This window comes from Hippopotamus amphibius, chromosome 2 (genome assembly GCF_030028045.1).
Source record: "Hippopotamus amphibius kiboko isolate mHipAmp2 chromosome 2, mHipAmp2.hap2, whole genome shotgun sequence".
NCBI classification, from domain to species: domain Eukaryota; kingdom Metazoa; phylum Chordata; class Mammalia; order Artiodactyla; family Hippopotamidae; genus Hippopotamus; species Hippopotamus amphibius.
Genome location: NC_080187.1, coordinates 144,564,911 through 144,852,338, shown reverse-complemented (window position 1 = coordinate 144,852,338; position 287,428 = coordinate 144,564,911). Strand labels below are relative to the sequence as shown.

At 43.3% G+C, this 287,428-nt stretch overlaps 5 protein-coding genes, 1 long non-coding RNA gene and 1 other non-coding gene across 16 annotated transcripts; 4 read left to right on the top strand and 3 right to left on the bottom strand.

Annotated features, from left to right (window-relative positions):
* Positions 1-5,159: 5,159 nt before the first annotated feature.
* On the bottom strand, positions 5,160-23,959 carry WHAMM (WASP homolog associated with actin, golgi membranes and microtubules). 2 transcript variants are annotated; one of them, XM_057719973.1, is made up of 10 exons: positions 23,348-23,959; positions 20,925-21,098; positions 18,722-18,872; positions 16,602-16,771; positions 15,459-15,624; positions 12,490-12,677; positions 11,314-11,400; positions 10,983-11,078; positions 8,044-8,542; positions 5,160-5,938 (listed from the first exon to the last, which is right to left on the bottom strand). In XM_057719973.1, the coding sequence occupies exons 1-10, from the start codon at positions 23,957-23,959 to the stop codon at positions 5,634-5,636; spliced, it is 2,448 nt and encodes an 815-aa protein (XP_057575956.1). In that variant the 3' UTR covers positions 5,160-5,633. The 2 variants fall into 2 exon arrangements, 1 of the variants encoding a protein (XP_057575956.1); XR_009051128.1 differs by lacking the exons at positions 5,160-5,938; positions 8,044-8,542; positions 10,983-11,078; positions 11,314-11,400 and adding an exon at positions 13,852-14,010 and having other exon boundaries at positions 12,553-12,677.
* A 200-nt stretch (positions 23,960-24,159) lies between these two features.
* Positions 24,160-70,321, top strand: FSD2 (fibronectin type III and SPRY domain containing 2). Of its 3 annotated transcripts, none has more exons than XM_057719975.1 (14): positions 24,160-24,803; positions 26,561-26,763; positions 48,004-48,715; positions 48,853-48,948; positions 50,645-50,875; positions 52,240-52,262; positions 53,479-53,600; positions 56,125-56,280; positions 58,620-58,754; positions 59,513-59,663; positions 62,459-62,592; positions 64,662-64,794; positions 67,215-67,391; positions 69,132-70,321. In XM_057719975.1, the coding sequence occupies exons 3-14, from the start codon at positions 48,074-48,076 to the stop codon at positions 69,382-69,384; spliced, it is 2,253 nt and encodes a 750-aa protein (XP_057575958.1). In that variant the 5' UTR covers positions 24,160-24,803; positions 26,561-26,763; positions 48,004-48,073; the 3' UTR covers positions 69,385-70,321. The 3 variants fall into 3 exon arrangements, with proteins under 3 accessions (XP_057575958.1, XP_057575957.1, XP_057575960.1); XM_057719974.1 differs by lacking the exon at positions 69,132-70,321 and adding an exon at positions 67,508-69,107; XM_057719977.1 differs by lacking the exons at positions 67,215-67,391; positions 69,132-70,321 and adding an exon at positions 67,037-67,203.
* A 1,027-nt stretch (positions 70,322-71,348) lies between these two features.
* On the bottom strand, positions 71,349-76,889 carry LOC130844014 (uncharacterized). 2 transcript variants are annotated; one of them, XR_009051130.1, is made up of 4 exons: positions 76,814-76,889; positions 75,835-75,958; positions 73,860-74,014; positions 71,349-71,923 (listed from the first exon to the last, which is right to left on the bottom strand). It is a non-coding gene; the product is annotated as an uncharacterized LOC130844014 (long non-coding RNA). The 2 variants fall into 2 exon arrangements; XR_009051129.1 differs by having other exon boundaries at positions 71,349-71,749.
* On the bottom strand, positions 72,561-72,687 carry LOC130847243 (small Cajal body-specific RNA 15). Its single transcript, XR_009052027.1, has one exon. It is a non-coding gene; the product is annotated as a small Cajal body-specific RNA 15 (non-coding RNA).
* A 30,937-nt stretch (positions 76,890-107,826) lies between the features above and the next one.
* Positions 107,827-141,726, top strand: AP3B2 (adaptor related protein complex 3 subunit beta 2). Of its 5 annotated transcripts, XM_057722340.1 has the most exons (27): positions 107,827-107,939; positions 117,109-117,184; positions 117,328-117,402; positions 117,670-117,765; positions 122,958-123,118; positions 123,415-123,481; positions 123,582-123,764; positions 123,866-124,149; positions 124,398-124,452; positions 124,801-124,872; positions 126,158-126,220; positions 126,557-126,689; positions 126,971-127,080; positions 127,705-127,881; positions 133,339-133,525; positions 134,995-135,113; positions 135,206-135,262; positions 135,563-135,671; positions 136,051-136,174; positions 136,552-136,735; positions 136,865-136,925; positions 137,256-137,362; positions 137,579-137,807; positions 138,231-138,315; positions 138,539-138,636; positions 141,264-141,402; positions 141,505-141,726. In XM_057722340.1, exons 1-27 carry the CDS (start codon positions 107,827-107,829, stop codon positions 141,653-141,655), a joined length of 3,315 nt encoding a protein of 1,104 aa, XP_057578323.1. In that variant the 3' UTR covers positions 141,656-141,726. The 5 variants fall into 5 exon arrangements, with proteins under 5 accessions (XP_057578323.1, XP_057578326.1, XP_057578324.1 ...); XM_057722343.1 differs by lacking the exon at positions 135,206-135,262; XM_057722341.1 differs by lacking the exon at positions 135,206-135,262 and having other exon boundaries at positions 123,403-123,481.
* Positions 141,727-152,477: 10,751 nt separating this feature from the next.
* On the top strand, positions 152,478-257,305 carry CPEB1 (cytoplasmic polyadenylation element binding protein 1). Of its 2 annotated transcripts, none has more exons than XM_057722312.1 (11): positions 152,478-152,574; positions 229,941-230,129; positions 242,785-243,011; positions 244,725-244,977; positions 247,443-247,556; positions 247,861-247,950; positions 248,828-248,964; positions 251,878-252,076; positions 253,646-253,740; positions 254,294-254,374; positions 255,821-257,305. In XM_057722312.1, exons 2-11 carry the CDS (start codon positions 229,976-229,978, stop codon positions 255,929-255,931), a joined length of 1,461 nt encoding a protein of 486 aa, XP_057578295.1. In that variant the 5' UTR covers positions 152,478-152,574; positions 229,941-229,975; the 3' UTR covers positions 255,932-257,305. The 2 variants fall into 2 exon arrangements, with proteins under 2 accessions (XP_057578295.1, XP_057578296.1); XM_057722313.1 differs by lacking the exon at positions 152,478-152,574 and adding an exon at positions 175,350-175,489.
* A 1,700-nt stretch (positions 257,306-259,005) lies between these two features.
* On the top strand, positions 259,006-262,195 carry RPS17 (ribosomal protein S17). Its single transcript, XM_057725086.1, has 5 exons — positions 259,006-259,120; positions 259,403-259,554; positions 260,123-260,228; positions 260,657-260,722; positions 262,069-262,195. The coding sequence occupies exons 1-5, from the start codon at positions 259,118-259,120 to the stop codon at positions 262,147-262,149; spliced, it is 408 nt and encodes a 135-aa protein (XP_057581069.1). The 5' UTR covers positions 259,006-259,117; the 3' UTR covers positions 262,150-262,195.
* Positions 262,196-287,428: the final 25,233 nt, after the last annotated feature.

Genomic DNA, 287,428 nt, shown 5'->3' with positions numbered 1-287,428 from the left:
CCACCACCTCTGTGTCACAAGAATTCCTCACGTTCCTGTGCTGCAGAAATCTCCATGAGGCTGTCCTAGGCCCTGAGCCTAGGCCCTCTACGTAGCCATCCCCTGTTTGACTGCAAAGGTTTGGGGTGGAGGGTGATGTAACTTGAAGGGACTGCTAGAGAGGCTGATGCGTGTTTGTGTGAGAGAGCACACTACTGAGTGGCAGTGGTTCTGTGGCCACTCCTGCCCTCTTGCTTGGCAGGCCCTCACAGCTCACTTGTAGGTAAGCTCTGGCCCAAGCACTGCACGAACCACCTCCTAGAGAGGCGTCTGTACACCAGTCGGGTCTTAGGTTTCACTTCTTCGGGGCATTTGGGAAAGTCGAGCTCGCTCTTTTGCAGCAATCCTCCCGTGAATTAAGTTTCCCTTTCCAGTTCTTGTCTTGCCCCATGAGTCCTTCTCATGGCAGTTTCCTTTTCACTTCCCCTCTCCCTCCCGCTCTATAGCGTTGGGGTCTCCAAGGACCTGCCCTGGGCCACCTTCCTGTGACACTCTCCCCTGGCAGTTTGTAATACTTTTATTTTATTTTATCTTATTTTATTTTATTTATTTACTTATTTATTTTTGGTTGCGTCAGGTCTTAGCTGCAGCACACAGGATCTTCGTTGAGGCACGCGGGCTCTTCGTTGCAGCGCACAGGCTTCTCTCTAGTTGTGGCCTGTGGGTTTTCTCTTCTCTAGTTGTGGCGCACAGGCTTCAGGGCATATGCATGGGTTCCAGAGCTTATGGGCTCTATAGTTTGCGGTACGCAGGATCTCTAGTTGAGGTGCGTGCACTCCGTAGTTGTGGCACGTGGGCCTAGTTGCCCTGTGGCATGTGGGATCTTAGTTCCCTGACCAGGGATGGAACCCACGTCCCCTGCAATGGAAGGTGGATTCTTTACCACTGGACCACCAGGGAAGTCCTCATGGCAATTTCAAGGCTTTGCCACCCTATCTTGTCCTAGCCTCCTGGAGTCTGCTCCCCTTCGTCCAGTGCTGCCCCCTGCCCACCTCTTGATCCCTGACCATGGCACCCTCCCCCCCCCAGGTGTTGGCACCATCTATGTCCTTGTCCTTGCTTCCTGCACAGTGAGTCACCATCTTCTGCTTCTTCCTCTGGTCGTCCCAGTCTCTTCACTGCATCACTGCTACTCTCACCAGACAGTCCCTATCCTGTTCCTGATCCCCTCACTCCAGGATCTCCTCCATTGTCTGGTTCCTCTTAGGTGAAGCTGCCAGAGGCCTCTTCCTGAAGTCAAGTCCTACCCTATCTCTCCATCCCTACCCCAGGAGGTCACACTAGCCACCTTCCCTGGTCCTGCCCAGGCCTTGCTGGTGCATCCTCTCTGTGCTCTAGTTCCTGCTCTTCCCACTGCCCGGAATCCTTTCCCGTTTCCAACCCTACTTCTCTTCTTAGACCCAGCTCAAAGCTCTAGGCCCTCCGGATTAAAATCAGCCACTCCAGGGGACTTCTCTCATGCTTTTTAGAGAGCTCTTCTCACATGTACAGCTCTTAAATCACTAATTCATGGGTTCATGTAACAGATATTTCTTGAGCACCTTTATGCCCCAGGCCCTGGGAACACAAAGGTGAAAAGACACAGATATTTTCCGCAAATCTGTGGAGACTGAGGTGACACATTGCAGGTGTGAATGGAACTTAACTGATGGGGGATTTGTGAGTCTCCCCCTCAAGCAGGGCTGTCACAGGTGTTCAAGGACAGGAGTCAGGGTACATTCTGCTTCTGCAGAGCCGGGGTGACCCTGGGCCACTCTGAAGACTTTGTGAGACATCAGGCTCCGAGGCTCTGCATCTTGGAAGGAACCTGCAGGGACTCTACGTGTGCCTGCCTTTCACAGCTCCCTCATTTCCTGTCTGACTTGTGTATATTCATGTTTTTCTAAGGATGGTCTGCAGACCAGCTGCTTCAGAGCTATCTTGGGTTTCCCAGAAAAACCTGGATTAGCATTTTTGTCGGTCAGGCCTGGCAGTGTGCGTGCTCGAAGCCCTTGTGCTAGACAGGATGATGGCTCCCCAAAGATGTCCATGTTCTAATCCCTGGAACCTGTGAATGTGTTGTTACCTTACATGCCAGAGGGACCTTGCAGATGGACCTTCAGATGGAGAGATTACCCTGGACTATCTGGGTGGGCCCAGTCTAATCACGTGAGTTCTTGAAAGCAGAGAACCTTTCCTGGCTGGGGTCAGAAAGAGATGGTGATGGATGAAGAGTCAGAGAGATGCAGTGCTGCTGGCTTTGAAGATCAATGAAGGGGCCACCAGTCAAGGAATGCAGGCAGCCTATAGAAACTGGAAAAGCTTCCCGCTTCTCCCCTAGAGCTTCAAAAAGGAACGTAGCCTTGCTGACACATTGATAATACCCAGTGAGACCCATGTCGGACTTTGGACCTATGGAATGGTAAGATAATAAATCTATGTTGTTTTAAGCCCCTGTGTTTGTCATGGTTCTGGCAACAATAGAAAACCAATACACTCCTCCCAGGATTTTACATATCTAAGAGTTGAGAAACTCTACTGTACAGTAAATTTCCTACATACGAACGAGTTCCGTTCCAAGAGCACATTTGTAAGTCCAGTTTGTTCGTTAAGTCCAACAAAGTTAGCCTAGGTACCCAACTAACATAATCAGCTCTATAGTACTGTACTGTAAGGTTTATCATACTTCTCACACAAATAATACATAAAAAGCAAACACACAAGAAAATGGTACTGTGTAGTGAAGTACACAAAAGCACAACCACTTGTAGAGGATGCTCACACTGGCAATGTATGTCAGACATGTGAGCTAACTTATGTGATTGACATGCAAATGCACATTTGCATCTTTGAAAGTTTGTAACTTGAAGGTTCGTATGTAGGGGACTTACTACATAAATTCACTCAGCTGCATGGTTTCACATGATGGGTGGCCATTAATCAAAACCTCTTGATTCTGGCTACTGCTACTATCTGACTTGATTCCCCAATTCAAATGCAGGAGAGGGAACGAATGAACAAACGAATAAGTAAGTCTGATGGGCCCAGCTCATGGTTTTTCACTCTGGAATCCATAGGATGCTTCCAGGTGTGGACTGGCTGTCCTAGAGTCAGCTTTGGCCAGAGGGCTCATCTCAGGCTGTAAAACATGGCCACAGTGGGCTGCCTGTGTAGCCAGGGCTGTGGATTGGGGGAGGCATCGTGACTGGTGTCTGGGACAAGGTGCAGTGGTCCTAGACAGACCAGGGAAGACTTTGGAGAGGAGGACGCTGTGGAGTTGAGACTTGAGTGTGGATTTGCCAGGACAGGGTGGCAGAGGGCTGAGACATGCTAGGCACCTGGGCTTAAGAGAGCAGGGTCATTTGAGGGCAGGTAGCAGGCTGCTTGGTGTCGCTGGAGTAAAACCTGTGGTGGGGGGAGGGGCGGGGGGCAGCAGCCAGATTTCTTTCCCTTCTTTTTTTTTTTTGGCTGTGTTGGGTCTTCGTTGCTGCATGTGGGCTTTCTTTCTCTAGTTGCAGCAAGCAGGGGCTACTCTTCATTGTGGTGTGCGGGCTTTTCATTGTGGTGGGTTCTCCTGTTGTGGAGCACAGGCTCTAGGTGTGCGGGCTTCGGTAGTTGCAGCACATGGGCTCAGTAGTTGTGGCTCACAGACTACAGCACAGGCTCAGTAGCTGTGGGACACGGGCTTAGTTGCTTCGCGGCATGTGGGATCTTCCCAGACCAGGGATTGGACCCATGTCCCCTGCACTGACAGGTGGATTCTTAAGTACTGAGCCACCAGGGAAGTCCCAGCAGGTTTCTGAGGGTTTGGTACACTGCACAGGGTACACTTTACCCATGTGGGCTAGAGCGTGGAGAAAGACCTTGCGGGGAGAGGTAGAGATTGACTGACAGCACTTTAGAGGGTGGACTGGAGCGGTCCCTCCCCTTGGCTCTGGATCCCCTGAGGCCAGAGTCTGGACTTAATTCAAGGCTTGGCTGGAAGAAGTGGGGAAAGGGAGAAGTGAAGGAGAGAAGATTCCAGAGAAGGAGACGTTTTGATGCACTGAAGACAGTTGGGTGAGGAGTTTTAATTGGAGAACTCTCTGGAAAAGGATCTTTTTTTTTTTTTTTTGAGGTCTTCTCAACTTTGGCAGTCCTTAGAAAGCAAATTCTGAGAATTATCCAAGTCTGAATAAGCTCACTCGTGTCTCAAAATACTGAAATTACAATAATTAAAATAAAAATAACAAATTGCAAAATAAGCATAAGGAAGTCCAACAAAGCTCTGATTTTGCCATCTTTAAAAATACCAAATTCTTCCTAGAGAAAATTTTTGTGCTGAGCTTGGCCTGCCTGTGGTGGAGGAGGAGGAGGCCTGGGACGCAGCCACTTGGCCTGCCGCTGGGATTTGCACCTGAGGCCCAGCGTGTAGCCAGCAGGGAGCGTCCCCCTGTGCCGCACCCACCCCCGCCCCCGCCACACACACCCCGGGAACCTGCAAAAAGGGAAGGGGCCGTGGGGACACAGGCCAGTGCCGGGGCCGGGCACCAGGGCCTGGGCCCTGGGAGCAGAGTGAGGCAGCTTCGTGTACAGGAGCTGGACCTGGGTCTGCAGCCCTTCAGGTCAGGGACCGTAGGACACCTTACAGACCCATGGGCGACCTGGCGGTGGCCATGCTGAGAGATCTCCGGCCACGCTCGGAGGTCCAGGCTGCAGCTGCTGAAGAAGGACCTAGCCCCCTGCCAGCTACGCCAGCTGAGGCCCCTTGGAGTTAGCGAAGAAGAAACTCTAAGTAGGAAGGGTTTTGGTCTATAGCAACTTTTCTTTCTTTGGAAACAAAGGAGGGCTTATTCATCTTGTTCTGCGGAGACCCAGACTGCCGTGGCGGGAGCGCGGGTGTTGAGGTGAGCAGGCGTGCTTCAGACACTTGAGTAGACCACCTCGCGTGGGTCCCTTCCCCTCTCCTAGTGTTAAAACAAAGTAAGGGGAGAAACGACGCCAGCGTGAGTGCCTGAGGGGAACAACTCTTCCCCCACCCTTAGTATCTGCTTAAATCAACGTTAACGTTTTTAATAAGATTTCAGTGAAACCCAGCCAAGGGAGGGACGGCTGTGTTAAGAAATTCTGTTTCTTTTTCTCATGAGTGACACTGATGCATTATAAATAGTTCTTTATTATGAGTTTATACAGTGCTTGATACATGAAATACATTTCATTTAAAATATTTAAAATAATTCCTGCTTATAAGCAGTTTATTCAGATTATTGTTAAAAGAGTATTCACATTTTAACCTTTCAATCCCAGGAAAACCACCACACACACTCGGGAGGAACGGTCCGTAGTGCTGTTTACCATAGCAGTGTAAACGTTTTCAGAATAAGGGAATGATTCTAGATTACCCGTGGTGAACAATAACTACCATTTTCTTATGCCAGCAGTGCTCACCGTGGGCTCTGAGATGTGTGAAAGGCACATCTCTCCATCCTCCCCTGACTTTAAGAGCTGCAGCGTTAAATAAAGCTGCAACGTCACACACCAAGCCCTGCTGATCTTTTGGGGTGTTATGTGGCCAGTCTACCAGCACCCCAATTCACATGCTTTTCCAGAACAAGCCTGGGGCCTTGGAGGAGAGGCTAACGGTCCCACTCGCCGGGGCTCTGCTCGCCACTCTCGTCCTGGTCCTCCTCCTCCGAGTCAGCAGACACCCTCTTGATTCTCTGGAGCGCCGCCTTGATGCTCCTCTCCAGGTCACTGGTGGGTTTACTGCTGGGGCTCGGACCAAGGTCAGGGTGAACTTTCCTCAGTTTGACCCCTTGCCTTATGGCAGCCAGAATGTGCTCATTGACGGAGGCGCGGGGAGGGGGCAAAGCGGGCGTCTGCAGCTTCTGGAGAGGAGTTCTGTCATGCCTCAAGGAGGCCAGCACTTCATCCATCGATCCTGAAATTGAGTAAACAGAGCAAAGAGTCGTGAAATCAGACTCTTTCTCCCCGAGATGCCAGGACATTTATGTACTCATTAATGGTGTTAAGTCACCCATCAGTTAATGCCATAATGTAAACAATCATTGTTCCGTTAATCACACGCTTTGATTATCTGCTAGAAAAGTCAACCATCAGCTCCCTGTTTGAAGTCAGGATAGTCTCATTGCTAATGTGTTACCTTGACCACTTATTTTCCACTACTACTTCAAGTCTACAGCAACTCCCAGGCACAGTCAAAAGTCAACACATCTTCTGTTAGTGTGGCTGTTTCTCAAGACACAGGTGTTATCATCTTTTATGTGTGACCCTGAAGAAAGTTATGAATACCTGGGGTGTTAGGTAATCTGACCCAACGTGCATAAATAGCTCTGACATTGTATCTCCTCCATTTCCCTTCCCACTTAAAATTTTTCTTTAATATACCCCGCTGTATTTCTCCAACTTCAGTTTTGGATACTCGTCAGTGATGACTCGTTCTGTGACAGTGAAGTGAGTAGGTTTCCACACATGAAAAGGCTTAAAGTAAAACTTTAATCAGTAGCTCAGTGAACCAGAGGGGGTGGCACTGGCACATCTCTCTGTATGTAGTGTGTCTAATTCCACCTACATTACCCGGAGGTAACTTACGTGCTCTACTTTTGAGGGTGTGAAATGCTGTCAAAACACAAATTAGATCAGAGTTTCAAGGCCTTGGCGAGGAGAAGCAATTTTTTACTCTGGCACCTTGAGACCCCTGCGGGGGTGAAGTCTTTTACCACCTGCTGGAGAAGGGGCATGAGTGTAGCCGCTCATTCAGGGATCTTCCATGTGAGACTTCAAGGTGGATAGTCATTTCTAGTTCAGAACTGAAAGGCCATGCCACGGCTAACAAGACACTTTGGATTTAACCTGTAACTTGTTATTAACAATTCCCTTCTAGGAGTAATAAGACAGAGTTTCACCATCGAGGGCATTTTATGGTATTAATTCACACTTTCTTATTCTTTCCAGTGAAATGAGGCAGTGTGTGTGAGCTGATCAGGGCTTCCCATGCTGTGTGCGTTACACCAGGAACAAGGCACCCCCACAAAGACCTGCCACATCCCATCTCTCACCTAGGCCCAGGCACGTGAGCACTCACTTTCATTTACACTATATTGCTGCAGACCCCATGGAAATGGACCTCTGGTCTCCACCTAATAGTGTGGACATTTTCATTTGTATCTGGTTCTAGATGCAGTGAAACCTTGAACTCAGAATAACCAGAATATGCATTAACCAGAACCACAGTTTGGAACTGTTCTATTTATAATTCACATCACCTATCACAGTCCCCTTGCATGTTCTAGGTAGAGGTACTCAGGCATAATTTTTAAAACAAGTGTACACAGCATTTTGATAGAATTTAAACACACACACAACTACACCCCAGGGCAGCAGGCTCTGAGTCTGGGCAGATTTCAGCCCATCTCCTCCATAGTCAATGTCTAAACCATAATTAGAATAATGAGTAAAACTGTAGCCCTCATTAGACAGAAATATTTGAGTGTATTCAGTATGCTGTACTTGCAAAGGCAAAAAGCGGTCCACTATTTTTTTGACCACTTCATTTTTTAAAGATTTCCCACAGTAAGGTTTCTCAGTCTACCAGTCTGCAAGAACAGCCTTCCATAGTCTAATATTCCTCCAAGGTAATTCCCAACCAATATTCTGCTTAAGATGCAACAATTTAATTCTGTAAAGGACTCAGAGATGCAGCAGTGAGCTTAATTCAAAGCAACATTGAAACATATTCCAATGGCATAAATCAAACACACACTTAAGTCTTAAGAAACTGAGATAGGTTAACTCTTTAACAGGCTCAGAAATCTCAAGTCACATGACCATTAAATGTATAGAGCTGTTTCTTTGAGAAGAGTTAGCATTTATCACTCAGATTTAGGCTATGCTAACTTTGCAATAAAAGAGTGGTAAGGCAACAATACTGGAATATTTTAAGATTGTGGAGAGTTCTGAAAAAGATTTTGATTTGAAGATGATGGCTCCTAAAGCTAGAACGCTTCAAACAGTTCAGCGATTTACCTGGACAGCTAAAACTGTCTGAGGAACCACTCGGGCTCTCAGCAGGCGATTCACACACTAGAGGAAGTGGCTGATCATCTTTCAACGAAGTCCTGAAGCATAAATTCTGATGTTTTGCAGACTGAGAAGAAAATGGCCTAGCAGGGAGGGGCGGCGGCGGTGGTGGTGGTGGTGGAGGAGGAGGAGGAGGAGGAAGTGGTGGTGGTGGTGGAGGAAGAGGTGGCAGCAGTGACAACTCCTCACTTGATTTGCAGTGTGTCTGGTCACCAACTGGGACAAAAGTCTGGACAGGGATGTTTCCAGCACAGCCTTCACGCTCAGGAGTTTTCACATTACTAACTTCAGATAAGGGAGCACTTCTGGTTTTCCTGGAGGATGGATGGATCACCACCGTCACCTGAGAAGTTGAGGGGGATGTCTGCTGGGGAAGTCCATGTGGCAGGTCTGCAGCCACAGGTTGTGAGTGAGAGTTCTTTAGGACAGACCGACCTGGACATCTCTGAAAATGAAAAACCGTTGTGAGAAACTTGCCACAAATGCAAACTGTCAAAATTTTGAAGCTTTCTATAAATGAACACTGAAGCATTTCTGTGAGTGGATTATTCTAATCCACCAAGTGGCCCCTTCTCACTCTGTACAGCCACCCTTGCTACTAAATGTGTATATTAAGGAATGAGCATTTATATCCTTTCATATACTTTGTGATAAAGATATGAAATAATATGTGATAAAGATATGAAAACATTCATCGTATTTCTAGTATGAAAAATCAGAAACTAAATATCAACAATAGAAAGTTAGTTGAAAAAATTATGGTGAATTTGAAGTATTAGGCAGCCATGAAAAATTATAAATAGTTTAAAGTCTGAAACATCCTTAAAAAAAATGCAGATGATGTAGTGTTAAATGTATAATCAGGTAAACAGATCTATGAAAAATACCAGCAGGGTAGACCTCAAAATGACAGTTAAAATGGGAATTAAGGATGCTTCTCTAATTTTTAGGCTTAGGTTAAATTTTATAGTTTAAAAATGTGAATTAAAGAAGTTCTGATTATGGATACTAGGGGGGAAAAGGGTGGGGTGGGAGGAATTGGGAGGTTGGGACTGGCACATATAAACTGTTGATACTATGTATAAAATAGACAACTGATGGGAGATACTGTATGTTTAATGCACTGTGGTGACCTGAGTGGGAGGGAAATCCAAAAGAGAGGAGATCTATGTATACATATGGCTGATTCATTTTGCTGTGCAATAGAAGCTAACACAACACTTTCAAGCAACTATACTCCAATAAAAATTAATAAAAAAAAAATAAAGTTCTGGTCTCACAGGTATAGTATGCTAAAGCAAAACCTAACCTTACAAAGAACTAATCTTGAGGGGTATACACCTCTATGGACCAAAAAAACTGCAACTTTTACCAATCTGAGGGTAACACATTCTAGTGTGCTGAGAGCTTAGGCAGCCTGATTCTGTCACCTTCATACCATCTTCATACTGTCTAAATTTGAAAGTTCATTGCTGCTCTGACTAGTTCAAGGCTACTGAGCTGGGCTCGCATCCCTCGCATCCCTTCCTCCACACGGACTCCACTGCACTCATCAATACCCTCTGGTGACAGCGAACCAGCAAGTTACTGTCCACCTTGCTCATCTGTATTCGTGTAGCTCCACCCCCCCCACCCCCCCCACTCATGCCCTTGCCCTCACCCAGGACGATCACTCTCTGCAGGTGGCGTCTGGGCATGCGTATTCTTTAGAAGCTCCAGAGGTGGTTCTGATGTGCTGCCCAGGTTGGAGAATCTCCGCCTTGGCTCTGCCTCTGTATATCCCTGAGCTAAGCTGTGTAACCACCCTGAGCATCGGTTATTCATCTTTAAAGTGGTGGTGATATTGCATAAGGTTGCTTTAAGAATTAAATGAGAATGAATGTAAGTGCCTCGCATGGTGCCTGGTATATGGCAGTAGTCAGAGTAGAAAGCATATCAGAAAACAAGGTGAAGTTGTAGGACATGTTTTATTCACGCTGGTGGCCCCTGTTTTTCTTGTTGGTATCACACAGCACACCTTCAATACCTCATCCCAGAATTATGTCTGGGAGTGGGTGGTCTTTTGGGTCATTATGAAGGTGTGTGGTGAGAACAGGTTTACGTTTTATAGTCAACAAGTTTAATGTTACTTTAAACAAGTATATATTTTTTAAACCTAATTCACTTTTTAAAAAATTGTGTTTATTTATTGGCTGTGTTGGGTCTTTGTTGCTGCATGTGGGCTTTCTCTAGTTGTGAGGAGTGGGGGCTACTCTTTCTTGTGGTGTTCGGGCTTCTCATTGCTGTGGCTTCTCTTGTTGCAGAGCACGGGCTCTATGTGTACGGGCTTCAGTAGTTGTGGCTCGAGGGCTTTAGAGCGCAGACTCAGTAGTTGTGGCGCACAGGCTTACTCTGCGGCATGTGGGATCTGCCCGGACCAGGGATCTAACCCGTGTCCCCTGCCTTGGCAGGCGGATTCTTAACCACTGTGCCACCAGGGAAGCCCCTAAACCTATTAACTTTTAACAGGGCCCTTAATTATACTTATGTCACAATGTTTCCTTGACCGAATTTTAAAGACGTCTTTATTACAAATGAGGAAAAAGCCAGCTAAAGCTGAGGGCAGTTTAACTATTTTCAGTTTTCCCTGCCAGCTGACACCATGGTAGGCAGAGTCACACCACGTGGTCAGGAGGGGAGAGCAGGAACCCTAGTGTGTGGCAAAGTCAAAAACATCTTGATATTTCTAATATTTTTGTTTTTTATTTATAGACTACAAATAATGGCATTTGGGAAACATTTTATGTCCCCAATTACCTGTTCCTAATACTTTATACTTTTCTCCTAGGATGGGTGATCTTCATTTATTTTTCCAGAAAATGTAGGTGATCATTTCTAGAACTCACCTCTTTAAATGCTCTCAATCGTTGCAGTGTTTTTTGGCGTTCTTGGTTTATCCATTCTTTTCTCTTTTGCTCCTCCTCTTTTTTCTTGTCTCTTTTCTGTATTTAAACAAACACATATTTGTAAACTTCTCAGAAGTCTTGAGAAAGAGAAGGACTGTCACCTGACGTTATCAGCTCCCCCGACTGCCACGTCTGCCACCAAGGCTGCAGGGCTGGACTGCACACTCCCCTCAGGATCGAGGCTGATAGGGCTGTGGGGCTCCACTTTGCACAACTTAAGCCCATGTGTCACATTATGCAAATATAATAACATTCTTCTTCAACTACTCACCCTCTGAATGCTATGATGCTGATGAAAATATTTTATGCTTTCTTCAGCCTGTTGCAGTCTGAGTCGATGATTTTCTTTGCATTGATCCTGGGGGAATAATATAATTTCATACATCTGTTTTTACCTGGTTATAAATGGAATGCCACATGGTTTTTAATATTACCATGGGCTATAGCATAAAAGGTTAAAAGAAAAAAGCACTGCATCTGGGCTGCAGTATAAGGCATTTATTAATAGGAGTTATGGGACTTCCCTTGAGGTCCAGTGGTTAAGACTCCGTGCTTCCAAAGCAGGGGCGGAGGGTTCCATCTCTGGTTGGGGAACTAAGATCCCACATGCCTCACAGCACAGCCAAAAAAAGAAAAAAAAAGTCATGGTCTGGCTCAGTGTGTCTGCTTCCTCCTCAGTCACGTGATACAGGCCTATTGGCTGCTTACAAGAATCCCTTGCTCCCGGCCAGGAGGGCCAAGGCTGGGATTTGGTGCTTTGAGAGATGGAAAGGCAGATCCTCCAACCAAGTGGAAATGAGAGGACATACAGGCAGTGCCACATTTCTAAGTGGGATGTGTCCTAAGGATCTGTTTCAATGCAATTATTTTAAACACATTTCCCCATAATGTTCTAAATAATATCTCCAAATATACGTACATAACACACCCAACCTACGATACTTGAAAAATTATATTAAAAACTACATCTCAATTATGTTTAGCCATTCTTAGTGTGTTACCTTTTTATGTAATCATGGACTTTTTAAAAATTAAGAAAAAAAATCACTCACTGAATATAAGGATTGAAATGAGCTGAATATTATCTGACTGATATTTTATAATCAACAATTTACAATAAAATTAATTTCAGCATTTATTATAGCTGATTATCAGTTTCTACTTATTGTGGTTTTAAAAATACCTGTGTATGTAACAGGCATTCAATAAATAGTTGTTGAAAGACTTAACTAAAATCTAAAGATGAGAGCAAATGCTTAAATCCAAAAGGAAAAAGAATCTTTTTAAGAAAAACATTTTAAATGTATTTTAATTGTAGCCACTGATATCTACATAAACACAAAATTCATCGCTAATAAAAGCCTTATTTTCAATATCTCTTTATCTTTCAAAAAAGAAGAAATCCCCAGAAGGAGTAAGAAAAGAAGGCTTTCCTGGGCACTCCTACCTTCTTGTTTCTGAGATGGGCTCTTCTGGCACAGATCCTGCCCCGTTTAGATTCCAGCTGCTGGCACTGCCGGCTGAGTTCCTTCACCTCCAGATTCTTGTCGTCCTGCAGCCCCATTACACGATCCATGACTTTAAGTTCCTCTGGACTTTCACATGGATCATAATAGATAACTTCATCCTGTCTATCTAGAAACATATTAATGATTTTTTTAAAACATGTTTTATTATTAAAAATAATGCATACTTTTTTAATGTAAGGAAAGTTGAAGATCCTTGTAATTTTGATTAACATTTATGTAGATATATGTCTGTATACACACACACACAACTTATATAGCTATACATATCAATAAACAGAATTCTTAGAGAAACTTTTCCATATGATGGAAATGTAATTTTAATGGCAACATAGTATTCCTGAATTTAAGCACTCTCTGTTGTTAGAATGTTCCAGTGTCCCATTATTATCAATTTCACTGTGATGAACATCTCTGAATATAAATCTTTGTGTATAATTTTTATTACTTCCTTAGCAGATGAATATTTAAGGCTCTTGATGACTATTGTCAAATCACCCTCCTTCCAGAAAGGCAACTTACATTCTACCAGTGGTATATCATTAAGGTGCCTTAACAATATTCAATCTTTTTTTTTTTTAATAAATTTATTTATTTATTTATTGACTGTGTTGGGTCTTCGTTGCTGCACATGGGCTTTCTCTAGTTGTGGCAAGCGGGGGCTACTCTTCATTGCAGTGCACTGGCTTCTCATTGCAGTGGCTTCTCTTGTTGTGGAACACGGGCTATAGGCATGTGGGCTTCAGTAGTTGTGGCACATGGGCTCAGCAGTTGTGGCTCACAGGCTCTAGAGCACAGGCTCAATAGTTGTGGCACATGGGCTTAGTTGCTCTGCGGCATGTGGTACCTTCCTGGAGCATGGATCGAACCCGTGTCCCCTGCATTGGCAGGCGGATTCTTAACCACTGTGCCACTTAGGAAGCCCAACAATATTCAATCTTAATTACATATTGGTTTTTTTAAAATACATGGTAACTGTAACAAATTCAAGCCCTACAGAAGTACATAAAATAAAAAGTGAAATTTTCCTCTTCATTTACCAACTCGTTGGCATCTTATTCCCAGAGGAAAGCATGAACAGTTTGGCATACATCCTTCCAGATTAACTTTTTTCTAATAGAATTTTTTCCTAAGTATGTAAAATGCTTATAACCTGAAGCTACTGTAAAGTTTTTTGAATACCTAGGCTTAAATTAAATGTTCGGGATCTACATGAAGAAAATAACTAAACTTGGAGGAACTTTAGGGAAAAAAAAAAAAGACAAGTAAATGGATAGACATACCATGTTCTTGGATGGGAAGATTCAAAATTGAAAAGATGACAATTCTCCCCAAATTAATCTCTAACGTTAAGTGCAATCCCAATAAAAATTCCGAGTTTTGGGTTTTTTTTTGTTTTTTTTTTTTGGTTTTGAACTTGCCAAAATGATTCTAAAGTTCATCTGGAAGAATAAAGGAGTGAGAAAAGTCAGAAAATTTTTGGGAAAGTAGAGTAATGAGGGAAGTACTTGCTTCACTTAAAATGTACCCCCAAGGTACAATAACAGGAACAGCATGGTACCGGCACCAGAAGCCATTCACAAATCAATGAAAGAAAATAACAATTCATAAACAGATCAAAACAAATATGATAATACTGGATATGAGACAGGTAACAAGTCAGAGCAACAGGGGGAAATGTTTTTAAAGCCAGTGATTGGGACTGTTAACAATTTGGGGGAAAAAGTTAGATTCCTACCCCACATCAAAATAAATTTCACATGGATTAAAGAGCCAAATGTTTAAAAACAAAACCATAAAAATACTAAAAGAAAAACATAAGTAAATACTGATGTAATTTTGGGATAAGGAGGTATGACACCAAAGCAGAAAGACTGATACAGATGACTTCATAAAAATTAAATATTCCTACAAGCCAAGAAAAAGCAAATGACAAAGAAATTACTTGCAACATATGACAGATGATGGAATAACATCTCTAATATAGAAAGGTAACGTTCCAAAGAAAAAGGGGCAAGGACCGTGAACAGGCCGTGAATAAAAGAAATACAGATGGCCAGTAAACATACAAAATTGCATTCACATCACTTGTAATTAAATAAATGAAAATTAGAAGATGCCATTTTTTCCTATCAAGTAGGCGAGAATTCAAATGAGTAAGTATGGGGAAACACAGTAATCAGCTGATGGGAGCATGATTTTGTACAACCTATCTAGAGGGCCATTACGTAGAATGAAATTTAGAAATTTAGAAAGTAATAGAGGTGTGGAAAAATGCATATCAAATGATTGCTGTAGTGTTGTTTTAACAGATGTGTCAAAATGTAAAATATACATTGTCCTTGACCTGATTCCATCTTTAGAAATTTGTTCCAAGGAAATAATCTGTCCTATACACAAAGACATGTGTAAAGGAAGGTTCTTTACCACACTGCTGTTCACAACATTGAAAAACTGGAAATCCCAGTATAGCTATACAATGGAATACTATGCAGCCATGAAAATTCTGGATGGTTTTATTACTTGCTGAAATGTAAAGATGATTATTATGTAGTAAATAAAAAAGAGGTTACTGAACAGGATACATAGTTTTGATTTAAGAAATTGATAGATATTTATAAACATCAGCATACAAAAAAAGACTACAAAGCTATAGAGCCTAAGTATCTCTGAATGATGGAACTGGGGTAATAATAGTTTCCCTGTGTTTTGCTGTGTGTTTACCAATGAATATATTATTTGAATAATAAAAATACTGAAGGGAAACTTTATCAGAAAATTTCAGTAAATGTTTTAGACAATATACAAGAAATAATTGATAATATGGTCTGTATTTCCTTGAATGTGTAATTTAAACATATTAATATATATGTTTAAATATAAACTCTACCTTTTATAAGTCTTTTAACAGAGTCCAACTGTGTAACAAGCAGTATTTCTTCATATTTTAATATCTCGAATTGAACCTCATATAATTCTAATTGAACTTCATAATAGTGTATTTCCAATTCGTCTACAACATTTTTTTTTTTTTCTTGTTCTGGAAGATGTTCCATCTTGTTTTCATGAAAAAAAATAAGAGCAAGTTAAAATAATTAGTACATTAAAGGCAAATTTTACAAGCATTTGAGTTATTTTCTATTCCTTGCTCAGTATCAAATAGAAAAAAAGCAAATAGAGAAGAACACTTTTCCATTTCATTTAATGGGATAAAAATGCCTTCTTCAGCGTTTGTCACAAATGCTTTATCTCATCCCTGAAACATATGAAAACATTTAGGTTTTGAGAAAAATAAATGGCAATGAGGTATTTACAGATGTTTTCTGCTTTAAAGTCATAATGTTACAGGAAAAAAATTAAGTGACGCTGCTCCTAGGATGAAGTACCTCTTTGATTATTCTATGATTATGCTGAATATACCGCTTGATTGATTGTAAAGTATATTACCAGGGCTTCCCAGGTGGCTCAGTGGTTAAGAATCTGCCTGCCAATGCAGGGTACACAGGTTCGAGCCCTGCTCCAGGAAGATCCCTCATGCCATGGAGCAACTAAGCCTGTGCGCCACAACTATTGAGCCTGTGCTTTAGAGCCCACGTGCCGCAACTACTGAAGCCCACGCGCTAAGAGCCCATGCTCCGCAACTAGAGAAACCACTGCAATGAGGAGCCCACGCACCAGAATGAAGAGTAGCCCCTGCTCACCACAACTAAAGAAAGCCCATGTGCAGCAACAAAGACTCAACACAGCCAATAAATACATGACTAAATAAATAAATAATTAAAAAAATAATAATAAAGTATATTACCTACTTCAGTACTGAGCTCAATGTTATCATCAAGTGAATCCTACAATATAACTTTTCAGAAACATTTTGACCAAAGGGAAATTTCATGGCCAACCTAACACAGTCTCTAAATTCTCACCTGGTGTTGGAATAAGTGGAGAAACGAAGATCTTTCACAATGCCTGGAAAGAAAGACTCCACCTAAAATAAAAGTATTTTTAAAACAAGTTTCACTTATCTTTGTCTCACCTTTCCCTGAATTTCAGCTCTTTTGTGATTTAAACACAACTCTTTGGCTCTCATGAGTTGCAGAGTCTCCCGAGCTAACATCAGCTTGAGTTTTTCTAACCTGGGAGTTGCTGTGGCCCAGGCAGCCTGGCCAAATCTCTTCTCATCCTGTGCAATTTGTTTCTGCATTCCTGTCAGATTGTAATTAATAAAATAAGACATAAGTACAACTCATTAAAAAGAGAAAAACTTATCCTGAAATAATTCTTTGTTTATTGCCTCCCATGTTACCTGAAAAACACCCCTTTTAAAAGAAAAATTGCATTTTATATTGACTTTTTATTGTCACAAAAATAATACATGGTCATTGGTATAAAATTTTAGATAACTTCATTTAAAAAAAGAAAATAATAAATCATGAATCTCACTTACTTAAAGCAATTGCTTCTTACATTTTGGTGCATATACTTCTAGACTGTTGTATATCTAGCTAGACAGACAGGAAGATATAACAGACAAACAAACCCCCATCACAGGATCATCATTCTACTTTATATCTTGTTTATTTCACTTAATATATCATGGAACTCTTGCTATTCATAAAAATAGTTATAGAGAATCATGCTTAATAGCTACATGGTATTCCATTTTATGAATGTGCTATAATTTAACGAACAGACAATAAGTTGTTGCTATTTGGGGCTATTATCGACAATGATTTAAGATAAGACAAAAGTCCTTCACCCACAGCCCACAAAACCGCACGGTCTCATCTCTGCCTGTCCTGCTGGTATTCTCTCACACCACGTTCTCCGTTCAGGCATACCTCAGCGATATTGCAGGTTCAGTTCCAGACCACCACAATAAAGCAAATATCACAATAAAGTACCGCAATAAAGCAAATATCACAATAAAGTGAGTCACACGAATTTCTGGGTTTCCCATTGCATATAAAAGTTATGTTTACACTGTACTGTGGTCTATTAAGTATGCAGTAGCATTATGTCTAAAAAAACAATATACATACCTTAATTTAAGAATGCTTTATTACTGGGACTTCCCTGGTGGCACAGTGGTTAAGTATCTGCCTGCCAATGCAGGGGACACGGGTTTGATCCCTGGTCCGGGAAGATACCACATGCCGCGGAGCAACTAAGCCTGTGTGCCACAACTACTGAGCCTGGGCTCTAGAGCCCATGAGCCACAACTACTGAGCCCACACGCCACAACTACTGAAGCCCACGTGCCTAGAGTCCATGCTCCACAACCAAAGAGGCCACCACAACAAGTCTGCGCACCACAACAAAGGGTAGCCCCCACTCTCCACAACTAGAGAAAGCCTGTGAGCAGCAACAGAGACTCAATGCAGCCAAAATAAATTTATTTTAGAAAAAAGAATACTTTATTACTAAAAAATTGCTAACCATCATCTGAGCCTTCAGTGAGTTGTAATCTTTTTGGAATAAAAACATCAAAGATCACTAGTCATAGATCACCATAAAAAATATAGTGAAAAAGTTTGAAATATTAGGAGAATTAGCAACATGTGACAGCACCACGAAGTGAGCAACTGCTGTTGGAAAAATAGCACTTGCTATTTTACAATGGATTTGCTCAACGTAGGACTGTCACAAAACCTGCACAAAACATACTATCTGTGAAGTGCAGCACGATGACACGAGGTGTGCCTGCACTGTGCACCAGCCCATGGGTTCCTCCTACTTGTCAAGCTCCCTCAAACCAGAGGGCCTTCGTAAATGCTACTCCTGCCTGGAACACTCTTCCCTCACTTTTTTGCTCTCTCCACTTTCATTTACCCTTCCGGTATCAGGGCAGGTGCCACTTCTCAGAGGCCTTTACCGGCCACTCTGATTGGGCCTAATTTCTCTCTCCTAGGCTCTCAGAGCCCCCCATTTCTCCTCACATGGCTTGCTGCCACTGCCCTTTTCCATGTGTTTGAACGAATATGTAATTAATATGTTTCTCTCCCCTCACTTGACTGTACAGGGTCTGTTTATGCTTATCCTTATGTTGAATCCCCAGTACCTAGAAAAGACAATCTTGTGCTTCAGAGGCACACCACTGTTTTCTGAATAAAATGAAAATTACATGTATCTTAGTATAGCATTTAAAATTATTACCTGCTAATGCTTCTACTGTTTTTTCAAAATAATTCACTGTAATATCTTGAATAGAGACTATAGCTTCTTCAGCCTGTCTGGCCCATTCTTGGGCTTCCTTCTGCAGGGCAACTATCCTTTTAGGACCCAGATCATCCTCATCCAAGGACTTCTATAGAAAGAAGGGAAGGTTGTATTAGTAAGAGAGAATAGTAATGCAGAGCCATTAGGAAATTGAAAGGAAATTGGTCATGTGGATTATTTCAACTACTTTTATTACTCCTACGTAGTCAAATTTCATTCATCAATTCCTTACTGAGTATGAAAAAGGTACTAAGTGGGGCATCCTCTGGATGACAAAGGGATACTCTGGAGCATAAAGGAAAAAAAGCCCCACTTTTACTTTATATTACTCGAATAACTTTTTCTAGAAGGGAATGCTATCAAGTTACATTTCTCTATTAATAATAATAAATGATTGTTTGAATGAGATCTGTGTTATTAAGCACTCAGCATAGAGCCTGGTACACGGCACTCCAGTGTTAGCTGTTACTGTGGTTTCTTTTAGGGAAGCTTTTCAATACTGTGATTCTTTTCTGAAGGGCAAAAGTCATACAACAACCTAAAACATGCGTGATTATGACACGTACTATGTCATCTAGTATCCAATTCTCCTACCAAGCATGATTTAGTGATATAAGAAATATACCCAAGTTAGCCATCAGGGAAATGTAAATCAAAACCAGAATGAGATACCACTTCACATCTACTAGGATGGCTATACTCAAAAAGACAGAGTGACAAGTGTTGACGATGATGTGGTCAAACTGGAAGCCTCATTTACTGCTGGCAGGAATGTAAAATGGTGCATTTATGGTAAACAGCCTGGCAGTTCTTCAAAAGGTTCAACAGAGTTACCGTAGGATCCAGCAATTCCACACCTATATATCCAAGAAAAAACCCATATGTCCATATAGAAACTTGTACACAAATGTTCATAGCAACAGTGTTCATAGTAGCCAAGAAGTGGAAAAATCCCAATATCTATCAATCGATAAATGGATATGTAACTATGCACTATTTCCATATAATGACTATTATGTGGCAATGGGAAAAACTGAAGTTCTAATACACATTACAACATGGATGGAACTTGAAAACACAATGCTACACGAATGGAGAAAGACACAAATGATTCCATACAATATGAAATATCCAGAACAGGGACATCTAGAGGCAGAAAGCAGATGGGTGGTTGCCTGCGGTTGGGGGGAAATGGGGAATGTGGAGCGACTGTTCATGGGTATGGGTTTCTTTTCGGGGAGATGAAAATGTTCTGGAATTAAACAGTGGTGGTGGCTGCGCAACTCTGAATATACTGAAAACCAATGAATTGTACCCTTAAAATAGGTGAATTGTATGGTCTGTGAATTATATCTCAATAAAGCTGTTATTTAAAGAAAGAAAAAATATATACAGGAAGTACAGACAATCCAAATAATAGTTTTTCAAAATAACAAACAGAACAACCTTCTCCACAGGTTAGGCTGGCATGAGTTTTATCTACACATGATACCATTTTTACAGTAGCCCAGCAGGGGTCATGAGTGCATGTGTGGAAGGATAGCCCAGTGCAGGGGGCAGAGATCAAGAGATCTCTGTGTTGTCTTGATTCCAGCTGGTTGAAACCCAAAGAAAGCTATTTAACCCCTCCCTCCCACGCCTCCCCCCACCCCCCCAGATTCATTTGTAACACTGTAATGATACTGCTTATTCTAACTAGTGTTCCATGGCTCAATGAAAGAAGAGCAATGAGGGCATTTACTAAAGTTTAATTTACTGAATTACAATCCAGGGCCTTGCTATTTAAATTTTCACCCTATTTCTCAGAAATCTGTATGTGTCCCTAGAGGCTGAAAATAAGCTAAAGTAAATAAGCATCACATTAAAAACAAGTCATGAAAAAAGAAAACAAAACAAGTCATGAGCAAAGAAAGTATGTAACCCTTGAAAATCTACAGAAATCTTAATGTATTACGATGACCAACATAAAATGTCTTCATCTTAAATCAATTAAAAAAATAATAAATTCAATATATCTACAATATATCTAAATATATGGTAAACCCAAAGTGGAAACACAGATTGAATCTTAAATGCGACTAAAGAAATAGTATGTGATAAATAGTAACTCTGATAAAGTAAAAATATAAAGAAAACGTACCAAAATAGCAAGCTTACATGAAGTTGCAAGTTCTCGCATATCCCTGAATGGCTGCAGTAAATACTGGAAGAACATGGTTGCCGCAGTAACTAATTCCTGGTATGCTTCATCTTCCTCTCGATACACTTGCATTAATGCTACCATGGTGTTGGCTTTTTCATGCCCTTGAAGCACCTAGAAGGCAAAATGCAAATAAAGCTCAAGAATGGACAGTGTTTATAAGATCATACCAAACCATAAAGCCAAAGAAACCTGAATGTTCTAAACCTGAATACGTCAATTCAAAATACTGATTAAACATGAAAACGCTATAGTCCTCCAACCAAAATGTCCAGTAAGAATGGTTAGATAAGTCATGGTACATCCATAGTAGAATATTATTACTATAACCAATCATGCAGAGCTGTGCTTGTGAAGACTGTTTAGTAACCTGGGGACTTTTCTAATAATAAATGGGTGGTGGAGGAGGACGAAGAGTTAGAAAATTTTCTCTCTCAAGTATGTACTAAGTACTCAGAGTAAAGGACCTGAAAGAGGCATCAAATAGGATGCAGACTGAGGATATTTTTTCATCACTTTCCTGACCATAAAGGTTTTGTGAGTATGTACTCCTTTTTTAAAAGCTCGTAAGACACAGAGATGCCTCCAAATACTTCTCCAGCATGCTGGCTCCCTTAATTCCCCAGGTTAATATTACCACCAAAGCCCCAGCAGAGTAGACTCATGTACAGGGTCACAAATGTGGCTCTAGCCTCTGCAGAGAGCTTCTTCTGAGGCAGGGTAGAAAACAGACTGGGTGTTTATAATCTAGATAAACTCGCTTGGTAAGAAATTATCTTACCCCCCAGGAGAAAAGCAATAAAATCAAGTAATAGTATAGACTTTTTTCCCCAATCAATATCCTAAATTCTTCTATTTCCTTCCCTCCACTTAAAGATAAAGTGATCTTTGTTCAGCTGCCATTTTATCCAGGTGATAATAGTAGGATTAAAAAAAAAAAAAAGTAAAAGTTTCCCTGAAGAAAATTAAAACACATGAAAAAGTAAACTTAAGGCAACTGATACTTTTCAGCCTCAGTGTTAGACTATTCAGAATTCAAACCATTCAGCTTCACTTTATATATACTAGCAATATTAGCAACTGCTCTAATTCTAAAATCGATTGCTTTCCTGTTCTAAATATGAGCTGAGTATTAAGATGATTACATACACTCCCATGGAGGCACTATATTTTGTATTTAAGCCCTCCCCCTGCCCACAGGTTCCAAGTAAATAGGTGAACTACACAAGTGTCAGCAGCCAGCTTAACATATGAACTACACTAGTGCCACAATACCTCTGAATGAACTTCAACTTGTGTAAAGTATTACTTTTATAATAGTAACACATATGTTAGTTTTAGGAAAAATCACTTCCCTCGGTCAGAAACAGGTGTCTAAAACGTAAAAGTCTTGTCTGATTCAAAATGATAAAATTGATTGGCCTGAAACTGCCCTTGTGGTTTCCTCCCATTATAAAGTGAAATTAACCCATGAGAAGTGGGTGTATAAAAAGCTCATTCTATATTTAGCTTGAGGATATAATTAAGATTTTGAAATGTGGCTGAATTGTCCTCTTACACCTCCCCTTCCTCAAATGAACGCAGAGAAAAATCATTAAGATTAAGAACGGCCTGTAATGAGAGAGGGCAAACAAGAGGCACTTCGGGGTGTAGGACCGAGCACTAAATCTCGACTAAGGATAGTCAAGTCGCTGCGGATAGATGAGCCATGTTTTCCCGTAAACCTTGTTGTGAATTTGTGAATCCCCTTCAGTTCTGCAAGCTTACCACTCAAACAATGAATTGTTCGGTCTAATTACCTCTCTCAAGCTTAAAATTGCACTCCTGTTGCTGCGGTTCCCAACTGATGCACACACTTCACATCCTGTCGGCTTTCCCCTCGACCGAGTCTGTAGTACCTGAAAACCTGTGTCCTAGAAGCCCCTGCATCCTCTAAAACATCTTGCCTCCGTTATCGGTCTTCCCTCACACACAGCCCCTGTCACTGTGTACGTTCAGTCCCTGCTGTCCTGTCCTACACGGGTGGGCTATTTCTAGTTTTGCTTTCAGTATTCTCTGGCATTTCCTGTCAAAACAGCCTGCTCCGCCAGCACCTTCGGGGGAAAGGCTGACGGGCGCACCCTGGCTCCTGACTGCGAATACACTCAGTCCTCTCGCTAGGCCTCACGCGGCGTCCGCGGATTGCCCTCGCCGCTCCAGGACAGGCGCAGGGCCCCTGCGAGGCTGGCGCGGCCGCCGCGCCTCACGCCGTTTTAACTCGCTCCCTCGCCGCGCGGGGCCGCGGACGGACCCCCGCCCCGGGGGAGGGCCCGGGCGTGTGCCCGGCGGGGAAGAGCCCGGGCGTGTGCCCGGCGGGCGCGTACCTGGCGCAGCCGCACGCACGCCTGGTCCCGCCGCGCGCGCAGGGCCCGCTCCCGGAACTCGCGCGGGCTCTCGTAGTCGGCCGCGCCGCCCTCGGCCGGGAAGAGCGCGTCGCGCACCGCGGCGCCGCCGCAGCCGTCCGCCGCCTGGCCCAGATAGCGCTCCAGCTGCTCGCACAGCTCCTGCAGCGCCGCCTCGCCGGGGCCCGCGCGCGCCGGGCACACCAGCGCCCACAGCCCGAGCCCCAGGCCCCAGGCCCCGCCGCCGCTCGCGTCCAGCTCGGGCGGCAGCCGCGGGAAGCAGCGCTCCAGCGGCGGCCACAGCGCCGCCAGCTGCCGGTGCGCGCCGCGGAGCCCGGCGGCCGAGAGGAGGCCGGCCCAGCTGGGCGGGGGCGCGGCGGCCGCGGGCTCGGGCTCGGGCCCGGGCTGGCTCCCCTCGCTCCGCCGCCGCCGCCGCCGCCGCTGCGCCGTGCGGTCGTGACAAGTCACAGCGAACTTGCCCTCCACGTCGTTCCAGGCCACGAGGAAGCGCAGCTGGTGCCGCTCGGGCTCGGCGAAGAGGTCCTCGCGGACCGGCACCCAGCCCTCCAGGCTGTCGGGCTGCTCGTCCTCCATGGCCGCCGGCAGTCAGCGCCCGGAGGGCTCGGCTCGCCGGCGCCCGGTCTCCTCGCGCCCTCCGCCACTGGCCGGTCGGGACCGCGTCATTTTTCGCTGAAAAGGAATCGGCGTCAGCACCCCCCACGGCCTTCACTCTCGGCACTTTTGATTGGCTGCCTGCGGCCTGGGAGGCTTCCGGGGTTGGTTGGGTGATAGAAGGGCGGGTTCTCGACCACCAGCGAAAACGTCAGAAGGTCGCTGCTCTGAATCAATCAATGTCGCAACCCCTTCTGGAGTCCGGAGTTACCACTCTTGCCTCACCTTTTCCACCTGTGTATACACGGACGTTGAAAAAAAGTATTTGTTAAATGAACGAGTTATTGTCTTAGCCGCCTGCACTAAACTGTGAACCGCTTGAGAACGGCCACCCAGCTGACTTGGTCTTCTATTACCAGGACCCTAGTGAATACCTGGTTGCTGTGCTCGAGAATTGTGAGATCAAACATGAAATTAAACTAAATAGTTATTTGTTGAGGGCCTCTAAGCGCCAAGCACTGGGTAGAAGCCACAGGCTTGTTGGTATCAATTCAATAAGCTTTTATGGAATGTATGCTGAGTGCCTGGGGAGGCTGGGCGCCGAGAAGGCATACAAAAAAGATACCTCCGTTTTCAAAGTATCCCAGCTCCCAACCAACATGTTTCAATACGATCTGTGTTCTAACTCGTCATTTTAGAGACAAGGAAACCGAGACCCGGAAAAGAAACGTTTCTTAAGATACACAGACACTCAGGCAGTTCAGACACTTCAGACCACCTGGCTATTGAAGACCCGCTTAAGGAGATCCGGATATGTAATTTGCAGGTAGGGATGGGGAGTGGGTTGGAGCTGAACCTGTTCATACAACAGGAAATAAGACAGCACTGGTCTCTACCCAGGAAATGTACAGTGTAGACTGAGAAATACAGTACGTGTCAGCTCCCATCCTGTGAGAGCACTGCCAGAGGGGTAGTGGGGTTGGAGGACCGAGGGGGAGGCGTGAGAAGCCCAGAGAGCGGGGAAGGAGCCCTTCATTAAAACAAGGTTTGTGAGGGCTTGATTCCTGAACTGGTGAAAGAGCTTTTGAAGTTTTTGAGCTGGGAAAGCCAGGAATTAGATTTTTACTTGCTATTATACCCAAGGTAAAACAACAACAACAGCCCCCACTCTCCTCCAAAAAAAACCAGGACCAGGCTGAAGCTTTGGTTAGGGTCATCTCCCCCCCATGAAGATTATCCCAAGGCAATTTGTAGCCTCTGTGAAGTGTAGCTTGAAGGTCTAAAGTTGCCTGTATCTGAAGGTCCCTCCCTTTAATGTGGAGGAGAGGTGGGGCTATGGGTTCTTGGATTCCCAACAGTTACTCTGGCTGACACCCAGTCCTCTTGGAGAGATAACCTTTTAGCTGAAGTGATTTATTTTTCCTCAGACTATTTTTTAATATATCATTTTAGCTAATATGATTTACTTATAGTTCTTCAATAATCTGTTTTAATATCTTTTGTGTATTTTTACAGTATATTTTACTGTATTTGTTTTATATTATTTTATCATTTCTGTTAGTCTTTCTGAATTATTTGCTTTTTCAAAATGAAACTAGCAGGCTTTCTTATTATAAAAGAAATTTTTATTTCTTGTGAAAGGAGAATAAATGTATATATTCTTAGAAAAAATATGGAAAAGTATGCATCAAACCTAATAATTGTTGTTACCAAGATGCATGATTGGTTTGCATTCACATTATGGTTCTTTTGTAGCATTTGCTTTTTTCTAAGCCAAATATTATATATTATTTTACAATAAAAAATAGACTTTAAAAAAGTAGTAAAAGGTATATGTAATTATAAAATGGACATATCAAAGATATAAAGATATAAGTAAAATAACTCAAAAGAGATAAACCCTGCTTTCATTTTGTGTGTGTGTGTGTGTGTGTGTATATGTGTGTGTATATACATATTAAAAATTATACTGTAATAATATTTTGCATACTCTTTCTATTTACAAGTATATTGTGGGCATTTCCCACGTTAGAAAAGTAGGCATCTACATCATTATTTTTAATACTTGCCAATGTTGAATTGACAGTATGGTGATTTATTTAAAGAATTCTATATTGATAGGTTTAGATTAATTTCAATTTTCTGCCAATATAGATAATGCTGTGGTGAACATACATCTTTGCATAATTTATTCTTTCAGGTTGTTTGCTTTTGATATTTTATTTGGCTTTCAATATTTTTGTTGTATAGATACCTAGCAGTAACAGTATTTTAAAAATGAAATTTTGATTAAGGTTTCAAAAAGTAATAGATGTAAAATTCTGAAATCAAATCACCACATGCAGACTTTTAAAGGCAATGGTCCAAAACCCAATTCATGCCCTCCACCAATGGAAGAAAATAAAAACGGATCAGAGTGAAGAAAAGAGGGTGTTTGGGAGGGAGACTGGTAGAGCCATTTTTCTGGGAGAGAGCTGTTGTTGGACTGTGGTGGGGGAGGGTTGGAAGTCCCACCCTCTACCTGCAAGCCCAGTGAGGTGTCTTCAAAGGGACTCTTCAGAGAGCTTGCTGTATTTCCTGCAGGTGGGCCAATGGTGGCCTGAGGAGAGAGGATTGGCTGCTTTGGTGGCAGAGCCGGGGGAGTGCCTGCTTTGCAATCGTCTGCATCCCAGAGTTTGCCTGGACCAAGGGTGGAGCCTGTGTCCCAAGATCCAGATGTGGGCCAGCAGGACGACAGAGCCAGCAAGGAGTCACCTAGATCCTGCCTGAGAGAACCAGCTGCATGGGTGAGGAGACCTCATTTGAGAAATCTTGGAGATGGCCCACCAGGGCCTGGAGGAGGAGAGAAGGGAACTCCGTGGAATAGAGGGGTTCTCAGCCTGGTCGTGGGAACTCCAGGGGAAGGACTTCATAATGGGAAACCCCAGAGATGTATAAACGCTCAGAGAGATAGAGAGAGAGTGCTCTAAGCATCGGCCGGCCCCAGAGAGCCAGAAGCACCCACTCTCTGCAGCATCAACTCAGATAGAAGTCATCTTATCACGTTAGCGCCTCCAGCCCCTGGCAAACCAACCAGCAACTCAGGGAGGAGGTGTGGGGGGAAGAGGCCAATCTCATCCCTCCTTTCCCAGGGCAGACTTCTAGCTACAGGGGCCTCAGCTGGGGAGGGGGAAGATTTTGATGTTGGCTAAACTAAATTAATTAATGTAGTGGACTGTACATTCAGTTACTGAATGGAGAGTATGCTTTCAAGTGACCCTAGGACTGTGTGTTACCCAAGGGGGAGCAGAAAGTCATGGGCGTGCTGGATCTGTATCCAGAGAGGGGAATAAATGAGTCAATGTTCAAGGAATAGTGGGGGGAAAAAATTAAGTTGCATTTGATTACCTTCAGAGTTGTGCTTGTTCAGAAGACTCTGGGAAAAGCCCCTCAGGCCAGGTGGAAGGTGCACAGCCTGGGGACCCTCAGAAGTCCTCCTTCTCTGCATGGCCTGCAGGCGCCCTGCTATCCTTGCTGTGACAGCCCCCAGCCCTCTACACATGATCTGAGGCCCTCGGTGGAGCCACCGGACTCCAATCCCCACAGTAAACGAAGTGACTCAGGGGACAGCATGTAACCTCTCCTGGTGACACTTGAGCAGTCAGCAGCGGGCAGATCTATATTTGGACTCTCACTCATGGCAGGCCTGTTGCTATTTGCAGCCGGAGCCAGCTCGTGTTTCCCTTGCCTTTGCTGCGCCACTTGTAGAACCCTGGGCTAAAACAGGCAGGGGCAGCCGGCGGGGCACGCAGAGGTCACCGGGAGGGAAAGCGTGCTGAACGCGGATGCAGTTCCCTAGCAGTCATCCAGAGCCTCAGATTAAAAGAAGATCTTTTACGTTAGCAGGCAAGTTTTTGGATAGTCATCCTTCGAATGCGAATTGTATATTAGAAACTCAGTAACTTAGTGCTGCAATGTCAATGCAATATCTTTCCTTTAGGTGGGAAGAGCTATCTTAACCTACAGATGTGCACATAGCAGTAAACACTGTGAATGTTTCCTGTGCCTTCTTGTAGCAAGGATTCAAGAACGTGGCATTGGCATGGGGCGTGAAAGCTTCAGATGCACATAGGAAGAGGCTGGTGATTCTTGCAGTGTGTTTTTAGGGTATTTTTAGTGCAGAGGTCCATTTGTTGGAACAGTTTGGAACCCTAAGTGTTGATACCATTCGGCTATGGTATCGGGCTGATAAATATCTTCTATTTTAATCCGCATGTGCATGCTGACAAATCATAATTTTATTCTTTGACTCAAATACTGAAAAACAGAATCATCATCATTTTTTCACTGTTATGCATACCCCCTCCTCCCATAGAAAGTTTTCAGGTGTGGGCTGTGCTGATTTGGACCATCTTGCAAAACTGTACAGCTAACACTTTAAGCAAGTTTCTTTAGCTGTGGCTTGGAATTTTCCAGGGGCTACAGGGGTGAGCTTCAAAATTGTATGCAAAATTATGCTTGTGCCCTGGTGGGCTCCCTTTTGGGGAGAGAATTCACAGCTTTCAGTAGCTTCTCAGGGGTATCCATGACCCATAAAAGGTTAAAAGACATTTTTTTGGGGGGGACTTTTCTGATTAAAGCACAGGAGCACACCTCCCATATAAGACTTAGGCAAAAGTCTTTTTTTTTTAACTGTAGATCAATTGCATAGAGTAGAAGCTACCCAGCTGATATATTTTTATAGACTGTGATTTACTACTGTATTTCTCTAAGCCTCAGTTTAACATCTATAAAATGACAATTTATTTTTAATATTCCCCACTTCTGAATATTTTGTTAAGAAATGGAAAGAGTATGGATGTTGAGGGGGAAAGTGAGTGTCAACTGTGGGGTGTGTTGCAATATTCCTCCTTTGCTGCCAAGTTCCCAGGCCAGTGTGTGGTGGTTTATTCACAGAGCAAATGCTAGCGTGGAAGAACTTGTTCTTGTTAGCATCTGTGCTCAGTGTTTTCCAGTCTTCCTGCTTGTTTAACACTTTGATTTAGTATTTCACATTCCAGCAACAGGTTGAATTTTTCAGGATGATTTATTGGTAATACAGAATCCTGGTTTTCTCCCTTTTGGTAGCATATGGAAATGTGTTATTTTTAGCTAGGCTGCTCCTCTGTCTGTAGGTGGTATGGTTTCGTGGAAAAATGGGTTGGGTTGAGTCCAGCACTCAGAATGGGGCTGGAGGGACTTCCCTGGCAGTCCAGTGGTTAAGACTCTGAGCCCCCAGTGCAGTGGGCACAGGTTCGATCCCTAGTCAGGGAACTAAGATCCCACATGCCGTGTGGCACAGCCAAAAGATTAAAAAAAGAAGAAGAAGAATGGGGCTGGATACTGAGCAGCCCTAGATCAAGCCTTGTTAAATGACACTGGCCACATAAAGCCATTTTTCCTCACAGGGACTCAGTTTTGCCGTCCTAAAGTCAGGAAATTGAGTTAGATGCTTTCCAAGGGACCCTCCATTCTTAGAATTCACATCTCTGCCGAGGCCCCTTGGAAGCTCTTGCTGTAAGGAGTGGTGATCTCATAGCCAGTGACCGTGTCTGGATGTGAGGCTGCCCTGCTTTGGCGCTTTCTCCCATCTTCAGCTGTTTTCAAGAGACACAATGATCCCATAGTGGCCACAGGTGATTCCACACTACTCTGGTCACTGTGAGTTTTCCCTTTCTGACCCTGGCCCTCCCCCTCCATGAGTGACAAGGTGGGAGACCTCTAACCTAGCCCGGGTGGGAGAAGCTGAGTTCCTACTAATAACAATAACAGTAACAGTAACAGTAACAGCAATAACAGCAGCTAACACTTATTGAGCCGTTCACTGTGCTAGGCATTGTACACCCGTTACGTTATTTCCTCTAAATGCCAACTTTATGAGGTAGAAACTATCAGTAAACCCATCTCGGGACTTCCCTGGTGGTCCAGTGGTTAAGACTCTGTGCTTCCAATGCAGAGGGTGCGGATTCCATCCCTGGTCGAGGAGCTAAGATCCCACATGATGTGCAGCGCAGGCAAAAGAACAAAAACAAAAATAAAAAACCGAAAACAACCATCTCATGGGCTCATGAAAGTAAGGTCTAGAGAGAGAATTTTCCCAAGACTACACTGCTAGGAAGTAGCAGAGATAGAATGCAAACACAGGACTTTCTGAATCCAGAGCAAAGTGGCCTTAGGGAGAGGTAAGGGGAGGGGGTGGAGAGATGTTACTTGGAGACTGAGAAGACAGAATCAGAATCAGAACTAACTGGGCATTAGTTAGATTGCAGGATGTCAGGGATGAGCCCCTGGTCTCTGATTTGGGTGCTGAAGGGAGGGGGTGTCATGCTATTGTTAGTGGATATTAGGAACGCAGTGGCCGCCATGAGGCTGTGACAGGGATGGGCCATGGGGACGGGTAGGGAGCTCTCAGCAGGAAGAACAGCCTGAGCCAGAGCCTTGTGTGGGGCTCACATGAAAGGACACTGAGAGTGGTCAGAAGGAACAGCAGTGTCCACCAGAGAAGGCCAGGCTGTTTGGGGAGGTGGAGCTAGGACATGAGGGGTGGGGGATAACTTCCCTGATGCCCACGGGAGTTGGGACTCACCAGCAGTGGAGCCCTCAGAGTGCAGGACATGCAGACTTACCACTTCCTTATGGGCACAGCAACGTGGTGCTGTGCTTACGCTGGGCAGGGACACTTGTGAGGAGAGCGATGGGGTGCATGGCCAGCGGACTATAGAGACGGTTTCAAGGAGGATTCCTGCCTACAAGGTGACACTCAGGTGTGATGCTGGAGCCACAGTGGGAAACTGTGATTTTGGCCCACATGACCAGAGCCTGTGCTTTAAGAGGGGGAGGTATCCTGGGGTCCCAGGACAGAGGGAATTGGTGTCTCTGAGAGGCTGTGCACCAGCCCAGGGCCTCCTTTCCACCAGGAATCGTGTCTCATTCATTGGACCCCCGGCACCCAGCACAGTCCTGTTCTCTTGAATCCACACCCCTCCAGTCCCATGAACAGTCAGGGATGGTGCCAAGAATGATGCCCAGCATCACAGCCCGTGCACATGGTGGGGTCACCTGTGATCTCTGTGTGGGTGCAGACTTCCCAGGTCACCCTGTGTCACCCCACAGGGTGCTGGGGCAGGACTTCTGAGACTCTGGCCTGACCAGGTGGGGCCTGGAGCAGAGAGAACAGCCAGGAGCCAGGAGTGAAGACAGGGGAACTGCTCCTAAGCTTGGGAGACCTGCTGCTGATGCACGCCTGTAAGAGGCCCCTGGAAGCGTGATCCTGTCATCCTCTCAGCTTCTATTTCCAGATCTAATTGCCCTCCACCTCATTCCCCTCACCCTGCCTCCATGATGCCACGCCAGAGCTCAAAGCAAATGTTAGTGGTGAAACACTACTTCTACTCAATGGAGTTGTTCTTCTCCCCCAGCTTTACTGAGATATAATTGACGTACAACTTTGTGTAAGATTAAGGTGTGCATGTGATGATGTGATACGTATTTTTATAGAGAAATGATTACCACAGTGTTTACTTTCTGTTTCTGTGAGTTCAGCTTCTTCAGGTTTCACACATAAGTGGGATCATACAGTATTTGTCTTTCTCTGTTTGATTCATCTCACTTAGCAGAATGCTTTCAAAGTTCATGTATGTTGTTGGAAATGGCAGGATTTCCTTCTTTTTATGGCTGAATAATATTCCATTGTGTGTGTGTGTGTGTGTCTTTCTTTACATGTTCATCCATTGATGGACATGTCTTGACTATTGTGAATAAAGCTGCAATGAACATAGGAGTGCAGATATCTCTTCAAAATAATGATTTCATTTTCTTCAGATGTATACCCAAAAGTGGGATTGCTGGATCATATGATAGTTCTATTTTTAATTTTTTGAGAAACCTCCATACTGTTTTCCATAGTGGCTGCACCAGTGTACATGCAGACCAACACTGAACAAGAGTTTCCCCTTTTCCACATCCTTATGCACACTTACCTCTTCTCTTTTTTAAAATAGCCATGCTAACAGGTCTGAGATGGTAGCTCATTGTGGGTTTGATTTGCATTTCCCAAATGATTAGTGATGTTGAGCATCTTTCCATGTACCTGTTGGCCATCTCAGTCTCTTCTTTAGAAAAAAAAGTCTGTTCAGGTCCTCTTCCCATTTTTAAATCAGATTATTGAGGGGAGGGGTTGCTATTGGGTTATATGAGTTCCTTATATATTTTGGAGATTAACCCCTTATCATATAGTTTGCAAATATTTTCTCCCATTCCATAGGTTGCCTTTTCATTTTATTGATTGTTTCTTTTGCTGTGCAAAAGCTTTTTAGTTTGGTGTAGACCCACTTGTTTGTTTTTGCTTTTGCTGCTTGTGCTTTTGGTGCTATATGGCACTTTTCCCCTATGTTTTCTTCTAGGACTTTTATGGTTTCAGTTCTTACATTTAAGTCTTTAATCCATTTTGAATTAATTTTGATGAGTGGCATAAGATAGGGGTCCAATTTCATTCTTTTGCATATGATTATCCAGTTTCCCCAGCACCATTTATTGAAGAGACCATCCTTTCCCACAATAGAGTAATTTTGATTAATTATACAATCAGACACACAGGAGAGTGGAGGCAGTATCTAGAGCCCCTTTGGACAGTAGGCTCTGATTGACCAATAAAGGATGTGGGGACCTAGGATGGATCAGAATCCGGGAGAAGGCAAAGTGGTGCTTCCATAGTTTTATGGCCCTTTTGGCCTTGGGAACCATTTGAGGGAGACCTTGGCTAAAGCAGGGATGATGTACATGCTACTCAGGAAGAATTAGGAATCCTTTGGGTCTGCTGTGTGTGTGTGTGTGTGTGTGTGTGTAGAGGGGCTTCTTGGTCCAGCTCAGTACTAGTTTTGTTTTTGTTGGGATACAGACTCATTGTGGGGAGATGTGTCCTACTACACTTGAAGCATCCCTAAAACAGGCTATGTTGATGAGGACATTCCAGGACCGCCCAGCCAGGGTCTAGTGGTGAGCAGGTTTCTTACCAGTAACCCAAAAGAACATCCAGTCTGTAGCCATCTTCGTAGGTCCTGAAAGCTGGGGGTGGGGAACAAAGCACTAGTCCCAGAGCCTCTTGCTTTGTGACACAGCCTCTGGGAGCAACCCAATGGATGAATGAAGATTCATCCATTCCCTCCTCCCAGGAAGTGGCCAGGTGTCCATGCACCTAGTGGTGGTCCAGGACACAGTGGAGCTAGTACCTTGTGCATCAGTCCTGCATAGTCATCGTACTCGGCCTCAGCAGACATGGCTGAAGTGATGTTTACCATTTTCGTTCTTTCTTTTCTTTCCTTCTTTTCTTCCTTCTTTCCTTCCTTCCTTCTTTCTTCCTTTTTCTTTCTTTCCTTCTTTCTTTCTTTCTTTTTTTATTTTATTTTAATTTTTTTATCTTTATTGGTTATAATTGCTTTACAGTAGTGTGTCACTTTCTGCTATACAACAAAATGAAAGAGCCACATGTATACATATATCCCCATATCCCCTCCCTCTTGAGCCTCCCTCCCAGCCTCCCTATACCATCCCTTTAGGTTTTCACAAAGCATCAAGCTGATCTCCCTGTGCTCTGTAGTAGCTTCCCACTAGCCATCTATTTTACATTTGGTAGCGTGTATATATCGATGCCACTCTCTCACTACGACCCAGCTTCCCCTCCCGCTGGTGTCCTCAGGTCCATTCTCTACATCTGCATCTCTGTTCCTACCCTGCCACTAGGTTCACCAGTACCATTTTTCTAGATTCCATATATATGTGTTAGCATACGGTATTTGTTTTTCTCGTTCTGGCTTACTTCACTCTGTATGATAGATTCTGGGTCCATCCACCTCACTACGAATAGCTCAATTTCATTCCTTTTTATGGCTGAGTAATATTCCATTGTATATATGTGCCACATCTTCTTTATCCATTCATCTGTTGATGGACATTTAGGTTGCTTCCATGTCCTGGCTATTGTAAATAGTGCTGCAGTGAACATTGTGGTACATGTATCTTTTTGAATTACGGTTTTCTCTGGGTACATGTGCAATAGTGGGATTGCTGGGTCATTTGGTAGTTCTATTTTTAGTTTTTTAAGGAAATTCCATACTGTTTTCCATAGTGGTTGTATCAATTTACATTCCCACCAACAGTGCAGGAGGGTTCCCCTTTCTCCACACCCTCTCCAGCATTTATTATTTCTAGATTTTTTGATGATGGCCATTCTGACTGGTGTGAGGTGATACCTCATTGTGGTTTTGATTTGCATTTCTCTAATGATTAGTGACGTTGAGCATCTTTTCATGTGTCTGTTGGCCATCTGTATGTCTTCCTTGGAGAAATGTCTATTTAGGTCTTCCACCCATTTTTGGATTGGGTTGTTTGTTTTTTTGATATTGAGCTTCATGAGCTGCTTATGTATTTTGGAGAGTAATCCTCTGTCATGCTTCATTTACAAATATTTTCTCCCATTCTGAGGGTTGTCTTTTTGTCTTGTTTATGGTTTCCTTTGCTGTGCAAAAGCTTTTAAGTTTCATTAGGTCCCATTTGTTTATTTTTGTTTTTATTTCCATTATTCTGGGAGGTGGGTCAAGAAGGATCTTGCTATGATTTATGTTACAGAGTATTCTGCCTATATTTTCCTCTAAGAGTTTTATAGTGTCCGGTCTTACATTTAGGTCTTTAATCCATTTTGAGTTTATTTTTGTGTATGGTGTTAGGTAGTGTCCTAGTTTCATTCTTTTACATGTAGCTGTCCAGTTTTCCCAGCAACACTTATTGAAGAGGCTGTCTTTTCTCCATTGTATGTTCTTGCCTCCTTTGTCATATATTAGGTGACCATATGTGTGTGGGTTTATCTCTGGGCTTTCTATCCTATACCACTGATCTATATTTCTGTTTTTGTGCCAGTACCATACTGTCTTGATTACTGTAGCTTTGTAATATAGTCTGAAATCAGGGAGCCTGATTCCTCTGGCTGTGTTTGTCTTTCTCAAGATTGCTTTGGCTATTTGGGGTCTTTTGTGTTTCCACACAAATTGTAAAACTTTTTGTTCTAATTCTGTGAAGAATGCCATTGGTAATTTGATATGGATTGCACTGAATCTGTAGATTGCTTTGAGTAGTAGAGTCATTTTCACAATGTTGATTCTTCCAATCCAAGAACATGGTATATTTCTCCATCTGTTCATGTCATCTTTGATTTCTTTCATCAGTGTTATATAGTTTTCTGAATACAAGTCTTTTGTATCCTTAGGTAGGTTTATGCCTAGGTATTTTATTCTTTTTGTTGTGATGGTAAAGGGGATTGTTTCTTTAATTTCTCTTTCTGATTTTTCGTTGTTGGTATATAGGAATGCAAGAGGTTTCTGTGCATTAATTTTGTATCCTGCAGCTTTACCAGATTCATTGATTAGTTCTAGTAGTTTTCTGGTGACATCTTAAAATTTTCTATGTATAGTATTATATCATCTGCAAACAGTGACAGTTTTACTTCTTCTTTTCCAATATGGATTCCTTTTATTTCTTTTTCTTCTCTGATTGCCATGGCTAGGACTTCCAAAACTGTTGAATAACAGTGGTGAGAGTGGACATCCTTGTCTTATTCCTGACCTTAGCAGAAATGCTTCCAGTTTTTCACCATTGAGAATAATGTTTCCTGTGGGTTTATCATATATGGCCTTTATTATGTTGAGGTAGATTCCCTCTGTGCCCACTTTCCGGAAAGTTTTTATCATAAATGGGTGTTGAATTTTGTCAAAAGCTTTTTCTGCCTCTACTGAGAAGATCATGTGGTTTTTATTCCTTAAATTGTTAATATGATGTATCACATTGATTCACTTGTATATATGGAAGAATCCTTGCATTCCAGGGATAAACCCCACTTGATCATGGTGTATGATCCTTTTAATGTGTTGTTGGATTCTGTTTGTTAGTATTTTGTTGAGGATTTTTGCATCTATGTTCATCAGTGATATTGGTCTGTAATTTTCTTTTTTTGTGATATTTTTGTCTAGTTTTGGTATCAGGGTGATGGTGGCCTCGTAAAAAAATTTGGGCGTGTTCCTCCTTCTGCAGTTTTTTGGAAGAGTTTGAGAAGAGTAGGTGTTAGCTCTTCTCTAAATGTTTGATGGAATTCACCTGTGAAGCCATCTGGTCCTGGACTTTTGTTTGTTGAAAGATTTTTTATTAGAGTTTCAATTTCATTACTTATGATAGGTCTGTTTATACTTTCTAATTCTTCCTGATTCAGTCTTGGGAAATTGTACCTTTCCAAGAATTTGGCCATTTCTTTGAGGTTTTCCATTTTATTGGCATATAGTTGTTTATAGTAGTCTCTTATAATCCTTTGTATTTCTATGGTGTCAGTTGTGATTTCTCCTTTTTCATTTCTAATTTTATTGATTTGTGTCCTCTCCCTTTTTTTCTTGATGAGTCTGGCTAAAGGTTTATCAATTTTGTTTATCTTCCCAAAGAACCAACTTTTAGTTTTATTGACCTTTGCTACTGTTTTCTTATTTTCTATTTCATTTATTTCTGCTCTGATCTTTATGATTTCTTTCCTTCTACTGATTTTGGGTTTTCTTTGTTCTTCTTTCTCTAGTTGTTTCAGGTGTATGGCTAGATTGCTTACTTGAAATTTTTCTTGTTTCTTGAGGTGAGATTGAATTGCTATAAACTTCCCTCTTAGAACTGCTTTTGCTGCATCCCATAGGTTTGGGGTCATCGTGTTTTCATTGTCATTTATTTCTATGTATTTTTTAATTTCTTCTTTGATTTCTTAAGTGATCACTTGGTTATTAGTAGTGCATTGTTTAGCCTCCACGTATTTGTGTTTTTTACGGTTTTTTTCCTGTAGTTGATTTCTAATTTCATAGGCTCATGATCAGAAAAGATGCTTGATACGATTTCAATTTTCTTGAAGTTTCCAAAACTTGATTTGTGACCCAAGATGTGATCTATCCTGGAGAATGTTCCATGTGCACTTGAGAAGTGTATTCTGCCACTTTTGGGTGGAATGTTCTATAAATATCAATTAAATCTATCTGGTCTATTGTGTCATTTAAAGCTTGTGTTTCCTTGTTTATTTTCTGTTTGGATGATCTATCCACTGGTGTAAGTGGGGTATTAAAGTCCCCTACTATTACTGTGTTACTGTCGATTTCTGCTTTTATGGCTGTTAGCATTTGCCTTATGTATTGAGGTGCTCCTATGTTGGGTGCATAAATATTTACAATTGTTATATCTTCTTCTTGGATTGATCCTTTGATCACTATGTAGTGTCCTTCCTTATCTCTTGTAAGAGTCTTTATTTTGAAGTCTGTTTTACCTGATATGAGTATTGCTACTCCAGCTTTCTTTTGATTTCCATTTGCATGTAATATCTTTTTCCATCCTTTCACTTTCAGTCTGTATGTGTCCCTAGGTCTGAAATGGGTCTCTTGTAGACAATATATGTGTGGATCTTGTTTTTGTATCCATTCAGCCAATCTGTGTCTTTTGGTTGGAGCATTTAATCCATTTACATTCAAGGTAATTATCGATATGTATGTTCCTATTACCATTTTCTTAATTGTGTTGGGTTTGGTTTTGTGGGTCTTTTCCTTCTCTTGTGTTTCCCTCCTAGAGAATTTCCTTTAGCATTTGTTGTAAAGCTGATTTGGTGGTGCTGAATTCTCTTAGCTTTTGCTTGTCTGTAAAGCTTTTGATTTCTCTGTCAAATCTGAATGAGTTCCTTGCTGGGTAGAGTAATCTTGGTTGTAGGTTTTTCTCTTTCATCACTTTAAGTATGTCTTGCCACTCCCTTCTGGCCTGTAGAGTTTTTGCAGAAAAATCAGTTGATAACCTTATGGGGTTTCCTTTGTATGTTATTTTTTGCTTTTCCCTTGCTGCTTTTAATATTTTTTTTAATTTAATTTTTGTTAATTTGACTAATATGTGTCTTGGTGTGTTTCTTCTAGGGTTAATCCTGTATGGGACTCTCTGTGCTTCCTGGACTTGGGAGACTATTTCTTTTCCCATGTTAGAGAAGTTTTCCACTATAATCTCTTCGAATATTTTCTCAGACCCTTTCTTTTTCTCTTCTTCTTCTGGGACCCCTGTAATTCAAATGTTAGTGTGTTTAGTGTTGTTCCAGAGATCTCTAAGACTGTCCTCAATTCTTTTCATTCTTTTTTCTTTATTCTCTTCCTTGGCAGTTATTTCCACCATTCTATCCTCCATCTCACTTATTTGTTCTTCTGCCTCAGTTATTCTGTTACTGATACTTTCCAGTGTATTTTTCATTTCAGTTATTGTGTTGTTTATCTCTGATTGTTTGTTCTTTAGTTCTTCTAGATCTTTGTTAAACATTTCTTGTATTTTCTCAATTCTGTTTCCAAGATTCTGGGTCATCTTTACTATCATTACTCTGAATTCTTTTTCAGCTAGGTTGCCTATTTCCTCTTCATTTATTTGGCCTTGTGTGTTTTTACCTTGTTCCTTCATCTGTGACATATTTTTTTGTCGTCTCATTTTCCCTCTCCTTTGGATGGATGGGATTATGTTCCTGTCTCACTGGGTGTTTGGCCTGAGGCTTCAAGCACTGGAGTTTGTAGGCTGTTGAGTAGAGCTGGGTCTTGGTGCTGAGGTGAGAACCTCTGGGAGACCTCACTCTGATGAATATTCCCTGGGGTCTGGGGTTCCCTGTTAGTCCAGTGTTTTGGACTCAGAGCTCCCACCTCAGGAGCTCAGGCCTGACCCTGGGCTTATGAATCAAGATCCCACAAACATGTGGAGCAGGAAAAGGACAAAAAAAAAAGTAGCAAAACAGCAGAACAATAGCAAGATAAAAAATACAATAAGAATAGGAAACTAACAGATGTGTTAGAAAAAATTTTTAAAAATAGATGGAGCAACAACTGGAAGGTAAAACAACTGCAATAGCCAAAGTGAGGAGGTGGAAAAAAGAAAACAAGGAAGAAAGGGGAAAAAAAAAAAAAGCCAGAGAAGGCCTTGGCTGTGGGGGCAGGGCTTAGGCAGGGGCAGGGTTTAGGCAGTGGGTGGGGCCTATGGTTAGAAAAGGCCCTGGGGATGGTGGGGAATGGGGCTTAGGCCCAGTGAGGCAGAGGGGCCCAGAAATGCCTCTGGTCCTGGGGGCAAAGGACCAGGTCCAGGTACCTAGCAGGCTCCCTGGGCCCGAGTTGATGGGAGAAATGCTAGGCACCGCCTCCAATCCTCTGATCCCAGAGGGTCCCTCCGCCTGGGCCTCTCTTCTTCTCCCCCCACCACTTCCCTCCTCCACCCCTAGGACCAACAGGCCTGGAGGGGCCCTTGGAAGGTGGAGGGCCTGCCCGGGAGGAATACCCGGCAGCACCGCCCCTGTTCTTCCAGTCTTGAGAAGTCCCTTCCCACCCCGACTGTTTGCCCCTCTTCTTCTGCCCCCTTCCCCTTCCCCTTTCCTCTCACACGCCTAGGACCCACACACCAGAGGAGGCCCTGGAGAGTGAAGGACCAGGCCCAGGAGCCCAGCCAGCTTCCTGGGCCGAGTGGGGAGGGGAAACGCCTTCTCGCCTCCCTGGTCCTGTGATCTCAAAGCACACACCCGCCCCCCACTAGTCCACCTCTCCACCTCTTTGCCCCTCCTCCCTCCCTGCTACACCCCTAGGACCCAGGTGGCCTAGAGGGGGCCTCGGAGGATGGAGGACCCAGCTGGAGAGCCCAGCAGGCTCCCAGGCCCGGGAGCCCAGCAGGCCTCCTGGCCAGCTGGGCAGGAAAAACCCAGATGCGGTCCACCGATCCCCCTAGACCTGGAGGGTCTCTCCAGGCGGAAACCTCCCCCCTCACCCAGCCACCCCCCAGGGGTGCTGCTCTTGTCTGGCTTCCACTTCTCCACCCCCCTGGCTTCCTCCACGTCTTACCCAGTCGCTCAGGGGTTCCTCTGGTCTCTTTGGGCCTCAGGTCCACCACCAGCCTCTGGCAGCTGATATAGTTGTGGAGAGACTCGAACTCCATGTCTTCCCACGTGGCTCTTTCTTTTTTAAATATTTATTTATTTATTTTTCTGGGTTGGATCTGAGTTGTGGCACCCAGGTTCTTTGGGATCTTCGTTGAGGCGTGTGAGATCTTTCATTGCGGTGCTCAGGCTTCTCTCTAGTTGTGGTGCACAGGCTTAGTTGCCCCACAGCATGTGGGATCTTCGTTACCCGGCCAGGGATCGAACCCATGTCCCCTGCATTGGAAGGTGGATTCTTAACCACTGGACCACCAGGGAAGTCCCACCATTTTCTTTCATATGAAGAGTTTGGGGGCATTAGTGAATGGGACTGAAGCTTTTCTCAACCCCAAGTGTGATGTGGCCAGTCTTGGAATTTCAGGAGTTAAGTTTCCTTATGGGGACCCTGATCCCAGAAACCAGTTGCATGTGTGGTATGGGTTTAGGATAGCAGTGTCTTTGTACCCTAATAGCTGCTGAAAGTCTGCCCTCTCTGTGTGGTGCTAATGGAGGAAATGGAAGAACAGCATCCTGTGGGAACTTAAGAGTGAAGGAGGGGAGAGATAAGATCCACAGGAGCTTAGCAGGGCCAGATCTGTGTAGTCATATCCCCACTGTCCCCGCCATGGTCAGAGAAGGTCATTCAGTTCAGAAGCCCATTCACTCAGAAGGGGCTTCCAATGAGGGTCATGGCCATGATTAAATTGGGGAAGTGATATTTGGTGCAGAGCCGCTGAAGAGATGTGGCCAGGGACTCCTCCAAGTTAACCTGGGCTGTGCAGGTCTCCACCACTAGGATCCAGAACCTCCTATTCTTGGGCTAAACCTTCCTAAAATGGAGCCAGGCCTGGGACTGGTCAGACCTCTGCTCTCCTCATCACCACCCTTGGCCTTTCCTTGTGGCTCACAAGACAGAACTCAAAGTGCATGGGGGCAGGCAGCAGCAGGAGCCTGGCTGGCTGCCCCGGGAGTGAGGACGGAGGTCTGGGCCAACAGGGCAAAGTGTCGTCTCTGAGTAGCCTTGGATGCATGGCCGAGTTCTTTTCCCCAAGAACATGGGTAGAAAAGCTGAGTGACAATAAAAGATCTTAAAGGGAAAAAAGAAAAGAAAAGAAAAGCTGAGTGATCCTTTGTCTCTGCAGACAGAGGCTGAGAAACAAGGATGAAACTGAAGGCCTATAGCAGGAATGTCCAGGGAGGGGACTGGGACCCCTAGAATCAGTTCAGGACCTCACAGACACTAAAGGCCAGAGTGCGGACAGGCTGAAGAAAGTGGGTTCTTTGGACATCTACCAAGACAACGGAGCCTCCAGGCATCTTCTAGTGTGTCTGTAGAGATGGTCGCAGGTGTGTGGCTTGAGAGGGTGGATGTCACACCATACATCAAAGTAGAAAGAAGAGAACGTGAGAGGAAACATCTGGGGGTGTCAAGTTTGAGGTGACTGGGGCTGTTCAGGAAGGCAGCTGTGGGAGTTCCTTTGTCAAGACTCCGCACTTCTAATGCAAGGGTTGCAGGTTCGATCTCTAGTCGGGGAACTTAAGATCCCACATGCCATGCAGCATGGCCAAAAAAAAAAAAAAAGTTAGGAAGGCAGCTGGTCCTCTAGAGCTCTGCCTCCACTTGGGGAGAGGTGAGGACCAGAGACAAGGGTTTGGAGCCATCTTCAGAGAGGGGGACGTGGAAGCTGTGAGCGTGGCCGAGATCACCTGGAGCAGGTGGAGAGTGAGAAGAGGAATTAGATGGAAGCCTGGGGGATGCCAGCGTGTGAGGAGCAGCCAAGGGAGGGAATCAGCAAAGACTCCAGCAGGCAGTGGCCTGGGAGGAGATTGCAGTGGAGCCAGGGGAGAAGGGAGGGCGAATAGGATCGAATGACACAGGGCAGTCAAGAGAGCTTGGGCAGCGTCCATGGATTTCACAATTAGGCCGTCGGAGAGTATTATATTTAAAAGGCAGTCAGGACTTCCCTGGTGGTCCAGGGGTTAAGATTGCGCTTCCAATGCAGAGGGTGCGAGTTCAATCCCTGGTCAGGGAACTAAGATACATGCCACACTGCACAGCCAAAATAAAGAAATGAAATAAAATAAAATCCAGAACTTAAAAAAAAATAAAAGGCAATCAAGAGTGGAAATAGTGGAAAGAAAAATGAATGGCATTTTTATTATTATATACCTTTAGAATGGTCACTGAAAGGATAGTCTGTCAGCAATGTCACAAAGTCCCTCATTGCAGAAAGATAAGCAAAATTGACAGAGTCAGCCACTGAACCTGACTTCTGTGCACAACTGCAGAACAAGTAGCTAGACAAACCGCTGGCTGCTAGCTCTGACCCCGGAAATGGAAATTAAGGGAAGCTGTTTGGATCATAAAGGTTATGGCTGGGGGGAAAAGTGCTCAACTGTAGCTTTAAAAATGTTTTTGCTTTTGTTCTTTTCCTCAAAACCTCATTATATATGTGTTATTTTGGAAGAGTTTAGTAATATGAATGTTTAACCAACTATCTATACATGGTAGCCCAGCCAAGTTGACACAAAATTAATCATCACAGTAGACAATGGGTTTAAATAGACATTTCTCCAAAGAAGATATACAAATGCTAGCATGTGCATGAAAAGATGCCCTACGTGATTAGGCATCTGGGAAATGCAGATCAAAACCACAATGGGATACCAATATATGTCTCCTAGGATGGCTGTAATCCAAAAGATAGACAAAAAGAGTGTTGATGAGGATGTGGAGAAAATTAAACCCTCATACACTGGTGATAAGAATGCAAAAAATGGTGGCTTCCCTGGTGGCGCAGTGGTTAAGAATCCACCTGCCAATGCAGGGGACGTGGGTTCAATCCCTGGTCCAGGAAGATCCCACATGCCGCGGAGCAACTAAGCCCATGTGCCACAACTACTGAAGCCCATGTGCCAGAGCCCATGCTCTGCAGCCAGAGAAGCCACTGCAATGAGAAGCCCACGCACCACAACGAAGAGTAGCCCCGGCTCTCTGCAACTAGAGAAAGCCCGCGCTGCAACGAAGACCCAACACAGCCAAAGATGATGGTAGATAGGCAGATAGATAGATAGATAGATAGAGAGATAGGTAGGTAGGTAGGTAGGTAGGTAGGTAGATAGATAGATAGATAGATAGATAGATAGATAGATAGATAGATAGATAAAAAGAATGCAAAAAATGTACAGCCACTTTGGACAAGAGTTTGGCAGTTCCTCAAAAAGTTAATCATAGAGTTATCATAGTATCCAGCAATTCCACTCCTCAGAGTATACTCAAGAGAAATAAAGACATATGTCTCCACAAAAGCTAGTATATGGATGTTAATAACAGCTTTATTCATAATAGCTCAAAAGTGGAAACAACCCATGTATCCATCAATTGATGAATGGATAAATAAAATATGGTATATTCCTACAATGGAATACTATTCAGGTATTAAAAGAATATGTTCTACAACATGGATGAAACTTGAAAACATTAAACTCAATGAAAAAAGCCAGATACCAAAAATCACATATTACAGGATTCCATTTATATGAAATGTCCAGAATAGGCAAATGCTTGGAGACAAAAAGTAGATCAGTAGTTATCAGGGGCTGAAGGAGTGGGTAATGGGGAGTGACTGCTGGGTATGGGGTTTCTTTGGGGTGATTAAAGTGTTCTGGGATTAGTGGTGATGGATGCACAACTCTGTGAATATACTAAAAATACTAAATTACAAACTTTAAAAGGGTGAACTCTATGGTATGTTAATTACATCTTAATAAAGCTATTATTTTTTAAAATATAAATGACTACAAAAATATCCTTTGTGGCATATTATAAATATTCACATATTCAAATAAAACTATTTATAACCCTTTAAAATTTACTCAGTGGAGTTCTTAAATACTATAGCAATTTGATATCCTCCCTCAAATATCTTTAAAAATGCAAGAACTCTTCTGAAACATTAGAAATTTTACATTGTTCTTTTTCCTCCTGAGCTTGTATTTTCCATTTCACTTCTCAGAAGAATTTTGTCCTAATGTATTATTTCTCTATGCTTAGAAAGTCTTTTATTGGTCATCTAGGATATTTCTCTCCAAAAAAAATACACATCTATGACCTGAGATTCACATTCTTTTCTTATTTTCCTGGAATTATAAGTCTCTAAATATTATCCTCTTTTTTTTCCTGGATTAATTTGTCAATACAATTTTTAGTCATGTAAGCAAAATGACATAATACATTACCCATTTGATAAATAATTATTAAACAAACAGAAAGAAAGTAAAATGAAAATGCGGTTTGTTTGTTTTTTCTGGCTGAGCCGCACAACATGTCGGATATTCCTTGACCAGGGATGCAGCCAGCACTCCCTGCTTTGGAAGTGTGGAGTCCCAACCACTGGACCACCAGGGACATCCCGGAAATGCATTTCTTGGTGAAGTGGATGGAGGGGCGCTTTTTCTTTTCTTTTTTTTTTTTTTGTGAGTTAATTTGTGCATCTCTGGATGAAAATGTCATATTCTAGAATGCAACAGGAATTAGTGTCAACTGTTTCTATTTTTCATTTTACAGTTGTAAGCACTGAGCAGCCTTGCTTACCTACAGAAGTAGAAGGAAATGGAAAAGGAAGTTGCTTTATTATAGCAATGCCACTCAGTTCTTTGAACTCTTTCTGAAATGTATGCCCAAAATTGCATAGTAATATATCATGAAAAATCATTTTTAATCATGTATCAGCTGACACTTGATTAGATCTTCCTTCAATTTTGTTGAAAGCAAAGAATTGAAAACCACTCAGCTTACCCATTCAATAATGTCATTCACTCTCTCAACACGGATACCAATACTTCAAATTGTCCTTTCATTTAGCCCACTGGAGGTTTTTTAATTCCAAAGCAATGAAATCTCACAGTGCAATATAATATTCAGGATGAGTGAGAGGTATAGTTTTACTTTTCTAATAAAAAGAAGAAGGGCTATTGTGAAAAGATAACCTGCAGGAAGCCTCGACTGCTGGCTTATTTCCAGGCAGAGCAGCTCTGGGAAAGATTAAAGATTATGTTAGATATTTGGAAACTGATGCTCTTAACACTATGGCCGTATCCATTGGAAAGTCTTTATGTACATATGCCATAGTCTGAAGATCGATAGTTTAACTGCTACCCTTTGGAGAAGCCCAAATCTGGGGCTGGGCGGTGGAGGGGAGCGGGTAGGGAGAGAATGGTAGCAAGGGGGAAAAAGGTTATTTTAGGCTAGGACAGTGTATTATTTGTCTACTGCTTCATAACAATTTATTCCAAAATTTAGTAGCTTAAAACAATGAACACTTGTCTTGCCTGGTTTCTGAGGGTCAAGAATCTGAGAGCAGCTCATCTGGATGATTCTGGCCAAAGGCCTCTCATGAGGCCTAGTGACCACTTTCTGTTGGTCTTCCTCATGCCTGCACAATGCTTGCAACTCTCTTTGCTTACCTACCTGCCAACCTGGCTCACCTGTGCCTTCATGCTATAATTTTTAAAAAACTGATAATAACAAGTGTTGGCAGGGACATGGAGCAATCAGAGGCTTCATACAACACTGGTAGGAATGTAAAATGGTACAGCCACTTTGGAAAACAGTTTGGCAGTTCCTCAGAAAGTTAACCAAATGGTTACCATTTGACCCAGCAATCCCACTCCTAGGTATATACCCACGAGAGATGAAAATATATGTGCACACAAAAACCTGTACACAAATATGTTAGCAGCATTATTTATAATATCCAAAAAGTGAAATCAACCCAAATGAAATGGGAAACAGTGCAAATCAACTGATGAATAGGTAAACAAAATATGATGTATCCACGCGATAGAATACTATTCAGCCCTAAGAAGAAATGAAGTACTGACATGTGCTACAACCTGGAAGAACCCTGAAAGTATTACACTAAGAAAGAAGCCAGTCACAAAAGACCACATATCATACAATTCCGTTTATGTGAAATGTCCAAATAGGAAAATCAATAGAGACAGCAAATAGATTAGTGGTTGCTTAGGGCTAGTGGCAATGAGGGGGTGTGGGTGTTGTTAGCTGATGGGTGCAGTCTCTTTTTGAGGTGATAAAAACGGTCTAAAATTGACTGTGGTGATCATTGCTCATTTGTGTGACTACACTAGAGAACCATTGATGTATACACTTTAAACAGGTAAATTGTATGTTATGTGAATTATGTATCAAATTATTACCCAAAAATAATATAACATAATGGTAGTTCTGTGCCAAGAAGCAAGCAGGGACTTTGTAGTCCAACAGACAGTGTTTATCAAGGTCCTCCAAAAAGCAGGCACCAAATGAGATTAGGTATGCAATAATTTTATTAGGGGAAATTCCTGTATGAGATAAAAAGGGGAGGAAGACAGGAAAGGCTGAGAGAGCTGTCAGACCATGATACACATCTGACCCCGAGTGAAGGAGGGAAGGAAGGAGAGTTTGGAGGAATCAGCCTAGCCTGCGATGCCCTCTAAGAAAGGTTCGGCAAGGCTGTCGAGGAGGCCTCCAGCCAAGATTTGCCACCAGAGTAGTTTTGTGTCGATCAGAAATGGATCTGCCTTACTGTCCTTGCTATACTTTGTCGTTGGACGGGAGACACCTACAGGAAACATGTCCTCAATGCAAATGTGACAGTGGCTTTCAGAGTGTAGCTGAAGCCCCTGGTCAGTTATGGCCCCTATATTTGGATATCTGCAAGGCACAGTCTCACGGCCGCCATACACACTAAGGTTCAAATCCCAGTTCAACAACTTACTAGCCTTTCACCTTGCACGAGATACCATCTCAGAGTTACTGTTTCCTCATCTGTAAAATGGGGATAACAATAGTGCCTACCACATAGAAGAATGTATGTAAACTGCCTCCCTGGTGGTCCAGTGGTTAAGACACCGTGCTTCCAATGCAGCGGGTGTGGATTCAAACCCTCGTCTGGGAACTAAGATCCTGCATGCTGGGTGGCCAAAAAAAAAAAAGCTAAAAATAAAATAAACTGCCTAGCACAGAAAAAGCACACAGTAAGTGCTCAATATGTAGTAACTACTACCAATATTGTATTTACTGCTTCCATTATTATCTCTTTCTAGATTTGATGTACCTCCATTAAAGTAGTGGACCTCATAGTCTCTATATAATGAGTATTCCATTTATTTTACTTTGTATCATATAGTCTTTTTCCAAGCTATCATTTGCTCTCCCTAATCTTTTAAGGCTACATTATATTCTACAGGGTGTACATATCCTACTTTACTTAACCATTTACCTAATCATTAGGGCTTTGCAATTTTTTTTGTTGGCTATTATAAAAAAAATTGTGGCAGACATTTTATATAGAAATAATTTTTTCCCACTGTATTTGAGATTTTTTTCCTTAGGGTCCTGGAAGAGGACTTTTAGGTTAAAGAGGGTGAACATTTTTAAGGCTCTTGATCCATGTTGCCACATTCGCTCTTCAGAAAGGTGGGGCCATGCACATTCTGACCAACAACATGTAAGAGTATTCACTTCACTGGACCCTTACCCAGCCTTGGGTATCAAAAGGCAGTATGGCATCTGCTTATTTGCTTTCTGTTACTCATAAGGATGAACTATTTTCCAAATGCTTTTGTACAGGTATTATTATATGCAAGAGAAATTACTTTGTGAATTCTCACTACTCAGTAATCTACTGAGATTTTTCTTTTCAATTAATTTGTATAATTTGTTTAATAATAATTGCCTGAGACACTTCCCATTATTTTGCCTTTTGAGATTTTTAGGTTTTTTAAAAACCTAAGTCATTTGTTAGTCAAATCAATTTACAGGTTTTTTTTTTCCCCATAATTTCTCCTGTCTGTTTTAAGCTTAGGAAGCCCATCCTCCTGTAGAAAGCAAACCTTTCTTTACAGATTGTTTAAAGTGAAACTACAACTGAGCTGCTCAGATGATTTTTTTTTTTAATTGTGAATGAGTTGAGCCCAGTCTAATGACCATCTACTGCAACGACCTTCTCAAAAATGGGGTTTTGTGTTCTAGGACCCAGGATATCCACTAAGAACTGTCCAGGAAGAATCTTTCTTGTGCAGAGGTGCTGCCCAGAGCTACAATGGAAGGGGACACAGTGGAGGCACCGGGGCTGGGCAGGTCCGCTGCCTCCAAGGATTTCCACTTTTATCACATGGGTCTGTGTGACTCTGAAGACAGGCTGCAGATCTTCCCAGAAGACACTCAGATGAGAAGAGAAGTAGTCCAAGCTGAAATGACCAGTGAGCCAAGAGGGGCCATGAAAGGGAAGGCTCAGGGCGACCTTGGAGAGGAAGTGGATGAACTTGTGCGTCTGTATGGACTCGAAGATGATCATGAATTAGGGGATGAGCATATTGACGAAAGCATGCCCAGAATAGAGGTTTCAGAATATCCTCCTTATATGATGACGGGGGGAGAACCATTGAGGGAGCAGAGAGACTGGAGACTTAGTGGTGAGGCCACTAGAGCTGAGGACCTGGACTTCGGGGGGTGGGGCTCGGCAGGCCAGTGCCAGGACTTGCGGGAAGCTTATAGGTACACCCATGGCCGTGCCAGTGAAGAGTATGAGTGCTATGTCATCCCGGAGGAGGAGGACGAGGAAGAAGCTGCCGACGTCTTCTGTGTCACTTGCAAAACTCCAGTAAGAGCACTGGAGAAGGTTCTTGATGAACACAAGGAACATGAGGTGACCCCACTCAGTAAAGCACTGGAAAGTGCCAAGGTAACTAAATCTCCTTACTCTCGATATTGCCTCTGTATCTCAAGTATGCAGGTAGGAAATAAATCTAAAATGCCTTCTACGAAAGAGAAAGAGAAAAACATAGCATTAATGTCTTCTTGGGATCCTGTGTTTGCCAGGATGAAATTCACAAAAACATGTACAAATTGGAAAAGCAGATTATTGAGATGGAAAATTTTGCGAGTCACTTGGAGGAGGTTTTCATCACTGTGGAGGTAAGGGCATGCTTCATGACCCCATCAGATACATGTTGCTTCTGTCAGTGGTTGGGTGAGCAGCTGTGTCTGGTATGAGTTAGGGAATCTCTTTTCTTGGAATGTGTGGTGTCAGCACTGCTCCTCTTCCCTCACCCCTCTTTCTGCCCTCCTGTAGCACAGTGGGCGTGTACTTGTGGAACTGATTACCTGGCAGCATTCCCTACTGAACTATTAGCTCTCATGGGCTGGGTCTTCGGTGTCTTTATAGCTCCAGTCCTACTACAAGGTAGGACTCTTTCATGGGCCATCCTGATAAGGCATCGCAAGACACCCATCCTGTCATTGATAAGTTTTCTTTTCCTCGGCTGTTACGTATTTGTCACAAGATCAATAAGTTCCTGTGCCTGTCACCAAACATGTCACAGTCACCTGGGTGTGCCTAGTAGATGTGTAGTCTACTGCTGTGATGCCAGCAAACGCAACCTAGCCATCCAGATGAGGTAGCCCAGGACTAAGAACCAGAGGACTTCCTGTGTCCCCTCTCTTCATGTGGATGCTCTACTTCTATTAACGCAGCCTCAGATTGTATCAACAGGAGCACCTCATATGAATTAACTAAGCCCTGGGCTCCTTTCCTGTGAAGCAAGACTTTCCTCCCAACCCCCAGTCTTAAAAAGGGAGGGACACTTTTGCCCTTGTTCCCTATGGAAGGTAGAGAGAAGGGACAAGCCCTTCCATATCTAAGCATAGGATGGTATATGGTGGGAGGGTAAGTATACCACAGCCAGGACAGAGCGCCCTCCACTCTGTACTGCCAGCTCACTCTCAGATCAGAGCATCTTAACCCTCAGTGAGGACTCTGAGCTCTTCCTTTTACACTCAGCACTGGTGGGGGTCACCTACTGCTTTTCCCTCTCTTGCCCCATTCTGAGCAAGTCTTACACACAGTAGGTGCTCAGTAAATACTCCTTGAATGATTGATGAGTCTCTTCTTTGGAAATGTCTCCGTTATCTAAAAAGGATGTGATACCAATCAGAACCCACAGAGCTCTCCTGGGCTTCCAGTCTAATTAAAGGGGGACCAGGATTTGATATGCTTTAGTTAATGTTTCTCATCCATTGTGTCCCAGGATTGAGTACTGGCACAACCCTCTCTCTGCCTTCCTGCCTTTTCTCATCTATTTGGCAGCACCACCTGGCTTATTCCCCTTCACCTGCATCTGTTTCTTAGTTGATATGAGAATCTGTGATCCTGATGTTTGCATATAATTCAAGCATCAGGGCATGGAGGTGAGTTTCATGAGATGTTGAGAGCACAGGAGGGAAAGATAGACGATACTCTCCCAGGGCAGACATCTCCATGTTAAGGTCCAAAGTTCCAGTGGCAGGCTGACTCATCACTGATAATCTTCCTGCTCAGTTGTCATGGTGATGGGAAGTGGCTAAAACAGAGGTGGGTGGGGTATACGGAAGAGAATCACAAAATGCTGCTAGCAGAAAAAGCAGTACTTCTTGTTAAGATTATCCCTGGGGTTCTAGCTGGAGATTCCCGGTCCTAGCTCCCCCTTTGTCCACCTCAGCATCCTGGCAAGAGATGATAAAACAAGAGGGAAGGATAAAACATCTCTGGGTAGATATATTTTCATGCTGCAGATAACTCTGTAGTGAACATAAATGCACTGAAATGATGGCTGAGATCAACTATATCTTGCAGGAGAATTTTGGAAGACAAGAACAAAACTTTGAGTCACATTACAATGAGATCTTGGAAACGCTCGCTCAAAAATACGAAGAAAAAATACAAGCTCTAGGGGAGAAAAAGAAACAGAAGCTGGAAGCCTTGTATGGACAGCTGGTCAGCTGTGGAGAAAATCTTGATACCTGCAAAGAACTGATGGAAACAATAGAGGAGATGTGTCATGAAGAGAAGGTTGATTTCATAAAGGTCAGTAATGAAGTGAAATAAAATAATGAACTGAAATGACAGTTATGATCAGAGTAGGTTAGATTGTCCCCTCTCTGCCTGGAGGTGTTGGAACCGACTTTAACAGTTAACATCCACTTAATTCCACTGGATGTATCACCATGATGATACATCCTCCATCTCTTTGCATAACTTTGCCATGAGTGGCCAAGCAGGCTCATACACAACTGACCCTTCCCTCCACCATTGCTCAGCTAACACCAGAGTCTTTGTTCCTTTGTCCTGGTTACCCAGAAATCTGTGTTCTCAGCGTGGAGTGGGGCAAAAACAGTACTCTGAGGGACTTCCCCAGTGGTCCAGTGGTTAATACTCTGTCTTCCAATGTAGGGGGCACAGGTTCCATCTCTGGTCGGGGAATTAAGATCCCACATGCTGCCTGGTGCAGTCAAAAATTAAAAAAAACAAAAACGAAAACTAAACAGTACCTTGAGACTTTTCTGGCCATCTCAGATGGCCTCTTGGAGGCCTGGGGAGAAAGATGTTCAAGCTAAAAAGGCACTTCCTGTTTCTCAGTTACAAGTGCAGCCATTATACATCTTACTTCATAAGCTTAGACATGCAAAAAAAATCTGTCTCTTGATATCCTTGAAATCCACTTCAATCTAACCGCAAATCCCCATGCAGCCAGACTGTGGGAATGTCATTCTCAGTCAGAGCTGGGGTCTCCTTTCTTTGCAAGGTCCCAGAGGAATATGGGGCAGTAGTGGGGTCCAGGACGTGAGGGAGGGACCCTCAACCTCCAGAGCTTCCTAGTTGCCAAATATGATTTTTACATTGGCCACACCCATAATGGTCCCTCCAAGCCCAACAGCGCCTCCTTCCTTCCATGCTTGGGATGGCAAGGGAGCCGCCACTGAAGCTGGACAACAAGTTGGCAGGCATCATCAGAGCCCTCAACACTCAGACCTTTTGAACCAGTGGTTCCACAGTATCACTGTAGCTCAGAGACATAATCCAGAATGTGGAGAAAGTGATGTGTGTGAAGATGTCTCCGCTGTGATTTATGATGGTGACAAATTGGAAACAACCGAAATGTCCAACAATAGAGTAAATGATGGAGTTTCCATTCAATGAACTGTTACACAGTCTTTCAAATCGATGGTCCAGAAGACCATTTGTAACCCAGAGAGTGCTCACATAATGTTCATGGGAAGAAACTGCACAGGCACTATAAGAGTTGTTTTTGTTAGGGTGTGGGACAGGGCTGATTTTTCTCTTTTACTAATTTCCAAGTTTTAAAATACATTTATATTATTATATAGTTTGAAAATGAAATTTATTTCCAAAACCAATGTAATATTTTTTCTCTTTCTCCTCCTTTTTAGGATGCTGTGGCTATGGCTGACAGGTAATACTTTTGTTCTGACATGTATTTTCTTTTTCTGTTCCTTTTACCTCTAGATATCCAGCTAGATATCAGTGCCACTTGGTTATATGCTCCCGGTTTCAGCTTTTGTGTCTGCCCCTAAGAGTAAATGGCACTGGCTTTAGAATGACCGTGTGGGATCACAAGGACCTTATGGTACCAAATCTCAGAATCTCAGACCTGGAAGGGAGCATATGGTGAGGCCCAGACTGCAAGCCCAGGGTCAGATCTCCTCCATGAGCTCCTCCTTTCACCAGGAAGGAGCACAGAAGGTCCCCAGTGTCCCCCAGCTGGGCCAGGACCCAGACTGTGTGCTGCGGAAAGCATGCACTTTATAGAGTCAGACAGGACTTTAAATCCTGCTACCCCCATGCTTGGGAAAGTCCAATGAGTCTAGGACTCACCTTCCTTATCTACAAACAGGGATAGCTTTGTGGGAATAAAATCAGACAAGGTCCACATTTTGGCAATTCTCACAATATTCCAAACTTTTAAATTATCATTACATTTGTTATGGTGATCTGTGACCCATGATCTTTGATGTTACTATTGTAATTGTTTTGGGGTGCCACAGACCACACCCATGTAAGACAGCAAACTTAATAAATGTTGTGTGTGTTCTGACTGCTAAAAAAGTTAAAAATCAAAAAATCAGACGATGTCTGGAAAGCAACACGAACACTGAAGCTTAATAATGTAAGGGTTAAGAGCATGAGTTTTGGCAAAAGACAGGCACTTTCAGGTTCTGCCTTCGCTACTTACAAACCGTGTGATGGCCAGGAGCAGGTGCAGAAGACCCAGAGCCCCAGTCCATGGTCACTGACTTGAGGGCACTTGACCGTGTGGAGAAGGAGCCCCAGAGAGGCTCTTTGTCTTTGGGGCCTGGGGTAGCATGGGGTGGGAGCTCCCAGATCAACATCGAGGATCTTCCAGAAGGTGTGGATCTGGGGCTCATTGGCACACATCCCCCTGCCCCTCACACTCTGACATGACCCTACCCCTTCTCTCCTCAAAGGCATAAACCAACCCCGCCCTTCCCCACTGGTGACCTCGTAGGTCAGTCACTGAAGAAGATGCCAGAAGTCAGCCTGCAGCATGTTAAAATAAGTTCAGCCAAGAGGCCCTCGTTGCGTATCACTAGTGACCCCCTAGGAGAATGGCCCTCCATTCTTGTTAGTGTGTGTTTTTATACCAACAGACTCGGAAAATTCCTGAGGACAAAAACGGACGTGGAAATCTCGGCACAGCCTGACTTTGAAGACCAGACCTTGGACTTCTCTGATGTGGAGGAGCTGATGGGCTCCATTAACACCATCCCAGGTGTGTATCTCACCTGTGTGCATACTTTACAGCGGTTTCCCTGAGCTTTGAGTTAGAAACTTTGATGGCTAAAAACATCATAAAGATTTAGAAACACGCATTTTCCCCACTAGCTGGGTGAGCTTCATGTTTTTGTCTTTATGGCTTGTAAGGGTAAAAACAGAGGGTGACCTTCCTGGGGTAAATACCCACCCTTACTCTCCAGCGTGCCAGCATCTGGCCCCAGAAAGCCTAATTTACTGCAAGCAAGTGTCCCACGTTTTATTTCCTCGAATGTTGTATTTATGTTCTTCTCAGGTGGCTCTAGTATAGGGTTAAGAGATGGGCTTTGAAATCCTATGGAGCTGGCGAGAATCCCAGCCCTGCTACTTCCTAGCTGTGTGACCCTAGACAACTTCCCTCACTTCTCCAGGCCTTGGTTTCCTTGTCTGTAAAATGGACATAATAATGACTCATGGGGACATGGTGAGACATAAATAAGGTAATATTTGTACAGCACGTCACATGGTGCCAGGTAGCTGTTAAAAATCTTATTGTGATAACTTATTTTTAAGAATGATAGTAGCTGGGACGAAGTGAGAGAGTAGCATAGACATATATACACTACCAAATGTAAAATAGATAGCTCATGGGAAGTTGCTGTATAACACAGGGAGATCAACTGGATGATGGGTGATGCCTTAGAGGGCTGGGATAGGGAGGGTGGGAGGAAGTCACGGGAGGGAGGGGATATATGTATAAATAGAGCTGATTCACTTTGGGGTACCTCAAAAACTGGCACAAGAGTGTAAAGCAATTATATTCCAATAAAGAGCTTAAAAAAAAAATGGTACTAGGATTTAGCTTTTTTTGATGCTCATTTTTCCTGTCTCACCAACACCCAGCATCATTATCAACAATGTTTTGTATATCATTTTTGGTTTTTCCTTTATACAGATTTTTAAAATAAAAATGGGATCATTTTGTTTGTTTTAAAATTATTTATTTATCTATTTGGCTGCATTGGGTCTTAGTTGCGACACACAGAATCTTTCATTGCAGCGCTTGGGTTTCTCTCTAGTTGTGGTGTGTGGGTTTTCTCTTCTCTAGTTGTGGCACGTGGGCTCCAGGGAGTGTGGGCTTTGTTTGTGGCATGCGTGCTCTCTAGTTGAGGCACACGAGCTCAGTAGTTGCAGCATGCAGGCTTAGTTTGCCTCATGGCATGTGGGATCTTAATTCCCCGACCAGGGATCGAATCCACATCCCGTGCATTGGGAGGCAGATTCTTTACCACTGGACCACCAGGGGAGTCCCTCATTTTGTTTTGTAATCTGCTTTTTTTTTTAAGCGAAACAATTGTGATGAATACTTCCTCGCACTGATATATTCTTCTACAACACCATTTTAATGGCTGTATACCTTAATCTGTTTATTTAATTCTCAACTGTTGGATGCCAAGATGTTTCTAGGTTTTTCATCATTATAAACCATACTGCAATGAATGTCCTTAATTGTAAATCTTGGAGGCCATTCTTAGACTAACTGGGTCAAGGGGAAATTTCACTGAGCTATGAAGTCCTTTGGATGGTCTAGGGATGGTGTTGCCCAAATAATCAAGCTCAGTTGTTTGGAAGGAAGGGCACTATTGCCCAAGTCAATGCTTGAGAAACATGGAGATTTTTCCTCACTCTCCTGTGTCCAGGTCCCATGCAGACCATCACCCCCCTGCTTCCATCAGGAGACATCCCTCTTCTTACTGCATCCCCTGGGGGGGGCGGGTGTGGGCACTGTTCTTTGCAGGATATAGAAGGGCATCTTCTGTGCATCCTGAACTCCACCATGTGGGGATACAGGTTCTTTCTCTTCTTCTCATCTTTGTCATATTAGGGTCTTTCAACCCTAACCAGCAGGGAAAAGCTGAGTACATTCCTTTAAGTCTTACCTGGATTTGAAAATTTTCAGAATTTGAAAATAAGAATGTTCTTGAAAGCCTGGGATGGAAGGAGGTGCTGCCATGGGAGAATTATGGAAGGAAAACAAGGAATGTGAGCCTGTGTAGGGAAGCAGGAGGCAGTATTAACCTACAGAGAAGATAAGAATTAACTCAGTAGATGGACTCTAAAGAAGTTGGTTCTGAAAAGCACAATTTGGCCAAACCCAGTCTTCTTTCATCATAATGCAGGAGATGGTTGTTGGATGGGCATTGAAGGTTTCTTTTACTCCTCAGTTCACTCTAGGGCTGTGGGCTGGTGCTGTGGACCGCATGGAAGGGTTAGAGGACCCATCCCTAGGGCAGGACCTGCAAACCATACCCCAGCTTGCGTGGACTGGTCAAAGCAGGAAAGGGCATACCAGTTGTCACTTGAGGCTTATGGTTGGGAGGCTTGGCCTTTCCATCCCTGTCCACTCAGGGCTGCCTTTTCCATATCCAAAGCCCACGCATGCATCGAGGGATCAGTTGTCCTGTAAAAGGTGTCATTCCCATCCCATACCTCTACTTAAGGCTCCTCATTGGTTTTTGCTTTTCTCCCTTTTCCTTTTCTAGCTCCTTCTGCTCCAGTGATAAACCCACAGGCCCCCAACTCAGCCACGGGTTCCTCAGTCCGAGTGTGCTGGAGCTTATTCTCTGATGACACCGTGGAGAGCTATCAGCTGTCCTACCGGCCAGTGCAGGACAGCTCGCCTGGGAAGGACCGAGCAGGTGAGGCTCTGCCAGGAACAGAACCACGCTCCAGAATGGCTAAGGCCCCTCAGAGTCCAGGGCCCTGCCTTCCTGGTGGTTGGGAAGGTGGAGATGGGATGAATCTGCACAGCTGGCTCCTTGGGGCTGTCTTGATCTGAGAACTACACAGAGGATGGGATGCAGGCAGGTGAGCATGGCAGAAAGGACTAGGAAGGCAAGTTGGGGCCTGACTGGGGAGGACCACGAGGCCAGACGATGGTATGTGGAGTGTATCTACAGCCGTCGGGTCACAGTTGTCCTTGGAATGAGTCTCTGGCTGCACTGTGTGCAGTAGGGGTGGGGACGCTTCTCCTTGAAGAGGCCCAGCTGGACTGGCTGGGTTCTAGCAGGTCCTGGCATGTGAGGGCGGGCAACCCTCTGTTGGGAGAACCTGGAGGGTTAGTCTGCAGACCTCCATGGGGGGTGAGGGGGGCTCTCCTGCCTGGAAGGACTGCTCTTGATCTGATCCACATTCCCAGAAGGAGCCAGCTGCTGGGAATGGCCCCCAGCCTCCACTGTGGGCAACTCTTGGCCCATCCTCTTCCCAGGGAAATGGAGCAGGGGTTAGGGCTGAGGTAGCTGCCTCCCTCCCATAATAGAAGGGGGGGTCAAGAGAGCAGAGGAGCCCCAGTTGAGCATCTGAAGGAATCAGGGATCAGGGGCAGCCTGGCAGGAGTCAGAGTGAGATTGCTGGAAAGGGATTCAGAGATCTCCATTTTATGGATGAGGAATCTGGGACCTAGAGAGAAATGAGTTGTCTGTAGGGACACCATGAGTTATGGCAGAACCAGGATGAGAATCAAGTCTGCAGGCTCCCTGCCCAGAGCTCTTCTCCTTATACCAGGTTGTGCAGGTGGAGGGTTCCGAGTGCCAAAGGTGAGGATGATTTATCTGCCCAGGGATTAGGAGGAAGGGGAATTCTCAAGAAAAGTAAGAGTAAAGTTTAAGCCATGCTGCAGGAGAGCAAGGGTGGTCAGAGTAAGGACTAAAGAGAGTATGGGAGTGGGGAAGGGGAGATTTGAAAAGGGAGACTGAGACCAAAAAGTCAGATCTGGTCCATCTCAGTTATTGTCACGAACCAACCCTGTTGGCACCCTCTGCAGAAGAGGTCATTGTGTTGGGACTTTGTCCTTGTGATCGATAATGATCTTTTCAGTGGACCCCTTTGTTATAAAGGAACTGAGGTCAGAGGGTGAATTAATGACTTATCACTGCCTTTCAAGAGTCTGGGGATGTTTGGAGGTGTATCAGTTAGCTTTTGCTGTGTAACAACACCTCCAAACATACACATATACACAACATATTGGCTTAAAACGATGAATATTTATATTCATTCATTTGTTGGGAGGGGCAGGATAGGCATAGGGAATTAAGAGATACAAACTACTATGTATAAAATAAATAAGCTAGGGACTTCCCTGGTGGTCCAGTGGCTAAGACTCCACACTCCCAATGCAGAGGGCCTGGGTTTGATCCTTGATCAGGGAACTAGATCCCAAATGCCACAACTAAGAGTTTGCATGCCATAACTAAAGATCCCACATGCCACAACTAAAGATCCCACATGCTGCACCGCATGCAACAACAAAGATTCCGTGTGTAGCAACTAAGACCCAGTGCAGCCAAATAAATAAATGAATAATTAAAAAAAAATTAAGTAACCTATGAGGCTATATTGTATAGCACAGGGAATATGTCCAATATTTTATAATAATTTTAACTGGAGTATGATCTATAAAAATATTGAATCACTGTGTTGTACACTTGAAACTAACATAGTATTGTTGATCAATTATACTTCAATTTTTAGAATGACACATTATTTTTTATAATTCTATGAATTGGCTGGATAGTTCTTAGGGTCTGGGCCAGCTTGGGTAGGGCTGGATGGGCTAGGATGGCCTTGCTTATATGTCTGGGGCCTCAGCTGCAATGGCTGATGCCTCTGTCCACGTGATCTCATCCTCCAGGAGGCTGGCTGAATGTTGTTCCCATGGAAGTGGAAGCATTCCTGGCAAGAAGAGGACAAGGCCCCAGTGCACCAGCACTTTCCAAATCTCTGCTTGCACCATGTTTGCTATTGTCTCATTGGCCAAAGCAAGTCATGTGGTTAAGCCCAGCTTCAAGGGATAGTGGGAAAGACCAGACCTCTCAATGAAAGGATCAGCAGTCACGTTGCACAGGGGCATGCATACACAGATGGGAGGAATTGGTGGCCAGTTCTGTATCTATTCCAGGAAAAGTAGATTATAGCGCAATGAACTTAGAGCCAGTTGGCCTATTTTAGGGTTGAATTCTTGTCTTTCTTTTTTCCCCAGAGTTTACAATGACCATCAAAGAAACATATTGCTCAGTGACAAACCTTGTGCCAAATACCCAGTATGAATTTTGGGTCACAGCTCAGAACAGGGCTGGCTTCAGCCCCGCCAGTGAGCGTGCAGTGTACATGACAGGTAATGGGGCCACTTGTTTCTGTAGCAGGACCTTCATTGAAGGGGACACAGGAGTCACAGCTTTCTTGATATGGCAGGGCTCCTGATTTCACTTGGAAGCACAGGAATAGCTTTGCATTTTTTTCTTTCATTTAATACACCAAATGTATATGCCTGATATGGCAGGGACATTTTCTCACAGTTGGTCTCAAAATATCAAAAAGTACTTGCTCTCGGACACAGTACCGTTTGAAGCTTGCAACCATCCTCTACTCCAGGAACACCTGCAAGAGATTCCCTGGTATCTTAGTCCGTTTGGGCTGCTGTAACAGAATACTACTGATTGGGCGGCTTATAAACAACGGAAATTTATTTCTCATGGTTCTGGAGGCTGGGAAGTCCAAGATCAAGGTGCCAGCAGGTTCATTGTCTGGTGAGGACACTTCCTGGTTCAGAGTGGACTGTCTTTTTTGCTGTGTCCTCACGTGGCGGAAAGGGGCATGGGAGCTCACTGGGTTTTCCTGTATAATGAACTCCTTTGACCCCCATGACCTAATCATTTCTCAGAGACTCCATATACCATCACACTGGGGAATAGGTTTCAACATATGAATTTGGATGGGGACACAAATGTTCAGTCTGTAGCACATGGTTCGCTTTTTATCGCACTGAATCTCTTGTAGGAGGAGAGTGCTTGCGATGTCTGCCCCTGCTCTAGACCACAGCAGGGCTCGATGTGAACAGAAGAGTTGTTGATCTCTCCCTTTCCTTGCATTTAGCGCCTTGTCCCCCCATTATAAAAAGCAAAGAGATAAGGAGCTGTGAAGAAGCTGCGCTGATCTGCTGGGAGTCTGGGAACCTGAATCCTGTGGACTCGTACACGGTGGAGCTGACCCAGGCAGAAACTCCGGGAGCCTCAGGCGTAACTGAGTGAGTCACAGGGGGCGTTGGCTGGGCATGAGAGGCCTTGACACGGTGACACAGCTTAGGAAATGTGTGGAGTCTGGAGAGGAGGTCAGAATTTGTGACACACAGAAACCTTAATTTTAGGTTGCTTAGTTTCATGAGAAATAGCTGGAATGCTATGCTTGAAGGTGAATGATGGATGAGTGAAAGACAAGTGAATAAATGGTAAACCTCAGCTTTGCTTTCTTAGTCCAAGCAAGGTTTACCATCATTCATTCCAGAAGTATTGAGCACATAGGTGGTGCCCGGGCATTGGTGAGCTAGACAGACAAATTCCCTGCCCTTACAGAGCTGACAGTCGAGTGGGAGGAAATAGACAAAAACGAAGAAAACAAATGCTTAAATACACAGTGAGGGACTTCCCTAGTGGTGCAGTGGTTAAGAATCCCCCTACCAATGCAGGGGACACAGGTTCGATCCCTGGTCAGGGAAGATCCCACATGCTGCGGAGCAACTAAGCCCATGTGCCATAACTACTGAGCCTGTGCTCTAGAGCCTATGAGCCACAACTACTGAGCCCACGTGCCACAACTACTGAAGCCCTTGCACCTAGAGCCCGTGCTCCGCAACAAGAGAAGCCTGCGCACCGCAACGAAGAGTAGCCTCCACTTGCCGAAACTAGAGAAAGTCTGTGCACAGCAACGAAGACCCAATGCAGCCAAAAATAAATAAATAATAAATTTAAAAAATATATACCAGTGATATGAAGGGAAAAGAAACTTAATGAAATAGGGAATGTGGTGGAGGTAGGGGCTTACTTTGGATAGAATAGATGTTTGAACTGAGACCTGATGAATGGGAAAGGCTGGGGCCTGAGAAGCTTCCTGTACTGGAGGAACCAAGAGACCTGCCTGGGTGGAATTTAAGGAGGAGAGAGAACTGCAAGAGGCAGAAATGAAAGAGATTAGAGTTCAATGTACAAAGAACATCGTGTCCATGGTAAAAGGCTATCTGGAGGCTCACATTCCTCTCTGGTTGGCCAAGAACCAGAGGGGTTCACAGCTAAAAGAAGGCTGGACTCAGTGACCACAAGGGCCTGCAGATCCTACGAGACTACAGCTGTGTACAGTGGAGGAAACACAGATGCACCTCTGGGTTACAACCAGGCAGTCCAGAAGCTTGTGGAAGGGGAATGAACTAGGCAGCCCAGTACCAGCCACCAAGTCCGGGGGCTGCCCTGCTGTGCACCTAGCTGGCTCTGGAGAAATGGAGAGGCAGGGGCGGGGGTGGGGGTGGGGAGGGGGTTGGTGTCAACTGTGAGGAAGACAGATTCTTCTATGCTAAATTCAGGGCTTGGGACCCAGCCATCTATCCCACCCACCCATTTGTTCCAGGTAGAATCTATGTGTCCACAGCCACATCAGGGCTCTGACCTTGGCGATCTACTTCTGGGGATATTCAGGAGCAGGGCAGGGAGTTCAGTGGTCTGGCCACCCAAATGGTTCAGAGTTCCTTTGCAACTTGTGCTGATACTTTAAGGGCACCTGCTACCTGGGACCACCCCTTATGATCGGGGTCATCAGAAGGCTGGTCAGTGACATAGGTGATCTGGTGTGGTGCTTCCTCTCCTAGGATAAACCTATTCATGGCATCCCGTTGCTCTGGAGAAAAGACAAAATTCCTTCACAGGCTCTGGCCCCTTCCTGCCTCTCCAGCTTATCCACACCAGCTCTCTCTCCCTCTCTGGCCCCAGCCACATTGGTCCATTTTAGTTCCTCCTACTTTCCATGCTTCTTCCTGCCACAGGGAATTTGCACAGGCTTCTCCTTCTATGTAGGAGATTCCTCTATTCTCTTTTCACCCAGTTACCTCCTAGTCCTTCTTCAGAGTCCAGATCAAAAGTCACCCCTCCCCTACTATACCTTCTACAGTTGGATAGATACCTGTCAAGTTGTCATGGTTACCATCTTATGTGTCTTCCAGTGATGACTTGAGAAATGCCTCTCTTCTAGACTGTAAGGGACTACGAGGGCAGGGACTGCATTCAGTTTCCCCCAGGGCCTCCCTGTGCAGTCTCTGGAACCTAAGGTGCTTAGTTAATATGTATCGAATGAATACGTAAAGGTGTCGCTCCGGTCAGAGCTGCAGCCTAAGAGTGACCTGGACATCCTGGCCTTGCCAGGTGTGGGTGCTGTGTCTGTAAATGGGCATCACCCTGAAGGTTCTCTTTCCCACTGGACTGAAACGGGGTTGGCAACTGTAGCAGCACAGACAGTGGCAGCCATGGGCTTACGATCCTGTACTGTATCATTTACATAAATTGGATTATTCCCAGTAGGCAGCTGCCCTCAAAGAAGTTACCAGCAGTGGGCTTCTGAGGGCCTTTCAGCTCTAGCCAGATCATTTGTTCACACACACAGACTGAGAGACTGCGATGGGCGCAGTGCTGTGCTTAGGTCAGGTGGTACTTGGCCCCTTCCCTCAGGGAAGTTGTGGTCCTACCAGGCAGACTGAGACACACTGGCTGCAGCTGCACACATGCCGCCATGATGCAGCATTAGACGTAGGTGCCTGGGACACGGGGTGGGGAGCTTGGAGGGGAAAGAGCCACAGACGGGGGGTACAAGGAAACGAGGCAGGTGGACCCGAGTGGGAGGGAGCACTGAGGGGGTCAACACTCCTGCCTGTGCCTCTGCTGGGGGTCCGAGGACAGGGGCACGGGGAAGGGGGTGTCAAAAATCCCCGCTTTGAAAGGGAGGCCAGGTGTTTGGGCCTGGCTGCCCCGGCCCCAGGGTGACTTCAGTTGCCTCCTTGTCCAGGTCTGTCGTGGGCGTCCCGACCTGCGAGTGCCTGGTGCAGCTGCAGCCCCGGCAGAGCTACGCCATCTACGTGCGGGCCCTCAACGTGGGGGGCCCCAGCGCAAGGAGCGAGCCTGCTACAGTCCACACCTCAGGTCTGTACCCCCCACCACATACTCTCTGGGCCCAAAGTGACCCCCTTGTGGCAGACGCAGTGCTGCTGTGACTTCATTGTTAAATCAGTAAATGTTCACTAATATGAACACATGGCAAATCAGGCTGGGAAGCGGCTCAGGGCTGATCAAAGCCCTGGGGTCCCCTTTTACAGAAGCGGAGGCCTAAGGCCCAAGTCATATAGCAGTTGGGTGGCTGAGCAAGCATTAGAACTCAAGGTTTTTCTCCATGCGCTTCAGGCAGGCTAGAGGCTTGTCCCACTGGACCTGGGTGACCCAGAAACCACGTTTCACACAGGCTGAACACCACCCCGGGACGGGGTCTATATGAAATTCCCAGGAAGGACCATGGGTGTGGCTTATCTCCCTGCTATTGGCCCAAACATCTCCTTACCCACTGGCCCAACTCAGCCCTGACTTCCCTCATTGGGTACCTACATCCACGTCCAGCTCCTCCCCTCCTCCCCACTTGCCATCATCACATCATAGAATTGTCATGTCTCACGTCCAAGTCCCGAGTCGGCAGAGGCATCACGAGAACCATCCATGCGTCTCCTGCTGTCCCAGCACTGCCGTGGCTTTGGGTTCTGAGCTTTGCTAAGGTGTAGTGAAGCTAGGCGGCTCTTCCCACACCTCACAGAGCAAGTCCAGCTCAGGCCAGCTGCTGCTTGGGTGACAGGCAGATAAGAAGAAGGAGGGAGCCCGGGCCCAGGGCTCAGGGGACATCATTCCTTTGGCTGGGATCTTTCACTGAGGGACGTAGGGTCACTTTGTCCTCACTTCTGATACCAGGAGGAAAGGTATGCGATTGGTCCCCACTTACGTTCCTTCCACACAGATGGGAAGAACAAGTTATGTGGCTGCCTAAGGCGGTAGGGGTTAGGGCTGGGGTTAGGACTCAGGTTTTTCTTTTATACTGTGATGGAACTTTTCATTGATTGACTGGCATTTCTAATTTCTTGTGCTGACTTGTTTTGAAATATCAGATTCTGGCTGTTTCGATAAAAGAGAACAGAGCAGAAGGTGCAGCCAGCCCTTGGTGATTGTTGTCTCTGAATTCGTTTGTTCAAATAATTTGTTAAGAGTGTATTTATGAAAAACTTAAATCAAGATGAATCGGTAAAAGACATTATATCCATTCAAAAAACGATCCTTGTTTGGGCCTAGGGAGCAGGCAGTAAGGGCCACACCTGTCAGCTGCAAGGTGGGAACCTCCCTCCCCCAGGCCTGTCCGCTCAGTTAGCAAATGAAATTTCCAGTAGCATGGAACTGTGGAAATAAATGTGGACAGCTTGATGGCGAGGCTAGAAGTAAAGTTCGAAGCCATGAAGTGATAGAATGGGAACTGAAGAGCTTGGCTAAGAGACAATAACGAAGAATGACTTACTATGTCCCTAAACAAAGGATTTTTAAAAAATGAATTTCGTATTAAATCCATTCGGTACCATTTTTGGATGTACTTTATTTTAACCATGATTTGGTGATGGTTACAATCTCCTTCCTTCTCCCCTGACTGCCCTAATTGAAAGCTGAATGTGGAATTTTGCTAACCTTTGTCAAATTGATCATTAAGAATTCCCTCAACTGCTATTCCCCTCGGCAAGGAGGTTAGAAATTCCTGTTCACCTGCAGATATTTACAGTCTCCCAGTTAAGGTCACAGCCACTGGAATCAGAGGGGCTTGGGGTTCAAATTTGAGTTCTGTCATCTACCAGTTGACTTCTCAACCACCCTCTGCCTCAGCTTTCTCCTCTACAAAATGGAAATATTAATACGAACACCTTGGTACTTGTAAGGAGTGAATGAGATGAGACTTACCAACCGCTTAGCTCAGCACTAGATGCACAGTAACCCCAGGTTAACTGCCATGATCCTGAGCATGAGGGTCACAGCCACACAAGGTCCAGGCTCACGAGTATCATACAGGAAGCTAAGCTGGCCACGCGTGGTGAAGCCTCTGCCTGAGTGGAGCACAACGTGGAGAAAGCAGAGGACTGATTGGCTGGTGGTGGTGGTGGTGGGGTGTCTCTGTGTGCTTCCTCCCCTCGCAGGCAGCTACTTTCACCTGAACGAGCACACCTGCCACCCCTGGCTGACTGTTTCTGAAGATGGGCTTACAGTAGTACGAAGTGAGAGGAAAGCCCTCGCCAAGGGCCTACTCCCCAGTGACACCAGGTTTACCAGGTACTGAATCAGCTGCTCACCCACCTGAAGGGTCTGTGAACCCACCTAATACATGCTGTTATCCAGCTAAAGTTGGATTATGAGAGATGCAGCCTTGAAGGGGGCTTCAGGCTCTCACTTCCAGAAATGAGTGAGGGGAAGAGGGATGGTAGGAAGGGGAGGCTGGGGAGCAGGGAGTAGGGGTCTGGCTGGTGCTGGCAGAAGAGCCCTGCTGTGGCCTCTGAGGTGGAGTCCTGGGCTCCCAGAGCTGGAAGGTCACGCCGTCAGCAATGGGAGAACAGCAAGGACCTAGGTCCCCCAGTGTTTGGCCCAGAGCTCTCTCTCCCACACTGTGAGACCTTCTAACAAAACTCCTGGTGAAAAACCGGCCCAAAGCTGGTGGGGAGAGTGATGGTCGCGCTAGTGCACAACCTGAGGGATGGGCGTCCATCGAAGCTGTGCCATGTCTGTCTGGATCCGTGCTATTTCCAGAGCTTAATACTCAAGGTCGAAATGAGGTATTTATACCTTCTTTCCAAATACTTATAGAAGACTTAAAATAGGGGGCAAATATACCCTACTGCAATCGAAAGACAAGGCTAGAAAGATGGGTAACGTCCAGTGCAAAAAAAAAAAAAAGTAAGTTTAGATTTTAGCCTTTAGGTGGTGAAAATTACTGGCGGATTAAAGTAGAAAGACATGATCAGAGTTGTATTTCAAAAAGAAGTGTGGGTACTTCCCTGGTGGTCTAGTGGTTGGGACTCCGCCCTTCCATTGCAGAGGACCCAGGTTCGATCCTTGGTCAGGGAACTAGATTGCACATGCCGAATGGCCGCAGCCAAAAAAGAAAAAGGGGGAAGAAAAGGAAAAAACAACCAAGTATTACAAAATAAAAAATTTTTTAAAAAGTGTGAACTGGGGAGAGGCAGATGGGGAGCAAGGAGACCAGAGAGGAGGCTGTGGAGCCTTGACTAAATCAGCAGTAGGTGGATGAGAGGAGCCAGGGGATTCACACATACTTGGTGCACAGAACCCACTAGACTAGTGGCCACCTGGTTAAGGGGGAACCGAGAGAGGGATCAAGTGCTAGATGTGCTCCAAGTGCTTTCCATGGATAATCTCACTGAGTCATCACAACAGCCTATGAGCTCCCATTCAGCAGCTAAGAAAGCTGAGGCACAGAGACGTGAAGTAATTTGTCCAAGGGCACACTTCTATTAAGGGTTGGAGTTGGAATTAGGCTAGAAGCTGAGCTTGTAACCACATTATTCCTGTCTTAGTTTTCTGCCTTGGGTTACTGGGTAGACAGTGAGTCTATTAACTGAAAATATGAGCAGTGTATACCAAACACAAATGTGGCAGGTGGGAGGGGTGGGAATGTGATTTTAGTTTCTGACATTCTGAATGAGAAACAACAGGTGGGTGGAAGTGTGGGTCTGGGGCCCGGAATAGAGCTCATTTTATAGGTGAGGAGTTAACTAACATGCTATCTCCTTCCCAGAGCTTTGCTTGGGCATCCAGAACTTGGGGTTTTGAGAGTGGAGATGATGTGTTAATGACAGCTGAACAAACCTGCCTAGGGATTTTGGGAGCCACATAAAGTCTGGCTGATGTAGGAGGCTCCTGCAGAAGGTAGACTGTTCACTTTGGAGATAAGATGTGGTCTGATTTCTGACAAAAACCTTCCTCTGTAGAGTTCTTCATTCTTTAACAAAGGATAACTCTGACCTCTGTCAGTGTCATTGTTCCCAGTGGAATCCTGGATGTAGAGTCTGACAATTTGTGAGGAATTTGCTATTTTGCTCCTCTAGGATCTGCCCCTGAAATCTGAAGTATTTTCTTCCACCTGTACTCATCTCTTACATAAGCATCACCTTGGAGACCCTCCATGCTGTTTTGCAGTATAAGCAAGTGCTGGCCAGCTTGTGAACCTCAAGCATGTGGTTCCCTTGACCGTGCTGTGTTCTGTTAGGTTTCAGTCCCTTTCTTTTTCCTTTTTTTTTTTTTTCGGTCCTGCCATGTGGCTTGTGGGATTTTAGTTCCCTGACCAGGGATCGAACCCACACCCCCTGCAGTGGAAGTGCTGAACCTTAACCACTGGACCACCAGGGAAGTCCTCAATCCCTTTCTTTTTTAATGAACAAGTGAACCAAACCTTGTTACTGTAAAAGCCCAATCACTGAAAAAAGCAAGCAGAGCCTTTTCTATTGGCTTGTCTCCTAACCTACAACCAGCAGTGTAATAATCCTCTTCTAATTTTCAGCATCAGTCAAGTGAGCTTTGAGAGCTAAGGCTGTGCTGCTTTCCAAGTGGGGTGTTCAAACACCTGTCTCCATACTTCTAGACCACCTACGGACTCACCCCAGCAGTTGGTGACACTCACCTGCACAGCCGGGCTTGGGTCACCCCAAATCACCCATGCTTCCACTTTCTAAAACCAGGTGTGTTGCTGTCATGGGAAACCTAATTCCAGTCCAAGGGCGCCATTACTGGGAGGTGGAGGTGGACGAGTGTTTGGACTACACAGTGGGTGTGGCCTCTGAAGATGTCCCTAAACAGGAGGACCTGGGAGCAAACCGCCTCTCCTGGTGCATGAGGCACACATTTGCATCATCAAGGTAAGATGAAACCTGGGTACCCAAGACTAAAACGTGCTTTGATAAGAACAGAGCGAGATGTTTTCACTAGTAATAACTAACGCCCACATTATGTTTTCTAAAATATGCTATTTCAGGACTCATTTCCTGCTCCTTTCCTTAAAGTCCAGATGGAAAGAAAAAGCAGCTCTGGGTACTTTTTATAAAACAGATAAATTCATGGAGACCTTATTCTGTGCTAAGCACTGTTCTACACTCTTACACATACTATCTCGTTTACTTCTTACAACTGTATTATTCCATTTTAAAGATAAGAAAGCTACACCTCACAGCAGTTCAATAGTCCACCCAACATGGATTTGGGGCTTGGATTCAAACCTAGGCAGTCTGGCTCCAAAGACAGCATTCTTCACTACTAAGTGACTGGCTTTGCATTTATGTTCAGCTTCAGTGTTACTAAATGAATAGTTTGATTTGAAGCCCTAATTCCAACTTTTTTAGGTGTGGGCAGAGGCTTAATGGCTATGGTTAATTCTGGTTTGCTTCTGCTGCTAAGCATTCTGTCCTCTAATGGAGTAGTTCCATAAAGCCAGGAAAATCCATGAGGCCCAGGCCTGTAGACATTTCAGACTTAGAAGGCCATGGGTGCAACCTCCCTCCACCTCAAAAATTGCAAAAATGTTTACCACACCACTTTCCCAGCACCCTATGTACTATGGGGCCTCTGACCCTTGACTTGCTGAATCCTATTAATGTTTCATCCAATATTCTGTGCCCGGGAGCCTCCATCATGGTTAGTTAAATGTTGTCATGCCCAAGAAAAGTGAGAAGACCAACTTTCCTCCTGTAAGATATTAAGACTAAAATGGGCTCTGCTAAACCTCAGACCCAGTTTGGGGAATGCAAGAAATACTATGCACTGAGCCACATACTGGTTTTGGATATTCTGCCTGAAGTAAGACTGAAAAATCAATCTCCTCGCCTAGGCAGTTAAAAACAAGGGGCAGAGAAAAACTGAAGGAGCATAAAGGAAGAGTAGCAGTCTGTGTGGAGTGGGAGGGGTGAAGTTAAAAGACAGAAAAGGAGTGGGAACACAAGACAGGGTGAAAAAGAAAGGGCGAAAAGCCGAACCGTGGTGGGAGGGAAGGTAGAGGGGCTGGCACACAGAGCTCTTCAAACGTCCGTACAGGGCAGAGTTGGGAAATTCCTGTGGCTGGCTTTGGTTTCTGCCATTTTCAAAGCACACAGGAGAAGCAATCCCTATTCATGAAGAAAACCTCCCCAGCGTGAGAGGGTGCTGGTGCTACAGAATACTGAGTGGTGACAGGCCCCCAGCTGGGATGCCTTAGAGCACTTGTGCACAGATTATACCAAAAGGCCCAGTTTATTACATGAAAGATCATGAGGTTCCCTGTTTCAAATGTCTATTACAAGGGATTTACATATCTGAACCTTGAAATCCACATTTTTAAATGTATTATTTCTATACAAAGTTTGATGCAATATGAGTTTATGATACTGTATGTCAGTTTCTTAGGTTAAGTGGCCACTCAAAAACAGAGTTTTGAAATATAAATTTCTTAGGATACGTTTTAGAAGATGTATATATGTATATATATATAGTTTTAGAAATGGCCTGTTACTTTGATAGTCATTTAATAAAAGAAAATAATCATAGAAGTATTTGAAAATTGAAATGTTCTGTAAATAGCCCATCTGCAGAATTTTTGAAGCTTTGTTATATCAACATTTAATCTTCAGACATAAGTATGAATTTCTACACAACAAGATAACTCCAGAGATAAGAGTAACAGTTTCTCCAAGGAAGATTGGTATTCTATTAGACTATGAAAATTCAAAACTGTCATTTTTCAACGTGGACATTTCTCAGCATCTATACACGTTCCGTTGTCAGCTTCACCAATTTGTGCATCCCTGTTTTTCTTTGGAAAAGCCTGGATGTCTAAAGATACACAATGGCATTTCAGTGCCAAAGCACGTCACTTTCTATTAGACCATCCTGATGCCCAGCTTCCTGTCTCTCTTCCGTACCTACCCCTCTTCCAGCCACTCACGCCTCAGCTGCCTGAACTTGGCATTCAAGCACCATGCACCCGGCGTCATTTATGGCTCATGTTATTATCTGGCAGACTTGTGCGCTGCCACCTGTGTGATACTAGGTTAGTCAGTTCCAGGCCCGGCTGTAAAATGAAGGCTCAGACTAAATGAACTCAAAGGTCTTTCAATTTACCAAACTGTATTGGTCTATCTGTGTCTATGCAAAGTATCTGAGTCCCCAAGGCCTACAGAGCTTGCGGGAGAAGGAACGAAGAGATATGTGCTAGTGGCTCCAGCCACCCCAGCACTTGTGACATTTCATTAGTCAGCCAAGAACACGCTTGAGAAGGCAAGAAGCCATCCACAAAGAGAAACAGGGAAGCCACATGCTGTGCTCGGTGGCCTTCTCCTCTGTTTTCCCAGTAGTCAGTGGCACTCTGGTGAGGTTTCTCCCACTGAACACTCTTTCTAAAAACCTGTTCCTCTCCGTGGTGGTACTTACTCCCTCTAATTTTGAAATGATCTTTGTAACACCTAATTCCATGAACACAGGACAGTATCTGTCTCGCTCATCACCCAATCCCCAAGGGCTAACACACACACACCAAATATTTGTTGAATAAAAGAGCATCTTTTTCATCCAGCCACTGCCCTTCGGCCTCTCACTGCTCTCCATGTGAGGGATGGCAGGGCTTGTTCAGACTACAGCAAAAGACCTATGGCCAGGAGATGGAAAAACCTGAGGGGAGGCGGTATGAAGGAAGAGAGGGGCACCTGTGGCTTGATGGCAAGATTGGTAAAAATGCCACATTACCTACTACTGCAAGCTTCCTGGTATCACACAGCAGCCTACACATAAATAATAAATGTGTTGCTTTAATTATGTGCACTTTGTGGGGGGGGGGGCGGGGCGGGGATGGGGGTCTGGTAAAAACAGACGACATTAGTTGCAACTGATTATAGGAGCTGTCCTAAAATGTAAAGAGAACCTAAAATGTAAAGAGAACCAGATTTGAAATCAAAAGACCTGAGTTTCATTGCTGTTTTGTAGTGACTTTGCCTTACGACCCTAGAAGAGTCACATTATCTCCCTTAGCTTCCATTTCCCTTTAAACAAAGAGAAAAATAATACTTGTCTTATAGGATGGGAGATTTAATGACAAACATGAGAGTGCATAACAGTGTATGACGTATAACAAATGCACAACAATCTTTGAAGAGAAAACATGAGCCCACCAAGTGCAAAGCTGAGCCCTGGTGGGAGATGTGGTCTCCTGCCAGCAGCCTTTCGGCAACCTGCCTCACTGCTCTCATGTCATTTTGTGACCTTGATGCCCAGCCCCCTTGGCTACATTTCTGGTTCTCCAGTTCAAGTTTCCAGTTGCCACTTAAAGCTCTGCACACACAGCATTTTCATGCTTACAAATCAAGATGCAGAGTAAATGATTCCTTTTGTAAAGCAATTCTCAGAGAATTTAGTACCGTGCCATGTGGATGCTTCTCTAAACATATATGCCCCTGATCTCATCACTTAAGGTTTTGTGTCAACTGAAAAATCCTTCACTTTAAAATTTTCATGTTTCCCAGTACACTCAAAGTCTGATACAAGGAACACCTTAGTTCCTATCTCAAAACTCTGCCTACTGATATAAACAGAAGTTCAGATTCTTGAATTCATACCTCAACTTGACAATCTTAAAGCACGTTACAGGCACACGCACGCATGTGTGCAAACACACACCCCTCTGCCCTGCCAACCTGGATCACTACCCTGATATAAGGAAGATACAACCAAAGCAAGCAGAGATGGTTCAAGTTACAAACAATTAAAATATATGTGTGTATTATCAAAAATGTTCTCAGCTACCAAAAAAGAAACTACCAAGTAGGAAACAGGCATCACAGATAAAGTAAGTTTGAATTCAGGGTTCTAATTAGGCTTTATTTCATATGTAATACAACATGGATAAAATGTATAAAAACTAGGCACCTATAAGATTTTTATAAAATTTTACTTGATCAAGAAAAAATGGTCTAGAATTAGCTTTAACATTTAAAATCCACTTAATTTAAACAAGGCAGATGACCAACTTCAAGCATCACAATTATTCAGCATAAAGAATCTTTGTTTAAACATGTTTCCCATCTTCTACAAAAAAAAAAAAAAAAAAAGCCTAGAAAAAAGAACCAAAACAAAATTTTTGTTTTTTTGTAAAATATTCTAATTCCTTAAAATGCCAAGAACAATCTGCTGAAACTAAATTTCAACAAGGGGCAGGATTTACCTCAAGGCCATGTTCACCTGCAACCTGCTGATAAATCTGTTAAAAAACAAAACAGAAAAAGATTTTTAAAAAAAAATCAGACCATTGTAGCCACAATCCCTCATACTGGGCAATTAAAACAAAAGATATCAAAATCTATTCTTTTCTTAGCTTTACCTGTATCACTTTATAACTCTCGAGCAAGTTATTAACAAGCTTTGGCTTCCCCACCTTAACAAAAGGGAAAGAGAACATGTAAAACCACCACAGAATCCTGGTGTAAACTAACATGGGTTGTTTAGTGATTCAGAATACTCAAAATTTAAGGCACCTTTATTATATGAGATTGTAAAGTTGGTTAGAGAATTGGCATACAAAATGACACTGGTCTCTGGTAAAATTAAACTGCCTTTTATTTGGAAAAGTGTATGTTTAATAATTGACTTCCTGCTGGTTCAAACAACAATATGCAATCACTTGTTACACATCCAATAAAGTATTTCTGAAGCATATGCTTGGTCATCAATTTGCTCTTCGCATCCTCCAAAATGTGTTAAAATCTTATATGGCTCACACACTGGCAGCTGCCCCCAGCACAATTCACCATGACGTGGCATTCTGAAACTGAGACTAGGCTGGTCTCTATCCAAGCAGGTTTAGCTACCAGAAGACTTCCTGGACTCTATTAAGACTGCTCTACAAGAAAGGTCTTCTCCTCCATTTTCCTAACCGACTTCTCCAACTTTTAGTCACCTTCCTATCAATTAGAGTAATATTCTCATCAGTTCACTATGTCTTTCTTCACCCTTACTCATCTATAAATTTACTACTCCTATTTTCTATAGTAAGACAATGGAAAGTGTGCAATTGCTGTTGGTAGATAAGTAGGTCTTGAATTCATTTTGCAAACAAGACCTGTTCTATCTACCTTTTCATTTAGGAGGCTAAAAGCAGAGTCACCTTGACTTCAAGGACTCTATTTTCTTAGTCTCCAGAAGAACGTGACAAGTCCAGCTTTTAAAACACTGTCCTCTAGCATGTCAAGATATTGAGGGAATGGTAATTTGTTACTTTTATAACTTCAAGCTTTAAGAGATTTGAACTCTTACATACGCTTGCTTCACAGCAACCAACAGTTAATGAGTCTAAATGCAAGATAACAGTTTCTGATTTGGAAAGATTCCACCCAGTCAGCATCTTTTCTGTCAGTTAGGAAGTCTCCCAGAAGGAGTGTAATTATGAGCTCAGCACAACTGTGCCCCAAGTTAGTAAAATGCCCCAAATATTTTAGAAACACTACTGAACAGGGGCTAGTTCATGTCTTACTACTTCGGGGCTTGTTTTCTGCTATTCCCCAATCCCAGAAAAAAAATTAAACCCAACTCACTAATTGATTGCTTTTTCTTCATTTTCCCCACGTTTTGACAGATTCAAGTTTTTGTGTTCTATTTCCACCTCACTCAAATCCTGGTGGAATTAATCTATCGTTTATTTGAGTTATGCAAATTCAGCCAAACAGCTTGCAGCTGATTAAAACAACATGCAGTCACTCAGACATAGCCGATAAAAATGTTTTGGAGTATGAACTTGGATTCTCATCTTGCTGTCTCCCCCATGCTCATTCCTAAGGCCAAATGTGGGTCTCTTCTTTGAAAGCAGCTTACGAGATGTCCTTATATTCAAACAGACTCAACTGGAGACAAGAATATAATCCATTCATTGGGAAAGAATCCAACCAACAAAATTGAGGTTTCCCGGCTATGCAGTTAAACAAAGCAGGAACTTGTTTTTATAAATGGATTTACCGAGTACATACATTACTTCTTGGTAAAGCCATCCTATTATTCTGCCACTCAGAAAGATTTCTACCCTCTGACTTCCTTGCATATCTCACTGCTCCCTCCCCCCACCCAATTAAGGGGGAGGAAGCAGTGAGAGAGAAGGAAAATGAGAAGCACGATCCAAAAATAAGGATAGAGCTCTGGAAAAGACACTTGATGGTGTCTTTTGTACATTTATAATTTATAAACCAGCCACAGATGCCTGGGAACCTGGAATGGACCTCCCCTTCCTTGTCCACCCAAGTAACGCCTGTATAAAAGTCACTTCTTAGAAGCACTGCCCAATTCCTTCCTCTCCCAGGCTGAGTTAAGTGCCACACACTCACCTTCTTCAGAATACTTAAGTGGCTATACTGCCACCATGACCTGTGTCTACTCCACTTGACTGTAAGCAAATCAAAGGCAGGAACTGTGCCTTCATAATCACTGAATGATCAGAACATGGAAACAACAGTGTTCGGCTTTCAAAGAGCTCATATACCTGAAAAGAAAAAGGAGACATCAAATTGTCTTCCAAATTAAAAGAAAAGCCTCTTTATTAGAAAGTAGCTTTCAAATTTGTGCGTAGGTGGGAGCAGGGGGAGTAATTCTCAACCTTCCTTCTGTTCCAATACACCTGAGGCATCTAACACATAATCCCATTAGTTAACAGTGCTCCATGGAGACTTCTAATCTGGGCAGAGTGGGAGGGGCTTAGAAGAATCTAGGGGGTGGGGAAGATGTATGTGGTTTAGAATGCTCCTCCCCCATCCCTGCAAGAGACCTGACGCATTTAATATTACTCTAAGAGAGCCCAAAGGTCTACAATATGTATGTTTAAAATGCTCTGAAACATAAATGTGGTTCCTATGCTCTGGAGGCTGGTGAGTGGAAGTTATCCCCTTGGCCCTGAGCCTGACAGATGTTCTGATATTACAGCACAACATGACTCTGGCTCTCTGCTGGTCTTAAAATCTAAGACTTTGTTGAAGGAAGTTATATGCCCGTTGAGGTAATAAAAATTTTAGTGACTTACAAAGTTCGCAGGAGATTCCTTCTCAAATGTCTTTTTTTTTTTTGGCTATGCAGTGCGGCATGTGGGATCAAACCCATGCCCCCTGCAGTAGAAGCACAGAGCCCTAACCACTGAACCACCAGCGAAGTCTCTCAAGTGTCTTTAAAAAACCATTTTATGGGAAAGACATCCTCACAAGTGATACAAAGCAACAATTACAGTAGCTCAATGCCAAACAACAGCTCCACTCCCCCAGACAACTTTGGCCAAATTTATGTATTACCTGGAGGGTGAAAAATCAGATGCAGGCACCCCTCATTTCTGAAATCTCATCCTTTCCTAAAAAGTTGATGGATGGCTAGAATTTTCAGATAGTGGGATCCAATGTTTCACTACTTTGAAGCACAAAAATATATTCCCAGCCCTTCAAAGAAATTCAAGCCAATTTCCCCAAAATAACCACATATAACTGTCAAAGATTTATGCAAAAGAGAAGGCATTTTAAACACCCATTACATATTTACGTAATAACTATGAACTCAGTATAATTCCAGTAGAAATTATAGAAATACAAGACTGTCCCTGTTATTACATTTTTAAAGTGATACTTCTGCTCATGTCACGATCACTTGCAACAGCAATCATCTGTCTACACCATCTAAAATTTCTTTGAAACATTTGCACAGAGCAGTTATTCTTAAAGTCTAGTCCCTGTGAGGGCCCCTGAGATCCTTTCACTCTGACAACTAACTGAGTGTGTGCTTGTATATTCTTGTGTTTAAAGACACTTCTCAGTTTTAATGTCTAATACCATAAACATCGATACGTATAACACACATAAATGAGAGCTGTTTGGAATCCACAATAATTTTTAGGGAGTCCTGAGAGCAAAAAGTTTGAAAATAATTTATATAGAGTAATAGTGGGTCCCTCACAATGAATATCTAGTTGAATAAGTTCCTAAGTACAAAGATTTACCCTATGTGATGCTAACAGTTTTCAATATTTGCTAAAGTTCACGTTGTTTTCTAGACTTCTTAGGCTTGCCCACGTTCCTACAAGACATTTCCATCTAATAATATGGGAAAGATGATAGAGATAATGCCCAATACTTTTAAACAGCATGAGAACTAAATGCATTATTACTTAAGGAGACAGCATAGGTGTGACTGCAATGCACTCTACAGCATCTCACCCAGATTTGCGGGCAACTTACAAGTTCTTTATAGCTAGTTTCTGATTCAGACAGTGTTTTGGGTAAACATTTCCACAGACTGTTACAGTAAATATTCATAGTGAGAACTCACATAATAAATAGTGATAAGTCTTCCAGGGTGAGCATATATCTACGAACACCAGGCCTTTCAATGTAAAGGTATGTAACAGGTACTCAAAGTTTCATCTTCACATTTTGTTACCACACATACGTTCCTGAATAGGAAACGACAGAAGTCACACAACAGACCCATCTACATCTATAGCGTATCTAAAATGTAGATAAATGACACAGTTCTAACTCCTGACACACAATGACTCTGCCTTTGATGGATTCATACCGCACCTAAATGTACACCACCACCTCTTTGCTCCTGCTTACTTCCCCCGCAAAAAGAAGACTTGTTCAGCAACCCAAAGACGGTACGGTGTGGAGGAAAGAATCCTGGATTGGAAATGAATAAATCTCACTTCTAGTCCCGTTTCTGTCACTAACAACCTGTGTTACTTTCAGCCTGTCTCAGACACTGTACTTCAATTTAAGATAAAAGGAGGGGTATAACTCAGACGGTTCTGTTCCACCCCTGAAACCAAATGACTCTGCTGGCCGATTCAGGAAGCTTAAAAATTACCAACTGTGAGTGTATTTTTTCACATTAATGCAACAGGCGCTGCTGCCTCAAGCGGGAATCATCGATTCAGAAAGTCTGGGTTTGTACAGACCTTCGCTTTACACACCTTATGCAATACAGGATACCACCCAAGTGAAATTTCTCCTACTAAACTTTTTTCCTACACTTTATTCTGAGTGTGGACTTCTCCCTTCCACATCTATCCCCACGACAGCTCCGTGAGCTACCAAACTCGTTTTTCAGACGAGGTCCAGAAAACTGAGGGCAATGAGTTAGTAACGAAACCTAGGTCACTGGTGGCGCTGACACGGCGACAGATACACCGACGCCTCATCCCTGCTCGGGTTCCCCTCCGTATCCCCTCAAACCCGACACTCCAGCCAGCCTACAAGGACGCTGCTGTCATCCGCCCCGCCGGGTGGCCAGGGACTGGCCTTACTTTACGCGACAGAAGCGGCCTGCCCTCCGGTACCCGATCTCGGTGGCAACTCTTCTCTCCATCCGGCGGAAAAAAGCTCTTTCCGGTTTCCGGGGCTCCTGGGGGAAGTCCCGCCCCACGCAGCAGCGTGAGGTAGCGGGTCGCGTCGAGGCGCCGCGCGCAGGCGTGGAGGGGATTAAGCGGTGGACGCTCCCTCGGGGGGATGATCTCCGCCTGGCAGGGTCAAGTGGAGGGAGATTGGTCGGGCTGTTGTTGGATCCAGAGCCATGGGAAGAGGCCTGAGAGCCGTTCAGCGCGGCGTGGGAGAGCGGCTTGGAGACTCCACCTCCTCAGAACACAACCCCCTTCTCCCACGGGGGTCCTCCGGGGAATCCAGGCCCCCACCCCGCCCCGGCTGCCCCTGTTTCTCGCATTGCTCCACCTGCCCAGCGCTGTGTTTAGCCTCTTCCTGCCTTTCGTTTATCTATGTACATATTTTGCCGCAGTAATGGTTACCACTTGCTGAGCATTGGCTGTACATCTCACAGCAGTAGCTTATAAGCGCCTGGTAATTCTTGACTAGTAGGATTTCTGGATGAAGCTCACTCTTTCCTTTACCACAGACAGGATTGAGCGCCTGCGTAATCCTGGGCTGGAATATGGACATGGCACTGTTGGGGCTGGGAAGATAAATTAGACATTAAAATTGTTGTCGTCTTAGTTTCCTAGGACTGTCATAACAGAGTACACACATTGGGTGGCGTAAGACAACAGATACGTATTTTCCCATAGTTCTGGAGGCTGGAGGTCCTGAATAAAGGTGTCAGCAGGATCATGCTTCCTCTGAGACGCTAGGTAAAACCCTTCCTTAACTCTTCCCAGTTTCTGACGCCATCCAGCAATCCTTGGTGTTCTTTGGCTTGTAGCTGCCTTACTCTAGTCTCTCAACTCTGTTCCCATATGGTGTTCTGTCTCTTCTCTTAGAAGAACACCAGTCCCCTTGGATAAAGGGCCCATCGTACTCCAGTATGACGTGGTCGTAACTAATTACATCTGCAAAGACACTATTTCCAGATAATGTCACATTCTAAGGTCCAGGAAGGACATGGGGGGGGGGGGGGGGCGGGGAGCCGGGTACGTGTGTGACACTATCCAACCCAGCATACCTGTCAAAGAGCTTAAGAAGTAGGCAAGCCAAACGCTGATGATAAATAGCTGTAGTAAAAGTGAATTCAAACATAGTTTAATTGGATCTGAGAAGGTTTCATGTACATTTGGGCTGTCCCCTTGATAGGTGCGTAGGATTTGGATGTGCCATCATAGACCGTCATAGACAGCATGCTAGACAAACGGACATCACAGACAGGCACAGGTTGGAATGTAAAAAAAGTTAGGTTAAAGCAGGAGGGATCTTGAATGCAAACTGAAGAGTTTGCAGTCTGTTCTGTATATAAAATGAATAAACTGAAGTGTTTCGGCAGGGGGGGTTGTGCTTTGAAGATTAATTAGCAGCTTGAGCCAAACTTACTTTGCGTTACTTGTTCCAGTTTAAGAAGTTGTAAACCCTATCCTTTGAGCATATCCTGTGCTTTTTCATCCTGGTATATCCCTGCTCATGCTGTCCTTTATTCCTGGAATGCTGCTTTTGAGCTGCATGATTTTCACTTCTTGATTTTTTTGTCATGGAAATTGTGCTGTGATATGAGATGGCGGAGGAGAGTTGTTCAACTTATTTTTTAAATTTTTTAAAAATTGAAGTGTAGTTGATTTAAAATGTTATATTAGTTTCAGGTGTACAGCAAAGTGATTTATATATATATTTATATATATATTTTTAGATTCTTTTCCATTATGGGTTATTACAAGATATTGAATATAGTTCCCTGTGCTATACAGGAGGTCCTTGTTTACTATTTTATATATAGTAGTTTGTATCTGTTAATCCCAACTTCCTAATGTATCCCTTCCCCCATTTCCCCTTCCATAACCATAAGTTTGTTTTCTGTCTGTGTCTATTTCTGTTTTGTAAATAAGTTCATTTGTATCAATTTTTTAGATTCCACATGTAAGTGATATCATATATTTGTCTTTTTCTGTCTGACTGACTTCACTGAGTATGATAATCTCTAGATCTATCCATGTTGCTGCAAATGGAGTTATTTCATTCTTTTTTATGGCTGAGTAATAGTCCATCATATATATGTATAAATATATATATATATATTTATCTGCTTTACCCATTTATCTGTCAGCGGGCATTTAGATTGTTTCCATGTCTTGGCTATTATAAATAGTGCTGCTGTGAACATTAGGGTGCATGTATCTTTTAGAATTGTAGTTTTCATCTTTTCTGGATATATGCCCAGAAGTGGGATTGCTGGATCATATGGTAACTCTATTTTTAGTGTTTTCAGGAACCTCCAGACTGTTCTCTATAGTGGCTACACCAATTTACATTCCCACCAACAGCATAGGAAGGTTCCCTTTTCCCCACACCCTCTTCAGCATTTATTATTTGTAGATTTTTTGATGATGGCCATTCTGACATGTTTGAGGTGATACCTTATTGTAGTTCAACTTATTTCATATTGTTAGCATCCCCCTAATAGCAAAACCTGACAAATATAGCACAAAAACAAACAAACAAACAAACACTAGAGACCAAACTCACATAGATACAAAGCTCTAATGTAAAATATTAGCAAATTCAATCCTGTACTCCATTTGGAACAAGAAAGCATTTATGAAATGATTTAATATTAGAAAATCTGTTGCTATAAATCATTTGTATAGGTTAGAGGCTTAAAAAACTGTATGATCATCTCAACTGATAAAATGTTTTCTGAAAAAATTCAATATCAAAACATTTTCAGCAAAACGAGAATGGATAAATAACAAGTTGATTAAAGAAACCATAAATCTATAGCAAACACTATACATAATGATGAAACATTAGAGACATTCCCATTAAAGTCAGGAAAAAATGGATACCCACTTTTCACTGCTAATGTTCAACATGGTGTTAGATTTTCTAGCCAATGCAACAAAACAAGAAGAAGACAAAAAAGATTAGGAAAGGAAGAAGCGAAAATATTATTTTCAGATGATGTGATTTTCTTTCTAGGAAATGCAGGAGAATGAAATGACAAACTATTAGAATTAAGTGGTTCAGCAAAGTGGCTAAATCAACATATAAAAACTTAAAATTTCTTTATATACCAGTAATAAAATGGAAAAAAAAAGGAGCACATCAGAATACACTGAACAAAATATGTACAGGACTTTTATGGGAAATCTGAAATATTATTGAAAGACATGAAAGACTTAAGTAAATGGATATTTTCATGTTTCAGAATGGGAAAATTCAGTGTTTTAAAGATAAAAGTTTATGACAAAAATTTTTGATATGGTACCTATTAAAATACTGATAGGCTCTTCAAATAACTTTATTTGGTCAAAGTATGTTATTCTTTTGATATACTCCTAGGTGCCATTTATTGATATTTTATTTAGAATTTATCTCTTATTAGTGAGGTTGGTATGTAGGATTTTTTTTGGTACTATATTAATCAGATGTTGGTATTTAAAATTATATAAGATCCCTTAAAATAAATTAGGGAGCATTTCATATTTTTCTATGGCCTGAAATAATTTAAGTAAATTTAGAATTATCTGTTCTTTCAAGGCTGAATAGAGAACTTGGTTGTGAAACTATATTACATGAAGCATTATTATATGTGAATTTTAAACAAGGTGTCTCCGCTCTTTTATGATGACTGAATTACTCATCTTTTCTACTTTTTCTGGCATCAGTTATAATTTATACTTTGCTTGGAAGTCATCTATTTCCAAAAGGTTTTTCAAATTAGTTGTCATTGCATTAGATGTAGAATTCTCTTATGATTTTAAAAATCTGTTCTGCACATGTGGTTGTTTACTTTCTCATTCCTAACCTTACATATTTTTGCTTTCTTTTTTTCTAAATCAGGCTCACAAGGGATTTGTCTTTTTGGTTTGTTGAACTCTTCAAAGAACCAGCTTTGGAGTTTGTTTTTCTACTATCCTATTTTTCAGCTTTAGTTTTTGTGATAGTTCTTCTTCCTACTCTCTTTTTTGTTGTTGTTCTTTTCTAACTTCTAAATATGAATCTAAGATTCTTTATTTTATCTAAGTGCCTTCATTTTTAATCTTTTGTTTTTAATGAAGACATCTTAAGGCCATAAATGTGCCTCTGAATACAGCTTATGTTGTGTTCTATACCTTTTAAAGTGTTCATTCCTCTTTACATATGATGTAATTTTACTTGCAATTTTCTCTTTGACCCAAGATTTATCCAGGACTTGGTATCATTTTTTAAAATATTTTTTCAATCATCTTTTTATTTTTTCTAGTTTTATTATGATCAGAGAATTAGATTCTGCACTTTTTAAAAAAATTTTATTTATTTATTTTTGGCCAAGCCACACAGCATGCAGGGATCTTAGTTCCCCAACCAGGGATCAAACCTGTGCCCCCTGCAGTGGAAGGACAGAGATTTAACCACTGGACCGCCAAGGAGGCCCCAGTTCTGTACTTTTTAAATTAAGGTTTTCCTTCTTTGTCAAGTACATAGTCAATGTTTACATATTCCATGGACACTTTTTTTAAGGAGCTGCAGCCCAGCTTTTTAACATTGATTGATTGATTGATTGATTGATTGATTTGGCTGTACCGGGTCTTAGTTGCAACATACAGGATCTTTGTTGCTGTGTACAGAATCTTTAGTTGTGGCATGTGGGATCTTTAGTTGTGGCATACGAACTCTTAGTTGCAGTATGTGGGATCTAGTTCCCTGACCAGGAATTGAACCTGGCCCCCCTGCGCTGGGAGTGTGGAGTCTTAGCCACTGAACCACCAGGGAAGTCCCTCCATGGACATTTAAAATATACATATTTTCTACTTATATTTGGAAAATTCTGTACTTCTATTACATCAGGTTTATTGGGTTTTAGTATTCAAACTTATTGATTTCAGAATTCAATTCTCTGATGTATTCCCTAGATCAGGCTAATTCTAAAAGAGATGTGATTGAAAATTCCAACTTAAATATATTTTAAACAAGTTTTTCTTGCATTTCCAAAAGGTAGGTTTATGTATTCAATTACTATGTCTTTGGTTCATACAGGACTATGACTTCTCTATCCTTTTTGTAAATTATGCCTTTCATAAATTAATTTTTATCCTGTTTAGTGCTTTCAATTTATATCTAACCAATATACCCTTATCTGATGGTAATGTTACCATTCCTTCTTTCTTCTCTTTATCTCTCTGGTTTCTCATGGCTTACTTCTTTATTTTCAGACTTTCATTTTACTTTGTTTTATTTCTAGTAAAAAAAATTATGGATAAAACAGATGAGCAATCTGAATTTTCTTTTTCACTTAGAGAGTTTAGCTACCATGAAGAAGCTAGCAATGGATCTGAAGATTCATGATGGCTTAGAGCTGGGCTATTTTTATGTTGCAAAAAATTTAATATTAACACTAAAATAAACAGTAGTTTACAATCTAGCTTGTGATATCACTATTGTAAAATATCATTAAGTACCAAAAATAACCTACCCATTAAAATCTTGACAGTAGACTTCTCAGATTGCTCAGTAATAAAAAACAAATGAACTATTGTTAGGATTATTTACATGCTATATGGAATTGGCCAAGGTCCAAAAGCCTGTCATCTCCTTAGCTAGAAACAGTGTACCAATGCTCACACCTCCCTCCTCCTTATCCCAGTACACTTGGTAGCATGATGCTATTAAAAAAAAAAATCTCAGCTAACTCCTTTTAGATATATTTCTAAAAGGAAAAGGGGAGATCAAGAAAATTCTCAAGTAGAACAGCCAAGTCAAACAGAATTGCTAACCAGTCAGGACTTCCTTGTGACTCCAACAGCTGCACATGCGTGTCCTCTAGTGCCAGGTAAATGAGCAGGACTGCAGGAGCATAGGTGCTCCTAATAAAGTGACCAGACATCTTTTTCTTCCTCTTCTTGAGTGGCCATTGCCCACTATGAACTCTCATAGTAAACTAGTCGGCCCCCTGCATTCTATTCCTTTCCAACTGTCCACATAAATGGAAACACCTGGACTCACTCAAAGATGCTATGACCCCTGAAGACAAAAATCTGGCTTTAAAAACAAACAAACAAACAAAAAAAACTCTGCACCCTTCATATCACTTAGCTTTGAAAAACTATCACCTAGACATTGTTGCTGAATTTGAAGGGACAGAGGGTTATAAGAAGAAAACTTGTTGAAAGTCCTGAAAAACAAAAAGAAGAGCTTAAATGATGGAAAGGTGCATCAAGACCTTGAACATGAGGATTCAATAGTATAAAGATGTGATTTCTCTTAAAGATACTGCAATATTTTTTCTATCAATTACCATCATTACTCTCACATCAATTTTCCAGAACATTTGACACTTTCGACTTTCTCTTCAGAACTCTCCCCAGCTCCTCGATTTCTTATTGATAAAATAGAAGCAATCAGGAGATTACTCCACACTCTCAGTTCTCCCTCTGCCCCCGTTTGCCCACCTTCTCAAATCTGTCCCATATAATCTCTCCCGTTAGTATGGATCAGTCTGGGCTCTTATTTACAGCCAGTCTCTCCATCTGTGAACTAGATTCCAGCTCCTCTCAACTACTCAAGGAGACTGTGATCCTGCCATTCTTCCTCCTTTCTCTGAATTGTCCACTTTTCCCTCTCTACTGGATGACTCCTATAATAACTGCTGTCATTTACAAAAATATCCCTCCCTTGACCCAATATCCTATTGCAGCCACTACTCCATTTCTCTGCTTTCATTTACAGCAATTCTCCTTGAAATTATAGGTTCATTGTCTTCCTTTTCTCATTTCTGTTGTCTTTAACCCCCTCCAATCTCATTTTCATCCCCACCAGAGCAAACCGTTCTTGCTATGGTTCCCATAATCTCTTAATCTTTTTTTTTTAATTAATTTATTTTGGCTGTGCCAGGTCTTAGTTGAAGCATGCAGACTTCTTAGTTGTCTCATTTGGACTCTTAGTTGCAGCACGCATGCAGGATTTATTTCCCCAACTAGGGATTGAACCCAGGCCCCCTGCATTGGGAGCACAGAGTCTTACCCACTAGACTACTAGGGAAGTCCCCATAATCTCTTAATCTTGACATTGAAAAATGTCACAGACAATTCATGGTCCTCATCTTATTCCTTTTCCCAGCAACATTTGAAACAGATGATCTCTCTCCCGCTTCTTGATGTTCTCTTCAGTTGTTCCCAGGACACCACACACTCCTGGTTTTTCTCTTACCTTGCTGGCTGCACTTTCTCAGTCTCCTTTGCTTAATTCTCCTCCTTTTCCTCCCAACCTGTAATGTTAGAATACCCAAGGGTACAGTCCTCTTTCCTTTCTACACTGACATTCTAGGTGGTTTCCTCCAGTGCAGTGGCTTTAATTGTCTCTATTTTGATGTGCCTCAAATTAACTCTTTAGTCTTGGCAGTTCCCCTGAACTCTACACTCACACACCCAGACATTAACCTCACTTCTCTGACTGATGTTTAATACATACCTCAAACTTAAGAGATCTAAAATTAAAACTCGACTTCTGCAACCCTCAAACCTGCCCTTCCCAAAGTATTCCTCATCTTATGATACCAGCATTCACCCAGTCATTCAGGCCAGAAACTTTTTAGTTGTCTTTGATGCCTATTTTTCAAACACATTCTACATCAAACCTATTAGCAAATGAGTTCTACTTTAAAATATATATAATGAATCTGATCACTTTTCCCCCCAGTATAATTACTAACCTAGTCCTAGCCACCAGCATCTTTGCCTGGATTGCTGGCTGAGCATCCTAACTGGACTCTCTGTTTCTACATTTGTCTCTCTCTACCACACAGAAACCAGAGTAATCCTATTGAATCACCAGTCACTCTTGTGTGCCAGTCTGCCCAATGACTTTTCATCACACTTTAAAACAAAATCCTATATTCCTACCATGGGCTGCAAGGCCCTGATGAGATCTCTGCCCCAGACTGCCTCTCCAACCCATCTCCTATTTGCTCTCACCACTTCTGGCTTTCTTAGTCCTCATATATGCTGTGTTCCTACCTCAGTGCCTCTGTACTTGCTACTCTCTCTGCCTGGAACTACCATCCCCTAAAATGTATGTGTGACTTGCCCCCTCACTTCATTCTGAGGTAGGGTTACCAGATACAATACAAGATGCTCAGTTAAATTTGAGTTTCAGATAAACAACGAATAATTATTTAGTATGTATGTCCTGAATATTTGTTATCTGAAATTCAAATCTGAGTGTCTTGTATTTTTATTTGCTAAATCTGCCTTTCCTGGAGCTTTTATTGTTTTAGTTCATGGAAGGGGCTGCCCTCTCCTGGCTCCTGGCTCAGTTTCAGCTTTCCCACTGGCACAAGCCTGTGTCTCAGGTGTTAAAACCCAGTCCCTAAGGCATATATTTGGTTCAGTTACTTTGTGGATCACAAGGCTTCAGCAGGACCTTATGGGGCCTTCCCCCATAAGGGTGACAGACATCCCCCCCACCCCATGTACTCCACCTGCCTCCCAGGCCTTCCCCAAGTTTCAAAAAATAAATTTAATTAGAGAAGTGAGAAAATGTGGAAACAAAAGAAAACACTCAAGCAAGACAAAATTATAATAGTTTAGCCATTAAACACAGTCAATGACCTTTAGTTCCTCCTCAAGGTCTATAGATAATATTCTAAGCCAAATCCTTTGAGCTGTTTTGCAAATACTGAAACCCCCACCAGCTGGAAAAGGTTAACTGTATGCTGACCACAAGCACATAGATCCCAGACCGGTTGGAACCAGAAGCTTGATGATGTTAACTCCCAATTACCTCACCATCAACCCATCAGAAGAATATCCACGGGTTGATCACGCACCCCAAACCCGCCTCCCTCACTCTGCCTTTACAAACATTTCTCTGAAAGCTGTTGGGGAGTTTGGGTCTTTTGAGCGTTAGCTACCTGGACACCTTCCTTGCTGCCCTGCAATAAATGCTGCATTTTTCCTTCATCAAAACCTAGTGCGATAGATTGGCCTTACTGCCTGCAGGTGAGCAGATTCGTTTGGTTTGGTAACATATACATTAACATATATATATACATACACACATTTTTAAAATATTTATATAAAGTAGAATAAATATATATTTATATATATTCATACATACATAAGAGGCAATCAGGATAGAGAGGGGAAGAGAGGAAGAGAGAGAACCTGCTTGCTCTCTCTCTGTATATACAGATATTTAAAGCCTTCTGCTTTCAGGCTTGACTATGTGTTTAGTTTTTAAAAAGTATTGTATCTAGAATTTTGGTATGTTTGAAAAGGGAGGTTTCATTTCCACATGAGTTCATCCTGCCATCTTGTCCCATAGTTGGCAACTAATTAATAATACATCTCCCTACTGTCACTCATTCCATCTCTATTTCTGTGTCTCAGGTATATCCTTCAAAGTTCATTGAACTTCAGTGTGTGTCTTCTATCTTCATCTCTCTTCTGCATAACCTTGTTAAGATTACATATACTGACTAATAACACCAAGGCCTAAATATACAGCCAGCCCCTCACATCATGTTTATGATCTCAGAGTTTACTTTGGCAAAAACAGTTTAGCATATAGTTTGAATTTTATTCTGAGTCACAAGGCAATTTGCATGGAGTCATGGATTTGACTTTCCATTGGTAAAGGTTATGTTCCTTTTTTATATATTTCAGGTGTGCTGGGAAAGGACTTTGCAGTGATGAAATAAAATCCATTATTTTATGGCAAGATGAGAATAATTTAAATATATATATATTTTTTGCCCATTTGGGCATCCTCTCTTCCCTTTAGTGTGTGTTGTGCATCTACATTAACCAGACCTCCTTAGAAGATAACATTCCTTCTTAATTTTGTAAAGGGTCACAATGACCCATGACCCATTGCTTGCTTTATATGTGAACATCTGGATTGTGTAAACTGTAAATGATACACCATTTGATGTATAACCCTTATCTCAAAAACTTACATAACTGTGCTTTGACTGCTAACAGGTGGAACAGTCCTCAGAGATTTCTGAAAGACTGTCTCTCAGGTTATAATCTTCAGGTTGGCTGGAATAAAATTTTCCATTTCTTTCTTAGTTTGACTATTGATTAATTTTTTTTCATTGACAGTAGGTTCCTAAAGCCCAGGTCCACTATCTCTTTGCTTTCCCTTTTTCCCTGCCAGAGATCAGGCCCGCGTCTTCACACACTACCTTTAGGCTGCCCACCCAATTCTGAGTTATCAGGAGTGGGTGGGGTCAGAGGCCCTACTAGGGCTCTTGCAGTGGAGGGGAGAAAGATGTCTGCTTTTACTCCAAATGAGGAAGCCGGAGGGTGAGCACATTAAGGCCTGAGAACAGGAAGCAAAATATATTTCCATCCACGTTAGCGCTGATCGGACCTCTCAAGGATAGCCAATTGGAAGACAGGATTTCCAGGACCGGAAGCGCAAGGGCCAATCATATCGCGGCCAGGAGGCCCTAGTCTTCTTAGGGGCTTCTCTCAATTTTCCGCTCAAGAAGCTCCAGGTTACGAGAAGGGCTGCTTATCTCGCTCCCTGGGCTTTTGTTTCTCCACATCCCTTCCTCCTTACCTGATCAAGCGGTAAGTTTTGAGCTCCTCTGATACACCTCCCTTTCTTCCTCCTCTGTAACTCATAGAATTTCGGAGTTGTGAAAGAAACCTTAGCACCAAGGTCGAAAGTCTTGCTTTACAGATAGCAAAACAGAAAAGCAGAGCGGTGTTACCTCTACTGCGTGAGCTTTGTGGAAACGCCCATCATTCGTTTATCTGTACGTTTTAATCAGTGTTTGGACTCTGATTTCTCTCAATGCTAAGCTGAATCTGAGAGCAAGAGCAACACCTTGACGGGAAGAGGAGGTGATAACAGGTTTCCCGTGTGATGAATACAGGGGACAGCGCCTGAATGCTCGGTGTGTGATGGTTTTTAAATCAATTCAAGACACCTGTGTGAACATAAGGGCTTTAGGGAGACAAGAGAAAGGAGACTCCCTTTGACAGCAGGTGCTGCCAGTACATTGGAAGAGCATTCTTGGGCGAATCACTTAAGTGTGTATCCTGTGTGCCAGTGGTGTTAGAGTAAGGGATGTATAATTCTCAGCAAGTGCCTCCTCCTCCCTCGCCTCTCCTGGACAGTAATAATGCTGCAATGAACATGGGGGTACATATATCTTTTCTAATTAGTGTTTTCTTTTTCTTCAGATAAATACCTGGAAGTGGAATTGCTAAATCATATGGTAGTTTTATTTTTAGTTTTTTTGAGGAGCCTTCATACTCTTCTCCATAGTAGCTGCACCAATTTACAATCCCACCAACGATGCATGAGGGTTCCCTTTTCTCCACATCCTCGCCAACACTTGTCTCTTGTCTTTTTGATCATAGCCATTCTAGCAGGCGTAAGGTGGTATCTCATTGTGGTTTTGATTTGCATTTCCCTGATGATTAGTGATACTGAGCATCTTTTCATGTGTCTATTGGCCATCTGTACGTCATCTTCGGAAAAATGTCTATTCTGGTTCTCTGCCCATTTTTTAATCGGGTTGCTTGTTTGTTTTTTATTTGAGGTGTATAAGTTCTTTGTATATTTTGAATGTTAATCCCTTATCAGATATATCATTTGCAAATACCTTCTCCCATTCTATTGATTTAATTTCAGCACTAGTTTTAACTTTCAGGAGCTTTTGTTCTTTGTTACTCTTTCCTAGCATCCTGTTATTGTTTTAAGGGTGCAGTTTACTCACTCCACATGTATGTGCATGTGTGCATGTATGCATGCATGCTCTCTCCTGTTCCCTGAATTAACTGTTTCCTTCAGGGGCCGTTGTTTTCAGTCCTTACTTCATATTGGAGGCTTCTTCAACTGTCTGGGGGAATCTTGACCGTGCATATTTAAGAATGAGATGGCTATGAGCTCTCTGTACTTGGGTGAGACGTGTCATTGGGCCAAGATGATAGGACAGGAATGCTGTCATTCTGAATGGAAGAATGCAGGGTATTTTCTATGGAGCCATCAAATTTATTTAGTGAATAACGTTTCGGTGTTTAATGTGTATAAACGACTTGGGAAGTTCTGGGTGTTCTTGTTCCTCTTATCACACCCTCACCCTAAGGGTAGATACTTGGCTGTAAGGCATGCTGAATGCTGGTAGGAGGGAGGGACAACTGTTGCATGTGTGGATTCTTGGCCCCATATCACTGTCCTGAACTCAGTGGTCCCTGATATTTCCTGATTCTGCATCCTTCTAGTATTCTGTAGGATGAATTGACTTCTTCCTTGGCTCTTCTCTCCAAGTTTCTTCTTCAACACTCCACAGTTTCTTCTACTTTTCTTTATCATCTATCATTCCCTCATCAGCTTTCCATCTTCCAGAATTTTTTTTGACATCTCTGATCCACTGATGATTCTTTTCCCATTCTCCTGTTTAGATCTTTATGTCTCCTTTTATTTCTTAGGTGTTATTTTAACAAGATCTTAAGAGGGTGAGATGATAAATCAATGTTTTCAATCTCTCAAATGTAACAAGAAAATTCTATATCACTGCTTTCCAATTCTCACCACTAAAAACAACTAAAAGTGCATCATGAGTTAATTGGTTAAACTGTGGTTTATTCATGCAAGAAATACTAGGCATTTGTTTAAAATGATGTGAATTTTTGGCATCAATAACTAGGCAAGATGAGTATGGGAAAAAAGCAAGTTACAAAGCACTGAGTTATAGAAACATAAATTAGATACATAACATGACTAAGGGGAGAGGGGAGCCCAGTTATAACAATTAAATCTGAGAGGTAATATCCAAAGGTATTTGTTTTTGTTTTTTTAGACATCTCTGTATCTTCTGAACTTTTAACAGTTAGCATGTTTTTAATAACCAGAATACATATAAATCTGTTTTTGAAGTAATGACTCTCTGTATACATACAATTTTGTGTACATCTTGACTTCCTTAAGCTAAGTACCCATACTTAAATTATTTGTTCAGGAGAATATATTATATGAAGCTTTAAATCTGTATTTTCAAATTTCCTCTCCAGAAAGAATGCAAATATTTATTTACCAGCAGTATTTGACAGTGCTAGTTTTCTAGGCCCTTATTGGGGCCAAGGAATGATAGGTCATCACTCATTTTTTCCTTGTTAGCCAGTTTGATAGGTTATCACTTATGGTGCTTTCTACAAGGCACGCCTCATCTGAATAGCACTCAAGGAGTTATCCCTTTCAAACTGGTATTTGTACACTCCAAAGTTTTTCTTTGCTTTTAGCTCTTTTTTATGTCAACCTTTTTTTTTTTTTTTTTTCGTCTGTCTGGTCTATTTTCTTCTGAGTAGTCATCAAAAGAGCCACTTTAATATCTGGAGCCTGCTCTACTGAGTCCATAAAAAAGTGACAACTATAACAAATTCCTGAACTCATTTCATCAAATTTCAGAATGATTTTTCCTCTGGTTGAGGCAGTATAGGGAAGGAATTAGGAGTTTGGGACTTAAAGTCAGACTGCCTGAGCTCAAATCCTAGCTCTACAACAACATCTGTAACCTTAGTCTAGTTAATGAACTATATTCAGTTCCCTCATCTATGTGATAAGGACTATGTGAAACTATCCAGAGAAGTAGGTGACACTGTGCTGGTGCATAAAAAGCTCTTAACTTGTGTCTATTACTGCTATGATTGCCACTATTATAAGAAGGAATACTCCTGAACAGGTATAATGCTATGGACTGAATTGTGACCCCCCCATCCAGATTTATATATGAAGTCGTAACCCCCAATGTGATGGTATTTGGAGGTGTGGCCATTGGAAGATAATTAGGTTTAGATGATATCATGAAATTGGGGCCCTCGTGATGGACTTAGTGCCCTTATAAGAAGAGAAACCAAAGAGTTCTCTCCCGCCTTCTTCATGTTAGGAAATAGCAAGGAGACTGTCGTCTAAAAGCCAGGAAGAGAGCCCTCAGCAGGCCTCCACTGTGCTGGCACCCTGATCTCTGACTTCCAGGCTTAAAAACTGAAAGAAAAAACTGTCAAGCTAGAATTCTTTACCAATTCTATACCTTCTTCCAAAACAAAAGTGAAATAAAGACTTTTTCAGACCTATTAAAGCTAAAAGAATTCAGCAGCAGCAGACCCTCTCTGTAAGATACATTAAAGGAAGCCATTCAGGCAGAAGGAAAATAACACCAGGTGGAAACCTAGATCGACTCAAAGAAATGAAGCACATCATCAATAATAACTACATGGATGGGTGTATGTTTCCTCAAACAGGACGACCTGTTCTTAGGAAGAGCTAGTCTGTTCTTAAGACACTATATAACTGAAAAAAGAAAGAGTTAAGATACTATGTTTTTTCCAGTTTCTGCTTGGTATGGCAATAATCTATGGTAAAACACTATTTTAGAGGAAAGGTGGTTCTTATTTGTTACAGCCTCTTTGTTGGTTGGGCAACCAACCAATTTAGCACTCTGCTGGAGGCAGGAACCAGCTGTGGGGTGGGGAGAGTAACATAACCAAGAGCAAGGGGTACACAGGTCCCCTATGCTTTCCTAGGCTGTGGGAAGGGTCAGCTGATGAAACACCACCAAGTTGGGGAAACACCACCATTTTGTCTAGATGCTATGAGGGAAGTCCCACTTGGCCATTGGGGAAGATAGGAGTGATTATGACAGACAAGAAAGACATTGGTGATGATCTTCCTGATTTGAAGACCTCTAAATGTATTCTCTCAGGATGACCCTGAATAAAGATGAGAGAAGGAGCTTTATCTAATAAAACAGGAGTGAAGCCTCATAAAGATGTACATTCTGTTCTCTCAATAGTCTATCAGCCAAACAAACTGTAGTTCCTCTGTATTTTTACTCATGGGGTTCAACTGTCAGAACATCAGGGGTCTGGTCCTGATTGTGCCTTTTGAACCTTGAAAAAGACCCCTTAAAATCATTCTCTCTAAAATGCTTATCTGTACGTTTTTTGACAGCATCAAATAAATTAATGCTAGAGCATTTTGAAAGAGTACAAAGTGAGTATGAATACAGAACTTAACGCTTAACCTACTTCAGTTAAGAAGGGAGGTTTGAAAGGATGCCCCAGACAACCCAATTAAAAGGATTCTCAAGTATTGGGTTACCTCGATCTCTCTTTTATGTTCCCATCTTATTATTCTGCCTGCCACCATCTTAGTTCACATTCACCCAGCCACCCCCCAAAACCTGCTTCCCCTGCCTCCATTACCTTTCACACTGGCCACTAGTTATTCTCTAAAACTTATCAAATTACAAAACTCCTATGGCTTAGAAGCCTTTAGTGGCTCCTCAGAGAACTATAGGATGGATCAAATTCTCTCCACGGTATATAAGGTCTCTTGCAATCTATCTTTCAGGGCTGTTTTAAACATTGTTTATATAATGTCTGACACAGAATTCAGTATATCCGGTGTAGTGAATAACAATAACACAACAACATAAGGGAATTCCCTGGCGATCCAGTGGTTAGGACTCCACGCTCTTACTGCTGAGGGTCCGGGTTCAATCCCTGTTCGGGGAACTAAGATCCCACAAGCTGCACAGCTTGGCCAATAACAACAGCAGCAGCAACAACAACAACAACAACGTAGCCACAGGCTAAAAATTCATTTGAATTCATTTCCTAGACTGAGGACCTTAGGTTTCAGTATCTAAAAGAAAATACCTACGGAGAAAGACCATTCTTATAAACCCAGAGAAGCCACCCTCTTGAAGGCAGCCTTGGTGAATGCAGCAGGAGTCAAGACACGTCTTTCACTTTGTTTCTTTCCCCTTTCTCCATGACGTGCTGATACAGTCCCAGATTGTAACCTCCAAGGGAGGCGGGACTGCCTTTTATCTGTTTTGCCTTCTACTTCTTTTCCTTCTCCTACTGTACCAGTGAAGAAAACCAGACTATGTCACCTCCAAATATGCCACTTTGGTATTTTCATGATTTTGAATTAATGGCAAGAAGAAATAGCAGGTGTAAGAAGGACACTCTGACCTGCCTTTTCTCTCTGAAAACAGGAGCTAAAACCCCCATGGGAAAAGTACCTTCCCTGTACCAGGAGGAAGGAGGACATTCTTGTCACCAGAGATGGGGAATCTGGGGCTGAGAAATCTATACAAACAAACTTTGTTAAACTAACCCTTATCTTCCTAGTTTCTTCTTGAATAGGAAAAAATCACTTTTCCTCCTGTGTGATTCTCCTTGGTTCTCACACTAGTACCACATTCACAAAACTGACGCCAGATTGTGTGGGGTTTTGCCCACACCAGGCAATTCTGTGAAACCAGCTGGGTATCCTACAATTTAACTCAATTCCGACACTATCTAGCTGGAGATAGCATCAGATTCCACAGGTTAAGGGCTTAGTCCCACAAGACTACCCCCCACATCAGATGCCAATCTCAAATACTTGGTCCCTAAGTTACCTACAACTTCTGTCTGACTCGGCTATAAATTGGAGCTTCCTAGGACCTTCCCTATATCCACCTGGGGTTCAATTAATTTTTAGAATGGCTCATAAAACTCAGGAAAACAGTTTACTTACTGTTGTAAACAATTAATAAGCAGAAGGGGGCGCTCTCCTGCCCTGTAATGGTAGCCAAGCCGAACAGGAAGAAAGCTGGCTCTTCTTTCTCTCGGCAAGGACTCAGCCAATGAAAAGCCATGGACTCTGCTTGCTATAGCCCTCCCAACTTCCTTTTCGTCCCTCCCAATAAAATCATTCCCCCCTTGCATTCTGGGGACATGCATGTGGCTCTGCCAGGGTTGCAGACCTTGAATTGCAGTTCTCTTGCCGATCCCAAAGAAACCCATCTTTGCCTGAGAAATATCTGGCAAAGTCTAGTTGTTTCAAGTCAACACCGTTTATCAGTTTGTTATAAAAGCATATGATAAAAGTTACAGATGAACATCCAGATGAAAGAGATGCATAGGGCAAAGTATATGGGAAGGAGTTCTGAGCTTCCACGCCGTCTCTGGGCATGGCACTCTCAACACCTCCTGTGTTCACCAACCTATAAGCTCTCTGAACTCTATCCTTTGGGGATTTTTAGGGAGGTTTCATCATATAGGTATGATGTATCATTAACTCCATTTCTAGCCCCTCTCCCCTCTCTAGAGAATGCGAGGTGAGGTTGAAAATTTCAAGCTTCTAATCATGGCTTGATCTTACTGGTAACCAGCCTCCATCTAGGAGACATCCAGAAGCCCACCCAGAGTCACCTCAGAACAAAAGACACTGCCAGCACCCAAGAAATCCGAAGAGATTTAGGAACTGGAGCCAAAGACCAAATATTAGAACAAAAGATGCTCCTAGTGCTCTTATTACATAGGAAATTACCAGGGTTTTAGGAGTTCTGTGCTAGGAATCAGGGGCAGAGATCAATATGTGTATTTTCTGTTACATCAGACTTCTTCACCATTTACTATCCTTAGCTCAAACCCCTTTGTGTTATCGGTTTTTCACAAATTTATTTTTTCTTTGTCAAGGTATAAAAGCTTCCTGCTCTGGTCACTTCTTTGGGTTTTCATTTTTTTGTGAAGGCTCCCATGTACATGTGAAGATTTGATAAAATGTGTATGCTTTTCTCCTGTTAATCTGTCATATGTCAGTTTAATTCTTAGGCCCAGCCAGAGACCCTAGAAGGGTAGAGAAATTTTTCCTCCCCTACACTAGCTAATACCTTCAGTATGTGTTGAATAGAAACAGTAATAACAGACATCTTTGTCATGTTCTAATTTTGAAAGGCAGCTAGCTGTGTTAATTTGCTAAGGCTGCTGTAACAAAGTACCACAGACTGGGTGGCTTAAATAATAGAAATTTATTGTCACACAGTTTTGGAGGCTGGAAGTATGAGATCAAGGTATCAGCAGGGTTGGTTCCTTCTGAGACTTTGAGGGGAAGTCTGTTCCATGCCTCTCCCCTAGCTTCTGGTGGTTTACTGGCAATCTTTGATGTTCCTAGGATTGCAGACACATCACCTTAGTCTCTGCCTTCATGTTCAGATACTGTTCTCACTGCTTGTGTATCTGCCTCTGTGACCAAATTTCCTTTTTATAAGGACACCAGTTATATAGAATTAGAACTCACCCTAATGACCTATTATTAATTTAACTAGTTACATCTGCAATGGCCCTCTTTTTACTTTATTTTTATTTATTTATTTTATCAAAAAATTTATTTTATTTTTATTTATTTACTTATTTACTTATTATCTGTGTGGCATGTGGGATCTTAGCTCCCTGACCAGGGATTGAATCCACACCCCCTGCATTGGAAGCCTGGAGTCTTAACCACTGGACTGCCAGGGAAGTCCCAACCCTCTTTTTAAAAAAGGTCACGTTCTGAAATACTGGTTAGGACTTCATCATGTGAATTTTGGGGGCACAATTCAACCCATAACAGAAGCTGTAACATTTTACCATTAAATATGTTTGCCATGATAAACTTTATTAAGTTCTCTTCCATTTCCAGTTTGCTAAAAGTTTTTATCATGAGCAGATGTTAAACTTTGTTCAATGTTTTTTATTTAATTAATAAGATTTAATATGTGGCTTTTCTTTTTTAATCTAGTAATACAGTGATTTATACTGATAGATTTCCTAATATTAACCCATGCCTGAATTTTGACAATAAACCAAACTTGGTCATAATTTTTAATAAATTTTTTTATTCAGTTTGCTAATTTTTTTTTTTAACTTTATTTATTTTTGGCTGCATTGGGTCTTTGTTGCTGTGTGTGGGCTTTCTCTAGTTGTGGCAACCGGGTCTACTTTTTGTTGTGGTGCTCAGGCTTCTCATTGCAGTGGCTTCTCTTGTTGTGGAGCACGGGCTCTAGGCACACAGGCTTCAGTAGTTGTAGCACATGGACTCAGTAGTTGCAGTGTGAGAAGTTTGATAATGTTTTAGAAGTTAGTGTTCACATCTATGTTTATAGGAAAGATTGGCCCGTAAGTTTTTTTGTTTTTATTTTTCTGGTACTGTCTTTGTCTGCTTTACATATTGTTACCATAGCCTCATAAAATGAAATGGGGACTGTGACAGATATTATTAGTTGTTTCAGTTTGGGATGATAAAGTTCTGGAGATGGATATTGATAATGGTTGCACAACAGTGTGAATATACTAAATGCCACTGAACTGTACATTTAAAAATGGTTAAAATGGTAAATTTTATGCTATGTACACTACCAACGGTAAAAACACATAGCTAGTGGGAAGTTGCTGTATAACAAAGGGAGATCAACTCGATAATGGGTGATGCCTTAGAGGGCCAGGACAGGGAGAGCAGGAGAGAGTCACAGGAGGGAGGGGATATGGGGATATGTGTATAAATATAGCTGATTCACTTTGTTGTACCTCAAAAGCTGGTGCAAGAGTGTAAAGCAATTATATTCCAATAAAGAGCTTAAAAATGGTTAAAATGGTAAATTTTATGCTATGTATAATTTCCCCCCCCACACACACACACAAAACCAAACCCACAGCTAACATCATACTTAATGGTGAAAGACTAAAAGCTATAAGATTATGAACAAGACAAGGATGTCTGCTCTTACCACCTCTATCTAACATTGTACTGGAGGTTCAGGCCAGGGCAATTAGGAAAGAAAAATAAATAAAAGGCATCTAGATTGGAAAAGAAAAAGCAAAACTGTCCCTATTTGAAGGTGACATGATCTTATATTTAGAAAATGCTAAAGAATATCCACAAAAAAAACTAAATAGAACTAATAAACAAGTTCAGCAAGGTTTCAGGATATGAGATCAATACACAAAAAATCAATTGTATTTCTATACATTAACCATGAACAATCTTAAAATGATATTCAGGAAATAATTCCATTTACAATAGTATCGAAAACAATACTTAGGATTTGTTTTATACAGAGAAGTGCAAGAATAATTGTATACTGAAAACCACAAAACATTGATGAAAGAAATTAAGACACTAAATAAATGGAAAAATATCCAATGTTCATGGATTGGAAGATATAATATTAAGATGGTAGTTCTCCCCAAATTGGTCTACAAGTTCAACACAGTCCCTATGAAAATCCCAACTGCCTTTTAAAAAAGAAACAGAAAAGCTAATCTTAAAATTCATATGGAATTGGAAGTGACCTTAAATAGCCAAAACAATCTTATATAAGAAGAATAAAGTTGAAGGACTCACATTTCCCAGTTTCAAACCTACTACTAATCTGCAGCATTTAAGTCAATGTGGTACTAGCATAAGGATAGACATATAGATATACGGAATAGAACTGAGAGTCCAGAAATCAACCTATACAGCTATGGTCAGTTGATTTTCAATAAAAGTCTAAGATCATTCAGTGGGAAAAAGACTGGGACAAATTATGCTAGGATGACTGGATATCCACATGCAAAAGAATGCAGGTGGACCCCTACCTCACACCAAATACAAGAATTAACACAAAGTGGATAAGAGGTCTAAATGCAAGAGCTAAAACCAAAAACTATTAGAAGCTATGACACCAAAAACACAAGCAACAAAAGAAAAAAATAGATAAACTGAACTATATCAAAGCAAAACACTTTGTATGTCAATGGATACTATCAAGAGAGTGAAAAGACAATCCACAGAATGGAGAAAATATTTGTAAACCATATATATATTTGACAAAGGTCTAGTGTCCATAATATACAAAGAATTCTTACAACTTAATAATAAAAACACAACCTAATTAAAAATGGGCAAAGATATTGAAGACATTTGTCCAAAGAAGATATACAAATGTCTAATACCCACATGAAAAATGCTCACCATCATTAGTCATTAGCGAAATGAAAATCAAAACCACAGTGAGATACCACTTCACACCTACTAGGATGGCTGTAATCAAAAAGACAACGTGTTGGCAAGAATGTGGAGAAACTGGAACAGTGCTGATAGGAAGGTAAAATGGTGTATTTGCTTTGGAAAGCAGTTGGATGGTCCTTCAAAAAGTTAAACATGGAATTACCATATGACCCAGCAAGTCCACTCCTAGGTATATAGTCAAGAGTAGTGAAAACATAAGTTCAACAAAAACCAGTACATGGGGAACTTCCCTGGTAGTCAGCGGTTAAGACTCCATAATCCCACTGCAGGGTGCCTGGGTTTGATCCCTGGTCAGGGAACTAGATCCTGCATGCCACAACTATGACCCGGTGCAGCCAAATAAATAAATAAATAAATAAATATTCTTTAAAAGTTCATGAATGTTTATAGAAACATTATTCATAACATTCAAACAGTGGAAACAACCCAAATGTCCATCAGCTGATGAATGGATAAACAAAACACGGTATATTCCAACAATGAGATATTATTTGATCATAAAAATAAATGAAGTACTGCTATATGCTACAATACAGATGAATCTTGAAAACATGCTCAGTGGAAGAAGCCAGACACAAAAGACCACAGAATATATAATTTATATGAAATGTCCAGAATAGGCAAATCCAGAGACAAAAAGATTAGTGGTTACTAGGAGCTGGGGGAAGGTAGAGAGGAGAATGAGGAGTGACAGCTTGGTGGATATGGGACATTTTTGGGGGGTGATGAAAATGTTCTGGAGTTAGTGGCGATGGTTGCACAATTATGAACATTCTAAAAACCACTGAATTGTACACTTTAAAATGGTGAATTTTATTGTATGTGAATTCTATCTCAAAAAAAAAAAAAGGTAAAAAACTTGAACACTTCACCAGAGAGATTATACAGAAGACAAATAAGCATATGTAAAATGTTCAACATATTAAGGAAATGCAAATTAAAACTATTGTGACCAGAGAAGCCCAAGGAGATATGATACAAATGTAATATGTAATTGGTAATATGTAATATGGTATCTAGGGTGGATGGATGTAATATGGCATCAAATATGGAATCCTGGAACAAAAAAAGGACCTCAGCAAAAAAGTAAGGAAATCTGAATAAAGGATGGACTTTGGTTAATAATAATGTATCAGTGTTGGTTCATTAATTGTGCCATGTGGATCATACTAATATGAGATGTTTAAAGGGGTTAGCTTTTTTGGATGGTGTAACTGTTCTATGTTGATTGTGATGAATCTATTTGTGTGTTAACATTCATATAAATGTACAACAAAAATAGCCAATTTTACTAATGTTAAGTTAAAAGATAAAATTAAAAATTATTTGGAGCAATCAAGAGCCAACAGAACATGGAGATTTGACTGTTGAATGAAGAAAACTGTGCTGGATTAGATCTAGCTTTCCAAAGCTTTCCCCTCAGTGTCCTCCCCTGTCTACACAGTGTGGGATGACTAAACCTCATGCAGAAAGTGACAGAACCTCTTGGCTTAAGACATCAGTGGATAAATTTCAGGGAGCAGCAGCTGAAAACAGGGGGGGAATATCCCAGAAAGGAGGTATCTACAGAGAGGGGATCCCCTAAATCTGCATATAAAATCCCTACACATCCTTGGATAACTCCTTAGTGCAATCCACTGGGTGAGACTCCAAGGAGCCCAGTGGAAAGCAACAGCTGAAAGGGAGATATTTCAGCTGCTGTCTACTGCAGGGGAGACAGAATTTGTAGTCTGATTTCCACAAATTTAAAAGGGCTTGGTAAATGCCTTTAGACTGCCCCCTGAAATTCCATAGGGGCTAAGCCTTGGAAGACTGTGGGCCAGGACTAAGGAATTCACCCTAATAATAATGGTGAAACTTAAACAGACTCACTATAACAAAGGGTTGAACCAGAATGCCACAAGCTTGAGGTCAAGTTCAAGCTATTAATTTGACTGCTTGCTAATATAAAAATCAATGTTTTTCAGGGGAAGATAAAAGAATCCAAAATCTATGCAATGTATCATCTCCAATGTCCATTACACAAATTTTAAAAATCCTAGACATGCAAAAAAAAAAAGAAAAAGGGAAAATGTAACTCAATATCATTAGAAAAGTCAGACAATGACAGTAGATACCAACACCACCCAGGTGTTGGGCGGGGGGTACCTTTAAGCATTTATTATAAATATCTACAAAAAACTTTAAGCAAAAGATAATCATAACAAATAAATAGATGGAGAATCTTAAACAAAAGAAAATTACATTTAAAAATAGAAATTCTAGGGAATTCCCTGGTGGTCCAGCAGTTAGGACTCTGTGAGCTCTCACTGCCAAGGGCCCAGGTTCAATCCCTGGTCAGGGAACTAAGATCCCACAAGCCATGTGGCATGGGCAAAAAAAAAAAAAAAAAAAAGAATAAAAATAGAAATTCTAAAAGTGGAAATAAGTAAACAATTAAATGCGTGAATTTAACAGCAAGTCAAGGCTGTCAGAAGAAAGGGTCAGTGAAAGTAAAGAAATACCAGGAGACATCTCAGTCAAAAGACTGAGAATAAAGGTTGAGAAAAAAATGGCATATCGAACAATATTAAGGTGGTGGTAACAATATTAATTGGAGTTAGAGAATGAGAGGAGAGAGAAACCAAGGCAGAAAAATGTGAAGAAATAATGGCAAAAATCCCCAAATTTGATAAAGACAAAAATTTATATATTCAAAATTCTCAGGGCACCACACTGAGGTATATATGAAGACAACCACTCCTAGGTATGTCACAGTCAAACTGCTGAAAACAAATATGAAATCTGAATAGCAAAGATAAATAATACATGACATACTGGAGAAAAATAATTTGAGGTATCTTTGATTTTTTCACTTGAAACTATGAAGGTCAGATGACAGTGGAGGAAAATCTTTAAACTGCTGAAAGAAAAAGATTGTTAATACAGAATTCTACATCCAATAGGATGAATGAAGATGAAATTAAGTTACTTTCAGGTAAAAGAATTCATCTAAGAGAATTCATCCACCAGCAGATCTGCACCACAAGAAATGCTGAAGAAAATTCTTCAGGCTAAAGGGAAATGATATCAGGGAAAATCTTAGACTTTCATGAACAAATGAAGAGGATCAGAAATGGTAACGATCTGGGTAAATATGAAAGACTCTTTTCTTCCTACTTTGTTTAAAATATAGGACAGCTTAAAGCAAAAATTATGACATTATCTTGTACATGTATAACGTATGTAGATATGATATATATAACAAATAAAGCATAAAGGATGGGGCAAGGATGGTAGTAAATGGACCTATTTGGTTACAAGGCTTCTACATTTTATGTGAGGTTGTACAATATCATCATTAAGTAGACTGTGAAAATTTAAGTATTATAGTTACATTGCAATACTAGAGAAACTACTAGAATATATACAAAGACGTACAGCTAACTGTCAATATATAAAATGAAATTCTTAAAAAAAAATTGAATATGCCCAAAGAAGACAGGAAAGGGAGAAGAAAGGAACAAAAATCAGAAGGGAACAAAACAAGTAGTAGCTCAAAATCCAACCATATCAATTATTACATTAAATATCTATGGAACAAATGGTTCAATTTAAAGGCAGAGATTTGCCAAAATGAATAAAAAAGCAAGATTCAACTATATTCTGTCTACAAGAGATGCACTTTAAATAAAGACACAGATAGATCAAAAGTAAATGAATGGTAGGACTTCCCTCGTGGCACAGTGGTTAAGATTCCACCTGTCAATGCCAGGGACACCGGTTCAAGCCCTGGTCTGGGAAGATCCCACATGCTGTGGAGCAACTAAGCCCATGTGCCACAACTACTGAGCCTGTACTCTAGAGCCGGCCAGCCACAACTATTGAGCCCTCAAGCCACAACTACTGAAGCCCGTGCACCTAGAGCCTGTGCTCCACAACAAGAGAAGCCACCGCAATAAGAAGCACACGCACCACACTGAGGAGTAGCCCCCACTTGCCACAACTAGAGAAAGCCCATGTGCAGCAACGAAGACCTGATGCAGCCAATAAATAAATAAATGAATTTATTCTTTTTAAAAAGTAAATGAATGGTAAAAAGATATAGCTACAAATAGCATAATATCAGCTAAAATAGACTTCAAAGCAAAAATTATTAGCAGAGATAAGGAGTGACATCCATAAGCATAAAGGGTCAATTCATCAGAAAAACAGAACAGTAATCAAATGTCTATATACCTAATAATAGAATTTCAAAATCCACAAGGCAAAATTTGACAGAATTGAAGGGAGAAATGGACAGTCTCGCAATCATAGTTGGAAGTTTTATTATCCCTCTATTAATTGATTGAAAAACTACACAAGAAATCAGTAAAGACATAGATGATCGGAGCGACATTATCAACCACCTTGACCTAACTAATATTTATAGAATACTGCACCCTAAATGCGTAAAAATGAACATTTTCAAGTGCACATAGTATATTCACCAATATAGACCATATGTTAGTCAATAAAGTAAGTCTCAACAAATTAAAAGGAACTGAGATCATACAGAGTTTGTTCTCTGACCACAATAGGGTGAGGATGGGGCATTTGGGTACCCTGGAGGGGAGAAGGGTAGGTTCGGAGAGCAGGCTCAAGTGGCAGTGCCAGCACAAGCAGGTATGGGGTAGGGGCTGAACACCAGGAGGAGGGGGGAGAGGTGGCTGGAGGAACCAGTTACCCACTCCAGGCCCCAGCCTTACACTCTCTGACTGCCACCTGTCCCCAGAGTTGCCAGGAGGAGGGATGCTGCCATCAGATTGGCCCAGGTGGTGATGCTCAGAACAGGGCCCCAAGGCTTCCTGCTTGGCTCCTTTGTTTGCCTCAGGGGTGGACAGCTAGTATTCCCTGCTCTGGCCACAGAAGGAGAGCACCTAGCAAGGTACAGCTGCTAGGTGAGCTGCTTGGGCTGGGGGCTAGGATTCAGGTGGGATCTCTGGGTCGAGAGGGGAGGGGATGACCAAAGGCTTTCTAAGAGAAGAAAGGGCCAGCCCATGGTGCACTGGGGGCTCAAAGGAAGGGCCTGCTCTGCCCCAGTGGGGAGCCCCAATCCTTGTTCTGGCTGGAGATGGTCGGCTGAGAGCCCAAAATCTTGCTTCCCACAGAGGGACCCTTTGTCCAGGACTGGACTAAAGGGGGACAGATGGGGCTAGAAATTCAGGCCAGACCTCAGCCATACCAACCAAGGGCCACCACAGTGACCCCACAAGCCCTGTGCTCAGTGGTAGGACCCCACCGAGTTGAGGTCCTTCAGGGATCTCTGGGGTAAGGGCAGAACCCAGGGCCCCAGGAAGACTACCTGTCACCCCGACACCCTGTTGCAGGGCCACCCTCACCGCTGTTTCTCTGAAATTCTCCATCAGGGTGAAAGAAGAAAGCTCAGGTCCCCAGTGAGGAGCCCCAATGGGGTGGGCAGCATTGTCAGGCCAGGTGCCCAGAAGGTGGGATGCTCTGTCCCCTGGGCTCTAGCTCACAGCCTCAGCACCTTGCTCTTTCTCCTTTCTGACAAAGAAAATGGCAGCTTGGCTCAAGGAAAGCCAAGGGGAAAGTCAGGAAGAACACAGGGGGTCAGTAATTCCTGGTGGTGGGGTCTGGGGAAGGGGGTTCCCATGTGCTAGGGGGTTCCCATGTGCGAGAGGCAGAACTGTACAGAGGTTAAGGTCATGGGCACTGGAACCAGAGTGCCTGGACTTGAATCCTAGTCCCCCCACTTACTGGTCTGTAACGTTGGCAATCTCTCCAACCCTTCGTTTCCCTATCTGCTAAATTGGAAAGATAACAACAGTATTTATTTCATGACATTACTGTTAGGGCTAAATGGGGTTTTAGCACAGTTTCTGGCAATAAATATTATTATTGTTATGGATGGAGCCCCACGTGTGGGCCTAGATTCCCTATCTGAAGGGCTATCTCCTCATCCAGATCCTGACTCAAAGTCCAGGGGCCCAGCTGACAGTGGCCAAAGTGCCTCATCACCGCCATCACTACTGGGGAACTTTTCAGAGGAAGAGTCAGGGGTAGGGCCCTGCTCTCCAGAGCCTTTCCAGCTGGGTGATTTCCTGAGAGCTCTGGGGCAAGGGTCACAAGGAGGCAGCCAGTCTCTGAAGGCCCATTGTTTTTCTTCTCTGAGCTGAGAAAGACACTTTCTCCCCACCCCTCCTCCCTTGACGCCCAACTCTGCATGCTCAGGCGCAGACCAAAGACAAACAAACTCTGCCCATCTCTCCTGGTCTCGCTCACAAAGAGCTCTCAGTGTCTCACAATGGTCCTGTGATGCCCAGCCTTCCAAGCTTATTATCCTCAGTTCACAAATGAGGAAGCTGAGGCCCAGAGGGACGAAGTGGCTTATCTGATGTCCTATACAGAGAAGTGGCACAGCCGAGACTTGGTCTCCCAGTCCTGTATCCATTACTGCAACACAGACTCATGGGCACACCAAATGCATAGCCATGCATTGACACACAGACAGACAGCCCCACATACAGAATGCACAGCCTGAGTGGGGAGAGGCGAGAGGGACAGTGGTAGACCCTCACTCCTCAGGAGCCGCCAGGTGGTGACAGCTGTTTTTTTTTTTTTTTTTTCCTCCCTAGATGAGCTTCACATTCCAGGTAACTGGAGCAGAAATCCTTAGCTTATCTTTTCTCCAGGTGGGGTTCCTGCTGCCCCAACAGGGGCCAGGACAGTCCACTCTCTTCCACAGCTGTGACCTCTGCTTGCCCCAGTGGGTATGGAGGGAACGGGAAGCAAGAGATGCTGCTGGTGGATTGAAGGAGACTGTGACCAAAGTCCAAAGGGCTGTTCACATGACTGGGTCCTCACTGTGGTCTCCTGAGGTTAAGGGAGATGGCAGAAGGGAGGCCTGAGCCTAAAGTGACCATCCGTCCAAGTTTTCCTGGCTTCCTGGAATGCAGGATTTTCGATTTTAAAGCCTGGAAAGTCCCAGGCATACTGGGATGAATTGGTCCCCTGAGTCTTCCGCAGCTCCCAGTTTGGGAAATTGAGATTCACTCTGTAATATGTAGAGGATACCATGGACTGGGGCCAGGAGGGAAAAGGAGGGTCAGGGATGGGAGAGGCAGGCCCTACTTTCACCCCCTTTCCCTGGGTTTTTCTGAGACCAAAGCTCAGGCACAACCCAGCAGGCCATCCTCCCAAATTCCAAAAGCCCTTTGTTCCCAGTAAAGATAGGAGAAGCCTGAACTAAATGTATTTCTCATACAGACATACATTAAGCTGTGTGCACTCCAGCATAACATATAACTTTTGTAAACCTGTTTCTTTATCCTGAAAATGTGGATACTGTACCTATCTTGTGGGATTGTATTAAGCATCAGATGAGTAGCTGCTTAATAGATGTTGGTGGCTGAGGTTGTTGGAAGGGTCTTTCTCCTTTCAGAGAAGATGCCTGTCTTGGGTCCAGATCTCACCCAGGTTTCTGCTTCTTTAGAACTTCTGCTCATCTCAGGTACTCATGCCCCTAGCGTTGCCTCCAGGGAGCGGCAAGATGGGAGATGACTGGGAAAGTGGGTCCTAGAGGAGGGGGAGGTGGGAGGAATGGCGAGGCTGGAATTTGAGATGAGAAGAAAACACTGAATGAGGAGGAGGTCTCAAGCGCTGGAAACTGAGGGGTGGCTCAGGGCAGGATTTATCCCTGACGTCCAGGCCTCTGAAGTTCCTCAGCACAGAGAGGCAGGTGTGGGGTAGTGAAAACATTCACCTCGGGCTTAGCCCCAAGCCAAGTCTCCCCGAGCCCTGGGTGGCCCATCTCCTGGCCTGCAAACGCCTGGTGGTCTGGTCCATTTCTCCTCCCAGGCCCTGACTGGGCCAATCAGCACCGTTAAGCTCTTCCTCTCTGAGGCTTTCTTGGGACAACATTTCGAGGCTGTGGAGTTGGAGGGCAGCAAGCCTGAGCCAGGGAGACCTCTTGCTGTTCAGGCGGATGTCCCCCACTGGATGCTGGTGTGGGGCCCATGTTGGCATGTACTACAGCCACGGAGAGATCATCCACTTTGAGGGTAAGTGTCCCGGATGGAACGCAGGCCCTAGTCTTTGAACAGAGGCTGTCCATCAAGCCCTGCTCCAACAGTGGGTGGGCCTCACAGGGATGAAGACTGCAGGTCCCAGCTCATGGTGTGGGTCTCTGAAGAGAGGTGCTTGGGCACCCAGGGTATGGGCCTCAGGGCCATGGGACCCTGGGAGATGGGGGTGCAGTTGGGATCAGACCCAACCTGACTCTGATCCACACTTGTCTGGTGATCCTTGCAGGCAAGAATCCTGGTGGCTATGGGCCGCACATGTTTCTCAGCTCCTGCGAAGGCGTTGTACACAAACAAGGGCAGCCTGCTGCTGCGCTCCCGCTCGCTTTGGCGGGTGCTGCCTCGACGCCGCAGCGTTGACTGCGCTGCGCTGGAGCACCGAGGGAGCAAATCCATGCACGCTGACCTGCCTCCCTACCACCCCACGCGTAGCAACTGCATGCGCTTTGCACTGCAACTGCTGGGCCCAGGGCCCAACCTGGATCCCCTACAAATAGACTGGAGTCCCATTAGTTTGGTAAGTACGTCCCAGCTACCCACGCAGGATCCCATGTCGCCTCCAGAGCCAGTTAACAAATATAGCTAACCAGTGCGCTCCTGGACAAGTCAGGCCCTCCCTCCCCACCGAGGCCACATTCCTCAAACTCAAGATCCACTTTACTCTAGCAGACCTGGAGCCCCCAGAAGTAAACTCTGCCTGCTAACTCATCAAGGTTCTACTCCTCTGAAACCTTTTTGGGCCCACTCCAGGAAGATCCCAGCTCACAGATACTGGGCACATCTATTTACTTCAGTCTACTTCACCCAGGTGCTGTTGTGGTCTAGTCAACACCCTTCCCACTCTCCACTGGAACCCATCAACGGAGCCAAATTCCAGGATTCCGGGCCCCATCCATTTCCACCCAAGCGCACCAATTCTGATTCTGGAGACACTGGTATCCTAGTCTATAGATCAAGACTCAGCCCTATGGACCCTTCCATACTCTTAATCCAGGCCTTCTCACCTCCTCCCCGAAGCTCAGCCAGAAGACGCCAGCTATTCAACCTGATGCCCCAAACTCAGCTAGAACCCACCCCTTCCCCCAGTCCAGCCACTACTTTCCCTCTAGATCCAGGCTTTCTTTGGGGTACCTTAGGCCTTGGGGGAGGAGCTGGAGGTCTCACATGATCCAAGAGTCCTGGTAGTCACACCAGACCCTAACCCAGCCTCTTCCCCTCCCCTTCTTTCCTAGGTTTTGGTGGATGTGGACTTACCAGTGGAATAGCCATGACCTCAGGCATGGGGGCTTCAGAAATGGTCATTAGACTATTTTTCAAAGCTGAATTCGAGGTTTACCTTCTCCCTCTATTCTGTCCCCATCTCTCTACATCTACAGCAGCTTGCTGTAGGCTCCTCAGCGCTCTTGGACCCACCTTCCTTAAATCCCATCATCTCCAGGAAGCCCTTGTGCACAGCTTTCTCTTACCTGTCCCCCTCCCCAGCCCCCGGCCCTTTCCTTCCACAGCGTGGGTGAGTATCTGCGCTAGTATCTGGAATGAGTGGAGCCCCTAGAGGCCGTTCCGCGGAGACCCGGCGATCGGGGGTGAGTAAAGGCGTTCTGCATCCCCGGAAGGCTGTCCCATCATCAGTCCAGCAACCTCGACCCACCACCAGACCTGGAGGTGCATCAGTCCCTTTAAAGGGCAGCAACCGTCCATAATGGGAGGGGGAGGGATTTCCGAGGGATTGGGGCGGGGCCAGACCCTGCTGCACCGCCCCTTCTGCTTCCTCCCGGGACACGCCCTCCACTCCGCAGGCGCCGGTGCCTTTAAGAAGCTCCAGGCGCGCGGCCCTGATTGATAAATCCGCGCGCTGCCTCTGCCACCGCAGATTGCGGCCTCTGCGGAGCCCGGGCCGCGACGCCGACCTCGCCTGTCCGGCCTGCGTTCCCTTCCTCGGTCCCTGCTGCATCCCGGCGGCGCCGCGTCTTCGCCAGCGACGTCCTGTCCCCGGCCGCCCCATGTCGGCCGCCCCCGCCTACAGCGAAGACAAGGGCGGCTCTGCTGGCCCCGGGGAGCCCGAGTACGGCCACGACCCGGCGAGCGGCGGCATCTTCTCCTCCGACTACAAGCGGTGAGGGAGCGCGCCGAGAGCGCGGCTGGGCGCAGCCCGGCCTGGGAACGCGCTTCCCGGTACCATGGACAGCGCCGGGCCCGTCCGCGGCGGCCCAGCCCAGGCCCCGCCCGGGCGGCGAGGACCGCAAGCCTGCCCAGCCCCTCCCCCCCGCCGCGGGCACGGACTCTCCGACCCGCGTCCCCCACGCCAGCATCCCTCCGTGAGGGGCCGGCCTGGGACCTGGGAAGGGGGTTAGAGGCTGGTGGGGAATGCGCCAGCCGTGTCCGTTTCTGGAGGACCAATCCTCCCGCTCCGGGTGTTTCTCCTGTTAGTAGGTTTGGATTACAGGTTCTCCGCCTTTTTTCGCGTGTGGCGAATTGACTCAGAAAGGATGTGGGGGAGGGGTCAGAACTGGCGAGCTTGAGCCTGGGGCCTGTCCAGGAAGGCCCGTCCTGAAATAGACTCGGAACCTCCCAGGCCTGGCCGCCTCCTAGGAATCCATTTTCCCTCATGCTGGTCCCCATGTTCTCATCCCCATCTCCCTACATCCCCTGTAGTTCAGCCCTACCTTAACTTCCCACTCTTCCCTTCCACCTTTAACTTGTTCGTTCGTTATTCTTAAATGCTGAAACAAGCATTTTTAAGGGCCTACAGGGTAAGCCTCGTCCTAGTCGCTGCGAATGCAGCCGTGAAGGAGACAGTCCTTGCCCCCAAGTTGCTCTAGAGGGGAGCACAGAGAAGAAGCTGTCAGTGACAGTTCAGTGTGGTGGGGGCTGTCAGAGGGGCGAGAGGAGCTAGTCCCTGGGCCTGGAGAGAAGGGAGGGGGAGAGCCAGGGATGTTTCAGGCAGAGGAGAGAGTTTTTAGCAAGGTGTGGAGGGGAAGGAGAGCCAGGTCACAGGTTTTGTAGGTGCCAGAATCTCTGTGCATGCCACTGGAATGACCAGGATGAAGGTAGGAAGATGCCAAGGTTGTTGGCAGGGGGAGCACTGAAGGCAATAGCAGATTTGCATTTTAGAAGGGTCCCTGGCTGGATGGTGGAGGAGAGATTGGAGGTGTGCTGGATTCGGCTGGAGACAAGTGAAGGGGGTGGAGGTTGGAGGGGAGGACATGATGGTGGCCTAGACTCTGGGTGACACACAGGACTTGGGGGCTATTTGAGGTGGTTAGATGACTAACTGGGGGGAAAGTTAAGAGGAAGGGGCTGGGAGAAGATAGGGTAATCTCAGGTTACTAGTTCTTGTAGATGGTGGTGCCATACAGGGTAACTGAAAATAAAGACATTGCAAGCAAATTTGTGGAAAATAATGTTGAGCCCGGCTTTTGACATGCTGAGATTATAAACTCTGAGGTATAATACATTCGAGTCTAGTAGGTAGCTACATGTTAGGATTTGGATTCCAGGAGATTATTAGTATATATAATAATATATATATATAATTAGTAGTATATATATGTGTGTGTATATATATATATTATTAGTATACTGTGTATACCCATCAAAGCCACAAAAGGAAGGAAAGATAACCTAGGGAGCATGTAATACAAAACAAGTTCAGACAGGGCACAGGCAGGAACCCTGAAGACATGGAATTAAGAGTGACCAAAGAATGTAGCACAGGGAACTCTACTCTGCTCTGTGGTGACATAAATGAGAAGAAAATCCAAAAAAGAAGGGATGTATTTATACATATAGCTGATTCACTTTGCTGTACAGTATAAACTAACACAATATTGTAAAGAAACTATACTCCAATTAAAAAAAACTGAATTCCCAGAAAAATAAAACAAAATAAAATCAATACTCAAAAAAAAAAAAAAAAGTGACCAGAGAGCAAGGGGAAAGTGTTTGAAAATAACTGAGAAAAAGTAAACCAAGGGAAGTGATCAGCAGTGTCAGTGCCCCTTAAGATCAACTCAAACAAGGAAAGCAATCATGACCATTAGTGTGGCAAAGAGCAGGCCAACCCCTTCCTGCTCTACTCCCCACCTCCCACCCTGGGAGACTAGTTCTGGCAAAGTCAGAAGAGGAAGAGCTAGATTATTTTTCCCCCAGCATTCTATGATGAACAGTTTTAAACACAGAGAAAAGTTGAGTGACTAATACCCTCCACCTAAATTCAACCACTGTTGACGTATTTGCTTTATCTAACCATCTGTAACTATTTTTGGCTGAACCATATAAGCTGTAGACATCATGACCCCTCAACCCTAAATTCTAATCAGCAGTGGAAGCCAGATTAAATTGAGTAGAGGAGTGAAGAGGAGGTAAATAAATAAAACACGGTGGATGTGAATTTTGCTTTCAAGAAGTGTGACTAGAAAGGGGAGAGAGGGAAAGAATTGTCAGAGGAGGACATTGGTTCAAGAAGGTTTGTTTATTTTACTTTTGCTTGTTTATTATTAGGGTGGAAGAGCCCAGAGCAAGTTTAACTGCTGATGGGAAGGAGCCAGTTGTATGGGAGAGGCTGAAAGAAATTGAAGGAGAGATGGGAGGGGAGGCTTACAGAGCTGGGTGAGAGGACTGGCCTGCCCTCGAGGAGGACCAGCTCTGCCCAGACGGAGGAGGAGAGGAGAGAGTACACTGAATTGTACTTGGGAGCTGCCGGGGATTCGATCTAAAGCCTTTATTTTCTGTGAGAAGCAAGTAATGAAGCTGCAAGGGCAAGGCTGTGGTTGGGAATTTGAGGAGCATCAGGGGGATTTGAAATACAGCAAATAAAGCCAACCATTCCTGGCAGGGTAGGGGCCAAGGGGGTCAAGGATGTGAGTGAGGAGCAGTTGGAGGGATGGACCTGGGGGGCCTAGGCCAGGTATGGAGATAAGAGACTGCTGATAGAAAGGAAAAAAAAAAAAAATCAAGGAACTGGCCCTGGAAAGACAGGTGAGGATCAAGATGGTTAGGGTCAGAGCAGGAAGAGGGTGTACAAGAGTTCTGAGGAAGAGCAGTGCTGGGGAGGCATAGGTCCGGTTGTGACACGAGAGTGGAGGAGAGATGCCTCACCCTCTGTCTGGATCAGTTGCCCTGCCTCCTAGTCCCCTGCAGGAGATTGGGGCTTGGCTCTGTCCCCAGTTCCTGCCCTCCTCCCCCTTGTGAGTCCTTGTCTCTGAGCAGTGAAGAGGAAACCAGAGCCTCCCTCCCCGCCAGTATCCAGTTTCTGAGTCTTAGTTTCGGGGCGGGCTGTCTGGTGACAGTGACAGGCGTCCCCAGCTCTCCCCAGCTCCCTGGTCAGCTCAGTCCCATTTTGGAGCCGGACCTGGTGCCTGATGCAGCGATTCCTGCAGCTCCCAGGGGCCGTGGTGAGGCCAGGGGGCAGAGGGGCCTGCGGGGCTGATCAGGAAGCTGCCAGCCCTGTGCTGGCCCCTGAAGGCGGGCCCCCACCCTGGTACCAGGCCCTGCAGCCGGAGGAGCTTCGGTGGCTGCAGGCCCCAGAGGAAGATACGACCCCAGAAGCGTCCCTGGAAGGACCTTGCCCAGAGCCGGGCCAAGGCCAGAGCCAGAGCCAGCCACTACGGTACAGAGGGGCCCCCAGGGACCCTTACCCAGACAGCCAGGAAGGCAAGGGACAGGAAGCGGCCACTCTCAGCCAGGACCCATGTAGGTCCCACCTTCTCAGCAGGAGGACTGGCCAGCATTTAGGGTCTAGGAGGAAGGGGGGTGTCAGGGGTACTGTGTGGGGGACTGAGACTTTGAGTGAGGGGAGATGAGACGAACTCCTGGAAGCTCTGAGGGGAAGAGGATAGTAAAATATTTGACCTTTTCCTCCCCCAGGTCCTGGCTAGAGTGGGTTCTGGGTGAGATTTGCAGGCTGATAGCATAGGATAAAGCGTTTGGCCACCCTCTCCCATCTAGTGGGTTGGAACCTGGGTGGTGAGGAGAGGGAGGAAGGTGTACATCAGGTGAGATGAGTATGTCCGGCCTCAAATGCCATGTTCTCCCCATCCCCCCACTGGCTCAGGCCAGGCCAGGGGTCAGGTCACAGTGAGGGCAGTGTAAGGAGATCTGACTATGGGAGATTAATGTTTCATGGCCTTAGAATGCCGCTGTGTATCTCTCCCTTCCTCTCCCTCTTGGGAACCTAAGCTGGTGGGCGCGAAGATGAGGGACCCAGGGTGGTTACACCCCAGGAGGGAGCTGCTGTGTGTTAGTGGGCAGCTGACAGTCCTGCCTGTGCTGTGTCTGCTTGTGTCCCCACAGTCCCTCCCCTCCCTTGACTCTCCTCTCCCAGCGCCCTGGCGCCGTCAGGAGCCTGGAAGGTGTGCACTAGGCTGGGTGGGTGGGAGAAGTATGCGCTCCCCAGCACACGCCCTGGGTGTGTGCATTTGACATGGGCCTGTGGCATCTGTGGGGGTGGTGAGGACACCCGGCTGCAAGGAAGCCTGCTTCAGCGAACTCCCAGAGTGAAAGGGGCCTGGGCAAACTGTGACAGGTCCCAGTGGAGTCACCCCAGGCTGACCAGTGAGGACGCCCACCTGACTCCTCAAGAAGGAGCTCAGAGATCTATGAGGTTGAATGAATGTATTTGATCTTAGAAGCCTCAGTATATCATCAAGAATCTCAAATAGGAGTCCATAGGCCATTTTGGCAAATGAGACTGGAGTAACCCAGTTTTGTCAAAAAAGGTGTATGTGTATGTGGTGTGTGTGGTGTGTGTGTGTGTCTGTGGAGGGACGTGTGTGGGGTACGTGCATTCTGTGGGATGTACATGTCTGGATCAGGGTGTGGGAGGAGTATGGAGAGGGCTTGTGGTGGGTGTGTGTCTGTAGGTGTCCTCAGGGATTTGTAGGTGAGGTGTGTGTGTCCATAGATGTGTGGGTTTATGTGCTGACAGTGTTTTTGCGGGAAGGGTCTGTATGTGTGGTATATGTGTCTATGACTGTGGGACTGTGGGTGTATGTCTGCAGGGGATTTTGTGGGTATGTGTGTGGGTTTATGTAAGAATTGTATGTGTCTGGAGGGTGTAGGTGTGTCTTTGGGGGTATGTCTGTGGGGGAGATATGGGAGTGTATTGGTGGTACCAGTGGGGGTGCCAGTGGGTGGGGTGTTGGGGTGTGTAGGTGTCTGTGGGGGTAAGTTGGCTGTGTAGGGGTATGTATGGAGGTTCCTGGGGTGCGGTGGTGTGTGTTTGTGCGTTGAAGAAGGTGGTGCCCAGCTGTGTCATTCTTCCCACACCCTCATTGCTGCCCAGGTCAGCTGAATGGTTTTACCTCTGTTCACAGCCATGTGTCCTGAGTTGAACACCCCTAGGAACTGATTACCTGGTTTGTGTTTAGGAAAGTGACAAGGTGGTTGTCTTCTGACCCTGACTTGGCCATAGGGAATAGAAAATGTCCTCTGGTTTGGGGGGACATCTTCCTGAATGGAGGAGTTTTGTTGTTGTTTCTTTTAATTGAAATACAGTTGATTTACAATGTTGTATTATTTCTGATGTACAGCAAATGAGTCATATATATGTGTGTGTGTGTATAAATTTTTCACATTCTTTTCCATTGTGGTTTATTACAGGATACTGAATCTAGTTCCCTGTGCTCTATAGTAGGACCTTGTTTATCTGTTTTATATGTAGTAATTTATATCTGCTAATCCCATACTCCTAATTTATCCCTCCTCCACCCACTTTCCCCTTTGGTAACCAGGCATTTGTTTTCAATATCTGTGAGTCTGATTCTGTTTTATAAATGAGTTCATTTATGTCATATAAGTGATATTATATGATATTTGTCTTTGATTTACTTCACTTAGTGCGATAATCTTTAGGTTCATCCATGTTGCTGCAAATGGCATTATTTCATTCCTTTTTTTTAAATTAATTTATTTATTGGCTGTGTTGGGTCTTTGTTGCTGTGTGCAGACTTTCTTTAGTTGTGGTGAGTGCGGGCTACACTTTGTTGTGGTACGTGGGCTCCTCATTGCGGTGGCTTCTCTTGTTGCGGAACACGGGCTCTAGGCACGTGGGCTTCAGTAGTTTCAGCACATGGGTTCAATAGTTGTGGCTCACAGGCTCTAACGTGCAGGCTCAATAGTTGTGGCACATGGGCTTAGTTGCTCCGCGGCATGTGGGATCTTCCTGGAGCAGGGCTCGAACCTGTGTCCCCTGCACTGGCAGGTGGGTTCTTAACCACTGCACCACCTAGGGAGCCCCTATTTCATTCTTTTTTATGGCGGAGTAGTATTCGTGAATGGAGGAGTTTTAGATCAACGTGCGTGGGGCTGGACATCTTCTCTTGCCCTCATCTGACACCTAGCAAGTCCTTTGTGTTTGGAAGTCATCAACTTTCTACTTAGCTGTCCATCAAAAATTCAGGAAAGATACTTTTTAAATCTTTGGAACATCAGTTTCTTAGCACTCCTCCTGTCCTTTCTGATTTTATCTGTTAAGCACTCACACATTTCTGCAAAATGCAGCCCTATGACTAGGTGCGTGTTATGTCAGGTTCTTTTCTTCCTCTTAGCATTTATCACTTACTCATTTCTCAGCATCAGCACCAGTCACACTTGCCTCTTTATGACTCATACCATGCTATTCCCTCTCCTAATATTGCTACCTCCAATTTCTGATTCTCTATTGCCTCTAAATGTTTCACCTCTGTGACTTTGTACACATTGCTTTTTTTTTTTAATTTTATTTATTTATTTATTATTTTTTGGGGGGGTACACCAAGTTCAATCAACTGTTTTTATACACATATCCCCGTATTCCCTCCCTTCCTTGACTCCCCCCCCCCTCGAGTCCCTCCACATTGCTTTTTAATTCCTTCCATTGGTGATACATCTCCCAGCTGGGTTCTCATGCCTGGGTCAAAGCTATGGGTTATCCGAGGTCCATCTGGGAGTTTAGAGAATGTACAGGTCTCCATACATAACTGCTCATCACATTTTAGAATTGTCTGGGCAATATATGAGTGCATCAGTGGTCCCACAGTTCTGTCAGCTGTGTGCAGACATTTTTCCACACTTCTCTGCTCACTTCTTTGACCACCAGCCCCTGGACCTCTGAGTATGGTGAGGCAGGATGTTCACCACTCAAGGGCACGTGGCCAAGGAATACCAGGCCATGCTCCACTCACTGAATGGGGAGAAGCAGCTCGGGGCTGTGTCTACCTGGAGGGTAAAGTGAATGGCAGATGGGCTTGCAGCAGCCCTGACAGTGAATATGGAATATAGACCCTAAATTTATGTCAGTACTTTACCTATTTTGAATATTAAACTTTCATTCACCATATCCCAAATATTTTCCTTTCTGCTGCTATTATGGGCTGAATTGTGTCTCCCTCAAGTTCATGTCCTGAAGTCCTAATCCCCAATACCTCAGAATGTGACTGTGTTTGGAGATAGGGCCTTTAAAGAGATAATTAAGTTAAAATGAGGTCATTAGGGTGGGCCCTAATCCAAATGATTCACCTGTTATAAGAAGAGGAAATTTGGACACAGAGACACACAGAGGGAAGACTATGTAAAGATATAGGAAGATAGCCATCTAGAAGCCAAGAAGAGAGGCCTCAGAAAACACCAACCTTGTTGACACCTTGATCTCAGACTTCTAGCCTCCATAATTGCGAGAAAATAAGTTTAGGTTGTTAAGCCACCCAGTCTGTGGTACTGTTACAGCAGTCCTAACAAACAAATACAGTTGCCTTGGTTTTTTTTTTTTTTCCCCCTTAAATTTAGTTTATATACAAATGTTAAAAAAAAAAGTAAACCTAGCCATCTTATTACTGATAATTTTATGACCTTGAAAATTAAAATTTCCCACTCTTCCATATATTGAAATAATTTAACTATTAAACAAATGTGGAATTTATTTTGGTGTGAAATATATGTACAAGTTAAATTCTTTGCTACATAGCAATTGTGCCAATGGCATTTATTTAAGGGAAGGAAAAAGGTTCTTTCTCCCATTGGTGAGTTATCCTGTTCCTAAAGTATCAGCTTAGATCCATTTGTGAAATTTCCCCCATGACCCTTGACTTTCTGCTTTAACCTGGTACCATAGGGCTTTTATCATTGTCATGTTGTTTTGTGTTGAATTCCAGTAGGGTGAGCTGTCTGTCATTGTTCTCTTGTTTTCCCCTCAAGATTCTCTGGAGTTCTCACCTACTGATTTTTGTTTCTGAATGAATTCTGCAGTCACTTTAGGAAGTTTGACAAAAGGCCTCCACTGAAATTTCAATGGCCATTGTATGAAATTTGTATATTAGCTTGGAGACTACCTTTATTTCCCTCCACCATATGCACAGGGGTTATTTATTTAAATTGTCATTTACCTCTCCCATTAGGGTTTTATAACTTTCTTGAATGACTGTTGAATGTGACAGGTCTGGCCTTTGTTGTAAGACCACCTCAACAGACTCCGGAGCATCTGGGACCCACCCAGTCCTTGGAATCAACTCAGTCTATGGAGTCAGGGCCTGGGAACACACCTGGGGGTGGGACAAGGGTATCTTGCTCTTGTTTTGACACTTGCCTCCTTTCCACCAGCTCCAGGTCCTTCTTATCTATCCAACTAGCCTTTTCCTGGGAAGGGTCCCTACCCTTCCCACCCAAAACCCATCCTATTGTCTCCTGGATGTATTAGTTTTCCAGGGCTGCTGTAACCACAAACTGGGTGACAATAGAAATTTATTATCTACAGTTCTGGAAGCTAGAAGTCCAAAATCAAGGTGTCAGCAGGGCCATGCTCCATCTGAAAACTGTAGGGGAATCTTTCCTCGCCTCCTCCTGGTTTCTGGTAGTTTCCTGGCAACCACTGATGTTCCTTGCCTTGTGGATGGATCACTCCAGTCCTCTGTCTTCACAAGGTGTTCTCCCTGCATCTCTCTCTTCACAAGGCCATCCATCTTCTTAAAGAACACCAGGCATACTGTAGTTGGGACCCTCCCTACTCCAGTATTACCCCATCCTAGCTAATTAAAACTGAAAGTTCTATTTCCAAATAAGGTCACATTCTGGGTACTTGGGGTCAAGACTTCAGCATATCTTTTTTGGGGGTGACACAGCTCAGCCCATAACATTGGCTGGCTCATTTGTTTCTCTTGACCCCAAGTCCCCTGATCTGTATTTTACCACCTTCCCTTCTGGTCGAGTCCTGCCTTCCCTGCCTAGGTCCCTTCTTTCTGCATGGATCCTACTGATTGATAGCCCGACCCCCACCTTTGTGCCCTCAGCTGACCTCTTGTGTCTCCCACCAGGCATGATGACCTGAAGGAGATGCTGGACACCAACAAGGATTCCCTCAAGCTGGAGGCCATGAAGAGGATTGTGGCGGTGAGGGGGGAAGGAGGGGCCTCCCTTGGGCGAGGGGCCTGGGAATCAAAGAGCAGCTCTCCTTGGTCCCTTGTGGACCTTCCCCTAATGAGAACTGGCACCCTCCCTTCTCCTTCTCCCCCTGCCTTGACCCCACCACCCAGATGATCGCCCGGGGAAAGAACGCCTCAGACCTGTTTCCCGCTGTGGTGAAGAACGTGGCCTGTAAGAACATAGAGGTGAGCACTGCCCACCTCCACCAGGAAAAAACTGGAGCTGGTTGGGGGTGAGAAAGGGAGGAAAACAGGCCCTGGGGGTCCAAGCTGCTCAGAATGTCCCTGGTCCAGGAGAAGACACCGTTGAGATGTCCCTGAACTAGATGTGGATCAGAGTGAAGGAGCCAGGCTACACCCAGGATGCTTTCCCCCGGACCGCAGCCAGCTGGGGTGAGGACATCTCGCGGGGTGGGGGCACCAGTCCCTGCTGAGAAACCCACTCTCTCCCAGGTGAAGAAGCTTGTCTATGTGTACCTGGTGCGCTATGCCGAGGAGCAGCAAGACCTAGCGCTGCTGTCTATCTCCACCTTCCAGCGCGGCCTGAAGGTCAGAGGTCTCTGTTTGCCTCCCTGGGGTCTGGGCCTCATGCACGCTGTATTGGTGGAGCGAGCCCAGGGAGAGGTCTGGTGGGGGGGTGGAGGCAGGCTCTGGAGGCCCTTTCCTACCTGCCTGAAGCTGTGAAAGTTAGAGGAGCCTGTGACCGTGGCTGCCTCCAACATGGACTTGAGCCCCTGACCTGGGCCCTCGCCCCCACGGATGTAAGGGATTAGGGTCCACAGCCAGGCAGACGTCTGCCTTCTTAAGACAGGGTTGTGTGCGGGGAGCTACTGACCTGGATTCCTCACCTCTGGGTGTCAGAGCCTTGGCACTGGCAGGCTCACCTGGTCTGGGTATCTGTGGAGAACAATGGCTTTGGAACCTTTTCACCTGGAACTGGGTAAGGAGGACAGAAGGGTTTATTGAAAACGAATGAGCTCCATGAAGAGGAAAAGCACAAATTTTACCAAGCAGGAGAGCAGCCTCAGATGTGGAGATTGACGGTCAGCGCATAGAACATAAAGATAAGATCATTCCATTTTCAATAAGTTCAGTACAGCCAGTAATTCCCCCAGAACAAATTGATTATTCTGTTTGGCACCAGAAGAAGTAGTTGACTTGTCTTAGATGGCCCAGTGTATGTAAAATAACCACCTTTAAAGACCTGGATCACACTTATTGTGGTGAGAGGGAGAAGGGACAGTGGGAAGATCTGAGTCCTTTGGAATTCAGTGGAGGCTGAATCCCCCCACACTATTTAAACTGAATAGTCTCATCTTTTGTTTGGTATGTTAAATGCATGCATGGTAGTCTCCACGGGGTGCTTTTCTGGTTAGAATAAGATATCTCCAGGGTAAAGAAGCCAGCATCACTGCTCTTCTATTCTCTCTCCAGTCAGACTCTTTGGCTCTGATTACAGCCATTAATTCCTTATAGTCTTTCCACACGTTTAGTTCAAATTCCTGTGAGAGGAACTCCAAAGGGTCCAGCCTATCTTTTCATGTTCAGCTGATTCTGTTGCAGGAAGGGAGACCCCTTCCAGGGCCTGAGAGGGGGCTCTTGTCTAACACTCAGAAATGAATTGCCCAAGGAGACACACATGCTGACAAAGCAAGGGTCTTTATTGGGAAGGGGCACCTGGGTGGAGAGCAGGAGGGTAAGGGAACCCAGGAGAACTGCTCTGCCACGTGGCTCGCAGTCTCAGGTTTTATGGTGATGGGGTGGGTTTCCGGGTTGTCTCTGGCCAGCCACTCTGACTCAAGGTCCTTCCTGGTGGTGCGCACATTGCTCAGCCAAGATGGATTCCAGCGAGAAGGATTCTGGGAGGTTGGTAGGACATATGGACTGGTGTCTCCTCTCTCCTTTTGACCTTTCCAAATTCTTCCAGTTGGTGGTGACTTGTTAGTTCCAAGTTCCTTACCAGGACCTCTTGTAAGATAACTCATACAAATGGTTACTATAGTGTCTGGACAGGGTGGGCAGTTTCAGTCAGTGGTTCCCCTAACAATTCTGTAGGTTGCTGAGCAGACTGAGGGTTGACTGCCAAAACCTGGGGCTCACCCCTGGTTCAGTCTGCCCTGGCCAGCAGGAGGGGATGACAAAGTCTACTTCTCTGAGGTGGGGCAGAAAGCATGGGCGCTTGCATTTACCATTCTTTCATTCAGCAAATACTTGGGTATCTCTATGCCACACATTGTGCTAGGTTCTTTTTAAAAATCAAAACCATACGATCTGTCTCTCAGATTGGTTTGAATCAGGGTTAAATCATTTTATAAGAACCATTCTGGAAATTTTGCACAGATTCTTCCATTGACTTGAAGTTTCTGCATTCTGCCCCCTTTTTTAGAAAACCAGAGCTCATTTAGTCCATCTCAGTGCAATCATTTCTCTAGAACAGTGGTCAGCAAACTTTTTCTGTATACTGCCAGGTGATAGTAGTTTAGGCTGTGCAAGCCATCCAGTCTCAACCATGCAACTACTCAACTTTGCCCTTGTAGTATGAAAGCAGCCATAAATGAGTGGGCATGGCTGGGTTTGCATGCATTTTTATTTACAAAAAAGGCAGAAGACAGATTCGGCCTGGGGACTGTACTGTGCCAACCTTTGCTCTAAAACGTCTCTGACAGGTCATCTCCAGTGATACAGACCTCACTCCTTCATAAGGCAACTTGCTCCATCTTAAGACAATTACAACCATTTTTTGTTTTTGTTTTTATTGAAGTTTAGTTGTTCGCAATGTTATATTAGTTTCAGGTGTACAGCATATTGATTCGATATTTTTTGGATTATACTCCATTTAAAGTTATTATAGGGACTTCATAGGTGGCGCAGTAGTTAAGAATCCACCTGTCAATGCAGGTGACATGGGTTTGATCCCTGTGCCAGGAAGATCCCACATGCTGAGGAGCAACTAAGCCCGTGCACCACAGCTATTGAGCCTGTGTGCCACAACTGCTGAAGCCCACTCGCCTAGAGCCTGTGCTCCATAACAAAAGAAGCCACTACAATAAGGAGCCCACACACCACAATGAAGAGTAGCCCCTGCTCACCGAAACTAGAGAAAGCCTGTGTGCAGCAACAAAGACCCAATGCAGCCAATAAATAAATAAATAAATAAAATTTAAGAAGTTATTATAAAATATTAGCTATATTCCCTGTGCTGTGCAATATATCCTTTTAGCTTATTTATTTTATACATAGTAGTTTGTACCTCTTAATCCCCTACCCTCTCTTGATTTCCCCACGCCTCTCCCCACTGGTAACAACTAGTTTGTTCTCTGTATCTATGAGCTGTTTCTGTTCTGTCATACTGATTTATTTGTTTTATTTTTTAGATTCCACATATAAATGAAAACATTCCCAGGATATATACCTGGGAGTGATGTTGCTGGAAATTTCATTCATATGAAATTTCTATTTTAGACTTTTTGAGGAACCTCCATGCTGTTTTCCATAGTGGCTGTGCCAATTTACATTCCCACCCACAGTGCAGGAGGGTTCCCTTTTCACCACATCCTCGTCAACATTTGTTTTTTGTTGTCTTTTTGATGATAGCCATTCTGACAGGTGTGAAGTGATTAAAACTTTTTTTAAACCATTACATTGTCTTGAAACCTCCATCGCCATAATTTTTTTTAATAAATTTACTTATGGCTGCATTGGGTCTTCATTGCTATGTGCAGGCTTTCTCTAGTTGCGGTGAGCAGGGACTACTCTTCATTGTGGTGGGTGGGCTTCTCATTGTGGTGACTTCTCTTGTTGTGGAGCACGGGCTCTTGGTGTGTGGGCTTCAGTAGTTGTGGAACGTGGGTTCAGTAGTTGTGGCGCATGGGCTTAATTGCTCGTTGGCATGTGGGATCTTCCTGGCGCAGGGATCAAACCCGTGTCCCTTGCATTGGCAGGTGGATTCTTAGCCACTGCGCCACCAGGGAAGTCCCCATCACCATAATTTTTAAAAATTTATTTCAGAGTCACAAAGGCATAAAGAATAACATAATGTATATACACCCAGCATAAGAAATAAAAGATTTATCAGAGCCAAAGCCGCCTACCCATCTTCTCCTGTTTATTATTCACATGCATGTGTTTACTACTTATTTATGTATGTGTTCCTAAATAATGTATAATACTGTTTTGTAAAGAGTATCTTATATGTGTTCCTCTAAAACTTGCTCTTTTTGTTATTACTACTGTTTGGGGACTCTCCTGTGTGTTAGAACCAGCCTTTTCATCAGCCCAGGCTGAGGCTGTGTTTGCTTTGAAGCTCACCAATGTTATTGGCTCAGTTCAGACAGACCTCCAGTTGGCAAGCAGATAACCTAGGTCTCCCTATATCCCATCTTTATGCAATTGGTTCCTTGAATCCCCTTTGAAACTCCATTTCATTTTATAAGCACAGGATCCAAGCCAGGGTGATTCTGAATCTTGATTTTGTCCTCCTGATTTTGTGTCTCCAAGATGCTGATAAGCTATTCAGACCAGGGCAACAGACTATAAGTCCCATATATCATGTTTCCAGGTTAACACTGATCTGTTAGTAAATCTTCCCCAAGTACCGCATTTTATCGAATTGCGGACCCACCTAACTGCAGTCAGCTGGTATCTTCCCATCTTATTAGGAAGGATCTGAACAGCAAAAAGAATTTTAACACCTTTCCTGTGCAAAGGGCTATGGTTATCCAGAGATAAAGTAGACATGAATTCTGTTTTTAAAATGCTTACGTATTAAATGAAACAAAAGGCCTACATCAAAAATGGCAATCCAGGAAATGCCATGAGAGACTCCCACAAATGCTTTGCTGAAATCAAGATACACAGTGTTAATATCTACCAGCCTAGTTACCCTATCAAAAAGGAAAAGGGATTTTGGGGGGTAACTTCCTGTGAACCTAGAATAATTTCCAAATAAAATGTTAAAAAAAAAAACAGGTTTTAGCAGTGGATGTAATATGATTTAATTCCAAGAAAATACAGACTTCTGCTTTTAAAATAAGTGCTTTGAAACTGTCTATTTAAAAATTAATTCCAGAATTTTAACAGGGATTACCATCATTTTCACCTGTAATTTTGTGGATCTTCTCTTTCTCCATTTTAGAAAATCAGGGTAGCATCTACCCTTTAGTGTCCCAGCACCTCTCCCCCTGTCTGTCGTCCTCCAGGATTAACAGTAATTTACAGCTGTTGCTGCAATACACTGTGTCTACAGCTCTTCTCAGGTGCCTGTAAGAGGCAGTAGGCGCAAAGAGGAGGGGCTTACACACCTATTCTGTTTTAAACATTGTGGAAGAAGAAGAGCAGCTTTTGGGAGGTTGCTGGGCAAGAGGACTGTAAAAGAGACCAGTTTGCATTTGCTAGCAGCCCCTTCCAGCATAAACACAAAGACGCCCTCCCCCTCCACACACACCCCTAAGGAACAGGAGGTGTTTCAAGAACTTTAGGCATTCTGAAAGTTTGTCACTCTTCGTGAAAGTGAAGCAGCCCAATGCCACATCTGTTCAGGTGTCAGATTTCTGCAGCAAGGGTCAGTGCCTTCAGGTGGCGCCCCCCAGGTACCCAGCACTAGCACAACGTCCAGGATCAAGACAGGAGGCAGGGAAGTAAGAGCTGGTGGTGACTAGGGACAGTGAGTTCCACAGGCAGTGGCCTCTTGCACCAGGCCACCTGCTGCCCTCTCATGGCTCTGCCTCCACCTCTGCCCTTAGGACCCCAACCAGCTGATTCGTGCCAGTGCCCTCCGAGTCCTCTCTAGCATCCGTGTGCCCATCATCGTGCCCATCATGATGCTGGCCATCAAGGAGGCTGCCTCAGATATGTCGCCCTATGTGCGGAAGACAGCTGCCCACGCCATCCCCAAGCTCTACAGGTATACGCCCAGTCCCCCACCCACCCCAGCCTCTCCCAAGTTTTGCAGGATGCTTTCAGTTTTGTTCCTGGGTTTTTTGTTTTGTTTTGATATTTTGTTGTTTTTTTGTTTGTTTTACTCTTCAGATGGTTTAAAGCAGTTTGGGGAACTGACAGAGATGGAGGACATTGGAGGCAGTGGCTCACACCTCTTTATGAATAGGGTTGGGGTGAGGGAGGTGAGCACAGCTTGGGCAGATATGGGGAACGCTGGAGATGGGGGAAGGGGCAAATCCCTCTCAACAGTTTCTCTCTCAGTTTGGATTCTGACCAGAAGGACCAGCTGATAGAGGTCATCGAGAAGCTCCTGGCTGACAAGACCACGGTGCGTATATGGACACACAAGGATGGGCGATGAAAAGGTGCCAGGCGGAGGCCCTTCAGTCCTTCACGTTCATGCGCTCTTGCCTGTGTCGCTTCCCCAGCTGGTGGCGGGCAGCGTGGTGATGGCCTTCGAGGAGGTGTGCCCAGAGCGCATAGACCTGATCCACAAGAACTATCGGAAACTCTGTAACCTGCTCATCGACGTGGAGGAGTGGGGCCAGGTGGTCATCATCAGCATGCTCACCCGCTACGCCCGCACGCAGTTCCTGAGCCCCACCCAGAACGTGAGCGGCCTAGGCCCCCAGGCGGGACCCCACCCCTCGCCCCAGCAGAGTGGGTAGGAGGCTCTCCAGGTGCCCACTGCCCCACCCGTGTCCCCCCCCAGGAATCTCTGCTGGAGGAGAACCCTGAGAAAGCCTTCTACGGCTCCGAGGAGGACGAGGCCAAGGGGCCGGGGTCGGAGGAGGCGGCCTCCTCGGCGCTGCCGTCCCGAAAGCCCTACGTCATGGACCCCGACCACAGGCTGCTGCTGCGCAACACGAAGCCGCTCCTGCAGAGCCGCAGCGCCGCCGTGGTGATGGCGGTGGCGCAGCTCTACTTCCACCTGGCGCCCAAGGCGGAGGTGGGCGTCATCGCCAAGGCCCTCGTGCGTCTGCTGCGCAGCCACAGGTGCGCGCCCGCCCCGCCCACACCCGGGGGCCGGGCCCGCCCCTCTCCCCTCTCCCCTCCCCCCAGAGCGCCTGCCGCGCTCCCCCCCAGCCCACCGGCTCCGCGCACTAACCCCAGTCCTGCCCTCTTCCCGCTGGTGCCCTCCCCGCACCGGGCCTCTCCTACGTCCTGTTCGGCCCAGCTTTCTTCTCCCCACCTGCTGCCCCTTGCCGAGGGGCCCAGGTACTTCTGACCCCTCCTCTCCACAGCGAGGTGCAGTATGTGGTGCTCCAGAACGTGGCCACCATGTCCATCAAGCGCCGGGTGAGCAAGTGACCAAGGCCTGCCCTCGCAGTCCGAGGGGTAGCCCCTGCGGGGCTGGGGGCCCTGGGGAAAGGCAGGATTGGGAGAATGTCTTGGCTGTGCAGAGCATGGGAAGGGGAGACCCCCAGATGCAGGTGGAGAAGCAGGACCTGCATCCCGAGGGCCGCCGAGCCAGGAAAGCCTGATGAAAGACCGGGTCAGATCTGAGGAGGAGGGAAGAATCGAGGAGTGGACAGTGAGGGGCAGGAAGGATGCTGGGCCTTAGGTCGGGAGTGGAGGGGGACACTCTGGAGGGGAAGCAGGTCTCGGGCTGCCGTGGAGCTCCCTGGGCTGCCTCTCTCGTGCCAGGGTATGTTTGAGCCGTACCTGAAGAGCTTCTACATCAGATCCACCGACCCCACGCAGATCAAGATCCTGAAGGTGAGTGATGGACAGACGAGCATGTCGCCTTTCTGTCCCTCCCCCCACCCCCCACTCAAATCTCCACAGCAGTCACCTTGGCGCCTGCCTGTTTCTGGGGCTCAGCCCACAGCTGCTCCAGCCAGAGGTGTTTGCTCAGGAAGCCAGACTAATGAGTGTGGGGGAGACAGGGCGAAGGGAGCTGCCCTTTGCCGAGTACCTGTTAGACACCTGTGGCTTTTCACATAGGAAGTAATTCAGTTTTCATAATCACCTCAAGAAGTGTATATTATCTCTACTGTATAAGAATGTAGACTCAGGGAGGTGAGGTAACTACCCAAGGTCAGGTCTGCTGACTCCAAATTCCTACCTTCCCCACTGCGGTCTCTGTCTTCTGCCCACAGTGTAATTACCCCCTCAAACCTACCCCCTCATGCTGCCGTGCAGACATACCCCCACAGAAAGGGCGGCACGTTCCATCCCATTCAATGAGTCATTGAATGAGGAGTGACAGCTCTGCCTCATTATTGAGCAACGTCCTTCAGCAGCAGTTAATCCTCCTAACCCTTCTGAACACCTACTGTGTAGCCCATGGCTAGATATAGGGGTACAACAGAGAGCAACCCAATCAGGCACCCTGCCCTTGTGGAGCTTATAGTCTAGCTGGGGTGAGGAGGAGACCTTGAGCGGCTAATCACAGGTGAAAATCCATTTGTGAAATAGGATGTGAAAGGAAGTGCAGAAAGCTGTATGAGCCTAAATAGGCAGACCTGATCTAGTCTGGTGTCAGGAAAGTTTTCCTTCTGGAGGGGAGGTTTGAGCTGAGGCCTGAGACATGAGCATGAATTCTGTAGGTAAATGCAGGGACAAGAATGGGAAGAGGTGCTCCACACAGAGGAAACAGCATATGCAAAGGCCATGAAGCAGGAGGAGTGTGACTAAAGGCCTGTGTGACTGGAGCGTAGGGGGAGGGTGGTGGGAGATCAAAGACTTATAGACCATGGAAAGGATGTTGGTCTTTATCCTAAAAGCAATAGGAGGCTTTAACTTTTCCTTGGAGGTGGAGAGGTGACATGATCTTACTATAAGTGTACTCTGTTAGGGAGTCCATTTAAGAAGCAAACTGGTCCTCCTGCATTTTGGACAAGTTTGAATATCTGTCAGTTCTCTCTTCAGTCTAAGGATGATGCAGGTCTGTCCTGCCGGAGGATTATTTTCTGGTCGGTGAAGTGTGTGTTTGCAATGAAGGTTTATGAAAGCATGGAAAGCCCACTGGCTGCCCTGCCCATTTTCTGCCTCCCTGCAGCTGGAAGTGTTGACTAACCTCGCCAATGAGACCAACATCCCTACTGTCCTACGGGAATTCCAGGTACAGGCCAGGGGCCAGCTTATAGCCAGAGAGGCCCATGAGAGTTGCCTTTCAGCCCCTTGCACTTAGTGAGAATCTTCCTAGTGGGTCAGATGTTCTCTTCAGAGCCCAAAGTGGAGAAACTGTTACTTTAGGTCCCCTCCCTATGCCTTCTGATAGCTTTGGGTTAGGGAATCACTGGGGGACGGATGAGGGTGTCCTTCCTTTTCCCAGCGTTTAGTCTCTGGCATGATGAGTCATTGAATGAGGGGTCACCCTCAAGCCTGCAGCGTCATTGCTGAGTCAAGTCTGAGGGATCACAACCTTCTGGGGGTCACTCTGTTGTGGTGTTCACAGACCTACATTCGCAGCATGGACAAGGACTTTGTGGCAGCCACCATCCAGGCCATTGGGCGCTGTGCAACTAACATAGGCCGAGTCCGTGACACCTGCCTCAACGGCCTGGTGCAGCTGCTGTCCAACCGTGATGGTCAGTTGTTGTCTGTCTGCATGTCCAACTTTGATGACTAGTGGGTGCTGCCTGCATGTCTTACTCTGATGGCCAGTAGGTATCCACCTGTCTGTCCAGGCACAATGTGTGTTCATCTGTCTGTCTGCCTCAGTTAGTATCCAAGTTCTCCTATATCTCTGAGGGCCACTGGAGAAGTACAGGAGGTTGAGGAACAGAGCCAAGGGTCTGGGGTCACACAGGTGTATCGGTTTATTGTGTGTGGCCATCTGACTGTCCCAGGCTCATTTCCTGTCCCACAGAGCTCGTGGTCGCAGAGTCAGTGGTCGTCATTAAGAAGCTGCTGCAGATGCAGCCGGCACAGCATGGAGAGATCATCAAACACTTGGCAAAGCTCACAGATAACATCCAGGTGAGGCAGTGACCCCGTTTCCTTCCCCAACCCAGTGTCCTCCCATGATTTTACGACCCTGTAATTAAACACTAGCCTTAATAAAAATCAACTTCCAAACCTTCCCTACTGGCTCGAAAGGTCTTCAGGTGGGAGGAGGGGAAAGATAAGACCATGTGACCCTGGTTTGCCTTCCCTTCTCTGAGCTCCAGCCTGTACCACCACTCAGATTTTCTCTAAAGTTCTGGCCCAGGGTGGCCGATTGACAGGTCCTGTGTTTTTGTGTTGCACTGCCAAGTTGAAACATTCAAACAAGGCATTCCTGAAGATTCAGGAAGAATAACATGGCAGTAAAGCACTGAGGGTACAATGGGTCCAGAAAATCAGTCTTCTATACCAAACTGTGACTGAATTTGGGCTTGAAGGCTCTGCCCATGCTAACGAAACCCTAGGGAAGAGGGGAGATGCTGCCCAGGAAGTGCCCACCTTTGATCTCTCTCCCACCACCTCCCACTCCCATTTCCAGAGAAGCCCACAATACAACAGGCCAGCACAGATGCAAGGAGTGCCGGTTCCCTGGCGGGCCATGTGCCCACCCACATTCCCACATTTACCCCAGTCCTGACTCCTCCCCCACACCCGCAGGTGCCCATGGCCCGGGCCAGCATCCTGTGGCTCATCGGCGAGTACTGTGAGCATGTCCCCAGGATTGCACCCGACGTCCTGAGGAAAATGGCCAAGTCCTTCACAGCCGAGGAAGACATCGTCAAGCTGCAGGTCATCAACCTGGCAGCCAAGCTCTACCTGACCAACTCTAAGCAGGTACAGTTTGAGAGATGCCTCCTAAAACACTCTGGGCCCCAGAAACGGTAGTATCCTGTGGGCCCTCACCAGCTAGGCATGAACTTTAGCACCTCTTTCTTTTCTTTTGTCATTTTTTTTTTCTTTTTTATGTTATTATCATTTCATTTTTATTAATTTTTATTGGAGTATAGTTGATTTACAATGTTATGTTAGTTTCCTCTGTACAGCAAAGTGATTCAGTTATACATATATCAGCACGTCTTTCTGAAGAGGGAGTTCAGGACAGGAGCTGGTCTGCCCAAGGTAATCAGTGTTCTCCCAGTGTCCATGGCTACTCTGGGGCCCCAAGGGACTAGTAGCAATGGTGGCCACTGTTGAAGAGGCTCTTCTATGGGGCTGTGACTTCCAATCTGCCAGTGGGAGTGTCCCTACCTGCTGCTTTTGGAACAGGGGGAAGGCCCAGCAGTGACAGGCACTGATGGGAGAATATGTGTCCCAGGAGACGCGGTCTGTACTTCCTCCCAAAGCTTGGTGATGCTTCGCCAGTCTACGCCGGGGATAAGAGGGCAAGTCTCTGCTCAGGCTTGAGTGGTATTGGCAGCCCTTGTCATTCCAAAGGTGATTTAATATCCTGAATATCAGGACGTTAAAAGCCTCTTGAGTGTCCAGCATCCTCTGAGATGGTCCCAGGAGATTCTGCTAAGAGTAAAGTGTAATGTGCAGAGCTTTTAAAGGTGCCAGGGATGCCAAGCACCATGACGGTTCCCTACTCAGTCAAGTGAGGCAGGGGTCGGCAAACTACCACCCACAGGCGAAATCTGGCCTGCTGCCTGTTTTTGTAAATAAAATTTTACTGGGGCACAGCCATGTTCATTCATTTGTTTATTATCTATGGATGTTGTCACTTCAACAGAGTCCATATGGCCCGCAAAGCCTAAAATGGTTACTCGGGCCCTTTATAGAAAGAGTTTGCCAACCCTTGGAGCAAAGCAACTGGGCCATACCCTGGAGACTGTGACATCCCTGCTGGCCTGAAGATGGCCTCGTTGCCATCCCATGGAGTCTTTGGATGGGGGCACTTATGCGTCTTCTGTGGCTCCTTTGATCCGTGGTGGCTAGAGTGGGCCTCAGTGACCCAGGCTGGGGAGACAGGGCCATCACACGCTGCGGCTCTTGTCGGGAGCTGGAAAGGACAGCGGTTGTGTGGCAGCAGTGAGGGGCTGGGTCTGTGGGTGTCAGTATTGTGGGAGAAGCAGGTTGGAGACAGAGAAGTTAGAGGGAACACCACAGGAAGTCTTCAAACAAATATTGGTGCGCCTCGTTTATTCAAACGGGTGGGAGGAACGTTTGAGTAGATGGAGTAGCCTGGGCGGGTAGGTGCCTGTGTAGAGGGGGCGTCTGACAGGTTCAGGACTGAGCCGGAGTCCTGAGCCCCAGGATGGCGCTGTCGGCATGTGTTCATGAGCCTGGGTGTGCCCACGTGGCGCTTCCCCAAGTTGTCACTGTTAGCTACATGTGCATTTATTCATGAATTTGTCTCACATGCATTTCCCCAGTGCCCACTATGCCTGGCTCTGAGCTACATCCTGGAGAGATGACAGTGGGCGAGACATGTTTACTGGCCTCCAAGTGCTCATAGCCAAGTAGGGGAAATAGCACAAAATGCAGAGCAATAAGGGCTATAATCAGCGTTGGCATAGAGAGCTCTGAACCCCTTTCTTAGGCAGACATAGGGGTCCCAGCACCTGTAAGGCCACCCAGAGTAGGCTGTTCAGGCAAATGGAACCTCCAAGCACCCTTTACCCTAAGGCCAGTCCTTCCAGGCGCAGGCCCCTTAGAATGGTTCTTTGACTCAATAAGGAAAGCTTTCCTCCTTTCTACCCTCCCTACCTTTCTCTCTTCTTTCTTCTCAGCCTGTTCTGGGAGTGGTGGAGGAAGGGAAATTCTTGGCACACTAGAAGGGAGGTGGTTTGGATGTGCCCAGCCCATCCTTGCAAAACAGCAATGATACTTCCCCCATTCCAGTACCAAGAGTGACATTCTGGACCTGCCACAAGGCCACAGCAATCTCAGCCATCCCCCCCCCCCCACCTGCTGACCCCCACTGCATGCCAGATTCTGGCCCAGGCTGAGGCCAAGGAGATGACCGATGAGCTCTGCCCTTCTGTTGCTTAGCAGATAATTGGTTCTAGGTCAGAAGCTCTAACAGAAGATGCACTGGCAGAGGGCTTGGGGTGGCCATGGTAGTGAAAGTAACTATTACAGCCACTTGGGGCAACAGCCCAGAATGCTTTTGGCAGGTGAGTTTGTTTTTGTATGCCTGGAGAGGTATGTGGGAAGAGGGTCTGCTTAGGGCAGGGTGGGAGCTAAAATCTGGCTTCTACAGTGGATGGAAGATTCTGATAAGTTCTGCAGTATTTTTTAAAAGTTAATACCTTTTTTCATATCATAAAAGTAATGCATGCTTATCATAAAACATTTGGGAAATCCAGAAAAATATTAATTAAATGTTTAAATTAGTTATAGGTCTACCACTTAGAAAAGACTGCCATTAGTTTTATATTTCTGTAGTTTTTTTTAATTTGGTGCCTAGATATAGTCATCCAGAAGTTGTACATTTGTGTCTTGTTCAATACATTCATCTTTTCATTTCTATTTCCTCCCAATGCCTTATATTTAGAAAGTTGTTTTCCCATTCACATGTCAATTAAAATTTTCATCTATAATTTCCTCCAGATTTTTTTCTGTTTTCATATTTTTACTCCATTGTATTGGTTTTCTATTGCTGTGTAATAAATTACCATAAACTTAGTAGGTCACAACAACATGTTTATTTTCTATTTCTATGGGTCAAGAGTCTAAGTATGGCTTGGTTGGGTCTTATGCAAGGCTATATTTGAGGTGCTGGTCGAGTCTGTGTTCTCATTCGGAGGCTTTACTGGGCAAGGGTTCACATTCCAATTTCACATGATTGGTGGTAGGACTGAGGCTCTGGCTTCTTGCTGGTTGTTAGCTGGAGATGATCCTCAGCTCCTTGCCACGTAAGTCTCTCAACATATCTGCTTATTTCTTCAGAGCCACAAGGGGAAAAAGTGTCTAGAGCCAGTCTGCTGGCAAGGTTGGGATCTTATATAATGAAACCTAATCATGGGATTACATTTTGCCCCGGTCCCTTTTGCCATGTTCTATTGGTCAGAAGAACATTTCAGGTCTTGCCCCACTTAAGGGGAGGTGGGCAAGGTGTGAGCGTCAGGAAGCAGGGCGTGTGGGGAAGCACCTGGGCATCTGTCTGCCACCTCCTTCTAGAGCTTATTTTAATGTAGTGTGTGAGGTGAGAATGTATTTTAATTCTATTTTTTTTTTTGAAGAGCTAGTTTCCCCAGCATGATTTAACAGGTGTTTGCAAGGTAGCAGGTACGTTGGCCTAGGTTCTTGAAAAGGCATCAGTGTTCTCCACTTAAAATCCTTCCTGGCAGCTGGAGCCCACTGGTCCACTGGGAGCTTCGTTCAGTTCTTGGTGCACTGAAGCTTGTCTCATAGGCCCTCTTGAGCAGCCTATAATTCTTGCACATACGAGCTAGGGGGTCCTGGTGCTGCAGACTGGATGCCATAATCCCCGGGGAATGGGTCCTTAGGATGGAGCAGGGCAAGGAATTGTTACAGGCAAACCCTGCAGTGCTGAGGTGGGTGGACCAGCCCCCTTTTTATGTTGGTTGTTGACATGCAGTTAAGGCTGTGGACAGATGGATCCAAATCCTGAACACTTCTCTGCAGAATCAGACAAGGACTTGAGGGGAGGGAGAGAGTCTGTGATCAGCCGGCTGGGTCGTCTGTGGAGGGGGATCAGCAGCATCTTGATCATGGACTGTGTTGATTAGGGCACCCCGGAGCCTTGGCCGCAGAGGTGGTGTCTGGCCAAGGAGAGGCAGGCCTATGATGAAGTCCATTTTGATGTGGTGTAGGGGAGTATGGGGTTTGGAGTACTTATCTGTGATGGGAACAGTATTGCAGGTGGTGCTATGCGGGAAGGGACTGAGCCGAACGTGAGGCCACTGAAGTCCCCGTGGGCCGTGTTGTGGGAAGGAGCAGAGTCACAGCTGCTCTCTAGAGTTTCGCCACAGCAGCAGCTCTGATCCTGGGCCAGCATCGTTGGGCTCTGTGCCTTGTGGACGTCTTCCTGATGCCCCTGCCAGATTACCTGGGTCAGCCATGTCCAAGGCTGGGTATAACACTGTGTAACCAGAACGTCAGGGAGACCAGAATCGGTTTGCTGGTCCCCATCCCTCAGAATATCCCCAGGTATTCTGGCTGTGCTGACACAAGGATGTATGTATTCAGTGGTTTTTGACTGTCTTGGTCATAAGGGATGGAGACCTGGATGAGGTCAGCCATGGATGGTAGGCAGTGGGGGGAAGTAGACAGAGTGCCGGCTTTGGTGGGTCCAGGCCTGGATGCAGCACTGACTGGCTCCTTAACCTGAGAAAAGTCACTTAATGACTCTGCTTCTCCTCTGTAAATGGGGCAGTAGTGCCTACCTCTCAGAAGGATTATGGAGATTACATGAGGTAGTGAAGCACCTAGCACAGTACTTGGTACTAGAAGGTACTCCGTAAATGGTGGCTGCCACTGTCATTTTGTAAAGACAGGTTAGACTAGGTCAGGATCAGGGCAGAAATTGAGATTTGGGGTCCTGGGATATGGCAACCTTGACTGCAGACTGTGAACCCCATATGACTTCAGCAAACCTATAGGTGGCAGCAGTTTGCTCTGATCTCATTAGAATCGTCCAGGGGAGGATTATGGCCTCTGAGACCCTTGGGCTGCTCAGGATCTACTATGTGGGTCAGTGGGGCATGAGGGCAGCCCCTGCCAAGGGATTCCTGTGTGTTCCCCCTTTTCTGTTTTTGTTGTCTAATTTCCCCTGGGTGATGAAACCTAGAAACTATGAGGTCTAGCAGGATGTCCCAGACCTTCGCTCACTCTGGCACCCCAGGGTGGAGAGGTTGGCCCAGCCTGGACTAGTGGGGTAGGAGTGGGCCTAGGGCAGTGGGGACCATAAACCTGAGGAAGAATGGCATCCAGGGCCAAGAGGGAGGATTCCAAAAGGGTGACCTCTTTTGCTGGCCAAGGCAGTTGTCAAAGTTGAGGTTGGGAGTCGGGCCCAGGGAGGTGAGAGAAAATGGAGGGTCTGGCACAGTGGCAGGCTGGGAGGGAAAGTCAGGGGGAGGCAGCAGTGCTGGGAGTTGTTGGCTTAACGAATCTGGTTCAGGGACTTCCTTGGCGGTCCATTGGTTAAGACGCCGCGCTTCCACTGCAGGGTGCACAGGTCTGATCCCTGGCTGGGGAACTAAGATCCCACAAGCTGCATGGCAAAGCCAAAATATATATATATTTAAAAAAAAAGAAGAATCTGGTTCAGAGACCTCCTGAGTACCCACCCTCTGTGGTGGCTGCTAACCCACCTCTTTCCCCCAGACCAAGCTGCTGACCCAGTATGTGCTGAGTCTGGCCAAGTATGACCAGAACTACGATATCCGAGACCGAGCGCGCTTCACCCGGCAGCTCATCGTCCCTTCGGAGCAGGGCGGGGCCCTCAGCCGCCATGCCAAGAAGCTCTTCCTGGCACCCAAACCAGCCCCAGTCTTAGAGTCATCCTTCAAAGGTGGGAGCTGAAATCAAGAGTAACCTTCCTGGGGGAAGGGGAGCATTGGCCAGCACCCTGGTCCCAGCCCTTCCCGCTGAGGTCTCAGTCTCAGCCAGGCACCAGCCTTTGGTGGGCAGGACTTCTAGAGAAGTGCCAGTCCTGTGCCCCTGGCCCAACCCTTTGGCCATTCTGCAGCACCCAGGGGTTTCTCTTGAACCCGCTCACGACCAGCACCAGCACCATCTCACCTGAGTCTCTGCCCTCCCATGCAGGATGGGCTCCTTGCTCTTCCCCTGTCCTCTCGGGCTCCCCTTTCCATCCGCCTCTCTTAGCGGCACTGCATATCAAGATTTTGCCTACCAAGGGCCCGGGAAGACAGGAAGTAGAACTCCATACAAAGGAGAGATGTAGGGACTTCCCTGGCGGTCCAGTGGTGAAGACGTAGCCTGCCAATGCAGGAGATGCAGGTTTGACCCCTGGCTGGGGAGCTGAGATCCCACATGCCTCATGGCCAAAAATCTGAACCATAAAATAGAATCAATATTGTAACAAATTCAATAAAGACTTTTAAAATAGTCCACATCAAAAAAAAAATTAAAAACAAAACAAAACAAAAATCAAAGGAGAGGTATAAGGGTCCTGAGAGAGTGGTTGCCAGCACTCACTGGGCTGTCACTGGAGGTCAGCTCAAACCCCCAGCCCCAGGCTCTCAGCTTTGCCTCTTCTCTCAGGCTGGTCTCCTGTGACAAGGGCTCTGAGAGGCATGGGAAGGGGAGGGTCCCCCAGCTGGCTTTCTGGACCCAGGAACCTACTCAGGAGGGGAGCTTCCTTCACAAAGCTCAGTTCTCCTACATATCTTTTTGTTCTGCTTTATCTCTTCCCTGGACCACAGGAGTAAGGAGATTCTGAGGGATGGGCAGATGTGAAAACCTCCTGGGAAGAAAGGGAGTGGTCCCGTTCTCCTCCCCAATGCTATCCCCACTTACAATTCTCTGTGTTGCCCTGCTCTGCCTCTGCCTCCCTGCCACTCCCATTTGGACTGCTCCCCTCTCCCCACGGAGTCCAGAGCCTGACCAGACGCACCTGCCTGCACTGCGACCCAGCCTGGCCAGCCTCCTGCTCGTGGTTGCTACCTGAGTCTGGCTGTGCAGCAGCGCAGCCCCCATGAGCCACACTCACATGTCTGCCTCCACAGCAGGCAGACCGGCCAGCAGCAGCTCTGGACCCAGAGTCCCCTCCTGTCCTCCTCCATGGTGTCCGCCTCCCCCTCAGCCCCACTGTAGTCGGGTGGCCATACCATCTTTTATTCCGCATATGAGCCTGGAAGTTCAATCAGGGCAGAAGAGCCACTGGGGGACACGTCCACCCCTCTCTTCTGTCTAGCTAGGGAGTTCCCACCAGAATCACCGCCCAGCTCCACCTAGGAAACAACTCCCAGGGCATTTCTTCACTGCCACTACCGGGTTGACCTCTCGCCCTGTTCCCAGATCGGGACCACTTCCAGTTGGGCTCACTGTCCCACCTGCTCAACGCCAAGGCCACGGGCTACCAGGAGCTCCCAGACTGGCCAGAGGAAGCCCCGGACCCATCTGTGCGCAACGTGGAGGTCAGCAGGGGTGGAGGGTGGAGCTGTGTGTGGGGAGGGACAGACAGCCGGGAGTGCCAGCCCGGCCCTCCTGACACCCTCCCCACGTGCAGGAAGAAGATCTCTCCCTTATTGAGACCCACGTGGGCCTGTTGGGCGAATACACCGAGGTCCCCCCCCCCGCCCTGTGTGCTGTGTGCCCTCCGCTCTGTGTGCCGTGCTCTCTCCCAGCCTGTGCTGTCCCCTCCCCGCCCCCTGTGTGCTGCACCCCGTGCCTTCCCTACACGGTTCCTTCCTTGTTGGCAGCGCTGCACTGTGAGCAGCACCCCCCCCCCCCCCCGCCATGGACAGGGTCCCTCCCCTCCCCCCATTATTCCCTCTTGGGGACAGGACCAGGTGGGGCCCCGAGAAGAGCTAGGGTGAAGGATAAGAGTGCCTTGTGTTTCCTCCCCCCGCCCCACAATCTCCAGGTGCCTGAATGGACCAAGTGCTCAAGTAGGGAGAAGAGGAAAGAGAAGGAGAAACCCTTCTACTCAGACTCTGAGGGAGAGTCAGGCCCCACAGAGTCCGCAGACAGCGGTGAGGAGATGGGCAGAGCTGGGGCCCTGTGCTCCTGCCTGTGTGTGTGCCTTGCTACTATCTGGTGCACGCGTGTGCGCCTATATTATATGGTCACGTGTCCAAGGGGGTGTGCACCTGCTTGTGTGCACCTGTATGTGTGTATGCACCTGAGGGATTGCATGTCCCAGAGGTGTGTGTGTGCGTGCTTGCGTAGGTCTCTATCCATATGGGTCCATCTGTGTCCCAGTTGATCTGGTTGGTGTCTGGGGTCCGGAGCAGGTCAAGGGGGTGGGAAGAGGTGAGTTTGCTGCTTCAGTGCAGAGTCTGAAGCTGGGTGCCCAGGGCTCCCCAGGAGGCCCACACACGAGGGAGGGAAACCTGAGACAGTCCTCCACAGACCCCGAGTCCGAGAGTGAATCGGACAGTAAGAGCAGCAGTGAGAGCGGCTCTGGGGAGTCCAGCAGTGAGTCCCACAATGAAGACCAGGATGAGGACGAGGAGAAAGGGAGGAGCGGTGAGAGGTAAGGTGACTGGGGGGCTTCGGGGCTCTCCTTTGAAAAAGAAGGGCTAACACTCAGCCTTAGCCAGTCTCCTAAGAGCCCCTGAGACTCCTCATGGGCTGGAGGGGGCTGCAGACCCACTGGTCTGCTCACGTGATGGCTGCAGGAGGTCTCTGTGCCAGGGTGCAGCATGGAGAAGCAGTCGGGAAGGGGCCCAAGCTGGCACAGGCCAGTCTAAAGCTCTCACTGTGACCTGGGCATAGGAGCCCAGATCTGGAGTCCACTGGCCCAGGCTCACCACCCTCACCCCCAATTTTCAAGGCTTTCCCTGCTCTTCTGTGAGGCAAGAAGGGGCCATCCAGGTTGGGCCCAAGCTCTGTTTGCCCCCTCTCCTCCAGTGAACAGAGTGAGGAGGAAGGTAAGAAGAGGAAGATGAAGAAGAGAAAGAAGGTGCCAGAGGGGCAAGAAGGCGTCTCATCCTCAGATGAGGACAGCGATTCCAGCAGCAGCTCGTCAGAGTCTGAGATGACATCAGAGACCGAGGAGGAGCAGGTGGAACCTGCCTCCTGGAGGAAAAAAACAGTGAGCACCTTGGGGCAGAAAGGGGGTGGACGCATGGACCAGAGCCCTCCCAAACCAGGCATCTCCCCACAACCCAGCACGGGCCAGGATACTCCCCTTCCACACTCACATCCCACTTTTCTCTTCCAGCCTCCCAGTAGCAAAAGTGCCCCTGCAGCCAAGGAGGTCTCCCTGCTTGACCTAGAGGACTGTGAGTTTGGGTGGTAGAAGTCACAGGGGGAAGGAGGCCTGGGGATTATGACTTAGGAAGGTCCATGGGCGCTCTGGATCAGGTTCCTCAGGGCCTCGGGATCGGGGGAGCAGACAGAATACATCTTTGGGCCTGAGAGGGCAGCAGGACAACCTCCCCATGGAGGTTGGGGTCATGGGTGGGTATCTCTGTGGCGTTACCAGGCTGCCACGTGCCTCGCTGTCCATGGTGCTGAACCGTCCGCTCCCTAAGCTTTGGGCTTCCTGCTCCATCCAAGCCAATTCCACTTTGCCTCTCCCTTGTCATAATGTTCTTCATATACTCTCACAGTCACCCCTTCCAGTGTCCAGCCTGTGTCTCCCCCCACGGTTGTGTCCACCAGCCTGGCTGCTGACCTGGAGGGCCTGACGCTCACAGACTCCCCCCTAGTGCCCTCGGTGAGTGGGATAGGGAGGGCCAGGGCTGGGGCAGGGACACATCTCTGTGCTGCATCCTATAGTATGGCTTTGTGTGAAGGGGGTGTGAAGGAGGGGATGGGTTTGAGTGCTCGTTGCTGTGACCACAGGCGGGGACAAGGCTGGGACATGCTCTCTCCTTGTTGATTTCCATACTTCCCCTCATCCTCCCCCCTTCCCCCCCCCCCCCCCACCTAGCTGCTGAGTCCAGTGTCGGGTGTCGGGAGACAGGAGCTGCTGCACCGTGTAGCTGGCGAGGGGCTGGCTGTGGACTACACCTTCAGCCGCCAACCTTTCTCCGGGGACCCCCACATGGTGTCTGTGCACATCCACGTCTCCAACAGCTCTGATACCCCCATCAAGGGCCTGCATGTGGGCACCCCCAAACTGCCTGCTGGCATCAGCATCCAGGAATTTCCTGAAATCGGTGCGGAAGGGCCTTGGACATGGTGGAGAAGGAGGCTCCTGGGTGGAGTTGGTCTTTTTGGAGCTGCTGAAGCCCCCTGTGTGCCAGGCCAGGGTCTAGGCCTTGGGGGTATGGAGGTGGCATCTAACACAATCCATGCCTTGGTGGACAAGATAGACGAGGAAATGAGCAAGTCCATATTAGGGCAAGAGGTGCTTGAGGCTTGATTGTTTCAGCACAGACTTATATGGGGGTGAGGTATGTGGGGGGAAGAGTGTTTAGATTTCAGGAAAAAATCAGGAACAGTCTCCAGGGGCCCAGAAAGCCAGGATTCCATAGAGGGGTGGTCAGCTCTGGCAGTGGAGGGGAGAAGGGGTCTGGGTTATAGACCTATCAGGTGATGGTGTCTTCCTCTCCCCATTTCCCTGCCTCACACCACTGCAGAGACCCTGGCACCGGGAGAGTCTGCCACTGCTATCATGGGAATTAATTTCTGTGACTCGACCCAAGCAGCCAACTTCCAGCTGTGGTATGTGTCCAACTCACGGAGGAGTAGGAGGGTGGCTGGTGGGGGGGAGGTGGCATTAGGTAGGGATACATTATGATCTGGTGCATCTGGAAGGCATCCAGAGACCTCAGTTCTCACCTCCCCCTCCTGCTGCCTCCAAGCCCTCCCTTCAGACACCGTGCGAGGCGAGGGGAGAGATGCTGGCCTCACTCCCTCTCCCTCTGTCTTTTCCTACCCTTCCCAGCACCCAGACCAGACAGTTCTACGTCTCCATTCAGCCACCTGTGGGGGAGCTGATGGCCCCTGTGTTCATGAGTGAGAATGAGTTCAAGAAGGAACAGGGTGAGTGCTCCCTGGGAGTGGGGAGGGAAGGGTGCTCAGGACCATCCCTGGGGCTCATTCAGCTCCGCCTTACAGTCATGCTGAGGGAGCCTCGGCTCCTGCAGATAGAGGGAGGCCTCACAGCTGGTGGCTCCAGCAAAGGCTTCACAGAGGCTAGGACATTTAAGTGAAGCTTTGGAGAGAGTGGAGACTCAGCCAGGCAGAAAATTCTAGGCCAGAATTCCAGCTGGGGGAAACATTATGAGTAGGTGTTAGTGAAAATTTACAGGAAGAAAGGAGGGGAGCAGTTTGCTTTGGGGCATAGGAGTCCTTAGCACTGCGGAGTAGTGAAAACAAAGCTGAAAATATGTTTGTTCTAGTTTCTGGAAGTCTTGAATGCTGTGCTAAAGGATTTAGGATTTTGGTCCTAAAATTTCAGAGCTGGAAGGGGTCACAGAAGTTATTGGGTTCAACTTCATCATTAGAGAAGTGAGGACTGTAGATTTCATCTTCCTGGCAGTAGAGGAGTCATTGAAATCTTTTGAGCAAAGAAGGGGCCAGGTTCAGACCTGCTTCAGAAAGAGAAATCTGGCAATATTTGCAGCTAGGACTGGAATTGAGAGAATCTGCAGCAGGAGAAAGAGGCAGAACAGCATAAGTGGAAGGAAACATGGGGCTTCATGAGTCCTGGCTTTAAGTTCTGAACCTGCCGCTTGCTTGGTATGAGACCGTGGACTAAATTCTGTGACTCGTTATAAGGCTATTGCAGTAGATCTGATGGGAGATGGTGAGGGTCAGGATTAGGGCCACAGCAAAAAGGATGAAAGGCTGAGGTGGGGGAGAGGGAAGCCATGGGCATTTGCCCTAAGAAAGAGGAGATGGAGACATATAAGCTGGCTGTAGAATGTCTGGCCTAGATATTAGGGACGATGGCAGTGGTGTTCACCTGGACCAGGGATTGGCCATTTTTTTCTATAATGGGCCATAAAGCAAATGTTTTAGACCTTCTGGGTCGTGTGGTCTCTGCTGCAATTTGCCGTTGTAACCCAAAGACAGCCACAGATAATATGGAAATGAATGAGTGTGGCTGCATTCCAGTAAAATTCTATTTATGGACACAAATTTGAATTTCATATAATTTTCATGTGTCATCTTTGACTTTTCTCCTGACCCTTAAAAAAAAAATTGTGGGCCATGCAGGTGGTAGGCATGTATTTGGCCTTCAGGCTGTAATGTGCCACACCCCTGATCTGGAAGAAAGAAGAATGGATTGGGCAAGGGAAAGAGGGGAAGATCTTGGACAGTTTTGGATAAGCTGCTTTTGAAATACATTTGGGAAATTCAGGAGGAGGTGTTTAGTACACAACTGAAAATGTGGGTCTGTGCCCAGGAAACACTTCTAGACTGGAGTCAGGAACATAGAGGTGATAATTGAAGCTGTGAATATGAGTGAGATCACCCCGGGAGAGAGGTGGGTGGGCAGATAAGAAGGTCAAAGACCTTCCTGGAGGAAAACCTGTGATCTTCAGGAGTAAAAGGAGGGGAGGAAAAAGAGAAGAAACAGAGTAAGAGGTGGGAGGAGAACCACAAGAGATGGCGTAGAAGAGTGCCTTAGACAGTCTGCAGGCCAAGATGACCAAAGACCTCCAGATCCAGCAGATAGGAAGCTGCTGCCAACATCCGAGAGAGCAAGTCTTTGCAAAAGGGGGGATGGAGGCCAATTGCAGTGAGCTGGGGAGACCAGGACTTGAGGAAATGGAGTCTTCTTTGGAGGACCTTGGTGGTCAATGGGGAGGGAGACACAGTATTGGCATGATTAGGTATCTTGCGTCTAAAAAGGACTTCTTAGGAGTGAGGAGACTTGATATGAAGAGACTAAAGGTACAGGGACAATAAAATGTCACTAGTCAGGACCGGAGGAGATGAAAACAACAGGAGAGGGATGTCCATTCTCAAAAGGAGGAGAAGAATGGGGACGTAGCAGAGGGAGGAGAGAGAGGCTGAGGAGAAGGTGGGCAGGAGGGCAGACCGAGGAGCTCACGTGGCTGACTAGATTGTGTGAGTGGAGAGAAGAGGTCAGCCCTGTAGAGTGAGGGTTTCTGGGGATGTCGTGAGTGCCTGGGGACATCATGAGCCCTGGCCATGTTTGGAGCTGTTGCCACCTGTGAAATGAGGGGTCTTCCTGTGAGGGCTGCATGGGACAACTGGACTCTGGCCTACCTGGTGAGGACCAGCAGCGGCCACCAGTGATCTCCTTGTCGGGACTCAACCTCCACGGGCTCTGAGAGAGCTGAACTCGGGTTGGAGGGCCAACCAGGAAAGACCAAAAGGTGTGGGGGCCAGGTGGAGGAAATCTCTTAAGAACTGACTGGCCACCAAGTCCACTTGGTGGCCCACATGTCTGACAGTGGGGAAGCACCAAATCAGTCTCTGGTCAGCAATATGGACAGAGCCGTGGGTGGTGGGGGGGAGGCTGACAAAAGCTCCCTGAGGGAGGGCCAGGTCCAAGAGGGAAGTAGCCCCTCCTCAAGACTGGTGAGGGAGATTCAGACCTGCCCCACATGAGTAGAACCTGGTGAGGGTGCTCAGTGGGCAGACCCAGGGATACCCGTCATGGCCTTTGCCCTCACCATGACCTCTGCCCCCAGGAAAGCTGACGGGCATGAATGAGATCACAGAGAAGCTCACGCTGCCAGACACCTCTCGGAGCGACCATGTTGTGGTGCAGAAAGTGACTGCCACGGCCAACCTGGGTCGTGTCCCTTGTGGGACATCTGATGAGTATAGGTACTGAACACCAGCAGAGGGGATGAGATGGGCTCTTGGGCTTGATTTGAAGCAGGGGCCCCATGCCCCAGGGTTGAGCCCCTTCCTCTGCCCCTACCCCAGGTTTGCAGGGAGGACACTGACCAGCGGGAGCCTGGTCCTGCTGACCCTGGATGCCCGGCCCACTGGAGCTGCCCAGCTGACAGTCAACAGTGAGAAGATGGTGATTGGCACCATGCTGGTGAAGGACGTGGTGCAGGCTCTGACCCAGTGATCCCAAGTGCTGTGACCTCTTCAACCCCCACTTGTCCCTCTCTTGTGACATGCAGGCTGTTAGTCTCTCTCTCTCTCTCTCTCTCTCTCTCTCTCTCTCTCTCTCTCTCTCTCTCCCCCGCACTCCCCGTCTCGCATATCAGACTCCTCATTCCAGATAGCATCCGGGGGTCCTCTCTCTCTCTGGTCATTGCCAGGCTCCCTCCCAATTCCCTTCCCCATGGGTTCCTTAGTGACCTGTGCAGAGGGAGACTGCAGGGCTCCATTTGGTCCTCCCAGCTTCGTGTAGCTATTTATGTGGCAAAATCTCAATAAAATGTCTTCTCCCTAGATGCCAGCTCACCTTTCCTTTCTTCTGGGTTCTGCCTAAGGGGGCTGGTGGGAGACGGGGAGAGAGCTCCTAAGAGTGGCTGTGTTTGAGCCTTGTGAATGATCACTACTGACCTTCTAGGGGAGGCTGTGACTGACTCTCAGAGGTGACTCTGGTTGAACCCCCAAGATGGCCATCTTCAAGTCTCCAGGCATCTCTGTGGAAGAGACATCTGATCAGAGATAGGGAGGTCAAGCCAGAAGAACTCCCAGGTCCTTTTTATGAGCCTCTGCAAAGATGCCTCTTCAACATCTGGTGGATGCTTTTGGTTCTCCTCATGGGCCCTTGGGAAGGAGAACTCATAATGTGGGGAATTCCCAAACATAGGTGCAAGGGTCAAAATATGTCAACGACGTCTAGATAGGGGGCCTAGAGCCCCCATCTAGCTGGGAAGATGACCCAACTGGCCATCTTGGAGAGGGAAGAACAGGAGATGTAGACCAGTTGCTTCTCAAACTGCCGTTCATCAGATCACCTGGGGATTTTGTTAATGTGCAGGTTCAGATCAGTAGGTCTGGAGTGGGGCCTGCAATTCTGCATTTCTAACAAGATGCCAGCAACTGATGCTGTTGCTCCACAGACACACTTGAGTAGTGAGGATGTAGAGCCTGCACACCTGGGGCAAGCCTTCTTGGGGTGGCAGTGAGGGTTGGGGCCCTCCCTGATACCTTTCCTGGTGAGAAAAGAGGCTGAGCAGCCAGTGGTTCCTAAAGGTGTAAAAGGTGTTCCATTAGCATGTGTTCTGCCAAAAACAGAAACAAAAGCCTGTAATCAAATAAGTTTAGGAATCATGGATTGAAATACAGTAAGTTTATTTCCTACAGGCCTTCTCAGAGCCTTTACTATGCCAGTGTGCATTGTGACCTACCCCACACTCCTTCTAAGAGGGGCTAAAGCTCACAGTGTTACCCCTGCTTGGTTTTGACCTTGGGATGCATTTGTCCCAGCACACCTTGATTGTGTTACAAGAAACACACTCCAGTGATAGTTTGAGGGATGTGGCCTCCATAACCAAGACTCTACTTCTTTGACCACACCTCCCCACACTGAAGAGTCCCTGAGCAAGTCTGACTAGGGGAAGACAGGGTGAAGCAGGTGTGGCCCTCTTCTCAGGGAATGAGAACAAAGGCAGTGCCAGGGGACAGCCCTGCCTCTGGCTCTGGGGACTTGCTGGGCTCTGTGGCACCAGCGAGCAGCTGGGGCTGCCGCTTCTTTGAGAGCCTTGGGGCCCGAAATTCTCCCTGGGATCACTGTTTTTGTCGCTGCAGGTTCTGAGACGGGACTGATCCACCAATCAGGGGTCACTTGAATGGTAGACTTGTTCTCACTCGTGTCTCTGAATCAGCACTGCCCGCAACAGGAGCATGAAGGAGGCAGCGATTTTCTAAGAAATAAGAACAAGGACCATCAGAGAATTCCTTACGAACCCAGACAAGGCCCCAGAGTGGATTGTGTAGGAACCAGCAGCATATAAGGCGTGACCTCTAACATCTTTCACAGAGCTTACAGCACAGGTTCCCAAAACCTCTTGGAAAGGGCACCAAGATCTCCAACCCTGAGTGAGAGTCCAGAGCACATGAACCTTTTTCCCAGCCCTGTGTTGATTTCTCTGGAACGTGTCCCAGGCTGTGGGATTAGCAATAACAACTCTTCTTAAGAAAATGGTTCTTGTGGGTGAGGTTGTCTCAGGGGGAGGCAGGAGGCAGGAGAGCAAGGTGTAAGCAGGGAGAGTCTGAGTCTGCAGCTGCTCAGGAGAAGGAGCTCAGCTGGGAAGGCTGGGACTGCGGAAGCAGGCAGAAGTAGCAATCTTCAACCCAGGAGGGGGGACGGGGCCCCATTCTCTTCTAGGGAATGGTCTGCTGGAGAAAACCTCAGTCAGAGCGGAAGGGAGAGTAGCTGCCCCAGCCTCAGCGCAGCCCAGCTCAGCCCATGTCTTCCTGGACATGGCCAGACCTCCCACAGCCCTGCCACTTCAGCACCCCTGAGTGAGTCTCTGCAGGGATAAGATAAGGCTTGCCCGGACACATGGTGGAAACAGATTGGACATGCAGGACCTGAGTGGGGGGGGGGGGGTGCCTCACTTGTCCCCAGAACATTCTTCTTTCCAACCCATATCATATCCTGTATTTTGTCACTGATCCAAGCCTCTGCCACTGTGGTCACAGGCTTCCTGGATCTCATGTGTCCCATGAGCAGCACTGAGGGGCAACGAGGGAGCTGGCCCAGTGCTGTGGGATTCATGTGGAGCCCAGGACCTCAGAGCAGACTAGCAAGGGCTCTTAGGGCTCTGCTGGTGCACAGGGAGGGTTGGGGGGAGGGGGCCGGAAATGGACAGAAGTACAGGGACTGGCACTGAGGCAGAAAGTGTCCCCGGCAAGCATTGGGTAGAACACTAGTGGGGACCCAGGAGGTCCAAGTGTGGTCTGAGCCTGACCACAGGCCTTGACAGGTCAGAGGACAATGAACTCAGTGAGGGGCTGAGAATGGGAGCCCAGTCCAGGATGGCTTCAAAGTGGTACCCTGGCAAATGGGTAAATGGAATGGCTTCAGTTTCTGGCCAGGCTGCTGTAGCTGGCTAGCTGCAATGATTGGGGAACAGATTCATGTAGGGACACTAAGGAAGCCACTACAGGGGCCCCAGAGTGGGGGGCATTAGCTGTGCCCATGCCTGAATCCCCCAGCCTGTCAGCCCCAGGGCAAGGCCCTGGGCTAGTTCAGCACCTTCTGCTGGGTATCTTGAGGGTCACCTCTTAGCATAGCCTGCAGATCAAAGGGACGAGTGTTGGGTATGCAGCTTACTGTGACAGGATTTTCCCTTGCCTTACTGGGCAAAGAAGGAAAAATAGGAAACTTATGACCCCCCCACCCCCATCCAGAGGTCTGGCTCCTGGACAGCCAGGATCCTCACCACCAATTTCTTCCCTGCCTCCCCAGCCACATTCACGTTCCTCTCGGTCACTCCCATTCCTACCACGGCTCCACATGATTGGGGGTGGGGGCGGGAAAGGCCTGCCTTAGGTCCCTCCTTCCTCATCAAGCACTTGAGCAGCCAACAAGTGCTGGGCACTGTGGTGGCAAAGAAGCTATGGGCTGATGACCAACCAGGACTGGGGTGTGAACCATGGAGAGACTGCTTGGCCCAGTAGGTCCCGTCGCATTCCATCAGCCTGCAACTGGCTGCAGAGCCTGCAGGATTGGGAGAGCCCCAGCAAAGGAGTGGGGTGGGAGAGCTGCTGAGGGCGGGGGTGCATGGACCGAGGTCCTCAAGGAGGTGAGCTGGGTCTTCCTTCTATGATGGCCTGGTCAGTGTTGTCTCCCAGGGTCAAGAGAAGGACGGTGAACCAGTGCCTTGAAGGGTTTGGAGAACAGGGGATAAAGCGGGGCACATCCAAAAGAAAAGCAGTGAGCACCTTCTTAGATCTTCTACTTGATGGTGCTGGCCTGATCCCGCTGTCTTTACCCCACTGTCTCTTCCCCGTCCCCCATCCCCTTGACCTGTCCACTAAGAAAAAGCACTTAGGGCCGCACTGTTTGATCCTGGCCATTGGGAACTCCCATCCTGATTGCCCCATTACTACTGAGGATGCTTTGGGGTCACTGAGGCTTGGGACATGCTGAAGAAGGTGAGCAATTCTGGGGGTTGCTTCTTATCTGAATGTCACTTTCACCCTCAATGTCACTTCTTATCTTGATGGCAAGGACCCTCTAACTTTAGTCCCTTTTCAGATCTTCCACCCGTGAGTCCACCTGAATGGAGCTTCCCAGTGGTACCTGGAGAATAAAGGTTGCCAATAGCTCAGAAAAGTGCTTCTCTCTGGGATCTTCCCAGACACGTGTCCCTGTTTTTGGGACTATCTTAAAAAAAACTTTTAAGTATACTATTCATATAGTAAATTCTACAAATCACAAGCGTGCAATCTGATGAGTTTTCATGGACTGAATAACCTGTGTAAACAGCATCCAGGTCAAGAAACAGAGTGCAACAGCACACCTCCCTCGTACCTCCTTCCAGTTTGGGGCCGTGTGGTATTTCACTCAGAGATCAATCACAGAGCTCTGAGATGGCTCCACAGCAGTCTGTAAATGGCAGTGGGATTGCAGAAGGCCAGCATGGACTTGTGTCTGGCAATGCCAACATGGCAGCATACGCTGCTCTCTGGGGCTACTGGGGACATGTAACCAACAGCCCCTGTGGCAGGGGTGGGGTGTGTGGAAATGAGTGGGGTTGTCTTCTTGCTCTGACTGAGGGAGAATGTGAGGCAACAGCTCTGGGGAAGAAGGAACTCTTGAGGGCTTGGTCAAGGTGACCTTGACTGAGGTGTCAGGACCCCAGCATCTGCACCTGCAGAGGGAAGACAGGGAGAGGTGAGGTTGGGAGAGGGTGAGGTGTGGTCCTCCTCACTCAGACCAAGGCAAGACTGAGACCCTGGGCTCCTGATAAGCAGCTGCATACTCTCCAGTAAATTCCTAAACTTCAGCTTCCTCAGCCGCAAAACAAAGCAGAGGGCCTCTCAGACTCTTTGCGCTGAGGCCCTAGGCATCCTCTAACCCCTCTGCAAGCATGTTGGGACAACTGGCACTCACCTTCAACTGCAGTCAGTGAGGTAGCTGACCTTCAATGATCACTGCTTCCTAGCATTTGCACCCTGGTGTCATCCCCTCCTACATCTTATCAGGGCTGGTGCATGTAAACAACAGGATACTGTAGATGTGAGAATATGTAATTTCTGAGATCAGCTTATGAAAGCCACTGCACCTCCATCTCAGTCTCTCTCTCTGGTCATTTGCCCTGGAGAAAGCCAGCAGCCTTCTGGAGAGGTCCGTGTGATGAGGAAATGAGCGAGCTTGAGGTGAAGCCAGGAGGCAGAGCCAGGTCCAGGCAAAGCTTCAAATGACTGCAGTTCTGGCTGAGAGCTTGACTGCAACCTCAGGAGAGAGCCTGAGCCAGAACCGCTCAGCTAAGTCATTCTTGGATTCCTGACTCTTAGAAATTGTGTGAGAGAAGAAATATCTGTTGTTTTGACTTGCTTAGTTTGGGGGTAACTTTACAGCATAAATTAATACAATCCAGCCCTCGACCATGCCCTAGGGTGTCGGAAAAGTCCTCCGAGGGAGCCTGGACCCCCAGCTCTGGCCTTCAGAGCAGTCTGCTCCCATGCTCAGTGTCAGTGGCGTGCTGAAGCAGGGTCATGCTGGCTTGTGATCATCGACTATCACATTGGTGGTTTGAAATCAGCCACGGTAGAAGCATTTACGCCACAGAAATAGGTGAATACTGCAAATCACTCCCCTCTCTGCAGCCAACTGTCAAATATTTACCACCACACCACTGCCCTTAACTGTCTCCATCCCTGTATCTCTTTAAACAATTATGATATATTTCAAGTTTCAAGAATAAAATAACCTCTCGTGTACTGACCACTCAGTTTAAGAACTGAAGCACTCATCAATTCAGCAGATACCCCCTGTATTCCTCATTTCACGAGCTCTTCCCCCCCACCTGAAGTAAATCGCTGTTCTGAATTTTACATTTATCAAGGCCATGCATTTTTTGGTACTTTTACTACATATGGACGTGTTCTTAAACAATATACTGTATTGTACTTTGTGATAGTAATGTACTGCATGTTTTAAGATTTTATATAAATGGCATTGTAGAGTATGTAGTCTCCCACATCCTGCTTTTTTTCACTCAATGTTATGTCATTCATGTTGATATGATTAACTTTATTTCATTTACTTTTACTTATATACAGTATTCCATTGTATGGGTAGATCACAATTTATCAATCAACTCTCCTCTAGGCAGGCATTTAAGGTATTTTATTTTTTCAATTTTGAATAACACACCTATCGGCGTATTTAACTCCTGCCTCTTTCAACACATGTGAAAGTTTCTCTAACATGTCTCCCTGGGAGTGGGATTCCTGGGTCATAGAGTATACACACCTGCAACTTAACAACATTGCCAAATTGCTCACCAGAGTAGCTGTACTTCACATCAAGAATGCTCACGGCACCTTCATTCATAAGAGTCCAATTCATATTGCCAATCACCAGGAGAATGGAGAAACAAATATGGTATATCCATACAATGGAACACTACTTAGCAATAAAAAGGACTTAACTACTGCTACCTGCAGCAACATGGATGAATCTCACAGATGCTATGTTGAATGAAAGAAGCCAAAATTTATATGAAGTCCTAAAACAGGCAGAATGAATCTGTGAGGAAAGCAGTTAGATTATTAGTTATCTCAAGGAGAGGTGGGTGAAGTGGCAAGATGTATGATGGAAAGCTACGGGGTTCTGGAAGGATTCCATACCTTGATGTGGGTGGTGGTTACCTGGGTGTGTATGTAGGTAAAACACATCAAGCTGTATAACTATGATTGTGTACTCTGTGTACTCTCCGTATGTGGGTTGCTACCCCTCAACTTAAAAAATGTAGAAAATAAAAGCCACAACCAATGTGGCTGAACCAGTTTATACCCTCACTGGCAGTGAGCCCGCTACTGGGATGGTGGAATTTTTCATTTTGTCTTATCTGGGAGGTGTGAAATGGTATCCTACTGTATTTCCCTGGTTATTGGTGAGTGGTAGGCAGCTATGCTTGTGGACATATGGGCTTCCACTCTTGTCAACTACCCATTCCCATCTTTTGCCCATTTTCCTATTTGCCTCATTGTAGAAATTCTTATATGTTTTGGAAACCAGTCCTTTGTAGATCATGTATTGCAAATACCTTCTTCCAGTGTATGACATCTTTTCAAGTTTTAAATATCTTTTGATAGACCAAAGGTTTAAATTCCAATGTGGTCAAATTTATCAATTTTCCTTTATACCCAGTGCTTGTTGTTCCATATTCACAAAATTGGTCTGCACTCTGAGGCAATAAAAATATTCTCCTAATACTGTTTAATAAAAAAATTTCCAAGTAATGCAGTATACATTTGTATTTTTAACCCACTTAAAATTTACATTTGTGTATGATGAAAGGTGGTGCTGAGCAACTTTCTTTTATCCCACTTAAAAGGGCATGAGAAAAACAAAGAACACGGTTTCTTCGGCACAGAGCTTGGCAAAAGCTGAGTAGACACTATGTGCTCACTTTACCTTGTGGTCTTGAGTTCCTAAATGAATCTCCCTTCTGATCTTTTCCAACCAGGAAAATTATTTTCTCCCTGCAGTCTCTTTTCTTCTTTTAGCTTTCTGCCTGCTGTGGAGGCAATGAATACCTGAGCATATAAAAGAATACAGAGTCCCTCCTAGTACATGCATTTAAAGCTTCGTCCAGCCAATTACAGTTACACTTAAAACCTGTATTGTAAATCTGGGGCTTGACTGCAGAGATGGTGCCAGGCATAGCTGGGCTCAAAGGCTGTTTGTTGACTGAGAGAATGGATAATGCTGCCTGTTTGTTCCTGCTGCTTCTGCCAGTGACCAGCTGTGGGGACTTGACCAAATCGTTTAACACCTCCACCTCTGTCCCTTTCTGCACCCCACTCCCTGGATCGTGGACATCTTCTGGTCAGGGGTATTGTTCTTCCTGCATAACCTGCAAGCCTGGCCAGGTCAGGGCAGGGAGATAGGACTCGCCAAATACATGACCGGATGTGCACTCAGCCACCACTTCCTTCACTGTCTACAGTGAGCTCTGGGGTCAGCCAGAAAGCAGTGCGCATATAAGGGTGCTGGAAATTTTGTTCTTATCTGGTTAAGGCTTCAGGCTCTGAAGCCAGAAGACTGCCTGTGTTTGAGTCCTCACTCTCCCACTGGTGGCTGGGAATCCTTGAGCTAGTTACTTAACTTCTCTGAGCTTCGGTTTCCTTGTCTGCAAATGGGTTAACATAAGTAAAACACTTAGAACTGTGCCAAGCACATAGTAAGTGCTCAGTGAAGGTCAGCTATTATTCTCATTATTACCTGCAACAAAAAGTTTAGGAAGAGGGATTTTATACAGCAGAAACTTCTGTTCCAAGTCACCTGAAAGATACCTTCATTTTCTTACGGCTGGGATTTTTAATACGAAAGAGCTTCTAGATACTGTTCCCTTGGGCACTATTTCAGGTATCGGATTCTTATTTTGCTCAGCTTTGGGTCAGGGAAGAGAAAGGGATGGAAAGGATGAGCTGCATGAGGCCCCTGGACATGCTGGGCTTGACTCTTTTAATTTGAACTAGTGACCAAATTTAAAATTAGGAAGATTTCACATTAAAAAACCCCCACAAAACTGCATTTCCAGCTTCTCTTGAAAGATCTGGCTGGGCTAGGATGTCATTCCTACACAGTATCCATCAGATAATTGCCCTTTTAGGTGTGCCTTGGGCCTTCTTGGTGCTGTCATCCACCCTCATTTGGCTCCTGGGCTGTAGGTATTTGGGTGTGGCACCCTCTGAAAGGACAAGCAAGAAATGCCACCTCAGATGAGTTGTCCTATGCTGTCTGTGGGCCAGGGTGAGACTTGTGGGTGGGCTGCTCCTAGAGAAGGAAGAGCCCCAGGTAGGGCCTGGTGCCAGAGGGTTCCAGGGAAGCTAAACCAGAAGGCGTGGATTCCTGGGCAGCTGAAATGGGCCACCTTGAGGAAGGACGGCAAATGGCTAGGGGGTGCCAGGGCCCCCTCTTGCTCTGCCCCTGCAGCCATCTCCTCTCTGCCCATGACCTCAGCAACCCAAGGAAGCTTCTGCATGAGGATATTCTGTGGATGGAGATGGGCCAACTCTCACCATTACTCTGAGTCCTCCTGTGGATTTCTACTCCAGCATCTGTTCTTAGCCTCACCTTCTCCCATTAATTCTCCTGCAATAGTGGGCTAGATCTTGACTTCCCCTCCTTCCATTGCCTCTGCACTCCCTCCCCTTAGCCATTAGATCCAGGCCACCCTCACCAGCCTGCCAGGCAGGAGGCAGACCTGTCTTCCCAACTGCCAGGAGGAACCTTAAGCATAGTAAGCGCTTTATAAAATAGTACTATGGTGATGAGGTAACACAAGTTCAACACTCAGTAATGCTCAACAAACGCTGATCCCTTTCCTTCGTCACCCCAGTCCCTTGTTTACTCCCTTTTTCTATCAAACCTCTACTAAGTCTCCAGTAACATCTTAAAAGAGACCTGATACTGCCATTCCCCTGTTTACAATTCTTAATAGCTCCCCGCTGTCTGCAATATAAAAGCTCTTCACAGCGTGGGCCCAGGCTTCCCTCCTGCGGTGTCGGCACGCATTATCCTCCGTCCTGGTCAGCCTGAGCCGCTCTGTTCAGTCCTTCTCAGTCTTTGCTCGATCTCCCCGCCTGGAATGCCACCCCCACCTCTGTGCCTGCCTGGGGCTTCAGGTCCTCTCCTGCCCCAGGACGCCTGTCCTGACAACAGCCCAACCCACGGTGGTCTCTCCCGCCCTGTGACCCCCGCTGTCTCCGAGAAGTTTCCTATCATCGCAGGCTGGAAAGAGCGTCGGAATCGGTTTCCCCAAGGAACTCCGGTGCAAAGAGGACTCCTGGTGTCTCTGGAACTTTCCGGAATCCCCCGAGGCCCACGCACCCCACCCCCGACGCCCCGTTCAAGCACACAGAGCAGCCAGTCTGGAGTGAGCGCGCGCCTGCTGGAACCCGGGAGGAAGGCTCGGACAGGGGCGCGTAGGCTTGGCTCCCGCCCTGGAAGAGTCGTTGGAAGAAAAGGAGCGTGGACGCTGTGAAGACGGCTTTACCAACAAAGCACACTGCAAGCAGGTCGCGGGGACTTCTACATCGCGCCCTATTTCATAAGGGGTAAACTGCGGCCCCAAAGAGGTAAGTGACTTGACCAGGGTCACTAGGTGAGTAGCATGCTCAACTCGGGCCCCTGGCCTCCTAGGGGGTTAGCGGCGGCCAGCAGCGGCTGCGGCCCCGCGGCCGGGGCGCCTAGCTCCTGGTGGGCGGCGGAGCCCTCTGCCCTGCCTGCTGGAAGGGGCGGGGCCCCGGGCGGGGCGGACACAGGTGCTTCCCATCCGGCCGGGGGGCGGCTCCGCGGGGCTTCATAAGCGGCCCGGGTGCGGCGCTGCGCGCGGCTCGCTGCAAAAATAGTGCCCACGTGTCTGCGCGTCGCTCTCCGCGCCGGCCAGCGGCCCGCCGGCCGGTCCCTCCGTCCCGCAGGGCCACTCCAGGCCCATGGCGTTCCCGCTGGTAAGAGCTGCCCGCCGCCTGCCGGGGCGGGGCTGGGCGGGGCCGTGGTCCGGGCCGCGGCTGCTAACGGTCCGCGCGCAGCCTCCGCCGGCTCCGCGGGACCCTCCTCCCCGCCCCCACCCGTGCGCGCGCGAGTCCCGGGCGGGGCGCGGGTCACGTGCCCGCGGGCGTGGGGCCTCGTGGAGGGGTGTGTGGCGAAGAGGGGGGTAGGGAGGCTCCTCGTGACTCAGGGCCTTTGGGCTTAAAGGCGCCGCGGCCCTGCGGGGGCGGCGAGGGGCCTCTGAGCTGCGTTGCAGACTCTCGTTGGCCTCGAGCGTCTGTCCAGACGGGTGCTGACCGGCCGGAAGGGCGCCCTCGCGCGCGGAATACATTTTTCGCCCGCAGCCGTCGCATGTGAGAGCCGAAGCCACCCGCGCTGGGACCTCACGCGCCTCGCAGCGTCCCCCGCGAGTCACGTTCGTACCCAGTGGGCAGCGGGGGAGTGGGCCCGGCCGGGGCGGGGCGGGGCTGCTGGTGGCGTAGACGCTCGAACTGGGCCTCGGGTCACTCACGGGAGAGCGCCACGACGGCAGCGGGCGCGGCTCCTTTAAGGCGGAGGGATTAGGTCCCTCGTGCCGTCGGCGCGTGCTTCCCTGGCTCGGGAGGTCACGTGGCTTCACACGTCCGCTTGGCGCGGGAGCTGGCGTCCTGGGGCGGGCTTGTCTGAGGTAGAGTTCAGCGCGGGTGGGTGGCCGGCATGTGCAAGGCGGCTTCGCGCTGAGGAGCCCCGCGGCTCGGAGGTGGGTCTTGGAGGCTTGTGCGGGGCGTCCTGCAGGCTGCGGAGGTGCTCGAGGCCTGGAGCCCACCTAGGCCGCGCCGGCCTCGGTGTGCCTCAGTCCGGGTTCTCTGACCAGCGGGGAATTGTGTGTGTGGCCTTGGCGGCGTTGTTCTCTTCTTAGCCCAGGACCTGAGTAGGTGCCCAGACTCGGGTGGGGGTCGGCGCGGGCCTAGCGCCAGTCTCTTGTTTGGCGGAGCAGCGTCTGGGGGGACAGCTTGGGGGCTTCACCTGGCCGGCCAGCGGGTTGGAAAGGCTTGTGCCTGCCCTGAGCCCCGGGGGGCCTGGGGACTCAGACCAAGAAAGGCTTCCTCACCTTTGGTTGTTCCATTTGGTGTCATCTCGCGGGTTTTTCCTCGCGGGGGTGTTGTCTACGGTCAAGTGGACCTTGACGTCCTCGTGTCACGTCCAGAGGGCCCGGGCCAGGCCACGGTCCTTGTAAGTGGCTCAGCGCCGCCCAAGGGACGGAGAAAGCCCGGACGGATACTTGGGCTCTGGGTGTGCCCTCGCGTGCCCGGGTTATTTTGTGGCGGCCCTTTGCGCCTTGCAGGCCTTGCCCCTTTGCACAGTGCAAGGGGCCCTTCTCCGGGATTGCGCTTGTGAGGCCAGTGGGGAACACGAAGACTCCACGACAGCGCTGGGAGCCGGGGCTGCCGGCCGTGACCCCCTCCCCCGCCCCACCCCGCAGCCCCGGCTCTGCTTAGCGCTGCATTTCGTTGGCAACTGCCTCCTTTGGTCTCCCTGGCTACCGATCTGCCGCCTCACTCTCTTGCTGGCACCTGAGTAAGCTGCTGGCCTGCGTCGTTCGCTGGGTGAGGGGCAAAGGGGTCGGAGTTGGGTTGCTGGAACCCACAGGCGCCCTACCTGCTTCTCCTCTGCCCCTCCGGTGACAGCGCTGACCTGTACCAGCTGGAAGCCTGCGTGTCCTGAGGATAGTCTGCACCCTCAGGCTCAGGTTATGTTTGAGCCTAGGGACACCTGCTGGGTTAAAAACAAAAATAAATCCAAACAGGCAGAAGGAAACCTTGGAAACCTTAGGCTGGTGGTGGTTTTTCTGGTTGGTTGGTTGGTTTTTATCGAACGTAGAAGGGGAGTGGAAGGAAGTTCTGTTTCTGGAGCTCCGTGGAGCTCTGGGCTGTCGGAGCCTCAGGACAGTAGAGTTGAGGGCTGACCGCTGGTCTTGCAGCGTCCTCGTTGAGTTCGCTTCGAGCTGCATCGTATTCCCAGAGCCCATTGCTGTAGAGTTTCGCTTTTGCCACAGTGATGTAATTGAAACTTGAGTGGTCTGGCATTACATACTCAGTTTATAGAATTAGGATTTGGAAGTTGACTACCCTATATACAAGTGAGTCTTTGAAGTATAGAAATATTTGCGTTCCCTCCGCCCCGCCCGAGGGTTGCCGTATAAACATCTCCTGGGCCCAGGCTCTCCTGTGGGGAAGGGGAGCTGTGCCAGCCTGTCCAGCAGGCGGGAGGTTAGGGAGCTGATGCGTGTGGTGAATGATTATGGAAACATGAGCAGTTTGTATTGAGCTTTACGCACCTGAGGTAAGAATGGTTCTGTGGTCCTGTATTTCGCTGTGGTGCCCCCACCAGTGTCTGTGAGACAGGAAGTGGAGGAAGGTGGTAAAAGTAAGACTCCAGGCTCAACACCCAAGTAGTTAACAAGCTGATGATAATAGCTGTCTCTGTTTTTCAAGGGTCACCAAGGTATGTATATTGTTTTTAATCCTTAGAATGGGTTACACACTCAAATCCCTACGGGGGCCTGAGGTAGCATAAATGAGTAAATGGAAAGAAAGAAAAGAAGATAGTGCCTACTCAAGTACAGAATTTGCTTAAAGGAGAGCCAGTAGCCGGTTGTTGGCCATGCAAAAATGGGAGCCCACAGTTCACGGAGGTTTGACTTCTTTCCTAGTTAAGCTACCAATCTCTGTTTTTTAAAGGTAGCAATTAAAAAGTCGAAAACACTATGGATCAAAGTCTCTGAAAACTGGATTCACTCTGAGGGTAGTTTGGGATCTTTGTTTCAAAACATCTCTCTTAGATTTCCTCCCTATTTTGCAGATGATGAAACAGCCTTAAAAGTCAAGTCACAACGCTATGGAGTGATAAAACCAGTGTGTGAACCTAGGTCTCTCCGGTGCCATAGCTCAACCTATGATATTATGTCTCTTCTGGTATGTCAGAGGGGTCAAGGGGTTATTGGTGGTGTACATTGTGTAGAAAATGCAGTGGTCTACGGGCTGGTCACATTCATAGGCAAAGTGAGCCTTAACTGCATTGCAGGGAATCTCTGGTTGCTGTGGAAGTCAGTGTGGGTCTTCTGAGCATTAGCGCATTGGTGTTGATGTCAGGAGGAATGTGCTGTGTCTATCATTCCATGATGTGTGTCAGAGCGGTTAGCTGATTCTGAGAGAGCCAGAGGTCTGGAGAAGTTAGGCTCCTCCCACTGTGGGGGTGACCTTCCCAACCCTCTGCACAAAAGACTGTCCTCTTTCAGGGCAGTTAAATTTCAGCACCATTTTCATTCTGAGACAAGACATATTTGAAATTATATCATTGTTGTAAGACCTATCAAAGTAGAATGGGGCTTATTAAATCTCACTTTTTTCTCTCTTAGCTAAACTTTCTGTAATCCCATCTCTTAGATTTCTAGGAAGAAGTAATAAGGGTTTTAGCAGTACATGGTAAAATCTGGGATAAGCTCCCAGGGCATGAAAGAGTCCTGCACCAGAAATGAGGGGCTGGGGTTTCATTCTGGGCAACGCTTAGAATCCTAGCAGTGTATAAGCTACACTAGCAGATGTAATTTCTGGTAATTATCTTAATCCCAAAGGATTTAAAGCATAAAGAAATGAAGAGCATATTCAGAGACTTTGCCAAAGGAATGTTTCAGTGAGAATGCAGACTCAGATACAAACCAGAAAACTTTTTTACCTTCGTCTGGGAAGTTTTGGGAAAGAAGGAGACTTTGAAATGTTTCCTCTCCCCAGCTGCTGCTTTAGCTACCTTGAGTTCAGTGTTTGTGAACTTGGTGATGGAGGGAAAGGGTGAGATGACTAACGTTAACTCTCTGTCGGTATTTTATTGTTTGTATGCTAGGTGATATCTGTGCAAAGTTTCTCATTCATTGTTTTCAGTTAAACGACTGTTCCCTAAAATTGTTATGTTTTTGTTTAAAGGGCAAATTAATTAGTGGGTAGTACTTCTGGCTTGACGTTTGTAATAGAAATGCATACCAAACCCAGATATTAGTGTTTAGGCTGCTGTCTTCAGTAGCTAGTGGTGGAGGCAGTAAAGCAGTCATGAGATCAAATAGCAGACTATTCTCTCTCATATGGAAGGGCTGTGCTCATCTCATCCTGTTCTGCAAATCTGCTTTTCCTAGGCAGTTATCTAAGCTGTACTGACTCTGGGGAGAACTTGCCAGAAAGCCTGGGGGTAGGGGATGAGGGATGGAAAAGAGGGTTGGAGTTGGAGGTTGGAGTGGAGGAAGTTACATAAAGAATTTTCGCTTCTCTCTGTTGTTTGAATTAAAACCAAGAAGCATGGATTGCACCCTTTCAGTATTTGGATACTGCTGACCCTGCCTCCTTTGCCCCACATACTGCAGCTTTGGAAATGGCCTTTGTGTTCTTTCCTGCCATTGTTGCATCCTGATTTTAGTTATACCTGCGTATGAGAGCTTGTCATCTCCTGTAAGCACACGGATTCCAAATGATGAAAGTTTTTATGTTCAAGATAGGACCCCCAAGACAAGGCATTTTTCAGTTACCGTAAACTGGCTGTAAAGATTGAACTAAAAAAAAGTCATATTTTTCATGGGAGAATTATCTGACTTTACATAAAAAATCAGTATGCAAATTTGAGAGTGTTAAATTCACATTGTAGGCATAGGTTTCAGAGTTTCGTTATTGGGATTTAAAAAGACTCTTGTTAGGGATTGTTTTTAATATGTAACCTGAGTGCTTTTCAGTAACAGGTGTGGGGGGGGGAGTACTTCTGACTAAATAGGGTTGAGCTTTGCTTTCAGTGGTGCAGAAGAACACTTAGGCATGGATAGCTTTTGAATTCTACTTCACTTTTCAGTATTCCTGTATGGTTAGAGTACCCTTTTAGATTATAGTGAATTAATACTCTGTTCTGACTTTTAAGGCATTTTGTGATGACTTTTATTGAGGTGATTGGAGAACACCCAGAGGGCAGGAATAAAGATTGATTTGTGTGCTAAAAACAGGTCACAATTGCCTGTAGCTGCTGATCCTGGGAGTGACTTGACTATGACCGTGTTACGGGTTTCTTTATTCCTGGACAGCATAACGTGTTGACAAGTGTACCATCCTGACAGGTTTAGCCCCGTGGCCTGAAGTCTCCTTTGATAAAGGTGTGGGAGTAGCTCTCCTCTTGTGGAGGGAAAGCAGTTACCTTGAAGGGCAGGTTGGGCTTTTTTGTGTCTTTTGACACAACGCTTAATCTCTTACTACTTAACACCTGTGTTCTCTGCAGTCTGGCTTTGTGCTCCTGGCTCCTGGCTCTGACACCATCTGTCTCCTGAGTCTGTGCTTTCTCCTGAGACTGTTTTTTTAAAGCTGTAATTTTGGAATTGTTTTGAAGCTCAGGAGGTGTTGGAGACCTGTCTGCCTCCCAGGTATAACTTGGAGTTCATAGCAAGCCCAGATGATAGTGTCTTACTATGTTCACGGATGAGGAGAATTTAAGCTTATAATGAAAAGTGGTTATTTATACAGTGAGAACCAAAACTGGAACCCAGGTCTCTTTATTTCCAGACTAGTAAATATTTCTGGAATTCATGCACCTTGCCCTTTGCTATATTGATCTCTGATTATCTCTAAAATATTTTACTTAAAATTTCCACTTGGTTCCTAAGACAGTGTGGCTTCCTAGTTTTTCTTCTGTCTGAGCTTTTCTTGTCCTGGCACTTGCAGGCTTCCTCCTCCTCCCCATGAATGCCACATTCCTCATGGCTCATTCTGTTGGCTCATTTTTGTTCTCTTACAGAGGGCCCGCGTGTTCCTATAGCACCAGTTCTCACTCTACATGGTCAAGGTTTAGGTTGAGCTCTTTAGCCCTGATTGTTCTCAAGAACTGTAGTTCTGATTAGCCTACTGAATGAATGTGTCTGCCTGTGGTATATTAAACCCAGAAGGTCTCAAAACAACCAGTTTCTTCCCTTTCCTCATCTCCTGGGGCTAATCTAATTCTATCCCCTCTACCCAATTACTAATCTGTTTTTTTCTGACTAGACTCTAGTGTCCTCTTGGGGGAAAGAACTGTATTTGGGTGTCTTGTTTTAATTTTTTTTAACCCTTAAGTCTCCAGTACATAGGGATGTTAGATAAATATGTACTTGTAGCTTTCCTTTGGAAACCTGTCCCCAGTTTCAGTAACAACAAAGTCTTGATGTGATCTCTGTCCCCCTTGGCCCCTGTATCCTTTCACCCGTTCTTCATTCCCATTGCTACCATTAGTTCAGGTCTCCCTTGGATGAGTATTTTCAGTCTGCTTTTCTCACCTTCCTCCTTAGTTATTCCTGCCTTTTCACACCTACCGCTGTGTGGAGCGCCGCCACCGTAGTAATGGTCTTACTGTTCCCAGACACATCCCTTAGGCCATCAGTCCTTGGGTCTTAATGGGTGGTTGTATCTTCTAAGCTGAATGATGAGCTCTGGATGAGAGGGAGTTTTCCTATATCCTTTCTAACCCCTTACACAGTCTGTCCATGGAATAACTAGGGAGGTGTTACTGATTAAATGTAGTTGTTTTATTTTTTGTTTTTGTAGTTCTTATTTTTTTGGCTGTGTTGGGTCTTCGTTGCTGCGTACGGGCTTTTTCTAGTTGTGGTGAGCCAGGGCTACTCTTGGTTTTGGTGCATGGGCTTCTCAGTGCAGTGTCTTCTCTTGCTGCAGAGCATGGGATCTAGGCGTGCAGGCTTCAGTAGTTGCAGCATGTGGGCTCAATAGTTGTGGCACATGGGCCCTAGAGCTCGCTGGCTTCAGTAGTTGTGGCGCCTGGGCTCAGTAGTTGTGGTGCACAGGCTTAGCTGTTCCACGGCATGTGGGATCTTCCCGGACCAGGGATCAAACTGGTGTCCCCTGTGTTGGCAGGTGAATTCTTAACCACTGCACCACCAGGGAAGTTGCAGTAAAGGAGTTTTAAAATGAAACTCAAACTTCCCTTGGATTTTTGAACTTGAAGAGGTTGAATTTACCTCTGCTGGTCAGGAGCTTATGCCAGCTCCACCATCCTGCTGCTTTTCCTGCTCATATTGCCCTGCCTGAGTTTGGGAGGCTCTCTTAATGGTAAAGCTTCTGAATGTTTCAGATGAAGCTGAGAACAGTATTTCCCTGCTCTTGTAAGAGGCTCCCCCCACAGCTTCAGAGTTGTCACAGGGCAGTTTCCTGACCTGGTCTCTCCTCTCCTCCTCTCTTATTTCTCAGGCTGTATTGATGTAGAAGAAGAGGAGATTTGGAGTCTGGGATCCTGATTTGAGTACTAGTGCCCTGTTAAACTGGTTGGCTTGGGGAAAGATTTTCAGTTTTGCTAAGCATGTCTTTTTCTTTGTAATGAGAATGAGACAAGCTCAAAAATTCTTATGATGAACAAAAGAAACCGAAGGCTCTGAATGGTTGGTCATGTAGGCCCTATTCTTTTCCTCTCCAGTTGGGCTAGTTTCCTTTCCTCTGGTTATTGAAGGAGTATTCTCCCTATTCAAAGAGCAGTTTTGTGTCTTGGTGTCCATCTTCTCTCATACCTGCAGGACCTCTTGGTTAGTTGTCCTTGCCGCATCTCTTACCTCTGTCTGTAAACGTGGTCATCTCTTTCTCATATTTAGACCTTTCCGGGTACAACAGCCCCCTCCAGCAACCAGCCTCACTGGCTTTCCTTAATGTTCCCATCAAGCTTTTGTACAGAGTAACCTGCACCCCCCCCCCGCCCCCATTCTTTACTGCCTCACCCTTTGCTCATCTCCTGAATCCTTGATCTAAGAGAATCCCATGATCTTCTTCCCTCTCACACATTCCATTCTGAAACTCTTTTTACCAAATTGATTGTTCCCTATCAAATCTTATAGACGTTTCTTAAGCCTTTCAGGATGTTTGCATTCCTGCAGAGATGTTCTTATGAGATCTTTGAAAAGTGCAAATTTGATCACCTACTCTATGAAGCAGTGGTTCTCCAACATTTTCATCACAGGAGTCCTTGAGGACCTCAAGAGCTTTTGTGCATGTGGGTCATATCTGTCAATATTTACCCATTAGAAATTTGAACTGAAAAAAGTAAGATTGTCCATTAGTCATTAAAAAATAAACCCATTACATATTAACAGTTATATTTTTCAAAACAACAACAAAAATGAATGAGAGAAGTGAGCATTCTGTAGTTTTGCTAATCTCTTTAGTATCTGATTTAATAGAAGCTGGATATTGTCATCTGCCTCTGTATTTAATCTGTTGCCACGTGTTGTTTTGATTGATGCATATGAGGAAGATTTGGTCTCACACAGATATGTAGTCGGAAGAGGAGAAATATTTTTAATAGCCTTTTCAGGTAATTGTGGCTGTTCCTCTTTGGTGCCAACAAGTGGTAACTTCTTAAAGGTTACAGTCTTCCCTCAGTATCCATGGGGGATTGGTTCCAGGACCCTCCATGGATACCAAAATCCAGGATGCTCTAGTTCTCTTTATAAAATGACACAGTATTTGCTTATAACCTACACAATCCTCCCATATATGTCAGCTAATCTATAGGTTACTTATGATACCTAATACTGTGTGACTAATTGTAAATACAACGTAAATGCCAAGTAAATAGTTGCCAGTGCATGGCAAAATCAGCTTTTGCTTTTTGGAACTTTCTGGAATATTTTCCACTGATGTTTTTACTCCGTGGTTGGTTGAATCTGCAGATGAGGAACCCTAGGATACAAAGGGCTGACTATAGTTGCAACATGAAATCTGAGGCAATATAGATGTGCTCTTCATGCTCTGTTATATTAAAATGCATCCGTCTGCCTTGCACTTTGGATGTCATCTACGCATGCCTGATTTTGTAACATCACATTTTAATCATTTGGCAAATGTTGGTTCACAGAGTTATGCAGTATTACAGATGTTGACCACTGGTTAATAGCACTACCAGTGTTTCAAAGTATTGAGGAAGGTGTCCAGTTCAAATGGTGGCAGATACTGGTTTTCTAGAATTCTTATTTTTTCTTCAGAGCTCAAGTTTTATCATTAGTGACAGATACAGTTATTTATCTTTTGAAGCTGCTGGCTTACTTGGTTTTCAAGAGAATGTTTGCCTTATGCCCAAAGTTGATAACCATAGTATGTCAGTTGTATTTTCAAGTACGAAAGATGTTTCATGAAAACAAACAAAAAAAAGGCTAATTCTTCCTGAAACTCAATCACAAATGCTTTTTCTTGAGACCATCATTATTCTTTGATATGAAGCAAGTGGGCTTTACACCCGGCCATTTGTCTCACAGAATATTAAAGGCATATACTCTAGGGTTGAGATTTAATAAAATTTTTACTGTTTACCCTGGGACACTTGTAAATAAATCTGACTTTTTCTGGGAATTCATAGCATAGAGAGTAGAATAACTGCTGCTACAGTTTATTGGCATTGCCTTGATTGCTGCTAAGGTGCCAATTTTATCTACTCATATTGCTTTTGTACCATCAGTGCAGATGTCAACATAGTGAAAAATGAAACTGATATCTTAGAATTATGAAAATAGTTTTGACTTTGTGGACCTCTGAAAGGGTGGGTCTGCAGATCCTGCTTTGAGAACTACTGCCACAGAATAAGGTCAAGTTCCTGAGGTAGCGTTCAAAGCCTGTCACGATCTGACTTCAGCTTAATGGCTAAGTTTGAGCCCTTGAACTTTAAAAAAAAAAAAATTGAGTAATAACATACATGCAGTAAAAGGCATTAGTTTTTAGTGTGTATAGCTTGATCAATTTTTACGTTTCTGTATTATTTTTATGTATTTTTTACATATTTATGTGTTATTTTTATATATCATACAGATCACAATAGAGAACATTTCCAGCACTCCATAAGGTTCCTTTGTGCCCTTCCTACTCTGCATCCCTCCCCGCCCCGCCCCCTCCCCCCCCCAACACCCGGTTAAATACTGTTCTGATTTCTTTTGTCATCAGTTGACTTTGCCTGTTTTTGAACTTCTTGTAAATGAAATTATGTAGCATGTACTGTTGAGTTTGGCTTTTTTTCATTTAACTTAGGATCTGTGAGGTTAGTATAAATTGCAGTGTGGTACAGAAGTTTTGTTTGTTTTTCCTGTATAGCACTACATTAGAGATGTGGATAGTTATCCATCTTACACTTATTACAGACGTGAACAGTGTGTCCATAGTTATGCTTAGGGGTATGCAAAAAAAAGTTAACATAGCAGGCCTGACTGCTGTTCTTTGGCTGGTGTCTGGGAATTTGGATTTTGAGTTCCCACCATTCCCAGAACTGCTAAGAATGATTTACTGTACCTAAACTGCACAGACAATATGGTGTATGTTGAACATCTAATTTCCTCTTGGAGTCTGGAATTTGGTGTATTACAGGCAGAGGCTGCCTACATGACCAGCCCTCAATAAAATCCCTGGGTGCCAGGCTTCTTTTGTTGGCAACATTTCACACATGTTGCCATAGTTTGTTGCTGGGGGAATTAAGCATGTCCTGTGTGACCCCCTTGGGAGGAAGACCCTTGGAAACTTGCACCTGGTTTCCCCCAGGCTTTGCCCCATGTGTAGTTCTTCTCTTTGCTGGTTTTGCTCTATATTTTTGGCTGTAATAAACCTTACCCATATATGCTGAGTACACCTGAATGCTGGGCCCTGTGAGTTGTCCTAGTAAATCATTGAACCTGGGGTGGTCTTGGGGACCACTGATGCCATAGGCATTGGTTTTTGTTTCTTTTCAGATGTTGAGTGTGATGAATAAAACTGTTGTGACTATTCTTGTACATGCTTTTTTATCGTCATGTGTTCATTTCTCTTGCATGTAGGAGAATGAGTGCAATTGCTGGGCCATAGGATAGCATCTCTTGCCCTTAAAATTCTAGCAATAGTGTACTTCTAGTTGCCTAAAAGTTTCCCTCTGTCTCATAACTTTTTGCCTTTGTACATGTTATTCTTTTTGCCTAGAATGCCCTCCTCATCCCTAATATGCCTGTTTGGCAAAACCTTTTAATCTTTCTACCTACCTGTTAGCCTTGTAAGTGCTATGCATATTTGTTATTAGGCTTACAGGATAGCATATAACTTACTTGTTTATGTGCTTGTGTTCCCATTAGACTAATTCCTTGGGGAGCTGGGGCTGTCGTATTTATCCTCTGTCCCTGGAATGGCTCCTGGTGTATGATGAGAATGTAATCGGTAAATGTAATTGTAATCTTTGGGTCCCCAAGCACCAGGTCATATTGTTCATGGGTTCCTTGTGTTTTGTTCATGTGGAATTGTCTCTGCTCCAAACTTAAAATTCCAAATGCTGAAATGACTTTGTGTGACCAAGAGCTTTGACAGTGAAAAGAGGTAGAATTGATGAGGGAATATTGATTTTGATGGTAACGTTTAAGAAAGGAGTCACTACAATTTATGGAGGTTGTGATGGTGGTGGTAAAAACATCTATAAAAGTAGTATGATATAGTTCTGCCTTTCCTATGGTATCTGTATTGACTGGCTGCGAATTTAGCAGATACTATGCTGGGTGCTGCTTCGATAAAGGCCTTGAAAGATCTTAGTTTTTCAAATGCAGAGCTGACAGTGCATACAGCGAACAGTTTGATGAGTGTGAGGAGCTACAGTTAGAGTGACCATGTGTTCTGTATATTCTTGAGCAGTCTTGGTGTTAAATAGAACCTTAATGTTCTCATAAACCTGTCCTGGAAATTGTAGTATTTTTTTCCAGGCTGAGTTTATAGAGTGAAAAGAATATTGAGCATTAAATGCATTCTGTAGATACTGAAGAATAACCAGAAAAGTAAAGGGAGAGGCAGGAGAAAGTGGTTCCTGAATTAAGTGAGTGGAGAGTGGTTGAGGATCAGATAATCAAAGGTGCCAAGTAAGATAGATTTGAAGTATGGGTTGGGTTTGGCAACTCAGGTCATTAATGTTCCAGTAGTTGTGAAGTTTCTTTTTGGGGGAGAGAGACATGCTCACAGGGTATGGTGGGTTGAGAGGATGGATGAACAGGAGGTTAAGAATTATATATAGCATATTCTCTAAAAGATTGGTGGTAGAGCGAAAGGAAGAGAAGGCAGTGGCTTAAGAGAATGTCTTAAGTCAAGCAAGATGTGGCTTTTTTAAGATGAGAGAGCCTTGAGCATACTTACAGACTGATGGGAAGCAGCTAGTGGGGAAGAGAGAGGGAAGTGAGATCATGAATGAAGAGGAGGTGGTATCTTGAGTCTTGTATCTGGAGATGGATTCACTTTCTCCTTCTGGAGCTAAGGACCTGCAGGCTTATCTCCTTCATTCCTGGTGAGCCTCCCTGCCCAGTCTTGTTCCTCATTCCCTTTCCTTGAATTTACTGTGTTCTGTATCCACTCTGTGCTTTTTCTCTGCCTGTTGTGCTTTTCCTCAGACTCGCTTATTGAAATTCAACTTTTTCATTATTCTCTAGCTTATAAGTCTGAATTGCTAAACCATTTCAGATACCTTAGTATACTCACCTCTTCTGTAGTATTTTGTACTTATCTCAATTTCCACTTTCCTAGCTAGTTTTCTTTCTTTCTCCCACTTACCTAGTTTTCGCTGGGGCAACAGTTATGTTTTATTTATTTTAGTAATCTCAACATCTGACCTAGCACGTTTTTAGTATTTATGAAATATTAAACTATGTGAAGTTGTCATTTTATTGGTCAGAAAAGGTAGGATATTGACAATTTCATATGGATCAACCTAATAAATTTTTATTCCTTACATTCTTGTACAGAAGACTTGAGGTGGAAGTACAGTTAAGAATGGACAAGTAAGGACCAAGGAGAAGGAGAAACATTTCTTTTTGTTTTAATTTGTTATTTATTGTCTGCGTTGGGTTTTCGTTGCTGTGCGTGGGCTTCCCCTAGTTGAGGCAAGTGGGGACTATGCTTTGTTGCGGTGCACGGGCTTCTCAGTGCGGTGGCTTCTCTTGTTGTGGAGCATGGGCTCTAGGTGCACGAGCTTCAGTAGTTGTGGCACACGGGCTCAGTAGTTGTGCCTCGTGGGCTCTAGAGCGCAGGCTCAGTTGTCATGGTGCTTGGGCTTCGTTGCTCTGCGACATGTGGGATCTTCCTGGACCGGGGCTCTAACCCATGTCCCCTGCATTGGCAGGTGGATTCTTAACCACTGTGCCACCAGGGAAGCCCTAGAGAAGCATTTCTTAACAACTGTAGAGTCATTGAAATTAAACCGAAAATTAGCTTTGAGTGACTAGGTGACTAAAGCAAACCTGGAACCTTGGCTAGATTTACATTTTCCCTTAAAGAATGTAAGGAAAACATACCAATTCCTCAGGGGAAACTGTAGCATTTCCGAATCTTTGTCTGAATGACATTTCTCTGAGTGGGTAGTCATGTAAGTGCTATTCAGAATTGTGATAAACAGCATCCTCAAAGTCCTGAGTATAAATGCTGAAGAGGTTTTGTTCAGCTTTATTATTACTTACTAAAACACTAAGACCAAATTGCCAAAGTACATCTCAGAACCAGTTTTTTTTGGATATCTAAGTTATATTACTTTCTTTTGCTGTATAGTAAGTAAAAAACAAAATGTTCAAGACCAGTGCTTTGAACTAAAAATATCTGATTAATTAGAAAATTTTATCCTCTGGAAAATTTTCTGCATGAACAGTTTTGCCGGGGGAGTCAGTGGATCCCAGTCCATGGAACCCCAGGCTTAAAACTCCATCAGGAGGAGTAGATAAACTACATGCCATTCAGACAGTCTTCCATAAATCTTTCAGCTGGCTTTTGAGGAATCCATAATAGATGATTAGCAGTAATAGTCTTTTTTAATATTTTATTTTATTTATTTTCATTTTTGGCTCCTCTGAATCTTAGTTGCGGTACATGAGGTCTTCCTGGCAGCTTGCGGGATCTTTCGTTGTGGTGTGTGGGCTCTTTGTGGTGTGTGGGCTCTTTGTTGCAGCACGTGGGCTTCTCTGTAGTTGTGTTGCACAGGTTTTTCTCTTCTCTAGTTGTGGTGTGTGGGCTCTGTAGTTTGTAACACGCAGGCTCTCTAGTTGAGGCGCGTGGGCTAAGTAGTTGTGGCATGCAGGCTTAGTTGCCCCAAGGCACATGGGGTCTTAGTTTCCCAACCAGGGATTGAACCTGCATTGCAACACGGATTCTTTACCACTAGACCACCAGGGATGTCCCTAGCAGTAATAGTCTTGAAGTGGTTTGCAGTGTAGATATTTTATTGTGGATTGAAGGCAAACTTAATAAAAATAAACCCAAAGATGGTCGAGTTGGCATTCATTTATGACAATTAAATATCTCCAAACCAGGATTTTGATGTAAAGGAATGGCCATTTCATTGCCTTGTTGATCCTGGGTTGTATGGTATTTGAAGGCAAGGCCAGGGTTTCCAAATGGCAAATCTAGGTTTGTTATACCATACAAATAGGTATAATATTTTGGGATCTTATTCTTGAACTAGCAAACATAGCTATTGATACATAGTGTGGGTTCAGATTTTAAAGAATTATGAGTGGTAGTTTCAAACCATAAAGGCAAAAAACCCTACAGTTATGTGCTGTAAGCTTATCTGTGAACTTGACTAGGATAAGTTGAAAGCATACTTCTGAGTAACAGGGATAGAGTTGAGGGACATTTGTCCCTAATAAATTATTGAGTGTATCCAGACACTTTATATATTTCTCATTACCACAAAGTCTGCAAAGTAGGTGGTACTCCATTTTGTATCTGAGGCAGCCAGGGCTCAAAGAAGATACTTAAGTGGTAAACTTAGTATTTGTATTCTAAAGGCTTTCTTTCTGCTCTTCAAAATAGTGATTCACAGTTTTGGGGAGGATTCTTACCTTGTAGAAAAGGGAAACACCTCTTTCAGGTTGTAAGCTCCCTACCATCCCCTTTCCAGTTAAGGATTATTTCTAGAGAAAACCACTGTTTCATGATGGGAGTGTCAGCCCTTATTTGTTGAAGAGGAGAAAATTGTGACCTGCTGTAAAATAGTGTGTATTAGCAAAAATTCTTTAAACCATTCTTTCTGATAAGTAAGTATAAATAGTTTTATCTTGAGGCCATTTTTAGCTAGTAACAGTAAGAATTACTGTTTTTTAAAAATTTTATTGGAGTATAGTTGATTTACAGTATTGTGTTAGTTTCCAGGTATACAGTAAAGTGAATCTGTTGTACATATATTCGCTCTTTTGGGGGGTTCTTTTCCCAATAGGCCATTACAGAGTATTGAGAGTTCCCTGTGCTACACAGTAGGTCCTTATTAGTTATCTATTTTATATATAGTAGTGTGTATGTGTCAATCCCAGTGTTTCAATTTATCCTCCCTCCCAACCCCGTTTACCCCCTGGTAACCATAAGTTTATTTTCTGCATCTGTAACTCCATTTCTGTTACGTAGATAAGTTCATTTGTACCCCCTTTTTTTAGATTCCACATGTAAGTGATATCATGTGATATTTGTCTTTCTCTCTCTGACTTCACTCAGTATGACAATCTCTAGGTCCATCCATGTTGCTGTAAATGGCATTGTTTTGTTCTTTTTGATGGCTAATATTCCATTGTAAATATGTACCACATCTTCTTTATCCATTTCTCTGTTGCTTCCATGTCCTAGCTGTTGTAAATAGTGCTGCAGTGAACTTTAAGGTGCATGGGTCTCTTTGAATACGGTTTTCTCTGGGTATATGTCCAGGAGTGGAATTGCTGGATCACATGGTAGCTCTATTTTCAGTTTTTTGAGAAACCTCCATACTATTCTCCGTAGTGGCTGTACCAGTATACATTCCCACCAACAGTGTAGGAAGGTTCCCTTTTCTCCACACCCTCCCCAGCATTTATTGTTACTAGATTTTTTAAATTAATGAAGTTGTTTGGCTGTGTTGGGTCTTTGTTGTGGTGCATGGGCTTCTCATTGTGGTGGCTTCTCGTTGCAGAGCATGCGCTTTAGGAACGCTGGCTTCAGTTGTTGTAGTACACGGGCTCAGTAGGTATGCCACGTGGGCTTAATTGCTCCTGCAGCATGTGGGATTTTCCCAGACTAGGGATTGAACCTGTGTCCCCTGCATTGGCAGGTGGATTCATAACCACTGTGCCACCAGGAAAGTCCAATTTCATAGGTTTTTTTTTTTTTTTTTTTTTTTGATGATGGCTTTTCTGACCAGTGTGAGGTGATACCTCATTGTAGTTTTGACTTGCATTTCTCTAAGAAGTAGTGATGTTGAGGATCTTTTCTTGTGTTTGTCGGCCATCAGTATGTCTTCTTTGGTGAAATGTCTGTTTAGCTCTTCCGCCCATTTCTTGATTGGGTTGTTTGGTTTTTTGATATTGAGCTGCATGAGCTGTTTGTTTACTTTGGAGATTAATCCCTTGTCAGTTGCTTTGTTTGCAAATATTTCTCTCATTTGGAGGGTTGTTTTTTCATTTTGTTTATGCTTTCCTTTGCTGTGCAAAAGCTTTTAAGGTTAATTAGGTCCTATTTATTTATTTTTGTTTTTATTTTCATTATTCTAGGAGGCGGATCAAAAAAGATCTTGCTGCTATTTATGTCAGAGAGTGTTCTGCCTATGTTTTCCTCCAAGAGTTTTACAATATCTGGCCTTACATTTGGGTCTTTAATCCATTTTGGGTTTATTTTTGTGTATGGTTTTAGGGAGTATTCTAGTTTCATTCTTTTACATGTAGCTGTCCAATTTTCCCAGGACCGCTTATTGAAGAGAGACTGTCTTTTCTCCATTGTATATTCTTGCCTCCTTTGTCATAGATTAGGTGACCATAGGTGTGTAGGTTTCTCTCTGGGCTTTCTGCCCTGTACCATTGATTTATGTTTCTCTTTCTGTGCTAATACTGTACTATTTTGATTACTGTAGCTTTGTAGTGTAGTGTGAAGTCAGGAAGCCTGATTACTCCAGCTCTGTTTTTCTTTCTCAAGATTGCTTTGGCTATTCATGGTCTTTTGTGTTTCCATACAAACTGTAAAATTTTTTGTTCTAATTCTGTCAAAAATATCATTGGTAATTTGATATGGATTGCATTGAATCTGTGGATTGCTTTGGGTGGTACAGTCATTTTCACAATATTGATTCTTCAGTCCAAAAACATAGTATATCTCTTCATCTGTTTCATCTTTGATTGCCTTCATTAGTATCTTATAGTTTTCTGAGTGCAGGTATTTTGCCTCCCTAGGTAGGCTTATTCCTAGGGATTTTATTCTTTTTGATTCAGTGGTAAATGAGATTGTTTCTTTGATTTCTCTTTCTGATCTTCCATTGTTAATGTATAGGAATGCAGGAGATTTTTGTGTATTAATTTTGTATGCTGCAACTTTACCAAATTCATTAATGAGTTCTAGTAGTTTTCTGGTGGCATCTTTAGGGTCTTCTATGTATAGTATCATGTCATCTGCAAACAGTGACAGTTTTACTTCTTTTCCAATTTGGATTCTTTTCTTTTCCTTCTCTGATTGCTGTGGCAAGGACTCCAAAAACTGTGTTGAATAATAGTGACAAGAGTGGACATCCTTGTTTTGTTGCTGATCTCAGAGGAAATGCTTTCAGTTTTTCACCATTGAGAATGATGTTTGCTGTGGGTTTGTCGTATATGGCCTTTATTATGTTGAGGTAGGTTCCCTCTATGCTCACTTTCTGGAGAGTTTTTAATCATAAATTGGTGTTGAATTTTGTCAGAAGCCTTTTCTGCATTTATTGAGGTGGTCATGTAGTTTTTATTCTTCAGTTTGTTGGTGTGGTATATCACACTGATTTGTGGATATTGAAAAATCCTTGTATCCCTGGAATAAATCCCACTTGATCATGGTATATGATCCTTTTAATGTGTTGTTGGATTCAATTTGTTATTATTTTGTTGAGGTTTTTTGAGCCTATGTTCATCAGTGACATTGGCCTGTAATTTTATTTCTCTCTCTCTTTTTTTTTTTGGTGATACCTTTGTCTGGTTTTGGTATCAGGGTGACAGTGGCCTTGTAGAATGAACTTGGGAGTGTTCCTTTCCCTGCAACTTTTTGGAAGAGTTTCAGAAGGGTAGGTATTAACTCTTCTCTAAATGCTTGATAGAATTCGCCTGTGAAACCATCTGGTCCTGGACTTTTATTTTTTGGAAGGTTTTTTTTTTTTTTAAATAAATTATTTATTTTTATTTATTGGCTTCATTGGGTCTTCATTGCTGTACATAGGCTTTCTCTAGTTGCTGAGAGCGGGGGCTACTCTTCATTGTGGTGCGCAGGCTCCTCACTGTAGTGGCTTCTCTTCTTGTGGAGCACGGGTCCTAGGTGCGTGGGCTTCAATAGTTGCGGCACATGGGCTCAGTAGTTGTGGCTCACGGGCTTAGTTGCTCTGTGGCATGTGGAATCTTCCCAGGGCAGGGCTCGAACCTGTGTCCCCTGCTTTAGCAGGTGGATTCTTTACCACTGTGCCACCTAGGAAGTCCTATTTTTTGGAAGATTTTTAATCACAGTTTCAATTTCTGTACTTATGATTCCTCTTTTCATATTTTTTGTTTCTTTCTGGTTCAGTCTTGGGAGGTTGTACATTTCTAAGAATTTGTCCATTTCTTCTAGGTTGTCCATTTTATTGGTGTATAGTTGCTTGTAGTGGTCGCTTGTGATCCTTTGTATTTCTGTGGTGTCTGTTGTAACTTCTTTTTCATTTCTGATTTTATTGATTTGAGTCCTCTTCCTTTTTTTCTTGATGAGTCTGGCTAAAGGTTTATCAGTTTTGTTTATCTTCTCGAAGAAGCAGCTTTTAGTTTCATTGATCTTTGTTATTCTTTTCTTCGTCTCGATTTCATTTATTTCTGCTCTGATCTTTATGATTTCTTCTAACTTTGGGTTTTGTTTTTCTTTCTCTAGTTGCTTTAGGTGTAAGAATAGAGAATTACTGTATTTCTTTTCTAACACTGCGAAGTAACCCTTCTGTTGATCTGTGATTCTTGGTAGTATTAAGGTTTGTGTTCTCTTATAACTTTCTAATCTGTCTTTAAAGCCTGCTTTCCTGTCATAGTGGAAGACCAAATAAAGTTAAAAAATAGCTGCAAATAATCTCACTTTATGGCAAAATATGCCAAAAATAACAGTGAAAGCTATCAGACAATAGTAGCAAACCAAGGGAAAAAACCCGTTTTTCGTTATGGTAAAACATGGGTATGAATTCAGACCTATAAATTGATCAGAGTTAAGACCGGATATACAAAGTAATGGGCCTGTAAGTAGAAGGGTGGATAGAAGGTTTCTGTTTTAAAAATGAGAAACTATCAATTCATTTAACTGGAGAATTTAAAAAGGATCATGGGAATTTGCTGGTGGTCCAGTGGTTAAGGCTCTGTGCTCCCAATATTAGGGGGCTTGGGTTCGATCCCTGGTCACGGGAACTAGAGCCCACGTGCTGCAATGAAAGATCCTGTGTGCCACAACCAAATGAATAAATATATAAAAAATATTTTTAAAAAGATCACTATATTCTGTAGGTTCAGCTTTTAGGCAGTTTGGTTTTTGGCGTGTCTTTAGTTTTTAAATTAAGCTTTTTAAATGAAATGATTGCAGAGATTAGGCATGGAAGGGCCTGGGGTCTTCAAAGAAATAGATGGCATAGGTTTTTAGTTCACTTTTCTCCTTTAATGAGCAAATAGATTCTTTGCTTTAAGGATCCTTGTAGTGGCTTCTGAGCCCTTGGTGTAATAATAATGGTACTACTGAGAGCCAGCATTTATTTGTTCAGCACATAATTATTTGCCAGGTACTGTGCCAGCCACATTACGTGTATTAATTCACAAAAAGCACTATGAGATGGTACTATTATTTTTATCCCTATTGTACATGCAAGGAAAGTGGTGTATCTGTTCCCCATCGGATGTTGCTGGCTTCGAATTTTTGTTTTCTTTGTAATTTGGTTACTCAAGGCAGACCTTTGGTACTTATCTCCTTAAGCAGTTTGGGGTATAAATTGAACACGTCGTTTACTTTTACTTTGATTATATGAAGTCATGTAGATCTTTGATTTGGTATTCTTGAAAGAAGGCAGGCAGGCATTCCAGATATTCTTTGCCTTGAGTTTGGAGGTTATGGTGTATGTTCCTAATGGAGTTGGGAGTGGGGCAGAGTTGGCTAGGCATATTCCTAAATTAAATTTTTTCAGGCGGATTGAGATGGTAAGTCTTAGACCTTCCCCTCCTCCTGGAGAGGCAGGTTTCTCCCAGATGGTCTCCAGATCTGCATCTTTCCCATAAGTTACTCTGACGCTTTTGTCACTGGTTCTCCTGACTCTCATCTTTCATGTAGTTGCCCGTGGTTTCCTTCTAAGAGTCCTTTACTTGCTTTTAAGTGTGACCAGGATCTAGGGATCATAGTAAATAAAAATGAGGTTAAATTTTGGATATTAAAAGGAACATTTTAAACCTCTGTGGTTTAAAAAATTAGGTTAGGGACTTCCTAGGTGGTGCAATTGTTAAGAATCCACCTGCCAATGCAGGGGACACGGGTTCGAGCCCTGCTCCAGGAAAATCCCACATGTCACAGAGCAACTAAGCCTGTGCACCACAACTATTGAGTCTGTGCTCTAGAGCCCGTGAGCCATAAGTATGGAGTCCATGTGCCGCAACTACTGAAGCCCACGTGCCTAGAGCCTGTGCTCAGTAGCGAGAGAAGCCACAGCAGTGAGGAGCCCACACACCACAATGAAGAGTAAGCCCCCGCTCATGGCAACTAGAGAAAGCCCATGTGCAGCAACCGAAGAACCAGTGCAGCCAATAAACAAAAATAAAAAATAAATAAATTTATTTAAAAAGATAAGAAAAAAGGTTAAAGTTTGGATGTTAAGAGGAGCCTCTTAAACCTCTGTGGAAACCTCTGATGTGGAAGATAACTCCTTAACCTGGCATACAGACCTTCTTTCCAGTCTGCTCTCTTATCCCATACCTAATGCCCCATCTACCATGCTGGATCACTTTTGAGAGTGCTACTCTGTTCTCTGTATTTTTCAGACCTTCCTCTTACCCTCACTTCCAGACACATTCTCTTCCTTCGAGTCCCCTTGGCTTAGAGGACAATATATGTTTACAGCAAATTGTAGCTTGTGTTGTGATTGTTCACTATATAATCAGGTTTTAGTTCCCTTTCTAGACTTCAATTTTTTTTTTTTTTGACTGAGTCTCTGTCCAATCTGCCTACCCTTAGCTTGCTACTGTAGATAGCAGGCAGTTGCTTAATGTTTATTAGGCAGTGAATGAATGAAGCATGTAGCCTTAATATCTGAAGATTGATTATAAATGCTTGTATCTTAGCCTTTGTGAAGTTGCCTTAGTGACACTGGAAATCATCTTAGAAATCTCCAGTTGTGAAAAGAGTCTTGTGTCTGTGAATTTAACCATTCACAATGGCACCCCTCCGGAGGGCTTGGGAAAACAACCTTGCAGGACTGTGTATTCTGGTCATCCTCACAGATTGCAAAGAATACCAGTCTTTCAAAAGCTTGAAAATGATATGGAACTCAGGTTTGTCCCTTTAAGGCTGTCCTGCAGAGTTTATAAAATCTTAAATGTTTCTGGTCATTCTCATGCTTATACCTGGACTTTAATAGGTTAAATACAGTAACACCAGGCTTTTAAAATTTTGTTTTGAAGTAATCAGCTACAAGATCTTAGGTGCTGGTTTCCTTACTTGGTCTGGGTTTTTTTCCCCCCAAGGTAATTGGGAATGATGGAACTAATGAGTCAGACTCCCCTTGGAAGATTCAGTCTTTAAGCAAATGTTTCATTGCTTGTATGTCAGGCATTGGATGTGGTGAATAAGGGAGATTGAAAAGTGAAGAATAGTACCTAGATTTCTGTCTAGGGCACCTGGAGGATGGTGGTGTTATTTACTGAGATAGAGAATAACAAAAAATCAGTTGTGTGGGAGTTCAGTTCATGTTTATGTATCTGGGAGTGCTTTTTTTTCATTCAGTAACGTCTTACATGAGTTGTATGTACTTTTAATGACCATGTAGAATTGTATAACTTATTTAAACAATTCTCTTTGGATGGTGTTTGTACCATTCTTGGTTTTCTGACCATGTCTTTATTGTAATTGTATCTTCAGATGTAAAAATAGCAGTTATATGCCAGCACCATGCTAAGTGCTGTGTACATCTCATCAAAAGGTTGGTAGGTACTCTTTTTCAGTTTCACAAATGGAGAAGCTGTGGCACAGAGATTAATAACTGCCAGTAAATGGCAGAAGCAAACTTTATAAACAAGTGTATTCGGATATAATTTACATAACCATAAAGTTCACCTTTCAAAGTACAATTCATTGACTTTTTGTAATAACTGTAAATGGAGTATAATCTTTAAAAATTACAAATCCCTATATTGTGCAGCTGTAACTTCTATAACATTGTCCATCAACTATACATCAATTTAAAAAAAAAGTACAACCTGGTGTACCCCCAAAAAAATAAAAAAATAAAAAAAAATAAAAAAAAATAAAAAAAAGTACAATTCATTGACTTTTTGGTATATTTAGTTTTGTAACCATCACCATAGTCTAATTTTAGAATATTTTCATCATGTCAAAAAGAAACCTTGTACCCATTAGACACAACCTCCTCCCCACCTCCGCAGTTGAAGGCAGCTAATCTGCTTTTGATTTGCCTATTCTGGACATTTCATATAATTGGCATCATATAATATGTGGTCTTGTGTGACTGGCTTCTTTCACTTACTGTTTTTGTGGTTTACCCGTGTTGTAGTATGTATCAGTACTTCATTCTTTTTTATTGCCAAATCTGTTGTATAGATGAACTCAAGATTTGAACCAAGTGTGTCTGGTTCTTAACACTCACGTTGCTGCTACTATGCCATTCTACTTCCTATACAGGTCCCATTATGTTAGAAGATTCTTGAGGCAGTATCTTACATTTCATTGTTTTTCCCTCTTATGGTTCTCTCAGGGTACCTTGTTCAGAGTAAAGTATTTTAATGTATAGGCAAGATACCCAAGTTTTTGTTACTTTAACTCGTGATGTTGGGTTAGAAGAAAGGAGGTGTGAAGTCCCTATCAAAAGGGAGAGTAGGAATCTAAATATCTTTTTTCTGTGTCTAGGAAGAAGAAGTGGGAAGGATAAAAGATTGCTGGGACAACCAGGAAGCACCTGCGCTCTCCACGTGTAGCAATGCCAATATCTTTCGAAGGATAAATGCCATATTGGATAATTCTCTGGATTTCAGTAGAGTCTGCACTACACCCATAAATCGAGGAATTCATGATCATTTGCCAGGTGACTTAGATTTGAAAACTTGGATGTGCTAGGCATGTATAGACAGCTGTTTCTAGGCAGCTTCCTTGTGAAGCCTATGAAGAATGACCTTGAATCTCTGGCAACACTTGCCCCTTTTGTAGTTTGCCTTGTGAATTGGATCCTCTTTCTGGTGAAGACTTCCTTTGATTATAATGTAGAAATCTATTTTATGATTCACAAGAAGATTAGGTGAAAAAGGGTGGGTCACAGGTGACAGGACTATTTAGATATACAATTATGATGTATCACTTGTTAAGGTAGATTTTCTTATAGCTACTTTAGAAAAAAGTTTCAGAAGGTGTAATTAATACTTGATCTAACCCAGTAGAGTCAAAATATTGCAACATATAATCAGTATAAAACTATTAATGAGATAGTCTTTTTTTTAGTACTAAGACTTCAAAATCCAGTGCATATTTTACATTTACGGCACAGCTTAGTTTGAATTAGCTAATTTCAGGTGCTCAGTAGCTACATGTGACTAGTGGCTACTGTATTGGATGGTGCAGCTCTTGAATATGGTAATTGCTTTTAAAACGAGTGCAAGTCAACAAGCATTTGGTTTCTATGATATTTAGGATATTCCATGGAATAGTGGAGGGAGAGGGCAGCATCTTCTGAAGATAAGGATGCTTGGGTGTCCTTAACAGTGTTTTATAATCATTTTGTGGGAGTTACAACATATTATAGACATGTTGATGAAATATTTTTTGTTTGAATCATTTTAGATGAAAGTGAATGAGTATTTAATTTTTTAAATAGACCTTGAAAATATTTGGTAAAACAGGGTTTCTCAGAACAAGGACCGGTAATTGCTGGTTTTTAGTTATAAATTCTTTGATTTATTTTTAACTTGGCCTTAGGAATAATTCTCACAAAGATGCCAGGAGCATGTGAACATAAAGTAGCTGAGTGTTTAAGAGAGAAGTTCATTAGGAAGGAGATGGCCCCATAGAATTGTAGAATTTATTTATTAAATTGTGCTGGAAGGGAAATGAGAGAAGAGCATAGGGGCTGGGGGACACAGGTGGATCCTGTCTCTTCTAACTTCCAAAAAAGTATACATGTAATGTTTTCTGTTAATCGGAGTAAGCTGTGCGCTAATAACCCTTATTCTTTAGCTTACACAGGGTTAAAAATTCAGAGAGCCTGCTTGGTTGTATGTGTGTGGTGTTTTCCTCTTTTTATAAAGTTGCGTGAATTATATTCCAATGAGAATGACAGTCAACAATGACTTAAATCTCACTGGGTTGCTTCAGACTTGTTGGAACTTTTGTGGTTTATAGCAAAGTATTTTTCAGCTAATGCTAAGTTGTTGACCTGTGTGAGGGGAAGGACCCCTGGGCAGTGAGACAGGAGCTTTGGGGAGTGTGCGTTTGCAGTTGGCCAGGGCGCCCAGTGGTCTCACTGGCAAGATGCCAGGCTCTGATGAAAGTGTTACCATCACACTCTACCCAGGTCACTGACTGCCCAAACTACAAGGTACAGACTTCTTGGCCTCTTCGGGGCCTTCTTGGGGCACAGGTTCAAGAAGTACAATGGGAAGAGTACCTTGAAGAAATAGGAAAACCGGGGTTGTAAGGTTGACCTTGGACAGTGAGATAAAGTAGATAGTTTTTCCACCTGTGGGACAGAATGGTACCTGCCCCAAATGCCTCACAGCATCTCCAGGGGGCTCAATAAGGAAGCAGTACTGCAGTTCAAAGGGACCTCATGGGGATTGGAGGAGAGATTCTGGTCAAGGTAGCTGGTGTTCTGAGCCCTTCACACTTACCTAGCCCCCACTGTATAGTCAGCTCTCTCCTTGTCTCCGCCTGAGATGTTGGCGCAGGGATGTGGGCTCTTGGTCTTGAGTGGTGAGACAGAGCTGCCTGGCCTAGAGCAGCAAGCAGCTTTGCCAGGTTTCCCCAGCAGGAAAACTCACCTTGTGGTTAATGAGCAAGTAAACCTGGGTGTATATTTTCCATGAAGAACTTTAACCTGAATTTGTAGCTTCCGGTCAGAAATAATCTTGTTACCTAAGAAGATAATTAGAATTATAAAAACTTAAGAACAAGATTATTTATCACAGCATTATAACTAGGGACAATTTGGTGATAACAAAAGCTGAAGTAACCATTCAGTGGAATGTTCTGCAGTTATTAATATGACATTTGTAGAAGACTACTTAAAGATGTAGATAATCATAGTACCTGAAGTGAAAAAGCAAAGTTCAAAACAGTGTGGTCTCAGGTATGTAAATATGTATAGAAAAAGACTGGAATGACAAGACATAAATGTAACAGTGATGGTGTAATGGGTAATTTTTTTCCTGTGTGCTTTTCCCCACTGATTCTTCTGTAACATACATATTCTATAATAAAAATAACTTGTTAAAAAATGGTATATCTTTGCACAGTGTCTCACATTGCTATTTGGATTTTCATAGGCACATTTAATTGCACACCTTGTTTCACATAGGTATACCTAACTTTGCAGTACCATTGCAAATAAATACCATTTATTTTCTTCATTTGAGCAAATGTTTAAGTCACTTGTAAGGCTGTGTTAGCTGTGATAAAATTTCATTGCATGTAGTGTGCAGTGAAAGTAGTATCAAAACTACACACTCAGTTGATAAGATATTATTGGAAAAGTGCTGTGACAGGGTCAAAGGAAGGAGAGACTATTGGTTAGAGAACTAGGAAACACTTTTTGGATGAAGCAGCATTTGAAATAGGCCTTGAAGAAGACAAATTTACTTCAGTGTAACTGGATGTTGAAGTAGGTTTTTTTTTTTCTGTTGCTTCAGAATTGGCATTGGGGTCCAAAGCTGAGATTGAAGAGGTGTTAAATGACCTGTGGTACAATGACAGCCCCCAAGAGCCAGATACCTCACTGAGGGCTTACGAAGAGGCCACAAAACTGTCCCTAATATCACATATTAGGCTTTCCCTGGTCTGTGTAAGAAGACTGCTTAGGGAGGGCAGCATTTGAAGTGATTCCCTCCCCTCTTAGTGGAGCACAGTGGGGCAGGATGCTGCTTCTGCTGTCAAGCCAAACAAGGGGAGTGCCTTCCAAGAGAAGCATTTGTATAGATCGAGGGGGGCTTCCAAGAAGGACGGCAAAGTTGAGCCCATTGTTAGGCAACAGACTTGCTCTCTGGCCTTGAATGAGGAGATGAAAGAGAAAATGAGAGATGATGTGGGGCAGGGAGGGAGGAGGATGGTTGGAGCTGTATGATTCCCACCAGATGACACACAGGGAAGTTCTGACTTCCTGTGGTTCAGGAGAGGTTACAGGAGGCCTGAGCTTTGGGGCTAGTATCCCACCAAGAAGGCTCTTGTTGCTGTGTGTGGGGTGGTAGCAGTTGGGATCAGGCTGGAAGGTTAGGCCAGAGCTGGATCCCTTACCCAAACAACTCCTCAATGAGAGGGGTTCCTGCCACCTAGAGCGCCCTTTCCCCACTCCCCAGCCCTTTAAACCATAATCCATCAATATTAAACTCTGAGGAAGGAAGGAAATGGGCTGTAAATGGACATGTGATTAAAGTGTAAATGAACTGAGTTTTTTTTGTGTCTATAAAGTGTGAAAATTTTCATTTTAAAAATTTTCTGGCTTACTTCACTCTGTATGACAGACTCTAGGTCTGTCCACCTCATTACATATAGCTCCATTTCATTCCTTTTTATGGCTAATATTCCATTGTATGTAAGTGCCACATCTTTTTTATCCATTCATCTGTTGATGGGCATTTAGGTTGCTTCCATGTCCTGGCTATTGTAAATAGTGCTGCAGTAAACATTATGGTACATGTTTCTTTTGGGATTATGGTTTTCTTTGGGTATATGCCCAGTAGTGGGATTACTGGATCATATGGTAGTTCTATTTTTAGTTTTTGAAGGAACCTCCAGACTGTTTTCCATAGTGGCTGTACCAACTTACATTCCCACCAACAGTGCAGGAGAGTTCCCTTTTCTCCACACCCTCGCCAACCTTATTGTTTCTAGATGTTTTGATGATGGCCATTCTGACTGGTGTGAGGTGATACCTCATTGTGGCTTTGACTTGCATTTCTCTGATGATGAGTGATGTTGAGCATCTTTTCATGTGTTTGTTGGCCATCTGTATCTCTTCTTTGGAGAAATGTCTATTTAGGTCTTCTGCTCGTTTGTGGATTGGGTTATTTGTGCCTAATGTGCTTTTTCTGTACCCAAATCCCATGTTATTTTTAGTCCCATGTCTGTTTAGGCTCTTCTAGATTGTGACAATTTCTCACTTTCCTTGTTTTTTATGACCTTGACAGTTTTAGGGAGTACTAGTGACACTCAAGAGAAATGACAGTGTGTATCCATGGACAGACTTGTACACAAATGTTCATAGCCTCTATTATAGCCACAACTAGAGACAACCCAGATATCCATCAGTTGGTACATGGATAAACAAATGGTGGCATGTCCATACAAAAGAATATTATTTATGAGTGTGTGCTACAGCATAGATAAATCTCAGGATAATTATACTCAGTTAAAAAAATCCTGACCAAAAAAAAGACTGTATACTACAAAATTCCATTTACATAGAATTCTAGAAAATAAAAACTAATCTGTAGCGACAGAAAGCAAATCCATAGTTTGCTGGGGAAAGGGGCACAGGGACGGGGAAGGGGGAGGGATTACACAGGGGCACAAGGAAACTTGGGGATGATGGATATATTCATTATCTTGATTGTGGTGGTGGTTTCATGGAGGTAACATGTTGAAACATCAGAATTTGCGTTTTAAATATGTGCACTTTATTATGTCAATTATGCCTCAGTAGACCTGTCAACATTTTTAAAACAGCGGGTATCTCTGAATGGTGGGATTTAAATGTACTTGTTTTGCTTTTGTAGAGAATTTTTTTACTATTAAATATTTGAGAATAGAGAAAAGAGTAGAAAGTCAATTATCCCTGTGTACCTACCACCCATCTTTAACAAATGTTAAGATTTTGACATGTTTGATTCAAACCTTTTTTGAGGCAATGTGAAACATCAAACAAAAATTTTGTGGTTGGCTCTCCCCTACTCTCTCTCCTAGAGGTAACAACTCTCCTAAAGTTGGTCTATTTGCTTTATACTTTTATGTATATGTCCATAAATATTGCTTTGTGTATTTTAACTTTTTATGTAAATAGAATATAATTCAGGAACGTGCACAAGTAAGTATACAATGGGGCGAATTATCATAAAGAAAATACACCTGTAACTATAGCTCAAATCAAGAGACAGAATGTTACCAGCACCTAAGAAGACCCCTCATACCTCATCCTAAATGTTGTGCTTTAAAACTTTACATAAGTACTGTAGCATATATTGTCTTTATGGTATTTGCTCCCCACTCCCCTCAGTGTATCATCACGTTTACAGGACACATTGTGTCCCTATTGATATTTAAGTCAAACCAGCGCATTTTCATTGCTGTATTAGTATTTTACATATATACATTATTTATTTGATCCTCTGCTGGTAGATGTTTAGGTCTATTCCAGTTTTCTTCTATTATAAACAGTGTTTTGGAATACTGTTTATAATATAAACAAGTATAAACAGTGTTTGGAATACTTGTTTGTATCTCCTTGTGTGCGTGTAACAAGAACTACTTTGGCATATGTACCTAGATGTGAATTGCAGGGTAATTGGGTATACTATCTTTTTTTTAAAAAAATACATATTTTTGGCTGTGTTGGGTCCTAGTTGAGGCACATGGAAACTTCATTGTGGCATGTGGGATCTTTCGTTGCAGTGCACGGGCTCTTTGTTGTGGCGCATGGGCTTCTCTCTAGTTATGATGTGTGGGTTTTTCCTCTCTAATTGTGGAACGTGGGCTTAGTTCCCCCGTGGCATGTGGGGTCTTAGTTCCCCGACCAGAGGTCCAACCGGAATCCCCTGTATTGCAAGGCAGATTCTTTACCACTGGACCACCAGGGATGTCTTGGGTATACTATCTTTAAACTTTAAGTTGCTAACTTCTTTTTCAAAGTGAATTTATCAATTTACAATCTGGTCAGGATTTCATGAGAGCTTTTCTCCATATCTTTGTAGACCTTAATTATTGTCATACTTCAGAATTTCAAACAGGGTGTAAAGCTAACTTAATTTTGTTTTTGTTTATATTATAGAATATTTTCTGCAGTTAATACATGTAGCATATATGTCTGGCATCAACCCAGAAAAGGTCTCTAGAACTGTGCCCCAGGGTTCTTTTCCTTTACACTGTCTGGTGTGTTTCTTGAGATTCCATTATATGTTGGTATATAATTAAAATCACTGATTTAGATGAAATCATGGAGGGAATGCTGTTCTCGTACATAGTAGAATTGTTAAGCAGAATTCTTCACTGAATATCCTCTGCCTAGAAAAAACCCTACCTACCCTTTTGCAAGATTGGCTTGGTTATCACCTCTGAAAACTTTTTCACATTCTTCTTCCTAACATGTTCTGTTGTCTGTTTGGCTCTGTTAGATGGAGCAAGATCATTCTTGGCTCTTCCAGGTTGTTTGTTGACCCACTGTGTGGTGGTATAAATGTAAACATGTATTCTCAAAGTGGGGAGGTTAAAGTATCATTTTGAAAAAGCATATTCAGTGTGCCCAATTTTGCAATAAACCTGCACAAAGTAAAGTGCAGGCTCTGGATGCAAGTTACTTTAGAACAAATGCTGGCTGTGCTACTGACATGCTCCAACCTTAGAGATTAAGTTTCTGTAACACAGAAGTAGTAATAGTACACATTTATAGGATTTTTGTGAAGCTTGAATAAGATATGTGTATTGAATACCAGAATAATGCCTATAACTGCACTTACTAAATGGTGGCAGTGTTTATGGTGGTGTGTGTATATAAAGCATTCAGTCATGAGAGCACTGCTGGGGTCGTGTAGTTTTAAAAGTTGAACTACTGGGACTTCCCTGGAGATCCAGTGGTTAAGACTCCGCACTTCCACTGCAGGGGGCACAGGTTCGATCCCTGGTTGGGGAACTAAGATCCTGCATGTTGGGTGGCATTTCATTTTCAAATAAATTCTGCTTGCACATTCAATATTGATAACATCTAGGATTTTTTTTATTGTGGCAAATTAAAATATACCATCTTAACAATTTTTAGGTGTGCAGTTCATTGATATTAGATACAGTCACATAGTTGTGCAAAAGTCACCACCATCCATCCACAAACTCTTTTCATCTTGTAAAACTGAAACTCTATACCTATTAAACAGTAACTCCCCATTCTCCCCACCCCTCCGTCCTTGGCAACCACCATTATACTTTGTGTCTTTATGGTTTTGACTATTCTACCTTATGTAAGTGGAATCATACAGTGTTTGTCTTTTTTGTGACTTGCTTATTTCACTTAGGATAATGTCCTCAAGGGTTATCCATGTTCTAGCATATAGTAGAATTCCTTCCCTTTTCAGGCTGAATAATATATTCCATTGTACATATATACCACATTTTGCTTATCCATTCATCCATTGATGGATATTTGGGTTGCTCCCACATTTTATCTATTGTGAATAATGCTGCTGTGAATGAACATGGGTGCGCGAACATTTTTTTTTTGAGATCCTGCTTTCAACTCTTTTAGGTATATATACCAAGAGGTGTAATTGCTGGATAACATGGTAATTCTATTTTTAATTTTTTGCGGAATTGCCATACTGTTTTCCACAGAGGCTATACTGTTTTACATCCCTACCAATAGTGCACGAGGGTTCCAATTTCTCCACACCCTCACCAACACTTGTTTTTTATTTTTCTGATAGCCATCCTAATGGGTGTGAGGTGGTATCTCATAGTAGTTTTGATTTGCATTTCTCTGGTGATTAGTGATGTTTAGCATCTTTTCATGTGCTTGTTGGCCATTTCTATATCTTCTTTGTAGAAATGTCTGTTCAAGCTCTTTACCAACTTTTAAATTGGGTGGTTTGGTTTCTTGTTGAGTTTTAGGAGTTCTTTATATATTCTGGATGTTAATTCCTTACCAGGTTTATGATTTGCAAATATTTTCTCCCATAATGTGGGTTGACTTTTTACTCTGTGGTTAGTGTCTTTTGATGTACAAAGTTTTTACATTTTCATGAAATTTAATTTGTCTGTTTTTTCTTTTGTTACTTGCGCCTGTGGAGTCATATTCAAGAAATCTTTGCCTCACCCAGTGTCATGAAGGTTTTGTCCTGTGTTTTCTTCTAAGAGTTTTATTGTTTTAGGTTTTATATTTTGATCATTGATCTACTTTGAGGAAAATGATGTTGGATGAGGGTCCAACTTCACTCTTTTGCATGTGGATATCCAGTTCTCCATCACCATTTGTTGAAAAGACCGTTCTTTCCCCCATTGAATAATCTTGGCATTCTTGTTAAAAATCATTTGACCATACATGCAAGGGTTTATTTCCAGGCCTTGTATTCCATTGGTATATCTGTCTGTCTTTATGCTGATACTACACTGTTTGGATTACTATAGCTTTGTAGTAAGTTTTAAAATCAGGAGATGTGAGTCCTGTTTTGTTGTTCTTTGTCAAGATTGTTTTGGCTATTTGGGTCACTTGAGATTCCATATGAATTTTAGGATGGGTTTTTCTGTTTCTGCAAAAAGTGTCATTGGGGTTTTGATGGGATTGCATGCAATCTTTAGATTACTTTGGGTAGTATTGACATTTTAACAATATTAAGTCTTCCAATTTATGAACATGGGATGTGTTTACATTTATTTATGTCATCTTTAATTTCTTTCAGCAGTGTTTTGTAGTTTTCATTGCACAAGTCTTTTAGCTTGATATTTTATTCTTTTAGATGCTGTTGTAAATGGAATTGTTTTTGTAATTTCACTTTCAAATTGTTCGTTGTTTGTGTATATAAATGCAGCTGATTTTTTGTGTTGGCTGCTGCTTTGCTGAATTCATTTATTCTAACAGCATTTTGTGGAGTCTAGGATTTTCTGCATGTAAGAGTATTCTCCTCCAACAGAGATAATTTTACTTCTTCTTTTCCAGCTTGGATGCCTTTTATTTATTTCTCTTGCCTAATTAATTGCTCTGGCTGGAACTTCCAGTACTATGTTGAATAGAAGTGGTGAAAGCAGAAATCTTTGCCTTGTTCCTGATCTTAGAGAAAAAGCTTTTAGTCTCTCACCATTGAATTATGATGTTTTCTATGGGTTTTACATACATGGCATTTATTATGTGGAGGAAATTTCCTTCTGTTGCTGTTTTGTTGAGTGTTTGATCATAAAAAGGTGTTGGATTTTGAGAAATGCTTTTCTGCATCAGTTGAATTGATCGTGTGTTTTTTTCTTTCCCTTCATCTTGTTGATGTGTATTACAGTGTGTGTGTGTGTGTGTGTGTGTGTGTTGTATGTTGAACCATTCTTGGTTCTCCAGGAATAAATCCCACTTGATCATAGTGTATAATTCTTTTAATGTGCTGTTGAATTCTGTTTGCTAGTATTTTGTTGGGGATTTTTACATCAGTGCTCATAAAGGTTACTGGTCTGTGGTTTTCTTCTAGTGTCTTTATGGTATCAGGATTATGCTGGTTTCATAGAATGAATTGGGAACATAATTAAAGAAATATTTAATTATCCTTTAAATGTTTGGTAGAATTCACCAGTGAAAGCATAAGGTCTAGGGCCTGTCTTTGTTGGGAGAGTCTTGATTACTGATTCAATCTCCTTACTAGTAATACATCTATTCAGATGTCTGTGTGTTTGTGATTTAGTTTTTGTAGGTTATGTTTCTAGGAATGTGTCTGTTGCATCTAGGTTATCTAATTTTTTGGTATACAGTTGTTTCACAGTACTCTTAAAACTTTTTATTTCTGTAGAATAAGTAGTAATGTCCCCACCTTCAATATTGATTTAGTAATTTGAGTCTTCTCTCTTCAGGTGTTCTTAGTCCATCTAGATAAAGTTTTGTTTTTGTTGATCTTTTCAAAAGCCAAACTTTTGGTTTTACTGATTTTTCTGTATGTTTTGCTGTTTTCTAAGTTATCTCTGCTCTAATTTTTATTATTTTCTTCCTTCTGCTAGCTTTGGTTTAGTTTGTTCTTTTTTTAGTTCCTTAAGTTGTAAAGTTAGAATGTTGATTTGAGATCTTTCTTGTTTTTTAATATGATCTTTTATAGATACAAATTTCCTTTGTAGCATCACATTTGCTGCATCCCTTAAGTTTTGTATGTTGTGTTTTTGTTCTCATTTGTCTCTAAATGTTTTCTACTCTCGCTTCTCATTTCTTCTTTGATCTGTTGGTTTTTTAAAAGCATGTTGTTCAGTTTCCACAGTTTTGTGAATTTTTCAGTTTTACTTTTATTATTGACTTCTAACTCCATCCTTTTGTCAGAGAAGATACTTTGTATGATATTTTTTAAAACCTACTGAGACTTAATTTGTGGCCTAACATATAGAAAATGTCCCTTATACACTTGGGAATGTAAGTTTGTTGTTGGGTAGAATGTTCCATATATGTCTCTTAGATCTAGTTGGTTTATTTTGTTGCTCAGGTCTTGTATTTCCTATTCAAATATCTACTGCCTGGTTGTTCTATTCATTATTGAGAGTGGGATATTTAAGTCTCTATTACTGTAGAACTATTTCTCCCTTCAGTTCTTAGTTTTTTCTTCATATATTTTTTAAATCAATTCTTTCTTTCTCTTTCTTTCTTTCTTTCTTTCCCTCTCTCTCTCTCTCTCTCTCTCTCTCTCTCTCTCTCTCTCTCAGGTGCTTGGGCTTCAGTAGTTGTGGCATGTGGGCTCAATAGTTGTGGCTTGCAGGTTCTAGAGCATAGGCTCAGTAGTTGTGGCACATGGGCTTAGCTGCTCCATGGCATGTGAGATTTTCCTGGCCAAGGGATCGAACCCGTGTACCCTGCATTGGCAGGTGGATTCTTAACCACTGCACCACCAGGAAGCCCTGCTTCATGTATTTTGATGGTCTGTCATTAGGTGTATAAATGTTTATAAGTAGTATATATATAATCTAGCTATATTCAGCATTTAAGAACATATAATGTTCTTTATTGTCTGTTTTAACCTTTTTTGACTTAGTCTATTTTGTCAGACATTAGTATAGCCACCCCTGCTCTCTTCTGGTTACTGTTTGGATGGAATATCTTTTTATGTCCTTTGATTTTCCTTCTGTTTGTCTCTTTGGATCTCAGATGAGTCTCTTGTAGACAGGACGTATATGGGTCATGTGTTTTTATCCATTCTGTGTATCTCTGTCTTTTGATTGGGGAGTTTAATCCATGTACATCATTTAATTGATGATAAGGAGAAGATTGATTTCTTTGTCATTGTGTTTTTTCCTATATGCCTCATAGCCTTTTGTCTCTCATTTCCTACATTCTTGTCTTTTGTGTTTAGTTGATTTTTGTAATAGTGAAATTTTAGAATTCCTTTTCTGTAAATTCTGTAGCTTTAATTTTTGTGGTTGCCATGGGGATTACATTTAATGTCATAGTTATTAACACTGTAATTTGAATTTACAGCAGCTTAACATCAGTAACAGAAAAACCTCTGCTCCTTTACAGCTGTATCCCCACACCTTTCAGTTTTTCTTTTTTTTTTTTAACAGGTGGGTATAACATTTATTTTTTGTTTCATTTTATTTATTTTTTTTTGAGGCATACCAAGTTCAATCATCTGTTTTTATACACATATCCCCGTATTCCCTCCCTCCCTCGACTCCCCCCCACCCTCCCCGTCCCAGTCCTCTAAGGCATCATCCATTCTCAAGTTGAACTCCCTTTGTTATACATCAACTTCCCACTGGCTGTCTATTTTACAGTTGGTAGTATGTATGTGTCTATGCTACTCTCTCACTTCATCTCAGCTTCCCCTTCACCCCCCGCCCCCCCCCCCAACCTCGAGTTCTTCACTCCATTCTCTGCATCTGCATCCTTGTTCTTGTCTTGTCACTAGGTTCATCAGTACCAATTTTAGATTCCGTATATATGAGTTAGCATACAATATTTGTCTTTCTCTTTCTGACTTACTTCACTCTGTATGGCAGACTGTAGTTCTATCCACCTCATTACATATAGCTCTATCTCATTCCTTTTTATAGCTGAGTAATATTCCATTGTATATATATGCCACATCTTCTTTATCCATTCATTTGTTGATGGGCATTTAGGTTGCTTCCATGTCCTGGCTATTGTAAATAGTGCTGCAATAAACATTATGGTACATGTTTCTTTTGGGATTATGGTTTTCTTTGGGTATATGCCCAGTAGTGGGATTACTGGATCATATGGTAGTTCTATTTTTAGTTTTTGAAGGAACCTCCAAACTGTTTTCCATAGTGGCTGTACCAACTTACATTCCCACCAACAGTGCAGGAGAGTTCCCTTTTCTCCACATCCTCTCCAGCATTTGATGTTTCCAGATTTTGTGATGATGGCCATTCTGACTGGTGTGAGGTGATACCTCATTGTGGCTTTGACTTGCATTTCTCTGATGATGAGTGATGTTGAGCATCTTTTCATGTGTTTGTTGGCCATCTGTATCTCTTCTTTGGAGAAATGTCTATTTAGGTCTTCCGCCCATTTGTGGATTGGGTTATTTGCTTTTTTGGTATGAAGCTGCATGAGCTGCTTGTATATTTTGGAGGTTAATGCTTTGTCCATTGTTTCATAGGCAACTATTTTTTCCCCTTCTGAAGGGTGCCTTCTAGTCTTGTTTATGGTTTCTTTCGCTGTGCAAAAGCTTGTAAGTTTCGTGAGGTCCCATTTGTTTATTCTTGATTTTATTTCCATTATTCTAGGAGGTGGGTCTAAAGGATCTTGCTTTGATGGATGTCATTAGAGTGTTCTGCCTATGTTTTCCTCTAGGAGTTTGATAGTGTCTGGCCTTACATGTAGGTCTTTAATCCATTTGGAGTTTATTTTTGTGTATGGTGTTAGGAAGTGTTCTAATTTCATCCTTTTACATGTAGCTATCCAATTTTCCCAGCACCACTTATTGAAGAGGCTGTCTTTTTTCCATTGTATATTCATGTGTCCTTTGTCAAAGATAAGGTGCCCATATGTGTTTGGGTTTACCTCTGAGTTCTCTCTTCTATTCCGTTGATCTTCCTTTCTGTTTTTGTGCCAGTACCATACTGTCTTGATCACTATGGCCTTGTAGTAGTTTGAAGTCAGGAAGCCTGATTCCACCAACTCCATTTTCCCATCTCAAGATTGCTTTGGCTATTCGGGGCCTTTTGCGTTTCCATACAAAACATAAGATTTCTTGCTCTAGTTCTGTGAAAAATGCCATTGGTAATTTGATCGAGATTGCATTGAATCTGTAAATTGCTTTGGGTAGTACAGTCATTTTCACTATATTGATTCTTCCAATCCAGGAATATGGTATGTCTCTCCATCTGTTTGTGTTGTCTTTCATTTCTTTCATCAATGTCTTAAAGTTTTCTGCATACAGATCTTTTGCCTCCTTAGGCAGGTTTATTCCTAGGTATTTTATTCTTGTTGTTGCAGTGGTGAATGGGAGAGTTTCCTTAATTTCTCTTTCTGCTCTTCCGTTGTTAGTGTATAGGAATGCAAGAGATTTCTGTGCATTAATTTTGTATCCTGCTACTTTACTAAACTCATCAATTAGTGTTAGCAGTTTTCTGGTAGAGTCTTTAGGGTTTTCTATATATAATATCATGTCATCTGCAAAGAGTGACAATTTTACTTCTTTTCCAATTTGGATTCCTTTTATTTCATTTTCTTCTCTGATTGCTGTGGCTAACACTTCCAAAACTATGTTGAATAATAATGGTGAGAGTGGACACTCTTGTCTTGTTCCTGTTCTTAGAGGGTATTCTTTCAGTTTCTCCCCACTTAGAACGATGTTGGCTTTTGGTTTGTCATATATGGCTTTAATTATGTTGAGGTAATTTCCTTCTATGCCCATTTTCTGGAGAGCTTTTATCATAAATGGATGTTGAACTTTGTCAAAAGCTTTTTCTGCATCTATTGAGATGATCATATGGTTTTTATCCTTCAATTTGTTGATATGATGTATCACGTTGATTGATTTGCGTATATTGAAGAATCCTTGCATCCCAGGGATAAACCCCACTTGATCATGGTGTATGATTTTTTTCATGTGCTGTTGGATTCTGTTAGCTAGTATTTTGTTGAGGATAGAACTACAATCTGTCATACAGAGTGAAGTAAGTCAGAAAGAGAAAGACAAATATTGTATGCTAACTCACATATACGGAATCTAAAAATGGTACTGATGAACTCAGTGACAAGAACAAGGATGCAGATACAGAGAATGGACTGGAGAACTCGGGGTATGGGAGGGGGCGGGGGATGAAGGGGAAACTGAGACGAAGCGAGAGAGTAGCACAGACATAGTATACTACCAACTGTAAAATAGATAGTCAGTGGGAAGTTGTATAACAAAGGGAGTCCAACTCGAGGATGGAAGAAGCCTTAGAGGACTGGGGCGGGGAGGGTGGGGGGAGTCAAGGGAGGGAGGGAATACGGGGATATGTGTATAAAAACAGATGACTGAACTTGATGTACCCCCAAAAAAACAAAACAAATCAAAATTTATTTACTTTATTTATTGGCTACGTTGGGTTTTCATTGCTGCACACAGGCTTTCTCTAATTGCGGCGAGCGGGGGCCACTCCTCATTGTGGTGTGTGGGCTTCTCATTGCGGTGGCTTCTCTTGTTGCAGAGCACAGGCTCTAGGCTCTTGGGCTTCAGTAGTTGCTGCACACGGGCTCATAGTTGTGGCTCACAGGCTCTAGAGCGCAGACTCAGTAGTTGTGGTGCACGAGCTTAGTTGCTCCATGGCATGTGGGATCTTCCTGGAGCAGGGATTAACCCATGTCCCCTGCATTGGCAGGTGGATTCTTTTTTTTATTTTTTATTTTTTTGGGGGGTACACCAAGTTCAGTCAACTGTTTTTATACACATATCCCCGTATTCCCTCCCTTCCTTGACTCCTCCGCCCCTCGAGTCCCCCCCACCCTCCCCGCCCCAGTCCTCTAAGGCTTCTTCCATCCTCGAGTTGGACTCCCTTTGTTATACAACAACTTCCCACTGACTATCTATTTTACAGTTGGTAGTATATATATGTCTGTGCTACTCTCTTGCTTCGTCTCAGCTTCCCCTTCATCCCCCGCCCCCTCCCAAACCTTGAGTTCTCCAGTCCATTCTCTGTATCTGCATCCTTGTTCTTGTCACTGAGTTCATCAGTACCATTTTTAGATTCCGTATATGTGAGTTAGCATACAATATTTGTCTTTCTCTTTCTGACTTACTTCACTCTGTATGACAGACTGTAGTTCTATCCACCTCATTATATATAGCTCCATCTCATCCCTTTTTATAGCTGAGTAATATTCCATTGTATTTGTTGAAGATTTTTGCATCTATATTCATCAGTGATATTGGCCTGTAATTTTTTTTGTGTGACATCTTTGCCTGGTTTTGGTATCAGGGTGATAGTGGCCTCGTAGAATGAGTTTGGGAGTGTTCCTCCTTCTGCAATATTTTGGAAGAGTTTGAGAAGGATAGGTGTTAGCTCTTCTCGAAATGTTTGATAGAATTCGCCTGTGAATCCATCTGACCCTGGGCTTTTGTTTGTTGGGAGATTTTTAATCACTGCCTCAATTTCTGTACTTGTGATTGGTCTGTTCATATTTTCTATTTCTTCCTGGTTCAGTCTTGGAAGATTGTATTTTTCTAAGAATTTATCCATTTCTTCCAGGTTGTCCTATTTATTGGCATATAGTTGCTTGTAGTAGTCTCTCATGATCTTTTGTATTTCTGTGGTGTCTGTTGTTACTTCTTTTTCATTTCTAATTCTGTTGATTTGCGTCTTCTCCCTTTTTTTCCTGATGAGTCTGGCTAATGGTTTATCAACTTTGTTAATCTTCTCAAAGAACCAGCTTTTAGTTAATGTTTGCTGTTGCTTCTTTCCTTTCTTTTTCATTTATTTCTGCTCTGATCTTTATGATTTCTTTCCTTCTGCTCACTTTGGGGTTTCTTTGTTCTTCTTTTTCTTGTTGTTTTAGGTGTAAGGTTAGGTTGTTTATTTGATAATTTTCTTGTTTCTTAAGGTAGGACTGTATTGCTATAAACTTCCCTCTTAGAACTGCTTTTGCTGCATCCCATAGGTTTTGGGTTGTTGTGTCTTCATTGTTGTTTGTTTCTAGATATTTTTTGATTTCCTCTTTGATTTCTTTAGTGATTTCTTGGTTGTTTAAGAGTGAATTGTTTAGCCTCCATGTGTTAGTATTTTTTGCAGTCTTTTTTCCTGTAATTGATATCTAGTCTCATGGCATTGTGGTCTGAGAAGATGCTTGATATGATCTGTTTTCTTGAATTTGCCGAGGTTTGATTTGTGACCCAAGATGTGATCTATCCTGGAAAATGTTCCGTGTGCACTTGAAAAGAAAGTGTATTCTGTCGTTTTTGGATAGAATGTCCTATAAATATCAATTAAATCGAGATGGTCTAATGTGTCATTTAAAGCATGTGTGTGCTTATTTATTTTCTGCTTGAATGATCTCTCCATTGATGTAAGTGGGGTGTTAAAGTCTCTCACTATTATTGTGTTACTGTCGATTTCCCCTTTTATAGCTGTTAGCATTTGTCTTATGTATTGAGGTGCTCCTATATTGGGGGCATAGATATTTACCATTGTGATATGTACTTCTTGGAGGGATCCCTTGATCATTATGTAGTGTCCTTCCTTGTCTCTTGTAATAGTCTTTACTTTAAAGTCTAATTTGTCTGATATGAATATTGCTACTCCAGCTTTCTTTTGCCTTCCATTTGCATGGAATATCTTTTTCCATCCCTTTCCTTTCAGTCTATATGTATCCCTTGGTCTGAAGTGGGTTTCTTGTAGGCAGCATATAGAAGGGTCTTGTTTTTGTATCCATTCAGCCAGTCTGTGTCTTTTGCTTTAAGCATTTAATCCATTTACATTTAAGGTGATTATTGACATGTGTGTTTCTATTACCATTTTCTTAATTGTTTTGGATTTGTATTTCTGGGTGTTTTCCTTTTCTTGTGTTTCCTACTTAGAGAAGTTCCTTTAGCACTTGTAAGGCTGGTTTGGTGGTGCTGAATTCTCTTAACTTTTGCTTGTCTGGAAAGCTTTTGATTTCTCCCTCAAATCTGAATGAGATTCTTGCTGGGTATAGTATTCTTGGCTGTAGGTTTCTCTCTTTCAGGACTTTCAGTATATCCTGCCATTCCCTTCTGGCCTGCAGAGTTTCTGTAGAAAGGTCAGCTGTTATCCTGATGGGTTTTCCTTTATATGTTGTTTGTTGCCTTTCTCTTGCTGCTTTTAATCTTTTTTCTTTGTGTTTAATTGTCATTAGTTTGATTAATATGTGCCTTGGTGTATTTGTCCTTGGGTTTATTCTGTATGGGACTCTCTGTGCTTCTTGGACTTGGTTCATTATTTCCTTTCCCATGTTGGGGAAGTTTTCCACTGTAACCTCTTCAAATATTTTCTCAGACCCTTTCTTTTTTTCTTCTTTTTCTGGGATGCCTATAATTCGAATGTTGGTACATTTAATGTTATCACTGAGGTCTCTGAGACTGTCTTCTATTCTTTTTTCTCTTTCCTGCTCTGTGTCAGTTATTTCCCCCTTTCTATCTTCCAGCTCACTTATTCGTTCTTCTGCCTCAGTCATTCTGCTGGTTATAGCATCTAGAGTATTTTTAATTTCAGTTATTTTGTTATCCATTGCTGTTTGTTTTTCTGAGTTCTTATGAACTGTTTCTTGTACTTTCTCTATTTTGTTATCGAGATTTTGTATCATTTTTACTATCATTACTCTGAATTCTTTTCCAGGCATTTTTCCTATTTTCTCTTCATTTATTTGGTCTTGTGGGGTTTTTTCCTGCTCCTTTGCCTGCATGGTGTTTCTTTGTTTCCTCATGGTAGTCCAAACTTTTGGGGTTGCTTGTCCTGGCAGTAGAGGTGTTTATAGAACACTGTCCAAGCCTCAGACTAATGTCCGAGTGTTGGGTTAAATAAATACTAAGTCTAGGAAACACATACATGTATAAGACACACAATTACTGAATCCATTAGGACATAAGGCTCTGGAAAGACATGATAGAAGAACCCCCGTATGCTATCAGATATTCAAAGAGAAACCCAACAGAAATTGACAACCAAAACAGAACAAAAGAGAAACAAAAGCAAAAACAAACAAACAAATAACACCTTACACATACAAACACTAATCCAGGAAGATTTTGTAAGCTAGGATCAAATATAAAAAGGAGCTAGAGTACCACCAGACAGAATGGAGATTCTCAGAATGAAATTAGACAATTGTTCTAAGAACTAAGATAAAGAGAAAAACCTAATATTAAATACCAAGGTTTTGTGTCATCTGGAGAATAGAGCAAGGAGTCTGAGCAGATCAATAGTGTTGCTTAAAAGTATGTTAAGATGAAATAAACTAAAAGTGGATGGAAGACAGGGGAACATTAGAGCGTAGTGTGATTGGAAATATGCAAAGAAAAAGAAAGGAATAGAAGTGTATAAAAGATAGGGATGAAAGGAAGGTTATGAGAGATACATAGTCTGTACTACCAAAAACTTAGCTAGAAATAGAAGTATATAAAAAGGCAAAAAAATAAAAATAGAATAAAAAGTAGAATTAAAAAAATATGTTGTAAAACTTGTAGATTCCTTAGGACTAAGATCATAATTAATAAAGGAGAAAAAAAGAAAAAAAAGGAGGGGGCAGAAATCCAGAACTGATCCCAGAATGGACCAGTTCAATAGAATTGATACTAATATTTCTGTTTCCTTAGAGACTCAGCTGTAAGTGTTCTTCTACTCGCCTTGGGTTTTTTGTATTATTCTGTGACCAGCAGAGCTTCCTTTATTGTTCATCTGTAAGCGTTGGTGTGTGGGGAGGGAGAGGGTACAATAGTGGCTCCTTCCCCTGGGAGTGAGTGAGCAATGGCGCACTGTTGTTTCAGTCGTGCTTGGAGGTGCCTGTTGCAGAGGGACGCCAGTGTCTCAGGTGTAAACAGAAAGTCTCAGAGTTGGGCCTCTCTCGGGGGTTTTTTTTTTTTTTTTTCTCTTCTCGGCAGCCTCCCTGCTGCCCGAGTTCCAAGGGGTTTTAATCTAGCCCTGCCCGAGGGCCTGAGGGTACTTGTTATCCCTGAGCACCTTAGGTGGCCCACAGGGGGTCTCTCCACTGCCCTCTGCAGGTGCCGAAAGAGAGAGGCCATGCCTGCGGCTCCTCCCCCTGGCCCGTGAGCCTGCGGCATCCAGCTGCCTTCATGGCCGGGCAGCTCTCAGGAGCAGGCACTCCTCGCCGCGGACCTCTTCCCTCCTGTCCTCTAGGTCTGTCACCTTATTGGCAACAATATTTCTCACCCTGAACCAGCTCTCGGGTTCCCACGTTCCCGCTCCTGGACCCACTGTTCAGCTGTGAATCGACGTCTCAGTTCGGGAACGCTGAGCTGCGGTGCGGACCCTCTGTGTGTTTCTCACTCCCTCCCATCTGCCACAGCTCCACAGTTTCACCCTCTTTGAGCCGTCATAGATGCCTCCCTACCGGTTATGTCAGGATCCTTGTGATCCTTTCTGGTGTCCGAAGTCGTCTGCTGGTGTTCAGCTGGTTCTCTGTGGGAATTACTGCGTCTTTTGGTGCATTCCCAATTCATCTGTGGAGAGGGATGCATTCCACGTCGCTCTGCTTCGCCGCCACCTTTCTGTCCCCCCTTTCAGTTTTTGATGTCATAAAATTATGTCTTTATACTAGTTTATGCCCCAAAACATAAACTAATAATTCTTTTAAGTACATAAGTCTCCTAAGTTATGTAGACAACAAGGTTTGGAGTTACAAACAGAAGTTATAGTAATACTAGCTTTTACACTAATAATTTTTTTTCCTTAAATGTATTAGTCTCTTATGTCATGTAGAAAAAGGGTACAGCTATAAAAGCCATTGTCACAGTCATAGTAGCTTTTATAATTGCCTGTGTACCTTTATTGCAATCTTTTTTCCTCCACACGGCTTCAGGTTACTGTCCAGTGTCCTTTCATTTCTCCTTGCAAGGCTCCCTTGAGCATTTTTTGCAGGACAGGCTGGTCATGAACTCCCTCAGCTTTTGTTTATCTGGAGCTGTCTTGATTTCTCCCTCACTTTTGAAGGACAGTTTTGCTGGATACATGATGCTAAGTTGACAGTTTGTTTTTCTTTTAGCAGTTTGACTCAAAAAGCTTCTGATAAGAAATCTGTTGATAATCTTATTGAGGATCCTTGTATGTGATGATTTGCTTCTCTCTGCTCCTTTCAAGGTTCTCCTTGTCTTTGTCTCTTTAAAAGTTGATTATAATGTATTGTGGTGTAAGTTTCTTTCAGTTCACCTCTCTTGGAGTTTTTTGACCTTCAGTATTTATATTCATTGTAATCAAATTTCAGAAGTTTCCAACCACCATTTCTTCAAATATTCTCTCCCCCTCCCTCCCCACACTCCCCTCCTTCTTCTGGGCCTCCCATAATGCATTTGTTAGTCTACTTAATGGTGTCCTACAGGTCCCTGAGGTTCTGTTCACTTATCTTAAATCTTTTTTCTTTCTGTTCCTCAGCCTTCATAATTTTTGTTGTCCTATTTTCAGGTTCACTGATTCTTCTGCCTGCTGAAATATGCTTTTGAATTCCTCTAGTGAAGTTTTCATTTCAGTTACAGCATTTTTCAGCTTCAGAATTTCTTTTTTTTTTTTTTTAAGGTTTTCTGTCTCTTTCTCTCTCTCTTTTTTAATTTTTAAATTTTTGGCTGTGCCATGCAGCTTGTGGTATCTTAGTTCCCCAACGAGGTATTGAACCTGGGCCCTCGGGAGTGAATGTGCAGAGTCCTAACCACTGGGATGCCAGGGAATTCTCTAGGTTTCTTTGTCTCTTTATTGACTTTTCCATTGTTCCATTTCACACATTGTTTTCTTGACTTTTCTCTGCATCTTCCTTTAGTTCTTTGAGTATCTTTAAGACCATTGTTTAAATTCTTTGCCCAGCACATTTTCCATTAGGTCTTTTTCAGAGACAGTTTTATTGATTTCTTTTTTTCTTTCAGTGGGCCAACCTATCTTATTTCTTTGTATGCTTGTGATTTTTTCATTGAAACTGGATGTTTGAATCTAGTAACTCTGGAAAATAATTCTCCTCCTTCCCCATTGTTTGCTGTTTTTTTTTGTTATGGTTTTGCTTTTTGTTTTTGATTATTGTAGGCTGCCTCTGTTGAGGATCAGCCTGAGGTATATAAACTGAGGTGTCGCCTTAGGTGTTCACTGAGCCTTCACCTGGGCACAGGAAGTCACATCCTGATTTTCCCCATATGTGCAGTTGTTTTAGAATGTCCTAGTCTTTAATATCTAGCTCCCATAGGGGAAAAAAGTGAAAAATAAAGGGATGACAGTGGGAGGCAAGGTACCAACCCTTTAAATCTCCTGGAAGCCATTCAGCTAGTGGGGAAGAGGATTGCAGCTATTGGGTCCTGCAACAATGAGGTGCAAGAATGGCTGCCCCCTCTCTCTGCACCTTTATGATCAGAAGGAGCAGTCAGTAATCAGAACACAGATCCCCAATATTTGGAGGAGGAAGTCCTTTTTGCCCACCCTGGCTCCCACAATCTGTGTGCAAACTGCTATAGGAACATGTGGACAGGTGGTGGCTGGGGTGGGAGATGGATGGCTGTTACTTTGTTGAGAGCTGAAATTGACCGAAATTAACAGTAATTTACCTTGGGAGTCTTCCCCTGAAAGTTGCAAGCCTTCAACAGACTCCAGAGTTCTGAAATAGTTACATTATACAGATTCTGCTGGTACAATACAATTGTTGTCTAGCTGGGGAGGCAGATTCCTGGTGCTTCCTACTCTTCCATCTTCCCAGAATCCTAACATCTAGGACTTTAGTTGCAGCTTTGATGTGTGTGTATATACATACATCACATATTTAAACTTCAGTAATTTTCACTGGTTTCTTAGATTATCATTTTTTTGTTTGATTCATTTTTGGACTGGTTTGCTTGACTTTTCTAAATTAAGTATAGCATACTTATCTAGGAAATTGCTGAAACCATTGTACACAGTAATAAGTTATACAGTAAACACCCACATAACTACTGCCTGCATTACTGCTACCCCCAAAGTTCTTCATGTTTTCTCTAATAATGATCACATCTCCCTTTCTCCAAATATAACCATTATCTTTCTGTGCTTCTCTTGATGTATTTCATCTCCATGCGTATATCCCTAAAAAGTATTTAAAATTTGAGCTTTATTCCATATTGTATGCTTTTATGGCTGGCTTCTTATGAAATTCACCCATATTGCCTGCAGCTGTAGTTTGTTAACATTGATGGCTGTATTCAGTGTCATGAAATACCTAACAGTTTATCAGTTTTGGTGTTTGGCATTTGGGTTGTTTCTAGTTTGGGGCTGTTTAACAGTGGTGCAATGAATATTATTGTGCATGAATTCTGGCACACAAGTTCTCTAAGTTTGAGATTCTTTAAAGTTAATAGATAATGCCAAACTTTTCCCAAAGAGGTTGAACAGTTTTACTTTCCTACCAGAAGGGTATGTTAGTATCAGCTGCTTCATACCATAATCAAGGACTGGAATTATCACTCTTTTTCATATAGCTGTTCTTGTGGATGGAGTGATATCTCATTATGGCTTAAACTTTGTATCTTCCTAATATCTACTGAGGTTTTAGCATTTTCATGTTTTTGTTGGTCATTTCAAATATTATTCTGCAGTGTGCTTATGCAGGGTCCTTGATGCTGTTTTCAATTGGGTGAATCAGATTTGTAGGCATTATTAATTCTGGAGCAGAGACCTTTTTAACAGTTAGCATTTTCCTGCCATACTTCAGAAATATTTGTCTTTTTTGAGAAAATGAGAGTATTTCTTGTGTTTCTTTGAAAACCTTTCTTGGTTGATTTTTTTTGGGGGGGGGATAATATTGTAAGTGGAATTAGTTAAAATTTTTTATTTCCTAATTATTTGCTAGTACATGGAAAATCTTTTTGTATATTGCTTTCAGTGAGCTTGCTAAATTGACTTACAAATACTGAGAGTTTACTTACAGATTTTAAGGGATTTTCTACATACACAAACTTGTTGTCTGCAAATTATGAATATTTTGTTCTTCCTTTCCAATCCTTGTACTTTTTTTCCCCAGTATTTCACTGACTGAGGTTATGCAGTAGAGTCTTGAATAGAAGTGAAAATAACAAGCATGTGTGTCTTGTTTCTAGTCTTGTGGAAGGAGTTATGGGAATGGAAATCCTCAGCATTTCACCATTAAGTGTGTTAGCTGAAGGGTTTTAGATATTATTTTTTTGGTTAAGGAAATTAATTTCTTTTTAGAGTTCGCTGAGAAGGTTTTTTAAAAATCATGATTGGGGGTTAAATGATTTCAGGTTTTGGTTTTTCTGCATCCGTTTATTTGACTTTTCTCATTTATTGTAAAAGGTAGAGGTAACACTCAGACAAGAATATCAAAGTAAAACTAACTTGGCATTCCTGGAATAAACCCAACTTGGTCTTTAAATATTTTATTTAGTGTATTGCTGGAATTGATTTGCAAATGTTGTCTAGGATTTTTGTATTGATGCACATAAGAGATTAGCTTGTAATTTTCCTTCTGTAAGATATACTTGGTATCAAGGCTATACTAGCCTCTTGAAACAAATGGGGAAGTTCCTTTTTTCCCTGATCTTTGGAAGAGTGTGTAAAATTTACAGTGCTCTTCCTTAAGTTTTAGTAGTAGTTACTGTGGGAAGCAACCTGGGCCTGGAGTGTTTTGTTTTGTTTTTTTTTTTGAGAGAATGTTTTAAATTATGGGTTCAATCTTTTTTTATTAGATATAGAATTATTTATATTCTTTATTTCTTTTAAGTTATGGTAAGTTGAGTTTTTCTAGAAATTTCTCCATTTTATTTAAAATTTAAATTCACTGGCATGAATTTATATAAAATAGCCCTTTTAATGTTTTAGAGTTACCAATATTTGTTTTTTCCTTTTACTTATTGAGGTATAATTGATATATACATTAGAGTCAGGTGTATAATATTATAATTGATATTTGTATATATTATGCAGTGATCACCACAGTAACGCTAACATGTCACCATACATAGTTACAGAATTTTTTTCTGGTGATGACAACTTTAAAAATTTATTCTCTTAGCAACTTTCAACTCCCCCCCCCCCCCCCAGAACCACCAATCTGTATCTGTGAGCTTGGTGGTAATATTTTTTTTTCATTTTTAGATCCCACAGGTAAGTGAGATCATATAGAATTTGTCTTTCTCTGACTTATTTCACTTAGCATAATGCCCTCTAAATATGTTGTCACAAATGGCAAGATTCATTCTTTGTTTTAATGGCTGAATAATATTGTGTATACCCCACCCCTGCCACACACACATTTTATTTACCTGTTCATCTGTTGATGGACACTTAGGTTGTTTCCATACCTTGGCTCTTGTAAATAATGCTGCAGTGAATATGGTTGCACGTATCTTTTTAAGTTAGTGTTTTCATTTTCTTCTGATAAATACCCAGAAGTAGAATTGCTGGATCATATGATAGTTTTCTTTGAGGAACCTCCATACTGTTTCATGTAGTGGCTACACCAATTTAAGTTCTCACCGACAGTGCACAGGGTTTCCCTTTGCTCCATATCCTCACCAACACTCGTTTCTCTTCTTTTTTAATAAATTAATTAGTTAATTATTAATTTATTGGCTGTGTTGGGTCTTCGTTGCTGCACGTGGGCTTTCTCTAGTTGGAGTGAGCCGGGGCTACTCTTTGTCGTGGTGCACGGGCTTCTCATTGCAGTGGCTTCTCTTGTTGCAGAGCATGGGCTCTAGGCACATGGGCTTCAGTAGTTGTGGCATGCAGGCTCAGTAGTTGTGGTTCACAGGCTCTAGAACACAGGCTCAGTAGTTGTGGCACACGGGCTTAGTTGCTCCACAGCACGTGGGATCTTCCTGGCCCAGGGATGAAACCCATGTACCCTGCATTGGCAGACAGATTTTTAACCACCGCACCACCAGGAAGTCCTAGGACTCATCATTTCTTGTCTTTTTTTTAGTAACAGTTCTAACAAATGTGAGTTGATATCTCATTGTGGTTTTGATTTGCATGTCCCTGATGATTAGTGGTGTGTAGAGCATCTTTTTATATACCTGTTGGCCATCTGTATGTTTTCTTTGGAAGATGTATATTCAGATCTTCTGCCCATTTTTTCATTTAAATTGTTTTTGTGCTACTGAGTTGTATAAGTTTTCATCCCTTTTTCTGGCTGAATAATATTCCATTATATGACAAGTTACATTTTCTTTATCCATTCATCAAGATGTTGGGTATTTGGTTTGTTTCTCCTTTTGGCTATTATGAATATCACTGTTAAGAACATTCATATAGAAGTTTTTGTGTGGAAATATGTTTTCAATTTTCTTAGGTATATACCTAGAATGAGTTTGTGGATCATGTAGTATCTCAGTGTTTAACTTTTTGAGAAACTGCCAAACTGAAAGCAGCTGCACCATTTTACATTCCCACCAGCAATGTATGAGGGTTTGAGTTTTTCCGTATCCTCATCAGTACTTTTTATTATCTTTTTGATTCTAGGCATTCTAGTGCGTATGAAGTGTTATCGCATTGTTGTTTTGATTCCTCTAATGATGTTGAGCTTAGTGGCTATTTTGTATTTTCTTTGGACAAATATCTCTTCAAGTCCTTAGCTCATTTTATAATTTTTTTTTTTTTTACTGTTGAGCTATGAGTTCTCTATATATTCTAGATGTTAGACCCTTACCAGATGTATGATTTGCAAATATTTTCTCCATTCTGTGGGTTATCTCTTTGCTTTCTTGATAGTGTCCTCCTTTGTAGCACAAAAGTTTTTAATTTTGATGAAGTCTGATCCATCTATTTTCGCACCCCTTTGGTTGCTAGTATGTTTGGTGTCATATCTGTGACACCATTGCCTGATCCAGTGTTGCAGAAATTTATCCCTGTGTTTTCTTTTAAAAGTTTTCTAGCTTTAGTTATCACACCTAGTTTTATGATCCATTTTTTAAATTTTTGTATGTGGTGTAAGGTAGGTGTCTAGCTTCATTCTTTTGCATATAGATATTCAGTTGTCCCAGAACTGTCTGTTGTAAAGAATATTCTTTTCCCATTGAATGATTTTGGCATCCTTGTAGAAAATCAGTTGACTGTAAATATAAGGATTTATTTCTGAACTTGCAGTTCTAGCCAGTACCACACAGCCTTGATTATGTAGCTTGGTAGTAAGTTTTGAAGTTGGGAAATATGAGTCTTCCAACACTGAGATGGTTTTGGGTGTTCATGGTCACTTGCATTTCCATATGGATTTTAACATCAGCTTGTTGATTTCTGCAGAAAAGGCAGTTGAGACTTTGATCTGTAGATCAGTTTGGAGAGTATTGCTATTTTAATAGTAAGTCTTTCAACGCATGAACATGAGGTAGCTTTAAGTTTAATTTCTTTCAACAGTGTTTCATAGTTTTCAGTGTGTAAGTCTTGCACTATATTTGTAAGTCTTATTTTATTCTTTTTGATGCTGTTGTAAATGAATTTTTTTTCTTAATTTCACTTTCAGATTTTTCATTGCTAGTTTATAGAAATAGAATTGATTTTTGTATATTGATGTTGTACCCTGCCGCTTTGCTGAACTCATTTATTAGCTCTAATTGGTTTTTTTGTGTGGATTCCTTAGGACTTTCTATATCCAAGATCATGTGTTCTGTGAATAGAATTTTACATTTTCCTTTCCAATCTAGATGTCTTTTATTTATTTTTTCTCCCTAATTGCCCAGACTAGAACCTTCAGTACAATTTTGAATAAAAATTACAAGAGTGGGCATTCTCGTCTTGTTCCAGTCACATGGGGAAAGCTTTCAGTTTTTCATGATTAAGTATAATGTTAGATATGGGGTTTTTGTAGCCCTTTATCAGGTTGAGATTTTTCCCTTCTCTCCCTAGTTTATTGAATTTTTTAAATCAAGAAAGGGTGTTCTTTTTTGTCAAATATAATACTTTGTATGGGTCTGTTGAGATGATTGTGTAATTTTTGTCCTGGTATGGTGTATTTCACTGATTGATTATCATATGTTGAATCAGCCTGGCATTCTTGGGAAAAGTCTCATTTGGTCATGGTGTATAATCCTTTTTATGTGCCACTGCATTTGCGTTGATAGTATTTTGTGAAGGATTTTTATGTTTATATTCATAAGGGATATAGATCTGATTTTCTTGTGATGTCTTTGTCTACTTTTGTGTTGGAGTATACTGACCTCATGACTGAGCTGTAAAGTGTTCTCTCTTCTTCCCTTTTTTTTTGGGGGGGGGGCAGATTTTATGAAGAATTGGTGTAATTTCTTTGAAGAAATTTCCTTGAAGAAGTCACCAATAAGGCCATTTGGTCCTGGATTGTTCTTTGTGGAAAGTTTTTGATTACTAGTTCAAGCTCTTTGCTTATTATAGGCATATTCAAATTGCCTGTTTCTTCTTGTGTCAGTTTTGGTAGTTTGTGTCTTTATAAAAATTTATTTCATATAGGTTTTCTAGTTTGACATACAGTTATATAATTATACAAGAGATAATGATCTCTTAGTTTCTATAGTCCCTTTTTATTTCTGTAAGGTTGGTAGTGATGTCCCTACTTTCATTTCTGATTTTAATAATTTGAGTCATTGATCTTTCTTCACGATCAGTCTAGCTTGAGGTCAGTCAATTTTGCAGATGTTTCAAAGAACTAACTTTTGGTTCTGTTGATTTTTCTCTATAGTTTTTCTAGTCTGTATTTTATTTCTGCTTTAATCTTTATTTCCTTTCTTCTTGCTTTGTTTTGTTTTGTTGCTGTTTTTCTAGTTCCTTAAGGCATAATGTTATTCAAGATCTTTTCTTTTTTAACATAGGTACTTAAAACTATGTTTCCTTCCAAGTATTGCCTTCACTATATGCCATAAATTTTAGTATTTTGTTTTTCATCCATTTTGTTTTTTCCCATGTGATTTCTTCTTTGAGCCAGATTTATTAATTTCTATTTATATTCATGAATTTTCCATTTTTCCCTCTGTTACAGATTTCTAACTCCTGTTGTGTTCAGAGAACATACTTTGTGTGATTTGAGGCCTTTCACATTTATTGAGACTTGTTTTATGGAATTACATATGATCTGTCTTGGAGGATATTCAATATCCACTTAAAAATATATATTCTGCTGTTGTTGGATGGAGTGTTTTGTAGGTATCTGTTGGTTCCAGTTGGTTTATAGTGTTCAAGTCTTTTGTTTCCTTGCTGATCTTCTGTCTTCTTTTTCTGTTCATTAGTGAAATTGTGGTATTGATGTTTCCAGCTATTACTGTTGAAATATCTATTTATCCTATCAATTCTGTCTTTTTATTTCATATATTTTGGTGCTCTGTTCTTAGCTTCACCTGTGTTTATAATTGTTATATCTTTTTGAGGTATTGACCCTTATATAATTATAAAATGTCCTTACTTGTCTCTGATAACAGTTTTTGTCTTAAGGTTTATTTTGTGTGATATTAGTATAGCCACTCCAGCTGTCTTTCGGTTACTCTTTGCAGGATATACGTATGTCCATCTTTTTACTTTTAACCTATTTGTGTCTTTGAATCTAAAGTGTGTCTCTTCTGTACAGCATATGTTTGGATCATGGTTTTTTAAAATCCATTTTAAAAAATCTGACTTTTTAAATAGACAGTTTAGTCTACCTACATTTAATGTAATTAATGGTCAGGTAGGATATACATTTATCATTTTGCTGCTTGTTTTCCGTATATCATATGTTTTTTATTTCTCTATTCCTCATTAACTGCTTTAAGTAGATTATTTTCTAGTACCATTTTAATTTCCCTGTCTTTTCTTTTATAATATTTTTTGAGTTCTTTTCTTAATGGCTGCCCTGGAGATTACAACTAGCATCTTAATTCATAACAGTGTAGTTCAGATTAATAGCAATTTAATTTCAGCAGTAGAGTTGACCCTGAAAGTGGGTTTGAACTGCACAGGTCCACTTATATGCAGATATTTTTCAATAATATATACAACAGTATTACAGTCTGTGGTTGGTTGAATTCTGTCAATGTGGAGGAAGCATGGATATGGAGGGCTGAATATAAGTTATATAAAGGTTAACCCGTGCATTGTTCAAACGTAAACTGTATTTAAAAACTTTCCTCCAGTATTGCTGAATTCTCTCCTTCTTTTGTGCTGTTAATGCCATACAAATTAAATGTATTGTGTGCCCATCAACACAGATTTATAATTATTGCTTTATTAAGCTCTCTTTTAATAAGGTAGAAAATTAAACAAAGATACATTTATTTACCTGTGTAGTTGCCTTTTCTGATGTCTTTGTTGCTTTGTGTGGATTAAAGTAACTGTCTATGTTGTCATTTCATTTTAACCTGAAAGACTACCTTTAGTATTTATGTAGGGCAAGTTTGCTAGCAGCAAACTCTGTTGGGTCTTGTTTGGGAATATCTTAATTTATTCATTTTCAGAGGATTGTTTTGTTGGCCACAGAATTCCTGGTTGAGTTCTTTCAGCCCTGTGAATATGTCATCTTATTGCCTTCTGGCCTCCACGGTTTCTGATGAGAAATCAGTTGTTAATCATATTGAGGATATGTGATGAGTTAGTTTTTTCTCTTGCATATTTCAAGATTCTCTTTGTCTCTGTCTTACAGTAGTTTGAGTATGGTGTGTCGCAGTGTGGCTCTCTTTGAATTTATCCTACTTGAAGTTTACTTAGTTTCTTGGATGTGTAGATTGATGGTTTTCATCAAATTTGGGATGTTTTCTGTCATTTTTTCTTCACATATTCTTCTTTCCCCTTTTTCTTTGTCCTCTCCTTTTGGGACTTCTAGATTGTATCCCAGATGTATCCAAGACTGCTCATTTTTCTTCATTCCTTTTTTTTTCTCTTCCTCAGACTGGGTAATTTCAGTGGACTTTTCTACAGGTTCACTGATTTTTTTCTTCTGCCTGTTTAAATCCTGAGACCCTGTAGTGAATTTTTCATTTCAGTTTTTGTGCTTTTCAGTGCCACAATTTAAAAAAAATATTTATTTATTTTGTTTATTTTGGCTGCACTGGGTCTTAGTTGTGGCAAGTGAGATCTTCAGTTGTGGCATGCAGACTCTTAGTTGCTGCATGTGGGATCTAGTTCCCTAATCAGGGATCAAACCTGGGCCCCCTGCATTCGGAGCTTGGAGTCTTACCCACTGGATCACCAGGGAAGTCCCCACAACTTCTAATTGGTTCTTTTTTGTAATTTCTATTTCTTGATTGATATTCTGTTTGACATGTTTACCAAGAAAAATAGAAGGCTACAAATAAGAGTTTACTTGGTGTCTTAGTAATTGCAGTCAAGGAGACACAGATTTAGGTAAAACTGAAGGAGTGTTTCAGGGAAGAGGAGCAGACGGGGGATTATAATGGCAAAAGCCACAAGGGCTACAAGGTTGTCAAAATTGTCTGGCAAGAATGATGATTGGCCCTGATAAAAGAAAGTAAATATTTGCCCTTAAGGGCTAGGCTGTCATGAATTATTTTAGGGTAAGGGTTCAGTAAGTATCTTGAGTTCTTGGAACATTGGGCAGATGTTCTAGATGCCCATGTTAAGACAATAAATGGTCGAAAGGTCAGGATCCATTTAGGCTGAGACGTGTGTAAGTTCACACTTCCTCCATGGCTTCCTGGCTCTGTTTTAGAGATCTCCCTTAGCAACACCAACTCAATTTTGATTTTCCTTTCACAGGTGAGACATTGTTCTTTTATATGCCTTGTAGTCTTGTAGATTTTTTCCTTTAACTCTTCAAACGTAGTTAAAATAGCTGATTGAAGTCTTGGTCTGGTACTTGAAATGCCTAATCTAAGGTCATTTCTTTTGATTGATTTTGTTTTTCCCTGTGAATAGGTCATATTTTCTTGTTTCTTTGCATGTTTTGAAATATTTTGTTGAAAGGGGGCCGCTAAATAATTTAATATGACAAATATGGAAATCATATTACCCCTTCTCCCCAGAGTTTGTTGTTCTTTCTGTTTATTGTTGTTTAGTGACTTTTTTTCAACTAATTCTGTAAAGTTTTTTTTTTTCCATATGTGTCCACTGAAATCTCTTTTTGATTATCTTAGTGGTCAGCTAATGATTGGACAGTGATTTTCTTACATGCCTGGAACTGTCTTTCATTCTTTGCCAAGGGGCCCAGCATGCCTTCCACACTGAGCCATACAGCTTATTGGCTCTACAGCAGCTTTCACTTTCCTACTTGTGCAGAGCCTCACAGTTAAACAGAAGTGAGAGCTTAGGGCCTTACAGTTTTGCAAGAACATGTTGAGCTTTTTAAAGCCCTATATGGGTATCTAATTCTCCAGCTTTTCCTTTTAAGCTTTTTTGGTAGTCTGTTGTTTGCTTAAGTTGTTATTTACTACCTGAGGCACCAGATGTTTAACAATTGCCTTTGATTGTTTAGCAAACTTCCCCTGGGGAAAAGGCTGTTCATTCTGATGGAGCTCCAAGACGGGTCAAACAAAGACAGCTTTGAAAAATGGGAACTTCATGGAACCACTGCAAAAGTCAAGTAATGGCAGTCTCTGGGGATGGAACTTGAGCTCCAGTCCTGTTCTGCCCCTTCTGGTGGCTTCCAGGATGCTAGTTTTCACTGTGATTATTGGCACTTGGTTTTCAAGATTACTGCAAAACTAGGGAGGAGGAGACAGCAATAGTGAAAGTTAAAAGGCTTTAGAATTAGAGTGAACTGTTTTTACCAGGATTCAGCTATTTTGTTTTTCTCATTTAAATAAATGTTCCTTATTACTGTAAGCCTTTGTTTAATTTTCAGAGTTATGAAAAAAGTTCACTCTGACAATTTTTGCTGGTGTTCTCATTGTTTTTATGGAGGAAAGAATTTTCAAGAGGTCCTTGCTCTGCCATTTCACTAATAACATCATCCTGATCAATGGTTTGTAACCTTTTGAATACTTGCACCACAGGCTGTACATTTCCTTCCAAGCATGGGTTTAAGTGCATCCTGTGACTTGTGATGTCTTTTAAATTATCATCCAGTTAAAAATATTTTCTAAATTTCTTTGGATGTCTTGTTGACCCCTGAAGAAGTGTGTGGTTTAACTTCAAAACATCTGTGACTTTATAATAGTTTTACCTTAATTCTACTGTGTTCATAGAAAATCTTCCATGTGATTTTAGTCTGCAAAATTTGTTGAGACTTTCTTTATGCCCTGCTTTGTTAAAAGTTCTTTGTACACTTGTGAAGAAAGTGTGTTGACCATGTGTTTGATGCTGTTGCGTTTATGTCAGGTCAAGTTTGTTAATTTTATGTTTGATCTTCTATACTCTTATTTTTGGTCATCTTGTTCTATCAGTTACCAAGAGAAATGTGTTAAATCTCTAGCATTTATTGTGCTCTTGAGTATCTCTCGTTTTAGGATTGCTGTTGTTTTTTTTTTTCTTTATAGATTTTTGTAGACTGTTAGGTTTTAGAATAATTCCTCTAGTGAATTTGTCCCTTTATACTTATGAAATGCCCTTCTTTATCTCTCATATTTTTGCCTTAACAGTATTTTGTTTGATATTTGTTTAGTTACACCAGCTTTCTTGGATTAGTTTTGGTGTGGCATATCTTTTCTCATATTTTTCAACCTGTCAGTAACCTTGTATTTTTAAGACATGACTTTGGTAAGCAGCATATAGTTGAGATTTTGACTTTTAACTAATTCTACCAATATGTCTTAATTGTAGTTTGGGTTTTTTTTAAAAAACATGTAGTTGAACTATTAATATGCTTATGCTTAAATTTATCACCTTTATTAGGTCTTCTCTTTGTTCTTCATGTTCTGTGTGGCCTTCTTTTGGATTAATCAAGTGTTCTTTATTCATACTTACTCCTTCTGTTGTATGATCAAACATTCTTTTACTGTTCTTTTTGTGGCTACCCTAGGGATTACAGCACATAGCTTTGACTTACTAGTATCTCACAAATCAGTGCTTTCATCACTTCTGAAAAATGTGAGACCCTTATAGAACTCCAGTTACCCTGTCCCCACAGCTTTTGTTCTATCGTTACTGGGCATTTTAATTATATATATATATTTAAATCTCAGAGGGAATTACTTTATGTAATCATTATTTACTTAGCCTTGCTCACATATGTCCTGTTTTCATTGTACTTTTTTTCTGAATTTCTGTGCTTTCATGTGGGTTCATTCTCCTGGCTGAAGAACACCTTTAGTGTTTTCTTTAGTGTGAGTGTACTGGTAATGAATTCTTTTTTATTTTCCCTGAGAATGTCTTTATTTCATCTTCCTTTCTTACACTGTATTTGCTGCTTATAGCATTCTGGCTTGGCATTTATCATTCAGTCTGTATGTGTTGTTTATCTTCTTTCAAGTTTTTGTTAACAAATCAATATTTTTGTTGAAGTTTCCTTTGTCTCTTGTACAGTTTGTTTTAATTTTCCCTATGTCTTTTCTGCTGTTTCACTCTTAATCTACATAGGATGTCTTTTTTTAAAAAAATGTTTATTTATTTTTGGCTGCACTGGGTCTTAGTTGTGGCACGCAGGATCTTCATTGTGGCACGGGGGATCTTTTAGTTGCAGTATGTGGACTCAAGTTATGGCATGCAGACTCTTAGTTATGGCACGCGGGCTTCTTAGTTGCAGCATGTGGGCTTCTTAGTTGTGACATGCATGTGGGATCTAGTTCCCTGACCAGGGATCGAACCTGGACTCCCTGCATTGGGAGCGTGGAGTCTTACCCACTGGACCACCAGGGAAGTCCCTTATGTATATCTTTTTGCTTTTCTTGCTTATGAGTTCCTGGGGTTCTTATATGTATGGATTGGTATCTTCAGTACTCATTTACAGCCATTATCTCTTCATATATTTCCTCTGTTTCATTTTGCTGTTTTCTTCTTTTGTGACTCTAAACATTTATTCTACTTTCTTATTCTGTTCTTCTCTTATCCTCTCTTTGGTATTTTCTTTTTCTTTCTTTTCTTTTTTTTTTTTTTTTTTTTGTTCCCTTAATTTTGAATATTTTGGTCCTATGTTCTTGTTTACTTATTTTCCCAAACTGTGCCTCATTTGCTGCTAAACTCCACCTTTGAGATTTAAATTTCCAGTATCTTGGCAGAGGTGTTGGGCCTTGATTTGTTTCTGGTTCATTTTTACCCTAAGGTACCCTTGGGGGTCTCAGCTCAGTAGATACAGTAACCTGTTAGACTCCCTGCTTGGAGCATGTTTTGATCTCAACTTCTTTCCCTTTGCCTGGTCAAGCCTTAGAACCAAAAGCCAACTTTGCTGAATGGGCAGATACTTTCATAGGATCAGTGATTTTGGTGCTCTGGTAATTTGCTTTCTCTTCTGGATTTTGGCTCTCTTTTTTTACCCTAGAATTAGACTGGTAGTTCTCTACTATTGTCTAAGATCTAAGATGGTGTCTTTCTTTTTTTATTTGGGATTTTCTATTTTTAGGAAGAAGATTAATCTGAATAACCTCCTCAGTCATTATTGGAAATGAAACTTCAATGGTTTAAAATTTTTTAACCCTTATTTTAATTGTCCTCTAGTACTAGTACCTATTGTGAACAGTTATTGTAAAGAGAAGTCAGATAGTGCATGTAAAGAGCTTAGGAAGTGTCTGATTGAATGGTGGTGAGTAGTTTTTGCAATTTTTACTTTTCAACATATCTTGTCCTCCTGCTTAATATAATTCTGAGAAAACTACTTTGTCTTTCCACCTCACTATTAAGTTTTCTAGCTCTCTTTTTTCTGCCAGTCAAACCACATATTGGCTTTGCTTACATAATCACATTTTAGCTTTCAGTGTCTCCAGTGGATCTTCTGGTAACTTTCTGGCAATACAATATTTATTTTAAAATCTTGTTCTTGGCTTTATTATCCTTTATTTGCTCACATATAGGTTTTATATTAAGATTTCTGCCTCATTGAATCTGCTGGTTTTCTGAAAATATTTGGTTGATACAGATTGTAATTTATATTTTAAAATGGGCTTTGTATTTGACATTGCCTGAAAGCAAAGTGTTTGCAAACACTGTGTAAGTTTACTCCAGCCTGCCCTCAGAATGGGAAGAATATTGATATCAGGTGCTTCTGTAAAGTGATCTTAGCAGCTATTGATCATTACTACCTAGTTGCATTAATTTATTAGGGGTTACCAAATAAGAGTTTTCCAATTCTCATGCCTTCCTTTATTAGCTGATATACTTTTATGAAAGTGAACTTACTGTCATCAACTGTTTGGTTAACCTGAAAAATAGGACACTTAGAAAAGACAGATAAATGCTTGATTATTTTTCTCTTTCATAATACTGAGCTGATTCTCCAGAATTCTCCAAAGCTGACCAGTAAATTGTTTTTCAGTATCATTGTGGACTCAGGTTTAGTGTGTTTGATGTGTCTTCATCCATTGCAGTCATCCTTTTTTGCTCAAGATTGTCTAGTCTTTGAACAGTTGAGCTTCTTCATACCCAGTAGGATGGCTGTAAGAAAAAAAAAAAAAAACACGTAATAACAGTTGTTGAAAAACTAGAACTCTTATACATTGCTAATGTGAAATATTACAGCTGCTTTGGAAAACAGTTTGGCAGTTACTCCAAAGGTTAAACATACAGTTACTGTATGACCCAGAAATTTGTTCCTAGGAGTATACTGAAGAGAAATGAAAGCATGTGTCCACACAAGACTTGTGAATGTTTAAAACAATATTTTTCATAGTACCCAAAACATGCAAACAATTCAGGTGTCAATTGGTAAGTGGTATAACAAAGTGTGGTATATCCATACAGTTAAATAGTTGGCAGTAAAAAGGAATGACGATCTGGTTCATACTAAAACATGGATGAACCTTAAACAGTATGCTAAAGTGAAAAAAGCTAGTTAAGAAAGACCACATATTACATCATTCCACCTATATGAGATGCCCAGAAAAGGCAAATACAGAAAGAGATTAATGGGTTGCTTAGGGCTGGGAGAGGTAGGAGGGAATGGAAGTGACTGATGAAGGGTATGGATTTCTTTGTAGGGTGATGGAATGTTCTAAATTTAATTGTGATCATTGCACAACTGTGTGGAAATGCTGAAAACCATTGAACTGTGTGCTTTTAATGGATGAATATGTGATCAAGGAGAAAAGATATTTGCACTATATAACAGAGGGTTAACTTTCTTAAATTACAGAATATCCTTTTGAGCTAATGAGACCAACAACCCTGTAAAAATGGCCAAGACAAATGAAGAGACAGTTCTTTTAGGCAACATATCATGAACTGCTTCAGGTGCTGTGAATACACTTGTGAACAGATGTGCTTCTATAAAGGAGGTGTGAACTATATGTAACTACAGAAGTATGGTGGGGAATAGGAACAAATAATATTTCAGTTTATGCTAAGTAATAGGAAAGAAATAAACAAGGGGAAAGCCTCTCTCTGAGGAAGTGACGTTTAAGCTGAAGACCTGCATGAGAAGCCAGCCATATGGAGAAACTGGTTTAATACCAGGATAAAATTGTTATAAGCAGAGGGAATAGGAAAGCCTTGGAGGGCGTGGATGGGCCTGAATTTGGTATATTTAAAGGGTGGCAAGGCTTTTAAGGGTGTGGGAAGTGGGAAGTGGTAAAGCAGAGAGGATGGTCAGGAGGTTGCTGCAGTAGTTCAGGTGAAATGTGCATGTTGGCTTGGACTAGTATGGTAGTAATAGAGACAAGGTAAGTGGACAGATTTAGTACGAATTTCAGAAGTAGGTTTAACAAGACTTGCCGATTGTGGGGAATGAAGGAGAGCAGAATCAGATTTTGTCTGGCAAGCTTAGGTGGAACCGTTTTCTGGGATGGGAACTATTGGGCGACAAATGAAAAATGAAAAAATGCTTACTTTATAAAAGTAAGTTAAGGAGATATGGTAGACCCTTGTCATTCAGTCTCAGAATCTTATCACAAACTTAAACAATGGGATTTTATTTTTTACCTGTCAGATTCATAAAAAGTAAAGTTTGGCAAGGGTGTGGAGAAATAATCCTCATATAGTTGGAAATTTAAACTGGTATGACTCTTGGGGCAATTTTGGCCATTGTCATCTTGATTTAAACCTATTGGATCATGAGGTATTTGCACTTATCAAGTACGTTTGCCAGAGAAAGTCAGAATAAATGTGGAGGGATATTTATCGCCCTGTTGTTTATAGAAGAAGAAACAACAGCTGCTAGGAACAATCTGAATGTCTGTCAATAGAGAAATAGTTAAATATATTATGTTCATAGAATGACTACTTGTCACAAAAGAAGACAGTTGGCTCTATGTACATATATGGAAAGATCTCCAAAATACATTATTTGAAAAAATTGTGAAGTAGTATATTTGACTTTTGGTGTACATTTTTAAAAAAGCTGTGCATTTGCATGTTTATGTTCATGAAAGAGTCTTCGAAAGGCACCTCTGAGCTGGGGAATTTGAGGAAGGAGGTGATTCTCACTTCAGGTAAGAAAGGAAAATATGAAGTTGTGCATACTCTTACTAATAATGTTTAATGTGGCAGTGAACTTCCCTGTAAGAAAGTCTTTGTATCTCGTTCTCCTAATAGAATCCTAGAAGTACTAGATTATTAACATTTGTTCTGGATATAAACATAAAGAAACTAAGAGCGTCCCAGAAGTTTTACCAAATTCTTTTGTTAAAAGAAGACAGTTTTTTTTTATTTAAATGTTCTGCGGTTTTTTTATCTTTTATTTTATTTTATGTTTTTATTATATTGTGAGTTCCTTTATCAGAGAGCCATACGCATATTTTAAATTCTTAAAACCATTTTCTGAATTCTTTTTTGTAATTTATATTTGCTGTAGACAATTTGGAAAATTCAAATAGAAATATTATCCTACTACCTACCGTCTATGTCAGTTGTTTAGGAGACTGTTAGAGTCTCTTTTCTACATATTTCTGTATATTTTCATGCAGTTATAATCATGCTTCCTATAGTTTATTCTCTCTCCCCAACACTTAAGCATTCTCCTTTATCGTGTACTAAGATATGAATTTTAATGGATTAAGTTCCTACTCCATTATGAGAGAAATAGTTTTTCATCTTTAATAGCTTTGTGACAAAAATTTTTATGGGTAGATATTTCTCTGCATTTATGAATATTTAATTAGAGATTTTTAGCAATAAAGTTACTAGGTTGGACAGTTAATATTTTGAACATTTTTGATGATTTATGGAAATGCTATCCTTTGATAATCCCTTTAGCAGGAGAGAATACGTCACACCATATATGCAGAATGCAGGAAGGAAATTATTGAAATGACTGAGCACCAGTGAATATCATACCTCTAATTTTTCTCGTTTAGTAACTAGAATTCTTATTTTAATTTCTGTTTCTTTTAAAGTGGAATAAAAATTTTTTAAAAATATTACAGCTACTTAATCTTTTCCCTTACTGAATTTCCTGCTGACCTTTTTTTTTTTTTTTTTTTTTTAAATGGCTGTGCCATGCGGCATGCAGGGATTCAGGGATTGACCTGCATGTACCCCCTGCAGTGTACGTGTGGGGTCTCAACCACTGGACTGCCTGGGAAGTCCCCAGACCATTTTTTTTTTTTTTTTCTGTTGCGGTGCAAACTCCACCAGGCACTCTGAAAAAATCAAACTACCTTAAAGACAGTTGCGATTCCTTCCTTTGTTGTGAAGTGAAAAGACGATATGTAGCTTTTTAATTCATTGCTATCTAATTTCTAATGAATAAAATCCCAGGGGGAAATGCTTTCAAATGGGTTTAGACTGGCAAGTATTCCTTACAGGCAGCTTTAATTCTGCAGTGTTAATGATGTCTGGGACTAGTAATCATCTTAAATTCACATCTGTGTAGTTCTATATCCCTGTGTATAAAGATGTGTGTACAGGTGAGAATCCAAATTTAGAATAGCTGTTAAACCAGTTTGAACCTATGTCCTTAGAGTCTTTCCCCATAAACACAAAAGTACAAACTAATGTGTAAGTGGTACTGTTTATTCTTATGTGGATCATTTGGTTTTTACCAGCAATTTGGCTATCCTAGACAAATATAATGTAACTTTTTGTTCTGACCAAAACCCAGCGAGGGAGAGATCAAATTTACTTAATGTGACCTTTTTTTTTTTTTTTTTTAAAGAGAGAAGTAATATTTAAAACTAGAGGCCTCTACAGACAGTACCATCATTTAAAGTGCTTTAAATCTTAAAGTGCTTAGAAAAATAGTCAAAATATTTTTAGAATAGTATTATTAATTTTTAACCTTACAGAGCACAATAATACCAGCTTGCTAATGTAGAGGAAAGGCCGCTGGATGAGAACTCATCCTCAAAGAAAAGAGGGCAGAGGAAATGAAATTGATAGCTACTGGCTGTTTTTATTTCTTCTATTTGGGGAAAAAAATGCTTCAACTATCTAATAATCAGATGTCATAAATTAGATTAACAAGATATTTGAAAAGCAAACTTAAGGAAATTTTAACCAACATTCCCCCGTTAGGCCAGGAACCCCTTAAATTCTTTTATATCATCATGTCTCTTTCCTTCCTAGCTCTTCACTCACAATGATAGTTTAACACTGGTATGGCTATTTGGATCGTCTTCACCACCAGGTTGTAAATCCATACAGGCAAGAGCTGTAGCTGATTTTCCTAACTTACCATATTCCTATTGCCTAGTTAGTGCCTGACACATGAGAATCTCATTTAATAGGGAAATACTTTTTTTAACCTATTATTTTGGCAGCACTTAAAGTTGGATAGTATCAGTGTTGATAAAGGTGTTCATAAATGCATAGAAAATGGTATGAGGAATATATACATTAAACTGTTAATTCAGAGGGAACTATAGGATTGAGGATGGAGGAGTGTTGCAAGAATGTGAAGGTGATCTTTTACTTTTTACTCTGTATTTGTGTGTTGTCTTGACTTTTACCTTTTTTATTTTTATTTTTTTAACACAAAGTGTATGTCTGCATGGAGTGCTAGCTGTGTCACCTTGCTCACATTGCTTCACTTCTTTTGAGCCTTGGTATCAGTACGTAAAATGGATTCAGTGCCTTCTCTGTATGGTATTTTTAAAATTTTAATAACATTTTATTCATTAATTTTATTTTTTAGATTTCACATGTAAGTGATATCATAAGTGGTATCATACAGTATTTGTCTTTCTTTATCTGACTTATTTCACTTGGCATAATACCCTCCAAGTCCATCCATGTTGGTGCAAACAGCAAAATTTTATTCTTCTTTATGGCTGAGGGGTCTTCCCTGTTGATGGACACTTAGATTGCTGATAAAGAAACAGACTGACAGATACAGAGAACAAACTAGTGGTTACCAGGGTGGGGTGGGGACAAGATAGGGGTAGGGAATTAAGAGGTACAAACTATATTGTATAAAATAAGCTACAGGGATATATTGTACAACACAGGGAATAGAGCCATATTTATAATAACTGTAAATGGAGTATAACCTTTAAAAATTATGAATTACTGTGTTGTACACCTGTAACATATAATATTATACATCAGCTATACTTCAGTTAAAAATATTTAATATAAAATATTTCATGTGATTTATATAAAAGTTATTGAGGTATTATGATTTTTGATATTTTTATACTGTCTTCAAAATGCAGAAATTAAAATTTTTGAGGTAATTGACATAGAATATTGTATAGTTTCAGGTGTACGACATAGCATTTTGGATACATGTTTGTTGTGAAATGATATGCAGCTTATTTTCATGATATGCATTATATTTTATACTCACAGCTCTATAAATTTTCATCAGTAGTAGTTGGAATGTATTTAGGTGTCATAATGTTGAAAATGTAGAGTTACATATTCAAGTTGTTCTGAACCATACTTTAAAAAAGTTTTCCAGTAACAGAGTAGAATTACTAGTTCCCAGTTGTAACAGCTACTTTTTAAGTGCTCAGTGGCTTCCTGTGGCTAGTGGGTTCTGAATTGGACATGACAGTCCAGAGCAATATGTATTGGATTGGCAAGACAGTGAGTGTCATCCTCTTGTTCACCTTAGGGTTCTTCATTCCAGGTTTGGTCTTGTCCTTGGCTCTCTAAGAGAGATTCCCAGCTACCATATTTATTGTGGGGATGACTTCCATTGCACCATAAAGTGTTCTGACAGACACTGACCAGGAAGCTAACCACAATGAGTATTATGGATTAAGGGATTTATTATAGGACTAACTCATTACACAGTTGGAGGAGGAGTGGGGATTGAAAGATCAGGGAAGCTTCAGTAACCAGCCCTCCTATGTAGATGGACAGTTGGGACCCACAGGGCACTCCAGAAAGCCAGGCCCATCCAGCTGCTAGAGTCAGGCCTGAAGGGTTGCTGGTGAAGAGTCTGTAGAAGGCTGTTGCTGCTGTACCAGGTGGTGGGCCTGCTCTTATTTTGTCTTCAGGGCCTGTTGTAGGGCAGAGGAGTTGGATGTGCAGTGGAGGAGAACAAACAGAGCTGGAACCTACCAGCGTCTCAGTGTCTGTCTCTCACTGTGTCAGCACTGCCAACCTGATGCTCTTCTACTTTCTCAGCTATTTCCAGGTATAGTCACCTGTAGAGAGGGGGCAAAACAACCCTTGCACTTGAGGAGAGGAGTACAAGTGTGGAAGAGCTACAGTGGAAAGTGGGGGGGGGGGGGGGGCAACCTTAAGACTCCAATCCACAAAAAGAAATACATCTTGTATGATGGTTCTAGAGCCTTTCCACAGACTCTGCTCTTTTTCTCACTTTTTGAAGTAGGGAATGTGATGTTTAATTTCTGAAAGCGTTGGTCTGCGTAGTACCATCCCCATCTGCTGGAATGTCAGGGCCTTGCCACTAAAAACCTAGGGCTTGATTATGTCTTGATCACAGGTGGGATTACTCCCCTTTTAATGTGTGCGTTCCAGTTTCTGAGTGTAGATGTTTTACATCTTTTCGACTGAAAGAGAAATGAGTACAATTAATGGGGAAAGAGGGAAGTGTATAGAGGTCAAGGATTAAGGCTTCTGGAATCAATCCTAGAGAGGGTGTTTCTGCTGTGAAATGAGAGACTTAAACTAAGGAGACTCCAAAGTTGCTTCTATTTTTATTTTTATTTAAAAAATTTTAATTTATTTTGGCTGCGCCAGATCTTAATTGTGGCATGTGGGGTCTTTTAGTTGGGGCAGGCAGACTCTTAGTTGCCCCACGGCATGTGGGATCTAGTTCCCCAACCAATGATCGAACCCAGGGCCACAGCATTGGGAGTGTGGAGTCTTAACCACCATATTTGCCAGGAAAGTCCCCAAAGTCTCTTCTACTTTTAATATTCTGCAGTTTATTCTAGTTTAATTGAATTTTAATGCTAATTTTATATCATCATTGAACTCCTAATGTCAAATGTAAAATCTCTCAATGTGGACTTTTCTTTGTAGAAATTTAAAATTTTTCAAATTTAGGGGATGTTAAGTCTGAGTTACCGTACCCTTCTTAATAACTTGTATTTTTTCTTGTTATACTATGTTCATTGTAAAATTTTTGAAGAAAACAGATACATTAGAAGGAAAAAAAATCATATGTAATCCCACTACCCAAATATAACTACTGTTGACATTTTAGTGTATATCTCCAGTATTTTTCTACCATATTTATTAAAGAGAAAGCTTTCTGAACATACTATGTAGTAAATTCGCCTCTTTCTCTTCTTTTTATCTTTGTGTCATTAACTTTCTATGTCTTTTTCAAGGTTACTTAGCATTTTACTTAGTAAGATCAGTGCATTATGGGATTCTTAACCTGGGTCCATGGGTAGAATTCAGGGAGTCGAGTATCTTGGGCAGGTAAAAACTTAGATATTTATTTTCACCAGTATTTAACTGAAATGTAGAATTTCCTTCTAAATGTGGGCCAAAAGTTACAATACTATTAGCAGGACCTAATTCTTTGGCAATAATAATCATCATCAGGATGATTAGACATTTCCTGTCTGATTGCTTTACAGTCATTGCACGTATCTTGAAATATTTACATTCATCACTACAAAATTATGATCACTATTTTACATATTTAACATTATTCTTAGAAGGTATCCATTCATAGGCTTTAGCACATTGGCAGATGGTTCATGGTACAAAAAGTTAAGAATTTCAAACTGTTGATAGTTTGCTTAAATAGGTGTTTGTTTTAAACACTAGTAGAAGTACCTGAAGTTAAACTTTTGCCTGTGTCTGTGATTATTTGGACATAGGATAAATCTCTAAAAGCAAAAAATTTTCATCAAATAAGTATTTTTAAAGCATTTAGTGCACATGTTAGATTGCCCTCCAGAAATGCTGTACCAGTTTACTCTCTTACTATATTATATGAAAGCACCCAGTTCTTTTTAAATCACTAGCTTTTTTATATCCTCTAGATCTATTATGATTTGGTACTGTAAGGGGTCTCCAATTTGGCATTCAAGGAACTTCTGAACCTAAACACTTCATTGTGTTTAGTTTACACTAGTCTTATTTACAACTTGAAGACACCACCTGGACAGCACGTTGTATTCCAGGACTCTGGACCAGAGTCTTCAAAATACTCTGCTTCAGAAACTCCCACACCAGAGCCATAGATGAGGTGGAACTAGACTTGAATCAGCAGTTTTCTTTTTTGCTCTCCATGAGGAAGAAATTAAATTGTTACCTTCAAAAACTATATATTTACATAGCAGTAGAATCTTGGAAACACCAGAGTGTGAAATTAACATTTTACTGAATAAGTGGGCGATTGGGGGAAGGATAATAAGAAGGAGGAGGAGCTAGTATTAAGAGTTGAACTCCTGGTAGGATGGGATGGTTTAAAAACAGAGCTCCATGGGGACCTAGGTGGCGGAAATGGAGTCCATTAATAATTTACTGATAAAGCAAGTCTGAGTTGGGGTACGTATGAGTATAGACCTGGCCTGAGAAAGTGTTCTGGAGCATGAGAGGCAGGAAAGCAGGTTGGTCCCTGGGTTTGGATCCCACCTCTACCACTTAGTAGCTTTGTCACCTTGTCCCTGTCTGAGCCTTATTTGTTCACTAGTTTTAAAAAAGAGAGAGAAAAAAAAGAAAAATTAACCAAGTGGTCTTTCAGCTCCTTTCCTGCTTTCCTTTATTGCCAACTTTCTCATCTGGTGCCTGGGCACCAGGGGCTTTTGTCCAGAGATTCTCATCCTGCTTGTAGTAATTACTTGTTTGGTCAGTCTTTGCTGAAGGGTTTCAATTACACAGAACACTCTTATTTGCAAATGATCAAACACCTAATTAGAATTAACTTTAGCAAAACGTGGGATGTGTTGGAAGGCTCTTGGCATATAGCTCACAGAATAGGAAGAAATTTTGTCAAGATTCTCTTTGCTGCCTCTCTCCCAGTGTCAGTTTCACTTTCTCCTTTTGCACAGTTTTCTGAGGAAGGGACTGTGTTCACATCCTCTGGCGTCATGAAGTCAGGAAATGATTCTTTCTCTCCATTACCTAGTTAGAAAAATCTTAGGGAAGGAGTCTCAATTAGCTTGACTAGAGTTATGCACATACCAGGACTGGTGTCTAGTTATAGGAATGGGTCATTATGACCCAGGTTGGGTCACATGCCCACCTGTGGACCATCACTGTAATCAGTGATGCAGAATCCAGCAAGAAGATGGTGTTTGCTGTTAGGATCACTTGGATGCTATAGAAAGAAAAACAGTTCAATAAAAACCTGGGGTGTGGGAGATTTTTAAAAACATGATCTTGGGGATTCATGGACTAGGCAGCAGCATCTTCAAACATTTGTTTGTATATATCCAATTTTTAAAAAACAGTGTACCCCACAGTGAGATCCAGTTTACACCCATTAGAATGGTCATTGTCCAAATAAAAAAAAAGCCAAGCAAACCAGAAAATAGTAAGTGTCGGCAAGAATGTAGAGAAATTGAAACACTTGTGCTTTGCAGAATGCAAAATGGTATAGTTGCTGTGGTAAATAGTATGGTGGTTCCTAAAAATAATTAAACATAGAATTACCGTATGATCCAGCAGTTCCACTTCTAAGTATGTATATGTAAAAGAAGTGAACTCAGGGACAGGAACATGTTTGTACACTGATATTCATAGCAGTAGTATTCACAGTAGCTGAAAGGTAGAAAGAAATAACCCAAATGTCCATGGACAGATGAATAAAATGACAGGTAAACAAAATGTGATATATACATCCAAAGGAATATTATTCATCCTTAAAACAGAAGGAAATTTTGATATATGCTACAATATGGATAAACCTTTAAGATATTTTAAGTGAAATAAACCAGACACAAAGGACAAGTATTGCATGACTCCACCTCTTGGAGGTACCTGGAATAGTTGAACTCAGAGACAGGAAATGGTTATTACCAGGGACTGGGGGAAGGGTTAGTGGGGAGTTAGTGTTTAATGGGTACAGAGTTTTAATTTGAGGTGAAGTTCTGAAAATGGTTAGTGATTATAGGTGCACAAAAATGTGAATGCCTCTAAACTGTACACTTTACAATGGTTAAGTTTTGTTACATGTATTTTACCACAGTAAGAAACATTTAAAAAAAAGAGTGTACTCCTTGCACATTTAACTTGGTATCTAAATTTTCATCAAAAAATATATCCAGTGGAATCAAAATTTGTAGAGATTTTTATGCTTATTATCTGTTTAAAAATCTACAAATCAGCTCTTTAACAGTGGAAAATTTCTCCTTATTCCTTTTCTCCTTTACTTGTATTTTCTAGTCTACTTCTCCCACAAAATTTTATACTAATAAAATGTTTTACAATTTAGTCTTCTGTTGATCACATGTTATACTTCTCTGCAACAAAAACTACATAAATTGAAAATGTAAATTATTTCCTGTGGCTAAAAGGCTGTGTTTTGGATCGCTGTGGCCATTGCTTGCTAGGACAATTCATTAAGACAATCTAAAAATTAAAGTTTTTGATAAAATTTTTCTTTATTTAGTAATTGTTTATTGGAAATGCTTCTTAATGAGATAAATGAGGCATTTTTATAACTCATGTAATTTTGGATGACTCACTGCCAGAATGACTCAGGATTTTCAACACCAAATACATTCCTATTTTCTGTTTTTATAGATCTTTGCCCTACTCAGTAAACTTGTTCACATAAATAAGTAGATGGGAAATGAAGGCGTTGTTAGAACAGTGTCACTCAGTTGTTTGAACTCTCGACTTATGTGCAAAAAATCAGTCATCTGTCATTATTTTTAGTCACTTACGTGCTGACAGTTCCATTCACTGCTTCATATTTGTTGAGAAGAAGGAATCGGAACCCACCTAAGTTGTGAGAAGATTTGTTACCTGAGGCATCAGTCATTGAGTTCCTCAGTTTTTGTTTTGGAAGTATACCAATAATGCTTTTGGAGATTTCAGATGATTATGTTATTCTTTCACTGAGAGACCTTGTTTAGCTCAGATTACCTGAAGGATTGAGAAAATTAAAATATTGTTAAGTTAAAAATACACCTTTACGAATATAATATTTTGAAATGCCCCCGCCCCCATACCCTCCTCGCAGCTTGTGGGGATCTTAGTTCCCTGACTAGGGATTGAATCCAGGCCCTAGGCAGTGAAAGTGTGGAGTCCTAACCACTGGACCGCCAGGGGATTCCCTTGAAGGGCTTTTTATCTTATCACTTGCTTTAATTATGTTTTGTCAAAACCTTGGGTCTATAGATTTTAACTTGTTCTGCTTATGGAAAATGTCAACCATAAAATCTAATTTAATCAAGTTGGTTCTTACTGTCTAACCAGTTCAGACTTGCTTTTTGTCAGAAAAAAGCCTAACTTCATTTTCCCCCAACATTTTATGATGAACATTTTCAAGCATACAGAAAAGTTGAATGAATTATAAAGTGAATACCCATAATACCCACCACTTAGATCCTACAGTCAACCATTTTGTCATATTTGCTTATTGCATATCCATTTATATATCCTCCTAACCATTTATCAGTCCATCTCCTTTTATGATGCACTTCAAAGTAAGTTGCAGACATGGATATAATTCACCCCTAAGTACTTCAACATGCATATTAACACTAATGTTCAGTATTTGTTTAGAGTTTTTTGGAGGTAAAATCAATAAACAGTGAAATGCACAAATCCTTTGTGCACCAGTAGATGCATTCTGACAAATGAACATACCCAACTCCCAACAAAATGCAGTACATTGCCATCCCTTCAGAAAGTTCCCTCATCCCCTTCCCAGTTGGCTCCCACCACTACCCACTGGTGGCAACTGCCTGATTTCACTATATGTTAGCTTTGCCTCTTCTAGAACTTCAAATAAATGGAATCATTTATATGTACTCTTACGTAAGGTTTATTTCACTCGATGTAATTGAGATCCATCCATGTTGTTGCCTGTATCAATAGTCTATTCCTTTTTATTGCTGAGTAATATTCTAGTATATGTATGTATATACCACATTTTATTTTCCTGTTAATGGTCACTTGGACTTTTTCCAGGTTTTGGCGGTTATGCATAAAGCTGCTATCATCATTCACGTACAGGTCTTTTTGTAGATGTACACTTTTATTCCTCTTAGTTGAATACCTAGGAGTTAGAATTGCTGGGTCATAGGATAGTATATGTTTAATTGTAAAAGAAATCGGCAAAGCTTTTTCAAAAGCGATTGTACCATTATACAATAATATATGGAAGTTCTGATCGACAACACCAAATGTTGGCAAACTGTGGAGCAGTCTTTTTAATTTTAGCCATCTGGTGGGTATGTAGTAGTATCTCATTGTGGTTTAATTTGCATTTCTTTGATGACTAACAGTGTTGAGCAGTTTTTCAAGTGCTTATTGTCCAGTTCTATATCTTCATGTGAAATGCCTTTTGAAGATCTTGTGCCCTTTTAAAAATTGTTTTTTTTCTTTTACTTTTGAGTTGTTAATATTTCTTATATACTCTAGATACTAGCCATTTGTCAGGTATGGTTGCACGTTTTCTACCATTTTGTAGCTTGCTTAATTATTAATGGTGTCTTGATGAATAGACGTTTTTAATTTTGAAAAGTATCAAAACTTTCTCTAGTGATTATTGCTTCCTGTGTCCTCCGTAAGAAACCTTGCTATGCATGTCCCCACCCCAGGTCACAAATATAGTCTTTGAGAAGACTGTTTTCTTAGAGAAGCTTTAAAAAGTTAAAACTTTTACTTTTAGGTCTCTCTGATTCATATTAAATTAATGTTTGTATATGGTGTGAGATAAGAGGTCAGGGTTCGTTTTTCCCTCCATATGGATATTTGGTTGTTCCAGTTCCATTTGTTTATAAGCCCTTCCCACTGAATTGCTTGAAGGCGTGTATTGATATATTATTGGGGTTGCATTGAGTATTTGGATCAATTTGGTGGGAATTAACTTTTTAATAATAATGAATTTTCTAGTAGGTGAACTTGGTATATGCCGTTTTAGAACCTAAACATTGTAGAAATCGCTTTGAAATAAATTATAGAATTCATTTGAAGATTATTAATGTGTTCCAGATTAAAATAAGCCAATGATGATATTTCTATGGTGGGAAGTACAAAGTAAACCTAATGTTCTCTCATACCCTTAATCTGTAATGTGATTTAAAGTATAAGGAAGCTTTCCTTGAACATCCTAGGCATCATACTTTCCCTCTCTTTCTGAACTACTGTTATTAACAGAGATTAACAGTACATTGTTCTCTTATACTGTGAACTTCCAGGAAGTTGTGATTGACTCAGTTTAGCCTTTAAAGTTTGACTAGTGTGAGAGAAAGTAAGTAAGCTGCGGCCTGAAGATTGGCTTTGATCTGAGAGGCAGTGGGGAACTGTTGAAGGCACTTGTTTAGGAGTATGAACACCATGAAGAGGGGTTGTTGAATAAAAATGGGGTGAATTACCTGCAAGAGAGAGTCTGGGGTAGGAAGATCATTTTAAACTCTTAATGCTCAAAGTGTGGTCAGCAAACCAATAGTGTTGGCATCACTTGGGAGTAGGTTAAGAATGCAGATTCTGGGACCTGACCCATACCCACTGGGTCAGTGTTGTAAAGATTCCCAAGTCATTGCTATGCCCATGAAAGTCTGAGAAGTACTGCTTTAGGGAAACATGCAGTTTCCCTGGCGTGAGTGGTTAAGGGCCCCAGTGCACACACAGCAGTAGACATGATCTTGACAGCTGTCCAACGTCTTGCATGTTGGCTGTTTCTCTTGAGGTTGCCAAAGTGGATTTTTAGAATCATTTCTGTTTCCTTGATTTGGCAGAGGTGATGGCGGGGTGGGGAGGGAGAAGTGTCTTTCAAACAGTCTTTTTAGAAATACATTCTTAGAAATGCTACTTTATGGGCTTTTAAAAACTTTAAGAACCGTAAATCATTGATTTAAGTAGCCTCAACTGACTGTAAAGTCAGTTATTTAAAAGAAATCTAATGGGGACAAGGGACTCAGCATCCTTTCTCTGCTATTCCCAGGGACTGGAATTTGGGGATGAAGTTGAGATTTTGTAAAAGAGTTTGTGTGTTTGCTGTACAAACTGTAATAGTGTGCTTGTTGAAAGTCTAAAGAGGAAAAAGGAAAGACAGCTTTCCTTGTACTGTTTGTGCAGTAACTAAAGGAAGATAAATTCACTAGCAGCCTGCTACCCTCACACATAAGCTGTTTGTATTTTTCTGTGTTCCTTTACCAACATCACCTATCAACATACAGAATTTTCACAGTTATAATCATGATATAGGTGCAACTTTGTAGTCTGCTTATGTCATTTAACCCATTTCCCTGCTGCCTAACTCCTCCTTTTCCCTTCTTTTCCAGCTCTTGTTCTGCCTTCTTCCTCCTTCCTTTCATCCCTATCTCCCTGACTGGCTCCCTAGCTCTGATCTCTGGTTCATCTTGCGCCCTCTATCACATCATTTCTCATTTAAGAATGTGAAGAGGTTTTTCACTGCATGCTGGAGCATCAGTTTGATATTCCAGCCTCAGTGCTTCCTGGCTTGGCTAGCCCAAACACGCCTTGCTTACTCTCTACCCTGTTATCTCCTCTGAACTAGGTCCCTTTCTTCCAAGGATCAGCTTGTGATGCATCTGCTCTGTTAAGCCAACTCAGGTTTCCCAGGGGCGTCAGTAGACGTCTTGCAATCACCACCTACTTTTATACAATGGAACCTGCCTTAATGGTTTCATCAGGGGGGCCTGAAGTCATCATTCTTTTCTTGTTTCACTTCCCTACTTGCCAGATGCTCAAGAATGATAGTTTCAGAGGACTCTTAGCAATTTTATGCTAAGTTTTTTTTGGCAGAGGAGTCATCAGCTGACAGACAGGTTCTTATGCTGAGAATGGAAAAGATTAGAGTTCAGGCTAGTGAGCCCTAGAGCCAGAGCCCCTGGGTCACCCCTGCATTTTGAGTCTGCCGGGGCTTACTCTATTTAGACTGTGGCAAACTTTGGACTTTGGGTCAGTTTACTTATTTCTGTCAGTTGTTCAGTTGCTAAGGAATTTGGGAGATTATAAAGAAGATAACTGATATTTCCAAAGGGAATTGATTTTTAAAATTTTAAACCAAATTAAGAAACTTAAGGCAGAAAATTTTATAAAATGTTTGTTTGTTTATGTATTTAGGCTGCACCATGTCTTAGTTGCAGCATGCGGGATCTTCGTTGTGGCATGTGGGATACTTTAGTTGCAGCATGCGGACTTCTTAGTTGCTGCATGCATGTGGGATCTGGTTCACCCACCAGGGATCAAACCCAGGCCCCCTGCATTGGGAGCGTGGAGTCTTACCCACTGGACCACCAGGGAAATCCCTAAATTGGAAATGTTTTGTAGGTATTGATATAGAAACTTGTAGGGCTAGGGTTAGGGTTGATATAGAAAGCATTTAAGCTGAGACATTGTTCAAATAGATGGCCTTAGAAGGAGAAGTCTCACTTCATCATGTGCTGGTTCCCAGCTTTTGGTATCTTCGGAGTGTCTAGTTTGTGCTAGGCTAAAGATTATAAAGAATATACTCCAATATAAAGGGTCAAGTTCCTGTCCAGCAAAGAGTGTGTGTTTGAAAAAAAAAAAAAAAAAGAGTGTGAGTTTGAGAAGAAAAGATGGGCTTTGCTAAGTAAAACCAGCCTTTGTGTTTCAGACCTTTCAACTCACTGAATGTTAGCCTTTGTTGACAGTTTACTTCTCAGACTTTCTGTCAATATAGATTGAAGAGGTAGAACAGAATGGGTAAGTTTGGAGAGCGGGTATCAGGAAGCCATTAGAAAAGAGGCTTTTTTTTTTTGGTAAAATGTTTCTGAACACTAAATGGCTGCAGATAAGAGTGATCGTGCCTACCAGTTCATCTAGGACTGTCTCTGTTCAAGCTTGCTGTCCTGGTATGATTATTATTTGCCCCCTTTCTCTTTCAAAAATGTCTTGGTTTGGAAGATAAGTTACACGGTCACCTACTAAAAGCAAAATAATGATAGAATACTTTGTGCCAGACACTTGCTTTATGCAATCCTTGCAAAGCACCTGAAAGGTTGCTGCTGTTGCCACTTTACAGATGAAAAGATGCTCAGAAAGGTTTAGTAACTTGACCGAGATTGCACAGTGGCAGACCTGGTGGGTAAAGCAAGATCTATCAGACTTCTAAAGCTACTTAATTTTTCCCAGCCTGCCACGCTAAGGGTTTAACAGTATGTCTTCTATTAATTCGAGGAACTAGTGAAGGAACCCTACAATAGTAATGCAAGCCTTTATCTGAAAGAAAGAATGGAATGGAGAATGTCTGGATAAAGGTAAAGGTGATGTGTTAGTGGGGATGCCGGGAGCAAAGGGAGAGTTATACTGTACTTAGATCTCCAAGCTTCTAGATGCTTGTAGCAGTTTGTTCCTAAATGGCCTTAAGTGGACCTGGTGCTCAGGCCTGGGGTCTTTCTGCTTGGGTTTGGAAGTTTGTAGTAGGTGTATAGATAGATCAGTGCTACTCAGACTTTTATGTGCATTAATATCAACTGGGAATTTTGTTAAAATGTAGGTCAATTCCATAGGTCTCAGATGGAGTCTGAGATTCCGTATTTATAACGAACTCCTAATGACACTTGATATTGCTGGTCTGCCACACTAGACTTCAGGTAGTGAGAGTGTAGTTGATGGTTAAATTCTCTCTGCCTGGGGCATGGGGATACCCGTATGCATAAATGCCCTGATTTTGTGTGGGGAGGGGAGAAACGATTGCTTCTAGATGTAGGTGTGCTCACATTGTGGTGGAGGGGACTATATAGATAGTTGGTATGGCAGGGGGTGGGGAATGGGTACTTAAATAAGAATGTTTTTAAAGGAAACATTATGTTTTTATAATTAAGACATATGCACTTTTTTGTCATATGGATTATTTTTAAAGTGTATCCTTAGTTTAGGGGAAGGGTGGACAGAGAAGCAGGAGGGAGTGGTCTGGTGTGGGGGCAACACCAGCATGGGTGAGTTCTTGCTCAGCCTCTGCGATGGTGAAGAAGGCTTTGATAGACACAGACAGGGAGCAAGCAGAGTATCTGTGGCCAGACAGGAATAATGTGGATGGATGACACAGCAGCAAAGCTCTTAAACAAACAAACAAACAAACAAAACCCTCCAGGGGGAGGAGTCCCTCCCACATACTGGCCACTTTCCCCCTCTAGGCTATGCCTGAGTGCCTGTGGACAGAGGGTATACTCAGGAGGCTCTGGCCTGCTGTTTCCTGTGGCTAATAGCATTATTCCCCACTCTGCCCACCTTGTACCCTGTCCTGGGCGGTCCCAGGTGGGCATGCTTCTCATATCTAGTTACTTCTTGTAACGTGGGAGAACAAGGAGGGTGGAGTGCTGCCAGCCTGGTTTAGGTGAGAGCAGCCTGTCTCCTGAGGCTGGGACGTTAGCTTTACCCTCCTTTCTGAGGAAGAAGGCTTGTGACTGGAGGTCATGTTGGAAAAGGACTGATGCAGGAGAGTATGTTGGTGGACAGGAGATGACAGTTTGCAGAAGCTCTCGGCAGAGCTGGACTTGGTGCTGCAGCTGTGAATGGTAACAGAAATAGAGTTTTGGTCCTGGGCAGCACCGCTGAGAGAAGGCCCGGGCAGCCAGAGGCATCAGTAATCCTCACAGCTGGCCAGTGTACCCTGAGTGCTCCTGGAAGAGCAGGAGAAACAGTGTTGAGAGAGCCAGGGGATGTGAGCTCCTGAACATGGGGTTTCTGCTAAGGCACAATCCTACTCCTGAGACTGTTTCTCTCATTTTGGTCTGTCAAACACTGGGGAGTGTTTCCTAAGTCTATGCTTACAGTTGCAGGAGGGAGGAGCTGGTCCTGAGATATCTGCTCATGATTGATGCCCATCCTTTTGGGGTGAGGGAACTTGGGAACAAGGAGTATCCTAGTCAGGACAGATCTTTCTCTGGCATGTACATTGCCCAGTGAGTGCCCCTCCCCCTGCCAAAGCTGACCCCCTTTCTCTGTGATCAGCTGCTCCTGACAAGCCTGGAGCACCAGGTGGTGTTCCCCAGAGTCCAAGTGTACATTGTTTTTCTGAAGGTTGTCCCATCCTCAGTGGTAAACACTGCTGTGTCAGGGTACTGCTCAGGGGCCACTTGGAGCACATAGATTTTTGCTAGCAGAATTGCGAAGCTTTGCATTGGGCTGCAAAACCAGGGCTTGAGCAAGCAGCTGGAGAGAGTCCAGGACTAGAGTGTTTTTGGGTTTGGGGGTGGAGAGCAGAGGGAGGGAAAGGGAGGGGCAGGAGGGCAGAGCTACACAAGCAGGCAGTCTGCTGCTTTGGCTTTGCTGTCAGCAGAGAGGACTTCAGTCGTGCCTGAGGGCCGCTTGGCCACCATTGCTGGAGACCGGAGGGCGCTGCCTCACAACCCTGACTTACCGGCACTGCACCCGGACTGTTCCAAGTAGCTGTTGTGCTATCTTTTCCCTGGGAGGCAAGTCTCCTCCCTGTCGTCCCCTCCTGCTCCTCCCCCGTTCTGTGAGGGATGATGCCGCTCTCTATTGCACGGCTCAGCCGGCTGATGTCACTGGCAGCGGGAAGCATCAGCAGCCTGATCACATGCTGGCCCAGTCTGTAATGCAGACGGGATAGGGGTGTGTATATGGGGAGGGGGGCTGTGTGGCAACTGCTCTTGCTCTAACACCCCCAAAAAGTGCAGAGGCAGTGGCTGCAGCATCCATCCAGCTTGGATGTCTGGTCCTTGAGCCTAAGGAAACTATTATTAATATATTTATTGTTGATAATACTGGGGGAAACAGCCCTTAACTCTGGGATTCTGCTGTCCTCCTGTCCAAAGCAGACTTCCAGGACTCTGAAGAAACAGTTACAAGCAGGATGCTTTTCCCCACCTCTGCGCAAGATTCTTCCCGTGGCCTCCCAGATGCAAATGACTTGTGCCTTGGCCTGCAGTCCCTCAGTCTCACAGGCTGGGACCGACCCTGGAGCACCCAGGACTCAGATTCCTCAGCCCAGAGCAGCACACACTCGGGTGAGTGCCAGAAAATGAGTTGACTGGGGGGAGGGGGTACATGGGGTGGTGAGCGAAGATATCCACAGCAACAGTTGTTCTGTTCCCCTTTGCATCCCCCCCCCCCCCCCCCCATACAACATGGAGCTGTTTTGCAAAAGATGGAAATGCTGGCTGTGAGTGTGGCAGGACAGATGGTTGCTCGTAAAGGCAGGCATGGCTTTTCCACTTACCCTGATAAATACCCTAGAGTTGTTAGTCTGTACCTGAGGTGGCCCTGAGAAGGGTCCCCAGGGTGACAGCCTTATGCAGAAAAGATCCAGCTAACCCCCTAGTGCCCAGGCCTGTCTTGGAGATGATGAAGCAAAACACTTTTAGGCGGGGGAGGGGACTTAAGGGGCTGATTACTGGATGTCCAGATCCTATTTCTCAGTGGCTTTTAAAACTAGGGAGCTATGTGCGAAGGATGGGTGGTCCCTGAATCATGGCAAGGGAAGAATTTTAACCATAAGTGAGGCTGGGTAATCCTGGGATATTGGAATTGGCTTAACATAAGGTTAAGAGCATTGATCCTGGAAAGGGGTAGGCAGGGTAAGCGGGGTGGAGTAACTCTCAGCTACGGAGGCATTTTTTTTTTTCTTTCTTTGTGTTAAGGGTGACCAAGTGGATGAAGGAGGAGCCACTCCCCTTTAGGATCCCTTGTCATCTTGGAGGGATTAGATGGGGACAAATTGAAGGGGCTTCTTGGCAACCCCTTGAACTGCTTCTGCTCAGACCTTCGCATTGCCCATTTATTTCCCTCTTGTAGTTCAAGGGGGAGGGTTGGCCACATGCAAGTCGTGAACTTAAGAAATACTATTTAACTATACATAAAAATCTATATATTTTGCTTTATGTAAATTACACTTTAATAAAAAGAATATTGGCAGCAGATACTTTAAAAAGATGGAAGGTGGGGGTGGGGGCGGCCATTTGCTGTTGGTGCTGACAATGGGATTCAGAGCCTGCCATCCTTCCTTGCCTCCCCCGCTCCAGAAGCTGGCAGTTATGGCAGCAAGGTACTGTTGTTGATTTCCCTGGCCTCCACCCTGTTTGGCGCAGGTCTTTTTTTAGAATGCTTTGCAGAGCCCGGGACTGTTGTGTCTATTGGCATTTTAATGCCCACTTGTTTTGGTAAATCCCATTTGATTGGGGGTAGAGGGTGGATTTTTTTTATTTGACCGTGAGTGGGGAAGAGCTTCACCGTAAGTAACTAACTCTGGGTTAAGGTAGAATTTCTTGAAGTACTGGCCTTCAGCTGACTCAGGGTTTTCCCTGGGCTGGGAAGTGTGGTGTCACTGTTTGGTATCCTGTGCCCAGAGATCTTGGCTTGGAGGCCGTGGTAGTTTCTTTTATGTGGTCCTCTGAAGCCAGCCAGGGGGCCTGTGAAGCTGACCTTGTTCCCACCCTCACTGCTGTATCTGAGCAAAAGACGGGAGCCCTCACAGGAGGCAGGCACCTGTCTGTGGTGATCAGTGTTTGACCAAGGCACTATCCTTCATTGGTATCATGTTGGGTGTGGCCCTTCTTTGGCTCTGGTTTCTCTTAGCTACCAGGGTCCTTCTGAAATGTATCATAACACATAGAAATGTGGGAGGGGCCAACTTGGGGATTGGAGAGGTTGGCCTGAAAGTCATTCTGAAATTAGGCTGTTAAAAAAAAGCTTAGGTTCAGCCAATTTCCTCAACTTCCCAACCACCTGAAAGGCTTGTGCTTGTAGCTATTTGTCTCTGAAGTGGGGATGGATTTACTTTTCCATGTTCCATCTCAAGCACTTTAGTAATAAATGTTACATGATTTTTTTTTGGATCAAGGAGAGCCAGTAGTCTGTGGCCCTAGCGTTCATGGCAGCCCAGAGAGTTGCCCAGGTGGTATGATTTGGCCATGGGCAGGGTTAGTGTGGGTATCTCTTCTTAGGGTTGAGGACACACCCATCTCTAATCCCCATGTTATCTTTGGACTTGGGAGCTGTAATTATGGCCATCTCTCTTCTTTCTCTGAGCTCTGGGCCTTCTTGGAAAGCCCACATGAGGGGTACTGCCTCTTGGAGTAGAACGCAGCCCTCCCACCAGCCAGCTGCAGCCTTGCCAGCAATGCGGGAACATGCAGCCCACATTCCAGTGCCTACACTGCCTTCCCATCTGAAGACCAACCAGCTCAGTTTCTTCAGGGAGGGAGGAGGTATTTCAACATCTCTGGACAGTCCGGGAGTCATCCTTGCAGACAGCCTGGTACCTTGCTGTCTCTGCATGGAGCACATGGTGCAAGCTCCTTCCTTGGGCTCTGCTTGGTGATACATTGCCCCTTGTGGCTATGGGTTCACATCTGACCATTTTCTACAGCTCTTAAGTTTTCATCAGTGTGTAGGGGGCAAGGATGGAGATAGCAGGACTCTTGCCTGTAAAATCTTGGCTAAATTCATTCAACAAATACTGAGCACTGGCTGTGTGCCAGACACTAGTGTTAGGCACTGAAGGTACATCAACGAATAAAATTGTTGCCCTTAAAAATCCTCTTGACTATCAAGGGGAAGTAGATGAGAATATATACCAAATGCAGCATGATAGTTGCTATGCTTGGGGGCTTCCATTTTCTCCCCTAAGGATTTTTTTTGGCATTGGAGCAACATTTCATTGGATTCTCAGCATGAGACTGGTACATGGGGACCTGTCTCCAGGGGCTAGGGTCTTTCTGCTATGTGGATTTCATTGGCCTGGGAGACCTGCAGGAAGACTCTGGGCTGGCATCTGTTTTTGAGAGTTGGTGCCTGCCAGGCCAGCATTGGTTTGGGTATGGTACTCTGTGGGGTCCCTCCCTTCTAGACTGTGCCTGCCCCTGAGGCCTCATCTCATGCTGGGAAGGAAGCCTTCCTTCCTATCAGGGCAAGATGAATGTTAGAAGGGACCCCAGTGACATATGTCCAGGGCTACCTTTGTCTTACTTGCAGTGCCCTAGGTCCTGTAATGGAACAGGAGGGCTGGAGAAAGCTATCCTCAATGTCCTGGGGTTGGGGAGAGAGTGACTAATCACCTTTTATCGACTACTTTCTATGCGAAGTATATCACATGATTTTAATGCTTTCACAGTCCTGTGAAATGGGTACTATTATTGTTTCTATCTGAAAGATGAGGAAATAACACTCACAGAGCTTGTGAAGTGCCAAAAGTGACACAACTACCAGAATGCAAACCTAGGTTTCTTTGATTCCAAGCCTCTTATGCTTCCTGTCACACCTGTGTTCCTGTGGGCAGAATCCTAGCACATTGAGCAAGAACACTCCCAGTAAGGTATCTTTGTATACACCTCCAGGGCTGTTCAGCCGTGATGTGTTCCTTTGCCGAGGTCCCTCAAGGCCAGGACACAAGACAGTTCTGACTCCCTCTTCGCCCAGAGTCTCAGCTCATCAGCTGTGCCACCCAGTGCATTTGTCTTCCTGCCTTCCCCCTGGTGACTCCTTTGCATGCAGCATTACTCAGCAGGAAGTGGGGTGACTGAGAACCTACTTTAAGGGACCTGGAAACAAGGACTCTTAATGAATGCCTTGTGCAGAGCTCAGTGGGCAGACCAGATGCTCAGCCTAAGGATGCCAGAGGACATGTCCTGTTTCCTCCCACTCTCCTTGGAAGTCCCTTGGGGATTGACCTGTTCGCCCTCTTTGGTTTCTGCCCTAACTGCTAGCCAGTGAATACGGTATGTTCCCTGTGCTGTGTCATTTACAGGCTCCCCATTGGTCTGCAGGCTACATCAGCCTGAGATGAGAGGGAGTCTTCAGCATTGTGCTGCTGCTGCTTTTCTACTTCCAAAATAACCTTTCTGAGGCAACATTCAAAATAGGGTTGGGTTCCTCCTCAGTGGAACATGGACTTCAGGGCCCAGCCAAGCTCTCCTGCAAATCTACCTCAGCTGTCCAAGTGTCCAGTGCTACATTCCCAGTATGTAGCACAGAGCCTGGCTCCTGGATTTTTAGTAAGTATTTACTGGATGAATGATGAGTGCTGAGTTAATTCTGGGTAAGCCTGAACTGCAGACTTCAGATAAGGTCTCTCTCTTCTGCCTCCTACTTGTGTTGATCTTCAGGACAGACAGATTGTTCAGTGATCGGTATCTCTGAGCCCCTCCATAGCTTTTAGGGCATGATGATGCATTTACGGTACGTTTTTGTCATACACCGGAGCACGAATTCTGTCACGGTGTCAGGTAGTCTACTGAGGCATACCTTTTAGTGCAGAGAGGAGGGAGGGCCTGAGGAGCAGTGTGACAATGTGGTACCTTCTAGGAGAGAAAGAAGTTGAGGTGGTTGTGTGCAGGGACCGAGTATTGCTGACATTACATGGGACTTGAGCATGTCATTTCTTCAGGTAATGAAACTTGTCCAGTGACCGAGATCGGGGAGAAAGGCTGTGTTGGGTACCACCTTGGACCTTGTGGGATCCAGACTTGCTGGAGGGAGTACAGACTCACAAGATCACCACCTGAGTTGGGGTGTGGTAGAGTTGCACGGTTGGGGTCATAGGCAGAGAACGTTCTGTTATACCCACAATGTGTGCTGCCCTCCCCCTTCCTCCTCCTGTGCCTTCAGGTATTTTGAGCAGGCAACCTAGAACCAAGGGTTGGGATAGAGAAGAAGAGGTTCCAGGTGTGCAGCCTTGTGTCTCAGGCTAGAAGTAATGGCTCCTGGTCTGGGCTTTTCCCATGACTACTCCTGTTAGACAGGTGGCAGATGGCTATGATGTCTCAGGCCTGAGTTCTCCCTGAGCTGAGCTCAAGCTCAGTGTCTTGCAGTGCAGGCACCCCGTGCTGGCTCCTGCTGCCATTGCTGTCGCCACCATCAGACTCTGGGTGCCTTTGTACTCTTTGGGAAGGCTTCAGAAAATTCCAACAGTGACTCAGCTGTAAAACCCACAGGAGCTGGCACAGAAGGGTGAAAGTGGAGAAAGTTAACAATCAGTCTAAAAATATTACTGCTGATTCGGTCTCTTGTACCCTCTGAGGTAGCATTAATGAGCTGGAACCCTTTGCCAGGTCCTCTCCTCCCCGTGACTTCCCTTAGGGCTGTCTGTAGCTGATGTGGATTCCTGCCAGCATGTGAGTGGGGCTGGGTGCCTCTGCTCTAGGAAGAGCACACCATTTTTCTTAGTCACTTTGGGAAGGTATGGACTTGCTGTACACTTGGCCACCAGAGTTGGAGGTACCTGGTAAATCTCAGACTTTCTATGATCCCTGAGTTATAGAGGTCAGGATAGAAGCAGAGCAAAGAGGTCAGGGCCTTGGCCACCATTGAAAGGTGACTATGGAACTTCTCTCCCACACTTCCCCCCCTTAGGCCATCTGCGTTAATACTTGATATCTGACTTTGATGAAGTTCCATGCCATATGATGGCGAGTGGAGTTTGAGATCAGTCACTGGCCTACAGTGTAAGGAACCTGTCACTTCCACTGGGTTTTAGGTTATATGGCATGAACAGAGTGCCTTTCCAGTAGGTATACTTCATACTTCAAGTTGGAAAGAAGTGATTGCTCCTTCCCTCCTGATTCCCAGCTGGTAGGAATTGGCGCTGCTCACTCAGCAACCTTATGTCAGGGGAAGTATAGTCTCATGGGCTGAGCTGGGAGAAGGACCGGCTCTTAAAACGAGGTCCCACCTTCCCTAGAAGCCCAGTGTCTCTGCTGCTTTCTCCTTTTGATCTGTAGTTACTCAGAGAACTACCTGGCCAGGTCCTTTGTGAGGTTGGGCTATAGAGAGACAGGTTACTGTAGGGCATCTGCCATGAGTGACAGTTTCCAGAAAAGCTCCTTCTGTGAGTTGAAGAAACTATCAAACCACCTAGAAAAATCCTTGGCCTCTTGATAATAGGTTTTTTTGTCTTCCCTGTATCTTCTAGTCAAACTTCTGTATTCTTGGCCCCTTCCAACTTAATATTTGCAAGAAACTGATGTGTGGAGGTGTTGACGTGACCCAGGTGTGTTAATTCTGGTACACTCTGATCTTACATGTTTGTCTGATGGCACCGCCCCTTTCCCCTGTTTTCCTGTGTGGTTGGGATAGTGTTCAGTGGGCACTCTTCCCTGCTCCTTGTATTTGAGTGTACAGGTATATTTCAGTGGCTGTGAGGATCCCAGGAAGAGTGACTCTCATCACCCTTTATCTATATATGTTTAGTTCTCTTTGAAGAAAGTATTTGAAACTAGTGTAAGGAATATTGTCACAAATTTGGTATTGCAAGTAACTACTTCTCTCAACCTCTGTTTTGGTGATGGGCTGGGTTGGGATGAACTATGGTTTTTTCCTCTAATTCTGAATTGCATCTAAGGCAGCACTGTGTCCTTAAATTGAATAACCTTGATAGAAATGGGATAGCCTCAGTGAGCATACTAGCTCCTAGGGATATGATACTCCCTTTCTTTCAGTACTATTCATATTCAGCAAGCATTGATCAGCTGCTTTCTGCCAGGTGTTGCGCTAATTACTGCTGGAGTGAAATCCTAAGGATGGCCCTTGGTATGCTTGGTTGAGAAGGCAGAACTTTGTACCCATGTGTGCCTGCAAATATCTATAAAACTGTTTTTGATGTTTTAGAAAGCTTTTTTAAAAGAAGATGATTTCTCTTATAGGCAGAGTCTCCAGAGGTGCTCAATTACAATTTTTTCCCCTGGGATTCTAGTCCCTATTGTGAAATCAGGTTGTGCTTGATTTCCCTTTTGTGGTCAGATCAGTTGCCTTAAAAAAGGTGAAGAAAGTCAGATGGGAATTGGCTAGTTTTCCTTCCTGCCATTAAAAAAAAAATTTTGTTTGGAAAATTCAAATTTACAGAAGGCACAAATATGAAATAACAATTATGCAAAGAATACTTGTATTTCCTTTATCCAGATTCTCCTGTTGTTGACATTTACCTCATTTGCTTTATCATTTGTAATTCTCTCTATGTATGTCTCTATATATAATTTCTTCCCGTACCATAAAGAATAGAGATGTCCTAACATACATTCACATACAACAAAAGCGATGAGCTTCAGTCAACTTAAAATCAATATAATACTCTCATTAAACTTTTGTTCATATTCCAGTTTTGTCCAGTGACCCAGTAGTGTCCTTAATAGCATTTTTCTCTTTGTCTCTTAGCAGTTGTCCGCCTCAGGCAGTAGGCCCGAGTGATACCGAGCAGGGCCCTGTGGGGCTCCTGGGCACAAAGCCTTTCTGTGTCCCCTATTTCTTTGATTATAGGAAAACAGCCTTCATTCAGCCTCCATGACCTTCCTTCAGTTCCAGTGGGCAGATTCAAGCAGTTGTTAATTAATGAAGGGAGGGGTTGCAGGAGACCTGGGAGAAAGAGTCAAGAGCAGCCTTGGGGCAGGTCCTGTTTCCCCAGCAACAGTACACACAATATCTTCGAGCTATTTTGCAGAAGTTGAAACCCCCTCCAGGTGGGAGAAGTTAATGATTAATGAGGGTATGCTGCCCACAGGCATGTAGACCCCAGAGCAGTTGGACCTGAAGGTTGATGGTGCTGACTCCTGCTTAGTTCACCACCAACCCATCAGAAGAATGCAAGACTGTTACTGCCTTGATCCTTATCGTGTACCCCTGACCAGGAGCCCTGACTATAAGACCTCTCCCTATTCCCCAGGGAGGGGAACACAGTTCTTGAGGCGCTAGCCACTGTGTTCCCCCTTTGCCTGGCAAAGCAATACAGCTGTTCCTTTCTACTCCTCAAAGCTCTGTCTCCATATTCCTATTTGGCATTGGTGAACATAGGCCAGATTTTTCTCGGCAACATGAGCTCTCTTTGTATTTACTTGGTATGAGCTTACAGAGTTCTTGTCTTGAATGTTTTTCACAATGTTCAGCTTGTTTCTGGTCAGCACTTTTCCAGAAACTATTATCACAATCCTTGCGTTTTTTTTATATATATTCTTTATTTATTCCTGGTTAGGTCTCTTTCTTTCTCTCCCCTCCCCAACACCCCCTCCCCACCCTGGCGGGGTTTGGGGGTGGGGGGGCGCCTGTTTCAGAGATCCAACTCTTTGGGAAATGTCCTAGTAGTCACCTTGGTTTCTTTTTTTCTCCTGGGTATTAGTTGTCATTGTGCTATAAGAGCTGTATTTGAATGACCTGAAGTTTCTTTAAGTCAAGGAAATAATTACATATGAAAGGTCTGGGTTGTGGTAAGGGGAACTAATTAGAAGCTTGAAGTAGCAAGCCTCAGGTTTTCTAGATTAGTGCTTCTCAAACTTTAATGTGCACGCAGATCTGGGGATCTTGTTAAACTACAGTTTCTGATTCAGTAGGTCTGGAGTGGGGCCCAAGATACATTTTTAATGAGTTCCTATAGCAGGAAGGTCCTAGAGAAGTTTTAAGACCTGGGTGATTTAGATCTGGAACCCGAGATAGCTTGCCTGTGGTTGATAGTCTTAAAGGAATTTGAACAAAAGAGAGGTGTCAAGAACATGAAGACAAGAAGATGTAAAGTCCTGAGTATTAAAACAACAAAACGAAACTGGAATGGTGCATTACAGAGTGGTAAAGCAAGGAATCAGAAGGAATTGGGTCCCACTCTGTCACAGTAGTTGACACACTCACTCTAAACACTTGCCCTTTGAGCCTTGGTTTCCTTTCGTTAAGATAAGGTAATAATACCCACTTCTTAGGATTCAGTGAAGATTATTTACCTAAAGTGCTTCAGACACAGTGTCTGGCATATACTAGATGTGCAGCAAATGGAAGCTGCTATTAGTGCATGGTCAGAGCTTGATTGAACCTGGTCCAGATTGTAGAACAGGTGATCGACCATGAACTCTGAGCACTTGAGGAAGTGCAGTTCATTAGTGGCCATCGTGGGTTGTCATGCCATTTTCTTTTTAGACAGGTTTATCAGATTAGAGGAGTGTTACAGACATAATCTCTAGCTTTGACACAGGAATTTGACAAAGCCTCAAGGTATCTCTCGGCATGTCAAAAAAAAATTGTAGGTTAGTTGAGGTAGATGGATTTGTAGCTGTTAGAATGGATGTATCAACGCAGTCATGAACACAGATTGCTGCAAATGAGAAAAGTGGTCCACGCTGGCACCCATATTGCTTTTTGACTCTTTCAAATACACCCCCTTTTTTTTTTTAAAGAATACCTAGTTACTATAGCCCATATTTATCATCCTTGGTGCCCCCAAACCCAAGTCCTTTGGGCCAGCCGTCTCCTTGAGCGTTTTTCTGCATCCTGCTTGATGCTGTGTTTCCCTTGTCGACGCTCTCTACCATGCCACCCTTTTCTAGGATTAACAAGCTGCCCTTTATCTTGCATCCCTGGTGCATGCTCCCTCCACCTTCTGCTGGCACTGAAGGTTTTTGCTTCAGGGTGCTGCTTTCTCAAGTGGAGGCTGCACCTCCTCCCAGCCTCATCCACTTCAGGGTTGTCCTTTTTGTTTTTCTTACCAATTTCCCAGTCCTTTCCCTTCTCCAAAGATCTCAGTATCTGTTTTTTGTTTTAACTCCAGGCCCACTTCTCACTGTGGGTCCCTTTAATGTCCATGTGGATGACCTATCGAGTATTTTAGTCTCCAGACAGTCCACCTCAGCCACCTGTGGTCGCACACCTTGGACCACACTGTCCTCAGGACTTGGTCTTCACTGTCCCCCTCCTCCTGTTTCTCCCGTCTGCCCTTTCCCTCCTCTGGTAGCTATCAGCACATGGCCATTGCTGGTTCTCCATTTGCTTCTAGCATCTTGACTCTCCTGTCTTTCATCTGTAATGCATGACCCATTCTTTTTTGTGTTTAGTTTTCGTTAGTTTGATTAATATGTGTCTCGGTATGTTTCTCCTTGGTTTTATTCTGTATGGGACTCTCTGTGCTTCTTGGGCTTGATTGACTATTTCCTTTCCCACTTTGGGGATGTTTTCGACCATTCTTCATCTCTGTTGCTGGTACCATCTCTGAGACCACTCTGTTGTCTCATTTCCTCCTTTATACGCTCTTTGGGGAAAAACCCACAGCGCTGTATAGGTGCATTGTCCATCCAGGTTCCTGATGCTGCTGGAGAGAGTTGCCCAAGTCTGATTTAATACTCAGTCTCAGCTGGGCGCTGGGTACCAGCGCTGTCTTCCCCATTGTCCTTGGTCAGCCTCCTTGGCTGTCCCCACAGCAGCTCTCCAGTGTCTCCCACTTACCTTCAGGATAAAATCTAAACAACCTAACCTGGTTTTCAAAGCTCTCTATGATTTGATTGTTACCTCATCATTCACCACCCTAAACTTGTTTTTGTAAGATGTGAGGAAAGATGAGGCCCTCTAGGGCAGTAATACCACTTTTAAGACCAATACATGTGATCTGTGAGTTTTCACAGTGCTTTTTTGTTTTTTGTTTTCTTTGCCACGTCTTGCAGCACCAAGGAGGAGCCTGGAATAAATCTTCACACCTCCTGCCCTCTGAGGGCATGAATTCCAGGGGCTTGGACTCTGTGTTTCATTTAGATAGAGATTCATCAGGAGTATTTGAGAAATTTGACAGAGATTTCCTTCCTTCCTTCCTTCCTTCCTTCCTTCCTTCCTTCCTTCCTTCCTTCCTTCCTTCCTTCCTTCCTTTCTCTTTTTTAATATTTATTTATTTGGTTGCACCAGGTCTTAGTTGTGGCATGCATGCTCCTCAGTTGTGGCATGCGAACTCTTTGTTGCGGCATGCGTGTGGGATCTAGTTCCCTGACCAGGGATCGAAACCCAGGCCCCTTGCATTGGGAGCATGGAGTCTTAACCACTGTGCCATCAAGAAAGTCCCTGACAGATTATTTCTGATGGGTGTCAGAATCCAAGCATTGAGGGACACTTAGTTTCAGCATACAGTTAAGTGCTTGTGCTTGGTAAACTGCTTTGAAAGTCCTAATTAAAAGAATGTTTCCTTAAAAAAATGAAGTCATAAACTGAGTAATAAACTCCTTGCTGAAGATGGTAACGCTCCCCCCTCCCCAACACACATACATATTAGACTGGCTAGAATTTAAAAGACCAACTCCAATGAGTATTGGCCAGCATGTGGAGGGACTGAAACTCATCAGTGCTGGTGGGAGGGTACAATGGTACATCTAGTTTGGAGAACAGTAAGACAGTTTCTTTCAAAATTAAGGATAAATAAATACAATAAAATAAATGCATCCACACTATTACCTGCATTAAAAAAAAAATGAGTTAAGAGTACACCTACCTTATCTTGATCTGAGAGGGAAGTGGTTGGCCAAAGGAGAGCGGGCTGGTCTGATTTTGCACGTATGCTCCGTTGTGAGCAGCATACCCTGAAAGCATGCTCTCACTTTGATTTCATGCTTTCACTTTGATTTCATGCTTGGAGAGGTTTATTCCTGCCTCAAGAAACTCACCACAGCCCGAGCCAGACATTCAGACTGACTTGGACCCTGAGAGGAAACCAGCTCTGGTGACCTGTGTCTTACTCAATTACTGGTGAGGAATTGTGAGGTGGAGCCAGTCACAGCTACCATTTATTTCATATGTAAACACATTATTTTGGTTTCACCTCATAGCCCTTTCAAAAGAGGTGTTTTCCCCTTTTTGTAGATGAAAAAAAAAGCAGATTAATAAGGCTTCTTTCTTACCTAGCCTTGGTGCCGCCATAACTTTGTGGCAAAGCCCTCTTTCACCCCCTCCTTACGGATAAAAGGATATTTTGCTTTGCTTTGGATTCCTTCTTTTCCCCAAGGCCAAGTGTGGGAAAATGCTGCTCTCTTCTTCTGTCCACTTTCCCTCCCTTATCTTTCCTGGCCTCTGCTTCACTCTTTTTTGATGTTTATTATTTAAATATTTGTTGTGCACTGGATACAGCTGTGCTGAGCACTTTCCATCTGCTATCTTAATTATTGAACCCTTCTGACAATGTTCTGAAGTAGCTGGTATTCCACTCAAGATGCCATGAGAAAATGGAGACTCAGAGAGCTTCCCAGAGCACACAGCCATATAAAGGTGGTGTCAGACCCAGGGTTTCAGCCCAGGATTGCCGTAAGCCTGAGCAGGCATAACCGTGACATCACTCTGCTTCCATTCTAAATGTTTGAAGTCCAGGGGTGCATAGAGGAGAATCTACATGTGCTAGAATTTTGCATAAAGGAACTTCTCAGATGAGATGTATGCTTGTGCTGTACCAGACTTTGGGGGTGTGGCTTAAACTCTGTATTTTAGCTATGTAGTGTTAGAACGGTGGGGGTTCTTCTAATAAACATGTTGGCAGACAGTAAGGAAGGTGTATGGCTTATGCTTCCTGATTGTGCTGAAGGCATCTCCTATGGCAGCATGGGCATGTGTATCCAGACGTTAATAGCAGTTGTGACCAGGGTCCCCCCAGTGGCACAGTTTCCAAATGCTGGCACTGACCCTTAACTCTGGGTGGCAGAGCAGGAGTTTTGCTGCTCCAGTTACAGCAGAAACTTGGGTTTTCAGAAAGCCATTGTGTTCCCGCTGCCAATGAACCCTGGGTGTATATCTGCTCATTATACTCTTAACTGTGGTTCTGTCATGCTTTTAGTGGTCGTGCCTGGTGTAGCTTGCTGGGTGGCTGTGGGAGTGAAAATAAGGGCTCTTGGCTGGGAAGAAAACTAAGGTCATGAGACTTCCTTTTTTTTTTTTTTTTCCTCCCCTTCTTCCTAGTACTGAGCATGCTCCACAATCCACTGGGCAATGTCCTGGGGAAACCCCCCTTGAGCTTCCTGCCTTTGGACCCCCTTGGATCCGACTTGGTGGACAAGTTTCCAGCACCCTCTGTTAGAGGATCCCGCCTGGACACCCGACCCATTTTGGACTCCCGTTCTAGCAGCCCCTCTGACTCAGACACCAGTGGCTTCAGCTCTGGATCAGATCATCTTTCAGACTTGATTGTATGTAACTTGTTGGGGAGTGGGGTTGGGAGAGCAAATGAGCTTGAGGTGGGACACACATCCACTAGAAGCAGGCTGCGAGGTGGCGTGATGGGAGGTATGGAGGTCATAGACATGTATAGAACTTTCATCCTTGACAGAATAGAAGGTGCCTTGTATACCCATTGTACCCATTTCAGGACCTGATCTGAGGGCTCTTTACAAGTTATTCCAAGAGCTGTTGGGAAACAGTTTCAAAAGTAAATATGGGAGTCCTGGCAGTGCTCTGTTTCTTCACCTACATGGGTGTTTTTTTTTAGCCCTTAAACATCATTTATGTGCCTTTATGTATGATACCACAAATATTTGATGATTTTAAAAACCACAAGTTAGTAATCAGGGCTAGGATTTTGATCCAGATCTGACTGACTCCAGCTCCTTTTCACTGACTCACACCAACCCTCAGAGGCCGTGATGAATCCATAAAATGATGCCTCAGAATTAATTTTTATACGTCTCGCTTTGTGTCTACAGCCACATGTGACATGTGGCACTTGTGCTAAATGGAGTTGGCAAATCGATTAGAATGGATGAGGAATAGGGGATATTAGAAGTAAACATACAGTAATGGCTGGGAGAAATCATCCTGAAATAAAATAAAATTTGAGATGCCTTGTGAGCCTCCTTCTCCACTACCAAAATGACTGTGCTGACTGTTCTGTGAATATAATGTCTTGTTTGCCTGCTCTCTTTTCTTCCACATCCAAGACTGGCAATGTTGGTTGTTGCCACATCCCATGCATAACATGACCTCTTAGAACCCACCTTGCCTCCCCTCAGTCTGACCTAGAACATGAAAGCGGGCACTGGTGTCCCACTTCTCACTGGTTTTATCTGTTCAGGCTGCGTTTCCAGAAGGGTAACCACAAGCAGGTCCCTTTGATTCTCTGGGCTGCAGTTTATTCCCCTATAAAATGGGGTTAGATGAGATGCTTCTGATTCTGTTCATTACTTTAGATGGGGCTCAGTCTTGGAAATTTAGCACATAACCAGCTTTAATATTTGGGGATTTCGTTTAAAGAACTTTCTCAGATCCCCACCCCAGAGGTTAAATGATGAAGGGATATGGACAGACAACTCACAGAAGAGGAAATAGGGGCAGTATTTGAACTTACAGGAAATATTCTCTTGAGTAATTATTTTAGTTTATATTTTTGATAGTGTTGTATCATTTTTACCTAAAATTAGTAGAATTTAAAGCCTTGACACAAGCTTGTAGTGAAACTCGTGTTCTCGTACATTTCTGATAGAACACAGACCCCTCCTAGGAAGCATTTTGGCATCCTGTGTCTAGGAATCTGACCAGAGAACATACATAATATGAAGAAGCTACACCTTAAAGTTTTTCTCTATAATCCTGAAAACTTGCAAACTATCTAAATGTTTAACAGTATGGGGAATAGGTCAGTGAAGTGTAGCTTGTTCCCTAAAGAACATCATAAATTAATTAAAAATGGTTATGAAGACTGGCAATGTGGAGAAAAAAACTGAATTGGGGAGAAAGTAATTTGTTTAAATTATGGTATAAGGACAGCTAATCTTAAAAACACATAGGAAGAAAGTCTAGAAAATATATCAAATGTTAAATGGTATTTTTCGTAATTTCTATGGTGTGATTATTACTTTTATAACACTGTCCTTTAAAAACCTGTATCTTCCTTTTTCCTTCCCTAGTCAAGCCTCCGAATTTCCCCTCCCCTGCCCTTCCTGTCTCTGACGGGGGGTGGTCCCAGAGACCCTTTAAAGATGGGGGTTGGGTCCCGGATGGACCAAGAGCAAGCTGCTCTGGCTGCAGTCACGCCCTCCCCAACCAGTGCATCAAAGAGATGGCCAGGAGCTTCTGTGTGGCCGTCCTGGGATCTCCTTGAAGCTCCCAAAGACCCCTTCAGCATAGAGAGAGAGGCCAGGCTACACAGGCAAGCTGCAGGTGAGTGTGGCCGGGGGCCTGAGGTCTCATTCTCGGCGCAGAGAGTAAGTGACCTTAGCTCACAGACTGGTGAGCTGTCCAGAAGAGGACTTGACTGCATGGTGAAATCTCTGCATTCCACAAAGAATGGTCTATTCTAAGGAGTAAGTGCTAATGGGGACAAACTGGAGAACTTCTTTGAGGCTGAGCTGAGAAGAAAAGTAGATAATCTGGTACACAGGGTAGTGCCTGTTAGGGGTTGGATCCACCTCCCGTGCTCTTCTGTGGAGATTGTGCACTGCTGCTGCTTTTGATTCTTTTCACGAGTGGGTGTCTTCAAGAGAAACCCTGGAAATGGTGCCTAGAATTTTGTCTACCTCCCCCCTTTCTAATTCAAAGACGTGTCAGGCACAACCCACGCTGGAGCTTTCTTTCCCAGGGCTTTCTGATTGGTATACACAGGGATTCGCTGGGGGGTGGGTGGTCCATTTGTCAACCTCCAAGGTAAGGGATGTCCCCAAGTGTACTGGTCTCTCAGGAACCCTTAGATTCTGCCATTTAAGTTATCTTAAATACATATTAAAAGTGTTCTTCATCTTATACCAGTACTTGGAAGCAAATGAGCTATCGAAGTCATTGTTTATTAGGGCTTCAGGGAGATGCTCACTGACCACTATTCTGAGGTTCTGGAGTTGATTAAATGAATGTTCAGTTTCTCCATTCCCTTTGTTTCTGTAGGTTTCAATGTCTTTCTACTCACAGAACTAGACCTGATCTCATTCTCCCCGTCAGTGCTGCTGCCCCATTCACTTAATGGTTTTGGCAACCTACCTGTGTACTTTCTCTGTTGCCATTGTTTTCCTGTGAAATGACTTTACCATGCTTTTGGATGAGGCCATTATATTGACTTCTGTTTTTGTTCGCAAAATATTGCTGATGGTGCCTAATTTCTTGCTGTAGCAACAACATTAGGCCTATGCCTTTTAGAGAATGGCCTTCCATGTCATTGCCCTGAATGAAAATGGTGGTTCATTTCATTGGCTATCTACTCCAGTGCTGGAAGAGGAGAGTAAAATAGGTAAGGACTAGCCAGTTTCCACTCAGGTCAGTCTCTGCTCTGGAAGGGTACAGACTGAGTGGGGACAGGATTAAAAACTAATAGAGAAGGCCCATTGTCTCTTCAGGTACTGTAAGGATAGCTCTGGAAATGATGGGGAATGGTTCTGACTTGGAACAGTTGTGGCATTCTTGTCTTGTTGGGTTGTTGTGGTGATTTTTATTGGCAATGTCCTAACTTCTGTGAGTGATGAGTTCAGGGAAAAGACAGGGAAACAGTTCCTTATTTGAACATTTGGGGAGAAGGTCCATTTGGACCAGTAAGCATTTAGGATGTTGTATGAAAAATTGTTCTGTTTGCTTTCAAGTACAGGCATACCTTGTTTTATTGAGCTTCACTTTATTGCACTTCACAAACACTGCATTTTAAAACAGTTTTTAAAAATTTTATTTCGGAGTATAGTTGATTAACAATGTTACGTTAGTTTCAGGTGTACAGCAAAGTGATTCAGTTATACATGTACATGTTATCTGTTCTTTTTCAAATTTTTTCCCCATTTGGGTTATTGCAGAATTATTGAGCAGAGTTCCTGTGCTATACAGTGGGCCCTTGTTGGATATCTATTTTAAATATAGCAGTGTGTACATGTCAATCCCAAACTCCCAGTCTATCGATACTGCATTTCCTTCCTTCCTTCCTTCCTTCCTTCCTTCCTTCCTTCCTTCCTTCCTTCCTTCCTCCCTCCCTCCCTCCCTCCCTCCCTCCCTCCCTCCCTCCCTCCCTTCCTCCCTCCCTTCCTTCCTTCCTTCCTTCCTAATTGGAGGTTTGTGGAACCCTGTGTTGTCAGATGATGGTTAGCGTTTTTTAGCCATAAAGTATTTTTTAATGTTGGTACATTGTTTTTTAGACATAATGCTATTGCACACTTAATAGACTACTGTATAGTATAAACATAACTTTATATGCACTGGAAAAACAGAAAATTTGTGTGACTAGCTTTATTGCAATATTCATTTTATTGTGGTGATTTGGAACGAAACCCTCTAATAGCTCCAGGGTATGTCTGTAATTATAAATTTAGATTAATTAGTATTGTAAGCAGTGACTAGGTAAAACGGCTTTTTCGTTAGCATATCAGTTACATGTTTGAAAATAGCTTGGTTTGTGATCATTTTTACGCAACACATCTGGTTTGCTGTTCCTCTCAGTTTTAGTGGAGACAGAACTAATGAATTAGGGTTATCATACTGGGCTGACTGGTTTGGTGAGGTGTAAGGTTTCTTGCCTTTCAGAATAGTTAGGAGTGTTCTCTCAGGCAGCCAAGTTAGGACTGTGGCCTGTCTCCTCCTTCCTGGACAAGTTCACCACAGAGAAGGGCAATGACTTTGTTTATTCTCTGACTCCTGTTCCTCTTTGTCTTTTGCCAAAGCTGTGAATGAAGCCACCTGTACCTGGAGTGGCCAGCTTCCTCCCCGGAACTACAAGAACCCCATCTACTCTTGCAAGGTGTTCCTAGGAGGTGTCCCTTGGGATATTACGGAAGGTGAGCTCTGAGACCTTCTGCTTCAAGTGCTGAAGGTGGGGCGTGTCTTTCAGGAACATGAAACTTGGACTTGAGGCCAGGAGGTGAACCTCTGCATGAGCAGCTGTGAAGAGAAAGGTGCATTTCACAGACTCCTACAGTGCTTCTGTGTCTGATGTTTATACTTGTCACCTGAGACCAGAGGTCAATTCTGAATCGTCTGTCAAGAAGGATGAGCCTGGGAGAACACTGGTGGCCCTGTGCTTGTGCCTTCCTGGGGAGGGTGGTGCCTCAGTTTCTGCTGTTCTTTTCCATCTCTTTGCAGCTGGATTGGTTAACACCTTCCGTGTTTTTGGCTCTTTGAGTGTGGAGTGGCCTGGTAAGGATGGCAAGCACCCCCGGTGTCCTCCCAAAGGTAATATGCCTAAAGGTAATAAAGACATGGTAGGAGCTTTTTTTCCCTCCCTAGTACGTAATTGCACTGAGGGAGGCTGGGGTGTCACAGCTGCATGCTGGTAATGAGGTTTGGGCACTCCAGAGCACAGAACTTTCAGCTCTCAGCACTTCTCCTCAATCAAGCACATCCCTCTCTTTCTTCTGAGCTAATGTTCCATCTGTCCAAACTCACACTGCGGTTGGAGCTGCCTGTGAAACTGCCTTGTGCACTTCCTTCCAAACGAACCCCAGCAGTTCCTGTCCTCTCGAAATGAGGTGTTTGAAAAGCTTTCCTTTACTTGCCTTTCCTGCCCAGTTACATTGTTGCCTGACCTAATTCTGAGCTCCCTTTGGAGTTAGCAGGAATGAGGACCAAGCATCTGATTCCTCACTGGTCTGAAATGAGATCCCTTCCCTGTAGAAAGGAGTAGGTGCTATTTTCACTCTGCCCCATCTTCCCAGAAAGTGTTCCGATGAACTGAACCAGTGGTCTAACTAGGCTTTTAAAGGAATACATCCATCCTCTGGCCACAGACCTGTCGTCACTCCTGCTTCCAGGAAAGCCAGGCTCACTAATCTGAACATGCTTTATGTTGTGGGATAAAGAGCTGTGTGGTAATAATGGGATGCTCTGTCCTACCTTGCCAGTTCCTCCCTTTACTAGGGTGGGAGATGATGTGCTTCTCCCTCCATTGACCTGGGTGTCCACCATGGCAAATGCTTCCATTCAGGAGTAGGACAAAAATGTATCTCACCCATAAACTATCTTTTGTGGAAGAAACTCCCTTCCACAAAACCAGGGCTGAGGAGTAACCACCGGAGGGGTGTTAATGCAGTTTCTCTTCCATTGGGAACAGGGTATGTATATCTGGTCTTCGAACTGGAGAAGTCTGTCCGGGCCTTGCTTCAGGCCTGCTCTCATGACCCGCTGAGTCCAGATGGTCTGAGTGAATATTACTTCAAGATGTCTAGCCGGAGGATGCGTTGCAAGGAGGTGAGTTAGCCCAGCATCCTTTCTGAATTGGGTGACTGGCATGTGAGGCAGAGTGTTTCATGGGGTGGGTGGGTACACAGGCTGCAGACGAGTATTCCTACTGAGGCAAGAGGGCTGCTCCTCTTGCCCCACAGCAAATGCAACAAAACACTTTCAGTTACATTAAAACTACCACCACCTTTGGGCCTTAATGCTATGTGTGTGCTCCTGCGCATGGAGCTCAAACTATCTCCCAGCTCTTATTCTCCTCTTCTTATTCTAGCCTGCACTTCTGTCCCAAACCTCTTGTCTTAGAAATGAAATTGAAAATAGCAGCTTTCTCTGCTTGGACTTAACTGAAAATCTACGGTTGTTTCTGCCTAGTCCTGCCTTCAAGCTGTGCCTTCTGACCTCCCAGTCGGTGGTGGGTAGATCCCTCTTTAGCCTACACCCATCCATGGATGACTTCCTCACTGCCATTCAGGGATTTACTAGTATGTAGTTTCCTCCATCTGATCTCTCCTTATGTTTCTCTGATATCAACCTTGTGTGCCCTCAGCGTCGTGAGCCTCTAGCATAGAGTCATCCTACCTGGGAGCCTCATTGCATATTCTTGGACCTGATCTCAGCCTTCTAAGTCAGATTGGGTGGAGTTTAAGAATCTCCACTTTAACCAAGTTCCCCAAGTGGTGCTAGTGGTGTTTGAGAACCACTTGTCAAAGGAAGTTTCGAACTCAGGAATCAGTGTTCTTTTTTAAAATTTGGTTCCAGAGTACATTACTTTTGTGATATTGGACTAGATATTTAATATCTCTGAAACTTCATTTCCTCATCTATAAAATGGAAAATTGAAATGCCTATTTTAGTAAAAAGATCAGCAGTTGCCAGGGGTTATGAGGGGTGGAGGGATGAATAGGCAAAGCACAAAGGATTCTGAAGATGGTGAAAATACTCACTCTGATACTGTAATGGTAGGTACATGCCATTATACATTTGCCAAAAACCTGTAGAGTTACAGTGGTAAAACAAACACCAAGTGTGAACCCTCATGTAAACATGGATTTGGGGTGATAATGATGTGTCAGGGTAGGTTCCCTGATTGTAACAAATGTGTCACTCCAGTGAGGGGTGTTGAGAGGAGGCTGTGCATGTGTGGAGGCAGGGGGGTATACAGGAACTCCGTATTTTCAGCTCAGTTTTGCTGTGAACCTAAACCTGCTCTAGAAGGTAAAGCCTATTAAAATCTGTAGGGTAAAGAGGAAAATGCTTATTTTATTGAGATGGTCACATTGGATTTAAAATGAATGATGTGTGTGACAAAGCTGGCTCTTTGTTTTACAGATGTTTCCTGGTGTTAGGTCACATTTTGTCCTCTGGCTGCCCATGGCGACCCACAGCTTCCCTGCCTTCTCTCCTTTCTCGCTGCCTGGAGCTCATGCAGTTATCCCAACTTACCATGCTCTAGGACTGATCAACACACTCCTTCTTCCCTGTCGGCTTTTACAGTGAGAGGCTGCCATTGCAGCACCACCGACCATCACCCTCCTCAGTGCCTTGCAGACACCTTTCTACCTCCTAGTCCCTCCTTATCACCTTGCAGTGTTTTAATATTTTTCTTTGATGCGTGGACTGTAGGTGCCCTGGTTCTTCTCTGACCCTCTTTATTTCCTTTGTGTTTCCCCCTCCGCACCACCAGAGTAGTCAGTATTGGACTCCCCCCCCTTCTTTCCCATATCAGACAAATTACTCACTTTTGTGACTCTGCTCTTTAGACCCAGACTCACCTCTCTAGTCTCATGTCCTACTTGAGCCCCACCTTCCATTGGGATGTCGTATAATCGTAAGCTCTCATATTTGAGAACAAGCTTGGAAAGCTTGGTGGCCCTTGGGATGTGGACCAAGATTGTGATACTTTCCCATGGGAATGGAAAAAGCAAGATGGGCTTTTGCATCTTTCAGTAAAATTGGCTCCCTCTGGTAACTTCTACCAGACTCTCATCTCAGGGTTATCTAGGTTTAGTACCCATCAGTCCTGATTCTTCTTGTTTTCCCACCATGCCCAGGCAGTCTGAATTCTGCAGATTCTCCTATTGAATAATCTTCTTGGTCTTGGCCTGTCCTTTGCCCAGTGCCACTAGCCTTCTCCAGATCTTCATCACCTCTCCTCTGAACTTCTCTTCCGCCTCCTTGCTGGTTTCTGCCTCAAATCTCTTCCTGTTTTGAGACTTTTTTTCCCTCCAAGATCTTCACAAGTTAATCTTCTAGAAACACTTACTGATTATCTGTCAACTCGCTTCATTCTGGAGCCTTCTGCCTGTTATGCCAGATTTTGTTCTAGGCTCAGGGGATTCAGAAGCAGAGGACATGTTCAACTCCCTAGTATCACTGTGCTCTGCAGAACCTCAGTGTTATCCTGTGCATGACTTTTCACACTACCTCTCTCCAGTTATCCCCACTGCTCCTGCCACAAGCTTTCTAATGTGTACATTGGGCCAGTAACCATCTCAGATACCGTCAGCATCTCCACCCTCTGTCCTTCAAGCTCCTATCCTGTCATTTCTCTGTGAATCCTTCCTGTCCCAAGGGCTCTAGACCATGCTGTCTGTTCATCAGTGTCCATGGTCCTTTGTTGGAACCACACAGTTGAAGGTTGTGGCAGAGTGCTAGGTTCCTGCGTATGACAGTTTGGGACTGTTTTGCTTACTCTTCAGGATGAGTGACTACTATTCTACCATTTATTTTCACCATTTTGGAGTCATGGACTCAGTAAAATTCAAGTCTAGTTGTGTTGGGGTGAGGGTGGTTTCCTGAGTGCCTGTGTGCTTGGGACGGTATGGGGCTCAGCTTAGCATCTCCAGAGCATGTGGCTCTCTATACGAGAGCCTCTCTCTCTGCCTTCCTGCCAGGGCTGATATACCTCTGGGTGGTTTTCAGGTACAAGTGATCCCCTGGGTCTTGGCCGACAGCAACTTTGTTCAGAGCCCATCTCAGAGACTTGACCCCAGCAGGACGGTGTTTGTCGGTGCTCTGCATGGGATGCTCAATGCCGAGGCCCTGGCAGCCATTCTGAACGACCTATTTGGTGGTGTGGTGTATGCTGGGATTGACACAGATAAGCACAAGTATCCCATTGGTAAGTGTCCCACTTCTGTGTGGGAAAGCTGGGTGGCCCCTGGGATGTAGACCAAGGTTGTGATACTCCCCTATGGGAGTGGAGGGGGAGGCCTGACCCAGACCTGTAGATCAGCATGTACCAGCAGCAGAGCATCTTCTTCTAGATAAGCTACCAGTACTGACCTCTCTGTACCCACTTCTCTCCCCCTACCTCCTTTAAAGGGGAGAAAAATTGATAGGAGCACTATAGGAGGTGAAAATGAAACAGGAACTTTGGTTAGAAGCTCAGAGTTCACAGCCAAACCAGTCTGAGACAGACAACAGGTAATAATTATTAAAAGGCCAGGACTTTCCTGAACTTGCTTGATTTCCTTTATTAAGAGGCCTTGAAAAGTGGCCTCGTCTAGGGTCAGAGACCACATGAGGCTGAAGGAGGACTCTGGGTGACTCGGGCAACAGAGTATGGTCAGCGCCTATGCTGTCCTAGCGTAGGGGAGTCTGGGGGCCTTACCCCACTGGGTTTTGGTCAGCCCCGCTGAGAAATGAGGTCAGTTTTCCAGTCGTGGCAGAATAATCTCAGTGGTGGGGTTCGGAGGTGGAGCAGAGCCTGAACTTCCTGATCAACACATGGCTAACCCACCTCCCCGCATGCTTCGTCTGCCCACCCACACCGAATCTGGTCAGGAAGGAGCACTGTGTGCTCATCAGTGCTGCACTGCGGATTGAGAACAGGGACTTCAGAGCTGCAGGGGCAGAGGCGGCACTTGGCAGGATGAGGCTGCTTCCGGCTCCCCTGTTAGGCTCTGGAGTACCTCCACATCAGGAGGGCTTTACCTGCTGGGCCTGCCTTCAGGGGGGTGTTCTGAGTGCATCTTGCTTTCCTCTCTGAACCCTTGTAACCATGCCTGTGTATCTGCCTACACAGAGGAGTCCCTTCCCTCCCTCCTTTCCTGAGAGGGTTGTGCCATTGTGGTCTACAACTACACTGCCTGATGCAGTGCCATCTGCTAAATGTGACTCTCAGTGCTTGAAATGTGCTTAGTGCCACATGTTGAAATGATAATATTTTGGATATATTGGGTTAAAGAAAATATATTATTAAAATTAATTTCAGGGCTTCCCTGCTGGCACAGTGGTTAAGAATCCGCCTGCCAATGCAGGAGACACGGGTTCGATCCCTGGTCCAGGAAGATCCCACGTGCCGTGGAGCAACTAAGCCCATGCGCCACAACTGCTGAGCCTACACACTACAACTACTGAAGCGTGTGTGCCTAGAGCCTGTGCTCTGCAACAAGAGAAGCCCGAGCACCGCAACAAAGAGTAGCCCCCGCTCTCCACAAGTAGAGAAAGCCTGTGCGCAGCAGTGAAGACCCAATGTAGCCAAAAATTAAATAAATAAATAAATCTTAAAAATTAATTCTACATTCTTTTCACTAAAGTGTGGCTACTAGAAGACTTAAAAATACATAAGTAGCCTACATTATATTTCTGTTGGACAGCACAGCACTGATCTAGGAATAGGGTTTCCTGAGTGTTGACAGGTGGCTTTAGGGAGAATTTGGCTAGAAGTTTTTCTGTTTTTTCCTAGGATCTGGTCGCGTGACTTTCAATAACCAACGTAGTTACCTGAAAGCAGTCAGTGCTGCTTTTGTGGAGATCAAAACCACCAAGTTCACCAAGAAGGTGAGTGGGCTGGTTTATACCCTTACTCTGGGCCATCTGAGAGGGGTCTGGGCCAGCCAGAGTTGGGCCTGAGACGGAAGCTGTCCCTGTGCTGGGTGTGCTCTGGGGAATGAGCCAAGCTTCCAAGGATGCACTTGTGGTTTGGGTTTGGGAGTGGGCCTGGTCTGGGACTGTTGAGCCTCCTCAGCACGTGGGGTGCCTTCCCTTGTTGTGTTATTTGGCCAGCGTTGTAAGGCAACCCGACTTCGTTCTCCAGCCTGACCTGCATCCTCTGATTGCTTAGTTTATGCTGGGTGATAGAGTGCCGGGGTCCGGTTTGCCAAGTGGACCAGGCAGTAATGTGTGTGGTTGCACACACTCTGCAGAGCCTGCCTGGCAGCCTCTGCAATTCGGGCACCTGTGGTCAAGGATCTCTGTACTCTCTGCCTATAGTTCTCTCTGGGCCCCCTTTAAAACAGGAAACACTCTGTATTCATATGGATGGCCCATAACGTGCCTGTTTGGCCTCCTGGTGAGAAGCAGCCACTTCATCATCCTATTTTGCTTTGTGCAGGTTCAGATTGACCCCTACCTAGAAGATTCTTTGTGTCATATCTGTAGTTCTCAGCCTGGTCCTTTCTTCTGTCGAGATCAGGTGAGTTCCCCTGGGCACTTGAGATGTTTATAAAATCCCTGACAATTACAGATTGTCATGTCACATTTGTCACATGAAAGGTTGGAATTCTCAAGTACCTCGTGGTTGTCTTAAGAACAGAGAAGAGGCAGCAGTAATGTTTACTGATGGTCAGACCAGAGAAACACTTGACCCAAAACTGTTGGGAAAGCTCATTGAGTTGAGTCTTGATACTTTGGCCTTCTCCTTGCCTGGGATGTTGGTATGCAGTGTGGCATTATTGGTAATAGGTGGTTTTTAAGGATGATAGGAACCTAGAACCTAGGTCAGTGTGGTCAGCAGTACCTATGTGCCAGGCACTGTTTTTCTAACTGTAAGGCCTTCTAGATTGATTTTTTTCCCTATGAAGGGAAGCCTTCTTTACTTACTAAGCCTTCTTTACTTACTTCTGAACCTCTGGACTGTTTTGATATTTGTACCCAGTTGTCAGAAGCGGGCAGAAAGCAGCATGGCAGTTTTTGTTGAATGTTTCTGAGTGGTGGAGCACAGATCTGGATGTATTTGGGTAGTGCTTCTCATACTCTAACGTATACACTTATCATCTGAGGATCTTGTGTAAATGCAGATTCTCATTCATTAGGTTTGGAGTGTGGCCCTGAGATTCCCTGTTTCTGACAAGTTTCCAAGCGGTGCCAGTGTTACTGGCAATAAGAGAAGTTTGGGACCTGTTCGGACACTAGCAGTGCATCCGTACTTAGTTATTTTTGCAGTGGTGGTATCACTCAGGTTTGGAGTCTCTGGGTAGATAGTAAACTGAGGCTGCGAAATGAGGATGTGAAGTAAGTTTGGGTTGGTGGGTAAAGCCTGAGAATAAGTGTATCTCTGATCTGCCTGTTGTAGCAGGCTTTTGTGTGTCCGTATCTCTCACAGGTGATCCCCGTTTTTAGATAATTACTCAGAAGTTAGTGTCTTGCCTGAGGTTACACAGCCAGCAGGAGTGTGGGGCTGGGACTGAGGTAGTGCCCAGTCACCTCTCCTCACTTAGTGTGAAGGGGAAGCTGTGCTGCCCGGCATTAGGATCTGGAGTCACTGTCTTTATATGTTCTACCATGTTAGCAGCTTTGTGATACAGCTGCTCTGTAGGAGGTGGGAAGGGCAGGGGACTGGAAGGGCAGCTGTGGTGCTAAGAGGAGATGAGGGAAACGGGCGCAGTCTCTACACTGCAGGAGCCCAACATGCAGGATTAAGTCCAGGCACCTGTACAGACAGGCAGTGGATTTGCCGTGGTTGGTCAGGCCTCTGTGTTGGAGATGAGAGGGATCCCCAGGACCATCTCTTCTAACCCCACAGAGGCAATCAGGAATCCCCCACTCCCCCCACCGGCAGAGCAAGCAGCTCATGCAGCTGCCCCTCTGGCTGGTGCTGACACAGGCCTGGTTTCTCTCCCTTTTTCTCCCCTCCACCCAGGTGTGCTTCAAGTACTTCTGCCGGAGCTGCTGGCACTGGCGGCACAGTATGGAGGGCCTGCGCCACCACAGCCCCCTCATGCGGAACCAGAAGAACCGAGATTCCAGCTAGAGGAGCTGGCCTTGCCCAGTGGCCTGTGGCGCCCAAGGCTGGCAGGTCAGGCAGCAGCCTGCACCACCCTGCCACTGGCGACCAGAGAGCTGGCTTCCCAAGGACAAGGGAAAATCGTAGTCACCTTTGCACTCGCTGAATCTGTCTTTGTTTCTGCACTAATTAATGCACAATGAGTTTTGTCGGGTTTTGTTTTCAGGGGGTGTGCCAGGGCAAGGACCCTCTGGCTCACCCTCCAAGCGACTCTGTAGTTTTCCCAGATTTTAGTTCCTCATTTTGCCGATGAAAAGCAAAAAAGAACTACGTGTCCAGAAGGTATTGACACGATGCCTACATCTAGGTTTATTTATTAAAAGCGCTTTTTTACATTCCTTGCAATACTGATGGTGATGATGCGCAGGTCTCATTGGTTTCATTCTTGCAGTTGCCATACAGTGCCTTTCCATTTATTTAACCCCCACCTGAACGGCATAAACTGAGTGTTCAGCTGGTGTTTTTTACTGTAAACAACAAGGAGACTTTGCTCTTCATTTAAACCAAAATCATATTTCATATTTTACGCTCGAGGGTTTTTACCGGTTCCTTTTTACACTCCTTAAAACAGTTTTTAAGTCGTTTGGAACAAGAGATTTTTTTTTCTTTCCTGGCAGCTTTTAACATTATAGCAACTTTGTGTCTGGGGGACTGCTGGTCACTGTTTCTCACAGTTGCAAATCAAAGCATTTGCAACCAAGAAAAAAAATTTTTTTTGGATTTGAAACTGGACCGGATAAAACGGTGTTTGAGCGGCTGCTGTATATAGTTTTAAATGGTTTATTGCACCTTCTTAAGTTGCACTTATGTGGGGGGGGAGGGTTGATAGAAGTTTTTAATCACAAAGTCACAGGACTTTTTTCTTTTGTAACTGAGCTAAAAAGGGCTGCTTTTTGGTGGGGGCAGGTGAAGGCTCACAGGAGCCCTTTCTCTCAGAGGGGACAAGTACCCTTCCCTTATTTCTTTCATTTGAGAAATGTATGAAGCAACAGTTGCAGTTGACTGAAATGCTACTGGAATTTGAAAACTTGACTTTTTCTTTCTTAATTTTTTTTTTAACTACTTGCCCCTCTTTGGGAAGCTGTGTGCCAAAGAACCAGTGTCATAACCCCCCCTCCTCCCTCCTGCTGAGCTGACGTTGCATTGTTGCATATCCCAGCTACTCTGTGGGTTTTGTGAAGCTGTGTGTGAAGTCTCTACCTCATTGTAGTATATGCAGGCAAGACTGCACTCTCCTACAGATGTGTGGAGTAAGCTGTGGTGTAGTTTTTTTGGCACATAATAAACACGTTGCAGCAGAGTTCTGGTTTTGTCTCTGTGTCTGAGGTGTGTGAACAAGGGGGCAATGGGACACTAAGATTCCAGAGTAAAAACTCACGTTTCCTTCAATCTTCTGTGATGAGATTCCAGCCCTGGCTGATAGTGGGGCCAGGTGGGGATTTGCCCCTGTAAGTCGTTCTTGGTCCCCTCCGTGGTCAAAGGCACCTTGGAGGTGCCTCTCTGGTAAGTGGGTACCTCAAGTCTAGGTATGTAAAAAGCCCTCACAAATAATCTTCTTGGGGCTCCTTAACTCATACTCCCAGACCAGGCTTGGAGGAACCGGACGTATAGCTCCTTAGGGGTCAGCATGAGCCACTTGTTCTCAGCTTCTCTTGGAAGCCTCAGAGCTGATTCTTGGGAGGCTTCCTATCTCTTGGAGTCACCTGTGCTGACCCAGTTCTTTACTGAGCAGGAGTAAAAGTTTTTGCTACTCTTTGGGATTGTCATCTGGATTCTTTCTCACAGGCTCCCAGCATTTGTGAAAGGGTCTACTGATGGCTTTTTCAGATAGGTTGTGCCTGGGCCCAGCTGCAGGAGTCATCTTTGGAAGATTCCATTTTAGTCTGCGGTGGAGGGAGCCCTGCATACTGAAGCATCTGTTGCGTGAGAGGTGCAAGAACTCACTATCATAGGGGGTGGGGAGTCCTTCAGCCAAGAATGAGAGGCCTCATCTTTCACTTGAGGCCTGAATGGCAGCAGCATGATTTGAAGTTTGCTGGTAAATTTCTAAAACTGTTGGAGAGTCTGTCCCTTTTGCTGTCCTGTCCTGTCCTGTTCAGAGAGTCATCTCTTCTCCCCTTTTGTCCCTCTCTTGTCCAGGTGCTACGTTCAGGGCAAGGGCTTCCTGTCCTTCAGCCTTCCATTCCCAATCAGTTCAGAGACAGGACTATCCACGGTAACCAGGAGTTGAGTGATGAGGAACAGCCTGGTGCTCCTTAACTCATCCAGCCTGGGCAGCCCAGTCTTTCCTTAAGTCCAGTGGGGGCTTAGGACCCACTTAAGCAGAGTTAGAAGGAGCAGGGTACTCTCCAGGCTAATGAGGCCGCCAGGGATAGCCTGTGCTGGTGGCTTCAGAAGGACCTGGTTTGGGGATGGGTACGGCAGGAACAGCCTGAGGACAGTGGGGGTTGGAGAAGTGCCTCCGTTGGGAGCACTACAGGTGAAATGGACCCATCACACTGCTGGGCCATGTGCAAGGCAGAATAGCCCTTCTGTCGTGGAACTCATCCATAGCTGAGAAAATTGAGACGTGGCTGTGACACGTGCTGAGAAATACTACAGCAAAAGGATAGCAGTTTTAATAAATTGAGGGAAAGCCCCTCTGATAAGGTGACATTTGAGCAAAGACTGGGAAGAAGTGAGGTAATGCTCTCCCAATTGTACCTGTGTCTCCAGTCCACGCCCTTGGCCCGTGGACTGAGTGGGGATCCTGTGCCGTGCCATCTCCTACTTCCTCAACTTTTCCACACTCCCGGGTTCCTCAGGGCTCTTAAGCCTTCGTCGCTTTCCCTGGCATGTGTGGAAGATATGCACCCCTCCTAGTCTAGAGCACTTAATGGGCAATCTAACCACTGATAAAGGAGAAGGGGCTTGAGAAACCAGCCTAAGACGACCCTAGGCGGGGCGGGGGCGAGTCAATCACTCGCTCCGCCCGCTGGATGGCGGCCAGTCGTGAACACTTCCCTTCCATTCCGCCCCACGCCGCTAGGGGTCGCCGTGGTGCGCTGCAGTCGGCTTAGGGCGTCCCAGACTAGGCGGAAGCGGCTTTCTGGCCTGCGCTTTATAGGTCTCTCTTGTGCTTCCTGTTTCCTCTTTTACCAAGGACCCGCCAACATGGTAGGTAGTTTGGCTCAAAGCTGCTACTTCTCACAATCGTCCTCCATCCGCCGCGTTTCGCGGCCTGCAGCCCGCAGGGAGGGGCGCAGTGCCTTGTTAGGCCGAAGCTTCCGTGGGCCGCTGGCTTCCGCGCTGACCCCGCGCTCCAGCACTGTCCGGCTGGCCCCCTCCCCTCTCGGGCTCAGTCCCAGCCCACGAACCCCGCTCCGGTCAGGGCGTGACGCCGCGCTGTTCCCGGAGGGGGTCCTGGCTTGCGAGTGACCCTGTCTTCTCCACCCACAGGGCCGCGTTCGCACCAAAACCGTGAAGAAGGCGGCCCGGGTCATCATTGAGAAGTACTACACGCGCCTGGGTAACGACTTCCACACCAACAAGCGCGTGTGCGAGGAGATAGCCATTATTCCCAGTAAGAAGCTCCGCAACAAGATCGCAGGGTGAGTTGAGTCGGCGCTCGGCCTGCTGGGACGGAGAGGCGTGGCCCGCGGGTGGGTCGTGGGAGCTGGGTTAGCACGAGTCTCCTGCTGCTCGGAGCCGAGCGCTGGAGGTGTGCATTTGCGGGGTTTCTTGGGGTTGTCTTACGTTCGCGTTGTATTTGGCGGTTTGACTGGCAGTGGCGCTTGGACGAGGTTAGCCCCAGTCGACCTCTGGAAGATTAATATTTAAAGGCGTGCCTGGTTTAATGCTAAGTTATGTAAATTGGAACTCGAAGGAAAGAAAATGAAGGCTGGGAGGGGCCGTGAAAGTTTGTTGGGAGTATTTGATAGCTTTGAAAGCGAATTTGAATAGAGAGGTTGTGAGACACCAAAGGGACAGGCATGCCTAGGTAAGCGGAGCTGCGTGTAGAGGTTCTGTGTATGTGGGAGGGTCAGAGTCAGGGCTCCCAAGATGGTGAATCCTCTCCCTTCTCACTGTGGGAGAAGAACTGAAACTCTTACATGCACATCCAGACGTTCTGTGTACCATGGGAGCCAGTGTGTGTTCTTGGGCATTTGTACTTTGTAGCTATGTCACACATCTGATGAAGCGGATTCAGAGAGGCCCAGTGAGAGGTATCTCCATCAAGCTGCAGGAGGAGGAGAGGGAGAGGAGAGATAATTACGTGCCTGAGGTAAATTTTCTGGGTCCTATTCTGGACCTCTGGTTCTTCCTGAAAGATAAAGCAGGTTCCTGAGAACCGTTTCAGTTTTCAAAGGGACCTCAGCTGAGTCTCCATGTACCCCTTAACCAGCTGTAGGTGCCCATGTGTTAGCTTCTGTTGTGCCCTTGGGACCATGTAAGTCCGTTATGTTTTTACACATGAAAGGCTTTACTGATGACTGGTGACTTATCGTCTCTTCTGGTTTGATTATTTGCCCTAGCACAGTATTCCTGAAGTATAAACCCAATTTTAAGGTTTTCTAAATTTGTGGTATCCCCTCTATGTCATCAATCCCCTTCTCCCTTTTTTCCCCCTCCCTAATTTAAGAATCTTAGAGAAAAGGCAGGGAAGGTGAGAGATAACTCATTGCTATTTGGGTTCTGCCTTGTTCCTTCTAGGTCTCAGCCCTGGATCAGGAAATCATTGAAGTAGATCCAGACACTAAGGAAATGCTGAAGCTCTTGGTAAGTGTTCCCTGAATTCATAAAGTTAAGTCTTCCTTGGTCACCAGCCATCAGTAGTGTTCTGTTATCTGTAATACCACTAGGTAACACTGAATCTTCAAAATATGTTCTCTTTTCTGTCGCTCTATCCCATGAGGCTTATCCTGTTATTTACATTTTATAGATGATGAAATTGTAATTCCAAGGTTAGTAGGTGGCAGGGATGGGAATTCATCCATACTTCTAACCACTAACCTAGACTGCCTCCAAAGTGGGTTTAGCTGGTTAAGTTTGTTGTCCACAGGCTGTTCTCGTGGGACTTCCAAGACACCCCTTCTCTTTGTTCCTTCTGTTCTTTTCTCAGTTTTGTGGCTGGCTTCTCACATTTACCCCCTTGGTTCCATCCCTAGTTCTCTTTTCAGTCTGCCTGCTTTCCTTCTGTGTCTGTATGCTAACCACTCACATGACCTGTGGTCTCATTTCCAGTTGCTAACTGGGCACTACTTGGGTAGTTCAGCTATCTTTGATACAATTTGATAAGTGTCTCTTCTGTGACATATCTTAGTACTTTTGCAGTTTGGTGAAAGCATGAGCTTCAGAGTCCAGGAGGCAGTTGGTGATTTAGAGCAACTTTATTTTTCTTTTTTATGTTCATGAAATGTCTAAGACATCAATAAGATAATGAATAGAATGAACTCCCGTACACCTACTGCCTAGCTTCAGAAAACATTTCCAGTACAGCTAAAGCCTGCTGCAGACCATTTTCTCCTGAAATAACCACTGTTCTGGAACGCAGTTTTTTAGTTTCAACTCTAAAATTGGTTTTTGAGGATAAAATGAGGAATTCTGGTTATGTGGTGGGCCCTTGGGTTCCTTGCATTTTGATTGAGCCAGCTTAAAGGCAGGGCCTGATGTTGTCCTACCACCACTCTTCTCGGGCCCTTCACAGATGTTGATTGCATAAGTGTTGCCTCCTACCTGAGGCTGGTCCTGGAAATGAAGTGGCACTGTATATGCTTTAGAACAGTGATTCTTATAAAGGGTTAGATTTTGCACCTTCCAGGGGACATTTGGTAATACCTGGGCACATTTTTGGTTGTCACAGTGGGGGGATAATAGCAGGCATTAGTCAGTAAAGGCCAGGGATGCTGTTAAACGTCTTAAAGTGCACAGGACAGCTCCCTCATGGTTGACTGTTGTAGTGGAGGATTCTTCAGATCTCTGAAGCTCTTGGTTTTCTGCAAAGTCTCACCAATCTGACCCCAAGCTGGTGGAGGCTGACAAAAGCATAGCCTAATGGTGGTGGTGGGGCTTTGGACACAGATGTCACGCGTACAGCCACACTAAGCCCGTTTTTATTGTTCCAGGACTTTGGCAGTCTGTCCAACCTGCAGGTCACCCAGCCTACAGTTGGGATGAATTTCAAAACACCACGTGGAGCCGTGTGAATCTTTCTGCTGTGCTGTAATATTTTCAATAAACCTCGGACAACAACCTTGCCTGTGTCATCTGTGGGGTGGGTGCCAATGGAGCTAAGGGCAGGAATTCTTTCCAAAGGGAGGAGTATCCTGAAGAAGAGTGGTCTGCAGTGAACATCTGTAAGTGGCCTCTGGACAGTGTCCATACAGATACTGGATGTATCAGTAGGCCTGAGTCTGGACAACTACATCACTGCTGTGGTTGTCAGCTCTACCCTGCCTAGTCGTGGCAAACCGTGAGCACTCACTCTGGCTTCAGGCAAAAGTCAGGAGATGCCTTTCCCTCCTCACCATGTATGCCCTGCTTGTTTGTGCCTCAGCTGCTCCTTGGGTACATGAGGTTTGGGTTAATGAAGCTGCACATCTTGAAAGGGTAACATTCCTCACTTGTATATGAGGTTTGGGTGAGGTAGGATGGATGTGAAGCCCAAGACCTGGAGCAAAGGAGATTGAATAAGTGTGAGTGGATGTGTGGGGGAGGATCAGTGAAACAACCCGATGTGTCAGTTTAAGGGAGGCAGAGCTCATTAAGGTGGATGCTGTGTAGATGGATCTGAGCTTGGGGATCTGCTGAGGCTGTGTGTCCAAGTGTCTGTTGTGAGAGTGCTAGGTAGGGCTGCTCCCTGTTTTTGAGTAGTGGGAGGAGCAACTAAAGTTGCAGCACAACTTCAAAGTTGTCTGCTTTGTCTCATCTTGGGGCTGAGCTGGGCCTGTTTGAGTGTATGAGTGCATGTCAAGACCTCTGCAAGGTAGTTGTAGGATCTAGGGCAGCCTGGCTCTCCATTGATCCTTGTTCACCTGCTTCTGTCAGGCAGATATGTACAAAAACCCCAAAAATGTGTGTTCTAACTGCACAAAGTTGTAACAATTATGGTATAATTTCAAACTTCAAGAAAAGTTGCAGGAATATAGCACAAAGAACTTTCAAGTACTCTTCCAGACCTCTCAGTTCACATTTTACCCCATTGCTTTATATTCTGTGTATACACACACATTTTTTCCTAATCCATTGGGATTGTTAGATATGTGCCCTTTTGTTCCAAATATTGTCAGTTTCCTAAGAACAAGGACATCCTTTAAATATAATTACAGATCAAATGATATGCTACTGTTACCTAATCCATAGTCCATTGTAAAATTTTCCCAATGTCTTCCATAGTTGTTTTTTCCTGATTCAGGATCCAACCCAGAATAACTACATCTCGTTTTCATGTCCTTCAGCCTTCTTTCATGTCTTTAATTTTTTTTTAATTTTGAAATAATATTTTAATTAATGTCTTTAATATTTTTGAAAAGTATTGACTGATTTTGTAGAATGTCCTTCAACTTGGGTTTGATGTTGCCTCACAATTAGATTTAATTTAGCTTTTTCTGTAGGAATACAGATGGTCTCCTACTTAAAATGGTTCAATTTAAGATTTTTTGACTTAAGGATGCAGTGAAAGTGATATGCAAACAGTAGAAGCTACTGAATTTTGATCTTTTCCCAGGCTAGTGATGTATGACTCATGATGCTGGGCAGTGGCAGTGAGCCTCAGCTCCCAGTCAGCTATGTGATCTCAAAGGTAAACAACCAATACACTTAACTACTCTGTACCCATACAAACATTGTTTCAGTACAGTGTTCAGTACCTGAGATACCCAACACTTTATTATAAAATGGGCTTTGTGTTAGATGATTTTGCCCAACTGTAAGCTAATGTGTTAGGGCATTAAAAATAGCCTCAGCTAAGTTGTGATATTCACTAGTTTGTGTATTAAATGTATGTTTGAGGTAGGGTATTTTCAGTTTGCTAAGGGTTTATTGCAACATAACCCCATGGTAAGTCAAGGAAGATGTGTACCGCAGAAGTGATACTGTGTGCTTGATGCATGGTACTGGGAGGCACAGAATATCTCAGTTTTAGTGATGTTTATTTGAGCACTTGGATTAGGGTGCGTCTGTGAAGTTTCTCCACTGTAAGTTGTGAGGAGATATTTTGAGACTAGATAACCTGTTCAACTTTTCATTCACTGGTTTTAGCATCTATTGATATTTTTAACTCTGTCGTTACCTTTATATTTATTAGTATTGTACAGTAAGGAAGAGCTTTCTCTTATTTATTCACTGCAAACTTTTCTTTCCATTTTTTGGTGTGGAGCCAGGCATTCTCAGCAAATACTCTTGCCTTCCAAATACAACTCTGTATAAAGAAGCCTTCCCTCTTGGTTTTTGGTGTCCGGTGATGAAAGGGGTGGGCTTTCTGTATGGGGGAGAAATTAGAGCTGGGTTACCGATGGCTACGAAAACTAACCAACCAGCAACGAGGCTGTTTGCTGTGATGTTTGCCACACTCGCCCACTAGGAGGCAGTGTCATTGCTATTCTGCATCTGTCTGGTTCGTCTACCTCTAAGGCCCTGTGCTCTAGGGAACTTAAAAGAGGCGTGGGAAGGGTCTGGGGAGGAGGAGGGAGCCGACTTGGTCTGCAGGAGGAAGCTGTTTTATCCTCCATCAGTGCTGAGGAAGTTGTAGGCCTTAGTCCTTTCAGTGAAAAATAAGATCTGTGCTCATTAGAACTTCCCGTGGAGCTTGTTAAAAGCAGGTGGCCGGGCCGCGCCCCCGGGGTCCGTGATTCGTGCTTCAGGAGGTGGGCGGGGCCGGCGCAGGTGTTTCGCGGGCGCTCGCCGGCAGCCGCGATCCCAGCTGGGTTGGAAGCTGCCGGGCTAGCGCCGGCTGGCCCTCTTTGCGGTCTCTCCCATGTTGTTTGGGTCGGATAATGCTCTTGGCATAAAATAGACAGGGTAGTCTTCTGCCTTCTGTGTCACAGACGGCAACTTCAAGATTTGAAAGTGCCCCAGGAAAATTTTGGAGGTAATTTTTTTCTTTTTTTCCTATATTGTCCTTAGTTGTGTTAAAGTATAATTTTCAACAGTGACTCTCATACAGATGGGTATAATATGAACATGTTAAGCATTTTTAATAACAGTGAGAGAACTGAGATGTTATAATCAGTTCAAAGGAGAAGTCAAGGACAAATTTGGAGTAAAGGAATGCTGAAGTGAATTTACAAATGGACATGAGACTGACTTCTTCCACAGGAGGGAAGTCAGCAGAACCTCTACCCAACAGAATTTGTTTGCATTTGTCTATAGATAAGAATTATTTGTATTATCAGGTATCTACAACTTAAGAGTTGTAAAATAGCTCCAAGGCAGTGAAAGGTGCGGAGCCTCTCTACAGAAACCAAATCAAAACCCAGGTTGTTGGGATTAACAGTTGAGGCACAGATTTTCCCCTCTGTAAATTCATACTCTCTGTATTGCCTATATTAATATTTTCAGTTTTATCAGTGCATAATTATAGTTTTTCTCTCATAATTAGGAAAACTCCCCGTTATCATGTATAATTTGAAATGTTTGTTTTCTAAATTAAACTTATCAGATGTTCGGTTATTTTATCGATAGTTTCAAAGAACCAGCATTTGGAGTTTTAACTTTGTTTTTACTTTGCTTGAGGTTGCCGCTTTTCCTCATTATATACTGGAAAAAACAAACAACGGGATTCAATTGCGAGGAATGTGAGTAAAGCTCATTTTCTCTTTTTCAACTGCAGGGGTCAGCAAACTATGCCCAGCTGCCTGTTTGTGGGTAAGCCATGAACTAAGACTGGTTTTCACATTTCTAAATGCTTTAAAATAATAGCAACAGCAAGAGGAGAATACTATGGTGTGTAGAAATTAGACAAAATTCAAATCAATGTCTATAAACAACGTTTCATTGGGACACAGCCACATTCATTTGTTTACAGATTGTAGATAGCTGTTTTCTTGATACAATGGCTGAGTTAAATAGTTGCCACAGAGACAGTACATGGCACTGTCATCACTTTGCACTGCAGATTGCAGTTAAACATTTATAACTCAGTAGCGTTTTGAGGGCCACACCTATCAACATATTGTGACATTTTATTTCTTAAAAATTATTAGACCATACTTATGTTAAAAAAGAGAAAACTGGGCTTTAAATATTGTATTTTTAAGGTAAGAGTAGCCCATTCATTAGGTAGGCAAGGGAAACTTAACCAGTGGTGAGTTAATTTCTCTGGAAGAAACACCTGCAGAGAAAATAGACTTATTTAAAACTATTAGCCTTTGGGTGAGAGTGGTTGCTTAAAGAGTTGGGAACATTGGGAGCAATATCAGTAGTCAGTTCAAAACAAGGCAAATGATCTTGAATGGTTTTCCTTGGCTCTTGATGAGTCAAAAAATGTCACCAGTACTGCTCAGTTGTTTATGCAAGAGTCTGTGTCAACTTTGAAGGGTCTAAAGAATTAGTTTCTAGAGTAATCTGCATAGAACAACTACAGGTGAGAATAATTTTAAAGATGAGACATCACTGATTCAGTATAACCTGAAGTGGGAATTGGCTGAGCTAACGTTACAGCTGATGTTGGTAGAAATAAGTACAGAGCAGAAAGGGCTTATTTGGATGGAATTCAAAGCTTGCAGAAATGTAAAGCTTTTAAAACCTGTGCTATTCGTTATGTTACTCATTAATATGTATTCTGTAGAAAATATCTAAATCTGTCAATTATTGAACCAGTACTGTTAGCAATGAATTCTACTCACTCTCGTAGACTTAACCATCATTAGTTCCATGAATTTGGAAGTTTTATTTAACTGCGGTGAAGTTTTTTTTTTAACATATGACATTTATTGTTTTAACCGTTCATAAGTGTACAGTTCAGAGGCATTAAGCATGTTTACAGTGCTGTGGTAATCATCATCACTATATCTAAAACTTTTTCATCATCCCCAGCAAAAACTCTGTACTCGTTAATAACTCCCTATTCCCCATATCACATTTTGTTTATCCATTCATTTTTTGGTGGACATTTTGGTTGCTTTTGCTCTTTGGTTGTTGTGAATAATGCTACTGTGAACATGGGTGTACCAATATCTGTTCAAATCCCTGTTTTCAATTATTTTGAGTATATACCAAGAGGTGGAATTGTTAGATCATATGGTAAACCTATGTTTAATTTTTTGAGGAAATGCCATACTATTTTCCAAAGCAACTTCACTTTTACATTCCTACCAGCAATGCACAAGAGTTCCAATTTCTCCACATCCTTGCCAAAACTTGTTACTTTGCATTTATTGTTTTTGATTTTATCTTTTTGATAATAGCCATCCTCACGAGTGTGAAGTGGTATCTCATTGTAGTTTTGACTTTGCATTTCCCTAATGATTAGTGATGTTGGACATCTTTTTCTGTGTTTATTGGCCATTTGTATATCTTCTATGGAGAAATGTCCAAGTTCTTTGTCATTTTTTTAAACTGGGTTTTATTGTTATTGAGTTGTAGGAGTTCTTTGTATATTCTGGATATTAATTCTGGATGTGATTTGCAAATATTTTCTCTTATTCTCTGGGTTGCTTTTCTCTCTGTTGATACTGTCCTTTGATGCACAAAAGTTTTAAATTTTGATGGAGTTCAATGTGTTATTTTTTTCTTTTATTATCTATGCTTTTGGTGTCATATCTAAGAATCCTTTGCTAGATCCACAGCCATGAAGAATTACCCCTATGTTTTCTTTCAATAATTTTATGGTGTTAGCCCTTACATTTAATTCTTTGATACATTTTGTGTTAATTTTTGTCTATGGTATGAGGTAGGAATCCAACTTCATTCTCTTGTGTATGGAAGTCCAGTTGTCCCAGCATCATCTGTTAAAAAGACGACTCCTTTCCCATTGATTGGACTTGAGACGCTTGTCAAAAATCAGTTAGCCATAAATGTATGGGTTTGTTTCTGAACTCTCAGTGCTATTCCATTGGTCTGTAAGTCTGCCCTTCTGTCAGTCCACAGTGTTTTGATTACTGTAGCTTTGTAGTGAGCTATGAAGTGTGAGTCTTCCCACTTTGTTCTTTTTCAAGATTTTTTTTTTTTTTGTCTACCTGGGCTGTGTAAGTTAGTGCTGCCAAAACAAAATACCACAGACAGGGTGGCTTAAACAGAGATTTATTTTCTTACAGTTCTGGAGGCTAGAAGTCCAAGATCAAGATGTCAGCAGGTTTGATTTCTCCTGAGGCCTCTCTTCTTGCCTTGCAGCTGGCTGCCTCCTTGCTGTGTCCTCATGTGGTCTTCTCTGTGCATGCATAGCCCTGGTCTCTGTGTATCCAAATTTCCTGTTTTATAAGGACACCAGTCAGATTAGACTAGGGCCTACCCTAACTGGACTCCTTGTAACATAATTACTTCTTTAAAGGCCCTGTCTGCAAATACAGTCACATTCTGAGGTACTGGAGGTTAAGGCTTCTGCATATGAACTTGGGGGAATACAATTCAGCCTATTACATGGACTCCATGCACTGAATTTGAGGATCAGCTTTTCCATTTCTGCAAAAAAATGCCCACTGGAATTTTAATAGGAGTTGCTCTGAATTTTGTAGATGGTTTTGGGTAGTATTGACATCTTGACAATTTTAAGTCTTCCAATCCGTGAGCATGGGTTGTCTTCCCACTTATTCCTATCGTCTTTAATTTCTTAGAGGAATATTTTGTAATTTTCAGGGAACAAGTCTTTCACTTCTTGCTTAAATTTATTCCCAGGCATTTTATTCTTTTAGATTGTGCTATGGTGATATAATAAGAAATATGTATTTAGTCTTTCTCCCCAGTTCTTGGCAAAAAATCTTCTAAAACCCTTGGAATTTCCTAAGTGTTATTCATAATAAGCCCCTTTCCACCATACCTGAGTTTATGCTAATGAGGTGACTCTTGGTGGGCTATAGCTTCAGGATGGGGGCTGGTTGCTAGAGGAACCAACTATGTGATTAGAGGATTGGAACTTTTAACCCCACCCCCTGACCACTGGAGGGGAGAGGGGGTGGAAATAGTTAATCACCAGTAGCCAGTGATTTACTCCATCATGTCTACATAATTGAACCTCCATAAAAACTCTAAGTGATGGGGTTTGGAGAGCTTCCACGTTGGTGAATGTGTGCTGGGAAGATGGCACATCCCAAACTCCTTGGGGACAGAAGATCCTGTGCTGAGGATCTTTCCAGATCTCACCCTATGTACCTCTTCATCTGGCTGTTTATTTGTATCCTTTATAATAAATCAGTAATAGTAAAGTTTTCCCTGAGTTCTGTGAGCTGTTACAGCAAATTATTGAACCTGAGATGGGGTCATGGGAATCCCCAATTTGTAGCCAAATCAGACAGAAGTAAGGGTAACCTGGGCACTCACAGCTTGGAACTGGTATCTGAAGTTGGGGGATTGATATGTTAATCTGTGGGGTCTGTGTGAACTCTGGGTAGTGAGTGTCAAAACTGAATTAAATTGTAGGACACCCAGTTGGTGTTTACAGAGAATTAGAGAATCGCTTGGTGTGGAAAACCCACACAGATATTACTGTAAATGAAATTGTTTTCTCAGTTTTCTTTTCTAATTATTCATTATTGGTGTATAGAAACACAACTGATTTTTGCAGTTTTGGTGAATTTGTTGATTAGCTCTAGTAACTTTTTTGTACATTCCTAGGGATTTTCTATGTATAGGATCACGTCACCTGCAAATACAGGTAGTTTTATTTCTTCATTCCCAATTTGGATGCCTTTTATTTCTTTTTCTTATCTAATTGTTCTGCTAGAATTTCTAGTACAGTGTTAAACAGCAGTGGTGAAAGCAGGCATTCTTGTCTCATTCATGAAATTACAAGTAAAACTTTCAATCTTTCATTATGGAGCATAATGTTAGCTGTGGTTTTTTCATAAATGCCCTTTATTATGTTGAGGAATCTGCCCTCTATTCCCAGTTTTCTGAGTTTTTATCATGAAAGAGTGTTGGCTTTTGTAAATGCCTTTTCTGTATCAATTGAGATGATAGTATTTTTTTTTTCTTTCCTTCTAGTACTGTGATATATTACAGTTGTTTTTCTCTTATGTTGAACCCTTGCATTTCTGTTATAAGTTCCACTTTGTCATGGTGTATAATCCTTTTAATGTGTTCAGTTTGGTTTGCTAGTATTTTATTGAGGAGCTTTGCACTGATATCCATAAGGGATATTGATTTCTAATTTTTTTTGTGATGGTCTTAAGCCATAGCTTTGGTATCAGGGAAATTCTGACCCCATAGAATGAGATGGAAAGTGTTCTCTCTTCATTTATTTCTGTGAAGAGTTTGAGAAGGACTGGTTTTAATTTTTCTTTAAATTTTTGATAGAATTCACCAATGAATCCATGTGGTCCTAGACTTTTCTTTGTTGAGAAGTTTTTGATTACTAATTCAATATTTTTACCTGTTACAAGTCTAGGGAGATTTTCTGTTTCTTCTTCAACCAATTTAGGTAATTTGTGTGTTTCTAGGAATTTGTCCATTTCATTGAGGTTATCCAAGTTTGGAGCCCAAAGGAGGATTCCAGTTTTTTCTTTTGTTAAACCTTGGCTATTAGGAGCTAGGGAGTGAGAAAGTGTGTATGTGTGTGTGTATAAATGAATATAAATATATAAAAATATGTTTTTATTTATAAAAGTGCAATTTGATTTAGGACTTTAACCTAACAAATTCAGCTACAAAGCAAGTTATTTTCCTTCTTAAAAGAAAATACTTATTTGAACAGGCAGCACATCACATGGTTCACAATTCAAGAGGTGAAAATGAGTTTACAGTGAGTAATCTCCATCCATCTCATGTCTTCATCCTTCTAGTTCCCCCTTTGCACATGGAGCCCTGTTGTCAGTTTCCTGTGTGTCCTAGATATGTTACATGTATATGTGGCAGGTTTTAATGTATCTCCACACATTATTAAAGCCCCCTCCCTTTAAGAGGTGTAGGTTTCATCCCTCCTCTTGGTTATGGGCTGGACTTAGCACCTGCCTTATAACTAATAGAACATGACAGGGTGATAGTGTATATAACATCTAAGACTAAGTTATCAGAACACCTTGTGGCTTCCTCCTTGCTCTTTGTTGTATCAATAGCTCTAGGGGAAGCCAGCTGCCATGTTGCAAAGACACTTAGGCAGCCTTTTGAGAGGTCCACCTGGTGAGGAACTGAGGCCACCCGGCAACAGTAGTGTAAGAAAGTCATCTTGGAAGTGGACTGACACTCCAGCCCCAGTGAAGCTTTCAGATGACTGCTGTTTTGTTTTGTTTTTAAGCGTTCCTGGGTTTTTATTTTATTTTTTGGCCGTGTCTCACAGCTTGCAAAATCTTGGTTCCCTGACCAGGGATCAAACCTGTGCTCCCCACTGCAGAATCACTGAGTACTAACCACTAGACTGCCAGGGAAGTCCCAACATCTTATTTTTTAAAATTGAGATATAATTCACATACATAGACTTTTCCCTTTTGAAGTATAAATATAGGGGTTTTTAGTTATTCACAAGATTGTGCAACTCTCACCACTATATAACTTCAGAACATGTTCAACACCTCCAAAGGAAGCCTCATACCAATTCACTCCCAACTCACACCCCATTTCCCCACCCCCAGCCCATGGCAACCACTAATCTACTCTTAATTTCTAAGGATTTGTCTGGAAATTTCACAGAAATGGATTGTATAATATATGGCCTTTTGTGTCTGGCTTCCTTCACTTGGCATAATGTTTTCAAGGTTCATCTGTGTTATAGCATATATCAGTACTTCATTCCTTTGTATGGCTGGATAATATTCCAGTGTATGGATAATAACACATTTTGTTTATACATTCATCAGTTTATGAACATTTGGGTGTTTTCAATTTTTTTTAGTTATTGTGAATAATGCTGCACTGAACATGTATAAAAATTTTTGTGTGAACCTATGTTTTCATTTCACTTGAGTACACACCTAAGAGTGCAATTGTTGGGGTCAGATGGTAACTCGATGTTTAACTTTTTGAAAAATTGCCAAAATTGTTTTCCGAAGCAGCTGTACCATTTTACATTCCAACCAGCAGTGTATGGGGGTTCCAATTCCTCCACGTTCTCACCAGAACTTGTTATTAACTGCCTTTTTTGATGATGCTATACTAGTGTGTGTGAAGTATATCTTATTGTAGTTTTCTTTTGAGTTTCCATGATGGTTAAGGATGTTGCGCATCTGTTCATGTGCTTATTGACCATTTGTATATATTCTTTGAAGAAATGTCTACTCAGATCCTTTGCTCATTTAGAAACTGGATTATTTATCTTTTTATTGTTGAGTTTGAGTTCTTTATATATTCTGTCTACTAGGACCTTATCAGATATATGATCTGCAAATAGTTTCTCTCATTCTATCAATTGTTTTTTCACATTCCTGATAGTGTCCTTTAAAGCAGAGTTCTAAGTTTTGATGAAATCCAATTTATCTGTTTTTTTCTTTGGTCGCCTGTGTTTTAAGTGTCATATGTAAGAAATCATTGCCTAATCCAAGGTCACTATGATTTGTACCTGTGTTTTCATCTAAAGGCTTTCTAGTTTTAGCTCTCATGCTTAGGTCCTTGATCTGTTTTGTGTTAATTTTTATATGTGGTATGAAGTAGGGGGTCCAACTTCATTCTTTTGCATGTAAATACCCAGTTATCCCAGCCCCATTTGTTGAAAAGACTTTTTTTCCCCACTGAAAGGTCTTGGCACCCTTGTAGGAAATCATTCAATCATAAATGTAAGAGTTTATTTCTGGACTCAGTTCCATTCCATTAACCTATATGCCTATTGTTATGCCAGTATTACACAGTCTTGATTACAATAGCTTTATAGAAAATTTTAAAATAAGGAAGTGTGTGTCTTCCAACTTTGTTGTCCTTTTCCAAGATTGTTTTGGCTATTCAGGTCTTTGATATTTCCATATGATTTTTTAGAATCAGCTTGTCAATTACTGCCAAAAAAGAAAAAGGAGGGGGGCAGTTGGACCTTTAAAAGGGATTGCATTGAACCCATAAATCAATTTGTGGACTTTTATTAGTTTCCTAGGGCTGCCATAGTAAAGAACCACAAACTGGGAGGCTTAAAACAATAGAAATTTAATTATTGTCTTATAGTTCTGGAGGTTAGAAGTCTGAAATCAAGGTGTCTTCAGGGCCATGCTTCCTCTGAAACCTACAGGTGAATCCTTCCTTGTCTCTTCCTAGCTTCTGGTGGTTTTCCAGCAATCTTTGGTATTCATTGGCTTGTAGGGGCATCACACATGGCATCTTTTTGTAAGGACACCAACCATATTGATTTAGGGGCCTACCCTATTTCAGTATGACCTCATCTTAACTAATTACATCCACAAATGACCCTATTACAAATAAGGTCACATTCTGAGGCACTAGGGTTAAGACACGAACATATTGTTTTGGGGAGGACACAGTTCAACCCTCAACAGGGGCTACTGTCTACCTAACAATATTGCCTTCCAGTGCATGAACATGGGATATATTTCAACTTAATTTATTGTAACAATGTTTTGTAGTTTTCAGTGTACAAGCCTTGTACTTCTTTATTCCTAAGTATTTTTATTCTTTTTGATGCTATTATAAGTGGAATTATTTTCTTTAATTTCATTTTTTTAAATTGAAGTATAGTTGATTTACAATATTGTGCTAGTTCCAGGTGTACAGCAAAGTGATTCAGTTGTGCGTGTGTGTATTTTTTTATTCTTTCCCATTATAGTTTATTACAAGATATTGAATATAGTTCCCTAATTTCATTTTTTGATTAATCATTATTACTGTATAGCAATAGACTTGATTTTTATATTATTGAAATTTTATCCTACAGCCTTGCTACTGTTGGGGAGAAGGACATTTCCCCTCTAACCCTCTTGAGTTCTTTTGGCTGGTATAATAATTAAATTGACACAAAACAGGTAACAGAAAGGAAAAGAAATTAATATGTACAAATGGAGGTCTCATAGAAATGGGACCCTCAAAGTGACCAAAGCAAGCTGTTTATATTTCATTTTTAAACAAAGAAACAATTATTTGTGAAAATTTAACAAAGGGGCGTGTGTTTGGGGTTGCAGACTAATAAAGGAGTAGAAAAATGTGTTTATACAGCTTTTTTAGCCCTAAATTCCCTGCCCCTGATGATGAGGATGCTTTCCATCCTCCTGGTATAGGGAGGATACTTACACATGGGAGATTTTTTTCCTTCTTTCAGGGGGAAATAGGGAGGTCAGAGTATTTTTTTATATCATTTTTTCCTGCTATTTCTCAAGTAACTTTAATTCAAGATAACATGCCTTTGTGGCATATCTTGGGGTGGCCTGCTCTGAGCCCCGGCACTAGCTCAAATGGGCTTTTGTGTGTGTGTGTATTCCTTAGGATTTTCTATATACAAGATCATATTATCTGTAAATAGACATAATTTGAAATTTTCTTTTCCAATCTGGAGGCCTTTTCTTTTTTACTTTCTTTTTTTTTCCCCTAATTGTCCTGGTGAGTACCTGTAGCATATTGCCTCAGTACAACACTGCCTAAGTAGTAAGAGCAGATGTCTTTGTCTTGCTCCTGATCGTAGGCAGAAAGTTTCCAGTCTTTCACTACTAAGCAAAATGTCAGCTGTGGGTTTTTCATGATGCCCTGTATCAGGTTGAGGAAGTTCCTAGTTTATTAGTGTTTTTATCATGAGAGTGTTGAATTTTGTCAAATGCTTTTTCTGTGCTTACTGAGACAATCATGTAGTTTTCTGTATTCTATCAATAAAATGTGTTACAATGATTTTCCTACATTGGACCAATCTTGCATTCCTGAGATAAATCTCACTTTTTTATATGTTGCTACATTCCATTTGCTAGATTTTTGTAGAGGATTCTTGCATCTGTATTCATAAGTGATATATTGGTTTGTGGTTTTCTTGTGATATCTTTGTCTGGTCTTGGTATTGGGGTAATACTAACCTCACAAAATGAGTTGGGAAGTGTTCCTTCCTCTTCTGTTTCTAGGAAGAATTTGAGAGGAATTGGTGTTAAGTCTTTTTTCGATGTTTGGTAGAATTCAGTGGTGAAGCCATCTGGTCCTGAGTTTTTCTTCGTGGGAAATTTTTTGATCACTAATTCTATTTCTGCTTATTGTAGGTCTATTCAGCTTTTCTATTTCTTACTGAGTCAGTTTCATTAATTTGTGTCTTTATAGAATTTGTACATTTCACCTGGTTATCTAATGTGTTGTTATATAATTATTCATAGTATTATCATTTTTATTTCTGTGATTGGTAGCGATGTGCCCCCATCTTTCATTCATGATTTTAACAGCTTAAATCTTTTCTCTTTTTGTTAGTCTAGCCCAAAGTTTTTGAATTTGTTCATTTTTCAAAGAATCAACTTCTGGTCTTGTTGATATTTCTCTATAGTTTTCCTATTTTTAATGCATTTACTTCTGCTACAATCATTATTATTTCTTTCCTAATGTTTGCTTTGGTTTAATTTGCATTTCTTTTACTAACTTATTAAGGTAGAAAGCGATTGATTTGAGTTTTCTTTTTCAGTGTATAATTTACAGCTATAAATTTTTCTGTAAGCACTGCTTTCTCTACACTGCATAAATTTTAGCTCCTTATGTTTTCATTTTCATCATCTCAAAGTATTTTCTAATTTCTCTTGTTACTTATTCATTGATCTATTGGTGATTTAGTATTGTTTCATTTCCACATATTTGTGAATATCCGAATTTTCCTGCTATTGATCTCTAGTTTCATTCCATTTTGGTCAGAGAACATACTTCGTATGAGTTCAGTTCTCATTAAGACTTGTATCATGGCCTATCCTGGAAAATGTTCCATGTAGAATTTAAGAAGAATGTGTATATTTCTGTTGTTGGATGCAATGTTCTATAGTTGCATTTTAAGTGGTTGTGTTACAGCATTGTTGAAATCTTCTGTTTCCTTGTTGATCCTCTGTCTACTCATTGTATCCATAATTGAAAGTGGGGTATTGAAGACTCCAACAATTATTGTTAAATTGTCTGATTTTCCATTCAGTTCTGTCAGTTTTTGCTTCATGTATTTCGGTGCTCTGTTATTAGGTACGTATGTTTATAATTGTTATGTCTTCTTGATAGGTTGTCTCTTTCATCATGATAAAATGTCCTTCTTTGTTCCTAGTGACAGTTTTTGTTTTAAAGTGTATTTTGTCTGATATAAGTATAGCCACTTCAGTTCTTTCAGTTACTGTCTGAATGGTATATTGTTTTCTATCCTTTTAGTTTCAGTCTATTTGTATCTGAATCTAAGGTGTGTCTCTTGTAGACAGCATATAATTTGATTGTTTTTAAAAAATCCCCTATGACAATCTCCACCTTTAGTTGTATTGTTCAATCCACTTATATTGAGTGCCCTTTCTGATACAGTAGAATTTATGCCTTCCTTCTGGCTATTTGTTTCCTGTATGTCTTATGTCTTTTTTGTTCCTCTGTTTCTCCATGGCTGCCTTCTTTCTGTTAAACAGATATTCTCTAATACACCATTTAAATTACCTTTTTATTTCTTTTAATATATATCCTTTCAGTTGTTTTTCTTAGTGGTTGTCCTGGATATCTTAGTTTATAATAATCTGGTTCGGATTAATACCAACTTTATTTCAACAATATGCAAAATTTTGCTCCTACACAGTTCTATTTCTCCCTTCCTTTGTGTTGTTATTATCCTCCACATTAAATCTTTACATATTGGATGCCCATCCACATCTCACTGCCATATCACATCACTGCCTACTGGCCTCCACAGTTTATGATGAGAAGTCAGCTACTTATCTTATTGAGGATGTCTTGCACATTCTTGTGATGTCATTTCTCTCTTTTGGCCTTTAAGATTCTCTCTTTGTCTCCAGCTTTCAACAGTTTGCTTATGATGTGTCTTGAGATGGCTCTGTTTGAGTTTATCCTACTTGGAGTTCACTGAGCGTCTTGGGTCTGTAGGCAAATGTTTTTCATCGAATTTGGGAACTTTTTTGCCATTATTCCTTCAAATATTCTTCTTTTCCCCTTTCTCTTCTCCTTCTAGGATTCTCATTATGGGTATGTCAGTACACTTGATGCTGTCCCACAGGTCTCTGAGGCTTTATTCAATTTTCTTTATTTTTTTTCCTTTGTATTCCTCAAGACTGGTAAACCCAATGGGCCTGTCTTCAAGGTAACTGATTCCTCTTCCACCTGCTGAAACCTGCTGTTGAACACCTCTAGTGAATTTTTCATTTCAGTCATTGTACTTTTAACTCTAGACTTTCTATGTGGTTCTTTATTTATAATTTCTATCTATTGATATTCTTTTTGGTAATACATTGTTTTCATACTTTAGTTGTTCAGATAGTATTCCCTTTAGTTCTTTGAACATATTTTAAATAGCTGATGTAAAGTCTTTGGTCCGCTCTTAGGAACTATTTCTATTGATAGTGTTTTCCCCTTTGCATATGGATTACGCTTTTTTGTTTCTTTGCATGTCTTGTAAAATACATTGTTGAAAACTGAAAACTGGACATTTAATGTCATGTGGCAACTTTGGAAATCAGGTTATTCCTCATCCTCAAGGTTTTTTGTAGTTGCTGAGATTATTTGTTTAATGACTTTACTGTGCTATTTTTGTAAGGTCTGTGTTCTTTTTTGTGTATGCCCACTGAGGTCTCTGCTCAGTTAGATTAGTGGCCAGCTAATGATTGGTCAAAGATTTCCTTTGATACCTTGAACCAGTAAATCACCCAGTCATTGCCAAGGGGTTCTGTATGCTTGTTGTGGCATGCCTTCAGCACTCGGCCAGACACTTAATAACTCTGCATTAGACTTCACGTTCTGCTTGTAAAGAGCCTCGATGGCAGCTAGAGGCGAGCAGTTCTTTTCTGAGCATGCACACAGTCCTCCGTGTGCCTTAGCATTCTAGATTTTGAGGAATATTTCAGATTTTCACAGCCCTTATGGACAGCTCCTTCCCTAGATTTTACTTTTAAGCTTTTTGGGTAGCCTCTTGTTTGCTCCAGTTGTTTTATCCACTGCCTCCAGCAGCCATAAAATCAAACAACTGCATCAAAATGTTTTTGCCGACACCCCCAGGGAAAAGATTTTTCACACCGGACAAGCTCCAAGTCTAATCAATAAAGACAGCCCTGCAAGTAGAGTCTTCCAGGGAGCCACCAGACAGGTCGTATAATGACAATTCTGTGGGAGTGAGGTAGCTCATTCCTGAGAGCTCCAACCCTGATTTGCTTCTCCTGTTGCCTGATTTTCCCCTGTGATTGTGGCTGTTGATTTTCAAGGCTCTCACAGAGCTGGAGAGAGGGGGATAGAAATAGGACAAGTTAAATTGCCACAAAACTCACTGTCATTACTGAGATTGAGCCACTTTTTTTGATTAAAACTCCCCAGATTGCTGCAATCTTTTGGTTATTCCAGAGTTCTGAAAAACTCTGGTTAGTTCTGACAATTTTGGTTAGTTTTCTTATTGCCTTTATGGAGGTTATAATTTTTGAAGTCCTTACTCCATTTTCACTGATATCACTTCCTGGCCAACGTCTTGACTATAACCCATGAGAGACACCTACGAAGCCACTCCCAAATTCCTGACCCGCAGAAACTGAGATAATAAATGTTTGTTCTTTTAAGTTGCTAAGTGTTTGAGTAATTTATTATGTACCAATGGATTACTAATAGCATTTGTAAAAAACTACATATATTTCTCTCCTTTTAAATACATACTGAAGCACACTTTCCACAATGCCCTACACTTTTTTCACTCAGTGAATACTGGTTTCTTTCCCATTCCTGTTTGATGGCTCTTTGAGATTCCATTGTGCATGCATGTGACCAATAACTTATGATTGATGTCTGTCTCCACTCACTTAATGACGAATATGAAGATTATATCCAGTCTTCTGCTCTTTCAAATAATGCGAGGATGAAGCCTTATTAATGCAAGATTTCTCATGTGTAGCAAACTCTCATTTCTAATTTTGTGTCTTCTAAAAACTGGGCTTTTACATTTTATTTCCATAGAAATGAAAACCCTGAATGAATCTAGTGGAAACCATAAGGACAAGGCAAGTATCTCGCTGAACAGGAAGTCTAGAGTTTTGAGGGTTCCGGGGCTGGTCGATAACACTGACCCAGATTTCTTCCATCCTTCAACTCTGTCACTGTTGGAGGTGGCTTCATCCTTGAACTGGTAGCGATATGGCTGCAGCAGTCCCAGGTGTCGCATCCAGATCCAGCCTACCTCGAGAGAGAGGGGAGATGGTCTTTCCCTGTGGCTCTTTGGTGGGAGTGAGAACTTGAATCAGAATCATCCTTGTAGACTTCTCTTTGTGGCATATTGGGCAGAAAAGGGTCACCTGTCCATGGCTGGAGCATCACTGGTAGATAGAAGGTAATCATCTGGTGGGAGAGGCAACCCCAGTGTTGGTGAAGCAGAGATGGTGAACTTCCTGCAGGCAGTGAACTTGGAGCTTTGTTCTAAGGTTTGTTTGTTTGTTTGTTTATTATTTTTGGCTGCACTAGGGTTTCACTGCGGTATGCAGGATCTTCATTGTGGCGTGCGGACTTCTTAGTTGTGGCATGTGGACTTCTTAGTTATAGCATGCAGACTCTTAGTTGCTGCATGCACGTGGGATCTAGTTCCCTGACCAGGGATTGAACCTGGGCCGCCTGCATTGGGAGCACAGAGTCTTACCCATGGAACCACCAGGGAAGTCCCCTGATCCAAGGTCTTGATGTCACAGTACAAGTACAGAATTTAGTCAGAAGTACCAGAACTACCTTACAGAGTATCCCATAGGAGAAATTTTCTCAAATTTTTACTAAGAAAAGACTTCTAGAATTTCTTGCTTATTGTGTTATTATCAATTTTGAACTAATCTTATTCTGTTTTTACTTTGGCTGCTAGGAAACTCCAAGCTAAATTTACTGCTACTTGTAGCAATTGTGGGACATTGTAGCATGTTTTATCCTCCCATTAGCTTGTGTGAAAGTTTTAATCTTATGTGAAATTCTAGAAACTATACATTCTTGGAATGGAGCATGTTAAAAATAGTATTTTTAATTTTCAGTTTTTAAAAGTTAACCTTAGGGCTTCCTAGGTGGCGCAGTGGTTAAGATTCCACCTGCCAATGCAGGGGACATGGGTTCGATCCCTGCTCCAGGAAGATCCCACATGCCGCGGAGCAACTAAGCCCTTGCGCCACAACTATTGAGCCTGCGCTTTAGAGCCCATGAGCTACAACTGTTGAGCCCATGTGCTACAACTACTGAAGCCCACGTGCCTAGAGCCTGTGCTCTGCAACAAGAGAAGCCACAGCAATGAGGAGCCAGCGCACCACAACGAAGAGTAGCCCCCACTCACCACAACTAAAGAAAGCCCGCACACAGCAAAAAAAGACCCAACACAGTCAATAAAATAAATTAATTTAAAAAAGTATTAAAGAAAAAAGTTAATCTTGAGGGAAAATAATTTGGAAGGTAAATCATTTTATAAAATCATTTAGAAGATAAATCATTGTTTTCCTTCTGAAATCATTTTCTTTTTTGAGAGTTTACACCCCACCTGCAGGCAGTGGCCTTAAACCAGGTCTGTGGCCAAATCGCTATGTACTTTGGGATAATTTGAGCTGAACAACAAAGTGAGAAATCAGTGTTTCATATGAGGCCAACCTCTCTGTCTAGAAGGAAACATTTTTAATACCTGAAAATCCTCAAATTCTTTTTTTTTTTTAATTATTTATTTATTTGGTTGCACTGGGTCTTAGTTGTGGCATGCAGGCTTCTAGCTATGGCATGCATGTGGGATCTAGTTCCCTGACCAAGAACCTGGGCCCCCTGCATTGGGAGCACAGAGTCTTATCCACCAGCACCATTTTTTAAAAAATTTATTTTATTTTTATTTGTTGACTGTGTTGGGTCTTAGTTACTGTGTGCAGGTTTTCTCTAGCTGTGGTGAGCGTCCTTGTGGTGTGCAGGCTTCTCATTGTGGTGGCTTCTCATTGTGGTGGCTTCTCTTGTTGTGGAGCACAGGCTCTAGGCACGTGGGCTTCAGTAGTTGCAGCATGTGGGCTCATTAGTTGTGGCTCATGGGCTCTAGAGTGCAGGCTCAGTAGTTGTGGAACACGGACTTAGTTGTTCCATGGCATGTGGGAGAAAATCCTAAGATAAATTCTTAAACCATTATTTCTATTTTTAGAAACACTGCCCAGTCCACCCTCCATGTGAAATTTGCACTCAGGCCTCCTTTCTGCCTTAGTGACCAGAACAACCCAGCTAAGCTGCCTTGATCCTCCCCAGGTTGCCTCCTGCATTGTTCTCAGTCTGCAGTGTTGTTTTTGGCCCCTAAGTTAATGCTATTGCTTCCTGACAGCCGAATGTGTTTCCTCCTTTTCTAGATTAAATAGGATCTGTTCCATGGGACAAGAATGGGGCCTTTCAGCTGGGGTTGGAGGCATTGGTGAAGTGGGGGTGAGAGGAAATGGGAAGGGTTGGCTTGTGAAAACACCTTGCTGCAGGGCCCTTCATTCTGCAAAGAGAGCATCTGTTCAGCCACGCTTTTCAGAATCAGTGTGCTCAGGCCTGAGGGAGGCAGACTGCTGAAATGCAGGTGGCTGGGCAGTAGGTCTGTGGGCCGAGGAGGCTGCATGTCCAGCCAGTTCCAGGTGGTGCCCATGCTGCGAGGGTGCTGCCCCCACTGTGAGAGGTGAGGGGCCATGGGCTTTGTTTTCTTACACACAGGCCTTAGGGAAGGAGCACAGACATTCTTTCTCTTGTGACATGAGACCGTGTCAGTGGAGTGGAAAGGTGTGTAACTGTATATAAGTGATGGTTCTTAACTTTCCAAAATTTCCTCTTTTTATAGCAGGATGACACAAATTGTTCAAAGTTTATTCAGCTTCTTCCTGAGCTTGTTGTGAGCTGATGGCTTTAATAATTCCTTTCCCCATTGTTTCTGATCCCAATCCTTGGGGAAAAGGTTTCCTTGTGACTCAGAAGCCAGTTCTTCCACATCCAACTATTTCTTTGAAGAAAATGGGGGAGCAAATCTGCTTCCTACTTTTCTTTGACCTTTTTCCCTCCTTCATGGAAAGGTTTAGCTCAAACAAGGTGGGCAGACAAACCTTTTCCTCCCAGGTCGGTAACTTTTGCTTCACTGCTTGGTCTCTCTCTGCTCCCGAGGACACATCGGGGGTTCAGGCCTTGTTCGCAGTTGCCCTGTGGACCCCAGCAGCACAGGTTATAGTTGTGCCCTTCAGCTGTCCCCTCCCCGCCTTTCCCTAGACTGCTTCAAGGCTTGTGTCACGTCCACAGAGCTAAACACAACACAGGCTTCACGGTAGAACCCAGGTTTCACCTCCAGCTGGCTCCCTCCTTGGGTGTCCACAGGCCCTCAGAGTGGTCACATCCAACTCTGGGCTGGCTGTCTCCCCACTCGAATCCTGGTTATGTGACTCACACCACCTCCTCAGCCATTCAGGTTTCAAACCTTAGGCCCTTCTAATTGTAGAAATAATCACATGTATTAAGTTTGGGGAAACCCCAGAAAAGCACAAGGCAGGCAACGGAGCCCCAGAAACCCCAGCCTCCAGAGATAACCCCTGCAAACATGCCAGTGCCATTCCTTCTAGTCTTTTTTTTTCTAATCACATATATCATCCCCTCTCCTTCCAAAGTGCATCATTCCATAGTCTTCAACGAGCTTTTACTTAATAACACAGCCTTGAGGTTGCCCCATTTCACTGAATGATTTTCTTCTTTTCTTTGGGCAGGGCGCTATGTTGGGTCTTCATTGCTGTGTTTGGGCTTTCTCTAGTTGTGGCGAGCAGGGGCTACTCTTCGTTGCAGAACATGGGCTCTAGGTGTGTGGGCTTCAGTAGTTGTGGCACGTGGGCCCTAGAGCGCTCAGTAGTTGTGGTGCACAGGCTTAGTTGCTCCACGACAAGTGGGATCTTCCTGTACCAGGGCTCAAACCTGTGTCCCCTGCATTGGCAGGTGGATTCTTAACCACTGCACCATGAGAGAAGTCCCTGAATGATTTTCTGAATCATTACTTTTAGTGTCTGCAAAGACTTCCATTTTGGAATCATACCAAACTTCTCTTTTTAACAGTCACCTATTGCTGGGCATTTTGGTTGTTTCCGAACTTATAAACAGCTGTGATGCACATCCGCGAGAGTTCTGAGTGGTCCACATCTTGCTGACCATCACTTGAGTTGGTGCTGTGTTCCAGCGTCACCATCCCTCTCTGCCCTCTCCCGGCCCTGGCCCTGTCTTTTCTCTTAAACTTGGGTGAAAGGGTTTTGTTTTGAAATAAACTCTGAATTTTATATCATGCCTTTTCCACTGTGAGATGATAAAGGTATTTTCTTCATGGTTTTTTTTTTTTTAATACTCTTATGTTTAATTTTCACTTCTAAAAAAGCACTGGGCACATTAAGAATCAGTTTCTCAGATAGCTACATAGTCATCCCAACACATTTACTGAATAAATGCATCTTTCCTCCAGTGATGTAAAACAGCACCTTTGACATTCCACTAAACTCCTGGGTGTGTTTTGATGTATTTCTGGCTCTGTTCAGTTCCATTCACTCATCTAAACAGGGGTCAGTGTCCTGATGTTTCAATCATGACAGCTTTATGTTTTCATGTCCTGGCCTAGTCCTCTCCCTTTACTCTTCATTTCCAGAATTTTCCTTTCCTTCACACAATAGATGAACGTTAAAATGACTAGATTAAAAAGATTTTGTTTCAATTGGGAATCATTCTGAATTCATAGAATAATTTGGGGAGAAGTAGACATTTTTACAAAACTAACTCATCCTGAAAATAGGGTTTGCCTTTTTATTTCTTCAAATCTTTTGTATTCCTCAGGAGCACTGTTCAAAATTCACATATGGACATAGAACGAAGAGTCTTCCCCTGGGCTATAAGCCCTAGTCACCACAGGTAGCCATGTCAGGCGTTCCTTGTGTGCACATCCAGAGATTTTAAGCTTATTCAGCATTTAAACAAATGCTAGCATATATGTATATTGTCTTGTGTTATGCTTTTTCCACTTATTAATGCATGCTGGCAATCTCTTCATATCAGCACACGAAGAACTTTCTCATTCTTTTTTATACCTAAAAAACATAGGATTCTATCATAGGGACACACCATCATTTGTTTACTTACTCTTCTTAAATGATAGACATTTAAGCTGTTTCCAGTCTTTTACTAGTACAAGCAGGGCTGTCATAAGTAATTCTGTATACGTATCATTTCCCATGTGTGAGTATATCTTTAGGAAGATACTTCTGTAAGTTGAATTCTGGAAGCAGAATTGCTAGGCCACAATGCACATATATTTGTGATTCAGATAGATTTGGCAGCGTTGCCCTCCATGGAGGTTGTACTAATTTACTCTCACCCGCCAGGTGTATATGAGAGTCCCTGTGTCCACACATTTTTCTCAACACACTGTTACCAAACTCTTTGTTCCTTACTAATCTTGAAAGTGAGAAGTATCCCAAATTGGTTCTAATTTGCATTTCAGTTACTACCAGTGAGATTTAGCATAAACTTTAAGAATCTTTTATGCTTTTTTTCCTATGAACTTTCTGTTCATATTAGTTTCCTATTTTTTCATACTGTTTATTTCTTTATATTAAAAGTTTCGAAAAGTCAGTATTGTGGAAGTAAGTGTTTTGTAAAATGAATGACAAACATTTCTGTTTCTTTTGATTTATTGTGGTTGGTATCTAGAATATTTTTATTTTATAGTTCATTTTTTTTTCATGTGGCTTCCCTGTTTTGTATACTACTTAGACTTTCTCTGCTTAAAGATAAAATATTCACATAGCCATCTTATCACCAGACATGATCTCCACATTAAAAAAAAAAGCTATGAAATATTTCAATATTTAGAAAAGTGTATAGTGATATATTTTTTAAAAACTGGTATACCCATCACCAGAATTCCTGTTAATATTTTGCCATGTTTGCTTTAGGTTTTTTCCCCTTTGAAAACCAAAGGTATAGATAGTTCCCTTTGAACGTCTTCCCAGTACCAGCGCGCCCCCCCCCCCCCCCCCCCCCCCCGCCCTTGAGGTAACCGCCTTCGTGGAGCTGGAGTGTGTCCTCCTGGTCATGGTCAGGGGCCTTAATTTTGAGATTGGAGAACCCCCTCTGGCTAGCTGAAGGGGAAGGGATTTCTCAGTGGAAGGACTGAAGAATCAAACTTGTGGCTGGGTTTCCTGCAGTCTCCCTAAACCACACTTGAGGGCTGGACTGCCAAGGCAGCTGCTGCAGCCCCAGCCTCACTGCTTCTACCCCAGTCAGAGCTGCTGGTGGAGAAGGCTCAAAATCGATGCCTCTATGTGTGCTCTCCGTTTATGTATGACGCATTTCTAAATCAGAGCCTTGCGTCTGACACTGGAACCTAAATTAGATACAGAAACCTGGTGCAAGGGAGTGTGGAGGGAAACCTCTTGGTTTTCTAGTTTGTGTGTACACCGGGAGCTTAGTGTTGCACAAGCTAGTTCACAGTATTTGTAAACTTCCTGAACATTTTAACGCTCCTACTATTAATTCTTCCATGAACAACAGTGTATTGTTTTTTGGGCTTCCTAGGTGGCACAGTGGTTAAGAATCTGCCTACCAATGCAGAGGACACAGGTTCGATCCCTGCTCCAGGAAGATCCCACATGCTGCGGAGCAACTAAGCCCGTGCACCAAAAAAGAAAAAAAAAAAGTGTATTGTTTTGGGTATTCAAAAAAAAAAAAATTGACGCAAATTGTGTCATATTGCAACTTAGCCTTTTCATTCAGTATCATTCTTAAGCCTTTCCCGGTTGACATCCACAGTTCTACTTCATTCTTTTTAACTGCTGGGCATTGTAAGTGTATTAGTTATTTGCTATTGGGTAACAAATTACCTTACACAGCTTCTGTGGGTAGGAACTCAGATGTGGCTGACTTGGGTCCTCTGGCTCAGGGTCTCTCATAAGGTTGTAATCAAGTGTCTGCTGGAGCTGTGGTCTCATCTGAAGACCCGGCCGTGGCATAATCTGCTTCCAGTACACCCCTGTGGCTGCTGGCAGCATGATTCAGTTCCATGGTGGCTGTGGGACGGAGGCTACCCTCACTTCCTTGCCATGTAGGCCTCTCCATGGGGCAGCTCACTTCACCAGAGCAAGAAGATAAGAACAAGAGAGTGTGAGCAAGATGGATATCACTGTCTGTAATGGGTTGAATAGTGTCCCCAAAATTCAGATACCCTGGAACCTCAGAATGTGACCTGTTTCTCCCTTTTATTTTTTTCCCCACTCAATATACCTACTTAGTTTTGTCTGGATGTTTATCAATCTCTGTTTACTATTGCTTCCTGTAACCTACCTCTTCTTTCTGAACTCATGTTAAAGAAGTGTATCTTTCAGCAGTTTTTTCCACAGTGTTCTGTTTATAACATGTATGCATGTCTGGAATTATCTTTGTTTTACCTTCACTCTTGAATGATAGTTTGGTATGTAGTTTGAGGCTGACAGTCTCCTTCAGTGTTTTAAAATATAACTCCTTTGTTTTCTGCTTGTTGCAAATGGGAAGTCTGATGGCAGTCTAACACTAGCTCCTTTGTAAGCCATCTGTCTTTTCTTACAAATTTTATTTAACTTATTTTTGGCTGAGTTGGATCTTCATTGCTGCCTGTGGGCTTTCTCTAGTTGTGGCGAGCAGAGGCTACTCTTCATTGTGGTGCATGGGCTTCTCATTGTGGTGGCTTCTCGTTGCAGAGCATGGGTTCTAGGTGTGTGGGCTTCAGTAGTTGTGGCACAAGGGCTTAGTTGCTCCACGGCACATGGGATCTTCCCAGACCAGGGATGGAACCCGTGTTCCCTGCATTGGCAGGTGGAGTCTTAACTACTGTGCCACCAGGGAAGTCCCCTACTTGGGATTTGTTGCGCCCTATAAATATGAGAACTTGTGTCTGTCAAGTCCTAAGGGACTCTCAAGCTTTCTCTGGATAGTGCTTCTGCCCTCTGGATCACCTAATTTAGACACATTTTGAAGCATTTCATTCTATCCTCCATATTTTAACTTTGCTTTCACATTTTCCATTTTTAATCTCTGTGCTGTATGCTGAGTCATTTCCTTAAGTCTTCCAATTTACTAATTCTCTCTTTAGTTGTGTCTGGTCTTCTGTTAAACCTGTACAGAAGTTTTCCTTTTTTAAAAAATTTATTTATTTGGCTGTGCCAGGTCTCAGTTGCAGCACACAGGATCTTCACTGCTGCGTTCGAGATCTTTAGTTGTGGCATGCAGGATCTTTTAGTTGTGCCAAGTGGGATCTTTAGTTGCAGCATGCATGTGGTATCT

Bases quoted from the DNA above. Each gene is read 5' to 3' on its own strand.
- RPS17 (XM_057725086.1), top strand. The intron at 259,555-260,122 runs GTGAGTTGAGTC...TGTACTTTGTAG, and splicing joins CTCCGCAACAAGATCGCAGG to CTATGTCACACATCTGATGA. The intron at 260,723-262,068 runs GTAAGTGTTCCC...TTATTGTTCCAG, and splicing joins AGGAAATGCTGAAGCTCTTG to GACTTTGGCAGTCTGTCCAA.
- CPEB1 (XM_057722312.1), top strand. From the start codon at position 229,976: ATGCTTTTCCCCACCTCTGCGCAAGATTCTTCCCGTGGCCTCCCAGAT. The intron at 230,130-242,784 runs GTGAGTGCCAGA...CCTTCTTCCTAG, and splicing joins CCAGAGCAGCACACACTCGG to TACTGAGCATGCTCCACAAT. The intron at 244,978-247,442 runs GTGAGTGTGGCC...CTTTTGCCAAAG, and splicing joins GCTACACAGGCAAGCTGCAG to CTGTGAATGAAGCCACCTGT.
- AP3B2 (XM_057722340.1), top strand. From the start codon at position 107,827: ATGTCGGCCGCCCCCGCCTACAGCGAAGACAAGGGCGGCTCTGCTGGC. The intron at 107,940-117,108 runs GTGAGGGAGCGC...GTCTCCCACCAG, and splicing joins TTCTCCTCCGACTACAAGCG to GCATGATGACCTGAAGGAGA. The intron at 123,119-123,414 runs GTATACGCCCAG...TTTCTCTCTCAG, and splicing joins GCCATCCCCAAGCTCTACAG to TTTGGATTCTGACCAGAAGG.
- WHAMM (XM_057719973.1), bottom strand. From the start codon at position 23,959: ATGGAGGACGAGCAGCCCGACAGCCTGGAGGGCTGGGTGCCGGTCCGC. The intron at 21,099-23,347 runs GTACGCGCCCGC...TTTGCCTTCTAG, and splicing joins CGTGCGTGCGGCTGCGCCAG to GTGCTTCAAGGGCATGAAAA. The intron at 12,678-15,458 runs GTAGAGTTTATA...ATATGTTTCTAG, and splicing joins TGTTAAAAGACTTATAAAAG to ATAGACAGGATGAAGTTATC.
- FSD2 (XM_057719974.1), top strand. From the start codon at position 48,074: ATGGAAGGGGACACAGTGGAGGCACCGGGGCTGGGCAGGTCCGCTGCC. The intron at 48,716-48,852 runs GTAACTAAATCT...TGTGTTTGCCAG, and splicing joins AAGCACTGGAAAGTGCCAAG to GATGAAATTCACAAAAACAT. The intron at 62,593-64,661 runs GTCTGTACCCCC...CTCCCCTCGCAG, and splicing joins TGCTACAGTCCACACCTCAG to GCAGCTACTTTCACCTGAAC.